At 42.1% G+C, this 283,277-nt stretch overlaps 22 protein-coding genes and 1 long non-coding RNA gene across 32 annotated transcripts in view; 15 read left to right on the top strand and 8 right to left on the bottom strand.

Annotated features, from left to right (window-relative positions):
* Window positions 1–426: 426 nt before the first annotated feature.
* Window positions 427–16,251, top strand: cavin1b (caveolae associated protein 1b). Its single transcript, XM_067245390.1, has 2 exons — window positions 427–1,258; window positions 13,086–16,251. Exons 1-2 carry the CDS (start codon window positions 749–751, stop codon window positions 13,986–13,988), a joined length of 1,413 nt encoding a protein of 470 aa, XP_067101491.1. The 5' UTR covers window positions 427–748; the 3' UTR covers window positions 13,989–16,251.
* Window positions 16,252–16,438: 187 nt separating this feature from the next.
* Window positions 16,439–27,344, top strand: LOC136950270 (signal transducer and activator of transcription 5B-like). The gene is made up of 19 exons (XM_067244488.1): window positions 16,439–16,606; window positions 17,702–17,838; window positions 18,547–18,703; window positions 19,351–19,440; window positions 19,690–19,864; window positions 20,156–20,286; window positions 20,590–20,741; window positions 21,096–21,251; window positions 21,603–21,782; window positions 22,039–22,126; window positions 22,374–22,496; window positions 22,622–22,714; window positions 23,117–23,323; window positions 23,769–23,863; window positions 24,169–24,311; window positions 24,510–24,665; window positions 24,816–24,867; window positions 24,976–25,083; window positions 25,242–27,344. Exons 2-19 carry the CDS (start codon window positions 17,711–17,713, stop codon window positions 25,363–25,365), a joined length of 2,358 nt encoding a protein of 785 aa, XP_067100589.1. The 5' UTR covers window positions 16,439–16,606; window positions 17,702–17,710; the 3' UTR covers window positions 25,366–27,344.
* Window positions 27,345–27,564: 220 nt separating this feature from the next.
* Window positions 27,565–29,011, top strand: LOC136950923 (uncharacterized). The gene is made up of 3 exons (XR_010877521.1): window positions 27,565–27,819; window positions 27,906–28,113; window positions 28,271–29,011. It is a non-coding gene; the product is annotated as an uncharacterized lncRNA (long non-coding RNA).
* A 581-nt stretch (window positions 29,012–29,592) lies between these two features.
* On the top strand, window positions 29,593–34,231 carry ghdc (GH3 domain containing). Of its 2 annotated transcripts, none has more exons than XM_067244674.1 (11): window positions 29,593–29,746; window positions 29,995–30,294; window positions 30,623–30,816; window positions 30,932–31,126; window positions 31,482–31,601; window positions 31,737–32,034; window positions 32,118–32,307; window positions 32,411–32,482; window positions 32,609–32,742; window positions 32,938–33,026; window positions 33,587–34,231. In XM_067244674.1, exons 1-11 carry the CDS (start codon window positions 29,662–29,664, stop codon window positions 33,806–33,808), a joined length of 1,899 nt encoding a protein of 632 aa, XP_067100775.1. In that variant the 5' UTR covers window positions 29,593–29,661; the 3' UTR covers window positions 33,809–34,231. The 2 variants fall into 2 exon arrangements, with proteins under 2 accessions (XP_067100775.1, XP_067100776.1); XM_067244675.1 differs by having other exon boundaries at window positions 29,631–29,822.
* Window positions 34,232–37,766: 3,535 nt separating this feature from the next.
* LOC136950244 (potassium voltage-gated channel subfamily H member 4-like) lies at window positions 37,767–63,367 on the top strand. The gene is made up of 16 exons (XM_067244453.1): window positions 37,767–37,842; window positions 43,128–43,361; window positions 44,819–44,950; window positions 45,582–45,718; window positions 51,422–51,662; window positions 52,150–52,307; window positions 52,471–52,678; window positions 54,400–54,594; window positions 54,919–55,118; window positions 55,399–55,648; window positions 55,972–56,186; window positions 58,826–58,868; window positions 59,433–59,826; window positions 60,452–60,546; window positions 61,387–61,463; window positions 62,306–63,367. Exons 1-16 carry the CDS (start codon window positions 37,767–37,769, stop codon window positions 63,365–63,367), a joined length of 3,717 nt encoding a protein of 1,238 aa, XP_067100554.1.
* A 3,593-nt stretch (window positions 63,368–66,960) lies between these two features.
* LOC136950385 (ras-related protein Rab-5C-like) lies at window positions 66,961–71,700 on the top strand. Its single transcript, XM_067244699.1, has 6 exons — window positions 66,961–67,098; window positions 67,748–68,073; window positions 69,393–69,544; window positions 69,840–69,962; window positions 70,393–70,486; window positions 70,655–71,700. The coding sequence occupies exons 2-6, from the start codon at window positions 67,908–67,910 to the stop codon at window positions 70,780–70,782; spliced, it is 663 nt and encodes a 220-aa protein (XP_067100800.1). The 5' UTR covers window positions 66,961–67,098; window positions 67,748–67,907; the 3' UTR covers window positions 70,783–71,700.
* A 22,606-nt stretch (window positions 71,701–94,306) lies between these two features.
* On the top strand, window positions 94,307–117,135 carry LOC136950031 (zinc finger protein 385D-like). Its single transcript, XM_067244116.1, has 9 exons — window positions 94,307–94,574; window positions 108,490–108,632; window positions 109,058–109,165; window positions 111,896–112,100; window positions 112,609–112,977; window positions 113,118–113,311; window positions 113,787–113,885; window positions 114,040–114,129; window positions 115,433–117,135. The coding sequence occupies exons 1-9, from the start codon at window positions 94,307–94,309 to the stop codon at window positions 115,661–115,663; spliced, it is 1,707 nt and encodes a 568-aa protein (XP_067100217.1). The 3' UTR covers window positions 115,664–117,135.
* A 3,071-nt stretch (window positions 117,136–120,206) lies between these two features.
* Window positions 120,207–123,474, top strand: LOC136950030 (uncharacterized). Its single transcript, XM_067244115.1, has 10 exons — window positions 120,207–121,001; window positions 121,257–121,296; window positions 121,381–121,524; window positions 121,610–121,714; window positions 121,915–121,974; window positions 122,111–122,233; window positions 122,724–122,786; window positions 123,007–123,066; window positions 123,197–123,268; window positions 123,387–123,474. The coding sequence occupies exons 1-10, from the start codon at window positions 120,207–120,209 to the stop codon at window positions 123,416–123,418; spliced, it is 1,494 nt and encodes a 497-aa protein (XP_067100216.1). The 3' UTR covers window positions 123,419–123,474.
* A 524-nt stretch (window positions 123,475–123,998) lies between these two features.
* LOC136950700 (dnaJ homolog subfamily C member 7-like) lies at window positions 123,999–131,214 on the top strand. Its single transcript, XM_067245141.1, has 14 exons — window positions 123,999–124,075; window positions 125,305–125,393; window positions 125,595–125,719; window positions 125,882–125,995; window positions 126,181–126,255; window positions 126,400–126,518; window positions 126,738–126,891; window positions 127,018–127,182; window positions 127,772–127,863; window positions 128,026–128,099; window positions 128,562–128,708; window positions 128,933–129,085; window positions 129,332–129,406; window positions 129,512–131,214. The coding sequence occupies exons 1-14, from the start codon at window positions 124,005–124,007 to the stop codon at window positions 129,547–129,549; spliced, it is 1,491 nt and encodes a 496-aa protein (XP_067101242.1). The 5' UTR covers window positions 123,999–124,004; the 3' UTR covers window positions 129,550–131,214.
* A 467-nt stretch (window positions 131,215–131,681) lies between these two features.
* Window positions 131,682–146,422, top strand: LOC136950260 (ATP-citrate synthase). 3 transcript variants are annotated; one of them, XM_067244476.1, is made up of 29 exons: window positions 131,682–131,808; window positions 134,812–134,991; window positions 135,577–135,699; window positions 136,762–136,824; window positions 136,925–137,115; window positions 137,495–137,574; window positions 137,675–137,805; window positions 137,968–138,086; window positions 138,172–138,308; window positions 138,417–138,478; window positions 138,656–138,773; window positions 138,975–139,129; window positions 139,590–139,683; window positions 139,944–140,006; window positions 140,282–140,311; window positions 141,177–141,318; window positions 141,547–141,715; window positions 141,837–141,941; window positions 142,124–142,320; window positions 142,455–142,536; window positions 142,675–142,785; window positions 142,903–143,030; window positions 143,159–143,407; window positions 143,723–143,873; window positions 143,976–144,119; window positions 144,236–144,349; window positions 144,489–144,571; window positions 144,779–144,855; window positions 145,021–146,422. In XM_067244476.1, exons 2-29 carry the CDS (start codon window positions 134,833–134,835, stop codon window positions 145,113–145,115), a joined length of 3,372 nt encoding a protein of 1,123 aa, XP_067100577.1. In that variant the 5' UTR covers window positions 131,682–131,808; window positions 134,812–134,832; the 3' UTR covers window positions 145,116–146,422. The 3 variants fall into 3 exon arrangements, with proteins under 3 accessions (XP_067100577.1, XP_067100578.1, XP_067100579.1); XM_067244477.1 differs by lacking the exon at window positions 139,944–140,006; XM_067244478.1 differs by lacking the exons at window positions 139,944–140,006; window positions 140,282–140,311.
* A 508-nt stretch (window positions 146,423–146,930) lies between these two features.
* On the top strand, window positions 146,931–151,380 carry klhl11 (kelch-like family member 11). Its single transcript, XM_067245570.1, has 2 exons — window positions 146,931–147,420; window positions 147,636–151,380. The coding sequence occupies exons 1-2, from the start codon at window positions 146,960–146,962 to the stop codon at window positions 149,218–149,220; spliced, it is 2,046 nt and encodes a 681-aa protein (XP_067101671.1). The 5' UTR covers window positions 146,931–146,959; the 3' UTR covers window positions 149,221–151,380.
* A 272-nt stretch (window positions 151,381–151,652) lies between these two features.
* Window positions 151,653–154,206, bottom strand: LOC136950028 (kelch-like protein 10). Its single transcript, XM_067244114.1, has 5 exons — window positions 154,067–154,206; window positions 153,388–153,877; window positions 152,551–153,165; window positions 152,253–152,402; window positions 151,653–152,015 (listed from the first exon to the last, which is right to left on the bottom strand). The coding sequence occupies exons 1-5, from the start codon at window positions 154,204–154,206 to the stop codon at window positions 151,653–151,655; spliced, it is 1,758 nt and encodes a 585-aa protein (XP_067100215.1).
* A 504-nt stretch (window positions 154,207–154,710) lies between these two features.
* Window positions 154,711–158,536, top strand: LOC136950219 (7-methylguanosine phosphate-specific 5'-nucleotidase-like). The gene is made up of 10 exons (XM_067244409.1): window positions 154,711–154,853; window positions 155,216–155,290; window positions 155,538–155,636; window positions 155,948–156,017; window positions 156,134–156,180; window positions 156,291–156,376; window positions 156,509–156,598; window positions 156,879–157,041; window positions 157,231–157,428; window positions 157,608–158,536. Exons 1-10 carry the CDS (start codon window positions 154,851–154,853, stop codon window positions 157,716–157,718), a joined length of 942 nt encoding a protein of 313 aa, XP_067100510.1. The 5' UTR covers window positions 154,711–154,850; the 3' UTR covers window positions 157,719–158,536.
* Window positions 158,537–158,540: 4 nt separating this feature from the next.
* fkbp10b (FKBP prolyl isomerase 10b) lies at window positions 158,541–163,263 on the bottom strand. The gene is made up of 10 exons (XM_067244407.1): window positions 162,946–163,263; window positions 162,492–162,637; window positions 162,128–162,317; window positions 161,565–161,710; window positions 160,998–161,187; window positions 160,307–160,452; window positions 159,903–160,092; window positions 159,514–159,656; window positions 159,199–159,362; window positions 158,541–159,004 (listed from the first exon to the last, which is right to left on the bottom strand). Exons 1-10 carry the CDS (start codon window positions 163,137–163,139, stop codon window positions 158,816–158,818), a joined length of 1,698 nt encoding a protein of 565 aa, XP_067100508.1. The 5' UTR covers window positions 163,140–163,263; the 3' UTR covers window positions 158,541–158,815.
* A 1,761-nt stretch (window positions 163,264–165,024) lies between these two features.
* LOC136950220 (endoplasmic reticulum protein SC65-like) lies at window positions 165,025–167,564 on the top strand. Its single transcript, XM_067244410.1, has 7 exons — window positions 165,025–165,032; window positions 165,160–165,261; window positions 165,358–165,529; window positions 166,020–166,148; window positions 166,443–166,588; window positions 166,678–166,761; window positions 166,989–167,564. The coding sequence occupies exons 2-7, from the start codon at window positions 165,181–165,183 to the stop codon at window positions 167,133–167,135; spliced, it is 759 nt and encodes a 252-aa protein (XP_067100511.1). The 5' UTR covers window positions 165,025–165,032; window positions 165,160–165,180; the 3' UTR covers window positions 167,136–167,564.
* adam11 (ADAM metallopeptidase domain 11) lies at window positions 167,560–189,058 on the bottom strand. Of its 2 annotated transcripts, XM_067244403.1 has the most exons (27): window positions 188,864–189,058; window positions 188,254–188,444; window positions 185,341–185,417; window positions 184,586–184,652; window positions 181,389–181,471; window positions 181,222–181,285; window positions 179,711–179,774; window positions 178,868–179,013; window positions 178,147–178,221; window positions 177,915–177,986; window positions 177,481–177,647; window positions 176,791–176,875; window positions 176,356–176,446; window positions 176,172–176,223; window positions 175,777–175,876; window positions 175,321–175,392; window positions 175,080–175,172; window positions 174,696–174,776; window positions 174,546–174,596; window positions 174,366–174,429; window positions 173,820–173,925; window positions 173,570–173,689; window positions 173,049–173,217; window positions 172,670–172,784; window positions 172,470–172,560; window positions 171,995–172,012; window positions 167,560–171,443 (listed from the first exon to the last, which is right to left on the bottom strand). In XM_067244403.1, the coding sequence occupies exons 1-27, from the start codon at window positions 188,919–188,921 to the stop codon at window positions 171,428–171,430; spliced, it is 2,388 nt and encodes a 795-aa protein (XP_067100504.1). In that variant the 5' UTR covers window positions 188,922–189,058; the 3' UTR covers window positions 167,560–171,427. The 2 variants fall into 2 exon arrangements, with proteins under 2 accessions (XP_067100504.1, XP_067100503.1); XM_067244402.1 differs by lacking the exon at window positions 167,560–171,443 and having other exon boundaries at window positions 171,618–172,012.
* A 1,970-nt stretch (window positions 189,059–191,028) lies between these two features.
* dbf4b (DBF4B-CDC7 kinase regulatory subunit) lies at window positions 191,029–194,916 on the bottom strand. The gene is made up of 8 exons (XM_067244113.1): window positions 194,891–194,916; window positions 194,713–194,755; window positions 194,525–194,570; window positions 193,218–193,352; window positions 192,908–193,034; window positions 192,566–192,699; window positions 191,876–192,384; window positions 191,029–191,120 (listed from the first exon to the last, which is right to left on the bottom strand). The coding sequence occupies exons 4-8, from the start codon at window positions 193,322–193,324 to the stop codon at window positions 191,029–191,031; spliced, it is 969 nt and encodes a 322-aa protein (XP_067100214.1). The 5' UTR covers window positions 193,325–193,352; window positions 194,525–194,570; window positions 194,713–194,755; window positions 194,891–194,916.
* A 4,150-nt stretch (window positions 194,917–199,066) lies between these two features.
* Window positions 199,067–200,464, bottom strand: LOC136950380 (gap junction gamma-1 protein-like). Of its 2 annotated transcripts, XM_067244692.1 has the most exons (2): window positions 199,599–200,464; window positions 199,067–199,508 (listed from the first exon to the last, which is right to left on the bottom strand). In XM_067244692.1, exons 1-2 carry the CDS (start codon window positions 200,462–200,464, stop codon window positions 199,067–199,069), a joined length of 1,308 nt encoding a protein of 435 aa, XP_067100793.1. The 2 variants fall into 2 exon arrangements, with proteins under 2 accessions (XP_067100793.1, XP_067100792.1); XM_067244691.1 differs by having other exon boundaries at window positions 199,067–200,464.
* A 16,392-nt stretch (window positions 200,465–216,856) lies between these two features.
* Window positions 216,857–221,515, bottom strand: LOC136950501 (probable phosphatase phospho1). 2 transcript variants are annotated; one of them, XM_067244879.1, is made up of 2 exons: window positions 221,375–221,515; window positions 216,857–219,812 (listed from the first exon to the last, which is right to left on the bottom strand). In XM_067244879.1, the coding sequence occupies exon 2, from the start codon at window positions 219,771–219,773 to the stop codon at window positions 218,997–218,999; it is 777 nt and encodes a 258-aa protein (XP_067100980.1). In that variant the 5' UTR covers window positions 219,774–219,812; window positions 221,375–221,515; the 3' UTR covers window positions 216,857–218,996. The 2 variants fall into 2 exon arrangements, with proteins under 2 accessions (XP_067100980.1, XP_067100981.1); XM_067244880.1 differs by having other exon boundaries at window positions 216,857–219,807.
* A 1,560-nt stretch (window positions 221,516–223,075) lies between these two features.
* Window positions 223,076–227,980, top strand: LOC136950998 (uncharacterized). 3 transcript variants are annotated; one of them, XM_067245561.1, is made up of 6 exons: window positions 223,076–223,196; window positions 223,737–223,965; window positions 224,130–224,233; window positions 224,317–226,809; window positions 227,180–227,289; window positions 227,413–227,980. In XM_067245561.1, exons 2-6 carry the CDS (start codon window positions 223,788–223,790, stop codon window positions 227,498–227,500), a joined length of 2,973 nt encoding a protein of 990 aa, XP_067101662.1. In that variant the 5' UTR covers window positions 223,076–223,196; window positions 223,737–223,787; the 3' UTR covers window positions 227,501–227,980. The 3 variants fall into 3 exon arrangements, with proteins under 3 accessions (XP_067101662.1, XP_067101660.1, XP_067101661.1); XM_067245559.1 differs by having other exon boundaries at window positions 223,077–223,196; window positions 227,078–227,289; XM_067245560.1 differs by having other exon boundaries at window positions 223,083–223,196; window positions 223,775–223,965; window positions 227,078–227,289.
* A 1,026-nt stretch (window positions 227,981–229,006) lies between these two features.
* Window positions 229,007–239,424, bottom strand: LOC136950372 (synaptic vesicle membrane protein VAT-1 homolog). Of its 2 annotated transcripts, XM_067244679.1 has the most exons (7): window positions 238,812–239,424; window positions 235,326–235,533; window positions 233,385–233,555; window positions 233,071–233,160; window positions 232,627–232,865; window positions 230,699–230,928; window positions 229,007–230,186 (listed from the first exon to the last, which is right to left on the bottom strand). In XM_067244679.1, exons 1-6 carry the CDS (start codon window positions 239,250–239,252, stop codon window positions 230,740–230,742), a joined length of 1,338 nt encoding a protein of 445 aa, XP_067100780.1. In that variant the 5' UTR covers window positions 239,253–239,424; the 3' UTR covers window positions 229,007–230,186; window positions 230,699–230,739. The 2 variants fall into 2 exon arrangements, with proteins under 2 accessions (XP_067100780.1, XP_067100779.1); XM_067244678.1 differs by having other exon boundaries at window positions 229,007–230,928.
* A 1,660-nt stretch (window positions 239,425–241,084) lies between these two features.
* Window positions 241,085–260,616, top strand: LOC136950136 (rho-related GTP-binding protein RhoN-like). Its single transcript, XM_067244256.1, has 5 exons — window positions 241,085–241,379; window positions 241,791–241,878; window positions 254,533–254,642; window positions 257,239–257,373; window positions 259,583–260,616. Exons 1-5 carry the CDS (start codon window positions 241,278–241,280, stop codon window positions 259,841–259,843), a joined length of 696 nt encoding a protein of 231 aa, XP_067100357.1. The 5' UTR covers window positions 241,085–241,277; the 3' UTR covers window positions 259,844–260,616.
* Window positions 260,617–269,860: 9,244 nt separating this feature from the next.
* Window positions 269,861–283,277, bottom strand: part of LOC136950778 (breast cancer type 1 susceptibility protein homolog) — an 18,413-nt gene continuing 4,996 nt past the window's right edge. Inside the window, exons 9-20 of the mRNA XM_067245238.1 lie at window positions 282,192–282,319; window positions 282,003–282,059; window positions 280,918–281,036; window positions 280,272–280,534; window positions 280,082–280,169; window positions 278,597–278,674; window positions 278,380–278,420; window positions 277,812–277,895; window positions 276,544–276,601; window positions 271,794–271,867; window positions 271,380–271,443; window positions 269,861–270,337 (exon numbers count right to left, since the gene is read on the bottom strand). Of these exons, the coding sequence (XP_067101339.1) occupies window positions 270,243–270,337; window positions 271,380–271,443; window positions 271,794–271,867; window positions 276,544–276,601; window positions 277,812–277,895; window positions 278,380–278,420; window positions 278,597–278,674; window positions 280,082–280,169; window positions 280,272–280,534; window positions 280,918–281,036; window positions 282,003–282,059; window positions 282,192–282,319 (1,149 nt within the window). The 3' untranslated portion in view covers window positions 269,861–270,242. The remainder of the gene's footprint in view (window positions 270,338–271,379; window positions 271,444–271,793; window positions 271,868–276,543; window positions 276,602–277,811; window positions 277,896–278,379; window positions 278,421–278,596; window positions 278,675–280,081; window positions 280,170–280,271; window positions 280,535–280,917; window positions 281,037–282,002; window positions 282,060–282,191; window positions 282,320–283,277) is intronic.

Below are 283,277 nucleotides of genomic sequence, written 5' to 3'. Positions count from 1 at the left end.
TATTGACATAAATGAAACATAGTTTACTGAAAACTTTTTCCCTACCTCATCTCAGTATTTTATGAGATTTGTTTTACAATGCATTTGCATTCTAGGGATAAGGAAAAGTGAATGGAAAAAAAATACTTCTCTAGCTCTTCTTAGACAGTCCACCGCTTGTTGCACTTGTGCTTGTATTTGACAGGCACTGTTGCTCTCTACACATTCGCTGTAACTTTTCCAAACATGTTGCGTAGAAAAGTGGGCTCTCTGGATTTGTGGAGAGGGGGGGGGGGGGGGTGTTTCCCTGTGGGTGGGCAGGCTTGCACTGATAGTGGGAGGGAACAGGGAGGGGAAAGGGAGGGTCCAGGGCAAAAGAGGGCTGGAGAGGAAAAAAGCTGCTGGCTCTAGTTTTGACTGGAGGGTTTCTCTGGGAAGTGTGGCATTCGTGTCCCGGCGCTCATGTGGTAACTTCCAGACCTGCTCTGCTTTCCCTGAACACTGGCCCACACCCAGGGATAGAACAAGAGGGGGAGAGAGAGAGAAATAAGGAAAGAAACGCAGAGTGCATGTTTGTTTGAAAGAGAAAGCTTGAGGAGCAGTGAAAAGTGAAGACGACCAGAGAAGGTTAGACGTGAAGAGAGGGTGATATCAGGTGTTAAGAACTTTCAAAAGACAGAGAAAACAAATATAATTTTTTGGCAAACTTCACTTGTGTGTGTTTGTGAATATTACAACTCTAATTCTTAAAAGTAACTGAGAAGGAACCATGGAAGTCATTGAAAGCTCAAGTGTTCACCTGGAGCAGCAAACCCTCACTGAGATCTCCGACGACGAGGTCAACCTGCCACCTTCTGATGACGAAGACGAAGCCGCTGTCAGAAAGGAGCAGTTGACCCTCGGCACTGAAGGGGATGCTGAAGAAGAGAAAGACGACAAAATGGACTCCCAGGTGAACGGGGTGATGGTTCTGGCCCTTTTGGACAAAATCATTGGTGCGGTGGACCAGATCCAGCAGACCCAGAGTGGGCTTGAGGCGAGACAGCAAGAGATGGAACGCTCTGTCACGGGCATCCAGGGCGAGCTTACCAAGCTGGCCAAGAGCCACAGCACGACTTCCAACAGTGTCAACAAGATGTTGGAAAAGGTGCGCAAAGTGAGCGTCAACGTCAAGACGGTTCGAGCCAACCTGGAGAAGCAGGGAGGTCAGATCAAGAAGCTGGAGAGCAACGAGAACGAGCTGCTGAAGAGGCGCAACTTCAAAGTCATGATTTATCAGGTGAGGGTTTGCGGAAGTAGTGGAAGTGGTTGTGGTGGTGGGGTTAGTGTGTGGATGTGTGTCTGAGTGCACACACGCATACAGGTGTGTATTGGGGAATATAAGCATGCCCATTTGACAATGACAAAACACTATCATGGTGCTGGGGGGTGGGGCGGGGCACAGGAAAGAAAGTGGTCTTATTGAAGATGCTAATATTATTCATTGTTCAAAATGTAGACACAAACACCTCTTGGCTCTCAGTGAAAACAGAGGAGTTTGGGGAGTGGCTCCCGTCAAGGTATTGCTTGGCTCTTACCCAACTGACAGCCTGTGCTATCAAACTGGTCCAGGAAAAATACATGCCACTTAAACTGACACTTAACACTTTGATGTTTTTAACTTCTGTTTGTCTTCATGGTATAATTTAACTTATTTTGTATAACTTGTAGATCTATAATAATTTGTACAAACAGTATAAATATACTTCTTAAATTCACACAATATATACAGCATTTATATACTGTACTTATTTAGAAGCTATTACTGTTAGAATACAGGAGTGTTTAAGTACACTGTAAATCAATGCAGGCACCACACCAGCCCCTTGTGCCACACCTAGTTGAACTGTAGCCAGTCCCATGTCCACTGCAGGGAACTTAGTCATACCTTTGATCCTATAGTACTCCATGCTGAGTTAAAAATACATAAGTCCACATGTGGACTCAGCTAACTTCTATAGGCATAAGGAATCCATAAAAAGGTCATCTAATTTTTCCTTAAAAAAAAAAAGTATGGAAAATACCCTGAGCAGCCTTAAAAGTGTGCTTTAAGATGTAGGGGTGGCTGTTCATATGGGGACGTGGAAGGGAAAGAGGAGGGAAAGACAGCGTAAAGGAGAGTTTGAATGGCAGATGTTTCATTTCAAAAGACAGTCTGTAGTTTTAGGGAGTTGGGGAGCCCTGCGCGGATCTTTTTTTAGCCTTGCTGTGGCGTAATGTGTAATAGCTTGCAGCTTTGCACAGTGGCGCGGGAACATTCAGAGTTTCCACCCCTGACTTAGGCATGGCTTACTAATGCAGCCCCCCTTCTCTCTTTTCCTCTCTTTCATTCTCTCTCTCTGTCTCTGTCTCTGTCTCTGTCTCTCTCTCTCTCTCTCTCTCTCTCTCTCTCTCTCTCTCTCTCTCTCTCTCTCTCTCTCTCTCTCTCTCTCTCTCTCTCTCTCTCTCTCTCTCTCTGTCTCTGTCTCTCTCTCTCCCTCTCTCTCCCTCTCTCTCTCTCTCTCTCTCTCTCTCTCTCTCTCTCTCTCTCTCCCTCTCCCTCTCCCTCTCCCTCTCCCTCTCCCTCTCCCTCTCTCTCTCTCTCTCTCTCTCTCTCTCTCTCTCTCTCTCTCTCTCACATAAAGTAATTCACTTTTCAGACACTAGTAACAAATGGTCACACATTATATGTATCCAGTAAACATGCACGCAAGCACACATACACACACACACACACACACATACACTTACACATGCAAGTTTAAATACAACAGCTACCTACCACACATTGCTCACTCACTCAAAAACAATATAGTATATTCAGAATACATATTATTGTCCCTCCCACCTTACCTCCATGTTCACACCCACAGTGTTCTAAATGGTGGCAGTCAGTCATCACTTTTAAGGGAGTGTGATAATTTGTTGATTGTAGTATCTCTCGATCTGAAACATCATAAATCAGTAGTTTAATTAAAAACAGATTAGATTGAAAAGCCAAAGTTCCATGTATTCCGAGTCAAATTCCCAATGAGCCAACATTTCAGGCCCTGAGGCAAGAGGAGAAATTCCCTATGAAATGCCTATCTCTCTAACTCAAAACATCAGCTTTGTTTAAATCTGCCAGTGATGACGTACCATCTTATTCATCTTAATTAAAAACACAAGCACAATGTTATCTGTTAAGTGAGGGCACTGTTTGTAGGCACCAAGGTCAAATTCTTTCAACATCTCAACTCAACTGTAGAAAATTCCACTGGCAGACCCCCTATGAACTGTCACACAGTTTTTGCTACATTGGGCAAATTTTGGACACATAAATACCTTCCTTTTCAAGAATGCCACTTGCATGGAAGGGAGTACAGCACTGGTGAAGTATTTATTGCTTCCCAGTTACCAGACAGTACCAGCTGTTGGTGGAAATCGTACCTTATTAACAAACACAGTCAAGAAGAGGAACTTTCAAATCTAAAATCCATGTCGTTGTCGTCAGGTTGTCAAATTAGTCAGATGGTGTTGCGGGCGTGGTTCTTGGAGTTTGTTTATGCATTCTAGCCAGTGGATGGCACTATGCGTACCAGTGGTACCACTGTTTGTGTGCTTCTTGGGTCAAAGTGACACAGAGAATGTTATAGGGAAACACAATCTCATACACAACATCAGGTGTGAAGCCGGTGTAAATTCCCATCAGACGAAAGTGAATGAAAGTATTTTCTGGTTTTTGTCTTTGTTCCAACATTCTGTCTGAATTTCCGTCTCCTTTAGAATGACTCAACTCTTTCTGAAGGATCTGTATTCTGAAAAGATAATCGGGCTCCTATCCATGTTATTAGAAAACACCTTTCCTCAGCCCTCCGCTGTTAGAAAAAACACATAGCAACTTACTGACATCCACTGTTGCATGGAGAATATACAGCTGGAGAGCTTTGTAGTCAGCAGGCTGTAGGGTGTTTATCTTCACTGAACAAGTGACTGTTGACCCGGCAGTCACCGCCCCATCTCTTCAGGAGGCCTTAGTTCTCCCCAGGTGTGGTACCCCTGAAGGCCCTACAGCCTCTGAATGTGCTGGAGGGAGTGGAATGCTGCCGTTACAATTAATCAAAAACGTTGAGGAAAAGTCAGTGGTGTGCTGCTGAGATAAGCTAATCAAGGGTTGGCTAAAATATGTTGCAGACCATTGGGAGGGTGAACATACTTTAAGCTCTGTCAGTAAATTAAGTGAGAGTAACATCTCCCTCACTTTGTTAACAGCAACAGCTGTCCTCCCATGGGTGTGTGTCTGTGTGTGTATTTCACCATGTCCTGTATGACACTTCTTAGTCCCTCTGATGTCAGGATAGTCATGGACAGCTGACAGTATGTCTGTGGGACTGTTGGCCCCTCTGAGGGAGGCCAGGAATTGGGCTTGTAGCACTTAGAGACCTGGAACTGGAATGTGGCAGCACCATGTGAGGGACAGAGAGAGAGAGAGTAAGCGAGAGAGAGATGGAGAGAGCGAGAGTGAGAGTGAGAGAGAGAGAGAGAGAGAGCGAGAGAGAGAGAGAGAGAGAGAGAGAGAGAGAGAGAGAGAGAGAGAGAGAGAGAGAGAGAGAGAGAGAGAGAGAGAGAGAGAGAGGAAACAAAGAGCGACAGAATGTGATAGTGCAGAGCAGTGTGCCAGATAGACATGGGGGGGGGGGGGGGAGGACTGAAGAAGAGGTCTATCCTCTTTGTACAGGCAGGGTATGAGGGTGTGGGGTTTGGTTGCACATATTTAGACAGCTGATTCATACCATCGGCATTTCTCCTGCTTTGCTGTACCTCTCCACCCCCACCCATTATACTCCTACCTCTGGTACCACTCTTCTACCTCCTTCTGGTACTGTACATCCTAATATGTTCCTCTCGTCAGACTCCCTTTAATGGAATTACTATAGTACCTGATGCTCCATCCTCCGTGAAACACCTGGCCCCTTCTCTCCCTGCCCCAAGCCACAGGGCCTCTGCCTATCCAATATCTTACCTCCTCCATCTCTCTGACACCCTGTCACACAAATGAACATCAGGCACACACTGTGTATGAATGTGCACACCAACACATTCTCACAAAAAATGTTTTATAAATGTTTCTTGACAAGGACTTTCAAGCAGCTATTTAATTGTATCCTTACCGACGCTTGCATACACACCAAATGAGTCATATGTAGTTGGGTTTTGCGTTCCTTTCCTTACTAAACTAGAACATTTCTCAATTCATAATGTGATTTTATCTTGATATACACAACCCAAATGATTGATTTGTATTGGGCATTCTGCCTGAGAACAGCACAAATCTAAAACCCACAATGTTGACAGTAAACTGTATGAAGAGCTAAATTAATTCAAGACTCTGAGGTCTAGAGGACCTTATATGGGCAAACTAGGAGGAATGCTCTGGTTCCTCCATCTCACTAAGAAGCCAGACTGTTGAACATTTAGTAAGCTACTAGTTTCTTCATAGAAATTTGGAGACAGTGAATAGCAAGCCTATCCTATCAGTTACATGTTTCCTTCATTTTATTTTAGGAAGGCCAAGGTCTCAGTTAAACAGGGGCCTATCATTCAATGCAAAAAACACTATACAAATATACAAATACAATGAATTTGTATAGCCTTTTTTACAAGCAATGTCACAGAGGGCTTCACATATGCTCATGTTCATCAGTATGTTACAATAAATAGCAAACAGACACATGGGAAAGATAAACAGCACTAAAATCAGGTACGCTACTCTGACAGCCATGTCATGAAGCATTTGTAAATAAATATTTTGCTGACTCAAAGTTGCTTACTTCTCCTTAAAAGCATTGGCCTAAAGAAAAATATTCAAATTGACGGGTAACATAACATAATCAAAGGCAAGTATAGGAGACTTCTGGTCTAGAGGCAACTACCCTTTCCATAGAAAGACAGAAAGAAAAAAAGAAAGAGAGAAGAGAGAGAGAGGGGCCAAGTTCTAAAAATAGGAAGTATTGCATACTTGTTTGATTGTGAGAAGGAAAAGCCCTTTAGAAGACCATGTTCCTGTTTGGTTCCTGTTTGGTTTGGATCATAGTGTCCATGATGGTCTTGTTGTCCAAGGAAATCCAAAGCTTTGTGGCTTGGCGCCCCTAACATTATAGTTGTGTTTTGTTTGAGTTGAAAAAAACAACACCTACTTTAGTTCAATGTAAGAACGAACAACAAACAGTATGTGATTCTGTTGTAACTGTGAGATGTTGGGTGGTTTACTAGGCTTTGACAGCAAGATGGCCAAGTTAGCTGAATATAGTAGTTAGGGCAGTACAGTACCTTACTTACAGACTGTTCTACAGTTATCACCATTAATGCTGTATAAAGTATATTTCTTAAATTTTTAATTGGGATACTTTATGTACAATGTTAATTGAGGACACTGTTATCAGAGGACAGATTGTTAGCAAGTGAGATTGGTAACTACAGCCCCAGTAGCTGCAGGACAAACACGGACCCAGCACAACCCTTCTGTGAGTCACAGCCCAAGGACTCCTCGCCTTGGCCACAAAAGATAGTAACAACATCATATGATTTTATATTTGATGTTCTTTTGGATGTTGTTTTTTAAGAACACAAGTTCTTTGTGAAAGCTCAAATAAGCTGTAATTTAACTTAATGCCATGCATTGGACATGCCATGGTGACTCATCATAAGTTTGAGCACTTCATAATGTAATTAAGGACATAGTAAGATAAAGTGCAGTTTTATTAAAAACTGACACTTTATTGTGTATGTCTGTAGAATATCTACTGTTCTCCTGGTAAGGTTTTGGGATATAGAGTTGCAGGATCCAAATATTTAACTGCAATAAAATCTAAACTGAAACTTCTATTTATGCAAAAAATTATTTATGCCTGTACTACCTTTTACTAAACTCTGATATACCAATTTAAACTTAGATGCTGTGTCTTAGCTACACAAAGGAAGAAAGGTGCTGTGTTAGAGGAAGAAGCCACTTCTCTACAAGGATCATAAATCTCCCTATAAACACAAATCTCCCTCAGTTGTTATTGGAAAGAGTAACACAGGGCAGCCATGGCAACGGCCACTGTCATCCCACTCTGAGTCCCTATTAGCCAAGCGTGCGGAATTGTACATAAACTGTGGCTGGGGAAAGAGAATGGAGCCAGTAGTGCCAAGCTCTGGGTATCACATAATAATGTGTGCAGTTACTCTGCCAAAGACTGGCAAAGGTTTGAATTTGGACTGTTTTGAGAATAGAACATGAAATTACAGAGTACTTATATCACAGCTTTAAATGGACTACATACCAATTGAATATTATTCTGTACCCATAGAACTGAATGGCTGGCTTGGTCTCTCTATTAGCAGAAAGCCAAATTCTTGAAATGGGAATCTAATGGAAACCTCACAGATGTCAGAGGGATTACAGAGAATAATTAATGATAGGTTTCTGCATTTACTCATCACAGAGGCGTATGTGTGTACTTGTTTTTGTGAGTGTGTGTGTGCTCCTCTTCACGTGTGTGTGTGTGTGTTTATGCATGAATGTACATGTGTTTGATAGGAGCATGGACAAAAGTATGCAGAAAAACAACCTCCAGTTAGTCTTCATTACAATAGCATGCTGTATCTTGCAGTGTCAGCTGGAGTATGTGAAAACAGGTTAGAAACCAAGACAGGGTGCTTGACACAGAGCTGCTGGTATCCAAGGTAACTCTTTAGGAAGCCCTGGTTGCTCCAATGGCATGTATAGACTGGGTTGCTCTAATGCCATGGCAAGTGACAATGGAGTTTACTGTGTAAACATCATCAGGACATACCAGTACGAGTCTTGGGAAAGTGCACTGATGCAGCTCTCTTTCTACAAGTGTGCTCCCGATACAAGGGGAATGCAGTCAGGGAGTGTCCGTGCGGGGCAGTGAAAGGGCACCCATCCCAAAGAGGAGTGGGAGTGAGTAGGAACTCCTCCCAAAGGAAACAAGTAAAAAAAGAAAACTTCTCTCATCATGAAAGGAGCAAGGAGCAGTGCAAGTGCACTCCATCGCCGTGGAAGCTTCCTGCAGTTGGAGTTCTTCCTGGTGACCACCCTCAGTAATGAGAGAGTGAAGAGAAGAGATGGGATCTCTGGGTCTGCTCTCTGTTCCAGTGTTTGAACAGCAACAGCAGCAGGCCTGGTGATTCATCACTCTCTGTTCTCCCCAAAGGGACCTGCGGCATGCCATAACTTTATATAGCAAGATTTCTCTCTCTCGCTCTCTGTCCGTTAATCGCTCTCTCTCTCTCTTTCTTTCTCTCTCTCTCTGTCTCTCTTTCTATCTCTCTCTCTCTCCCTCTCTCCTTCTTTCTCTCCATGTGTCCTAGATTCATGATTAAAGGGCTAGGAAAATACAAAATGGAAAAAAGGAGCAGCCGTTTTCCCAAGAGTCCATCTGTATTTGCCCATCACAGTCTTTCCCATGTCTCTCACATGAGTCACACACACACTGGCCCCTTTCCACCCTTGACTGGGTATGGCAGCAGATACCTACAAATATATCACACTATCACTCAGTGCCCTCTTTGTAAAAGTTACTTTGCAAACTGATTTCACAGCTGAACCCTGAACTGTTATAGAGTAAATACAAAGCGGACCCAAGATCAGAATGTAGAAGTTAATATAACTTGCATTGTGGTGTGTTCCATTACAGGGTTTTGGGGATTACATTAATTCAAGGCCATCTAGCTTTTTGAGTTGTACAGTCAGGGAGTTTCTGTGGTGTGTGTGGTGCAATTCATTCTGACATGTCCAGTCGCTGGAGGATTCATTTTTCAAGTCCTATCTATTTGCTTTTTTTTGTATAAAAATAGAAGGCCTGAAAATAATGCTAAAGAAGGCAGTTATGTAAAATGCATGTTAACTACAATCCTTCAAAGCCTTTGAAGAATACAAATGTATTCCTTAGTGACTGTAATAAATGGCTTACTTCAAAGCTGCAAAAACAAACCCATTTGTTACAAATTACTTCTTCTCCATGTTGTCTTGGCATCCGATGTTATGTCATGAGGATTCCCCGGGTTTCCTCTCTGCAGTATATACTGGAAAATCCCCTTAGTGTGTGTATGTGTGTGTGTGTGTGTGTCTACGCCTCCAGCAGGAGTTCACAGGGTGGGTCTCGAACAGGAAAACAGAGAGGAAAGTGTTGGTGGTAGGAGAGAGAGGGATTCCTCTCTGACCTAGTGGAGACAGATGTGAAAGAGCTGTACACATGACCATGATGAGTGGCTGTACTGTGGGCAGGGGCGGAAAGCTTCCATGGTGCGCTGATCCTCAGCCTCCAACTTGAGGCCCCCGCCACGGTCAAATGAGGTCCCTTTGACACATGCCTGTTTGTAAATGTGAAATGACTTTTTCCCTTTAGGAGTGGAAAATCTGAGGTGAAGACTCATGGACAGTAAAAGGCTGTTAGTACGGTGGTCCTAATAGATGCAACACAGTGAGAAGGGTGCCGATAACCGTAACAGTAATTGTAATTTTCTGGATTTCTGTTTTCTGATGATGAACCTAAACAGAATGCTGTAATTTAATTAGGATTGTGTAGATTATCTCTATAATCACCACTATGGCTACCAATCTACCAAAACTACTACCGCTACTACGAATGTCAACTGCGGGACAAGCGCACTGCAAATACAAGGCCAAAAAAGCTGTTAGAAGCTGGAGAGAGGATAGTCTGATTTGTGCTGACTGCATGGGTCACCAGCCAGCTGATCTCAGCATGTGAGCCTTTTTGCCTACCCCCAAGCCCACTAGCCCAGAGCAACATAACAACGAAAATGACAAAACAGGAGAGCAAAATGTAACACAGAAACTATATTTGCTTGCCAGTGTCAGTGAAGTCAAATCTCATACTATAAAGCTAACTTGAAATAGGACAACTTAAAGGGAATGTTTAATTTCGCATGGCACTGTAGTGCATATAACTGGATATGGTGTAGGTATAGTGGGCACACACAGAATCGTAGTGGGTGGTGTAGGCACTCTGAGAGGGGAGTCTAGCACCACACTGTAAACACCTCTCAGACAGATGACTTTTCCACCAGCCATGACTCAGAGAACTAGTGAAGCACTCTCTCCATGACTAAGAGAAGGAACAGAGAGAGAAAGAGGAAGGGACTAAGTGAGGATCTAACAGGGGCGGAAGGAAAGAAAGAAAGACAATATATTACTTGATATAATCTGTATTTATTTATGAATTGTCTACTTTTCAAGGGGTCCTTAAGACCCAAAACGATGTTAAGTCTAAGCAAAGAGAAACAAAATGAAAACTAAGGATGCAAATAAAAAACAGAATGAAGTACAGAAAGGGAGAAAAACAAATTAAGTAAAACAAACTGCCCTCCAGCCAGAACATCTCAGAATACATAAAAGGGAGTTTCTCAGTGGTTGTGTTGCTATAGACAACAGAGGGGTGTTTGGGTTGCCTCTGTGTGTGTTGTGTGTGTGAGCGTGTAATTGTGTGTGTCAGTGTGACTGGAACGCAGCATTGACCAGTGGAATCTGCAGCAAAGGAGGGGAGGTCTGAAATAACTATGCACAGACCCCTACTAAGATATACACACACACAAACACACTCACTCACTCATTTGCTGGCTGTAAAGGGGAGGATAGACCTTCAGGCACACATACACACACACACTCCCACATATCTAATCAACACCAAGTAGGAGCGTTATGCGATTAAGGCCCTATTTCATAATGAAGCATAAATCATGGACTACTCCCAACACTCCAGCGCACATAACTTTGGTACAAAAGCGTTTTGCAATAGAGTGTCTCATTTGCAATTTCAAATGCTTGCAAATATAAGGCTTGAGCAAATTGTCCCAAAGCTTGAGCAAAAAACATTTAACTGTTAAGACACTTACTATTCACTCACCTCCAGTCTCCAGTGCTGAGCGTAACTAAAATCTACAATCTAAGCTTTCCATGGCCGGGTATGTTCAAGTTTACCTTCCTGTCTTTCAGTCTGTAGCCTCTTGGAGAACAATGTCCCATTAAAGTAGGAGGGGGTCAGGATATCATTCAACCCAAGGTGAATGCCTTTCTTCCTGTCAAACTCTTTTCCATATACACACTTTTCTCCATTACGCCAAGTCCCAAAGAAGGCCATAATGTGAGTGCAATAACCTTTGAGTTTCTTGTCTTTGAAGTGGTCTCCCAGGCAGATAGGAATGGTACAGCAGAAGACAGCTGGTTAGACAGAAGACAAGGAGAACATGTCACAATTTCAAATGAGTTGAGAAAATATAGGGAAGGCATACTGTCGCTCAGTGGTTAGAGTGTTTGACTGTAGATCACAAAGTCTCAGGTTCGAATCCCCCCCACTGTACATTGTGTTCGATAATACCATCTGATGAATGAACACAATACATTCTGGAGTTTGAGTATAGTTTAATGGAGGAGTTTGACGTCATTGTTAATAAATGGCTGGTCTGCATCTGCTGTGGAGAGTTGAGAGAAACAATACACATTCACAGCATAATGCATGTGTGCTGTATTTTTATATTTATCTATTGGCTGGAGACCCACATGACCTAGCACTGCTGTGGCTTACAATACTGCCGTGATGGAAACCCCAAAAAGTTTTCCATTAACAAGCCGGTGCATTGTACACTCCTGCGGAACACACGCACACGGGAAAGAGGGGCTTCCGAGGCAGGAATGTGAGGAGAGGGAGCGGGCCTGAAGAGAAGAGTACAGGGGGGCGGGAGGGAGGGAAAAAGGAAGGGCTGGAATGGAGGAAATGACAACAAAAGGGGACCAAAAGCATGTGTTTGTATGGTCCTGGAGCACTCGTCTGGCCTGGTCCGGTGTCAGGCAGTTTGAGGTGCTTTTTGTAGGGCAAATACATGTCACTTTGTTAATCAAGAATGGACAGGGACACCTTGTGTGAGTCAAACATGAGAAAACTCAACCTGGAGCTGAGTGATTTTTGTAACTACATAAAAGTTCTTATGTATGTAACTAAAATGGTGGAAGTGGAGGTAAGTTACATGGTAGGTAATGTTACATTAATGGAAGGTGTTGCCTCGACCTGTAATGAAAATGAAGGTAAATGTATCCCAATTACCTCTGTTCATTCAACCCAATGTAGTGCAAAGTATACTATAACCCCAAAAATACAAAATCATTTCATTTTTAAGTTTATATAGTTAAGTAAAAGAAGGCTATATAGGCATGTATATGTGTAACTCATTAAGTATTCCAACTGATACAGAATTGGGTAAAGAGTGAGATCTGAGGGCGTGTGTTGGCCTGCAGAACCGTGGGCTCACCTTGTTCCTGTCAGGAAAAGCCTGAAGGTCTCTCCTCCCCTTCAATGTTAGCCAGTGTGTGTGCATGTGTGTCTGTGTGTGTGTGTGTGCACACGCACGCGTGTGTGTGTGTGTCTGTGTGTTCAGGACAATGGAAGTGAGGAACATTACTCATCACCATGAGGAGCAGCTCTGAACAATATAGTCATTAAGGACTAAAACAAAGGTACTCTGATTGCTTTTGGCAATAGCAAGGGCGAGATGGGATCTGTTACAAAGCTTGGATACTGAAGGTTGTTCATTTTTCTCATGCCAGAGGGAGACACGACAGTGGAAAATGTAATGGTCTTGGAGATTGAGGAATGGAAATATGGAAACAGGAGAAGGAGGAGGTCGGCTGGGGGCTGTTTTGAGGCGGGGATCTGGGAGTGGGGAGGTGTGTTAGATCTCAGGGTTTAGGTGTGTCACACACTCACTGCAGAACTGATAGGGGTTTCCTCACAAACACATTAGCACATAGAAAAGCACACGCACACAAAACATGATCCTGGCTGTTATGCACTAACAAGTACATAAACATGTACCCATAGACACAGCTCCTGTTGTTTTACAAGTCCATGATGTCACACATGCTTCAAATTTTAAGTTATTGTTTCTGGCGATGCTCTCAAGATGCAACATTGAATTCTGTTTCTCAAGACTTTCTGCAGATAATATACAGAATAGCTGTGGGTATTTCTGAAAGCATTTTCAGGTGGTTTGACTAAATGTTTCTATGTTTCTGCTCTTGTCTTCAGGATGAAGTGAAGGTGCCCTCCAAAGTCAGTGTGTCCAAATCCATGAAGGTGCCCGAGTCTATAGGGGGCAGCAAAGGCAGCCAGCTAGAGCTGAAGGAAGTGGTGGAGGAACCAGGAGAGGAAGGAGGAGAAGAAGAGAAAGCCCATGTGGACCTCTCCTCTGATGAGGAAGAGGTGGAAATCGAGGAGACCATAGAAGAGTCACGTACTGAGCGTATCAAGCGGAGCAGCCTCCAGCGCGTGCAGACGCTCAAGACGGTCTTCTCCAAAGACAAGATGGACAAGACCAAGCAAAAGACAAAAGACAGCTTGGAGAAAACCAAACAGAAAACAAAGGAGAACCTAGAGAAAACCAAACAGAAAACAAAGGAGAACCTAGAGAAAACCAAGCAAAAGACCAAGGAGAACTTGGAGAAAACCAAGCAAAGGACCAAGGAGAACTTGGAGAAGACACGTCATAACATTGAAAAGAAGATGGGAAAGTTGGGAACGCGTATGAGCGTAAACCCTGAGCGCAAAGAGAAGATGAAGACCTCCCGGGAGAAGATGAAGAAGTCATTCACGCCCGACCACACCGTCTACGCTCGAGCCAACACCGCCGTCTACAAGGTGCCCCCATTTACCTTCCACGTCAAGAAGATCAGAGAGGGCGCGGTGGAGATCCAGGGGACTGAGATGGTGGAGGTCTCCCAGGAGGCCTTCAACGGGCTGGAGGGGGAGGTCGAGGAAGCAGGTATGGAGATGGAGATGATGAATGGAGGTGGGGAGGAGGAGGAGGAAGAAATGGAAGATGAAGAAGAGGATAATGAGGAGAAACTGCTGGACAACGAAGATTTGGAGTTGGAGTTGGCGCTGGAGCGAGAGCGGGAGCGGGAGCGGGAGCGGGAGCGGGACAGCGACTAGAGGGAGGATCTAGAAAGAGAAAAGGCTGAAAGAGTGAACACAGACCAATCCCAAATCATTTCTTTACTCCTACCAATGTAGATTAATATTGAAATTCAGAAGTTAGAAACCTATAGTATTTCTATATTGCTTATACTTGCCTCAGGCTTTGGGATGGGGCAAAGAAAAGATTTGGGATTGGCTGCTTAGTTTGAAGGCCCTAAAGAGAGGTTGATTGAGGAGGACTTTCAAGGGGTGCAGAAAGGAGGAGTAGAATTGTATGAGGGCTGAGTAAGATCTATTTTTTTTTGTGTGTGTGTGTGTGGGGGGGGGGGGGGGATCTGAACTCCAATGTCGCTCAAAAAAGAGATGAATGTGTGGCAGGTTGATTATAACACAATGTCCACGTCTGTGTATTACTGAAACACCTTTGTACTGGACATATGAATAAGAACTGCATCTGAATTTATTCATAGGTGCTGTATACTAACTCAATAAGTCTACATAAAGTACAGTTAATACATATGTCAATAAATGATTACAGTACTAAGTGAAACACACCATATACGTATTACAATTGCAGGGGAATACTGCAGTGTTCCTTTCTTATTTCAGACCCATTAACAGACACTGATAAGTGTTACACACAGTATGTCTTTATTCTTCTTTACTATCATTTTATGTAGAGTCACGGAGAATCTATTGTGAACTGTTAATGTTACTCACACTGTCATTTGTGGTGTGAATTGTTTATGAGAGCGCATGACATCACTTTTAGGTTGTGAGCAATGAAAGAATGTGAGAATATGTCACCAGGAATGTAATGTATGAGAAATAATGTCTTTATCGTTCTTCAAATGAAGGCTTCTTTAAACAGAAATATTATTCAGATAGTCTGTTGTGCTGTACAGTTTCTGTAGACACTAAATGTTTTGTCTTGGGAACCGAAAGCTATAAAAAGTTATCATTTCATAGAAAGGATTTCTCTCATTACAGCTTTGGTAGAATCAATGCGGACTACAGGCATTGTTAATGACAGTAGTCCACATTGTTTCAACCCGTTTTGGATACAATAATGATAATGATGATGATAAACATTTTGTCAATGAAAATGAATTAGAACAAAAACGTTATTAATTTTAACAAAAATTCTGTGTGCAACTGATCAGATTTTGTCATTTATCTGTCATTTACAAATTTTATTAAGAGTCTTCTCTGCAGTATTGTAGTAGCACCTAGTGGCAAATTTATGCATTACTGGAGTAATTAATTGTGGAGCACTGAATAGCGTTCCACTTTGCAAGCTGATCAAATCTTGTGTTATGATGTGATTACAGTGCTAATCCATTTAACGTTGCTGTGGCAGGTCTGTTTTGAACAACTGACTGGATTTTCTTGGAATAGCTTAACATGATATCACTTTTAAATGTTACAATATTTTGTTACATTTGTTCACCTGTTAATTGTAAAGTTAATAGCATGCCCACAGCCACTGATTATTCAAAGAATGTAATATACATTAAGAATAAGACCTATAATTAGGAACAGTGATCATATATTATTAAGAGCACATGAAATAGTTACTTTCATATTTTTTCCAAATCATGAAAGTCTAACCTCACTTTTCAGGTCCAACTGGTTGGATCAATTATTGTATCCAAAAGAGTTTGAGGGCCAACTGTGCTTAAGTAATTAAGCCTTGTTTCGTATGCATCTAAGTAAACAGGACCAGTTTAACCATCCAGACCTTTTATTCAGTACCTTTCATTGTTTATGTTGTATTTAATGTGAATCACTGCCATTGCACATACAGTTATATCAACGCCGCTGCTTTATATCTGTACCAGTGAACCTTTGCGCCTATCTTCAAACCTTTTGTGAAAGTAACTTCAGTAATTTCCTGCCTTATGCACCTAAGTATACGCTCAGATATCATAAATTGCCTTTTGTATGTTGCACCAAAATGCTTCAAGTTAGACACTGCCATATTGGCATAACCTCACACTTCATTTAATAAGGCGACCCCCTGTAAACACCAACACCAGCCATGGTAAATATTCAGCCAATGTATCACAGGTTCTTAGATGTATTTATTCATGAAAAGGGCTGTGTTCATTTAGTTACATATCAAGACCTTTGGATTGCATTGATAGTTTTCATTCAGCTTGGGGTATTTGGGTGTATTTTACAATGTAATGATCCCACCTCTCATGTAGGTGAGGACTATGCAGAGCTGGTGTGAGCCTAACCACTAATATTTTAATAAAAGCTATTTGATTCACAATTACCTTGTTTTCCTTGAAAGCAGAGAACGGATTTGAAGAATTTCCTTTCATTTATGACTGTCAGTATCTTTCTCAATTGTATATGCCTTTAGACACATGCCTCTTTCTAGACATTGACGTGTGTGTCAGGGTGGGGAAGAGGGAGAATTCTGCATAGGGTAGCCGAGGTAGCCCGGAAGTAGGTGGTTGCATGTCTTGCTAGCAGCAACAGCTGGTCTGTTTACTACACCGACAGTGCAAGGAAAACCTGTCAACAGTTGGGGCGAGATAGCGAGCTATGACAGTAAAACAACATTGACTGTTGGACGTGCATTTTCTCTGTGCGTCCACGATCGGTTTGCTGTCTTGAAACGGTATGTGATATGTTAAAATTAACACCTACATTGGTTTCCGCTTTCATGTACGCATCTAGTAGTTGCACTTTGAAAAACTAATTTAAACAGCGCATTACAGTCAACGCACAGCGAAGCCTATATTTCTTGTTTTCTCACTCGAGCTAGCTTGCCAGCTAACTAGCTAATACGCAAGCTAGCTAGCTAGTAAACTTAGCTAAAACAACGTTAAATTTTTGGGATAATTTACTTTGAACTAATATTGACATTCGTTTTTTAAGACTGTCGTATTAGACCAGCTTGGTGTACTTCTTGTTTTATGAACTCGTCGCTTTTGGATGCAATTTTAAATAGCTTGTCATTAGCTATAGTGTTAGCCAGGTGGCAATGGCTATCGCTAGCATGGTGACATCAGAGAAGTATGCACATTCTTCGAGAACCACAGCACAGAGAAGTTATGGCCGATCATGTCACCTGGCTTCTGACACACTAATTGTATGTAGGTTAACTGTTTTACTAAGAGACTTGGTAAACAGGTGTGTTTGGGATTGTGTTTTTAGCATTACAAGTTGGTAGTGAAACACAAATTATTACACAAAACTAGCGACTAACGGCAACCTTTTAATTTGTTTACCCTATTTTTCGTTCAGGCTGAAATAAAATTGTAGATATAAAATGATTTAGTTTTGAAAGTTTAACTACCAGCATAAAAAAATCACTGTATATCACAGCTTGCTAATTATTTGAACTATTACTATAGCCTACAGAAAAAGAGTCTGGAAATAGTGTACAGGGCCCCCATTTTTTATCTAAAAATGATTATAAACATAACCATAAGGTTCATAAACATAAAGGGTTTGCACACATGTAAGAAATGTATTTGAAATTGGGGCAGAGTTTCTCAGAGACATGTTAACAAAGGCTTGGAGTTATGGATATGTCTTGATGAAGGATTTGCCAGTCAGCAGAAGTTCATTCAACATGAAGCTTTCCAACAGTTTGTTTTTGCTGGACATACCAGTAGCTACCTTCTGTTCTTCCTGTGTCTTTCCAACACATTATTGTCGTCTTTACACGCTTTTGTTTATTTTTGCCTTTTGGTTCTCTCACACACAAGGGCCTTAGGATGGCGGTGTGGATCCAGGCCCAGCAGCTGCAAGGGGAGGCCTTGCACCAGATGCAGTCTCTCTACGGCCAGCATTTCCCCATAGAAGTCCGCCACTACCTTGCCCAGTGGATTGAAAGCCAACTCTGGTGTGTACAGGCTTCTAAACACGTGATGTTTCATGTTGTTTAATTTGTAACTTGTTTAACTGCATGCTCTTATGGTTCTCCCCATTGGCACTTATTTGCTTTTCACAATGTATGCTTCATGTTTGGCTACTCGCAATGTTTTGGGGCTATTTCGTTGTTATGATCAGTGACCTATGCTATTTTGTAAAGCTCTCTCTTGGAAGTCGCTTTGGATAAAAGTGTCTGCTAAATGAATAATTGTAAATGTAATGTACCTGCAGGACGTCGTATACCTGGAGAGATAAGAAATGCATACTTAAGTTAGTTACTTACAAAATGCCTGAATAAAAACATTTCCATTACATTTAATCATTTAGCAGACGCTCTTATCCAGAGCGACTTACAGTAAGTACAGGGACATTCCCCCGTGGCAAGTAGGGTGAAGTGCCTTGCCCAAGGACACAACGTCAGTTGGCATGACCAGGAATCGAACTGGCAACCTTCGGATTACTAGCCCGATTCCCTAACCGCTCAGCCACCTGACTCCTGAACACTGCATCCTGTAGTTTCAATTCTGTTCATTGCTGCTGCTTGGGGGTGTCTTCATTGTGTTTGTGAATGAAAGCTCTCTCTCTATCTCTATCTATCTCTCTATCTATCTCTCTATCTCTCTCTATCTCTCTCTATCTCTCCTTCTCTTTTTTAAACTCTCACTCGCCTTTTCCCCAGGGACTCTGTGGAGCTGGAGAACCCTCAGGAAGAGCTCAAGGCTAAGCGTCTGTTAGACAGCCTGGTCCAGGAGCTGCAGAGGAAGGCCGAGCACCAGGTAGGAGAGGACGGCTTCCTGCTCAAGATCAAACTGGGACACTACGCAAACCAGTTCAAGGTATGAGAACACGTACTCTGCACAAATTAGAACTGGGTTGGATTGATTTGTTTTGATATTCGTTTATGGTGTTTTATATATATTCTAGGTGTGTTGTGTTTGTTTTTATTTCTTATTTTATGACTTCTTCTATAACTGCTCCTAAAGTTACATGAACATGTGGTTTTCCTTTCGGGTAATAAAGGGAATTGTGTTGGCCTGTTACCAACAGAAATTATGTGGTCAGTAATGGTTCAAACTAGTGATGAAGTGAACTGGTTCATCTGGTAGAGTAGCATTGTGACTTGCCAATTGTGATTAATGTCTTGCGATTCAAAACTCTGCAAGCCCTCATATCTTCCATCACCATGCTATAGGGGTTTACATACCCAGACCATGAGAGCAGTCAGGATAGTGAGGGAACACACTGTAGGGAATAGTTAAAACAGACTCTGGCATTGTCACTCCTCAGCATGGCGCCAGTACAGAAGCCGGTCCATGTAACTGATTTGGAAGAGCTGATTAATCTGATTGAGTTACAGGGGTGCCTGTTAGGGCAAGTGCTCAACCTTATACGCATCCTCATGGGATCAGTGGTGTGTTCCAGCCGCACGCATGCGCACACATGGGGTGATGTGTGTGGTGTTTGTCTCATCCTATCTCTACAGAGCACATACGACCGCTGTCCTTTGGAACTGGTGCGCTGTATCAAGCACATCCTCCACTCGGAGCAAAGACTGGTGCAAGAAGCTACTAATGTAAGTAAGAGACTGGAAAGCCATCTTGACTGAAGAGGCTGTAATGAGTTGCCAACGTTTTATTTTTTCTAAATACCAATGTTGGCAAATGGGTTTGTTAACCGATTTTTTTTCCATTCTTCATATGTAAGCACTGTTTTACAAAAAAATTTAAGAGAAGAATGACTAAAATAATGTTTGCACGACTGTTTGCAGTTATGACCCCTCAAAGTTCTGGTTTTGCCTGCTTTCACGCCTTCTCATTTACAGGCAAACTGCGCAGGAGGCGGGGCCATGGACAGCCTATCACAGCGTCACCAGCAAATCAACCAGGCGTTTGAAGTGCTGCGGGTGTCCTCGCAGGAGACGGAGAACGAGCTGCGCAAGCTGCAGAACAACCAGGAGTACTTCATAATACAGTACCAGGAGAACCTGCGCATCCAGGGTTAGAACCATGTTGCAGCTCTTTAATGCTTTTCTTAATTCGAAAACGGCTGATCTGGAAAAAAAAACAAACATTGACAAAACACTTTGAATGATGCAACACGAAGGACCGGGTACTCGCATATTTTTGATCTGATATGAAAATGATTTTTCAATTGACAGACTCGACCTGGTGCACAAATGCATCTCTGCATCGACAACTCTCTGTGTTCACCGCATGTACTATAAAACAAGCTTGATGAGTGTGTGTAACTCATGAAACTCTTCCATGGTCTTCCCCATCCCCCATTAGCCCAAATAAGTAGCCTGGCGTCCCTGCCTCCAGCTGAGAGGACCCAGAGAGAGACGACCCTTCAGAGCAAGAGAGCCACTGTGGAAGCCTGGCTTACCCGAGAGGCCAACACTCTGCAGAAATACAGACTGGTGCGTAGCACGTAGGCTAGTCTACAGACGGGCACACACGTACACGTGTCAAACTACAGACAGCACGTAGTGGGCATAAAAAGAGACGTAAACTGTAGTAAAACACACTAGTATCACACACTGTAAGATCTTGTCTGTTAAAGACCCACATACAAGTAGATTTCCAACGAAGATATCCTTATCATTCAATACAACTGATATTTTGGTTCTGATAGTGCAGGTAGCTTAATATTTTGTGTATATATTATTGTGTGTGTACACATAACAATGAGATAACAGTGTGTGTGTTTATGTGGCCTGCAGGACCTAGCAGAGAAACACCAGCAGAGCCTGACCCTGCTCAGGAAACAGCAGACGTTGATCCTGGACGAGGAGTTGATCCAGTGGAAAAGACGCCAGCAGCTGGCAGGCAACGGGGGGCCACCTGAAGGAGGCTTGGATGTCCTGCAGTCCTGGTCAGCACACGCACGCATGCACACGCGCGCATGCACACGCACGCATGCACACGCACGCATGCACACACACAGACTCACGCATGCACACGCACACACACAGACGCACGCATGCACACACACACACAGACTCACGCATGCACACGCACACACACAGACGCACGCAGGCACACGCACACACGCATACAAACGTTCACAGATATCCTCAGACCTCAACATTGTCCTGGTCCCGTTGGCATCTGCATTTATGTGTGTAGATCATCTTGTCAACGTTTTGTTTCACTTGGGTGATAATGAAAGCAGTAAATTGTCTCACGGTTAAAGGTCTTACTTAAATGGCTGACTTTCTCCCCCGAGGTGTGAGAAGCTGGCCGACCTGATATGGCAGAACCGCCAGCAGCTCAGGAGGGCTGAGCATCTGACTCAGCAGCTTCCTCTGCCCGGCCCCATCGAAGAGCTCCTCACCAAGCTCAATGGTGACATCACAGACATCATCTCTGCTCTGGTCACCAGGTTAGGAGCACAATCATTTCTTTGTCTTGCTGCTGTACTGTAAATTGTAAATAACCCTCTCATACTGTCATCTCTTATCTATAGGTCACAAGCTTTTATATATGAGCTCTACGTTGTACATCCTGTCTCTCTGGATTTCTCGCATTCTCAACCACTTGACTATTCATGTCTATCTATCTCTTGTCTATCTCCATGTCTCTATTTCCCTACGTTTACCCCCTTCTTCCTTTATCCTCTCACTCCCCGCTCGTTCCATCTGTTCCTTCATGTCCTCCTGCTCCTCACCTTGTCCTCTCCCCCCCCCTCCCTCCCTCCACCCCTCCCCCCCTCTCTTTCTCTCCCACCCTCCAGCACATTCATCATTGAGAAGCAGCCTCCTCAGGTGCTGAAGACTCAGACGAAGTTTGCTGCCACGGTGCGTCTGCTGGTGGGCGGAAAACTCAATGTCCACATGAACCCTCCCCAGGTCAAGGCTGTTATCGTCAGCGAGCAGCAGGCCAAAGCTCTTCTCAAGAATGAGAGCACCAGGAAGTAAGGATCTGCACGCGCACATACGTGCATGAATACTCCACACTCTAATACATTCACCTGCTCACAAAGGTGTGCACATACTCTGACACGTACACGAGAAATAAACGTGCGCTAAAAAACGGATGGCTATTACTTCTACCCTAGGGTACACCACACAGACGTTTAGTGACCTAGAGTCCCAGTGGGTGGGCCAAGTTGAGGTTGTGTTTGGTTCAACATTGCTGAGTTGTTGGGCAATCCCTTTTTCTCTGTACAGTGATAGCAGTGGAGAAATCCTCAACAACAACTGTGTAATGGAGTACCACCAGACCACTGGAACCCTCAGTGCACACTTCAGGAACATGGTAGGTGGTTTAGACACACCAGTAAGGGCACCCCTCTGGTACCCTGTAGGGCTTTTGACATAATGATGTACTGTATTTGACCCAAAAGCCCATTTGATTTGATAAGAGAACCATAAGAACCATAAGAATGTGGTTTTAAGTTGTGGTTTCTGTGGTTATTCGGTAAATAATGTTGTGTTTGACCTTAAGGTCACTGTTAAAACTTAGCAATGTACAGCTAACCTTTACTTGCTGTGATGCGCTGCAGTCCCTGAAGAGGATCAAGCGGTCTGACCGTCGTGGTACAGAGTCAGTCACAGAGGAGAAGTTCACAGTCCTGTTTGAGTCACAATTCAGCGTTGGGGGCAATGAGCTTGTTTTTCATGTAAAGGTAAAAGGCAAAGATTCAATTTACATTTAATTTTTTATGTGGACTTCTATTCTTCAGTGAGTTGTCTGTTGTAGTACATGAATTCCTTATGATATATCTTTATCTTTTTTTTTTTTCTGATCTAGACATTATCGCTCCCCGTGGTGGTTATTGTTCACGGTAGTCAAGACAACAACGCCACGGCTACAGTCCTCTGGGACAATGCGTTTGCCGAACCAGTGAGTTATTGGGTGCTAGAAGTTCCTTTGCATAAATGTTTGCATATTTGACTGGTATCACATTTCAGTGCCTGATAATATTTTTTTGGTTTGTTATCTGATCTATTTAAACTTACAAGGCTTGTTTAATCCATTGTATAGGCTTGGAACAATTTGTCTGTTTTAAATGACCTCCATTGCACTCCAAATAATTTCTGTTATTCTTTTAATAATTTTCACAGACTAAACTTTCACCCTCTCATTCCAACTCACTTATCCACCTTCCTCTTTTAATGCCATCTTAAATGATCTCCACTCACCCATCCTAAGTGGTCCACCTAAGTGTTGCTGGGGAACAAAAATGTAACTGAGCAATATCAAGATGTGCAAAAAGACTGAAGTAAAACAACCCTTCTCCCTCAGGGCAGGGTCCCCTTCATAGTACCTGACAAGGTTCTGTGGCCCCAGCTGTGTGAAGCACTAGACATGAAATATAAGGCGGAAATGCACAGCGGACGCGGTCTGTCAGAGGACAACCTGGTGTTCTTGGGGCAGAAGGCCTTCAGTAGCACCAGCAACAACCCTGACGACTACCGCAGCATGACCATGTCCTGGGCGCAGTTCAACCGGGTAAGGGATGATTCGACCTTAAATGGTTTGATAGCTTCCCAGTGATGTGACCATGTCCCTGGGGCCGGTACAAGCAGACTAATGAATTGACCATTCAGTAACATTACTTTAATGTTTTTTACTTGTGACAATATCCTGGTGTAATTCAATGGGATGATCACAGATGCATGCATGTCACACCGCAGTATACACAGGGAGTCAGGTGGCTGAGCGGTGAGGGAGTCGGGCTAGTAATCTGAAGGTTGCCAGTTCGATTCCCAGCCGTGCCAAATGACGTTGTGTCCTTGGGCAAGGCACTTCACCCTACTTGCCTCGGGGGAATGTCCCTGTACTTACTGTAAGTCGCTCTGGATAAGAGCGTCTGCTAAATGACTAAATGTAAATGTAATGTAAATGTAATACACAGTAACACTGCTGTCAAATTAAGAAATGAGCTGCTTCACAGGAGAGTTTGCCTGGACGAAACTTCACCTTCTGGCAGTGGTTTGATGGAGTCATGGAGCTCATGAAGAAACATCTGAAGCCTCATTGGAATGACGGGTGAGCAAAAAATCAAGCTGAAAACCTTGACGTTTCATTGGTTAATTTTGCACCTATGGAAAAAATGAGAACAGAAAAAACTACCCTTTGCAATATCCTTTTAAAACAGAATACAACTGTCTTTCCCTGATGGAGCACTTTATTTTATGGATTTCTTAGTTATTTTATGGTTTGTTTGTGTTTTAATGTGATATAATGTATTTCATGGGTGTATGCTGTTTGTGAGCCCTTATCTAAAGCAATGATATCAGTATGTAATGGACAATAAATGAATATTTAAATGTGTGTGTTTTTGTGTTTGACAGGGCAATCCTGGGCTTTGTGAACAAGCAGCAAGCCCAGGATATGCTGATGTCCAAACCGAACGGCACCTTCCTACTGCGCTTCAGTGATTCTGAGATCGGAGGTATCACAATTGCCTGGGTGGCAGAAAACCCCAACAAAGCAGGTATTGCGATGGCTCTGAAATGACAACCAGAAACATAAAGGGCATCGAAAATAATAATTACCTCTATCAAAACAAATTATGTTTGAAGTAGAAATGCTAAAGCTTCTTTCAACTGTAGACATTTTGTACATTTTCAGTTGAGCCTTTTCCCTTCAATACGCTGTTTAATTGTTTTTCCATTATCCATCAATTTACAAGGGGAGCGGTTAGTGTGGAACCTTATGCCTTACACCACCAAGGACTTCTCCATACGCTCACTCGCCGACCGCATCAGTGACCTCAACCACCTTCTGTACCTCTACCCTGATAGGGCCAAGGATGAGGTCTTCTCGAAGTACTACACCCCTCCCCTCTGTACGCAAACCTACTCTCCTCAGTTCTCTGGCAGCTTTTTATGGCAACTGCTGTCATACCTAACATTACACAGGCAGAAGTAAAATATCACTTTGGAGTAAAACACCTTGCCAAATTTCAATTTCAAGTATATTTGCTTGTCTCTCACAGCAAAAGCAGTGGACGGCTATGTTAAACCACAGATCAAGCAAGTTGTGCCAGAGTAAGTAACTCACTCACTTGTAAAACTCCCCTCTTGATATCTCTGAATGGTGTGAAATGTTCAATAATGTTCACACAATTGTATATATAATTGTACTGTACTATATAGGTTTACCACACCTAACCCCGAGCCACCTGATGGAAACCCAACATACATGGACCAGGCAGCTTCCCCTTCTGTGGGACCTCCCAGCAACTTTGGCATCTACCCTTCCATGTGAGTGCCAGACATGACATGTCATACATACTCATGTACAGTAAGTGAAGCATCCTGAAGTTGCAAAAGGTGTGTTTAAATAAGTCATTTCATTTGCATTTTGTAGAGAAGACACATGCCTGCCGTTCCGTAAAATTCTTTCCATCTCATGGCTACAGAAATGACCCGATGCTGGATGCTGATGGTGAGTTTGACCTGGAGGACAGCATGGACGTGGCTCGACATGTAGAGGAACTCCTGAGACAACCAATGGCTGATCAGTGGAGCAGCCAGCAGTCGTGACCTTTAAACCCCTGACCTTTTAACCCTCTAAACCAGCACCCTAATAAGAGCCAAGCACCCGTAAATAACAGTTTTTAAAACCAAAGGAAAATCATGCTCAGACCTTATTCTCACCAACCTAAGTTAAGTAATACCAGCATTTTACTAAACCAGGTCAAATTTTATTGCAGAGTTTTGCTCTAAATGTAAACATGGTTTGGTTTTCCAATAATATATTTAGAATGCATAGCCAATCCAAATTAAGTTATAATTGAAGTTAGCTATTTCTGTCTTACCTTATATCTTTATCAGCTTATAAAAAGTAGCCAACAGCGTTGTGTATTTTAATGTACAGCTAACACTAGCATTTATCACACTTTTCAAAAGGTAAGTGAGATCACCTATTGTGTATACTTAGTGTGTTGTGCTGGCCTGGCATCAAGACAGCTGCTCCTGGTTAGTTGTGGGCTGGATGTGAAAATATGAAAACGTTCTTTTTAAAGCACAAACTTATTAGGTTCGGCCTGAATTTTTACAAAACAGAGAAAGATTATAATTAGCTAAACAAAAGTAGTAAATACCTTAAATAAACATGTTGCAACCTCCAGCAACTCCATGGCCCCTTGATTTATATTGTTTTTGTGAAATATTCTCTGTCAATGTGACTAATAGATAGTAATACAATTATTGAAATATTCTGTTGTACCTGATAAAGAATATACAGAAAATGAATTAATAGAACGGTAAAGGTAAGGGGATGCAGTACTGATAAAGAAATATAGATGTATAGAATGTCATATTGTTACTGCAATACTTGCTACTCTGGCTTGTATCTTGATGATGGCTTAATTGGTATGTCTAACCAGCATTCATTTATTTGCTTGCTATAACAATTCTTGGGTAATATTTTGGCCTTGATAAAAGGTGGCTTACTTTGTAACAGGACAAAATAGCAATATCCAATTCTACTATTGGGTCAGTATTAACAATGTAATCGCCCACTTTTTGTATAAATACAATTAAGGGATTCTAAAACTTAGCCGCTAATTATTTCATTTAATATTTTTTAATTGACATCTGAGCCCCTTCTGTTGTCAAATGGGACCCTTGATATGAAAAGTTATGCGAAATGTGTACTCTACATTATATGCCTTGTACGTGTATAGTCTGCCTTGAATGTGGATTTAACTAGCTTCACCAAAAAGTCCTTACAGTTAATACCTCTGCTTCTTACCACACTAAACTTGCATCAGTTACTGGCTTTTTGTACTTGTTAATTCAAAAAGTAGTCATCAGACAAGTAATTCTCAACAAAAAAAAACTGCTCAGAGATAATAATGGTAAACTGACCCAGCTATCCACAACCTCTATTCTGGTACGCACCCATCATCTTGTATTGAAGACCTTAGTCAGCCTTAAAGTTTATTGTATTCTCAACCTGTGCCTTAAGACAGTATTGATTGTCAAGGGGCAACACTAATATACCAACCTAGAGATGATAAATCATGCTCTGCAGTAATCTCTTGTTGGATTAAAACAGATAGCCAGTATCTTGCCCTTCAAGTCATATCCACCCTGTCAATCATTATTGGCTCCAATGTGTCTCAGGAAAATCTGTATTTAGTTAACCCCAGCACAGCACTAGTTAGTGACTACCAACAAGGTAGTGAATTACAGTTATTACCAATATTTTAATTTGTATTTTAAATGGAAACAGAACAAAATGTTTACTAAGAAATGCACAACTGGTTTATTCATTGCTATTGACAATTTATCATATTGGTCTTGTTGAGATATTTCACAGGTAGGGTACTTCATGGGGTTCTCTTTCTGTGAACATATCTTATCTCAAATCTTAGTGTCTTATATTTTGTGTGATCTTATTGTTTTTATTCTGAAGAGCTGTTAGAAAATGTCCCTTGTTTGATCTCGTTACATGTTACTTATACAAAAAGTTCATTAATGTTTGGGGAGGGGATAATGGAATTAAACGTTTTCTAAAAAAGGAAAAATGTTAAGTGTGGTTTGTCACTCAATACTTGTAATACTAATAAGAATTATTCAACTATTTCAGTGTTATTTGTCACAACTCAGGGAGCCTTGGCATCTGTTTGTATAGTACAGGAAATGAATAATGTATTGTAAATGTTAGATCAGCTCACGTGACCAGCCTTTACTTTTACTTTCATTTCACCTGTTGTCCAAACAACCTATATTAATATTACTGCTGCTGACAGACAAATTACTTTATCTACAAAACACTGGGTCTCGGCTTAGAGATGAAAAAGTTAGTGCTTATACAGTTATATTTTCTATCTTTAAATGAGTTGATTTTATGTACGCTCCAGCAGTCTGCCTTCCATGAAACCTTTGATGAATTGAATCAGTGTAACATACCATTTGATTGTCAAGAACAACTGGAGCCTTTCTACTCTGATGAAATGTTGAAATACCTGAGCAAAACCTTCTCAACTGGTGAGTGTCCAATTTGTAAAGGGTTATCTTTAAATGTGTCATGTACTTTCAGTTGGACCCACTGACCAAAGCTGTATTATTTCTAGGAGAATACAGTGGCGAAACACTGATTGACATTGGAACAGGACCTACCTTACACAGTGTGATAAGTGCCAGCTCTTACTTTGAGGACATTATTGTTACTGAATTTACAAACCATAATTGTCAAACAATTGAGAAATGGATTAACAAAGAAGCTGGACATTTCAACTTAAGCTCAGCAATCCAATATGTGCACAAATTGGAAGCAACAAGGTAGGCCTAGTATATGCTAATGTAACAAGTTCAGAGATTTCGTGAATTTATCATGATATAATGTGCTCAAATACTAATACATTGGCTAATGTTGATCAATGAATTTGTACAGGAAGAATTTTTTTATCTTGGAAATGTCCATTGTTGATTAAACTAGGACCCCAGCCCATGTCGAACAGCAGCTGAGACAGAAAGTGAAAATACTGAAGAGTGACCTTCACCTGGAGAACCCCTTCGAACCCATCACAGTAGGATATGCAGACTGTGTAATAACCAGCTTGTGTTTTGATCCTGTTTGTGATGACCCAATAATGCATGTTCAAGCTTTGAATAATGTGACATCCTTACTCCGCCCATGGGGGACATTGGTGATGGTTGGAGTCAAGATGGATTGGGACTACAAGCTACAGAACACCATTTTTCTGGGTCGTGAGAACATAATACAGGACATTCTGAAAGCCCTGTGGTTCCACATAATTGAGTTTAAAACTGAGTATAATCATAAAGGTGTGTTTGTTTATGTGGTGGCAGTTAAGTTAGGCTGATATCACTGCTGTATATGGGCTAGATTACAGTTTTCCTTATGTAATTTGTAAACCTTGTTTTCACTGTAGTTACTGGCTAGGGGGGTATGAGGATGTAGTTGATGAGTATGAATCAGCCTTTACTATGTACTTTACTCTTATATTAGATAATGAATAAATTGTTAGATAGTGGTTATAGATGACTATGAGTAATGGAAAAAGTTTTCATCATTGATGAACTTGATAAAGATAACTTGATAACTCTCCTCCTACCCACCTCTCCTCCCCTCCGGATATACTGAAATGTCTTCCAAATATGCTGTACTGACTTCCGGATATACTGATTGTTTTATTGTATTTTTGCAAGGAAAAGGAAAAATGAAAAACACCGGATATACTGAAATGCCTTCCGGATATAGTGAAAGTTTTTTCACACTTACATTCTCAAAGCTTCTTACTCATCTTTATGAGACTTGAGCGTTTCATATTCGAGTGTGAATGTGTTTCACATGCGTCTGTGCCAGCATTTCATATGAATATGTATGTAAATGTTCAGTAGTATGAATGTGTGTAAACATTTCACGTGAATGCTTTTCATATGTGTCGATTCAAGCATTTCACATAATGTGGATGTGAGTTTTTAGTAGTATGAATGCGTGCATAAACATTTCACATTCAAGTTTCATATGCGAGCATTTCCCATATGTGGATGTGAGTTTTCAGTAGTATGAATGTGTGAAAGTTTCTTATGTGTTTCTGTAAGGACTGAATTATTTCCTAAACGGCCCCTCATATGTTGTTGCTCACTTGTGATGTACATTTAGTTGCTTCGTGAGAAAATGCTTGATTTCTGATGCGAAGTCAAATTAGTACGTCGTCTCGTGCTGGTCCAATCGCATTGCACGTTGTATGGGCGTGGGGCGTGATACTGTAGCATCAGACATAATTACGGAAATGATGCACTCAGTTCGACGCTTATTTTTTCCAACAAGATAGACACTTAAAACGGGAGGGAAGTTAGACAATGGTTACTCAACGCCAAAAAAGCATTCTCTCCGCACTCGTCTTTGTAATTGTCTCCATTGTTATTGCTATTGGAAAAACTCAGGGTAGGCAACAATGACGAACATCACATCATAGCCTGTTTGGCTACAACCTGTTCGTGACACTATTCCTTAAACTATGGTGAATAATATCGCTAATCCAAGTCCATAATTAGAGTAAAAACATTTGGCAAATACGTTTCATTATTTAATAAAATATTTTATGTTATGTTTAACAGGTTTGTCCAAGTTGTTGTTTTGCTCAACAGTGCCCTCAACTGACCGATTCAAATGTTTACATCCTTGTGTAACAGAGCTCCTGAGCATGCCGAGTCCTTTAGCGAGTACGCTTGGCATCCTTTCTATTGGTGGAATGACGCTCCTTTGGCGAGACATCAGCTCCAAAATTAAAGGACAAAACCGAACATTAAGTAGTTTGCTCAGCCAGTATTTTGCAGTGAAGTTCGTTGGTTGGCTTGGAAAGCGGCAAAGAAGTCAACTAGAAGCCGACACACTGAATGTACGGCAAGTCCAAGAGGAAACTCTACTGAAGCGCTTGCGTAAGAACGCGCAGACATATTATGGAAAGCAGTATGATTTCAGTTCAATCAAAGGTAAAAGGACCTCTTGAACATTGTAACTGTTTCATTTACCTGCAAAAACATGCATGAACACTATGCACTGAACACTATGACACACACATATTCATGAGCTATTTATAATGTCTCTTAGCTTTGAAAAGGTTGCTAATGAATGAGTACGTAGGTGTAAGCCAGTACAATACCGTACCTATATACATTTTGTTGAGGTGAAAATATACTTTACAAGGGAGTCAAATAATAGCCTACACATTTCCAGAAAAACTTTTACCAGAATTCACAGCCGGGACACATGTTAGTATCAGGATTTGTCAAAATGTTTTTTGCATTTATTCTTTCTTAGATTGTGAAACGTTTTGCTTGCGGCATCCTGTAACGACCTACGAGCACTACAGAGAGCTGGTAAAACGCATCGCCCTGGGTGAGGACAAGGTCATCATTGCTGATAAACCTCTGATTCTTGCCTTGACCTCCGGTACATCAGGAGCCAGTGCCATGCTACTGAGCACGAAGGACACCAACACTGAGTTCTTACGGGTCAGTGTACAATTGAATAATATCTCTGATTTATACAAAAAACAGTCCTTGCCATTTGCTAGTTCTACTGTGGCTGTGTGCAGGTTTGTATTTGTCCCTCATGTCTCTGGGCTAGGGTGTCGCAGTCTGTCTGGATGCCATGTGGGGAGCGTTCCCTGCCAGTGAGAGCCTCCAGCGCACCACAAAGCTCTTTTACACACCAACGTTTCGTCAGTCAGAGGCAGGGATACCCATCGGACCTAACTCCTCCACCCCAGCCTCCTCACGTCACATGCTCAACCTCTACACCACCCCAGCACCTGCCTTTCAAGTAGGATTAATACAATAACCTGAGGTTCCTTTTTGTTTTACCCTGCTTGCTATGCCTGGGTTAGTGACAATAGTAAAAAGATATATACTAACTTCCACTTTTTCAGACCTCTTTTATGTTTCATGGTTCCAGAAATTTGTCTGGCTGCTCCAAAGTGGGAAAAAAGCGCTCTGGCAAGCACCTTGCCAGAGCGCTTGCAGAGCACTCTTCTGTGCTTTTTGAAGCACTTAAAAATGTGCTTTGTTGAAAACAAATTAAAATAATCTGTATTGTTTTCTAAAGAAATGCCAAGTGGATCCAGGTCCCCAAGTTGACATTGATATTGATGTAGATGTCCTGCCAATCTTTTTTCCAGGTGCCCAGTGAGAAAGACACCCTTTACTTGCATCTTCTGTTTGCCCTCAAAGACCCAAGTGTGGGCACTCTTGAGTCAAACTTTGCCTCTACAGTCTTCTACGCCTTCAGTGCCCTGCAGGTAGGTGTGACAGTGAGAACCAGTGTGTGTTAGGTTCTTCATATTCATAATTATTTCTGTATCCAAGTACTCTCGAGTAATATGTTAGGAAACCCACCTACAATCCATGACTATATCAATGGCTGTTCCTTCTAGGATTGCTGGCAGGAGTTGGTGGAGGACATTGAGCTGGGTCATATCAGCCAGAAGTTGGCCCTGGAATCTGCTGTGCGAACCAGCCTGGAGAGTCTGATGAAACCAGACCCAGGGAGGGCGTCCGAGCTCCGGGCCCAGTTCCATCAAGGGTTTCTGGGCATTGCCAAGCGCCTCTGGCCCCAGCTTAACCTGGTCTTGACTGTGGACTCAGGCTCCAACCAGATATATGGAGAGATGCTGAGAGATCACTACTGTCAGGGAGTGCCATTCTACTCACCCTTCTATGCTGCCACTGAGGGTAAGGTGTATTTGTGTTTGTACAGATTACACACAGAGTATTAATGGAGAATAATCTCATTTCCTGTATGTCCGCCTCTGCAGGTCTCATCGGGGTGAACCTGTGGCCTGAGGAACAGCACAGGCGTTATCTGCTGTGTCCTCGCTCAATGTTCTGTGAGTTCTTGCCTGAAGCCAACCTGGACCAGGAACAGCCCAAAACACTCCTTATGGACCAGGTGGAGGAGGGACACAACTATGAGTTGGTCGTTACCAATGCTTCGGGTCTCTTTAGGTAAAAAGAAAAGCATGTAGTTTAAATGTGTGGTGTACAAGAACTACATGCTTCCTCTGGCAGGTTGAAGGGAGTAAGAACATTGTCTTTCTCTGTTTTTCAGATATCGTATCGGAGACATTGTGAAAGTGGTTGGGTTCCACAACCAGTGTCCTGTTGTGGAATTTAAATACAGGTATACAACAAACTTAAAAACATTCAGTGCAATACACATTCTCACACAAGTCCAATGTGGTGTGTATTTAAACGTGTATATGTTAGGGCCTTTATAACGTATGTTTGCGTGTTCCCTTCTTCACAGACGCGGTCAGATGCTGAGCGTACGAGGGGAGAAGATATCGGAGGCCGTGTTTTTGGGCGCTCTAAAGAAAGCCGTGGAACAGTGGCCCGGAGCGAAGCTGCTGGACTACAGCTGTGCTGAGAGCGGCCTTCTGGGTAACACTCCCTTCTCATGGCTCTACTTATGTTTCAAAAGTAGTCACGTTGCATGTACTGTATGTAAATTTTGAGAGTGGAGTGACACTTTATTGATCCCCGAAGAGAAATTGCTCGTTGCGACAACAAATGCAACTAAAAATACTATTTGTATTTGTGAACACCACAAATTGAATTTGTGGTGTTTTGTTCCAGGTGACTCATCTGGAGGCTCAGACCCTCACTATCAGGTCTTTGTAGAGCTGAAGGGAGTCAGGAACATTTCAGAGGAGCAGCGTTACAAGGTACAGAACCACAGTGAGGATTGTTTAGGAGGCTCGTTGCAGAACAGTAGAGGGATAAGATAAAATGGGCTACAATTCAAATTAGTACCAACTTTTATTCAATTGTACTGTGAGTTAATGATGACCACAATGTTATAAGCAATGGTATAATGTTTCTCTTTACATTACATTTTACATTTATGCATTTAGCAGACGCTTTTATCCAAAGCAACTTCCAAGAGAGAGTTTGCAAAAGTGCATAGGTCACTGATCATGACAACGAGATAGCCCCAAACATTGCGGGTAGCCAAACATGAAGCATACATTGTGAAACCAAATAAGTCCCAAAGGGAAGAACAATAAGAGCATGTGGTTAAACAAGTTACAATTAAACAGCAAGAACCTCAAAAGTGCAAGAGTGTACCTGTGGAAATTCCTAAGTGCCGTTGTACTCCTGGAACAAGTGCGTCTTGAGCCTTTTCTTGAAGGTGGGGAGACAGTCAGTGTCCCTGACGGGGGTGGGGAGTTGATTCCACCATCTTTCTTGAACGCATACCTTTGTCCTCCCTCCTCTCCGCCAGTTGGACCAGTGTCTGCAGGAGGACTCTGCTGTCTACAAGTCGTTCCGCCTCAAGGGTAGCATCGGTCCAATGAGGGTACACCTGGTGGCTGGGGGGGCTTTCAATGAGCTACGCAAACAGATGATGTCCTTCTCCAACACCTCACCAAACACCTTCAAAATGCATCGTCTGCTGCGCAGGAAAGAGTATGCTGACTTCTTGTTGGGGAAAACCGTTTCCTGAATGTTTGTTAAAAGGCTGTGAGGGAATTTCATTGGACTGAAGACTTTGTCCACCAGGCAACGTAGACATTGCTTGTGGTAATGGAACAGGCCTGTCATTTATAATACTCAGTGTGATCAAAACTGATCTAATTTATCAACCTTTTCTTTTCATTTTAACAGTATTTCCCTGTTTTAATGCAGAGAAAGGTTCATTGCACTGCAGTCTTTCTTCAGGAATTTGATTTCCATGACAATAAAGAAGACAAAATTATACATTGGCTTCAGACTAGGAAATTGCTTTTGCTTGCACATTCTTATGGTTTAACATTGGAGAGCGAGTTGATGCTTTTGCAACAGATTAATTTTATTGAACCTCGGACAAATATAAACTAAGTATGTATAACTATGCCATGTCACAATAAAAGTGCAATATTATATTTAATAGTATTTATTATTTCAATGCTTTAAAACTATTCTTGCCTAACAGTAGAGGGCGCCAGTGCCTTAATGATTATTAGTCTTCTGATTCAATCATCTGGATTCATCTGTCACATTCCATCCCTTGATTGAAAATACATTTTCCAATGTAATTCTATGGAGTAACATGGTGAGAAGGCCTATGTATGTATCTCTGACAACACTCAATACAAGCTGTTTTGCATTGGTGTAAATAACCAGTCAGTCCTAGGTTCCCTTTAAATTTCATCCCAAGAGCCTGCCAAGTGCCAATTATTTAATATTAATCTGAGTATGCTGGAAATTGTAATTAGAGGCAAAGCTGTCCAAAACAGTTAGTGTACAATTTTGTTAACGTCTATAGGCTTTGGTGTGTTACATCCCACTCGCCTGCAGTCCTGTGTTCCAAATGGGCCCATATTTTTAGCAATGTCCCATTTCTGCTAAGAACACAGCTCTTGCTGTATTCTCACTTTCTCCTGTGATTACAAAAACTATGAACAGATGACAACCTAAATGTACCTCACCAATACCTTTTATCTCTATCCCCTCTGTTGTGTTGTTAGTCATGACATGTACTGTATGTTTGTCATGGTGACCTTCCTATTTTTACAACCCTTGAGAAACACTAATATACATTAATTACAACTAATTACAACATGAATGTTACATCATGTTAGCTCTTTTTCAACATGTTTCATGTAAAGTATCTGTGACCTGTCGATGTCTAGGCTAGGTTCAAAGATTATTGATTAGAAGCTTTATCTTATGAAATAACAAACCAACGTGTCGGAGCAAGTGAAGCTGGCGACTATGAGACGGAAACTTCTGAATGAATTAGTCGAAGACAGCTGAAACTCGGGGTGCATACCAAAGTCACCTGTGAATCCTCATCATGAACACACTTTTGACTTCACCACTGGTTGTTTAGGTATAAACAAGTGATGAGCATCTAAATGTTTTATCCTTTTGCCATACATGTTGGGCAATATTCAACTAACCTAGATATTGTTGGCACCAAGAACCCTTGGGAAATGCAGTTAATCTGCGCTAATAATTACACATACTGTATAACAATTATTTCAGCATGTGGCATTAACCTGGGGGTGGAAAGGGAAAGAGGGGAATCTATAATAGATTACACTCTTTATTTGTGACAAGGGGAGATGGATTAACTACAAGAAGGGAGGACAATGAGTCTCCATTAAAAATTGATTTAACTGAATAGCTGCCAGGGATTAAATAGTATCTGAGAAGACGAACATTACTCTTTTACTCTCTTTGTCTATCCTGCTTTCTGTTTGTCTCTGTCAGTCTACCCTTTACATTCTATCTCCTTCCAAATTACCATGTTCTTTTTCCTTTCCTGTCACGTTTTTTGCTGTTGTGTCTGTCTCTTTCTTTTGTTATTTACCCCTTTGTATCAATCACATCTCAATTGCTCTTTCAGTCCATGTCTGTAGCTTGGATGTTTTCTAGGTCTATCCCTCCTCTTCTCTCTCTCCCTGTCTGTATTTATACTGTCGGTCATCTTTTCACTGTCTCATTCCAGCGTTCCGCCTCACTGCGACGTTGGGTGCTGTCTGATCCATCGGCCGCCGATATGCCCACAGCCTGTATCCCTTCCCGCCCTCCCTCCGTGTCTCCTTTTCACTCTCTCTCTCTTTACTGCTATATCTCCCACCCTTCATCTCTCTCTCCCCCCATCTCTCTCTCTTGACAGTCTTTCCCGGTGCCCTTGCACAGCTCTGCCCATCTGTCTGACATGAGTAAGTAGTGGACCCATGGTCTCCAGTGTCTGCCTTATTCTTAGCCCTGAAACCAGAGAGAAACTGATTAAGAATCGATATACATACTGTTCTTGATTATCATTATTAAAATTGGTTATTATGAGAATTAGAATAAAAGATTAAGATAAGCTAATACATTTTCCCTCAGAAGTATTAGTTCAGATGTATTATTCTGTGATATCTGAAGTGCTAAATGACTAAATGTAAATGCAAGTGCCAAGAGCAGACTGTTTTTGCTTTTGCCCAATTTTAACACATCATAATTTATTGTATTTATTATTATAATAAAAAATACTTGATATAATAAATTAATGAAAATATGTAGAAAATATTTTCTAATATTACGTTTAATAAAGTTGGTTCTTAAAAAAACGCATCAGATTCTTCTGATGTGTATCAGTAACAATACTATCACTGATACTAAGCTGTTCAGTCTGTGCGTCAGTGTGAATTAAGATCTGGGGTCAGTTTTGCTAAAGTCTTCACTAAAACATCTCGTCATCTATCCTTTTAATCCGTTCTCAGCAGCTTTCATTCTGGACCCTTAATTCTCTGACAAAGATATGAAGCTAGGGGCATCAGAAAACCAATCATCTCTGCAGGCAAGTTCAAGAAAGAATCCCTCAAAACTTATAATCGAGGGAACGTTTATTTGCCAGGATATTGCTTTGTATTCGGTTGTGCAAATTGACTGGTAGACAAGTAATTTTTTTTGTCTTTAACTTTTTTAGTGTGAGTGTGGGAACCCTTTATGAGTCATTTAGACAGTTTTAAAAAAAACATTTACAGTATGTAAACTGTAAATTAACAATGCAGATTTTGTTTCGAATAGATTTTATAATCATACAAAAAGTATGGATTTTTTGATACTAAATGTAATTACCATGTAATACATGCAATAATCTGTATATTATACTTTGGGATACCAATATTATTTTGAATTGATAGTAGAAGTATGGAGTGTAGCCAGTGCAGAAGAATATTATTCTCTCTCTCTCTCTCTCTCTCTCTCTCTCTCTCTCTCTCTCTCTCTCTCTCTCTCTCTCTCTCTCTCTCTCTCTCTCTCTCTCTCTCTCTCTCTCTCTCTCTCTCTCTCTCTCTCTCTCTCTCTCTCTCTCTCTCCCTCCTGTCCCACTGCTTCTCTCCATCTCCCAGAAGAATACAGGTTTCTATAGTGTGAGCAACGATTCTCATTGGCTGAGCCTTCGCAGGAGTGGATGAAAGAGGGAGCGGAGAGAAGAGAGAAGAGAGAAGAGAGAGAGAGAAGCGGCGTGAGAGAGCATAAGAAGATGTAACTGTTCTAACTGCCACAGCATTTTGGTAAAAGGGAAGAATGGAGTAAGGGGGGGCACAAGCACACACAAAGACAGAATATGAAAGAAAGCTAGATTTTGGATTCATCAGAGTGAAGCGCATTGGACCAAGAAGAACACTTGCTGCTAGGACTGTTTACATCAACAGGAAGAACAAGACCAATATTACCTGAATGGGCACACCTCAGCAAATCTCTGATCTCTACTACTCTGCAATTAATCTGATTTCTCTTTGAATCTGATGGCGAATGACCCCCCACTTCCACATTCAGTCTGCATGGAGAAGCATCATCTCTTTTAAATGTGCCTATCCCCCCAAGATACCGGACCACCCCTGCGCCCAACCTTGACAGACCACCGTGCGGTTCTGAAATGGTGTGACTGGCAGGGCAGTTGCTGACTCTAGAACAGGGTCAAGATGCCAGTGATGAAGGGGCTTCTGGCCCCCCAGAATACCTTTCTGGACACCATTGCCACCCGCTTCGACGGCACCCGTAAGTATTAAGTAATCCTATCATTGTGTTGCTGTAGTAATACTTTTATTAGTTGTAGTAGTGATGGATAGGTCCCCATTCTTCTAGAATCTCCATGGATGCCATCAGTATTTTAAACTGTTCTGTATATGAAAATGAAATTAACAATGTTTTGGTAAAACAACAGTACTACAGTAGTCTTGTGATTCTGGCAGTAGGAGTTGAAGTTGCAGTATAGTAGTGCCAGTAATGTTAACATGTCTCTATAATATTGTAGATTGTCATAAACATAAAGGGACATTTTTATTTCAGGCCTCAATGAACATTTAGTAATTGTAGTATTATATCACATACAAGACCAATATCTCTCTACATATTTTGCACAACAGTGTTGTCTGTGTCAACGGTTATGAATTAGAAGTTTACTCCTTACAGCATTTTTTTTTAAATCAAACAGACACTGCTCTGCTACTGTGCAGCCACACATCAGTATGATGTCTGCATGGCTTGTGTCTCTTGTTTTGTACCTGGTGGGAAGACTCATGGGAGGCTGTATCTCTTTGTAAACAAACACCAAGGGACTAGGGGACTTGCTGTCGCCTTACCCCTAGTTCTGCATATAACCCTCTCAAATGCTACATGTTTTGTTTCCTAACAACACTAACCACTTTGGAGCATATTGGACAGTCAGACAGCAACATTTGAATATTTTAACTAGTTTTTCGTTGCTTCGCTGTATGTAAGCATAAAGGGATGATACAACTATTATTGCTTTAGTACTGTATTAATTGACATGGTTGGTGATTGTGATACATAATTGCAGTTTCCTTCTTAATAAATCAGCCACTGTAATGAGGGCAACAGTTGTTGATATTAAGGTTTTTTCACTTGCAATTACTGTTGGTAATTTCGAAGAACAATTTGTTCAGTGCTACCCAAATTGATTAATCTCCTAACACTATACAAGATGAGTGTTTACTCTAGCTATTTAATGTCTTTCTAGGTTTATAGATAAGTTAATGTATCAACACTGTGTTATTATACCCAATATGCCCAATATTATATGTGTTGAAAGATTGATCTGTAAGCACAGTTTGATATAAGAGGGCATAAAACAATTCACGAAATAGCTGTTTTTGGAGAAAACCAAGACAACCCTGTACCCAATCTATCCAATCCGTTCAGATATTAACGAAACTGAGGACGAGGTACAAAATCAACACACCTCTTTTTTAAGTATGGACTGTGCTGTAACTTCCCTATTGGTTTATCACGTACCTTTGATGTGTGATCACTATCCAGCAGTGAATGAAACCATGATTATCTTAGAACTGATCTCTGTTAGGCTGCCAAAAGGAAGGGAGGCAATTTCCTTTCTGTGCTCTAGAAGTGAGGTCATGACCCAAACTTCAAGTTCACAACAACCTAAGCCAAAAGCCAAAATGCAAAACATATAAACATATAATTTAAGTTGATTGAAAATAGGCTCATTTTACTGAGCTGGTCAAGCTCTATCAATTGGTAGGTTCTATAGCCACAGTTGCGGAAATTGTTGTTGATTCAATGTACTAAACTCATGTTATGGTACTTAGACCTTTGTCAGACTTTAGAATATTTATAAGTTACGTGTGCGTAAGCCTTTTTGAGTATTGAATTGCCCTTGCGTTCCTACAGTCTGCAAGGCAACTTTCCACAGAAGACCAATCGAAACGCCATCAGGCTTTACAATTATCCTCAATCGGCAATTTCCTCATCATATAACCTTTCAATTTCGTACTAGTGGCTACTGTTCAGAACTTTGTTTACTTCCTTAAATTAAATTGCAACCTCTAATGAGGACAACCCAAGCTTGCACGAAGTGCATCAAGGAAATAATAGGGCTAGAATAAATGGAAATTGCGGGCTGACGGACACACGCTTTTGATCGTGTTTGCTAGACACCAAACCTGCGTTTCAAAGACTCAGCAAGCTTCTTCCACAACAGGGTTCTTCTGGGTGGCAGCTTGCCCGTGGCTGAAAATAGCTTCCCGCGGTTGCCCGGGAGACTGGGTGCAGCGGCGGTTGTTGAGGGTGCTCAAGCATTTTGGGTTAGTCTATGTGTGACTGATGAGACGTTTGAAGAGAGATTTAGTTCGTTTGATATAGTAAAATTAGTTATTAAACCCCACACATATGGTTTCATCAAAGTAAAGTAGGCAATTGTTTAAGAAAGTCGTCATTTGGAAAATACAGTCTTCAGTTTGTCATGGTTGTAGTCTAGAGACTAATCTTTGTAAGCACATGGATACAGTAGGCTTACACAGTAGTAGGCCTAATATACTGTTCAACTGGAACTCACATATGAAATGGTCTGTCTATACATTGGTTAGTTTGCCTTAAAAAAAGAATCAGCATATTTAACCAAAGTCTCAATAGTACGATGTGCGAGTACGAGTGTATATCAGACTACTACTTAGAAATGAGTGTATATAGAATGTGCACACACTCATATATGTGTGTAACATGTTGGCACCCATGCTTGCGGTCCCCGTCCCACAGGCGCATAGCTCCACAGTGCGGCCTCGCCAGTAGCAGCAGGCAAACATGGACAACCAGGCTATAGGGCAGCTGTTTGCAGAGATAAGAGTAGGGCTCATTTGCTCCTCTCACACTTTTCCTTGTCAGGCGACTGATAAACCAAAGGGAATGGGCCAGTGTCAGAAGATTGAACCCGGTGGTGTTCATTGTTAGCAGGGTGATGAATGGGTCTACGTGGTCCGCCACTAAGGCTTGAATAGGAAAACAGCAGACAGCAGGCGGACAGTTGAAGTGATTGGGTTGGTTGCTTCTGTCTCTCAGTGTTGCATTTTGTTAAGCAGTGGGATTGGGAAAGGGTAAAGTAACACAAGAGCCTTCTCTGGCATTTAGCCTCAAAGATTTGAGATTTAGTTTGATCCACTGGTTTACAGTATCTAAATCGAGCATAGCACTTGAAACAACGTGGTAGTTATATTAATTGCTAAGCATGCTAAAACCTTTGAAGGATTTAAGTAACTTCGGTTTTAATTGATATATTTGTTTTAATCAACGTTTGATTTAACAATGTAAAACTCAAGACTTTATGCTATTATAGATTAAGCTACTATAGGCCTACTACAGATTCACCTGATCGCAAACAAAGACAACATTCTGGTCTAAATCACCAGTGACAGGAGACAAACATCCATTTGACCTAATTCCATGTTAACACAGTAATCTCCCATGCTGTCTCAGCCTACTCATTATGTTAAAGGTATATTAACCGGTAGACAATGTCATGTGCTTTGAATACCACACTCTTTCACAATATTTTCAATTGATCGACCCATTCAATAGAGAGCGTGTGAGGGCAATGCTACTGTTGTTGTTTGTTTTTAGCATCTAGCTTCCCAGATTACAATTCTTCTATCCGCTGTGCAGATGTGTAATTAAAAAGAAAGGCTACAGCACATCCATTCAATGCAGAATCTGTAAGAGGATTAGATTAGGGTGAAGAACACATTCACAACCACACGAACCTGGCTTGGTTGCATAAAAAGTCATTCAGAAATTCCATTGCATTCTTATTGAGAAATAAAATTGGACACCAACACTTGTTTTCCAACAAGGCACATTGTAGGAGACCTGATGTAAACCTATACCTCTCATCTTTGGATGTTTTCTTCCTTTTTAAGACAACTTTGTGAAGAATCTTGCAAGTGGACAGGAAATAGTATGGGTGTGCTAAAATGAACGTTTCACTCAGAATAATAAGCATTCATCATCCAGAAAGGATGATGAATGCTATTCTTTGTTTACACTGTGGTGCTGCAAAGCATATACATATGGGCTACACAATGATAAACTACTGTCCTATCCTTTGACCCATTTAGGAGACGGATATAGCAATGCTGACTAGAGTTTGTATAAGATATCTTTAGACAAATTTGAATTAGCCAAAGAGATTAATGCTACCCTGAATTGTATTCTACAGAAGTCCACAGTTTACATGGAAGCTGTCGGGATGTGTGTGATTTATTTGTGAGAAGGGTTTTTGTCTCTGCCTGTCATTGTCGATCACAAGGCCTATGTTGGTTTTGGTTGGCCCATTATTCTTTCAGAATGAGACACTTTTGGTGGGTGTCCATCTGTAGCTATTTCAAGCATAAAATGATCATGCTTGGGCCAATTAATTGAGCAGAGCAGATTCCTATAAATAGCCTAATAAAAAGCAAGAAAAGCTTTATGAGATCCAGTTTAGCGTTAAACGCTTGTGTAACGATCACAGACAGCTTGCTAGAGGCCAAGCAAAAAACATCAATTGAAGGCTGCTGTCGAAGTTCAGGATCCGGTTGTTGCATCTCCTTGTGTAATTCCTCTGTGGCGCGTTTGTTACTGCTTGCTGCACGCCTGTGAAAGCTGTCACCGCTCAGAAAAATCCCCTGTCGACGACTTCCTGTCAAGGACGGGCAATTAAAGAACTAGTATGTGGAAAGAGCTGCTGCAGCTACTCAGCTCATTCATGCTCCTGTGCCTTTCACTTAGGCTCAAGCCTTTTGACATGTCTGAAGAATATGAAGTGGCCTGGTCTGATGCATTGTTTCTCTCTTTAGTATTTAAATGTGGCTTAGTGTGTTAAAGAAATCCAAGTGTAACCATTAGTCTTTTTCCAAGGTCAAAATGGGGGTCTACAATTAAGTCCCCAATGTACTGGTAGTAGGCTAATTGATATTTCTATTCTCCAGTGATTTTAGGGTATTACTTTTTAAATGTATACTGTAGAGTCTTTTACCAACTCCTCCAACAAATACTTTATGCATTCGATTGCTCTTTATAATGGATTTTCTGAGGTACAACAGCTACTGTGCAGCATGCAAGTCTTAGGACAGACATACAGCCTGTAGGTATCAGACAGACCAAGCCATGGATACCTTACACTGATGTAGTCCCCAGAGCGGACTGCTGTTTAGTCCTCTGTAGTGTCAGAGCCTGAAGGCACAGCTAAATGAATGGAGATGGAATCCTAGATAAATATACAGTATATTGTATTATAATGTAGCTGTCTATGGTTCCCCGCTGTCCAAGGTCCTGAGAAGAAAAATACATTAACTGGGGAAAGACCATGTGAGTCTGAAAGGACAGCCATTCCCACTCCTCACCATCCAGCCTCCAGCCATGCCCAACCTCACACTGTCCCCCTTAATAAATATGCATAAAGATATTATGTTGTGTTAGTCACGATAAACCACCTCTTTTACGCTTACATAAACAATATGTCTTTGTTTTTTTTGTTCGTTGCTAAAACACAGACAGCAACTTCCTGCTGGGCAATGCACAGGGACACCGTGGCTACCCCATTGTCTACTGCTCGGATGGCTTCTGCGAATTGACGGGCTTCGTGCGCACCGAGGTGATGCAGAAGAACTGCAGCTGCCGTTTCTTATACGGGGCTGACACCAGCGAGCATGTGGCCCAGCAGATGGAGAAGGCTCTGGAGGGCAAGGAGGAGTATCAGTCCGAGATCCGCTTCTACAAGAAAAATGGTGGGTGGAATTTCACATCTCATAATACTATGAGAACACATATTGTTTTTGGAAATGTAAAGGTCCATCAGGAAAAAAATGATCTGTACAAAAAATATGTTTTGTCACGAAACATACTGTGTAAGCTAATGAGGCCCTCTGAGAGTTGTTTAGTAACACAGACAGCGCTGTGAAAGTGGAATGTCAATGTATTTATTTTGGAGTAGCCCGCTACTTTCCAGCCAATTATGGTCCAGCAGTTCTGTCCCAGCCAATTGCCTTCGGCGAGGCGGGCTTTCCTCTTTGGCTTATTCAGTGAAACCACTGTCCATCAAACTCAAGCTTGAGTTAAGCATGGAAGTTCAAACAAGGATTAGGAGCACTGTTTCACTTTAATTGTAACAATGGCAGTTTTAATTAGTAAAATGTCTAGTTTCAAGATTTTGCACAAAAATGTTTAATAAAAAGATTCTGAATGTAGGACACAAATTTATTTTCAGTAAAAAGTACACACCAATTTAAGTTTTGTACTTTTTAAATATGAAGAGTGTCAAGTGTACTGTCCCTTTTAGCCAATGCCATTAACTATGGCAAAGATTTACAGTAGTTCAGAAACAAGCAATCACACCGTAGCAAACACTTATTAGCTTGAAATGGTTTCATTTAGATTTGAATCTAAAGTATCATTTCAAACCCTATACAAGAACCTTGTTATAGTAGAATGCCATGCATGCAGAGAGACTACGGTTACACCGGTTTATATTCCCACAGCAACTTAAACTTTCAGGAGGAAATGGTGTGAAACTCTCTGTCACTAATTACTGAAAGATATCACCAGAACTGTGCAGGAGGTGATAAGCGCTGTGAAACTCGACCATAGACCCCATTAAACAAGATACTTGTACATTCTAACACGTGTGCACAAACACAAACATGTATGCACACACACTCTTTCTTTAACATACTAGTGTAGTACTTTAACATTCTCTCTTTCACACATCCTGTCTACCTCCCTTCCTCTTTCCCTCTCTCTGTTTCTCTCGTCTCCCTGTCAGACACACATACATACACATCCTTGCTCCCTGGGAGATGTCCAACATCTGTTTGGAGGCAGAGCTCATCTCTTCTCTAGTTGCTAATGAGCTAGCTAGGTCCAAGAGAGGGTCTGGATAGATGCCCCTTCCTTCTCCAATCTGATTGGCTCGCCTTGTCTGAAATAGAGATTAAATCCTTCTCTAAGCTTGCTTGAACATTAATGGTGTATTGGTTTTATTGCAGCACATTTTCGATTTCGGTTTTGTCTTGTCAGTCTTTACAGTTCTGATGAGTGAATCTAACACAGAAAATGTGTAATTACAAGATATTTGTAATGCTTCAAACGTTTGTTATTTTTTTTATGTCTGTCACTGTCAGCATCTTTGCAAACAAAATGAATGCTGTGCATGTTTGTAATATTTTGTTATAAATGTTTGTTCCAGGGACGGCCTTCTGGTGCCTGCTTGACATTGTGCCCATTAAGAATGAGAAGGGGGAGATGGTGCTTTTCCTATTCTCATTCAAGGACATCACTGACACACGCGGCAAAGGTCACCACAGCAGCAAAAAAGAAGGTAGGCTACAAAACCTCCAATTGTTTTTAACCAAAAAATGTTAGGTCTTTGGTCTGGGCATGATTTATGACCCAAACCCTCCTTTGGCCCCAGGCTTTCATTTGGACAGAGTTCCATTGTTTGTCATTGTCACATTCTACTGCAATTGTTTCTTGGCTTGGTATTCAACTGTTGGAGATGAGCCTGCACATGCTCACATGTTTTCACCCAGGCAATAAACAAAGGCAGAAGCAGGAGGTAGTTTCACATGTTTGTGACACCTACTGTAAATATGCATTTGAATTGTGATGGTAAAAGGTACAGGTGAAGCAATTTATAGGTGTGTGAAGAAGATGGCATTTCAGTGCATTGTCAGCACTTTGTATTTACATTGACTGGGTGAAGAAATGTTGTTGTCATCTCATCTTGATTCTACAAATACTATTGGCATTAATATCATTGCATGAATTTTAATCAAGTTATTTCATTTTCACATATGAATACATTGGCACCACGTCATGCTTGCCTACTGTCTAAGACCACATACGAGATGAATGGTCAAATGTAGAGGACCTTATGTTTAGGTAGCAAGAGACCTAATGAATAATATCATACAGGTTTTAATCATTGCCTCCTTGATCTTTTCGAACAGTTTCTGAGGACAAGAGGCAGAGAAGAAAGAGTGGCAGCTCTCATTTCAGTGAAGCCAGGAAGCGTGGCCGGACTGTGCTGTACCATCTTACCAGTCAGTTCTCTAGGGGAGGCAAGAGAGAAGTCAACCTTGGAAGTGTAAGTACCCAAACCCCGCCCTCATGCATTATAATTGGTTAATTGGTCGATTGGCAATTGGCTATGTGCTTGATTACTTGTTTTGATTATTTGACTATTTTTTTGTTTTCTAGGGAAACTTGAATGATTAGTTATGCAAATATAGCATAGATATTAACAAGCTACCCTTTTTGACTCAATGGAGGTATTGGAATTTTTTTTAATAATTAAAAACAGTATACATAATTTGGAATTATTTCTCTTTCCCCATTCACTAATTGCTTGCACTAAGTGCGTGCAGTAGGGTGAGTTCATTACATCATGCATCTCTGCTATAGAGCAGTATATCCATGCGATAATAGATCCCTGGTGAACACCTTACCTCATGGGTAATTAATATGTCTGCAAGCCTGCTTACCACACAGTAGCATGTTTTAAGTCATGAGAATTTACAATTATAACAAGATAAATGATAATCATCTAAAATTAACAGTTAGGTTTTTTTCAACCGTACAGACACCTCACACATCTTACTACAAACTGAGATGAAGGAGGATTGTCACTGTATGACTCAAGTCATGTGTCGCACTCCACTCCTCCCCCAAAGGGATCCTCCACACCTTCAGCCTGAGGGGGATGTGTGGTTTATTTCAGGCCAGCACACCTAGCCCTTTCCTGGGCAACAGTGTGCTACCCTCCCCCTCGTCTGCCAACATCCTGGTGCTATGCTTCCGATCCCACCTTCTCACAGATGGCACTGTTTACCCAACAGATTCAGACATGCACACACCTGCTTTGAAAACAGACACCTATATAGAAACAGACACAACCACATGCTGAGAAACAGCTCACTAGACAAACGCACTCAAGCAAATATAAATACAGAGAAACACCACCTTCAAAAACACTTACTGGTCATTACTTAGCAAACGTATATTAAAGAATGCAATACACTGACAATATTAATGTATTTTTACTCAAATACTGTAATGCCACCCACAGCACAGAATAACCCCACACCTCTTTATTATTATCATTATTTCTTGCTATTATTATTATTTGCGGTAAGATAATGACAACAACTACACAGCCAACAATGAAAACTATTCAAATTAGTTGTTGGTTTCTCTAGTGCCCCGTATCTTGACAGCTCATTCAACCGAGTCTTCTTAGTTCCCTTTAAACATTACTTTTTTAAACTTCTTGTGAAAATGTCACTGGGGCTAACTCAATATGACAAAATGTCGGCACCAACGATTTACACAAAGCTCCAATTATACAGGAATGCACCTAAGATAACATAAGGAGTTTGTGTGTGTGTGCGTGTGTGTGTGTGTGTGTGTGCGTGTGTGAGTTTCAGTGTGTGTCTCAGTACAGCAAGCAATTCTGTCTGTACAATTATGCACACACTGTACACAGTCTTTTTCTTTCTGAATTTATCTTCGTATATTTATTTTTATCTTTTTTTCTCACACACATGCACAAACACATTCAAACAAAAACTTAGTCACTATCACTTTTGGTCAAAACATCCCAAAGGCACCTGTTACGTCAGATACATTCAGCTATTATAACCGCTCCCCAAAGCTACATCTTCCCAGGCTATTCTGTCCCTACAATCTGTATCATCTACATTATTAGATACCAACAGAGAATGGTAACAAGATGCTATTTTTTAAAGAGCCAACAGTTTAACTCTCTTCTAGAACTGTTTATTAAAAAATACATGTCTATATAATCTGTTTATGTAAACGTTTGGATATACTGTGGTCAAAGATTGACATTTTTGCCATGGCTGCATCTGTTCTCTGTTCTACCTGAATGCCCATGTACAAGCCCATGTAGAGATGGATAGGCTACATACAGTACATTCAATACAAACAATCACACCTAGACACACACAGACACACATACCTCCAGACAAACACACATACATTCAGACACGGTCATTTTCAAAGTAATTCTTATCTTGGGCCTTGCCATTGCGGTACCACTAATTAGTATGGTACACACAGTGCAGACAGTACACACTGTACTGTATGTTAAATAATTAGATTATTATGATGTTTATGTTTGCAATTTTTTTGATGTTTTGAACAAAGCAGCCTATTGTTTTAGAACAAACAGTTTTTAGAGAACTATGACAATGCCTTTCTGCAAATACTACAGTGGTTACTGATCTTGATTGTACCTTCCTTGCTCGCTTTCTCTCGCTTTCTCTGTCATCTTTCTCTCTCTCCTCGTGTTTAAAGGATTTCGAAAGGTTTGTCAAAGTGTTTGTTGTCAAAAGGAATTCATCTTCATCATATAAAGAGCTAAGAAAATGCTGATCACATGGGTCGGCGTTCCTGGTTCTGCCCTTGGAGTTAACAGAGTTGCATACTTAGATTCATGAAAATCTTGTTCCTTTATTCATGGGATCACAGAGCATTGAGCTGAGCAAGTTCTTTCTTCTTTCCATTCTTTCATCCAATCCATCTTTTCCATGACATCCCCCTGATTGTGCAGTAACTGTTGGCAGTGAATGTCCCCATACCCACGTCAGCCATGCTTGGAATAGCTCTCTAATTGTAGCACATCGTTCCATGCGGGAAAGGTAGAAAGGCAAGCAGGAGAACACCTGTGCAGCAGAAGAACCGGGCTATTAATCAGAAGGTCGCCGGTTCGATTCCAGCCTTGTCAAATTACATTGTGTCCTTGGGAAAGGCACTTCACCCTACTTGCCTCGGGGGGAATGTCCCTGTACTTACTGTAAGTCACCCTGGATAAGAGCGTCTGCTAAAAAATTAGTAAATGTTGCAGAAAGAGAACTCTGACAGCTCCGAAGTGCAAATCATAGCCTCAGATTTGACGACTGTAGTTTCAGCAGAAAGGACAGTATTCACATTTAGATCATTCTTATGTTCTGATCTATCTAAATGTTGGACTAAAGGACTGTAGTTAAGCTTTGACAATTATAAGTAGGTAACGAGCCATTGGTGCAATTTTGCTAAGAGTGGGCTGCATTCTTTCAAAAATGATACAACAAAACTTACAAGAAAAATTAATCATGCTACTATTATTTATATTACTTGAGCTTGACTGGCATTCGGTTTACTGAACAGCATTCAACCAAGTTCTGTGACAGCCTTTGTATGAGTATGTGCAATACATAATACAAGACAGTTAATCAGTGTTTTGCCCTGGTTTCTCCTTTTCTCTTTCTCTCTCCCTCTCTCTTTCTTCCACTCTTTCTCTTTCACTATCTCTGTCCTGTCTTTACTTTGTCTATCTCTCTCTTTCTCGTCTCTGTGGGGTTAAGAACATGCTACTCTAGTCTCCTCCTGTTTTTATATAATCTCCTGTAACCCATTTTCAAATGAGTACACCAGTCTTGACCTGTTTCTTCATGTGAGCGTGTGTGCTGTGGAACGAGACATATAGGATTGCTTAAGATGAAGTTGAACATGATAAAGCAAGTATGTGGAGTTTTCACAGAAGGTACATTTAATTTTGTGATATTAACGTATTTCTAAGCACAAGCAGACGTTACACAAAACCTTGCTTTGAGTAAAGCTTTACATCTCTATAAACAAGGTTTCTTTACAAGGTTTCTTGCACTGTTTATCTGAAAACCCAGACTCAAATTTAATATGTCCTCTGACTAGCTTCTTGATAGGTCTATGATTAAATGTATAGTATACCAATTCCATAATACAGTTAAATAAGTAATAAAAACATTAATTATGGTAATGAAACTAAACTAACTAAATGTATTTTGGAGCCCCTTCATTTTAACTATCTGCACTTGAGGGACGTGTCGTGGGCACATGCTGTCCACAACACCAAGGACGGCATGTCTATTTGTCACACAGCTGGATTCTCAGAGCTCAGAGCGTGCTGGGGGTTGTAGTCGAAAGGGATTGACGGTGTTAGGCTTAATGAAGTGCAAAGATCAGATGTAGCCGTGTGAGATTTGGCGACATGTGACTCCCTCAGCTGTACTGTTTTCCTCATCCATTCATCCGACGTACTTGGTCAGATGCTTAAGGGGCCAAAAAGACAAAGGGGTGACCTGACTGATGATTTAAGATCAAATAAATAATTAAATAAAGTATAATCAGCTATTGCTTACTTCTCTGAAATGACATCGTTAAAATAATAGTAGCAGTGGATGGTGATTAGGCTGCTTTGGCTCTGATCTTCACAGAAATCAGGGAAACATCAGAGATTAAATATATATAACTGAGACATAATGTAAAACTGTGACTCTGAAATGCCCCTCTCTCCCTCCCTCTTGACACTGCACACTTTGATTCCAAAAAGCAGACTGTGTCAGCATATGTCAAGGGTCATTAGTCCTGAAACAATTCGCCATATTCCTCTTTACCCTTTCGAAGAGGATATAAATGGGCTATTGTCCCCCATTCTTCTAGCTGTGTGTGTCCATCGGCCCAATTATCTTCGTGAGGAAAGGCTAACCATCCACCCTGGAGTATCATTTAGTAGATTATACAGGCTGGACACCTCTTGGCAGCTCCTGGAAGCATACCAGGGAAATTCAATTTAATACTTCATTACCCAGACTCCTGGGGCGCGCCTCCCACTACTTTCAACCAAGGCAACATTGTTCTTCGATGAATTACCAGCCATTTGGTGTATCTCTGTTTCGCCCCCACCCCTTCCCTGTCAAAAGTAATGGCTTTGCTCAATCTCCTCTAAATATTGTTATGTCCATTGTGTGCCAAGTATGTGGTACCATTGGCAGATCAATGGTGTCATTACGCCAGCTGCACACTCTCACATTTGCCAACTCATCGAAAATAACGGCTATTAGATTTTGTAATCAAAAATTCTAATGAGGGCTTATGAATAAGCATCATTTTTTGAAGTTAATTGTAGTGCTCGGTCAGTATGGCGTTTTCCTCATTTCCTTTAATGAGACTACATATAGAATTTCTGATGGCATTTAGATGACAGGGAAGCTGGAAAGAAAAGTGCTAATCAAATGATATCTTTTTATGGGTACAGTTTTCCCCTCCATTACCTGCATCCTCATATATGAATCCCTTATTCCATAAAACCACACAAGAACTGGATATATTTCACAGAGTGTGACTTTATCACCGCGTGTAGAGCTCTTCTGCAGATGCGGTTCAGCAGTAGTGTCAACAAGCAGATCAAGTTGATCAACTGATGAACTTACTGTTGGTGAAACCATTCATTCCAAATTTTTGTCTGTCATGAAAATGCCTCATCCTCCACAGCCCCCACAGAGAACCAGAGCCCACACTGACTGGCAATGGCTGTCCTTTTCACCTTAACAGCTGAGCTGTTTTCCATATTGAAATATCAGCTTCCTGTGAACTCCCCAAGTGCATATCTTGACATTTGAGTCATCTATTTTGGAAAAAAATTACAGTGTATTATCATCACATTACAATATATTTTTGACAACCGTAGCAAATCTCCCTTCACTGCCTATATTCCTGATGTGTCCATGTTTATTTATAACTGTATGAATTTACTTGACAAGTTATTTGACTATTATTATCCACTCAGTTACTCCATATCATGGATGTCTATATGCAGAAAAAAGGTTGCGTTGGTTGTATGTTAAACATTAGCTGGCACTTTCTTTAGCAGTTTCCATGTTCAAAATGTGCCAAAAGTGGGGTGTGATCAGACAGCCTAACCGTAACCCCTCTCCAACCCCCCTCTCCCACTCTTTTCGTCCCCATCTAGAATATGTTTGAGAAGCCTTCTCTCCCAGAGTACAAGGTAGCAGCAGTGCAGAAGTCCCGCTTCATCCTGCTCCACTATAGTGTCTCCAAGGCTTTGTGGGATTGGATGATCCTACTGGCCACCTTCTACGTGGCTGTTACAGTGCCCTATAATGTCTGCTTCACGCCTTATGACGAGCTGGACAATGCGGCACGCTCCACCATCGTCAGTGACATTGCTGTGGAGATGCTCTTCATCCTGGGTAATATGGGAGATGTCAACTTTAACATATTATATTAAAGGACCGGAGGTAGGAAGGAGGGTAAAAGATCATGGGAGTAAAGGGGTATAAGATTGAGTTTTCAGAGCTGGGTTTGAGTGGGTCTATGGTTTCACTTCAAAGGGAAACATTTTATTGATGCCTACAGTTGGTGTGAAAATACACTATTCATAGTAGAGCACAGTACATAGCAGTCAGCCACAAATACATTTCAAAAATAAAAAACGAATTTACACCTAGTGAAAGAATTAGATAGCAATTAGTAGCCTATATACATAATTTATTATAATGATTTTCTGTCTCCTCAAAGTACTATACAAATGTTTCAAATGAACAATATCAATGACGTAATAACTGCATTGTGCCACATCGTCTTTTGATTATTTGTATTTAAAGTATGGGATTTTGATGTGCAGAACTACTTATGTGGCTTGGAAAAGGAAACTGAAACTAAATCTCCTTTTCCCAGACATCATCCTTAACTTCCGCACCTCCTTCGTCAGCCAGTCGGGTCAGGTGGAGTATGAATCACGCTCCATCTGCCTCCACTACGCCACCACCTGGTTTTTTGTTGACCTGGTGGCAGCATTGCCCTTTGACCTCCTCTACGCCTTCAACATCACTGTGGTGGGTATTTTCCACGTGTGTCAGGAATCATCCAGTTAATGGTGGACTTTAAAGCCATTTTCAACAGAAGGGGAAACTGGGGCACTTTGATTGTGTCTCTTTCTCTCACCCTCCTTCTCCTTTTCTGCCTCCCTCTCCCGCCCCTCTCTCCCCTGCTCCCTAGACCTCCCTGGTCCATCTGTTGAAGACAGTGCGTCTGCTGCGCCTGCTGCGCCTGCTCCAGAAGCTGGACCGCTACTCCCAGTACAGCGCCATGGTGCTCACCCTGCTCATGTCCATGTTTGCTCTCCTGGCCCACTGGATGGCCTGCATCTGGTACATCATCGGACGGAAGGAGATGGAAAACAACGACCCTGACACCTGGGACATTGGTGGGTGAGGGTGATGTGACTCAGACAGACTGGACCAGTACCTCAGAGGCAAATTAAACGAAACGAAACGAAACCGACTTAAACTAGTATGATATTTTTAATTGGTGGCAAGGACATGGCCTACTATATATTTAGGAAACAGCTGGGTTGAAGGGACATGGCAGAGGTGTGTACTATGTATTTGAGTTACACACTGTCCTCCACATAAATGTGAAATAAGTCTATCTAGAGGATCACCATTACCCACCCACAAAACATACCTCCCTCTGACTAACCCAATACAAAGTAACACACATCACTGCATAGAAGGTGAACTTACAAGGACATACAGTATTACTGTATGTCTCCACCTTCCTTTTCACAGACACGAACAGCTTCCCATTATTTTGCTGTGGGGCTGCATGAAGAGTCCTACAGGGCCACAGTCCCTCCTCTCTGGGGTCCTAGGGTTATTAATTGGAGAACAAAGTTGGGTCTGAATTACTGCTTGTAATTAGGGACACACCACAGTGAGGGCAAGAGGCCATGGGAGAGAAGGTGAAGTATGTATAATGTGCGTGTCCGTGTTGGGGGGAAAGGGATTGTTGTGGGTGTATTGTGTATCCATGTCCCAGCTGTTGAGTGGTGTAAATATATGTGTCTGTATTTATCTGTGCTTGTGGGACTGTACATCTGTGCCTGCTTATGCATTCCGAAGGACTGATGCTTTAGTCATTTTGTATGCTGTGGTTTCCAATGTATGCAGTGGATGTGTGTCTATCTGCATTTTTCTGTCTCCAAGGACAGGGTTACATTAGGGTACACCTACCAATTAACTCCAGGCCCTATTAGCCCCTGGAGGACCAAACCTAATTCAGCTCTCTCCCCTGCCAGCCGTTACATTCTGTGGACCATGGTTGTCATGCCAGCTAGCAAAGAGCCAACCGATATCCCACTCATTATACCTAAACATTGAGTTAATTGAACCAACAGCTGTCCATGGCCAAATAACTTTTTACACTCTCTCTTTAATTGCGTAGTACTTAAGCCAGACTCACACTGGACAATTATCTGTGCAAAACACATCACTTTAACAACATGATGGGAGTCAATCTATTTAAGCAACCCTCCATCTAAAACACTTATGATAAGCCTGCAACACTGAAAATCTGATTATAAACCAGATTATAATTTATATTTTACAGAATCAATTCAAGACAAAGCTGACTAAAACTATGCTTGAAAACATTTTGTTCTGTGTTCCATAGCGCTCTGATCTGTGTGGTATTTCTGGGCTTGACAATGCATTTTTTAAATGAATCTCTATAAAAAGATTTTGGAAATAGACTAGAAACAGACCCACCCCTATGGCCACTACTGTTTTTAGCATCTGTGTCCCATCTATATTAAGTAGCTTAAAATTTTAATTTCACTCAGTTACTATCCTCTTCACTTTCCCCAGGGGTTGTCTGGCCGTAAGCAAGGATTCTTTTAGGCCCCCATGAGAAAATCCAACACTAGGAGAGTCCAGGGGCAGACTCCCTCAGGAAGGCTACTAGACATCCAATCCAAAGGAAGATGTGCAATCATCCTTACCCAGTCTACTACCCGGCTTGGGGGAAAAACGTGTCGATGGATTGAAAAATGTACATCAAGTACAACAGAAGTGAGGAGCCCACAGACCTTGACCTTCTTACTCAGTTTGCGTTTTTTTGCCCCTCGACATCGCTCCACCTCTGCAGGGTGGCTCCATGAGCTGGGGAAGCGTCTGGAGACTCCGTACGCCAACAGCACGGTGGGCGGGCCCTCGGTGCGCAGCTCCTACATCGCCGCCCTCTACTTCACCCTCAGCAGCCTCACCAGTGTGGGCTTCGGCAACGTCTGCGCCAACACAGACGCCGAAAAGATATTTTCCATCTGCACCATGCTGATTGGGGGTGAGTCTGTCTGGCTACTGCCCACCGGGGGACACCCCCAGGGGCCCCTGGCATGGCTTCTAAGTGAGGCCATGCCAGGGGCCCTAACGCAGTAGGGGGGAAGATGACATGCAGTCTAACAGCTTGAAACTAGACTTCATGGTGATTACTTTTTTTTACTGTTTGTTGCAATTACTAGGGAACTGTGTGAAATAGTACCTCTTCTTCGAGACAACTCTTGTTGTAAAGATATATCTGTAAAATATATCAACTGTGAATTTAACAAGTTAATTTGGGTTTACTGTCCTTTTATAAACTTACAACCCACTCTCCTACTCCCCTCAGCACTGATGCATGCGGTGGTTTTTGGAAACGTGACAGCAATTATCCAACGCATGTATTCTCGCCGTTCACTCTACCACACACGCATGAAGGACCTGAAGGACTTCATACGTGTGCACCGCCTTCCCCAGCAACTGAAACAACGTATGCTGGAGTACTTTCAGACCACCTGGTCCGTCAACAATGGCATTGATGCAAATGAGGTACAGTAAGATGGGAAGGATTCATGATCCCAGCAGAGATGAACTGTACTGAATGCATCATGGGATTTTTCAGGGATGTATTAACTATATAAGCATAAAATAAGACAGAATTTACCTTTAATCCAATTGGTATCTGGGTTCTACAATTACGCTGTCCCCATTCTATACTGTCACTCCATCAGCAGTAATAAATGAGTCAGCTGACAGTGTAAGCCAACATGCACCACAATCAGTCTTAGACACCAACCTCCTATTCTCTCCTCTCCTCTTCGCTGTTTAGCTCCTCCACGACTTCCCAGACGAGCTGCGGGCGGACATCGCCATGCACCTAAACAAGGACATCCTCCAGCTGCCCGTGTTTGAGGGGGCCAGCCGTGGGTGCCTGCGCTCCCTCTCCCTGCACATCAAGACCTCCTTCTGCGCACCGGGGGAGTACCTCATCCGCCAGGGGGACGCGCTCCACGCCAACTACTTTGTATGCTCTGGCTCCCTGGAGGTGCTGAAGGACAGCATGGTGTTGGCCATACTGGGTCAGTGTGTGTGTGGTAGTGGTGGTGGTGGTGGGGTGGGGGGGGGGGGGGGGCAGTGGTGAAGGTTCAAGGTCAGGGGTCATGATTATAGGGTTGAAGATGTGCAAAGCAGATGTTACATTTAGTAATTTAGTAGACACTTTTATCCAAAGATGTTATAGAATAGATTAGAATGCCATAGAATAGCCATTTCTGAAATGTAGTCTTCTTGCACTGATGTAGTAACTATTGTTATGTTTTAAGATAGCAGTTCATTCAGAATGTTTGGCTTCGTTGTCATGAAGAAAGGTTATGTGATACATTGTTCTTAATGTTGGAATTAGGGAAGGGAGATCTGATTGGTTCAGATTTACCAGACACAGATCAAGTGATCAAAACCAACGCAGACGTGAAAGCGTTGACCTACTGTGACCTGCAGTACATCAGTGTCAGGGCTCTGAGGGAGGTTCTGGAGCTGTACCCTGAATACGCCAGCCTGTTCACCGCAGACATTCACCAGAACCTCACCTACAACCTGAGGGAGGGCAGCGAGGCTGAGGTGAGACACACACACACACATACACTATTTAATAACAAATATTTAATATTGCCCCTCAAAAGTTGGAAGGGTGATTTAACAGTAACTGTTTTCAAGCAAATGTTGTGTCTGCGTTTGTCACTATCCTTGACTCCCACTTTTGATCCTGCCAATGGGGCTGGCAGTGGGCACATTGTCACCACGATTACTATGCATCAGTGCCAGTGACATGAGTAGTCTCACACAACTGCTAACAGCTCGATGAACAGGATGGATGATCCAATGTATGTTCTGATTGTTGGGATTTGGGAAAAAGAGGCTGACTATGTGTGATTTTGTTGTTATAGTAAACACACACTTCAGTAAACATACCAGATATTTTGAGCATTTATACCAGGTATTCTAAATAAACACACTTTTTTCATTTCCATGTGTTTTATTAGGACTATTCATGCATTAAAAACAAATAACCGCTACTAGCTGGGAAATATGACTGACAGGCCAGACAAAATATTAGGAGAAATTGTCTCTGCCAGACAATGGAGTCAAATGAAGGATATAATCCCTTTAGGTTTGACAATACAACAAAAAAATACAGACTTAAATGACAGATTTCATTCATCTTCCTGCATAAGCTTTTATTCATTTTCCTACAAGCCTGTACAATTATTAAGACCATATTTCCAGTCGCCTAAACAGTCTTTTGCTTAATTTTATTTTATGTTACTGACTTCCTGGAAGAAGATTTTCAACCTCAAGGATAATGAAATTGTGCTTGCATTCCATTCATAGATCTGAGTTTCCCCTGTGTGCTCTGAAAGCAATTTCAAAGCCAGGCTATAAAAGAAATTCCTCCGAAATAAAATTATAATATTCTGTTGTTATTGCAGTGGTTGTATGAATGGTCCAGGTAGTATGTGGAGACAGGAGAGGGTTGGTGTTGAGGACAGGGTTGGTTGGAAAGAGAGGGTTGTACATGGTGGTGTGCTGCAGCACATGAGCAGTGCTCTAGTTCTCTTCCACCATCTGCTAGGAGTGGGGTCTCTGGCTTTAGGCCAGAGGCACAGGCTCAACCCCTGACAGAATGAAGGAGCGCTAAGTACTGGGGACCTGCTGTGACGTACACACAGTGCTGCAATTTCCACACAATAGCCAGGTTTGTATTTGCAGTGGCAGTGCCTTCCTTAGCCCTGTTCCTGTAACTACTGTCTTGACAGCAAGTCCCACGTACAACCCCTACCACTTATGCATGCTGATTCCACAGCCCCCAAGCATGTTTTAGCCTGTATCTTTCCCACCTCTCTCATCTCAAACCTGTACGGAAAATAAGCCGCATCGTGTATAAGCCGCACCCTCCCAGAATGAGGACTTTGAGTTTGTTAATTGGAGTACAAGCCGCACTGGAATATAAGCTGCACTTTCACTTTCATTACGAATCATTCCTCTTTCAAGTAATAAGCCCACGTTCAAGTGTTGAGAATTAAATTAGCGGCACGGTCTGTAGAGATCTTGAGACTAAGCCACTTTTTTGTTCTAAAACCAGACTATAAGCCGCTTCGAAATATAAGCCGCACAAGCACAAGAAAACTGTAAAATGGCAGTACAAGCCGCGGCTTATTTTCCGTAAATATGGTACACTCTTGTCTATATTTCAAATTCTTTACATTACCCATTATTTTATATAAGGCCAAGGCATGCACACACACGCATACATATTCAACATACACTAATCCAGTGTGTCTTTATGGATAAAGATTGGACATTTTACATAAATCTTTCTCAAAATATATTGTCGACAGTATGTGGGTCAGTGGTGGCATTAGTGTCCCACTGATTAATATTGATGTGCCTTAATGTCTTTGCTGCAGTGATATTAGACAATGGCTAATAAATCAGTCCTGTTTGTATCAGGAAAGGTTTTCATCTTCCTGGGAGTATTTTTCACAGTCCTGAGAAAAAGACTGAAGTACAGGAGATCAATTGGCAGAAGTAAAAAGGTTATTAAGGGTTTTTCTCCTTGCTGCTGTACATAATGTTTAAAACAATGTTCTCTGACTCATATAGCTGAATGTCCACATCCAACTAGTAACCTATTTATAAAATAGTTTGATCAGCACTGATCTCACTCACTAGGATGAAAAGACAGTTTTGTTTGTACTATCATGTACAGGAAGGAATCTCTCACATGGGAAGACAAGCCGCCTCACACCAATGCAGCTTCATGTTTGTCATCCTTTCAGCTAGTAATTGCTGTAAATTGCTAACAATTTCCCACCATGGTAGCGGAAAGAGGAATGTTCTCTGAGCTCCTGCTGCCATCAAGTGCAAAAAAGGACCAATTATGAGATTCAAGGGTGCATGGCAATGATCTCATTTCTGGAAACAAGGGATAAGACACTAACAAGGCGTTGCATGGTAGACAAATCTAGTGTTTTAAAGAAGAATTATAAGAGAGTTGCAGGTCATACTTTTTAAAGAAAAACTGAAAAGATTAGCTGGATGAACACAAAATCCTGTGCTGCGTAGTTTAAACATTTCCATTCTCTAAATGGTCTGACAAACGAGAGGGATTTAAGATAAATAGAATAGGCTACATAAAATGTCCAGTTTTCTCTATAAAGAGTAAATGTGTAATATCAAGTCTATTGTTGCTTTTACAGGGCCTCACTAGGTTCTCAAAGTCACCCAGACTTCCACACGTGAGTTGCATAACCTTCAGTTTTCTATCTCTGACCACTCAGTCGTGACCATTACTTCCCCATTGTTTATCCATCATAAACCTGCCTGCCACTTGCAATATATTTCAAATGCACTGCTCTAGCCTCAACACAATTGTAAGGAGAATTGCATACATTATTGTAATTGTAAATTTTCAAGGGTGTGTGTCTCGGTTTTCAAGGTAAAAGCCCTCATTTTCTGGGGCATGTTGCTAGTGAGAGAGCTATTGGGGTTAGCACCAGTGCTAGGACCTCCCCTACAGGTTGAAACTCATTTGGAGCAGAGAGGATGGTTTGGTCCCAGGGGTCGACCCACTAACTAGGTCGATAGCTGTTCTAATGGGGAACCTTATGAGCTACTTCAGGCTATATACTAGGTTGTTCATACCATGAACTTGTCCATATGTTTTTACATTTTTTATTAAGACATTTTCCCAAATATAATTTGCAGGAATTCAGTGGCAGTGAAAAAACTATACCTAACTATAAATCAATACACGTTTTTCTGTGACTACCCGTAAAACTGCCTTTCTCTCCCAGACCACCAGAGCTTCAACCGAACACAAGCTGCCCTCCATAATAGAGACCAAAGGAGACGATCCAGACGACTACTTCCACCCCTCCCCAGGGTCTCGCTCTCGACGCAACCTCCTCCTGCCCAGTCTGAGCAGTCCCGTTCGCCGCACCTCACTGGGTAACCTGCTGGGCGACGAGCTTCGCCAGTTCAATGCCCTGCGACGCTGCCGCTCCCCCAACCTGAGCCGTGGCCTCCGGGGCCAGAGTCTGTCCCCCCAGTCAGCCCCCAAGAAGGAGCACTGCACCCCCACTGCTGTCTCCTCTGCCAGTCCCCCAGCTCCATCAGGGGAGTCCGGGAGTGGGAAGAAGCCCACCAAGCTTCTGATCCCCAAATTCAGCTGCTTCGGGCCCCCGGACCTCAGTCCCAGGTAGAGAATAATATAACTTATGTTCCAGTTGACAAACTCCCCATAAAGGTGTTTTATCAAGATAAAAACATTAATTAAGCAGCACAAATAATGGATGGCAAACACGGTTCCCAAATATGTTCCAATATATAATGCCGGTACTGTCGTTCATAACAACCTCATGGTGTACTGTACCTGCAGCAAAAGTGTCAGCAGCGATGCATAGCTAATGCTAATGGATTACATTCACAGAGCATCTTTCATCATCTTTCAGCCATCAGAACTCTACGGTTACTTTATCAACCATGCACCTTATCCACCTCCACCAGCCGTCCTTACATATTTATAAAGTATCGGTAGGTTACCCAGTAAGCCTCACATGTACATGTGGGTAATACAGTAAAGTGGCCCAGTGGAGTCCGGTGTCCTGCAGTCCCAGACAGGTACCAGGGGACTCGCCTCCGGTTAACCCCAGATGGGTGCCTGCCAGTGCAGGTTTTCATCATCGGCGCCTGCTGGCTGGGTCGTTTGGCAATGGACGATAATTGAAAAGGCTCTTCTGTTACTTCACCCTACCCTCCATTCTGTCCCTTCTCTCTCTCTCTCTTTCTCTCTCTCTCTCTTGCTCTCTCTTTCTCCCCGACAGGGTTGTTGATGGTATCGAAGACAATGGACAGGCTTTCCTCTTCAATGTAGAGCAGAGCGAGCCCAAGGCAAGCACAGAGGGCGGTCCTGCTCAAGGTAACTCATTTTAGTCATTCATTTCATTTTTCATTTAGCAGACGCTCTTATCCAGAGCGACTTACAGTAAGTACAGGGACATTCCCCCCCGAGGCAAGTAGGGTGAAGTGCCCAAGGACACAACGTCATCTGGCACGGCCGGGAATCGAACTGGCAACCTTCTGATTAAAAGCCCGCTTCCCTAACCGCTCAGCCACCTGACTCCCTACAAACCTCCTTCAACCACACACTGACTGCCTTGACCGCACCAACAGGGAATCTCATTTGGACACCAGCTGGCTGAAGGTGAAGATAGGGTTCAAACCGAGGCCACCATAATGTGGTGCCCTCTGGAACATGGTAGGTTAGGAAAGATCAGCTGGCAGCTGAAGTGTTGAAATGAAGGGACCCAGTGCACTTGAGGACAACAGGGTACAAAACAACATATAGGATTTTTACTTAAATGAAAACAGTCATTTGTTGTAAAACAAATCCACATTCATCCCAAATGCTGCAAAGTGGAAATGATGTCGCAATGCAGTCAGCCTTTGCTTTATTTGGTGAAAATTCTTGGTTTCTGGATCCTGAACATTAAGATGGGGGATTAGGCTTTTAGGCTTATAGGCAGGGTCCACTGTCCCTCCCTGCCCATCATGTTTCATGATATGGTAACAGACTGTAGCGTTGTTATTGTAACTGTCCCATTGAAAAAGTTATTACTGTACAGTACAAGTATAAGATTCATTCACCCATTTGCAAGGGAAGTGCATTGACAAGCATGAAATATGTTCAACACACACATTTCATGCTGTGTACTGTATGACTCTCCTCATTTCTGTCATTTCTGTCTCACCTGAACAGACTCCAGGCAGGTGAATGCCACCCTGCTCCTGGAGACAGAGGAAGTCCGACAGAGCATCAATCAACTCAACCAAAAGGTACAGTTAACCTCAGCCCAGATAGACCACCGGCTGAACCAAATGACTCATCTATCTGTAGTCCTAAAGAGGCCACGAGCCCGGGTCTCCTTTACAGTTGTCTAAACATCGAAAGGTTCTGATAACTTTAAAGGGAACACATCCAAGATTAAAGCCTTAATGTATGTCAGAACACGTTATCCTCCCATATGTGCGGAACTCACCATGCCTTGCCATTTCAAAACTCTCCACATTGAAACAATATTTGAAGATACAAATTGTGTTACTTTAAATATAGAAGAATATCAGAATCTCAAACACAAAAATGTGTAGATCATTTATAGTAGATATCTAATCTCTGTATTGCAGGCACTTATTGAAGAAAGAAAACAGCCTACTTAGTGTACTAAGTAGTAATTAGTCTGCAGATCAAATCTTAACCCCCAATTATAAACCGACAGTGATAAATTAATTCCAAGATAATAAATAGTCTCTGATATCTATCTTAGGTAGCGCAGTGCATCTCTGCGTCCTTATGGGCCAGTACTAGGCAGGTGTGGGGATACAGATGGGCTTGGGTAGGTAGTGTCTGAAGGAGGTATGGAGGTATTAATTAATCAGCAGGGGTTCTTCTGCAATGCAGAGGAAAAGTAAGGAGTCGCTGACTCAACAATACTTGGAATAAAACAGATGAGAAGCCAGTCTTACTCACCCCCCCCCACCCCAACCCCCCTCACCACATCCTTCCATGTTTCTGTCCACTTTCCTTTCTATTTAGGACAGGTATCGCCTTTCCTTCTCTCATTTGAATTTAGCCTTGGGATCCTATTTGAACTAACATTTCACTGTACCTCTCACCACAGATGGGCAATTTGAACCAGGAAGTGTCACAGCTGACCAAGGACCTCCATCACATGATGCACCTTCTCCAGGCCCATGTGGCTGTGAACCACTACACTGCCTCCCTGTCCTCCTACCCCTACGGTGTCCACATGGTCTCCAATCCCACCTCAGCCAGCAGCGGCATGGCCTATAACTTGGCACCAAGCCTGCACCTTCACCATGACGCCGGAAGCCTGGAGGGACAAAGCCACCACAGCCATCACCCTGGAGAGCAGTGGATCTACAGTGGAACACCAGGGGGTGCCGACTCCGGTAGTACCCAGTCAGAGGGACACTACCAGCCCCAATCTTCCAGCCCAAGGCTCTTCTACCAGCCCCATGTCATAGACTCCACACCCAGAGAAGGCCCCTGCCAAAGCTCCGGTTGCTTTACGCCACACCATTGGACAAGCCCCTCCTCACATAGCCCAGATTTCCAGGATTGCAGCCTTGGTCCAGATTCTCTGACTGGGCTTGAAGACCCAGAAGATATGGCTTTGGGTGCTACTCCAGTTGGCATTAGCCAGTCCCATCATAACTTGTGTCTCCAGCCCCCCAGTGGCAGTGGCGATTACTTGCCTTTCCCTCCCACGTCTGCCCATAGTCTCCTGGAGTCCCTGCCCAGCTCCAGCCCCTACCTTTACCTGCCTTCTGAAACACACCTGCAACCCCCCAGGCCCACGCACCGGATGGATATTTCCACCGTTAGCTCGGACTGTCTAGGTCATGACCTCACTCACCAGGATACAACCAGTCTCATGCTGGAGGACACCCACCTCTCCATTCACCCCGTCCCTGCATCTCCCCCCTCCTTCCTGGGGCCATCCTCAGTCTGCTCCCAGGACTTAGGGTCTGATGGCTGTGATGCCAACCTTCCTCTGGGGGACTCAACATCTGTGGGACATACCAGTCTGGAGTGCCTTTTGGGGAATGGGGGGTCCACCGAGAGCCGGGACAGTGCGAGTCCATCATCTCGGAGATCGAGCATTGGTGTTCAGACTCAAAGCACAGAGCAGTCTTGGTGTCTGGACCTGACAGACTAGATTGTATGGTTATATGCTGGTCACCACAATTACATTGTCTGTCTATAGGGAGTTTCAATTCAGTTCACTGAACAATTCAGTTCAGTTTGAAGTGACTGCACTGTATTCTTATGTATGGTGTGTTTTGCCCCGTTTTGGGGGGATATAATATCTGACAAAATCTGTGCAATTACTGCAATACTATGCAACAGCATGTCATTTGTGCATTACTTTGGCTTTGTTAAAGTGTGCTTTGAATTTTTCTCATTTCAAATACTATTTTGTCTTTCATGAGGCCAGTCAGGATAGTTTTTAATATCAATGTTGAGAAAACATTTCAAGTTAGAAGTATTTTTTATGAATAGCTGGAAACAGGAATGTTTTGATGCTAAGTTGGAGATTAGTTCTTACATAAACTTATTGACTGAAACCCCCACAACTAACAGCAGTAGTAAGCAGTTCTCATAAACACACTATGTCACACAGGTATAACATTTTGTAAATTAGTAACAGATTTGAAGCCATGTCTACATAATGTACATTGTGAAACCAAAATGTATTCAAGTTAAGAAAATGTTATTTTCTTATCTATTTAGTGAATCTTTTATAAAAGAGAGAAATCTGTCAAGGCATTATAAGGCATCATTAAGAAGCCAGATCCTGTTATACACTTATTGTCATAAAATTGTTAATGATGCAAGATTTATTTATGTATTTGCCTAATATTTATTTATCAAAGACTACCAGAGGCATTACTGTAACTAAAATATTAAGTTATTACAACTTAGTGTAATGTTTAAGTGGAAGTGGTTGGATATCATGAGGTTTGATCCCTTATGAATACAATAAATTATAGTTATCTATATTTACCTAAATTTGAGGTAAGTATACAATATGTTTACCGTTCCACCTTAGCATGGCATAATGCACAACATACATTATGTGAGATTTTTTGAAATGTAAATAAGTGGAAAAAGTAGACAAATAAATTGTCTACCTTCGCATCAACAGTCTAGCAATGTGTTCTGTTAAGAACTGTGTATTGCATTTTTTTTTTTACTCTGAAGTGAAATAATTGTACATAAACTTGAGGAGTTTGCTGTTGATATTATACCCGTTACCTTCTTGCATGGTAAATTAGCTCACTCTTTTTCCTAAGGAAAAGGTATCTGGTATTTGCATGACTGATTGAGACAGACTGATTAATATGGTTGGACGTTGTTACCTACAGTGTACCAATGTAGCAAAAATGTAACAACATCAATATACATACTGGGAATGTAAGTTTGCATAATACAAAATATAAATATTTGTTGTTTGACATTTGTTTGTCTTTTTTCTAATTGTTGAGCTTCTTAACCAAAAATAATGCTATGGGTACAAGTATAATCCTGCATCAAAACATATTCACATCTGTATTTAGGAGAAAATCTTAAATAACATCCACATCCAGGATCATAAAATAATTACCTACGTTATATAAGAGCTATGCTCAAGACCAATGTCAAGCAATTCCCAAAAGACCACACAACAAAGGTTTTCAGTCAAGCCACTGGTGACATATCATTTGTGTCTGTTTACCTAAACCCAGGGCTTATTCCTTACTGTTTAACATGTGTCATCAGAGATGTATTGTCAGCAATTGATGCCACTAAATGTCCAGTAATTAACAGCTTACATAGTTTCAAAGGCCTTGTAGTATCTACATTACGTGAATGATTTAAAAGTTGTCAGCTTTTCAACAATGGCCGGCTTTCATCAAGTCGGAATTAGAGACAGTTCAAAGGCAGTTGCACTTGCAGGGCACAATGGGATAGTCGTTTTGTAACAGACTACTTCTTACTTGCAGCAACAAGTGTCTGTACAATGTATATCCTAATACTTTTCTGAAACTCTAAGCTATATTATACATGAAAAAATAATACCTGGTCTATACGAATTGTAGCCTACCTTGCTTTTTTTGTGGTAAAGGGATATAATGGAATGTATTTTTAATTACATTAGTAGGCTATGCAGTACAATGCAGCTTTAATCTATAACATTCAAAGTGTTTTATTATTGTGTTTCTGCTTCAGAACAATTTGTACTCGTAGGGAAACGTTTGTCTCTGTATGGAACAAAAAGATAAAAATAGACACACTGGTGTACCTGCATTAGAATAATCGCATTCATCTAACTGCAAGACACCAGATCTCGGTACACCTCCACCGTTAATTAGACCATTGATTCGTGTTACAGACAATTAATGACCAAATTAGGAGAGTCGGTATATTCCCCTTTGACTATAGGCTACGTTGCATTGCAACTAGGATTGTATTTTATTTGCACGTTCTCAAACTAAACAAATCCCAGTGGATTGCCTCCTGTTTATCGCGCTCTCACCTGTCACTCACGGAGCCACAGCAGCAAGTGATGGCGCATAATGGCCCGTCACTTTTTCACCTGCTTGTCACTCATCTGCTGTCGCTCATGATCGTAGCTGTCCCCCTCACCGCTGCAGATATCTAATGTCTTTCCGTGTATCGTGTTCGCAGTGCCCTCAGCAACTGCCACTTTTACTAGCTCTTTTGGGTGGCACAGTGGCAACGGTTTCAGTGCCCAAAGCCCTCAACCTGGTAAGTTGTAAGGGTTCATTTATAGTTTGGCTGTAACCAACAGACCACATGGTGTTTGAGGTTATTAGATACACTTACCTGCTCAACATCCACAACATGAGAATTGAGTTGGCTAACCATGCTAATGGTTTGTTAATGAAAGTGCTTTATACTGGAGTGGGGTAGTTGGCGAGGGGGTAAGCGTTGAGGACAGCCACAGGCAGGGGCCGTGCCAAGTCCTGTATCGTATCTGCCAGGTGGTCAAAGGTGCGTGAACTTACAGTAGTAGGTCACGTCATATCAAATCTAATTGTGTAAGGTTAAAGCCCTGAATTAGCCTAGCCCCTACGCTTAGTCAACAAGGATAATTCATCCCTTAGGCATCTTAGATCAGCCCTTGAAAACTGTCATGGCAAAAAAAGTATGAATTACACATTTCACAGTGGCTATTCTGACGCAGGGGCTATTCAGCGAATTTGCATGTATACTATCCTACTGGTTCGAGTAGTGTACAATAAATTACCTGACCACATTTGGTACTAAGAAAAAAATCAGCAAAACCCTGTCACCAGTTGGACACACAGGCCTACACTTGGAAAATAACATTAAATGCGAGAGTGAAAGAAAAAAAAAGTCGTTGAGACAGCCTCCAATGTTCGTCGAGCAGCGTTTCCATCGGGTAGGCATGCATAGACGCTGCTTAAAGTTTTTAAACAAGTAGTGCCATCCTGTGGTGAAACACGGTCAGTAAGGTTCCCATCCTCCAACAGGCTTGTATAGTTAAGGGAACATGTACAGAATGAGTACAGTCCAATTTAACACAAAGCAGTGTGATGTATTTTGTACCCACACACATAAATCTCTCTTTGACTGTGATGCCAATAAACATAATTCCAGTGTATCTCTATGTAATTTTGTTTCCAGGAATCGCATTGAATATCATAATCTCCTTGATGTTAACTGTTAAACGAAAGTCTAGCATGGGATTGGTCAAGAGCTCGTATCAGGTGATGGGCGAATCCCGGAATCTCGGTTATGCAAGGCGGAAGTAAGGACTGGGTTATTTGCTAAACTGAAAAGTGTCCGAAATAGAAAACACAAGAAACATATACCATTGGGAATCCTACTTCTACGATTTATGTCTGTTTTCTGATTTTGGTAAGAAAATCTCGTGCATCTCTACACCATTCCGACATGTTTATGTATCCTGCGACATATTTGTATTTTCCAGTTGTGCTAAGCTAAATAGCTAAAGTGGCTAATGTTAGCTCTCAAGCGAAAAAGCTAGCCAGATAGTATGAGCGATTCCGACTAGTAATGTGTCACGAGATATGCCAAAATAACCGAAACTAATATGAAAACTAGAAAGTTAACTAGCCAGTAGGTGATCTGATTACATCTGATCTTCCTGTGTACACCTTTGCGTGCGTTGAAGTGTTAGCTAGCCAATAGAATATGGACAGAAAAGGAAAGTTAATGTTCAAATAACTGTCAAACCGTCCTTACCTTAGCCACAGCATTACTAAGTCATTTAAAGACACATTTATTTCGCAGTATTAAGTATTAAAGCTGGCTGGATACATGCAAAGTGAGCCAGGTCTAACGTTAGTGGCCCTCTATTAGTTCCACTTACACCTACACCTTGAGGGACTTTCCAGCCAGCCTACACCAGGAACTGACCACCGAACAGAGTGCATTAGTCAGTTAGACAGGCAGCTATTTTTAGACTAGATGTCCTAAAGGTAATTTTCAACCACATTTTAGGGCTTTGTCAGACTCTAAACTAACCTCTTTACATTTTTACCAGATTCCAGGTTCCAGATATCTCTGATTCTACTACCCTTGCTGTGGCCTCCAAAACCTAACAACAACTTTTCAAAAGACTTCAACAACCTCCACCCGTGCTGCCTAACTTTTTGTGGCCCAGTCCAGGCACCTCTCACCAAGGGTAGCCTCCTCTCAGCTCCATGGCGGGTCGTGGAGGACCAGCGAGACCCAACGGTCCAGCAGCTGGAAATAAAATCTGCCAGTTCAAGTTGGTGCTTCTAGGGGAATCAGCTGTGGGGAAATCCAGTCTGGTTCTGCGCTTTGTCAAGGGCCAGTTTCACGAATATCAGGAGAGCACTATTGGAGGTAAGGCATTGCATTTGGGTGGTTAAACCATTTGTCTTATCAACCTCTGTCAAAACAATCTGGTGGTGGTTAAAGTGTTTTTAAAACTTTGGTGCTCCAAATATTTCTGAAACAAATGATCTGCTCATGATCCTAGCATTTACAGAATGAAACATGGTACAGATGGTCATGGTTTCAAATAGATACCAGGGCTTTGCTCACTCGTCTTCATTGATAATATGTCCGATGACAAAAGCAGGGTAAATTGCGTCAAGCGTCCTCTGGTCTGTTTAGACAACACAATTGATGCAGCTTCATTATGCAGTAAGACTGCAACAAAAAAATCAAACTATGTATCTTTTGCTGCATAAACGCACACGATAACCATCACTGACCCACAACACAATGTGCATAAAAAATGTATCCTATGTATAAAGTATGTGAGGGGTCAAAGGATACAACTTGCGTTATTGGGCTGTTTACTGCCAATGGCGTCAGGTGATTGAAGAATTTTTTGCTAGCCGAGTGAAGTGTTAAAAGCTTACATCCAGTAGATTTGAATCTGTGTTGGATCTTTAACTCTGAAGTCGCAGGGCCAGTCTAGTGAGTTCATTGTGACAACTCAAGACCTGTCTGACAGGCTTGGGTAATGTGGTAAGATTCAGTACCCTGAAAATGTTTGTTTTTACAATGTTCATACTGTTTGTGAAACTGTGGGGCTTAGTAATTCCTGTTCCTGATGAATCCACTTGTCAGTAGCTTTTTTCCTCTTTTATACTGTCCATTATTCGTTATCTTCGTCGCCTTACACAATTGAAGTTATGTAACATAAAGCCCATTGTATCAATGTGTTTTGTCAGAATATCAGATGTTATTAAACACCATGGTTGGGATTGGAATACAGTTCATTGTTCCTCATCAAGGCCTTTGAAGTATGCTAATGTTGACTCTACTTGTGTGTGTGCTTCTAAATTCATTTAATGTGTGTACCTAACCTATTTTGCTTGTTGGCTGACTCAAAGCAAAATAATAGCCTCACATCAGGGCCACTGTCCTGATGTGAGGAACTGCAACTGAAAGCATGTCTCCGCACAAAGGCCCTTCATTGATTGGCTAGGCTTTAGTATCAAGTTACAAAAGTAAGGTTGACAATGGAATCATTGATCGAGTCATATGTTTAAAAAAACAAAAATTAAAAAATCAAAGTTTGTCGGAGGCTGGGAGACAATGCAAGCTACGACAGTATTGGTATAAGCTAATCTCAACTGATAAACCTTTTTTATTCCAGAAAACATTCTTGTCATTTTCTGTGCGGTTCTCTTTTTCTTCCTTCTTTCCAGCTGCCTTTCTCACACAGACGGTCTGCTTGGACGACACGACAGTCAAGTTTGAGATTTGGGACACGGCCGGACAAGAGCGCTACCACAGTCTGGCGCCCATGTACTACAGAGGAGCCCAGGCGGCCATTGTGGTCTATGACATCACTAACACAGTATGTTTGTTTGTTGGTCACAATTTGTAGCCCAGAATTAGTTAAATTGTGAGATGAAAAGTATTGAAACAAATCTAAAATGAACATGCAAGATACGAATAAATAAAAATCCTCTCATCCTAAAAAAAGTCACATTCTATTAAATATCAGAAAACAACCTTATTTGGTCAATTGTATGACAATTTTCTGATTAAATATACAGTTGAATAGCATGAATTAATAGATTGTCATGTTTTTTCCAGTTAATGAAAATAGACTGAATACAAACTGATTGTTGTTGGTCATGTTATGGCAGGATACTTTCACACGAGCAAAGAACTGGGTGAAGGAGCTGCAGAGACAAGCCAGTCCCAACATAGTGATCGCTCTGGCTGGCAATAAGGCAGACATAGCTAACAAAAGAGCCATTGACCAACAGGTAAGTGTGATATCAACTATGTGTGTATTAGTCAGTATGATATATCAAATGTGACATCAACTATGTGTGTATTAGTCAGTATGAAATGGTATACTACATTTACATTTAGTCATTTAGCAGACACTCTTATCCAGAGCGACTTACAGTAAGTACAGGGACATTCCACCGAGGCAAGTAGGGTGAAGTGCCTTGCCCAAGGACACAACGTCAGTTGGCTTGACCGGGAATCGAACTGGCAACCTTCGGATTACTAGCCCGATTCCCTCACCGCTCAGCCACCTGACTCCCTCCCTACATGGAGGTTGATGTTTACCATAGATTGAAAAAATAAACTAAAAAAGGGAACATTTATGCCGTGATATGTATACTCGAGGTTAATGGGCCACTCCGGTAACAACAAAAAGTGTAATAGCGTTGTTGTTTTTTTTAGGAAGCACAAGCGTACGCTGATGATAACAGCTTACTCTTCATGGAGACCTCAGCCAAGACTGCCATGAACGTGAACGAAATCTTCATGGCCATAGGTAAGAATAACATGACAGTTAGACAGCTTGTCTAAATGAAAGAAAAACCATTGAAAAGTATGAAAAGCAAAGGGGGTTCGTTACTCGGAATCTTGTTAATTAATTCTCATTCTTAGTTCTAAGTTGTCTTTTGCTGTGGCTAAGAAGTTGTTGTTTTTTCCGCTGCAGCCAAGAAGCTGCCCAAGAACGAGCCACAAGGTGGAGCTGGAACAGGGGGCCGGACCAGACCTGGTGTGGACCTACAAGAACCTGCCCCCCAGGGTCGCAGTGGCCAATGCTGTGGTGGGAGCAACTAGCCAATGGAAATGAACTTACCAAGCGAGCCCTGAACAACAATGTTGTCAGGATGACAACCAATTAGAGCCCAGCGAGGGCCGGAGACCGGAACCACTTAGCCCTCCGCACTTAAACTGAGATTACAGATGAGATTTTCTCTTCCCCTTTGATTGAAAGGAGTGTTTAAAAAAAATTATCATAAGCTACCACAGCCCTCTCTTATTTCTTTTCCATGTTGTTCTCTCTATATATCTCCCTATATCTCTCTCTCTATGTCTCCCTATATCTCTCTCTCTATGTCTCCCTATATCTCTCTCTATATATATATATATATCTCGATCTCTCTCTCTTTTTATATCACTCTCTCTTCCCCTCACTTCTTTGAATCTTTGTTCTCCCATAAGCAACCTATTTGTGTTATTTAATTCAAATATTACCTGGATTATGTCTTAATGCTCTTGAGGAGTGTTATCATGGCCATTGCTGTAACCTTCTTCGTGTCCAGGTGATGGGTGCATGCTACATTTTCTTTATTTTCTACCCCACTCCGATCTTTTCCTTCCGTGTTGATCTTCCTCATCTGGAAACCCCCAAAAGATCCTCAAAGGGGAAAATGTGTCTTAACACCTCCCAGTTCTCTCTCTCTCTCTCCATTTTTGTAAATTAACAACAGCCTTCATTGCAAAGATCCTCAGTTTTTTCCTGGTCAGGAGAGATGGTCAGGAAAACCACATGGGCCTTTGGTAAAGCCACTGTTGTGGCGCAGTAGTGTATAATTTCATTGGATACACCTAATGTGATATCTCTGATCTGTGCATCAAATTTAATTATGTACCCAATGTGCATTAACACCTATGACATCAGTCATTTTTAGCATCTTGTGTTTTTTTGAATCTGTAAAGTAAATGTGAAAATAAATTCTAAGGCCAGAAGAAAAAGTTTGTATGTGGTGAAAATAATTGTCCAGAATGTAGATTTATGAGTTCAGATTGGACTATATATAAATACTTTTCATGAATAATTAGCAGAATAGGGCATACCAATGATAAAAATGTCATTTTAGTAGGAAGTGCAGCTATTATAATAGTACTACACACGTTTTACGTTTCCAAAGAATTACATTCCAGTGACATTCAATTTAAAGTATCCCAAAAAGAAAAATATTAGTAACTTTCATTGGCTTGCTGTTTCTGCTTTGTGAAGAACCCCTACCGTGGTCCTTAAAGGAACTCTACCAACCAATCTACAAAGGGATAGTATACACATCAAAATAAGGGTCACCTCGCGTCACATGACAATCCTCAATCTTCTGTTTATTTGTGTTTTGCTTAAATAGTTCTGCAGGTTGAAATTATTTTACCATATCTGACATTGTCTCTAAATGGCCTTTGGACTTGTCTACTGGAATCCCCAAGACTGCACGTCATCTCTTTGTTAAAGTATACATGTCAGGGGAATGTCCCTGTACTTACTGTAAGTCGCTCTTGATAAGAGTGTCTGCTAAATGACTAAATGTAAATGTGATGTATAATAACAAAAGGTTTTATGCTGTGGCATCAATAGTAATTTTGCCTGCTGCAACAAAAAAAAAATCAGGTCCTGCAACAAAAAAAAAAAAGGGATAATTTTGTGTCTAAATAGTTGTTCTTATTGCATTTGACCAGTAGATGGCAGGACAGCACTAACTTTGCTTGTAATTTCTTAGTTTGCCAAATAATTCCCCTGAAATGCATTTTCCATAGAACACATTTTTCATAGAATATACCATAATGTCTGCAATGCTCTGGTATGTTACGTAATGTTTTGTGTAGAATTATTTTAATTGAATCACCAAATAAAATAACTCCAATGGTAGATAGGTTGATTGAATTATGAGAGCCTTTTCACTTTCTTTACTAAATAAAAAACGTGATCCGGAATTTAGTACAAAAATGTGTCCTTTTAGGCTATCATTTGGCTGAAGAGAATGTATGTTTGTGTGTGTGTGAGAGAGAATCTATAGTGTGCTTTCGTTACCGTGAAACAACATTGAATATATTAGTGTGTGGTTTACCTGTGAGTGTGTGTTGCTTTGTGAGAAAACGCTTTGTGTGTAGCAAAAAACTTATCTAGTGTCTTGCAGGAGACCTGCCAATTCACAGCTGTAGCTTTAATCCTCTAAACTGCCCTTTTTGTTTCTCCAGGTTAATGCAGTGACTCACTCTTTAGATGAACTGTGCTTTTATGCTTGGCCTTGTTTTTTTTGTACAATGGTACTGTGAATGGCATTGGTTATAATATAGTGAACTAATGACAATGTATGCTTGCCTAGTAATTCAATATCCAATTTGCAATTGTGCTAATTGTGCTATTGTTTTCTAATACCATAAGTGGTTAATCTGTTTGAAAAAAAAATCCTACTTGCATACTTAATTTCTTGTATAGTGGTATATATGTTGGATGGATTCTGAAATAGACTAAAGAGTAAAGTCTTTCAAGTCAGATATCAAATGCCACTGAAAACTGGGATAGAGAAAATCATGACAGCTAAACATAAAAGGTTAAAAAATTGTGGTTTGACCGGCATCCAAAGCATTACTTTAAAGTTTCAATTTTTGAGAAGGTGCAACAAACTGGCACTGTCAAGATTTTAAATTGGAATGGGCGTATATACTGTATCCTGTCAGATCACTTTATGGTTGAGATTGCAGCTCAAATAAAGCACCTTTTTTACAACACGTACAAACATACTTTTTGGTTGGCCTGCCACATGCATGCAGACACTGTTCCCTGAGTAAATGATTTCTGATTTGGCAGTACTGTCAATCTTTCATTTTGTGAAAAAATAAATTAATTTCATACTACACTGCTGTTGTGAATCACAAAGGCAAGCACTAGTATGAATTTAAATGTGTAGATGTAGATAGAGAAAGAGTGCAAGACATGGAAAATGAAAATAAATGCTTGCCCTACAGATTTGATCCTATATAATATTCTCTTTATTTTCCATTTTCAGCCCATCAAAATGTCTTAAATTGGTAGTTTGGCCCATAACTACCATGAACATTGGTTGTCATAACAACAGGGATTTTTGAATTAACCTCCCGGCACATTCTGTGCTATGGTGGACCCAATGAACCATTTCTGTTCCCCCCCATCTGTCAGGTGTGAGTGCAGGGGGTGGACCCAAAATGCAGGGTGAGGCAAGCAAGGAAGGATGACAACACAAAATATATTTATTTTTGTCAAAAACTCAGGAACAGGAGGGAATACGCACAGGTACGACAACAACAAAGCGACAAGGATTGACAAAGGGAGTCAACACATATACAGGGCAGGGTGATCACACAATGGATAACAGCTGGGTGATTGGAACGAGAGGCAGGAGTGCATGGAGCTAGAAAATTGCGGACCTGGACCGGACACACACACACCCAGGGAGACAGACAGAAAACACTAGGGCAGGGAGAACTAAGATAACAAAAGAATAACTGGGGCATGGCCGTGGCCAGGACACCATCAGCACGTACGAGCTTAACTGAGGTGATACCTATAACAAAAGTGGGAGATCCATCAATCACTTGTCTAAGGGAAATGGGTTTGAACCCCAGACTTACAGTACATCAATAATGTGTTAAAAACGTGCAAAGAAATGACCTTGAGAATGTCCCCTTTTATTCAAGAAAAAGCATGTCCCTCCTGTATGAGAAAAAACGGAGTAAGTGAAAACCTCACCACCAAATCCAGATATGCCAATGAAATCCACAGCTCTACCAGATTTGTAAATTATCTTGCCATTGCAGTGAGCAACACATCTGAGATAGCCTGAGCTGTTCCTGATATGATTCTTCCATTTTCTTAGGTAAACACACACTGGGCAAATGCCAAGGGCATTCAGAGAATGAGAAATGTGTTATCTTCAGCTTTGGCAATGATGATGTACCATATTCTTATCCTGCAGTAAAAAGACAAGTCTCTACTATGTTCACTTAAAATTTCCCAGTCGGCTGGAATAGTTTGTTAAAAATAGCATTCTTATTTATGCTTCTCTTTTTCATCATTTTGTGTTTACCCAAGCTCTAAGCATTAAGACAACGTGTGGCTCATTTATAGTAATGTTCTCATCAACCTGAATGTGTTTGTTTAGCTACAAACAGGATTTTTTTAAATAATTCTGATTGTGTACTTGTGTACTTATGTTAGTGTTGATTATCATGTTTTTTTTTACCAGATATAAGGCCCATTTGGCCAGTCCTGTTCAATGTTCAAATGTATATATTTTTTTTTTTACACAATATTTAAATGTATTGACCTTATTCAGACAATTTTTTAATCATCAATCAGTTTTAATCCCATCTCAATTGCCACCCATGATCTGGGGTCATACCATTAAGTGACCTTGTTTCATCAAGCAAACTGTAATAAGATCTTTCAGAGCTGCCAGAGGGTCAATATTTGCTTGTCTTTTGCTCTCTAGCTCTTCCTCCAAAGTCTTTGATACCACTCACAATTTAGCATTTTTCGTCTAACTTTGAAGGGAAAGATAGATTGGCATGTATGCACTTCAAAGCCTGTTACTGTGGCAACCAGGTAAATTGGGACGTAAGGGTCTGGGGGGGCGGCAAGGTTGTGATTGAAATAAGCTGAAGGAGAAGTATTGAGGGCAGACTTAAAATGGCTCCAAATTAAACCATTCAAGATAATGCACATGTACAAGACCACCATTGTATTTTTATGCACTTTAACATCTCCTTGCCTTTTAACTCAACCCTATTTTCAAGCCCTACATGCTAGAGACTCTGTTCAAACCTTGAGATACTCAGAACAAAAAGTTTATAAAGGTTATGTGTTTCCAGCTGCCAGCATCTTGAACTTTTGCAACTATTCATCCTATAAAACTGTATAACTTGTCACCCATGGGAGATATTTTCAGTCCCCTCTCAATCATTTCTTCAGATGGATAATCTATTAGCACAAGATTATTGCTTCTTTATACACATTAGATAAGATTTATACTTCCATTATATGGGAGCTCACAAAGCCTGTGGATCAAAGTTATGGGAGCAATACTTTAATTCACTACTCATCAGTTCTTAAAGGCTAGACTCTTCATTAACTTCATATTGATTTTTACTTTCCACTTTTCTTTCTTTCTCTCTCTCTCTCTCTCTCTCTCTCTCTCTCTCTCTCTCTCTCTCTCTCTCTCTCTCTCTCTCCCTCTCTCCCTCTCTCTCTCTTTCTTTCTTTCTTTCTTTCTTTTGTGTGTGTATGAACACACACTTTATTTTTAGGGGAGCCTTCTCGCTGGTCAAGCAGGGTTGCCAGAGGACTTCCAGTGCAAGGACATAGCTCAAACTCCAAGTATGTTTCCACAGCACATACATCACTGTCTAGCTGACAGCTGTCCCACGCACAGAGAGCGACGCTGGTTAGAGCTCACACAAGCATGTGCCCGTAGTGGTATGCTTCCAAAGTCACCCACAGGCATCCGCTTTTGAACGCAGCCCAAAAATGTTAATGAGGAGGGGCGATAAGGCCTGCATGGCAAAACAAGGCCTAAAGGTAGAGAGAGATTTTTTTTTACATGGTGAAGATTACATGTGGTCTGTATTTACCTTGACCCTTGAAGTCATTTGTGAGTGAGATATTAATAATGGAAATGAATACTTATTAGTGTCTATTAAAAATAAATTCTGAATCATGCGATAAGATTTATATGAAAGACCCTAAAGGATGAAAATAAAATGACCACCTCAATCCCAACTCTAATTTTACAGATACTTTAGCTTCTACATTCTGTAAGCTGGCAACATTTTATATATCATTTTATATATATCTATTATGTGGTTCTTAGGTGAACATAGATATCCATAACCAAATATAATTTAGAAAATGTATATTGTCTAAAATACTCGAAACTGTTTGGCCCAAGGTCAATGTGCCACTCAGATAATTGGATCCCACAATCACAGTGTGTTCTTTTACTAGGCTATATTTGACTATAGATTGGACTTAGTCTGTGTATTATTGTCCCACCCATTTATCCTTCTGCATCACACAATAAAAAATCAATAATTGTTTTTTTAATGCAATATTTTAACACCCTAGATTGATTTGAACTCTATCTGGATCTGTTGAGTCTGAAGACAGATGACGTTGACCCGTTTTTCTCATGTTACAATCATTGGAGACAACTACTGAGCACACTGCATCTAGCGGGGGCATAACAAGCGTGGCTGTCTTGGCGCGCTCGTGACACTTCCAACGCTTCCACTGCACCTGCAATTCGCGCCGCAACAGCTGACAGACACCGAAATGTTCAGCGGCAGCGCAAAAGGAGGTACTCTGAAAAGGTCGAGAACAGGTAAGATAACATTCGTATACCAACCCAGATTCTAAATAAGTGTAATATGTTCAATTTTACCGCAGAATATATCGATTGAAGTGAAAGAAGCAACCAGTCTATTTTGTGCCAGGTGCCACGACATGGCGCGTCTGTGTTTTTTGATGTGGGAGCTCAAGTGACATGTAGTAGACAGTAACTGTAGAGAAAGGCTACAAACAAGACCGATTTTTAGAACAAAACCTCTTGATTCGACCGTAGGCTACATTGTTTGTCTTAAATTGGTCTCTTCGTCTCAAGTTAAGGTCTTTAAATAAGTTTGAAATGTGTCATGCGCAATTATAGGCTATGGACTTACCTATGTAACTGTATTGAAGCCTAATTTAATAATAGCAATTGCAAATATTACAATTGATTCACTGCAGTGCTGAGGATGGGTTTGTGATTTACTCTCAAGTGTTTTTGAAAAAGTTAGTAAATTATGTTATTTAGGCTACCTTTTGAAATCAAGTAGCGCCGCCTTTCCGAAGCACAGGTCTGGCTGTTCAGTTTACACATTTATAGAGAGTTTGAGTACAACTTCACAGGGCTTAGGCCTATTCATAACAGAAGATAGAGAGAAGACGTCTCTATTGTCCGTAGCTATCTATGTGTGCGTGCACTCCACTTGTCCATCTAAAATAGGCTGTGCTGGAGAGCTAGAAAAAGATGGGGCAGTGAGCAAAGAGACTGTTGCTAATCATAGACACAACAAACATCATGCTGAATATTTCATTGGGGTTCCATTTGACAAAAAGCTCACTGTCCTGCTGTACTGTCTCAGCGGATGCCAGCGTTCTCCCCTGGCTGTCGAAGGCGGAAAGTGCTGAGCGAGTGGTGCTGTTGAATTCCTTTAAATGGCCTCTCTGTCTTTGATACAGTAAATGTTCGTGTCAGTGACAGCTTTCCCAATTGTTCTGGTGGTTGAATAGACCATTTATATCACAGAAAGTGATTCATTTGAGAGTTTTCTATTAACTTGTACAAACATTGCCCCTCACTTTTGGTAGTGGTAGCTTTACAGAAACAGTAACCGCTCATTAAGATCCTTGATTGTATCATTGCATCACATTATGGTGCACTGATAATGACACGACACAACAAATGATCCAAAAACATTTTAATTGACGACTAGACTTCCTGAGGCCTCCAGGAGATTGAAGTCCTGGGCAGCAGTCTACAAATGGTCAACAGTTCATGGGGAGTCCAACAGTTCATGGGGAGTCAGGTGGCTGAGTGGTTAGGGAATCGGGCTAGTAATCAGAAGGTTGCCGGTTCGATTCCTGGCTGTGCTAATGACATTGTGTCCTTGGGCAAGGCACTTCACCCTACTTGCCTCGGGGGAATGTCCCTGTACTTACTGTAAGTCGCTCTGGATAAGAGCGTCTGCTAAATGCCTAAATGTAAATGTAAACTGTGACACACAGGCACAACATATCTCTCACAAATACAGTAGCATCTCTACTCTATCTTTTGACTTCTCATTTAAAGGCATGTTTCTCATCCGTTGTCCTTTCTGTGAGTGTTGCCATGGATTGCTCCACTTCCACTCAAGCTGAGTGGGCAGGGCATCTCCAGTCATCTACCGAGAGAAAGCAGGATCGTCATCTTATCTGTCCCCTACAGACGACCTCTGCTTCTTAAGGCTCTTCACTGCACTGCCAACAAATGTAAATGTCATCAAATGATCCGTAATGTGTGGACAGCTGGCCCATTCCAACGACATGTCCATGCTATTATTCTCAGAATAGAAAAGGAGTCTTGCTGTCTTTAATAAAGCCCCTGTTTTCCCCACTGCCCACTCACTTGGTCGACACAGTTGTTTTCATTTACATTTAGTCATTTAGCAGACACTTATCCAGAGCGACTTACAGTAAGTACAGGGTCAGTCCCCCGAGGCAAGTAGGGTTAAGTGCCTTGCCCAAGGACACAACATTATTTTGCACGATGGGGAATTGAACCGGCAACCTTCTGATTACTAGCCCGATTCCCCAACTGCTCAGCCACCTGACTCCCGTTTTCACCATGATTCTGCAAGATAGTGTGGTCACTCTGCTCCGGCGTGTGCCACTGTCCACTGTGCTTCGTAGGTGAGAAGGCAACTCATCTGAGCCAGCGATCATCTATCTTAGCCATGTGGCTATGCCCCTACAAAGACACAGACTGGGGCAGTGGTCGTTTATACATCGCCACCGTGTGTATCTTATTGGATGGCTGGATAGATACCTGACCTCTGTGGCCTTCTGTTTCTCTCGCTCTTCCTCAGCATTCCTCCTCCAGCTCCCTCATCTAACACATGACCGTGCTCGCTGCAGATAACACTGTTTTCTCCTGGGCATGAGCCAGGAGGTTCCAAGCGAATGCACTCTCTCGGTCCCCTCCCCTCTCTTTCACCTCAGACAGAGCATGCACTCTCAGCTCTGGACGAGCTCAATGCCACAGCATTTCATCGCTGTCGTCTGTCTCAGTGAAAACCGTCAGCTGTGAAATTGAGAATAATCATGTGGAACAAGATTGGAGAGAGAGCAGCGTGGGCTCAAACCTTCTCTGCCATAGGATTCATGGTGCAGCTGATAAAGTCTCCCCTACTCCCTAAAGGACATCCTCAACCAGCCAAGCTCATTTCCTATCATTTAAAAAATATATATGTTTATTTAGATTTTCAATCTAAATCAAGATTATTCTTATTTTTTATCTTTTATGTGTCGTACTTGACTAGGCATATTGAAAATGGGTAATTTGATGTATTTCGTTTGCTTCTTTAATTACATTTTTTGTTTTTTAATGTTTTGTCTGAAAATTTGGTTTTATGTTACAGTTTGCTTGCTACTAACCCCTTTCTACTAACAAACTTTGTACAGGAAAGGTGTCTGCTTTTCATGTGCTCCAGTTAGCCCATCATGCATTACGTTTCCTAGTTAAATCACTGGGGTGCACGGCATCATAGTGGAATATGTTAAGGGGACTGGGGGCAGGCTATGATGGGGTCACCACCTGTCCAATGACACATGGGAGCCTACAACCATAATCTGTCATGTTTTGCCCTTGCAGACGAAAATGCGTCAGGCTACTTTAAGGGTATTCTTATCACTTTGCAATCACCTGATTGTTATAAAAGACTCCTGAACAGATTGCTTTTCCACAAATCACTCTGTCACCCCATCTCTGTTCCATCTCTGTCAAATAGTCTTCCATCCTTGAAGGGATAGAGCAAAGAGTGATTTTGGCTGTGATTATGAGTCAGTTGCTTGTCTCTCACCACAGTCCCAGTTTAATCCTCTCTTCAGAGCTTCCTAGGACCTTTGCCTGGTGGCACTGGAGGGAAGAGAGTGCAGTTTCCATCATCTCTGTAAATTCTCTGAAAGAAACAGTATATGGAGCTTAGGATAAAAAATAAAATCTTTTGGGACACTGTTGAAATGTGAAAATTGACTAAAAAGGATCAATAGTCAAGTAAAATAATTGAACAAGTCAGTCGAAGCCGAGCTGTAAAGCGCTCTCCAAAGAGTAACAACTGCCTGGAACAACTGGCTTCTTCATTTGTACCATTCAGTCCCTGAGTGGACCATTTTCCCCATTTTTGCTTCATCAATTGCACCTCTGCGTAAGTAAGCTACAGTAAATCTTTCAGGTTGTCTTTGGTATTTGATATAGTCTAGACCCACCATCTACAAACTATTTCTGTGTAAATGCAGTGTTTCACTTAAGCTGTCAAGATTAAGACTTTAGGCTAAACATAATTAAATCTATTTGACATTTAACCCTTGTGTTATTTTCGGGTCATTCTGACCCATCAGTCATTGTAACCCACCGTCGTATTGCGACAACTTTACCGCATACAAAAACAAAGTGAAGAATTTTCTTTTAACCGTTAGGCTGTCTCAGACCCCCCACATTGCGAAGGTTAAAAGAAAATTATTTTTATTTGTTTTTGTATTGGGTAAAATTGGGTAAACACAACGATGGTTCGTTATGAACCTTTGGGTCATGTGACCCGAAGGCAGCACAAGGGTTAAGCAATACATGAGAGGGAGTACGTTATTGCTGAATATATTAGCAGGGCTGTGATTATGACCTATGACCTACAGCCATGCTGATATTCAGCAATTATGCACAACCTTGAGTATGATATTGATTTCATACAACAATTCTACAAGCTCCATTAGTTAACAAAATGACATCAGATTATGATTTGTTTGTTTATTCAATCATTTATTTGGCTCTGCTAACACAAAATAATTCTGCCACTGGACTGGGATTGGACTGTTGCCAAGCAACACGTAAACATTTTCCTGTCCACTAGTGACAAACGGTTGTTAATGGAAGCAGATTGATACGTTTAGTTAAAATTCCCTGTGCTGTTAAATATGTTCATGGAATGCCTCGTCACATCAAAATACTTGATACTTTAATCAAAAATAACCTTATTGTTCCAGTATTACTAATATCCTTGGGCACATCTGCAGTAACACACGAAGGGTGATTATTAAAGGACTACTGTATGCATCACAAAGACCAACCTGTCTAAAATATTGTACAAGACACACACAAACACACAGCCCCCCCCCCCCCCCACACACACACACACACACACACACACAGGCCTTTAACGTTCCTGGCTTTCCCCATCAGTCCACATGAACCTCTCAGTGTGTAAATATGGTACAGAAAGGCTCTGTATTCTGTGATCTTAGGAACATTCTTTAAAGTCACCTCTCAAATAGGCCATTGGAAACGAAGTGAAAGAGATGTAAAAACGTTAAACTAGATTTAACTCTACCAATCAGGATAACAATGTGGTGTGCTTACGTTTAGTGCAGCAAAACCCTTTATATTTCAAAATTACAGATTCAATGGACTGAACTGAATTAAAAAACATATGCTTTACTGGGACTTAAAATGTATGGAGCTGGTTGGAAGTCTGTTCTACGCTCATGTCGCTGTAAAAGGATAAACCTTGAGGGAGATTCTGGCAGTGGGAGGGTGTGATATGGTTCATTACTTACACATCCCCTAGGGGTGTATGGTGGGCTGGGCATAGGTTCAACACAGCAGGCAGATGTGTCTGCAATCGAGGGGTGCGACTTTGACCTACCCCCAGGAGGAATGTCCTTTGCAGCAGTATGTAATGGCTAGAAATGTAGGGGTTAGTTAAGTGGAAATTGCTAACTTATACGCTTTGTAGCTGTGACTAGCAGCTCCATAGCTCACTCTAGCGGTCAGGTTGGTCGTGACTTGGTCGATCGGTGGGTCAGTTGGTCCGCTAAAATTGCATGCGTGGTCATAGCTATTGCGAATTTGCACTTGTTTATTACAGATTTACTCACAATTTCAATTCATATACCCAAACTAAATTATATTTCAAACTGTATGTTCCTCATTAAATCCATACAGCTTGAGTGACAAAACCCTCTATGACCTCACAATCACTCCTCTTCCTCGTACGTCCTCCTCTCCAACAGAGGTAAGTCTATACCAGCCTCAGCAGCAAACCTGAATGAGGACAGGAGGGGGCGGTTGGCAGACTGTGTCTCAGATCCAAAGAGATGTTTTTCTCCCTCTTTCCCAATCTCTCGCCTACTCTTACCGTATCATTTTGTCCAGAGGGGAGGATGTATTTTTTTTAATAAAACTGTATCCCCAGCTGAGTCAACCGCCATTTATGCATTTGTGCAGTCTAGAGTCTAGGGGAGATCATCGTCAGAGGACAATAATGGATGGTTCACAGTAGGTGAAAACAGCACACAGCCAAAGCTAAGCACCAAGGCCACAGCACGACAAAAGTTCTCTTATGAAACAAGATGGTTTTGTTGAACTTCTTCATCTGAGTGTATCTATTGGCACTAGCAGTCATGTGCACAGTACCTTTGGACATTGTTAGAGAGTACTTCCTCTTCCACTCAAATTCTGTTCTTATAAACTCCTCATTGCATCAGCTTTCTTTCTTTCTTTTTCTTTCTTTATTTTATTGTATATTTTATTTAATTCTAATTCCACTTAGTACTGCTAGTTTATGTACCATTAGTATAGATAGTCCACATATTTAAATTTTAGGTCCCTATATGTTTATTGTATGCACCTTCCTGCCAAAGTAAATTCCTTGTCTGTGCAAACTTTCATGGCGAATAAATCCCATTCTGATTCTGATTCCCATTGCACTCTGTTTTGAAATGTGACATGGCAGCCCTCAGTAAAACTGTAAAATGTAAAATCAAGCAGCTGTGGTTCCAGAAAAGTTTTAGGTTCATGTAACAAAAGACTCGTTGTCAATTCATGTTTCATTTAATTTTGGTCCTGCTCGGCTACTTGACTATCTCAACCAACTTGCTTTGCTCCTGAATTTGTCTTGGGGATAATAATTGTGCTTATTTAATGTATCAATCCGTTTGCTACACTGCAGTCATTTTACTTTTGTAATTGTAATATCTCTGGCATTGATGTTCACAAGAGCTCTGCAATCAGAGAAAATTACACTTGATTGACAGGCATTAGCATGGCTAATGCAGTGCCTTTAGTTGTTGTGATTGTGGTTAAATAATGAAAGACTGTTGAGGAGGGATAGACTCCACTGCCCACTCACTCAGTCTCATTCTGTCAAGCACTGCATCCCACGCAGAGTGCTGCTTTCAGGTCTGGGTAGTAGAGGAACAAACGTCATAACTCTAATGGGGGAAAGAGATGGACAGCCGAGTGTGCGTGTGCACGTTCCTGTGTTTGTTATTCTTTAGTCATGCGTTTTAGACTTCCCTCAAAACTTTCATAACAAGAATTGTGTCTTTGTCAACTGAATACAGGATGCTTTAGTGAGGCTATATTTGGAATGGCCATTCACCTAGGTCATTTGTCTGTATAGTGTTACAGGTAGGGGAGAGGAGTGAAAGTTGGCTGGAACAATATCATTGTCAAGGCCAAAAATAGACTTTGCCTGCTTTCACCTTGTCCTATTTTTCAGGGCATTTTCTCACTTTTAGCAACACACTTTGCAAAAGTCACCGTTTTGAACACCTCTGTGTGTGTGTGTGTGTGTGTGATGGCTAATTAGCTGTGGGACATACTGCACCTCAGTGCTATCAGACAATTCTCGCTTTAGGGTTCCACGTCATATTTGTTTTTAAGGCCCTGGGAAGTTCAACATTTCTGACTTTCCTGTTGTATTTTGAGTTTTCTAGATCCTTTTGCGTCATATATATATCTGCTAAATGACTAAATATATACATAAATATATTTGACATTGTCCATGTACTGTAAGTTACTTTCATTGTACCCTAAACAAGCAAGGATTTACCCGACTCTTCCCCCCCCTTTCATCTTTTTAATAGGGGTGGGAATCTTGTGGTACCTCACGATTCGAATCGATTTTTGGGGTCACGAATTGATTAAAAACCTATTTACGATTTTTTGCGATTTTTAAAATAACGAAAAATAAAAAAATACAATAAAATAACATTAAATTTTAAAAAATTGTGAATCGCTAGAAGACTTGAATGCGATTCAAATGTGAATCGATTCTTTCCCCCACCCCTACTTTTCAAGCACCTTGGCTAGGTTAGGCAGTGCTTCTGTAGGACTTAACAAACCATGTAGCTGGAAATTCTACCGATTGGAGTGACAGGTGTTTTCAACAGGGAATTCAGATAACTGAAATGCAATTACATTTTTCTGGTTAGGTTTACAGATGAGTCATCACTGATAATTACTGTTATTGGGAATAATTGGGTGAGCAGAGGAGAGATGTTGTCTTAGCTAAGTCAAGGTTGGCTGGATCTGCACTGATCCAGACATGATGTGAAAATGGCATAAGGTAAAAAAAGGTAACATGGTGCATTACTTTAACAGATATGTCTACACAAAATCAATTATGATCATTGTGAAACATTGTATCCTATATATAGAGCTGGCCTGAATGCTAAATATGTTAATTAGAGGGATGTGTGACTGAAAAAACACTGATCAGATGTGTATAATTTAATTGCCAGTTATGGGGTATTTACAATGCCAGTTTATGTTCCAAAGGGCATTGTGATAACTTGTGATAAAGCAGAGTAATGAGCAGATTTTCAGATTTTAAATGTAAGTGTATAACTATTTACATTTAGTCATTTAGCAGACGCTCTTATCCAGAGCGACTTACAGTAAGTACAGGGACATTCCCCCGAGGCAAGTAGGGTGAAGTGCCTTGCCCAAGGACACAACGTCAGTAGCATGACCGGGAATCGAACTGGCAACCTTCGGATTACTAGCCCGATTCCCTCACCGCTCAGCCAACTGACTTCCAACTATGATGCGGGTGTAGTTTCAGAAACCTTGACAAGAGCCATGTTTCCTGGGCCCAATGCAGACTGAAAGGCCACAGTGCTGAGCAGGTGTGCCTAAACTGACAGCCATGTTAATCAAGGGGGATTAGAACTCTAGGGAGTTTAAATGGGATGGAAAACCATTTAAATGACACCTAGCTGTAGTCATCCTCTTAGTCATCCTTCTCTCTACGGCTCGCTTGTGTCACCCTCCACAGCTGGTCTCAAGGCCTATATGTCTGTTGTAACTGTATTCCACTGCTGGTCTGCATGTTGCTTTTGTAGTCAGATGAGGGTGGGGTGTGTGTTGACATGAGAGGAGGGAGTTCTGTACATGACACTTGGATTAAGATGTCATCCGTGCAACTCACTATTGAGATCCAAACACTTAGATCACTTAATCAGTATCATTCAAGGGCAAATGCTGTCTGCTTTGGCAGACAGCATTTGAGGAAGTGGATGGGTGGCCTGGTCTGGTCTGCACAGCTCTGTCATTGATCTAATGGGATGCAGACTTGAAAGACGGCATAGGATTTGGTGTGAAGGAATGTGGAATGCACACCAACATCACAATAAGACCATGGTTGAGTGTGATGTTAGTGTTACACTCTATTATTTGAGGGTCTAAAAGTGAACATGTCTGGGAAAGCTTACACTAAATCCTCTAAAGCATCTGGCTAATGGAAGTGCTGTTTAGAAAAAAAACATTAAGGAGGAGGAACACTCTTACAAACACCCATCCCCCTTAACAGTTCATTTCAAATGTCAGTGACAAACTAGCAAGATTTATTCTTATCCATTCTTAGATCACAAATGATTCATGTTTCCCAAAAGTCACCTTGCAGGAGTAACAGCCAACAAAGTGTCAAGGAAAACACCTGTGTCACTACAAATAGTCTAAAAATGATTTAGATACTGCCTTCTCTTGTTAAATTATCAGTTTACCAAGAGTCTCAGTTGATATTCTATATTATAATATCTCAACACATTTAGGGCATTCTGAATGTAAGTCTTTACATTTTTCAATATATTGTGAACTCTATGGATTACTTCGGTGCCTCAGAAAAAGCCTGTCTCTCGTTCTGTAGCTGATTAGAGGATGAAGGCTCTTGGGTTCCCCAAAGAAGGAGGAGGATTATAATGCTCCAACTATTTATGTGGGATGAGGCATAAAAAAAGAACCCCTTTCACAGCTCACCACTGCAGCACTCCTTATCTTTCCCATTCAAACCAGCATGTATGAATCATTAGATTAGACTGGCAGGCTTTCATAAAGAAAGAGAGAACTACGCAAGCAAGCCACTGCTGTGTGCCATGTGTAGCGGCTTCAATGAAATTGAAAAGTCAGGGTGTTTGAGGCCGAGCTAACAGTAATGGCGAATGCAGGTGAAACAAGGATTTTGCCGTTAGTTTGGTGTCAGATGACAACTTGCATTATCGTAGACCATGTTGTGATCCTATTTCTCGTCTGAGGCTTTTTCAGCTCAGGTGTCTGGTGTTGGATGAAAACACTTTATGGTACACATCATCATTGCGGACAGGTAATGTGGGAATGTTGAGTTAGTCCCAGTGCTAGGGCCAGTGCTCTCTCAGATGGCAGGAGACAAATACCCCCAATCTGTCCTGCCCATGTTTGAGTTGGGCACTGATCCCGTTCCCTCTCACCCCTGCTACTTCCTACTCTTCTACCTCATTTCTGTAACCCTATTCTGTCTCCCTGCCTGTTCTCCCTGTCTGCATTTCCATCTGACTTTGTTTTTTTGTTCCTCTCCTCTGTTCCTCTTATTTTCTTAATATCCCTCTTTTTGTTCCTCTGAATCCCCTCAGTCTCATGTCAGTTTACGTATCTTCCCACTCGTTTGAGCCTGAGCTTGAACATTGTCACCTGCCTGGACTTGTGGAAATGCTGTTCGTGTTTTCTCCTTGTTGTGTGTTTTCTAGCCCCTCCCCCCCCCCCCTGCATCCTTACATTTACATTTAGTCATTTAGCAGACGCTCTTATCCAGAGCGACTTACAGTAAGTACAGGGACATTCCCCCGAGGCAAGTAGGGTGAAGTGCCTTGCCCAAGGACACAACGTCATTTGGCACGGCTGGGAATCGAACTGGCAACCTTCAGATTACTAGCCCGACTCCCTCACCACTCAGCCCTCTGACTCCCATTATCCTTCTGTCCTCCACTTCTCCCAAACATCACTCTGATACATTTTCCCTTTCTCATCTGTCTCTCAGTCCGCTGGTCCTTCTCTCTCCGCCCTTTCCTGTCGAGCGCTTTTCCATTCAGTTGTATGGCCTAGCTCTTGTCCTTGACTTGATCCAGTGTTCTTTCCTATGCTGGATGTTTTCCAAGTGCTTTGGCCATGATTAGAGGCTCACTTGGTGTCCTTAAAGTCTTGTCACCTCCTTAGCACAAACTCCGACTGTGGAACACTCTTAACTTCTATCTTTTTATACAGTAAGCTGCCTGTCTACATGGGTGGGTTTTTGTTATTTTGATATTTGTCCCACTGGACAACATGTCACACCACAGAATAATGTACAGAAACGCATCGGAAACTTTTTTCTGACCAGTACAGATAATGTCTTCTTTGGAAATACCCTTTCTTTCTTTTTGTAGGTTTAATAAGTGTCATGGTATGGTTGAAATAGACTTTCAATATTGAGATTACAGACTGTTACAGTCACACAAAATTTGATAAATGTGTTTACACTTTCTTTCTCAGTTTTTTCTCAGTTTTCTTCGCATATTTTGTTTTCACTACAGATGTTAATATAGAGAATCATTGTAAAACTTTTCTGCAGTGATATGAAATCACTGTGATAAAAAAAAGGCTTACGTTCTATGTGGTGGGGTTTTGATGATCTATTGGAATGGAAATGTTGCATTGATCTGCCATTAAGGATTCAATGTCTATGGTGAACCCAGTCAAACACACCCTAATTCTCCTTCACACCCTCACCTCTACCATCGGCCATCTTGTTTTATTCTCCCCTTTCCTCCACATCAGCCCTTCAGACATGCAGTGTTTTATCGTTCACAGAGAATGTCAGAAGCAAATGCCACTAGATGACAAAAACCCTGCGTGAGTTTACTGCGATCCTCATGAGAAGCAACACAGCATGTGTCTGAATGGCCACAAAGCCAATATGAAAATGTGCCTGGGTAGAGGAGATTGCATTTCTAGTTGTTGTGCCTGGATGTGGTTAAATAGAGCAGTAAAACTGCCTCGGCATGTCAACCATCTGTGCAAGGTCTGCGCTCTCCTTCACAGGGTACATCACAGACTGTACGGTAGGTCTGTACGTTCCCTCTTTAAAAGATTAAACCATTATCACGTCCGTTTTGTTGCATCGGTACACAGTATTTCAATAAAGTTTACAATCCTAATACCACTTTCGAAGCCAGAGGACCAACATGAGATACTTTTTATGAGACGTCCAAAGATAACAACAAGTTAACACAGAGGTGTAGGGGACAAATACGTCTCAGAGGACACATCGCTGAGGTCACAGGTCCTGTGGGTGACATCTGTTGTGTCTTGGTGGCTATGTTGGATGCTGCTCCTGCCTCTGGTTGGAGGGGCTGGGGGCTAGGCCTGATGAATGGAGAGGCCCTGACTGACATGGGCTGAGGTGTGAAGGAACGTGTAGGCCTGCGGAGCAAAACAGCAACTGCTGCCCACACCCCATTAATCACTCCTCAACTATGGAGGCCCTCGAGGCTCAGACAGGGCCTCATTTTCATGGCTGTGGTTAGAGGGACGGAACTCATAGCCAAGAACTCAAACAGTAGGACAAACGTTTTTTTCGTTGTGTGTGTTTGCTAGTGAGCGTGTCCAATTTCAAACTCTTGTGGAATTATTAATATTTGAAGTTGGGTGTGTTGGGGGTGGTGGTGAGTGAAAGTTCTACCGTTGGTCTAGTGAGCCACTAAGCCTTTTGTTATTGTAGTACGATACACAATGCCAACACCGTAATATTTATTCAAACAGTGCTCAAACATAAACAAGTCACCAGCAATAGAAAAAGCTATATAAATTTGACTTGTATCCTAAAGGAGAAGCCATTCTCCTCTGACTTGCCTGCAGTAGGTCATAGTTAGCAGTGAGGGTCTGCTCTTTGTCTAAGTATAGCCTGGGACTGCAATCCCAGAGAGGACGTGTGAAACAGATTGCTTGCTTATAGATCCTATCTATCTCTCCAGCTTGTCATGTTGACCATGGCAAAGACAAAGGACTCTGAGTGGATAGTACTTGGGTATAGAGTGTGCGTGTGTTTTTGAGGTTAAGGGATTGTGTGCTGGTGTGTTGCTATGGGAAAGGGTGTATGTAGACATGAGTACTCTAATTAAATAGATGGCATGTGAGGAACCTGCTGCTTCTTTGCTCTGCTGTTGAACACTGTCTTTAATCTCCCTGCTGTGTAGAGTATTAGTGTCACGGATGCCAAAGCTTGTGTGTGTGTGTATGTGTGTGTGTATCTATGTGTCGGTTATCTCCCTGTTGTTGTGGGGTGTCAGTGAAGGATGCCAAACCACTGCAGACATTTGTTTGGATTTTTGCCAAAATGGAAGCAATACTAAGCTAGTAGGCTACTTGTTAGTGTGATCGTTCCTTAACTTGCAACAACATGTGCTGACGTTCGTTTACAGAACACGTATGTATTCTTAAACAGACCCAAACACACTGTTCTCTAAACGATTTGCATATCTGAGTCACACACGCACCAATTCACGCTCCCTCTGCCTCACAGCCCGAACTGAGTCTGTGAACACAGAAAGGGAAGAGCTTTACCCCCACACTGGGTTGACAACAAAACAGAATGAATCAGGGTGTTTAATGAATCACAGTTTTGTTGTTTTCTGTGTTGGTGTGTTTTTGTGTCCGTGTATGTGTGTGTGTTTGTGCGTGCATGACTGTGTGTGCATTGTCTAAGAGGTACTGAATATGGCTTTCCAGCCCTGACTCATCCTGCAGCCCTTTCCAGAGTGTCTCCTTGTCCTGTCTTGGCTCTGACTGGGGTGGATGAGTATCATTACATCATAAGGCTATCTCTATGTCATGTTCAAAAATATATCTGAGAATGTGGGAAAGGTTTGAGCCAACAACGACTCACTCAAATATAGATGTGATAGATCTATAATGAGATTGTAATGATCTAATTTAACGTCAAGATGACAGGTTTTCTTTCTCTCTCTCTCTTTTTTCTCTCTCCTTGTCTCTGTCTCTGTTTCTTTCACCTCTCTCTCTCCCCTCCTTTTATGACCTACCACCAAAACAGAGCAGTGCATAGTAATGCTCCTAATGACAGCAAGCAAATTGGATGAGCCCTTCCAAAACTGTCCCGGTGTCTCCACCCGTAAGTCAGAGGCACGCTGTTATGCTGCCGACACATGGCCCCCTCATGTATCTTTGTGGTCTTAGGGTTAGCTTGTCTCTGGTGATTGATATTGGAGAGGAGGTACGTTTATCTGCCAACACAAACACACTCACGCTGATGTGTCCCTTCTCACCAGTGTTACCATGAGGACACACAGGACGGTTTTGCTCTGGACTCATTTTTCTCTGTAATCATTTTTCCGTAGAAAGATTTGTCAAATTGGAGGAAACGTTACTGTCATAATACTGAAATACCTTTTTGGGGAATGTTTTGATGGATATCCTGAAGTATCTTTGAGAGGCTACATAATGACACAAGTGTACTGCTTCAATGTTAGTGTCACTGTACATCAGGTTCTCAGAATAACACTTTACACATGTTTCATTTACTAGGCCTACACATTTAAGCTTTGATTAGCTATAGGTACAGGTACAGGAATGTCAATCCTTTGTAACTATCTTGGAAAGGCTTTTGTTTCAGCATAGGATCAGAGTGTAACTCTTTACCCTCCGCCATGCTCTCCACAGTCCTTCATTAGTCAAACCATGTTAGCCCTCACGCAGAGCCGTCACAGACCCAGCCAGCCCATTAAACAGATGGAGAGAGCAGGTGGAGAGAAAGCAAGCCTGTAAATTTCCCTTGGCAGTGGGCAGAACAAGGTGCCAGTTTCAAAACTGCCCGTCAGCTCCCTCCTGATCCAGCCCCGTCAGGCTCCTCACTGTGGCCCGCCAGCCTCTGCTTGCCGCTTATCACCCATAATGCCCTTTGAGGAGCGGAAGAGGCTGATTCGTAGCGATGACAAGGCAGCAGCGTGCAGCTGTTGGAGGTTGTAAAAGATGACTGTATTTTGATACAGTTGTCAGGGGCAGGGCACATGTACTAGTGGGGCACATGAAGGACTGGGGGTAATAGTCCTCAGATCTTTTTAATGTATTTTTCTAGCATTATAAACAGGTCCCGTTTGGTGGACAGGGCTACAAGCAGCTGTTTGAAGCAGTAACAGATGACTGTAGTTTGATATGGCTTGGCCTACTGTGATTGGTCAGAGCAGGGCGTGTAGGGTCAGTTATCATCGAGTCTCAGTTTCATGTACTAACTGATGAGATTTAAAGCCTTCAACACACAAGTCTTTTGAGTGCAATACGTCTCGACCGAGGAATCACAGTAGATCAGGGTAGCAGCAACAGTAGTTACACTTCCAGGTAAAAGCCTAGTTCTCGGTATGAATGTGAAAGCTCTCACCCGCTTATAATCTCAGCCTCTTTCCCAGCCACAGACAGACTCACACACCCCTCCTCCTCCTCAGCTCCCTTCATCCATGTCAACTGATCAACTGTCATGGCTCATGTCGTGTCATCCATGTCAACTGATCTGAGAACAGCATTCTGTCACCTTCTTTTACGAGGGGGTCGAAGCGCAGAGGGAGAGAGCACTGACATAAACCATCCTTTACAACCTGCTTTTTATGTGCCTGTCTTAGACACATCATGGTTATTCTCTGTCCCCAGCCAGGACAGGCCGATGAGTGTTGGTATTTACAGGAGGGCAGATATGTCATGCTAGCCTGCTGGGGTGAATGTATCGTAGAGAAACAAGACTTTGACAGTATCAGACCTTAGACAGCCCTGCTATTTTGGTAGGTGCGGTATGTGTATTGAAATTGTGGCATATTTCTGCGTTCCTGTGTGTTATGTACTATGTTGGTCTGGGGGAATACTTGTGAACAGCTGGCACCAAAGAAGCATCCAATTCATTGTTCACGTGATCTTCCTTTTAATTATAGTGCCACTTAAGGTTATGTGTATGGTTTGGCTCTGTGCACCTACCTTAGTGTGTGACTGACTGTACAACTTTATTTGTCCTCAATCACCAGGGTGAATCACAATGAATACCAACCATTCACAGGTAGCCTAAATGGAAAAAAGTGATTTGTATGTGAGTTAAGTATGCCCACACTTCTACATTCAATGAAATGTGTGTGTATGCCCGAGGGGGGGTGGGGGGGGGGGGGGTGGTGGGGGGGAGGTCTATAGCATGCTCCAGGTGGTGTATCTCTCCTGTGCCAACCCCTGGTCCCACTGCATTTAGGCCAAGCACTACCCTTCCTGTCTCCACACAGGTGCCAGAGACAACACTAATTGTCAAGGGGAACTCTGCCAAACCACAACCCAAATGGCTCCAGCTGTTCCTGGTCAACCTTTTAAAACCTGTTTGCTAATGTGGCATTCTCTTTGTTGGCTGCGCAAAGCTGGTCCTCAAAGACCCCCCTATGTTCCTGATTTAATTTCAACTAATCACACAATGATGACTAATTGTGCTGGTCACTGTGTAGTGTTGTCCACTTGCTTCCATGTAGGCGGCTAGTTGCAAAATGGCCAGTGAGATGGCAGCGATATATTCGCCAATAAGGCTCCATCGTGTTGGCTGTGAAAATGGATTTTAAAGCCTTGGAATACCTGGAAGACAAATTAGTTGGAGTAAATTACTGAATAAATGGTGGCTCTGGAGAACCAAGATCAGGACAGATACACACACACACACACATCTTATTGGTTAGCTGTATTTTTATCAATTCTGAAATAGTTACAATGACTGAATTTAAATGGTCCATAATTGCAGCGGTGCATAGATTAGAACTCATTCAAACAGCATCATTATAATTTCATTAGCATAAGCACAATGCAGAAGATTCAAGTATACTTAACTGACATTCTGACATTTACAACAGACTTCTTATTGTATGGAGTGTGATTTATGCTGTCAGTCATATAATCAGAGTATATTAGGGAGTCAAGGAGTCAGGTGGCTGAGCGGTGAGGGAATCGGGCTAGTAATCCGAAGGTTGCCAGTTCGATTCCCGGTCATGCCAACTGACTTTGTGTCCTTGGGCAAGGCACTTCACCCTACTTGCCTCGGGGGAATGTCCCTGTACTTACTGTAAGTCGCTCTGGATAAGAGCGTCTGCTAAATGACTAAATGTAAATGTATTATAGGTATTAGGCTTAGTGCTTTTAAAAAGTATTTTATTCCTGAAATAGTCATCCTTATATCTCCATATCACACACCAGATTTCCCACTTTTATTCAAGATAGTATGTAACAATAGGCCTATAGGATTTGTTTCAAATGTGTTTGAAAAGCTTTGGGGATGTTTACAGACTGGCTTCAATTGAAAAATCAATTGAATGCTTTGCATTCGCCATGGAGATACTTATGACTTAGCTTATGTACCCTCTGTATTTTTGTTACAAATAGGTCAATGTTGTGTAGTGGCAGGATGGATAGCCTGTCTGATTGTCATGTTAAGAGCCAGAGATATAAGGTTGAGAGGCTGTTCACCATTCTTAAAACCTTTGGACTGGAGATAATGGTACATGATCACCCCCTTGTGGAAGCTTGAAAAAAAAGCTCCTAGAAACTGAGCTTTTGCTAAATGTTTAGCTTAGTCATTCTCTCATCATTATTTCACATGGGCCTTAGAAAAGTTTTTTTTGATTCCCTGTCCTTCAGGTATGAAACACCCCAAGACTCCGGGTCTGCTGGAGAACAGCCTGTCTCCGTGGGCTGATGAAGAAGAGGAGGAGGAGGATGAAGGGGAGAGGACTCTGTCTTTGGAGAGACGGCCTAAGCGTGAGCGGCGTCAGAGCAGTGTGACGCTGTGCAAGGTGTGTAACATCCAGCTCAACTCTGCAGCCCAGGCCCAGATCCACTACAAAGGCAAGACCCACCAGAGGAGGCTCCGGCAACACAACAAGGCTGCCGCCCTGAACGCACACACAGGTTGGTCTGTCAGATGGAATACGCTCTCTAGATATGCCCCAGTTGTAGGATCAACTTTTCATGACTTCAGTGACCTCATGACAATCGAGGGGATTTTGTGAGGTGCATGAATTGCTTATAGTACATGTCTACTGTAAAATTCAGGCTGGAGAAATAATGTTCCGTGTGAATGTGCACATTTCAACCCTGTACAATTTAGCAACCGAAAAGCATATTTTGTGACTAAAGACAGCCACACAAATGACTGGAGGCTCATGATGTGGCCCATGAATTACCCCTCTGTTTCCAAAATGCCCACACCTGTTTCTCTAATGAGTCATTTATCAACTTCCATTTTTACTGCCGGTGTCACCTAGATTCACTAACTCTTCCCACCAATCAGCAAGCAGAAAAACATATAACGTCACAATGGACTTTTAGACAGCACTAGTTAGTTTTGATTCATCACACATTTTCTAAATCTATTGTCTTCTTACAAACTTGCTTCATCATCTTAGAGTTATACTAGCTGAAGTAGATTATCTGAAACAATGTCCTTGAAGAGCTACACCCCTCCTTGTATTTTGTCATAACCATTTTGTCATAATGATGCATCCATTGATCAGGTACTGGATCATAATTACTTTGCCTCCTTTGGGGGTAGGAGGATGATGGAGAGGTTGTTTTAGGGAAACGTTTTACATGCTGTATCTGGGGAGGATATTTTTAGACTGTGCTTTGGGCTTTGCTTTGTCAGAGGCGTTACAGTTACCCTGATTTCTTAAACCGATTAAATCTTTGTGCACTGTGTGTGTGCTTCCACGCTTTAAACATATATACACAATAATGTATTTACATTTTGTATACTGTATGTGCACCTTGCCAGTCATTTCTCACACTACCAAGAACATTGCTAAAACTAAGAAATCAAATTTTCCCCTGCCCTTTCTGATTTCGTTTTTTTTTCTCAAATCTACTTTTCAACCTTGCATTATTTCCAGCCTTCCTCCATACGAGATGCATCCCAGCAGGGCTCAGCTATGTGACCGTCCCCTTCTCCTCTCGTCTGAAAGGTCACTGCTTCTCTCCTACTTTAGACGCCTGTGGAACACAGGACAGTCTTATTCACCATGGCGATATTCAGAACGTTCCCTACATAAATGTCACTGACGAAGCTCAATATGAACTTTTCTCTGTTCTCCTCGAAATAATTCATTCTCAATGTTCTTGGGAACACTGTGACACTGTCTTACTTTGTGGTAAACACATTTCATTAGTTGTTATGGCATCTTTTGCCAGTCACCAGTCATCAATTGTCAAATAACAAAATGCAGTAGGATGATGTTTCAGGATGCAATGTTTCAGTTAATATCACTACACAGTAGTAACTTGAAACACATATAGCAACACAGTAGCAATATTTTTTGTCAAAAACAGTTTACCGTGTATTCACAATCACAGGACAATATGACATTTATGATGACATTTGATAGTTAGCTTTACAGCACTTAGTAGGATAGTATGTGTTACATTACCACAATTTTTACGATAACATTTTTAAGATAATGTTTTGAGTAATAGCTCGGTTATAAAAGCAACAGGATCATTTGCAGAAACCCTGACTGATTCTGTGCTTTTCTTTTTAAGTAGTGGTCAAGTGTATGATCCTAGAGATCACACTTGGTGCATCACATCTTCATGTGTAGGAAGAGAACCAACCCCAAGTTAACCAGCCTGACACCACAGAGTTCCTAAGTGTTCCAGCAGTCCTGGGAAATACATGTCTGCATCTCTGGTGACTGGCTGCTTCTATCAACACCTCATGTTCCCTACTTTCCACACCTGAGCCTAAAGCTGCAAGCTGTTGACTTAAGTGTACATCTCTCTTTAGACTCTTTAGTGTGTGTGTGTGTGTGTGTGTGTGTTTGTGTCCACAATATGTGTTCCTGCAACTGTAGAATATAGTTGAATAGTGTATAAGATATAATATGTAAATCAACAATATGCAGTATATAGTAGTTGAAATACAAGTTATAAATATGGTGAGAGTTATCACAAATGAGACGGTAAGCATATTACAGAACTTAAAAAACAAATCATCAGACCTACAGTAATGCTGGAGGCCTGACAGGACAGTTCCAAGGACAAATTGCTCTTGGCAGCTTTGCCAGCAGGCTGGGGCATCATGGTGCACAGAATCAAAAGACCACACTCACTCAGCCTGGACACATGTGGGGTGTGAGAGAGTGATAGCGTGGCATGCCACTCCAAATCCTCTACAACACACACGTACAGGAAATGTACACACACAGACACAGATTCCTTCCTACGGTGTCTTTCACATTATGACAACCAAGTAGGAAAAAGAGGGCAAGCCAAGTTTTCCAAAATGACTGTTGGTTTAATTTAATCTCTAGCATTGAGTCTGTGCCTAATAATCTCCTTGTCTCTGGCTGTGTCTCCCCCATGGGTGAACCAGCCCTTTTTATTTGTCTTAATGAAGTGAGTGCTCAACTGAAAGTGGGTTTTAATAGGATGAGGTCCCGCCGGGGGTCATTTCAAAGAGGAAGACGAGGAGGCTTTGTGTCTCTCTCCGTGTTTCTGCTTCTTGCTGTCTTCCACATTCAGAAGACTGATGTGGCCCAAACTTTGCTGAACTCAATTGCTTGTGCTTCAGATGCATACCATACCCACTTATTAGTTGCTACATTGTAAACCGCACACACTGGGGTCTGTATGGGGATGTGGCAGTGATGGCAGCTGGCAGAGGGGGCACAGCTGGACTGGCGGTCTCCCTGGCAGGGCTGTCGACGGTTCACCGACCCTGGCACCATGATGCCAACTGACAGCGAGGATCTGGGCCCAAGAGTTTGAAGAGAGGCAGGGATAGAGGGAAAGAGAAGAATGTAGAGTGTAATAGAATGTAGGCTGTGAGGTGGTTAACCCCTCAAGTTTCTGGTCAAAACAGTGTTTTGTTGATTGTTACAGTTTATAATGAATTTGCTTTAAAGCGATGTGTATACATTTGATAGATTTTTATCCCTGAACAAGATTTCCTTACTACAGCCTCTCAATGCTTATTTTTGTTCTTCCACAAAAGATGATCTACTATGATGGGAAGTCTATGATATGTACACATGGAAGCAGACCGATACCCACATACACTGCAGTACTTAAATAGAACATCTATCAGCATGAGTCTGTTGTGTGTCCTCATTTAACAGTGATGGCAAGCCATTCTCCACAGTCACGGATGTAAATGGCGATTAGCTGGTTGTGTGCATGCGTGAAGGGTCTTTATCTAAATACATATCCATATATATATATCACATACAGTTTCAGTAGAGCTTTCTCCTTTATATCAATCCTGCATCTCTAAGTCATACTTTTAAATCTCTCTCCTTCTGGTACTTTATATGTGCTGCACCAACACATCTGAGATAGCTTCCCCCATATGTCTGCTCCAGTCAACCTTTACTGTACATGATGTGTGCTCATTTACATCTACACTGGATCTGGAACTATAATTTTAAAATATCTTGATTAAAACCATACACATACAGTACACATGTGCACGCACACACACACACACACACACACACACACACAGACACACACACACACACACTAGTGACCATACAACATAAAATGGTCAAATTAATTCTCTGTCCGTGCTTTCTGCACAGACTGTGATTCAGCTTGGGGGCATCTTTGCAGATTCATTTGAATCCAGTGGCTTGAAATCAAGTGTAAAACTGTCAGTGTGCATCAGCATTGAGCTCCCTCGCTGCGCTTATTTGGGTCGACAAGGAGCAACAGTGAAGCACAAGCCAAATCCACCACAGCGTGCATATGACATTGTGTCTGAGGCTGTTGAGGGAGCAGGACAGGATGGAAATAATTCCGCTTTATTCAAATGATATTAATGCATCTGGAATTATAATGTAAATCTATGGTACAGCGACATTTGGGAGTTTTGTGAAAGGCATTCTGTGTTGAGTCTTGGAATGTTGTTGATTGTATCTGAGCTACATATTCTTGTGTGGCCAACAAACTCCTCTTGGAACTGCTGATTAAAACAAGGTTTTCTTGCTATTATATGTTTTTTAAAGGCATGCCCTTAGTAATGACTCAAAATTCAAATTGGACAATACTTTTGAGACCTGAAGCATGAAAACCGTTACACAGTGCTTCAGTGATAAACTTGTGGTTTTCATTGTTCGACCCACTGATGCTCAGTGCAATGAAGCACTGCACTGTTTCTGGCCATCATTTGCTTACCTCATTATTCTGATATCAGTGAACTGTATTCTAATTTACTCCTGCCGGCTTCTAAGATTTCCTTTGGAATTGAGTCGACTGCATGCGTAACGGAGGGGTTGACCTTATTTTACCTCATCTTTAAATATGACACAATAAAACACACCATATATGCTATTCTGTCTCCGCTTGTGTAACACCATTGACTCCTGTTTCTGCTCCTTCCTTATTTTTGAACAGTCATGATTGTGTCAGAGACCGTTAAGGGGTATGAGTTTCAACTTTCTATGTGATGTATGAGGACAGTGGTCACACACCCAGTACTCAATGGGAAGTATATGCTGGGATTAATTGTTCCTTTTTTAAGGGAGTCAGGTGGCTGAGTGGTGAGGGAATCGGGCTAGTAATCCGAAGGTTGCCAGTTCGATTCCCGGTCATGCCAACTGACGTTGTGTCTTTGGGCAAGGCAATTCACCCTGCTTGCCTCGGGGGAATGTCCCTGTATTTACTGTAAGTCGCTCTGGATAAGAGCGTCTGCTAAATGACTAAATGTAAATGTAAGGAATTTTCCTCCCGTTGAAAAACAAATTAATCACACCAATTGAAAAAAAAAATCGGACATCTGATGGCAGGTCTCCACATACTTGAGTCGTCTTCGGGGTGCGTTTTATCAGGTTATTCACATTGTACTGGCTTCATTGGCGCTGGAAGATATGGAACAAGCGAGACTCGGTGCCCTTCTTAGTGTATGTGTACCTTTCCCACACAACTGGGTGCAGATATAATGTTGTGTCATAGTCAAATATATGCATTTTTAGGCATGCAAAGAACTTCTTAGAATGTGCATTGTTGTTTTTACGAATTTCAGTTAGATGTATGTGAGGGAAATTACAATTAAGTGTCTTTGGGGAAACATGTACTGGTAGAGAGAGAGCGAGAGCGAGAGAGAGAGAGAGAGAGCGAGAGAGAGAGAGAGAGAGAGAGAGAGAGAGAGAGAGAGAGAGAGAGAGAGAGAGAGAGAGAGAGAGAGACATCCTGTTTTCAACTGTATCCTCACTCTGAATTGCTCCACCTCTCCCACTCTCTTTCCCACTCTCCCTGTAGCCTGATCAGTGGAGCATGAAGCTTTTAATTGAAGCGCACATGTATCATTCTTGCGAGCTGCAGCAGATTGGATAAGAAATGTGTCATTGACTGAAAAAAGACTGCCGTTGACTGAAGAAGGCAAAGGGGAATAGAACAGAGGGGACAAGAGACAGCTCTTTTGGGATCTCTTGGAATACTTCACCCTGACTTCGATATGCTTGCAGGACAACGTTAATATAAAGAGAGATAGATAATTACAGAAACTACGATATAATTGTTTAACGCATGTGGCCATGCTGCTTGGTAAGTAACTGCTTCCTCTGTTTGCAAGTGAAGCTCATGTTGTTATTATTTTCGTGTCATAATCCGAGTCTTAAAATAGACAGAAGCTTACTCATTGTTAAAGCAAACATGTAGAAACATATTTACTGACAGAATATATTTTTTATATTATTTTAAGAAAATACCCATTTATTTGTATTAAAATGTTTTGCCCTCAGTCAGATAGATGTCATGCAGGTAAAGTGTAAGCCCATATCCAAAGAATGAACAGACTTATAAGTACAAGCTTGGTCAAACCACTTATCTGTAATTTTTTACAAATTAATATTCTGTGGTTGCCATTTAGACTGTGCGGTGCAAAATGACTATTCTTTAAGCCTAGGCTATAGTGTCTGAGTGTGATGTCGCTTTAAAACGACAGTCAAAGCTGATATCAAAGCGCTCTGCGAAAATCACTGGCAATTATGTAGTCCCTTCCCCTGGGAAATATGCCCTGATTATATCACATAATTGGAGCCTATTAAAGACAATAATTGAGGGATTTATTCATTTTTATTTAGACCTAGATGATTGATGTTGATTGCATTTGGACAATCATTGATTGCATTGTTTAGTATTTAAGGAGTTTAGTCACCCCCAAGAGACAAGACACAAGACATATACATAGAATAAACCAGCTCCATGTAGTGCTGTAAGGAGAGTACTTCAAAGTGGCATAACAGGATTCCCACCTCAAACACTTTCCACTTTAAATAGAACATTAGCGAGATCAAAGAAAAGCAGTTGGAGAGCATCTTGGTAGTTGCCTTGCGGATGGTGCAGCTGTTTCTCTTAAATGGCTGGTTGTCTACCAGACTACCACTTATTTAGAATTTCATGATTGCAGACATTGTACACATTCTAGCCTAGTCTGAATCTCAATGTGTGAGACATTTGACAGTGTGCCAAAAAAAGGACGAATAAATGAACTTGTCTCTTAAATTTAATTCTGGTTTTAAACGTAAGTCAGGATTTATGCTCCCTTAACCAGACATTCAGCTCCTCAGTAGAGCTATAGTTTCCCAGTCATACTGCTAGTTTGCCTTTGACAGTGCAAAAATTTAAGGTCAATGACCTTTACTGTTAATAGGACATTTTGTAACTGCATAAAAGGCCATTATTGATTGCAAAAATGGTGGTGGGTAATTGCACCCTCTCATAATTCTGTCACTGATGTTGAAATCCATTCCTTCCTCATCATCATTCCTTAACAGATTCTAGACCCCGGTAGGTGGTGGCACATCGAGGGTGCAATTAAGTCTCCCTGTGCTCACCATAGTGCCCCCACCACCCTCCTCTGTCATGAGCCACATAGCTGACACTGACAGTCCCCATCAGTCGTCACACAGTGGTGACAGCATGGGCTTGATTAGCCTGTCTGATAATGGCATTGGGAGCTGGCACACACAGACAGGCTTGTCTGATTACCCCCCTGGGACTGGCATATGTTACATCCACCGGGGTGACATAGGCAGACAGTGTTCTGGTGACAAGATTATGAACTGTACATTCTAGAATAATTTGATACTCCTTGTCGTTTGTCATAGCTTACGTTTGTGTATCTTTATCAGTAGGTTAGCCTAATTTATGTTTGCCTATCATGAGCTGGTTTGCTTCCTAGCCACATCCCATACAAATAATAGGGGGGTCAGATGGCTGAGCGGTTAGGGAGTCGGGCTATTAATCAGAAGGTTGTTGGTTCGACGTTGAAAATGACGTTGTGTCCTTGGGCAAGGCACTTCACCCTACTTGCCTCGGGGAGAATGTCCCTGTACTTACTGTAAGTCGCTCTGGATAAGAGTGTCTGCTAAATGACTAAAAGTAAGTAAAAGTAAAGTAAATAACTACTCAGCATGTGGTTTGTTTATTTGTCTTAAACATTTACCTCAGCGTGATAGTAAAGTCAGACTGACATGAAGCTAGATTTGGGGGTTTACTGCGCCAGCAGTAGTATTTGATGATTTATTGTAGGTATAGAGAATATTGGAATTTCTGAAATGGCAGAAATTTACCAGTATTCTGCAGTTGTCCATTACTGTCAAACTCATTGTGCTATTTATTTCCCAAACAAAATACATTTCAGTGTGCTTTAGCTATGACATCCTGTAAACAAAAGCATACTGAGATTGATAATGCTGACTTGGCATCTCACTGTTGCAGAAGATTACCATACTATGTGTTTCTTTGCGTCCATTTTACTGTGAAATTTGCGGTTGCATATTTTAGGAACACTATTGTGAGACTAAATATATCAAGCTGGGTACAAACTGTGACTCAGTTATGCATATGTGCAACATTTTTTATCCATGCAATGCCATTTTATAACCATATAAATCTCTGAATAGGTAGATTTGCAAATTCTGGTTGCTAATTTTAGTTTTTGATTATTACTGAATGTTTATTCAGAGTTTTAAGTGTATGATAATGAGAGGCACACATGCTACCTCCAAATGACTCATGTGCCCCAACCAAATCAGAACTATGTGTACACAATCTCAAAATAAATCTGCTAACCTACTGTGTCTGCAAGTATTCTGCCTGTCTATTCGTTTAGCTATATCAATTATTTTGTTTCATTTAGGTTTTTTTTCCTCACTGGCCATAGGCCGATTACCACACCTTGTTTGGCATCCCTTGGATAATTGCTTGAGCAAAGGTGTGTCATCAATGAAAGTAATTAATCATAGACATAAAGAACATAATCTCCCAGAAACTGTTGTAATGTAAGACACACATAAGAGTAGACTGATGGGCCGGTCTCCAAGAGGTCTAGAGGCAAGGCTGGTGTACCAGGCATAGAATAACAAGCATTGTATTGAAAAAGGTAAATTGGCCAGTTCGACTTTGATTGCCTCCCTATATTTGGAGCTTCTACCTCTTGAAACTATAATCCAGTCATCATGCAGTTGTGTCTGCAATGCTCATAGGTCACCCCTTAGCAGAACAGCCGACATTAAATGCTATTGGGCACTGTTATATAGTGCTATAACATGCTGTGTATAAGCCATGAACAAATATGTAAGCATGTATTTTATGACAAATGGAGTTATTTTTTTGTTGTTGTTATATTTTGTGTATTTTTGTAAGGAACAGCAACCAATAGAGGTCAGAGAAATATATCACAGTTGACTTTCCTAATATTATGCAAGCTTTGTGAATTGGGGACACTTAGGTTTCAATGACAAAAGATCAAACAGTCTGTCTAAATCTGTCAGGGTGCATTGTGCATGTGCATTTGTTCTGTCAGGGTTGCTCATTTCTCTGGCTTGCATTGTAAGGACTCCATAGAGCTTTGCTCTATTCCCATTCCTCTCAGGGATCGTGGTTAGAATTCACTTTGATTCATTAAACAATCATTTCAGACACAAGTTGTTGTGACAAACTATAATTTATAATTTATTTATTTATAATTATAATAAGTTAAGTATTATTTGGATGTATTTTATTATGTTGTTTTGCTGTCATATTTAGACTATTTGACCTTCAGGCTTTTCAGGATAGGAGATTCATAATTAGGTTATACTTATAGTAACATTACTGTAGCGGTTCTCCCTTGCTGACTGCATGTGTGCAGTGGTTGCTTGACGTTTGTATTGGGTTTTATCTCTACTTAAAACAGTGTTTCTTTCCAGTTTTTAAATGGTGACAAAATGGTAAAGCTTTATAGTTTTGGCCAGGTATTTGACTTTCTCAGATAGTACATTTGCCACTTGCACAATCAAATATACTGTCCACACACACAGTCACACTGACTTAGTCAGCAGTATGGGTTCACAAACTGAATCTGCTTTGGCGCTGATTTGAGTGAAAAGGGTGCCACAGAAAGTGTTGAAGTGCCATGACAACCAAGCAGACATTTTTTTACGTGCTGAAATATGCACGATGTGGGCTGCATATGGCAAACTCACCTAACTTCAACACTGTATGTAGAAATGTCAAACACATTCCGATCGCTTATAATCAATAAGGTTACTAATCCACTGCAATGAATATCAGTTTTTCTCGTCTCTGAAGCAGCTGAGAGAAACTCTTGAAGCCTCTCGGCTTCCCTCTCACCCAGTCTTGTCGAAGCACAGATGAACATTAATACTCTGAATGCCTCTAATTGAGAAGTACATGAGGCGGATAAAGAAACAGACGGATGTGAAATATGTTTGGTGGCGCATCAGCCAGGCGCCATTCACCACTCTGATTGGCCCTGCCTTATCTCAATGGGTACAGATGGTGCTAGTTTATTTTTAGGGGTATTCAGAGGTCCTCTCATTCAGGAGGTCCTGCAGCTCAGTGTGCCAAGTTCAGCCACCAGGGAATTGTTGCAACAGAATCAACAACAAAAAAACCTTAGTTTTGTTCCATACTCTTTTATTAAGAGTGAATAAGCAGGGAGAAAACGGCACTGTTTAGCCGCTAAATTGACAGTGAATCACTTCTTCATCACTTGGGTGTTGTAGCATCTAATCTCTTATTCATGTCCTAGTGTGGAATTGATTAGGAAACTTCTCACAACTGCAACTTCTCCTTGCAGAGATCATCATATTTTTTTACGATTGTTTTATGATTGTTAACTCCTTGTGCATATTAATTACATGGTTGAATATGATCTTAACTAAAAATAAGACAATCACATAACATTCTGTTCTCTGTTATTTGTTGTGTTCTTGAGAGGTTTTCCTGTAGACTTCTGGGTAAGTATTTTTGCTTTGAGCATTACTCTCTAAATAGCCTGTGAACGAGTAGAACAAGCATGACTCAAGGCTGTATAAAATGTACCAGACAAGGATTTGCGCCACTGGGCTGTTTCCTGTAAAGCAGTGTCTTACATTTCTTTGTCATTTTCTTGATTGTTGGAGCAAATATCAGTATTATAACAGAGAATTTTTTTTTTACCTGCTAGTGGGAAGGGACATGAATTAGTGTCATAATGTAGGAATAGATTGAAGTCATTTTTTATATACTTGGATTTGACAGAGCACACTGTTTGCGTCAATGACACAAGGATAATAGCAGTGCATTTAACCTTGAAAGATTTATGGCTATGTAGTCTATGTTTCAGGGTACAAGAAGGAATGTCCTGTGTGCCATTGTGTAAAACAGAACAGATTACCATGGGGACTGAGGAATGTGCTAGATGCTGCCCCACAGGTAGACATTCTAACTAAGCCTGAAGGCTTGCATTTTACATTTAGTCATTTTTAGCAGACACTCTTATCCAGAGGGACTTACAGTAAGTACAGGGACATTCCCCCGAGGCAAGTAGGGTGAAGTGCCTTGCCCAAGGACACAACGTCAGTTTTCACTGCCGGGAATCGAACTGGCAACCTTTGGATTCCTAGCCCGATTCCCTCACCGCTCAGCCACCTGACTCCTGCATTTGTGTGGACAGTAACAGTGAGAGAGAGCATTTGTATATTGTCTGCCAGTTTTGCAGACTAAATTTTCCTAATCTGTTCAAGACCATACAGCATGGAGACAAATTAGCCATTAGTATTCCACTTAACTGCCTCCCTTGAAGATCTCCTTCAACCTTTTAGTGTTGCTGTCAATCCACTTGTCTAATGGATACTACAGTTGAGCTGCACCTCACTAATGTCACCATCATTATTACATAAGCAGAGTGCATTAACAGTTTCTCTTTTGAGAATTGATGGAAAACCATCTTAATATCTTGGTGAACATAATGTGATTTTTTTTTAAATATATATAATGTATGTGTGTGTATTCTGTGACTGTACTACATTTTTCTGTCGGATTTTGCATACTTTGTTAAAGGTAGTTTAAGACTATTCTATTTGATTCCAAGTGGGGTCTATTTATTCAAGTAAAGTAGACTTTAGATAGCTTTCTGTGGCTGGAGGTATACATATTAAGTTGTGCAGTGATTTCTAAGAGATGATGATGTCACAAACAGGAAGCTTCTTGTTTTTCCCCACATGAATTGTGTGTTTGGCCTTGGGGCAAGATGGCTACCTGAGTGATGTGAACAGCTGTCTATCTACTAGAGCTCCTAGCGCTTCCACAAAGCTAGAGGAAGCTGTGATTTTATATTTTTTAACTATAAAATGCTCAATTTGGATATAGACGAAGATGCAGTATCTTCTATTTGGCTTCAATTCAGGGCCACATCTTTTAAATTAGCCTTCAGGTTCTGGCTCAGGTTGCTAAATTTTGTGGAAAAAAAAGAAGACAAGAAGTGACATTTGACTTCGTAGAGCATATAACATGGACCTCATGTTAGTTTCCTCAAGGATCGCAATGACTCTTGCTTAGAGTCTTGCTGCTCTTGTTGGTTAGTGGTAACTGATTTAAATTGTTGTACTCGCTGTGAAATATTTTTTACTGTTGCTTGCTTTTCTACAGGTCAACTTGCACTTATAGCGATTAATGTTGTTTAATTGTAACTTGTTTAACTACATGCTCTTGTGGTTCTTCCATTTGGCACTTATTTATCTTGTTGTTCTTATCAGTGACCTATGCACTTTGTAAAGCTCTCTCTTGGAAGTCGCTTTGGATAAAAGCATCTGCTAAATGAATAAATGTAAATATATATTTACAATCTCTTCTGGCAATCTTAGTTTTTTTATTGCATCTGACCGATACAGATTATGATCTAAATACTCAGTGCCATGTCTTGTGTTACCTTTGTCACTCTCTTGATCCATAAAGTGTTGTTATGTGTCGTGACCTACAAAATAATCAAATTCAGCGCGCGATCCCATGGTAGTCACATGTTCTGCAACCTCACAGTAAAACTGTAAAAAGTACACAAATTTTAAAACTAGAAGTCCCTGTGTCATGTTTTTCAAGCATCAGTCTGCACAAGAAAGGTTGAATAGAGTTGTCAAAGGAATGCTTTTATACCAGGTAATGACTAACCCCAGGAAGATGTTCCTGAATGGTAGCATCAGGTATGGAAGAATGAAACTTTGTCGTAAAACTGTAAAAAGTACACAAATTTAAAAGCTAGAAGTCCCTGTGTCATCATGTTTTTCAAGCATCAGTCTGCACAAGAAAGGTTGAATAGAGTTGTCAAAGGAATGCTTTTATACCAGGTAATGACTAACCCCAGGAAGATGTTCCTGAATGGTAGCATCAGGTATGAAAGAATGAAAGAAAAGCTCTTCTGAGGCCCTGTCACTTGGATTCCTATCTATGAAAGTCTCCTCGCTTCTTTCCTCCTCAAAAGGGTCAATTTTTACTTTATGTGATTGCACTGATGTTTAGTCAACCAATGAGTAGTACTAGAAATAATAGTGATTAAGCTACTTGCTGAGATTTCCATGTGCAATAATTTCTTTGACTCATAATCCTTTATCCCTTGCTCTATGACCGTGATCCTTGAAGTGCCCTACACTTTCCATAAAGATAATATCTTTGCTTTGAAATTGAAGTGTGTGTGTGTAAAGACGGAAATTGAATATTTGACAAGGTGGTGTCGACTAAAAAGGTTGTAACAGATTACTAATCAAAATGGGCTCCACACATTTCACTATTCAGAGATTCTCAACCTGATTTTAGTATTTATATGATGACATCATGTCAGTGAGCTCTAATCAGTAGACTAATGTACTTTTCTTTATCTTTCTAAGTCTTTTTTTTCCAAAGTCATTAAAAGTAATTGTTCATACATTCTTCCCTTTTTATTCGAAACCTTTTTTTTTAACTTTTTTTTCAGCCTTTCAAAAATATTTTGGGATAAAAGTAAAATACTAAACTTTTCCCCCCCAAAATAATCACCCTCCCCCCCCCCCCCCCATTTTTTTCTAAATTATTTTATCAACTTTTCAAAGTACTGATATCAGAAAAATCCAGTACAGTAATAGTCCTTCCCATCTCTGGTATAAACACAGACACACACATTCCATCTCTCCTTTACTGTATTACTGTCTCGGTAACTCTCTGCCACTCTATCTGATGAACAGTCAGAATATTTGAAACACACACGCAAAGGTGGAGGACAAGTCTATTTAATGATTTCCAAGTGCTATTAATGTGTGTAGGCTTTAATGTCTCATAGGGTCCAATCAATGTCCCATTCACTTCAGTCAAGATCAAGGGGAATGTAATTAGCTATTTCATAACTGTCCTTGTTCTCGTTTCTTCCATCCCTACTGACTCACCTCTTTCCATGGTTTTTCAAAAACCCTATTCCTTGTAAATTACTGATTTGTCCCCTGTTGTTGACCTCCCTCAGTCGAGCTACAGGTGTATCATTTATATCTTACTTTTGGACTATAATGCCATAATGGGCTAATACTATCTGTCCTCACAGGTACCATATCTCAGGCGAACCCCCTCCTGGCTTCCCTATCCCTCCCAGGACGGCCCCTACAGCCGCAGCTAGACCTCAAGCACTTCATGCCTTTACGGGTCAATGGCTCCACCCCCCTCAGCCTGTTCCCCAACTTCAACACGGTGAGATTCTCCAAACACAGAATGCAAGCACAAACGTCACACCCTCACATTCACCTCATATATCCTCACAAACAAATACACAAATACTCTCAGAATGAGAATCCAAGACCCAGAGTGACCCTTAAATCTTGACATGGGGTGCTAAGAAACATAAGTGCTAAATGTACCAGATGCTTCCGTGCATGTAATTGAAAGTTCGTTGTCTCAAACACTGTCTGTTCTTCCAGAATTTTTAAGCTATAAATATGACATATCTTTCACTGTTAATTAATGTATTTCTGCAGGAATCATGCCACAGTGATATTTTATGGTCAATACGTTTCAGAAGTTTTACTCAGGTGGAGGAAACAACAAACAGGCTGCACATTACTGAATAGTATGACTTAATAGTTGGCCAAGCTAACCTCCATCTCCACCCATGACAGATGGACCCAGTCCAGAAGGCAGTCATCAACCACACATTTGGTGTGGCCCAGCCCAAGAAGAAACAGATCATCTCTTGCAACATCTGTCACCTGCGCTTTAACTCCACTGTAAGTCATCTCCTCCTAGCTCCTCGTCAATCTAACCAAAGTTGTTACATCTGCTAGATTTAACGCTGTGTATGAGTAGATATGTGTGTGTGTGTACATATGTGTAGTAGTATGAGTATTATGTGAATAAGCTTTTGTAAAGTATGTCTGGAGACTTGCTTGTTTTTGTAATTTGAAAGTGTGTGTGTGTGTGTCTTGTCATTATTGGAGTGTCCATGGATTCTAAGACTGAGCGAGTCAGTCCACTCATCAGCAAGCACCAGCAGTATACCAAGACAGTGTTGGTGACTGCTTTTCTCAGGCTCTAACAAACACACATGCTTTCGCCCACACACTCATATACACACAACACTCACACAGAAGCCCAGGCACATCAAGGGGATTATCACTGCATCTGCTGGCTGCTCCATTTATAAGAACTCATTAGATTTTTGCCACTGTTCTGCTCACCAAGGGAAAGAATTGGCTGATCTTACAGGCTACACTATCTAAGAACTGTGTAATGTTTAATTCTCGTATAATCTTTACAATTTGTGACAGGCTTGCCAGAGTTTTCAGATCCATGCAGTGAATGCCCTGTGCCCTAACCCTGACTTTGATGAATCCAAACTCATTTCTAGACATTCTACATTCGGCCAATACTTTCCAGGATGACTCGTGCATGTACAAAAATGTGTCTGTGTTAGAATCTTTTGGGATTTTTGGTACATATTTGTTTGTATATAGTGAAAAATAAATGGACAGAATTAGAATGAGACTTAGTGTGGGCCAAGGACATTAAATCTACTGTAGTCTTTCCCTATTCTTTATCTTTTCTCACTCTCTGTTTATTGTTCTGTCTCTCCTCCCCCAAAAAATTCTTACTGATGATCTGCAATCACACCTCCAATCTAATACTTCTTTCCCCCAACTAGAAGTGTTCCATAGAAATTTGACACTTTTCATATTTGGCCACACTTGTAAAGGTCAACTTTGCGTTGCCTGGAGAGGTTTTGCTAACATGCTCTCTTCCCTCTCCGTGTGCTTGCAGCCAAGTCGAAAGCTTCTGAGTGACCCTGGAAGTGGAAGCGTGGATCGCAGGCATGTACAGGCCCCACTAGGGGGCACCACTCACAGGTGGTGAGGTTAGACCCGTAGTTAATGTAAAGTTCCGCCATTTCAGTATGTGATCCAGACACAGGAATTTGTTCGCACTACTCGTAACATTCACACTGTGCCGTGAAACATATTCAATGTTTATAGTGTTCATACTATTTTGACATACTAAATAGTATGATGTTATGTGGATGGGGATGAAGGGCCAGATTCAGTTTGGAAGGCTGGTTAGTCACGCTGAATGGTTATTGCTTGCTGACATTCAACGTAGCCAGGGGTCCATGTACCCAGACCCCTGGAACACACACTTTGACCCACTGTTGTAACCTTTTGATCTTTTTTGACACTGGGTTTAAGGCAATGTTTAAGAAATACAAAAACGATGCATATGGCAAAGGCAAACACTGGAAAGATTGTGTCTCATAATTTTTGTTCTGTTAAAATTGTCAACTTATTTGCCAAGACTTCATCTATTTTGTTACTTTATATCTATATTTATATCAAATTCAACTAACCAATGCCACGATCTCTTGTTTTGAGTTGCATTATGCATTGATTTGCTATGGAAAGGCAGATGTTCCTCCTTTCACAAACTAGTGCAAAGAAGCCTACACTTGCAACCCACATACTTTTTCTTAGCTTTTGACTAATGTCTAGTCTTTTTTGTGCTTCACTCAATTGGGGATATGTTTTGTCAAAGAGGTAGTGTCGGTCCATTGTTTGAAGGCATACCATCTATGCATATGGTTTCCTCTTTGTTTAAATGTATGTTCATGTTTTTTCTGCGTGAAGTTGGCACATTTGCATACTGAAGTGTATTTAAACTTTGATATAACAAGCAAAGTTGGAATGTTGAAGGTATGGAGCCTCTCTGTGTGTGTAGGTGTTTCAACACTTGAGTGTAGTTTGTCTGTGAATGTTTGGCTTCAGTTGTATTTTAGTTCAAAGGATGTCTTTTTTGCATCCTCTGGTTTATTGTGAAAAAAAGAGATATGTCTGGGACAATTGGTCACGTTGGTCTTTTGGGATAATAATTGGGATTTGAAGCCCTTTTAGAATTTTGAGCTCGACCTGATTAGGTGCAACTGGAATTTCACATTCATAAGATGCATTGCAGGCATTGTGGTCAACAACAAATGGGTGGAGGCCAACACACATCGTCAGAGGAGAAATGGCCAAAATTATCAGATGAGATTTGGTAACCTCTGAATGTTGACTGATGCGTGTTGGTCTGCCTGTGCAACTGTGTTCCTGATTGTATGATTATCCCCTTCTAAGTCAATATCTCATTATTTTCCAGAACGCTATGGAGCCATGAGAAAACAAGGCCATTGCAGACACAAACCAAACCATTTGCAGCAACTGGAATTATATCATTAGGGTCACTCGGCCATTGTGTGATATGACATGAGCTGGGATCAGTAACCATCGTGATTCCATTCCACTGAGGATTTGAACAAACAAATAACGTTCAAATGTGATAATATTTGACATCTGCTTTGCATCTGCTTTAAACAATCAATTCATAATGGAGACCTTGAGTGTTGGAGACCTACACACTCTGCACAGCACTCCGGTTGTAAACTACCACTGCTCTAAAAATGGGATCTGTGTTCTTTTCTCTCTCATGACCAGAACCAGGCTGAGGCCCACTACAAGGGTCACAAGCACGCTCGCAAATTGAAGGCCATGGACGTTCAGAGGAATCGACAGAGGGGCCAAAGCTCCATGGCCGGAAGGGAGAAAGAGAGGGACAGAGAAAGAGAGAGAGGGAAAACAGGAGGGATGGAAACTATAACTATACCAGCACTGCTTGATACCAGTCTCACAGAGCCAGAAGGTATCACCCCTTTCGATTTTGAATCACCTTTATCTTTTTTATTTTCTTTTGTTACATGTTTGACTCATCCTAAAATAATTACTGGTAATTGGATAGTTGAAAGTACTTGAAAACTGTCTTTCACCTGGTCAATTATCTTCAATTAGTGTTGTCTATTATATAAGATAATTGATCACAACAAGGTATTAGGACTCAACAAAAAGATGATCCACTCGACTTTCTGTGGCTGTCAGGGGCCAGTTTGGACCTGTCAGCAACACAGATTAATTGTGATGAAGGCAGGGGTAATCATGAGATAATCTTGGTAGTAACAAGGAATTAACAATATCAGATGTCTTCATAAATATTTTGCTATTTCTGTTTGTTCTCATGAAAGACAAAGCATGTATTCCTAGAACTGTGGTGGAAGTACATTTCCATATAGTGTTGCTGCCCACAAATAATAGTTTGTATAAGACTGTGTACAGTATGTATATAAGGTCACGTTTATAATTTATTCTCCCATCAGGCCTCCAGTCCATTCCCAAGCCTGTACAGCTTGAGCTAGAGGACACCCAGGGGACCCTGCTAACACCCACGTCCACCACCAAGCCCCCGCCTCTGAACACATCCTCGCCGCTCCCCGCTCACGTCACCCCTGCCTTGCAGCTTTTTGAGCTGACGCCCAACCGAGGCACAACGGAGGGTCCTGGCCCTGCCACCGATCCAGCTGTTGACATGGACCATCCAGATCCTCTCACGGGCCAGGGAGACTTCCCCATACTGGGAGAAGAAGAATCCAAGGAGGGCAAAAAGAGCCCGGAAAAGCAGCAGCTCCACTGTCCTATGTGTAAAGTCACTGTTAACTCCAAGTCCCAGCTGGAAGCTCACTATAGTGGTAGGCTATGTTGCAATTTGTCAGCATGACTCCTTTATGATGAACTTATTGATTGTTATTCTCCAGTGGGCTATTCACAAGCACCATTAGGGTTTAGCGTGCTAATGTTCTCTGTTTGGTGTGTCTGTTGGATAAACGAGGCTCCAAACACAAGCAGATGTTGGAGGGGCAGGCTGGCGGACAGGTACGACGCAGGGGCCAGGTGATGTCATTGCCCCGGGTGCCCATCAAAACCAAGCAGCTAATGAGCAGTAACCGCATGGGCATGGTCAACCAGATGTTTCACTGCAAGGTCTGCGAAGTGTCGGTCAACTCTGAGACACAACTTAAACAGGTGGGCAAGAGATGGTTCTGTCGAATGAATGCTTGTGAGGAAATAAATAGTTGTCCTTCGATTCTACTCTCCTGATTGCAACCTCCTACTGGGAAAGATGTGAATACACACAATAGAAGGAACCTACTGTGAGTTTTGACATACTGCTTCTTCTTTTTTTTTGCATTCTACGAGCTGTAGGATTACTCTTATCAAAAGTCAAACTAGCATGAGAGTGTTAATGCTAGAGAGCTAAGAATGTTTACGTATTACATTTACATTTGAGTCATTTAGCAGACGCTCTTATCCAGAGCAACTTCCAGTAAGTACAGGGACATTCCCCCCGAGGCAAGTAGGGTGAAGTGCCTTGCCCAGAGGCACAACATCATTTTTGCACGGCCAGGACTCAAACCGGCAGCCTTCTGATTGGTAGCCCGATTCCCTAACCGCTCAGACATCTGACCCCCCTAAATTAACGTTGTTTCACTTCCTTCAGCACATGAGCAGCAGAAGGCACAAAGACCGTTTGGCTGGAAAGCCTTCCAAGCCAAAGTTCAGTCCGTACACCAAGAGCCAACCTAACCCTGTTTTAGCGGTGAGTATCTATCCCTAACACACACGCACACTAACAAACTACCCCTCCTGCCTCGTAGTACGCCCTCACCCCAGTCGTGTACATTAGATGTTCCCAAATCTAGCTAGAGCTCTTACTCTTACTTCCATCCCACCATTTTCTCTCCTCTCTACAGACTTTGAGATGGAGTTTTCCATTTGGGGCGGTTACACCCGCCATGGGGAAATTGGCCAACCACTGTCTACCCAACATTTTCTCCCCTCAGGTGAGGGCAGGGGACTGGGTGGACAGATGTAGGCTCAGGTTTGCAGCCGTGAAAGCGATTGTCTGTATTCCTGGTCCTTAGAACCCATTTCAGTGCAGGCATTTGTTCCAGATCTGCACAGTTTCAGTAGCTCAATTAATTTACAATCTCTCAGTATTTGATCAAAGTATCAATTTGCTAAAAAAGATATCGTATTTCATGGCAATACGATATTAAATCAATTAAACAGTATAATTGATATAATTAATGAATAAATGATCAATTAACCTAATTTAAAAAGTGAACACCCAGGTAGCTATGAAGATTCCACAAATCTGAAAATGTCTGCATTTTTATCAGATGCAATAAGAAATCATTTTAGACATGCTATTTTTTTGTGAGAATCGATTTTCATGTTCATGTACTACAATTTAAAAGCCCAAGTTAAAAAGGCAATCTGTGTCCTTACCTAACCTAAAATATGCATGTTGTGCCCATTTCAAAAGCCAACCATGATTATCTCAGATGCCGACACAGAGACACACAATAATAGACATACTGTAGTGTACACACACACAAAATGTACACACACACACATTTTTGTGTCATGTCCCATCTGTGGGCTTAATTAACTCAAATCTATCCAGCATCATTCCTGATTGAGAAAGAACTTGCACCTGTAGTCTGCTTCCCAATAATACCATCACAACAATATCTCTGCAAAATGGTGAGACCAAAGCCTCTGGAGAGGAGGTCTGTTGTCTGCACATAAATAGGAAACATAATGTGGCACTTGCTTACACATGGGCACAAAGATACATGTACACATACACTTTATCACAGACACACACACACACACAAACACACACACAAATTAGTTTGTATTTGTTCAGCTGTTGGGCGAGAGGCATTGTCTCGGGCCCTAGACACATTCTTGTCTGGGATATTTTAGGCCAGTCTTTGAGGTTGCCAGAAATTCACACTGGGTTTACACTCTACAATGGGGATTTACATTTTATTGCTTTTGACAGTAATGTTGTAGTTAGCTCAGAAAACATATACCAGAATCAGAATATACTGTATATTACCGTTAGTTGTATTGGACTTGATAAGGAAAATAAGTAAGCTACTGTATGTAATTTGATTTATCAGTAGTTAATACATTGATGCAGTTGTGTTAGTGTTCTTTTTATGGCATAGACATGGGCTAGTCAATCAGTCAGTATTTAGCTAACAAGGGAGGATTCTTTTACAGCACTGCTACAGAACACAAGAATAAAACCTCATAACTGAAGAGTCCTATTGCATTTATTTTCCTTTCCAGACCAAACTAGCTCTGCAGAAACACCTGCCCAAGACCCTGCCAGCAGGCTTTCTGGCCAGTCATCTGAACCCAGCCACCTTGTGCACCATGGCCTCCAGCCCCCTAACCTTCCGGCCGTCACCAAGCCCCTCCACCATCATCCAGACCCCTCTGCTCAGCCCCGCACTCTTCAGGCCCGCCCCGGGGCCCCTGAGAGCCATGCATGCACCTATTATCTTCTCACCATATTAGCTTACCTTAGCTTACTACAACAGCATTGTTTTTCCCGGACTGATCTAACTAATGTTAAACCAGACTGAAATAACCTGGTGGAGCCTGATGGCCAAGCTAAGCGGCTACTTAAGAAAAACTATGCAGTGAGGGCAGCATACCAGCATGCGAAGTATCACAGGCTCAGGTCACTTAAAGAATCTCTTCTTGTGAATGAATACCCTTGTGAGAACAATAAGATATGGCTGGGGTCATTCCCCCACAGCAGGTCTGGACTGGGACTGAAAAACGGGACGGACTTTGAAACGCAGATCAGCCCACGGCCGTGTATTATTATTATTATATTTGTATTATTTTTTTGCATTATGCAGCGGCCGTTTGACCGGCCGTTCGGGAAATCTCCCGACTCTCCCGACGGCCAGTCCGACCCTGCCCCAGAGTGTCACCCCTCTACTCCACGCTCTCCAAAGACTATTGACTCATTCTCCTTGAGGCCTAGATGCTTTTGGAAGCTATGATGATTTTATTATGATAAATTCTTAGATTGTGTTAAAAAATGTGTATATTTATGTTTTGTATGTTAGTGGGTCCGTTGCCAATAGTTCCTTTACTGTAGAGTATTGACATTGTTGTGCTCTGGGAGTATAACTTCAGGTTTCCCTTTCCAGTATTAGTCCAAACAATACTTAAAGACCATTTTACTTGTGTTTTTTAATGTTTGTTCTTTTAATAATCCAGAGAGCTGTGTTAATATCTTAAGAAAAACATATAAGCTTGAGAAGACTACAGACCTACATCTGACTCGTCGGGGGACACAGAAGAAAATTCATAATGGGATATGCAGTAGGCTAACACTGAAATGGCACAATACGCTGATACAGAGAGATGTTTATTTTTTGGGGCACAATTAATAAACTGACAGTACATCTTAGTTAAACTGCAAAACTGGTTTAGGGTAGCAACACTGGTTAAGGTTTGTGTTAGAATGAGGCTTATAATGTTTTTTGATAGTTAGTTTTGATGGTTAGCATCTCAGAAAATAAAGTTCTTGCAGAAAGATGAGCAAAGGTTTTCCCACTAGCTTCTGCACTTTCCATAGCTTGGTCTCTCTTTCTCTCTCTCTCTGTCTTTCTGTCTGTGCATCTCTATACAATCAGCCGCCGTAGGAAAAAAGAGACCTACAGTTCACTGACACATGGCTGGCTTTGGTCCAAAATGTGCAATATAGAGCCTGAGTATCATGGTGGCTGGCTCACAAATCTGAGTGTTTTCACAAAACAATAAAGATAATGTATTTTTAAGCTGCTATCACCCCCCTGTAACATCATCTCCTTTTGCTGTGCAGAACTTTTAAAGCCTAAGCAATATTATGTGTTTTGAAGTTGTATTTAAATGTCAAATGGTGAATCTCATGGGTAGCCTAATTGTCCATCCATTGCAATACTGTACAGTATTATTGGTCTCGATAATGTCTATGTACTGTTATAGTTGTATATGACCTTATAAAGAAAAATTATTTGTTTTTTTATTGTTTCCTGTGCTTAGATTTTACACATTGTCACAGACCAGCCTAGTTAAGACAAAAAGAAAACATTTTAAGGGGACAACCTTATTTTAAGCTACGTTAGTGTTGTTAAGCTATATTCACTTTCTAATCGTTATTGTTAATTTTTTGCGAAGTCATTTTTGGTGAATTAGAAGTGCCACGTTGTGGCAGACGCCAGTGGATTGGTCTGCTGTAAGAACCAAAATTACAATTTCATTGGTTACAGTTTTACGTCATCTTATTCTATTTCCCTATTGGTGGGAATATGTCCTATCCAGTAAAGAACTGACATTTTTCGAAACTCGCAGCGGGCATTGGATTCCTGTTGTGGGTGTTCACTTATTTGGTATTTTTAACAACTGAAACTACCACAAACATACTTTCTGGCTCACTTTTCATCAAGAATCTCGGGTGAGTTTCAGCAGTAACAGCTACAGTAGAAGATTGTTTACACTTAAATCGCAGTGGTTAGCTGCGTTGACGCAGTTTCTTTTAGCAAATACATAGTGCTAGCTACAGTAGCGAACAGTGCTGTTGCAAGCTAGCATTAGTACTGTTGCTGATTACCACTGGAAACCCAAATAATGGTAAGCTAATATTATTACAATTTTACCATGAAAAAATTAGCGTTAGCTCTATACTGTAATAATTTAAATGTACTGATAAGTTTTGCCTCAGACTAGAATAGCAGTCATTATCAATGACAGTGTGACAATAATTTGATAGACATAAATTAAATTAAACTTTTGCTATTGTTAGCCAAGCAAACACAGGAACATATTGTGTCATAAGGTTGGCTATTGCTAGCTAAAAGATACACAGTTTCGTCGACGCTTTTATCCACAGCCATACAGTACAGTACTTTACAGTTATGGATTTCAACATAACGGCTTCTTGATCTGCAGTCAAATAGTCTACCCGCTATCCCTCCCTTAATCTGATGCCGAGGTCAACCACAAAGTTTATGTTATATTGTTGTACAGTATATGAACTTGATTAAGGGTGTGATAAACACTTAAATGTTCCGGCTATATTACTGTAATGTATTTTATTGTGTAAATTCCTCTTAACCTTCGTTCACATTACCTATTCAGTAGCTCGTGAGATGGTAACACTAAGCATGCGTTTCCATTCATGCGAGGACTGATGGAAGCAACATTTCATTTCATATTTAAAGTGGTACTCCATTTCTTTTTCTTACAGACCACGGATAAGGAGAATCTGGATGTTTTCCAGGGATTCACACACAACTCTCTGAGTCAGAAAGCACTGAATCTTAACCATGGCTCTGGTCTGCAGAAAAGGGCCTTGAAAGATACAACTAATGTCAAGGAGTCACATTCTACCAAATCTTTGCCTGCAGATAAATTACAAATCTTGAAATACAAGAAAAACTTGCCTATCTTGTCTGATAGCAGTTCAGAGAGGTCTATGGCCAGTCAACCAACTGAGGAAGCAGCAAACCTAAGTACCTCTGGTCCAAAAGTATGGGTGGAGAATGACTGCAATGAAAATATTCCTCCTTCCAGGGCCACCTCTTATACCTTTGCTCCCAAGGTCTCGACTGAAGCAGGTGGTCGGGTTAGACCACGCTATATTGTACCACCTGAAGTGAAGGCCCTGTCAGATGCTGTTAATACAAAAAGTATTTCTAATTACTTGGACACTCTAATGAATCCCTCTATGATTGCCGATGAAAACATCACTTTATTGGATGCATCTGTAAATTGCACAGTTAATTCTGCCAGTTTTAAACCTAAAACTCTAGACGAAGATTTTGAAGCAACTGATAGTGTGAGCTATTCACCGCAGAGTGAAGCGCAAAATCTGACTGTAGAGGTGGTCCGGTCTGCTTCATGGACAGAGCCATCCTCTCCTTCAACATCTGCTGCAAAGTGTGACAATACAATGAACTCCCTTGAGCTTTGTGCCGATGTGATGGGTGAGGCCCAAGTTCTGTCAAACACAAGCATAGGCAGTGAGGCAAGTCAACTTGTTGTCCCAGAAATCGCCACTGAAGCAAGAGGTGAACTGCTTCATATTCTGCCACCCTCTGTGAAAAATAAGACTTTCTCTGACACTACTGACATCAGTGTCGGGGATGCAACTGTAAACAGCACAATGAATGATTTCAGCTCTCCTCCCAAAACTCCTGTATCCATGAGATTAGAGGAAGAGGTGGTCAGTAAGGCAGAGGTTGACAAACCTATAGCTGCGGAAGGCAATTTAACGCAAACCATGTCACTCAATAGCTCAAGCTCCTCGAGAGTGAGTCTCGATGGCACTCACAATATATCTACATTTGAGGATAAACCAGAAATGAAACATTCACTGAAGTGTGAAATACAGAATCGGACTGTAGAGATGTCTGAAACGCCGCTCCCAATGACTGAAGCCAAGTGTAACAGCAAAATGATGCAGGGCACATTTAACCTTTGTGGGGAATCAACGGAGGATCTCCAAATTGGGTCAAACTCAACGATGACCCTTCCCAAACATATCTCAACTACTGAGTTACCACAGACCAACGTCAAGACCGTGAGCTCCTTCAGCAATACTTTACATCCTCCACTTAATAGTGCAACCACTTTCCTGGAAACTGTCCACCCTTTGAACAACACGTTTGAAGCTCACACATCAAACCTTAATGTTGCCACTACTGAGATGGAAAAGCCCTTAAACACATTTAAAGCTTGTCCTCCAGAGGAATTTAGTGTTGCAACCACAGTGGATGATACAGATGGGGTAACAGCTACCCACCAGAATAACACTTTTGAAACCAACATTTTCAACCAATTCAGTGGCATGACCACAGAGACTAATGGTCAATCAATTAGCCACCAGAACATGGCTGTAGAGGCCAAACCTTCAATGGCAATACTTTCTACAACAACAGGGGCAGAGGCTAGCATCAAAATGATTAGCACCAGGAACAACACCTTTGATACTCAAGCGGCTGACGTTCAATCTTCAATGAAACTCCAAGACACATTTTCAGAGTCAGCAGAAAGTGTCAAGATGGGTAGTCCTCACGACAAGACATTTGAAGATCCAATGTTTCCAAAGCTCGATAAAACAACCAAAACGACAGAAGACACAGTCAGTTGTGCAGGCACTGAGGCAGAGGATAATGTGAAGATGGTTGGCCTTCCGAAAAATGCAAATGAAGCTCAAATTCCATTGCCGCTGACTGGCACAAAGGCAGAAGCTAATGGCAAGGCAGAGAATAACCTTATGATTCCCCTGAGCATTACTCCACCATCACTGCCTGTTGAGGTATTTACTACTGATATTGACAACAGTGAGCAGAATATGCATTCCATGTCAGATCGGTCCTGGAAAGACATCTCTGACAGTCTGTGTAATCAGAGTGTGGAAACGGAAACCAATAAAGCCACATTCAGCTTGGATGGCACTCTAGAACTAGGAAATTCCAGCTCACTGATCACCTCTACACCCATGCCTAATTCCAGAGTAGCCCAATTAAAATTTGAATGCGAAGGAGGTAAAACCTCACGTGAACAACAAAAGCGCTGTAGTGATGTTCTACTTAAACCGACTACACAGTTACCTACCGAATCCAACATAATCAGTAATCGGAAGACATTATTTAAACCCGGAGCCCCCACCAATGTCAGGTCACTGAAACCCCCTACTAGACCTGCATCCCAGCTTCCATCTTTGGCTAGCCTGCCAAAAACAAAGTCATCCACCTCAGGTACCTCAGAGCTACCAGTCTTTGCTCTACCAGATGCAAGAAGGATCACTCGGGCCATAGCTTCCAGAAATGCTACAGCTGCTGTCTCACAGGAGGTATGAATGGGGAACTAAGGGAAGAAGACTTGACAACAACATTTAGCCTCAAGGTCTTTTACTTAAATGTTATTGCTTTTTCAATGCACATAACAGTGTAGTTGAAATTAGTTTCAACCATGTGTTTTCGGAATCGTTTGATCACAGCATTTTGTACATTGGCCCTCTTAATATTAAATTAAAATACATTTCTAGTGAGATATTGTAGGATTGTGTGTATATGTATTAATATATATTATGTATTTTATCTTTTAGGGTTCAATTTCGGCCTTAGGTGTACATACTGCAATTCCAGGTAGGCAATCTTTGAAATCAGTTGGTTCTATGATATACATGTAAACAATACTGCATGTTATCTTACAATAAAATCTTTCTATAGAATCCAAGCTGCCTTCCATTAGCTTGAGGAAACGTCCAACCTGTAGCTTACAGTCAGGCATTCAGAGGTCTTTGCCTCTTCCAATACCGCTCCCAGAAAGGGCCAGCGCAGTGTCCTCCAATGACAAACCAAGTGGCATTGCAGGTATGCTCATTTGTTTTGTAAATGGCTCTGTACACTGTAGCACACACTATAGCACACACATTTCACTTGCAAATCCTTCCCACAGCTGCCTTGAGGTCAAAATCTAAGACTGTACAAACACATAAGCAAGGCCAGAAGCATCTGTTGACCAGCAGTGAGGCCTTTCCATTGGCAAAGAGGAAAAAAATAGGTAAATATTAGTCATCTAGATAGGATACATTTTTTTTTAAATTAATTAATTGAATTTAATGAAATTTGCTTTTGGAGATGTAGATCTGCAGATATAGAAGTAGGATCATTTTTGTTTTTAGTGATGGAATGCAGGTACTGTGTGTTGTGCTGTGTGTCTGATGCGAATATGAATTGACTTGGCTCTTGTCTCTACTTTAGTCCCCCCTTCCAAGGGTGCTGTCCCATCAGTCTCAACCCAACCAGCGAACCCTCCAGATGGTAAGGCTATTATATTGAACCCAATGTTTAATCTTTTCAGCAATTGTGGTACTGTGTGTTTTGTAGAATTGCTTTTGTAACCTAGTATCCATAGGAAGATACATACAAAGAGAAATGTCTTGTTTCATAAATGCAGAAATTCTGGGCCAATCCACAAGCTGTGGAGCTCAGATGTGCACCACTGAGCCTGCAAGGGGAGCTAGAATCCCGAAGAGACCTGCATCTAGCCTGGCAGTTTTACCAAAGAAACAGAACCCTGGTGAAGTGCTGCACACATTACAATGGCTCATTTGTCAGTGGAGGGCAATTGACAGGGCTAATAATAACCTAAAACCCTAAATGTTGACATTCATTCACTTATTTAACTATTATAAGTCCATCTAATGGCAATTCAGTATGCATAAGCCACTTTATCTCAGTATCCGATTGCACTATGTTGACCATTCACGCTGCTCATTATTCTTATTTTTATATATATTTTATTTTATATTTAAATTGTTTTATTCTTAGATTGTTTATTTCTTAGAAATAGTTAAACTTTTGTACTTTTACTTAATTTAAGATCTGTATATGTTTAGTGTTTTGCACCTCCCTGCCACAGTAAATTCTGTGTTTGTATAACATTCATGGCGAATAAACCGAATTCTGATTCTAAACATGCATGTTGTTCAAACTGGTACTTTGTTTTCAATTGAAAACACTTGTTCTCTGTCTGTGTTTAACGTTTTTATCCATGTTGTCTAAACTAGGTATCAAACACTTATCTGGTACGTTGACTTCAAAGCAACCCACCAAGTCGATTTACCAAGCAGGTGAGATCCTTGTTTTATTGATGTGAAAAACTGCATGGTTAAAGGTGATATGGTGAAGGCATCTTTTACTAAATGTAAAAAATATATATATAATACACAGAGACAATGACACCAATTGTTTAAACTATTGCTCTTTATAGATATTATTATATATTATTTGTTTATTATTGTTTTTTGTTGCAGCAAATATTCATTTACTTCGCACTTGTCTCTTGTTTAGCTCCCACCACCAGGGGTGCTGTTCCATCAGTCTCAACCCAAACCTCTAACTCCCCAGATGGTAAGGCTCTCATGTTAAAAGTGCTTACTTAATCCAGTGTTTCATAATGCCTCTTGTGATACTTTGTTCAAAACTACACAGCACATTGGTATTGGTGTTTGAATAGGTTTTCATTTCAATTGTCCTGCAGTGTGTGCCAATTGCCTTATCCTTCAACAAGAACTAGAGCAGTGTCGTCAAGAAATCAAAAGAGTGCAGGAAGGTATTATTTCATTTTAAATATTTTTTTTCCAGAGATGGCAGTGTGAAGAAAATTTAATCAGATTTAAAGTGGCGAGGCATTTCTAATTTTTCAATCTCATTTGCCACTCTTTTTTCAGAATTGCGAAACCGAGACCAGATGAATATGTGAAGGAATACAAAAACGGATGTTACAGTTTTTACTTTCCAAGAATCTAATAAAATATTTGCTGCTATGTCTTGAGTCTATGAGTTATGTTTTACTCAAAATAGAATATTATATGCTGAAGAGAATATGTAGGTATTTGTTGATGGTGTTAACCCACCTAGAGCACATGTGGAGGAGGCATATGCCCATAGAAAACTCCCAATATCCACGGAGTGTGGCACACACCAGGATAATTAGATGTTGTTCTGACAATGAAAAAGAACAATCCCATTGCAATTGATTCATGATAGTCTCATTACTGGCCCTTAGAGGGGAGTATGAACCACTTTCAATAAAACTAAGTTTATGAGATCCCATTATATAGATACTTTTCTCAACTTGCTATTCTAACCAAAAATTGAAACGTAAAACATGTTTGGTATATTAATGGTATGGTACCATCAAAAACAATGATCTATCAGTCCCTGATGTCTTTCAGTAGGCCTACTTGCGGCTTTGTTTGTGGAATTGATGTAACATTAAGGACGTCCTACGCCAATGAAGTTGATCACCCAGGAAATTGCGTTCCCTCGTTCTTCTGCGGGGGAAAATGGCAGCTGTTGACATCGACATGCCTATGGAAACTGAGGTAGAAATCCTAAACGAAGAGGATATGGAGCGGTAAATATGTTGTGTTTGATCAAAGTTGCTGAGTTTATGTAATTATTTAATTTGATTGTCTTAAGTCTGATTACGATTCTAAGGTGGCCTACTGACCTATTTTTCTATTAAGGCCTAGCTACCAGTAGTACCAAACTGTCCTGCTAGGAGTATAACCAAGCTAGCTAGTGCTAGCAAACATACAATTGAATAGCTAGCTATGTTAAATACACCAGCAAGCAGCACAATGCTGCCTAGCCATCCGCATGGCTAGTCTGGCAGGTAGTTGGGTAGTTAGTTAAATATTTGAAGCTTTAGGATGAAATTATTTGTCTGAATAGACAAATAACAATAGATAGTAGATGTAAGGACGATGAGTTAAGTCGATGGCTAGCTATAAGAAAGAACGTCTCCCAGAAAGCCAACCAACTGTGTTGTACTTAGAGCTAGCTAGCTAGCTGACCGAACCTTTCCAAGATTACTAAGCTACATTCTCCGAAGCCTCCTCTAGTCTTAATGTTTAGACGGGCAACTACTGTAATATTACCATGACATATATCTGTTAGTTGACTAGCTATTGTTGTAATTTGTAAACTCCCTGAGCTTTAAATTAGGCCGAACTTTATGAAGGTGAATTGAAGGGGTAACGCTAAACACCGGCAGTAAGTTGAGTGAGACGCATGAGACAATCACGCTCAAGTCGAGAACCTTCCATAACTATTTCGACCTTATCGTGTTTAGTAACTGTACTGTAATCTAGCTACTACATACACGACAATACAGAACAGTATCTTAGATTGCTAATTTATCATCAAAACATTTAGTCAGAAGCGTAATACAGTGTCCATCTGATTGACAATGTAACTAGTATTTGTTTGCAACAGCAAGCTACCGCTAGTGAAGCTAACCTAGTGCTAGCTAGTAGTTAGCCGGTGCTGCAACCACTACAGTACTAGCTAGATGGCACAGCTAAATTCATAACCAGTCTAACGTTAGCTTGCTACAGTAGGTGATCATATGTATTAGCATGTTACAGACTACATCTGATAAAGTTGTATTTTGTATCCCCCTGGACCGGATTACATAAAGAGGATCAAATTGCCTCGTAAATAAAGCGACGCTGTAGCCGATCAAAACGAAACTTAAGATCACAAATGTCTGTCTTGTCTACTGTCCTTGAAGGCCTATCCCTGTCTTATAGCATACAAACACTCATACCTAGTTGTTCTGTTATCTTTTACCCTCCCCAGTGAAGCAGAAGGCTTCAAGGAACAGGGAAATGCTTTCTATGTCAAGAAGGATTACTCTGAGGCATTCAACTACTACACCAAGGCCATCGGTGAGTAACAGAGTATTCTTGAAGACACTCAACATAAGGAACAAGTGGCAAGTCTGGTCCTCAAATATGCAGTTTTTCTTTGCCCCATGACCCATAAGTATGACTGACAACTAAGATGCTAAATGTGTTCACTTTGAAATCTTGGTGCCTGCTAGCATTACTGTCCTAGTTGAGAAATGAACCATTTTGTGCCCTTCACAGATGCATGTCCCAAGAATGCGAGTTACTATGGAAACAGGGCAGCCACCCTCATGATGTTGTGCCGTTTTCGAGAAGCTCTCGAGGACTCACAGCAGGCAGTGCGTCTTGATGACTGCTTCATGAAGGTCAGAGTTCAGCAATTGTGCCATCGCAAGAAAGGAAATTGGTCATGTATAGGTTGTCTTATCTGTTCCAATGTTATGATTGACAATTGAACCCTGTAGTAGTTGAATCATGTTGTCCTTTATAGACCTGTTGTATTAATGTGTTGACTCATCTTACCATAGGGCCATCTGCGAGAGGGGAAGTGCCACCTGTCACTCGGAAACGCCATGGCAGCCAGCCGCTGCTTTCAGAAGGTTCTGGAACTCGAGCCCAGCAACGGCCAGGCGCGTCAGGAGGTATAGCCAAGTAGCTTCAGTTTGACATTGGGCGAATAAGATCACCTGTTTTAGTTTGGCATAGTACTTTGGCTAGTAACCGACTGATTGAAAGATCTCAATTGTAGATGGTCTGAAAAGTTATAATATGTACGTCTTACAAGAAACAAGCTCCCTAAAAGGTTAATCCTCGTTGTGCTTTTCAGCATAAAAACGCATCTTCAGTCCTGGAATATGAGCGGATGGCCGACTTTGGATTTGAAAAGAGGGATTTTAGAAAGGTATGTTACACCTGACATACAATCCAACCAATGAGAATGATGATGCTTCATGCTCTCCTCAGTCCATTCCAATCAGCGCTGCTGATGTTTTTCTTGTTGTCTCCTGGTGGTTGGTTGCCTAACATCTGTCTTTCCATGCTGCAGGTGGTATATTGTATGGACAGGGCCCTGGTTTTGGCCCCTGCTTGTCATCGCTTCAAAATTCTCAAAGCAGAGTGCCTGGCTCTTCTAGGCCGCTACCCTGAAGCCCAGTCTGTGGCCAGGTACTCAGGATTTTACAAACACTGCTTTATATAAAGAATTGTTGTGTAAAAACTTACCATACAAAGATTTCTGAGATCTGTATATATCACTGGATGTGAATTAATTTGCTGCCTTAATGAAATCCATTACCATCAACCATGATGTATATTAACTATAATGTTATTTTTGTAAAAAGGGCTACTAATTAAGGTTTCCTTAAATGCTGTTTTCTTTCCAAGTGATATCTTGCGCATGGACTCCACCAATGGAGATGCACTGTACGTACGTGGTCTTTGTCTGTACTACGAGGACTGCATCGATAAAGCTGTGCAGTTTTTCGTTCAAGCTCTTCGTATGGCTCCAGACCACGAGAAAGCTCGTCTCGCCTGCAGAGTGAGTGTACACGTTTTGAACGTGTTATAATTAGACTTTCCTGGCATCTATGAAATGAAGTCTGAAGAAGTTAATTGTTGTGAATATTACGTGCGTTCAGTTATGTTGTCTTCTCCACCCCGTCAGAATGCCAAAGCTCTTAAAGCCAAGAAAGAAGAGGGCAACAAAGCTTTTAAGGAGTGTAGCTACGAAGCAGCGTACAAGCTCTACACGGAGGCCCTGACAATAGACCCCAACAACATCAAAACCAATGCCAAGCTCTACTGCAACAGAGGCACTGTGGGAGCCAAGGTGAGACTGCGACTACAGCATTGTCATCAGGATGCAACCAAGCATCCAGCTATTTATTAATTTAGGTATCCCTCATATGCTGTAGGCCCAATAGGAAGAATGAAAGATGGGGATAATGATAAGCAAGGATGGCTGGTACCGGGACAGTATTGTGAGATGATTTTGTTGAATAATGCAACCACCTAATTCACTTCTCTTCAATCCCACTCTGTTCTATCTGCTCATTCGGCACATGAGCTAAGCTAGTTCAGGCATGGCACTCGGGCAGCGTGCGTCATCCACTCAGTACCACACCTGTGTTAGTCAGCACAAGCCCCTTGGGCCACGTCCGATAAGACGGCATTAAAAGGCCGTGCGGATACACACACACCCCGGTTGTTGTATGATCAGTGCTACTGCCACCATCCCCTTCCCCCCCTTCCTGTCTGTATGTTCTATCCATCAGGGGGGTTATCTCTATTGTTCCCTAGAGCTTCCCTTAGATCATCCACTCCGCCAAAGTCAAACCTATTTCCATGTCATGGTTATCAATGAATGGTCCAATATAATACATGAGTATCTTGACTGAACTGTATATGCTGTCCCTCAGCTGAAGAATCCAGATCAAGCCATCGAAGACTGCACAAGTGCAATAAAACTGGATGACACTTATATAAAGGCCTATTTGAGACGATCCCAGTGGTAAGCCATGCACATAATCATGATGCTTTTTAGAAAAGCTTTGTGAATGAACTGAATTTTCAGTGTTGCTATTCGTTGGACTTTTCTTTCCCCAGTTACTCGTAGGATGGCGGACAAGTCCTTTTATGGTGTACATGACAAGTAACTGTGGTTTTTCCATAGTTATATGGATACTGAACAGTATGAAGAAGCTGTGCGGGACTATGAAAAAGTTTACCAGACAGAGAAGACAAAAGGTAAATAGCCTGGACATCAGGCCGAAGGCCAAATATACCATCATGATCTACCAACATGACGCAAGTTTGTTCTTAGTCCATGGCCCAAGAATGTAAAGGTGATGAGAGGCATTGAAACATTCTCTTGATATTAAAATCCTAGCAATCCCAGGCAAGTTTCTTGCAAATGCTTCAACACTGCAGCGGTTGTCTTCCAGGTTGTATCTGTTAGTGTATAGTCATTGTGCATCTTCTTCTTGGGGTCGGAGAGCACTGTAAAGGCCTTACCCCCTCTTTGATCTTCCTATCCGCTAATTACAAAAGGCAGTCAGGCAGGCTATTTAATAAAAAAATTACTAGGGAATGCTACGCTTCCCAACTTAATCTTGTTGCCTTAAAAAAAATGTATGTTGTATAAAAAATGTAATATGTTTGCTAATTTCTCAAATTCCAACCCTGCTCCCCCACCCCTTATCTCTGTAGAACACAAGCACCTACTGAAGACCGCTCAGTTAGAGCTGAAGAAGAGCAAGCGGAAAGATTACTACAAGGTGCTGGGGGTGGGTAAGCAGGCAACTGAGGATGAAATCAAGAAGGCCTACAGAAAACGGGCCCTCATGCATCACCCAGGTAATCCTACACGCGGGGACAGTCAGCAATATATAATTTGCCTTGAGTAAAAACAATCCCTATAATTAAGTAACCCTCAGGTTTGTTTTTTCATGAGGCTTTGCCATGAAGATATTGATAACAAAACAAAAAAATATATATATATTATTCAATTTCTCTGAATGAGACAGAAACAGAATTGAGATGGAAATGTTTTTTGAATAAACCATGCGTTTGCCTTTCAGACCGTCACAGTGCAGCCACCCCTGAGGTGCAGAAGGAAGAGGAGAAGAAGTTCAAGGAGGTGGGTGAGGCCTTCACAGTGCTCTCCGACCCCAAGAAGAAGATGCGCTACGACAGCGGACATGACCTGGAAGACGAGGGCTGCGGAGGGGGAGGTCAGTGTTGCAAACTCAAGTTTCTTGGGTCACGGACAAACTCTTGGGCCCAGATCATTGGGCCATGGACAAAGGACAAACTTGCCTCATGTTGGTCGATAATGATGGTACACTTGACCTTTGGTCCTATAATCGGAAGACCAGGCTAAAAATAATGTTTGTTTGTATTTTCTAGTTTCTTCATGCAATTGAGAAGGTTTATCTAGAATAATATATTTAAAGTAGCTATTTTGCTTTTTACCTCAGATTTCGATGCCAACAACATTTTCAGAGCCTTCTTTGGTGGACAAGGGGGAGGATTTAATTATGAATCCAGTCAAAGTATGTATACTGTTCTGAGCATGGTATTCCTTTACCTTAGTAAACGAAAAATAACTTGATGTATTTAATCATCAAGGAATCTTTTTTCGTTTCCCCCCTCTCCAGATTCCGCACCTGGAAACTTCTTTTTCCAGTTTGGTTAAGAGTGAAGAGGATACTTCCAAGGAATGCTGCATCCCTCTGGTGGACAAATTAAGTTGGACGCACGCTCGCAACCTGATTTTTATACTTCAAATATTTTGCAAACAAATCTCTTTCACATGCTTAAGACACTCTGTGTTGATAGCAGAAAGAGAGATGTTACCCCCTATGCTTAGAATTATCCTAGACAAACACAGTTTACAAATAACTATTCAAATTAAAACCAGCAGTCACTGCAGGGCAACTGGTTTTTATCAACAAGGGTTATTAACTGTTGTTTAATTATAAACTGACAAAGGGGTTTTTAAGAGGTTTAAGAACTCAAATCCTCAGGAAATTTGCTTAGTTCTCTTTTTTTTCCGCAATTAACACAAATGCATGTCTTCTACAGGTGAAATGAGTACAGTATTGCCAAATTCACAGCTCTTCATATAATATAGATAAATAATTTGTGCTGTACCTTGAATATGTTTCATAAGTAAATACATTGTTTATTAAATTCATTAATTGGGAGTTAAGGCCTCTAAATCTTCATAAGTAGTTTATTGAATATGATGCATTCATTTAACAAACATTAGGCAGATTATGATCTTTGATCAGCTGGCTCGGCCCAAACCCCTGTGTGAAGTATCAAGAGGCAAAGTGAAAATGGCGCTCTGCAGCATTTGAGGGAAACCTTGTTTATGATCAGTTACTTTTGTTTAGTTTTTTCTTTCACTCCTGCAGACTGCAGGTACAAACTGCAGGTTCATTTATATACCCTTCTGCACATCATCGCATTCATACATTTTACTGGAATGTAAAGTGTTAATACATGTGTTTATAATGTTCTGTTTCCCATAAGTATATTTATTTTTTATTGTATATTCTTATCCATCTTAATTATAGTGTTGGTTGGTCTCCCCTGTTTTTCAGTACTACCTAGTCAATAGGCTGTAAACATTCTTTCCTTACCTACTTCTGCTTTAGTAAATTTTGTCTGTTATCCTATAAAAAGGCCAAAATCTGTGTATGTGAAGTGTTCAATTTTTTTTCTCAGTTTTGTTGACTACTCTGTGTCCTATGTGGTTTCCATGCCATTATTGATGCACCTGCTCTCCACTTCCTCACTTATCGTCACTGGACAATATTACAACTGTCCACTACAGTGGTGCCTTACCTGCAGAACCTGCTGATGTGGCTCACAATCAGCAGGAGAAGGTTGAAAAATTCCCTCTTGATGTGCTAAGCGACTTATGATTCCTTGCAATGTGCAGTTTGAACTAAGATCTGGCAAGCTGTTATCTAACCACACATGAGATGAAGGATATTGCCTATTTGTTACTGGCATGAGCTGGTGTTTGTTCTAAAGAAGAAAAAAAGATAACAACCAGTTAAAGGGTGTCTAAATTTGCAAGTGGATACTTGACAAGCAAGGTCCTCTTTTGTTAAGTCTTGGAGATTATCATCACGCCATGTACCTGTCATGCACCTGTCATGCATGTTTGGTCAGTATATTCTCACTGTCAAGCTGCCGGATAGTACGTTGAAAAACGTTTGATACATTGTACATTGTCATGGTCCTAGTACCCGTGTACCATTTTTAAAATGAATATGCCACTGTAATAGGCCTACAGTGTTTTGGTAATAGGAAAATAAAGATTCGTCTTTTACTCTGTAAAAATTTATTTTGTTTGAGATGCTTTACTTGTTATGTAGGCCTACATATGTCCAGTGACAATACTATCATCAAACAATGTGAAGTATTTTGTTTATTTTAACCTAATTGACAATTTCAAGGATCAGGTTTATCACAGAACTGTAGTTGAGTCATTCGTGCAGGCAGGTGGATTTTTACTGAATACTAAGACTACCAGGATACCGGTAACGTAATTATGACAAAATAAGGTAACCTTCAATAACGTTTTACCCATACATTTCAGTATTGTAAGTTGGCAAATACATTTTCTGAAACTACAGAAGAACGTTATTAAGAGAGAATTCTTATTAGTGACTTGGGTATGAGGAAATTATTTTGAGTAAATGATTTGTCTGATTTCATATTGCGTTATCGACACGTGATTGTGTCGACCAATGGGAACAGCTAAGAGATCGTGTAATCGTATGGCCAGATTATGGGGCGACAGAGAGAGAAGTGGCATGCGTGGACTTCTGTATTTAGCGCAGACTGGTCCATTTAAAAACTAGACAACAAGCTCTTCAGTTGCTTTAAGGACACGACCCCTCCACTTCTAGGACGTGGAAAATCTAATATAAAAAAGGTAATGTCCCATTTTCACAATATGTTTGAACTATTGAAGTGTACGAACAGATCTATATCCCGGACGAACATCTATCGTACATTTAGCCAGCTAGCTACTGTAGCAGCGGTCGCTACATGCGCACTATTAACTTGCGTGATGCAGCTGAAACATGAAGTGACTGTGCTGGTGTCCGTGCCAGATCTGAGCTGTCTATTGCAAGCACATCTTGATTTTCAGACCAGTGACAATGCATATTTAATCCAAGTCCTAATTAGTTTAGTGCTACATATTGATGCTGAATGAATATAGTTTTTCCTGTAGGCTAAGCTAACAAACATCCAGTTATTTACCTAACTGTCTGGGTAGACGACAGCTTTTCTATTCTATTTGTTTCTGATTGATCGGGAGTTACTTTTCTAAAAGTCAGTGGCTGGAATACCGAACCCCGACAAAACTATGCTATACTCGCAAAGTAACCGGCCATGATTGTTCCCACTGTCTCGACTAAGTCAGTGGTTAGGCTTGGGTCCTCAGCATATTCTTTAACAGTCCCCTCCTTGGCCCAAATGGTGTGTAGCTAGGTATTTATGTTGCCAGCAAGGCTTCAGCCTTTACCGAGCAGTTTACTAGTTTGGTTGCAAAAACAACGATGATGGCATTTATTGCCATCTGTCACTGGGAAATTACCTAGCTGTTAAGTAGGCCCATGGTTTAGGCTTATTGTTGGTTAATGTGTAGATGAAGTGATTGTCGTCATTGTAGGTTTGCAGATGGTCCATAACTTGTCTGCAGTAACTAAGAAACAATCAGTTAACAAGTTAAGAACCTGAGCAAGTTATTACAGGGTAGGGTTATGATAGGAGAGTAATGTGCTCATCAATAGCCCTATATTAGTAGTTATGGCATTTCACAGAGCAAGTACAGGAGGACTGTTAAAACAATTTCCACGTTTTGGAGTCTAGAGCCCATCATGTGTTTCCACAAACGGAAATTGTAAACTGAAGGCTCTAGATTGGCCTTTCAGATCAATGAATGGGTGTGTGAGTAAAGCATTGCTAGAGTTGGACAAGCTTAGCTGGTCTTTCAGCTTACATCAATGTTTTGGGAGGAATGTAAACTACCGGTACTGTATCCTTAGCGGAAGTCAACTTTCACAAGAAAGGCCTACAAATAATTTTGTCATAATAACACAATATTCATAATTTCTACTCATCCTTTGTGAATATACAATAGTCTTATGTTAAATAACCTTATAATGTCTGATAGTTGTCATGGAGCTGTGGATAAGCAGTTGTATAATCTTTCAAATCTAATCTAAGGCCTAGGTTATGTATAGTTTGTTCAGACTATCTGTATTGCCTCTGTAGTAGTGAACTCGGTAGCATCCTGCCTGTCCAGTTTTACATGACGTTAAAAAAGACTGAACTGACCAATCCAGTGCTCTTGTTTTGGATGCTTGCTTTGTTAATTTAATTCCTCATTGTGGTGTTTTACCCCTATTAATTGATATTGGAATATTACTGACAAAGTATTGTTGGCAAAATCAAATTCAATGGTCGTTCTTTCCCTGTCTCTTTCTGGAAATGTTCTTGAGACTTCAATAAAAGTCATCGTTGTTTGTGCAAAATAACTACCGTGCTGTGTTTAAAAATGTTGGAGAGTCCTTGACATTTGATCTGACTAATAAAAATAAACATGAAGGTCCTTTTCGTTCAGCTCAGTACAGCATGTGTTTTGAATTAGACTCCTACGACTGAGTTTGCATCGGTAATGTGCCACATACAGTGTGCCTTTTATTAGCTTTCTTGGTTTGTGTACAGAACATTCTAAGGTGTTTTGTTGACTGAAGGAAGGGGACCGGAACTTGGTGTGTATGCTAGCTGTAGAAATTGTCTGACTTTTGTTGATGTTTGATTTGAATTTTTATAGACCAGTTGTTTATATATATATATATAGGGTCATTCGGATGATGAAAACCTAAACATGTGCAGACATTGGTGTGCCAGCCTTTTCCCACTGGAGTCACTTGAACAGAAATATCAGACATTCTTTTCGAACGGATGCTTCTAGAGTTGTTTTGGGCTGAACAATTATGATAGATCATGAGAAATCCCAAAATGTGGGTGAAATACTATTTAATGCTACTTCTAAGCTTAGTAAATATGATTTTTTTTTCCATCTTAACAAACTTACTGGGAGTCAGGTGGCTGAGCGGTTAGGGAATCGGGCTAGTAATCATAAGGTTGCCGGTCCGAATCCAGGCCATGCAAAAATGACGTTGTGTCCTTGGGCAAGGCACTTCACCCTACTTGCCCCGGGGGAATGTCCCTCTACTGACTGTAAGTCGCTCTGGATAAGAGCATCTGCTAAATGACTAAATGTAAATGTAAATGAATTGGTAGTACTGGCTGTACTCTGGTCACCATCACACTACACACATTTTACATGTAAGGCTGGGGGAATCTTCATTGTCAAATGTCTATCTAAAGATCCTCCTTCTTGTTGGTTGCAGTACCTACACCCAGCATATTACTCCTAGACTGTTGCTGTAAACTGATCCAAATTATTAATTTATCTTAATTGCTTATCTGAAACACAGACCTTCTTTTGATTTTGTTTTGTCTGGTTCCCATGGAGCAGTCCCAATGTGTTCTTTGAGAAACCCTTCACACACCGATTAGCTTGTTTGACTGGACATGTTTTTTTAAGACCCCTTGTTCTCCTCAAGCCACGCTGTATGCAAACTTTTGTTCCAAAGCTCTAAATACAGTGCTTTAATAGTTCACTAGGTTGTTAAAAAGTCACATATTCTAAATTCTGGTAGAATAAATTATTGGGACAATTTAATGTCCGGTCCAGTTTGTCATATGGTATATATGTTAACAAACCACAAGCTGCCAAACTATCAAAAGATAGTCAGTCAGAAGCACTTCCTGTTCATAAAGGCTATCTCAACTCATATAGGCCAAAATTAACAGACCCCCTTTCTCTCTTCCATTCTCCTCCCCCCCACTTCCTCAGCTAGTGGCAAGTGATTCATCCATGTCTGCCAAGGCCATCTCGGAGCAGACGGGGAAGGAGTTCCTCTACAAGCACATTTGTACCTCGGCAGCCGTTCAGAACCGCTTCCGCTATGCCAGCGTCACCGCGGAGACCGACTGGGATCGCATCACACAGGACCACCCCTGGCTGCTCTCTGAGGTGAGGCCACTCCGCTCACTCCACTTCCTGTCCTGCATGACCTGCATGGGGGCGTCAGGTGGCTGAGCGGTTAGGGAATCGAGCTAGTAATCAGAAGGTTGCCGTTTCAATTCCTGGCCGTGAAAAATAACGTTGTGTCCTTGGGCAAGGCACTTCACCCTACTTGCCTCGGGGGAATGTCCCTGTACTTACTGTAAGTCTCTCTGGATAAGAGTGTCTGCTAAATAACTAAATGTAAATGACCAGCTCAAAGCTTTGTTTTCCAGCATTGTTTATAGTTTATGATGCACTTAGACTAGGATGCAATCCAATACATTTCAGTTTTTTAAGTTACACAATATACAAACAATTCATCATTATAAGATAGGCTGCTATTAGGGCTGTCAAGTAAGGCAAGGCGAGGAACTTTTATATTGCACATTTCATACACGAGGAAGACTCAATGTGCTTCACATAAAAACCCTTGATCAACCGCATCAACTAAAATGGTATTTAGATGCTTTATGTGTGACACGGTCAGTGTATGGTAATTAATTAATTATGAAAATCGAATTAATTATGAAATCTCCCCCTCCCGCCCCGCAGAGGTTGGTGGTCAAGCCAGACCAGCTGATCAAACGTCGAGGAAAGCTGGGCCTGGTGGGTGTCGACCTGGACTTGGACGGTGTTCAGGAGTGGGTCAGGCAGCGCCTCATGAGGGAGACCACAGTGAGTCGATGGACTTTTCTCATTCGTTCATTATACAATATTGCAGTGACATAGTTGAGAGGCAGATACTGTTGGGAATTGCTCGACGTATTCTTCTATGCAGTCGTAGGCAAAAAATAATTCTACTGATCAGTGTTGATTCACACTCTGGTTCATTTCATGTCGTAAAAGGGAAAGCTTAAGGAATTAAACTTGTCTTGCCTATCAGAACTGACTATGGTGGAGGAGTCGCCTCATCTGTGTGTGTGTGTGTGCGTCTCTGTGCGTCTGTGTGTGTGTCTCTGTCCTTGTTAATGCTGTGAATGTATGGCATGTGGACGGGTGTTTTTTTTTTCTTCAGGGGTAGCTAATCCACAAAGCACTGCTCTCTGTTACGCTCCAACCAGCAGCTATGCAGGCCAGCTAGGGGGGGAGGGGGAGAGGAGGGGAGAGTGATGCCCTAGGCCCAACGAACAAGGACAGAGCAAGCAGAATTTGTGTCTGTCATCAGGCCACTATAGATTAACCAGCCATTAATTGCTTTCTTATTGTTGCCACGTGTGCTGTGATGAGTATTAAATGAATAAGGCATGTTCTAAATTGAAGTAGCACAGTTGACTCCAACTGGAAAATAACCATCTGATGTGGTAATATGAAAGACTGAAGAAGAAGGAAGTGAGAACCATGCAAGATGTCCCATCTTTACCCCATGAACACAGTTTACCAGCACCTGGACAGGAATTGACAGCATGCAAACATGAACATCTTAGGTTGCCATTGGTCTTTAAATCTTGGAGCCCAGAAAGGTTGGAGTTATGTTTAGCGCTGGAGGGGTCGAAGGGTATGTTATGTCACTGTTGTGAAACTATTTTGGTTGCTCTAAGAGCGGGACGCTGTCAAAACAGCTGCAATGTGCTGTAGCTTTTCCATTTCCTTTGTTCCTCAAGTGTTGGAAGTACATTTATGCACAAGTTTCCCCCCCAGTATGTGATAAATGAAAGGAAATTCTTCTAAAAGAATGAAACTTCCATATAATCCTCCCATGAAGCCCAGTTGATCAAATATATATATATGTATTCACAGGTGGGAAAAGCAAAAGGCGTTCTAAAGAATTTCCTAATCGAACCATTTGTGGCACATACACAGGTAAGTGTCAGCCTGGCTGTACATTCTCCAGTGAAGTACATCTCCCTCGTACATTCTGAGTGTGACTAGCTCACCCCTCTCCACATCTCTGTTCCCGCAGGAACAGGAGTTCTACGTATGCATCTACGCCACTCGTGAAGGTGACTATGTGTTGTTCCACCACGAGGGCGGCGTCGACGTGGGGGACGTCGACGCCAAGGCCCAAAAGCTTCTGGTCGCCGTGGACGACAAGCTAAGCGTGGACTCGATCAAAGAGCAGCTGCTCACTCATGTACCAGAGGATAAGCAAGAGTAAGAACCAATACACGCGCTGTCTGAAAATGATCATTGTGCAAGTGCTCAAATGAATTCTCAGGCTCTGACGTTACATTGACTGCATACAGTAGGTGTGTATTTGCTTCATGGGAATCCAGTCTCCAACAACATGCAAGCGTCATGCTTGGAGGATCTAGTTTCCCTTTTTGGAAGAACAGTTCTGGGAATTATCTTTGTGCTTTTGATTAGACATGCTGTTATGGACTTCTGGCCTCTCACAAGCACTAGATATTTTATTTGTTTTACTCCTTTACCTGCCAGCTGGGTACAAATATAGGAGAAGCAGGATGTTGTTAACCATCTAGGCCATTATTATCAAGAAAATACTAATGGCTTTCTGTTTGTGTTTTTCCAGGGTTCTGGCCAGTTTTATAATAGGTCTTTTCAACTTTTATGAAGACCTTTATTTTACCTATCTGGAGATCAACCCACTTGGTACGTCCTCCTGGCTTCTGTGCCTGAAAAACTGTAACCTTCATGCTATTCAAATGGAAGCCTTGTCTAGACTCACAATGGCTTCTTTCCTTCTCTTCAGTCATCACCCACGATGGTGTGTTTGTTCTTGACATGGCGGCCAAGATCGACGCCACAGCAGATTACATCTGCAAGGCCAAGTGGGGTGATGTGGAGTTCCCCCCACCCTTCGGCAGGGAAGCCTACCCTGAGGTGAGATTTTTGGAGGACAATGATGATGTTGATTGGGCCTGGGAAAGTGAGAATTTAGACAATATCTGAATTTAATCATGAGTAAGGGCATGCTGTCGACTGATGCACATGCAGACCGTGCTAACTCTTCCTGGGTTATGTGCATGGGTACCCCTGTTTTAGGAGGCATATATTGCAGACCTGGATGCCAAGAGTGGTGCCAGCCTGAAGCTCACTCTGCTGAACCCACGAGGTCGGATCTGGACCATGGTGGCAGGGGGAGGAGCCTCTGTCGTGTACAGGTACAGGGGAGAGGTCGAAGCAGAATGCTAGTGGTTCTCTGCTGGTCACATGGTGGCGAAACCTCACTCCTTCTCCTCGGTGTAGTGACACCATCTGTGACCTTGGCGGCGTGGATGAGCTGGCCAACTATGGGGAGTATTCTGGAGCGCCCAGCGAACAGCAGACCTACGACTACGCCAAGACCATCCTCTCCCTCATGACCAGAGAGAAGCACCACGAAGGTGGGCTGGCATGAGCCATGCTTACCTACAGGCAACTTTTCTTTATTTTTTAGCCCTCTAGCTCTTTCATGTCGTGTTCTTTACGACTTTTGTCTCTTTTGTTGACAGGGAAAGTTCTGATCATTGGTGGCAGCATCGCAAACTTCACTAATGTGGCAGCCACGTTCAAGGTAAAACTTGCAAGCAGATTTTCCACAACTACAAGTATAGTACTTTCATGTGGACACAACTGTTAGTTTTGTGTTGAAAGTTGAGATGATTTGAAAGAGCCCTGACCTAACCTCAACATACTTGAACTCCTTGTTTTGACTCCCCTTTGACCTCTGACCCTCGTTTTTCTTCCGCAGGGCATTGTCAGGGCCATCAAAGACTACCAGGGACCTTTGAAGGAGAACGAAGTGACCATCTTTGTTCGTCGTGGTGGCCCTAACTACCAGGAGGGGCTGAGGGTGATGGGAGAAGTGGGTGAGTTCTGAGATCTAAAATCACAATTTTAGGTCCTTGAAAGTAGAACATTATAACAACATAACAATTTCTAGAACAGAGAGTTCACACACAGCCACAAACGGGTTTAACCAGAATGGAACATTGTAGCTTTTAATTATAAGAGATTTCTGCGTTTACAGAACCATAATGGACCCATAATTGTATCCATGTTTCCTACAGGGAAGACCACTGGTATCCCCATCCATGTCTTTGGCACAGAGACCCACATGACAGCCATCGTTGGCATGGCACTGGGCCATCGACCAATACCTAACCAGCCTCCCATGGCTGCCCACACCGCCAACTTCCTCCTGAACTCCAGCAACAACGCTGTTGTACGTCTATGTTGCCTGATTATGTTTCCTTGCTTCCTCTTCCCCTCCTCACTCTTCTCCTTATCTCTTCCTCCTCTCACTGTTGCTCACTCCTCACCACTGTCTGTTTCTCTCGTCCCTTCCCCCATAACAGCCAAGCTCTCACTGTCACATCCAGGTGCTGTTACCTTAAGCATTGACATTAGAGCCCCGTCAGTATAGTAAATGTCGTTTTTTTTCTCTTAAAAATGCAAGCTTTTTATGTTTTAAATGCAGATAGTTTTATATTCCAAATGTAAAATTAGTCGATGAACTTACAGACACTACCTTCATCTGCTACTCCAGATTTAGATTGTCATGGGTGATCCTACTAATAACTAGCAGTTACTGCTAGTGTATGGATTTGCTTTTAGTACAAAAATAGCAAGCACTCTACTGTAGATCTTTATGTGTCCGCCTTTGGTCCCCTCCTTCCATTCAGACTCCAGCCACCACCAGGACAGCATCGTTCTCTGAGCCCAAATCAGCCAACGATGCCACGCCAGCCAAAAAGCCCAAGGAGGGACTCCCAGCAGGTAACCGACACACATCCTCCTCCTCTTGAACCTTAGACTTTTTAAGACCCAGGGTGGCTAGGCCTCATGCGTCGTCTTACACCACACACCCCCTTACATTTCTGCTTTCTCATTCCTGCTGTCCTGGCTTTCCCTTTCACCCTTCTCTCTCTACCTCCACTGTCATCTCACCCTGTGTTTTTAATGTTCTTTTTCCTTTCCTTTTTCTCCCTGGTTTTGGTGCACTTGGCTACCTCCTGTATCATATTCATATCTATAAGACAGTTTAAATTCTCTGCTGTGGCCCTTGAGGAGTGCAGGTTCATTCACAGGAGACTGCAAAGGTATGTTTAGATCTGCATCCTGACTGCCTCCAACCATTCTGGTCCTTTCTAGTGCTTCCAGTTGCACTTTAGACATGCATTGTGTATTGCATTCTGTGTATTATAAGCCTCCATTATAGCATTTCTGAGGCTTTCAGTGAACCAGTTAAAACGCACACGAGAGCCAGATCCCAATGTAGCGAATGTAGTGACATTTGATTCTGATGGTTTTGCTCTTTATTCTTTTGTCTCTTATGTGTCATTATTTTTTCGTGTTGTCACCCTTTGGGTCACAGAAGCAAAGGCCTCTTCAGGCTGCAGTGGAGGTAGGGAAGGGTGTGCTAGTTTGCTGTTTGTCTTCTCCTTGTCCTCCGTTTCCCCTCCCTTTCTTGATATAGTGCTGGCCTGGGACAAAAACACTGGGACGTTTAACCCTTGTGCTGCCTTCGGCTCACATGACCCAAAGGTTCATAACGAACCATTGTTGTGTTTAGCCAAATTTACCCAATATAAAACAATTTTCTTTTAACCTTCGCAATGTGGGGGGTCTGAGACAGCCCAACGGTTAAAAGAAAGTGCTTCACTTTGTTTGTGTATGCGGTAGAGTTGTCGCAATACGACGGTGGGTCACAACGACTGATGGGTCAGAATGACCCGAAGATAACACAAGGGCTAAGATGCACTTAATGACAGGGTCTTGCTTTGATTGGCTAGTATGTCTCTTCAACTATTGGACCAGTTTTTTTGACCTGGGTTTGGTACAATGTGGTCAGTGTGGCTTTCCCCTTCCTTGCTCAAATACCAAGTCAAAGACCTATGCAGACAAAATGGGAATTCATTCCAGAGACTTGAAATGGGGGCTCTGCTCTCAGCCTTGTAAAGGCGTGTTCTTGGTTGCCTTCTCAAAGATATTAGACGATTGCTTGTCTGTGTTTTGTTGTATGTTAGTTTAAAACTGGAAACAAACTTTGTGGGTACACCAAGCCTGTCTCCTTCCATTGTGTTTGTGTCTCCTGTAATGTGTGACACCTTCCTCCCAAGTAATATGTTTGAACAAATAACATCTTAAATATTTCCCTGATATTTGTGTATGTATGTTTGATGCCCAAATAATATCTTTACATGGTTGATCTGTTCACGCCTCAGTGTTTAAATTCTTTTTTTTTCTTTCTTGCTCTCTGTCACCTTCAGCAAAGGCGACCACACTGTTTAGCAGCCACACCAAGTCCATTGTGTGGGGAATGCAGACGCGGGCAGTGCAGGGTATGCTGGACTTTGACTACGTGTGCTCGCGAGACGAGCCCTCAGTGGCTGCCATGGTCTACCCTTTCACGTAGGTCCCGCCAAAGCCGTGACTAGCAACAATTGGTTACTGCTGTCGATCTCGTTGCAGTACCCATCAACCCAAGCTAGATAACCACAAACCTCAGTTTGGAGCCATTACTGTTTATATTCAATTAAAGTTTAATATACAGCACACAACCCTTTCTTAATCATGCAGTGTGTTGGCATGGGAACTACTTTACACTTTCTCTTATAAGCCATGAATCTGCTTACTTAGTGGCGACCACAAGCAGAAGTTCTACTGGGGCCACAAGGAGATACTGCTGCCTGTGTACAAGAACATGGCCGACGCCATGAAGAAGCATCCTGAGGTGGATGTGCTCATCAGCTTTGCCTCGCTTCGCTCAGCTTTTGATAGCACCATGGAAACCATGCAGTACCCACAGGTAAGGGCTAGGTGTTATGATGTGCCTGATTTTTACATCAGACACCTACCGTAGACCAGAGAATAATCTTCATTTAATTTTCATTGAAATATTCGCATAAATTGATATACTTTCCCCCTAGATTCACACCATCGCTATCATTGCTGAAGGCATCCCTGAAGCCCTAACCAGGAAGTTGATCAAGAGGGCAGATGAGAAGGGCATCACAATCATTGGTCCAGCCACGGTAAGCCCAGAGGGGAAATGCCATATTCAGCCTTTCATCATTTCTGTGATCCTGAGGTCATACATTGTGTCACTGTCCTACGTTTGGAGTAAACTCTCAGGAGTGGCAGTATACATGGAGTGATTTAGAGCGACGTCTCAAAGACAATTGAGTGTTTGATCAGTCCAACGTCATCCGTCCAGGTGGGAGGAATCAAACCAGGCTGTTTCAAGATCGGCAACACTGGAGGAATGTTGGACAACATCCTGGCCTCCAAGCTGTACCGACCTGGCAGCGTGGCCTACGTGTCTCGCTCGGGAGGGATGTCCAACGAGCTCAACAACATCGTCTCCCGCACTACCGATGGAGTTTACGAGGGGGTGGCCATTGGCGGGGATAGGTGAGGAAGAAGAGGGAAGGGGTTTGCACGTTTTTCTTTTTTTGTTTTACTTTGTCACTTTTCCTCAGGCCATTACCTGAAAAGTTGATTGCTTGAATTCATGCTTCCTTATTACTTATCTCATTGGTCTCCAGGTACCCAGGTTCTACATTCATGGACCATGTCCTACGCTATCAGGACACTCCAGGGGTCAAGATGATTGTTGTTTTGGGAGAGGTAAGACGATTTTACTGTAGATCATGAAAGCTAGTCATGGCTTCTACGGGTATTTACATTTGTCATAGACACTGATTGAATGGTTTCCAAGCATTCCTTTTGCTCTCTTTCTCTCTGTCTCTTAATCTTACTGTGCAGATTGGAGGCACAGAAGAATACAAGATCTGTGAAGGCATCAAGGAGGGCAGAATTACCAAGCCAGTGGTGTGCTGGTGTATAGGCACCTGTGCTACCATGTTCTCCTCCGAGGTCAGTGGGGAACTGTGGCAGGGTTAAAGGTTATCAATGTGTCTGTTTGGTTTACCAGTAGGTTGAAGTCTAAACTTGAGGTTGAGATTTGAACATGTGTGCTCTGTACTCTTTCAGGTTCAGTTTGGCCATGCGGGAGCCTGTGCTAACCAGGCTTCAGAAACTGCGGTGGCCAAGAACCAGGCCCTGAGGGACGCCGGGGCCTATGTCCCCAGGAGCTTTGACGAGCTGGGAGATGTCATTAAGTGAGTTCATGAAGTGTGCGATTTGACATGTTTTGGCTTGTGGTCATTTGGGATTGAATTCTGTTCTTTAAATCCGACCCTATGAATACATGTTGACAACTAATGTTTGTGTTGGTTCCATTTATCAGGGTGGTGTATGATGAACTTGTAGCCAAAGGAACCATTGTTCCTGCTCAGGAGGTGCCTCCGCCCACAGTGCCTATGGACTACTCCTGGGCCAGGGAGCTGGGTTTGATTCGCAAGCCGGCCTCCTTCATGACCAGCATCTGTGATGAGCGCGGCCAGGAGCTGATCTACGCTGGCATGCCCATCACTGAGGTGTTCAAGGAGGAGATGGGCCTGGGAGGGGTGCTGGGCCTCCTCTGGTTTCAACGGAGGTGAGCATGGAACACATCTGGTCTGGGCTCCTGTCTGTATATTCTTAAAATGTTACCTCCCGTGTATGCACAACATTCTCACTACAACCCATGTCAGTCACACTGTAATATCAAAGATTAGGTGAGATACAATTACTAGTTTGTCGAGTATTTAGACAGGTGCAAAGTGTGGTTTTGGCTCAGCTTGCTGGGTCATGTGTTTGGAAATAAAGGACTGTTTGGAATGGTATAGAATATAGATCATAACAATTGATCAACCTGTGCACTGTCCATCATTGAAAAACGTAATCTAGTCTCACATAAATGACCCTGCAGGTTACCGCGCTATGCATGCCAGTTCATTGAGATGTGCCTGATGGTGACAGCGGACCATGGGCCTGCGGTCTCTGGAGCTCACAACACCATCGTCTGTGCCCGGGCTGGCAAAGACCTCATATCTAGTCTGACCTCTGGCCTACTCACCATTGTGAGTAGTTGACTCTCATACACAATGGCTAACCTATTCCACAAGACACAAGGGCCACTGTTATCCGGATGTGTTGGATCTTCACTGAGTCTTGTGTTTCAGGGGGACCGGTTCGGAGGGGCGTTAGACGCTGCCGCAAAGCAGTTTAGTAAGGCGTTCGACAGCGGAATGCTCCCCATGGAGTTTGTCAACAAGATGAAAAAGGATGGCAAGCTGATCATGGGGATTGGACACAGGGTCAAATCTGTGAGCAGTGTTTTGATTATTCTGTACCCTCCTGCAATTGCATCTTTTGACCAACAACCTTTTTGTGTTTGTTACTTTTCTGATTGAGTGACATTTATTTGTTGATATGTTGATAGATCAACAACCCTGACATGAGGGTCCAGATCCTGAAGGACTTTGTGAAGCAACACTTCCCCACTACCCAGATGCTGGACTACGCACTGGATGTGGAGAAGATCACTACATCTAAGGTAGCAGGTCCAGTTCACCTTTCACCAACATCTCCATGTTCTACCACAGAAAACATGTTTGCTTTTGCCATCGTTCCAATCAACACGTGTAATAAGCATATATTTTCTTTCTAAATCGTTTTGTAATGCTGGTTTACAGAAGCCAAACCTAATCCTCAACGTGGATGGTTTTATCGGAGTGGCCTTTGTGGACCTTCTCAGGGCATGTGGAGGCTTTACACGGTAGGATGACTAGACTATGTATCACAGGAGCACTTGACTTGGGTCTTGCAGCTGTCAAAATCCATCAGTATCTTTCCATATATTCCATGTACATTTCCAAAGTGCTGTTACTGTGTACTTGTATCACTTCTTATCGTCACACTAACCTTTTGTGTACTGGCCCATCACGCTGTCCTTTGCTTACGTTGTGTTTATGCTGTGTTCCAGAGATGAAGCGGATGAGTTTGTGGAGATTGGTGCTCTGAACGGGATCTTTGTGCTTGGCAGAAGTATGGGCTTCATTGGTGAGTTCCATATTGAAATTAAAGAAAGCTTGGTATGCATAATGTTTATCTTTCTAAATAACCTGCCCTAATATCTTCCCAGCTCATTTGCAGCTATATTGCCAGCCTTCTCTGAGTTTGACCTAGTAAAGGAATGGACGAACACACTTTTTTTTCTGATTATAGGTCACTACCTGGACCAGAAGAGGCTAAAACAGGGCCTATACCGCCACCCGTGGGATGACATCTCCTACGTCCTTCCGGAACACATGTCCATGTAACCATGGAGATTGATGTAAATCTTAAACGCGTCTGGATGGTAATGCCCAAAAAGGACAGGCAGCGGTTCGCACCTCTCTACCCTTCTCTTCATTCACAACCGCTGCCTTGATTAAGACTGGGCAGGATGATTCCAGATAGATAGTGGGAAATGGTGGAGGTACACTGGGAGTTTTACTGAAAAAGGGGAACCTTTGCTTCTTTTAGTCAAGTTATTCTTGATGTGTAAGTTATTAAATTATGAACAAAGAGCCAAAACAATGCACTCACCAAATGTGGTCACTCTGGGGTTAATTGGTACTTGATTGTCAGTGCTTTTGGGTGAGTTTGCCCTATCTCAAAATTGGAATTAGCAGCACAGTTTATGCCTTACACCAGTGTTGTAGTCTGATTGATTAATCCAGTACTAAGGCATCCTAAAACGATGATTTATGTTCATCTTCCAGCACATAAGTATGTATAGCAATCGTGCGTGTGTCTCATGAAACTGGTTTGATTAACGTGGTGATTTCCTACGTTTATCCTGTTAAATGTGTCCAAGAGGCATGCACTTGAAAGTAGGCATTTTTTTCTGGGGAGCTTTGTTGTGCAATCTTACATTAACACTAACTTACAGATCTACAAACAATGATAGGGGAACTGTACAGTTCGCAGATTATTTGTGAATTGGGAGGTAAACATCAGTAGTTAATGAAAGCACAAAACACAAGTAACATGTTATATAAGTTTGTGTGCATGTCATCCATGATTAATCTGGGTTTCCCTCCCACAATAAAACGGTTGCTAGCCCACTGTGGAGTGTACACTGGCTGTTAATGATAGCAACAGGGAATACAATTTTACCTGAACTTTAATGTGCGTTTCTGGCACTGCCTTCACCTACCCACCCTCCAGGATTTGGAGGATGGCCTTCTGTAACTCCTGAAATCACAAATTAGGCTGTTGGATGATGATAAAGATGTATTTTCTTTGTTTTATGATGTCCAAATCACAAAAAGAGAACGGTTTAAATGCTTTATGAATGTGAGTCTTAAACGCACCTTTTGCGAGGGACCATGAAGGCAGTGGACTTTAAATGGAGTGTCGTAAACATTATACAGCTACTAGACGACTGCGTTTAGTGGGGCTCCTGTCAGTTACCCATTTTTCTTTCTGTGAAGAACGTTTAATGTACACAGGACTCTTTCCACAACTTTCTGGCAATGTGTGTTCTCTTTGTGCATTATTTTATTTAAATGTTATGTTTCTGCTTTTGTAAGCCCAGAACTGTTATATTGTAGTAAATCTTAATAAAAAAAAGACTTGGTTAACTTTTTATCGTGGCTCCTGGCTTAACATTTTTTATGGATTTATCATTGTAAAAATTCCTGTACTCATTATATAAAATGTGTGTACAGCAACAAATGTGTAGGACAGTGTATTTTTCTCTGGAGTGTAACCATATTAAAAAAAAAAGTTTAAAAAGTGTTTTTAACTTTTGGGGGGCATTTCTAACACGTAAATCAAATATTTCTGTAGACCGGCCATAGTTTAATCGTTTGTATTAACATTGGTATATATTCAATTCTGTATTTTTTGCAGTATGAATGACCTACGGTCATAATTTATTGACGTTGTTATATTCACCTTTTTTCGACTCTTGTAAAGGACATACATCACACTGCGGCTCACTCAGTGACCCCTCCCACTCTGCATATTAACTCAAAAACGTCACAACGTGTACTTCCTGCCATCACTACGCATGTCCAGATTTGAGTATTTGTTTACTTGTGTGATATGTGCGTATGACTTCTTTCCTAAGCTAGTTCATAATATTATTTTGCGATTGCGACCAACATCTGCTGCAATGGCAGCCGCAGCACCGAATCCAGAGGACACAAACCGAGGCGGAAACGGTGGAAGCAGCACAGCCGGGACGCTCGCGGCGGATGGAGAATCTGAAGAGGCTGAGGAGTTTACGTCGTCGACCCACTGCTCTGAGCTCTCTCGTCGGCAGAACGAGCAGAGGAAGGCCGGTTTGTTCTGTGATGTAACGTTGGCCTTCAGTTGCGGAGCATCCAGTGACACGGTACAAAGTTTTGAACTGTCTGCCCATCGCTCGGTTCTCGCCGCAGCCACAGACTATTTCTCTCCCCTACTGGGAGGACAGTTTTCGGAGTCGCTGTCTGGCCGTGTGAACATGAAAGAATGGAGTTCTGAAACAGGGCCAGACCCAGAGACAGTTGAAAGCGTCATGCAGTTCATATACACAGGAGAAATACGTGTCAGTACTGCCAATGTGCATGAGGTACTGGAACTTGCAGACAGGTAAGCAAAATACACACACCACAAACAAACTTGATGTAATGATTAACCATAATGCATTATTCATTGCGTGTGTGCAACGCAATTTTCCATGATTCAGGTAGAAATTGACAGTATCTTGTTAAGGCTTACTATAGACTTAAGCAATAGAGATATTGTTTGGTTGCTTGGATCAGTTTTTCATATATTGTATTATTTATGATGATTTTATATATCAGATTCCTGCTGGTGCAGCTGAAGAACTTTTGTGGCGAGTTCCTGAAGAAGAAATTGAGCTTGACCAACTGTGTAGCCGTGCACAGCCTGGCTCACATGTACACTTTGGACCAGCTAGCACTGCGGGCTGCTGACATGATAAGACGCAACTTCCACAAGGTCATCCAGGATGATGAATTCTACACCCTGCCTTTCCACCTGGTCAGGGACTGGTTGTCTGATGCGGAGATCACTGTGGACTCAGAGGAAGTGCTGTTCGAGGCCATTGTCAAATGGGTGCAGCGCAATGGTGAAGAGCGGGATAAATATTTTGAGGAGCTGTTTCGACTCCTCAGGCTTCCACAGATCATGCCCACCTACCTGACACGGGTGGTCAAGAAGGAGCCTCTGGTGGGTAATAACGCTGCCTGCATGCAGCTGGTGTCAGATGCCGTTGAGGGCCATGCCATTCGCTTAGAGAACCTCAAATCAGCGGACCTCGAATTCTGGGCCACCTACATGGCGGCCTTCCAGCCACGCTTCGGACAGAACATGGACGTGATCATGGTGGTCGGGGGAGTGTCCGAGGGCGGTGACTACCTGAGTGAGTGTGTGGGCTACTTTGTGGCTGAGGATCGCTGGGTCAACCTGCCGCACATCCATAATCACCTTGACGGTCATGCTATAGCAGTAACAGACTCCCATGTCTATGTTGCGGGCTCCATGGAACCAGGCTTTGCCAAGACAGTGGAACGCTACAATCCAAACCGCAACACCTGGGAACAGGTGAGCAACTTGACTACCCGCAAGCACTCTTTTGGCCTCACCAGCATCAAGAACATCCTTTACAGCATCGGGGGCCACGGAAACTTCAGTCCGGGGTTCAAGGACGTGAGCGTGTACGAGCCCGAGCAGGACAAGTGGCACAACCTGGAGTCGGCGCCCAAGATCTTACGGGACGTGAAGGCGGTGAGCGTGGAGGACCGCTACGTCTACGTGACGGCACGCACGCCAGTCGACACGGACAACGAGGACGGGCTGAAGACGGTGACCACGCGCTACGACACAGAGAGCCGCCAGTGGCAGGAAGTGGACTCCCTGCCCCTCATCGACAACTACTGCGTCTTCCAGATGGCCGTGGCGCCTACCAATTTCTACCACACGGCCTCCTGCTGCCCCAAGAGCTACGGTGTGCAAGACGAAGCGGCAAGGCAGAAGATCAGTGCCCGCATCTCGGACGACATCCTGGAGAGCCTGCCGCCGGAGGTCACCAGCATCGAGGGCGCTGCCATCTGCTACCTGGGCGATGACGTCTTCATCATCGGCGGCTGGAAGAACAGCGACGATGTCGACAAGCAGTATCGCAAGGAAGCCTACCGGTACTGCGCAGAGAGGAAGCGCTGGCTGCTGCTTCCGCCCATGCCCCAGCCCCGCTGCCGGGCCACCGCCTGCCACGTCCGCATCCCCTACCGCTTCCTGTACGGCTGCCAGCGCTACCCCATGCCCCAGAACCTGGCTCGTCAACGGGATCGCATGCAGCAGATGCAGCAGCTGCACCGGCGCACCCTCACCTTGCGCAGGCAACTGCAGTCGCAGATAGAGTGCTGAATTCCCTTCCATTACCTCTAGAGGACAGCGTTTCTCACAGCACCAAATTCACATTCTGTGTTTAGCTAGGACTGTGCCCTTTCTGTGCCACCGGATGTTGTTTTTAGTTTTCAAGTGAAGAAATGTATGGGGTTGAATTTGCTCAGGTCTATAGGAAGGGAGAGAGACTTTAAATAAAAAATGTTTATAGAATTGTGAATGATCCGACAATGAAAAATGTAAATATTTACATATTTATTCAAATTATGTATCCAATCCAGAATAATTGAGCTTGCTTTTTGGCCTTACATACTTAGATATGCCTTACCTTGATCCTCTTATTCTGTTGTCGGTTTGACAGTTCCATTCCAGCTGAACGTGGATTCATTGGCATTACATTTTTTCACTGTGATGGCCTACATGACTTAATGCTCTTCTTTAATGTTCTCTGAGAACATGCCAGAACATAGTGTGGCCAAACAAGTCCATGTTGCTTCTTTACAGTGAAGGGAATTGGCTTTAGATGATTCTTGTAAATTACATTGTACTGTTAAACAATGTTTTCCAGTAGAGCTGACGGTTGCAATAGCTGATGCAATTCAGGCGTTGTGTACAATTGGTTAGGATCGTTTGCATGTTTGTACCTAATCGGAAACCAAGGGTGGAACTTTTGTGACTAGTACAAGAAATATCTGAACTAGAAGAGTAAATAAGTTAGTGTTATGCCAATGTGTGAAATGGGTATAGGTTTGAGAACTAAGCTTTAATATTTGTCCTCCCCCCTAACCCAAATACTAAATTCCTTCATGGCCTTCTTTGCACTACATTTTTAAAATGATGAATGTGCTACATGATTTATGTGGTTTATCAGTAATATGAATAAAAAATATATTAAATAATAATAAAATAACTCATAGCACATACAATCTAAATCAGCACTAGAAATCAGGATGGAACAAGAAGCACTTAATTTGGAGACGTTATTCTATGTTTGTCTCCCATTTTATGGATATGCTACATGAGAAACCTTAGAATATGTGTTAATGTTCCAAATATCACAGTAATATTTATAACTGTAGCGTGCTGTTATCTTTAGATCTTTAGAGCATGCTGTATTATTAACTTATTCTGGAAGGGTGGATACTTTCTCTTTATTTTGTAATATTGGGTCAAATGTGGCTTTTCTTTGGATTCATTACTGAAAGGTAATATTCTGTATCATCATTGCTCACTTGCAAATAGTTGGGTAATTAAACGACTGTAACATAGTGTTACCATTGTTATTTAGAGTAGTTCTGTTGTTCCTAAGTAACGTAACATTCATTGCTGTTGTGTCATTCCCATATGCTAACAAGCATGGCTACCGGCACTTGAACATGTGTTTGTGTTTTGTGTTGAATTACAGTTGGCATTACATTACATTTGAAATTGCCACTGATACCAAAATGTGATCCTCTAGCCATTCCATTGACAGACCAAGCGCAGCTGTAATTAACCCAGTGTATAAAAAGAGCCCAGCCATTGTTTGTATACTAGAGAGTTAGTAGATTAAATATATTCATTCCTTAATCAATTAAATTGTGTTAAGCCACTGTTGTTTACCATACATGTGGTTACTGTTACATTGTGTGATTGCTGCTCTGTGGCTCCTATTTTTCTTAAAATATTTATCTTGAAGACTAGAGAAACCTATTATTGTGTCCTAAATGGATCTTCACTTGGATGTGCTTGCTCTGAGATTCATGAGCTCTGTAGCTACCACCATTGTCTTTTAATTCACAGTGCTTTACATTCCCCCAAATTAATAAATCTGTGTGGATATATATTTAACTGGGAGATCAGTAGCCTCAATTGAGATCCTTTATTTACATCTACCCTGATTTTACAACACAGGTTACACCATAACTAAACTTAGATTGTATACCAAATGTACATTACATAGTCCAGTATACGATTATATTGTTTGCTGATTTGTAAATGCCATTTGTTGGCCGTTGAGCTTGTTTGCTTTCATGGATTGGCAAAATTATACCTCCCTTATTCTTAAGGAGACATTAATTACATTAATCTAAATTAAGTATCAAAACAATGCCCTATTCCTTCTGCTGTCTTATTTGTTCAGTAATGTAAAATATGAAATGACCTTCATGTAAACGTTTTATGAAGCACAGCTTGCTGTAAGTGTTCATCATCTGAAATAAAAGATATTTCATATATAGCGATAGTATACATTTTATGTTGTGTAAAGATGTAACAAAATGCAGTTATTGAATATTTCAATTCAAGAGTATTTAATATGCAGTTAGTGATTTTCATGTGTGCTTCCTAGGTTTTAGTATAAAATAGTCTCGAGTGGCAAAATTACTATGGAATATGTTAGTTCTTTTTGTTTACGTTTTTTTGAATTTTCTGAAGGTCACTAAGCATCTGGCAGGGTCATTCTGGAGGATCAGTCACACTTTGTGCCCAGAGGCAGGTGTGCTCTCTCCTTCACCACAGACCAGAGTGCTGTCACGTGGGACTATGTAATCTGCTACATTTGGCAGGCCAGGCACCACACAGCAGCTGAGGGCACTCCGAAGTGTAGCCATGTCTTGGGCATCATACCACTCATCCGTCTTATCGTTGTAGCATTCCACGTTGACGGTGGTGTTGAAGCCGTTGAATCCTCCCACAACATAGAGCAGGTTGTCTACCACCTCAATGCCAAAGTTGCTACGTGGGTTGAACATGGAAGGCAAGGCACGCCAGCTGTTGATAAGTGGGTTGTACACCTCTGCAGTCTTGAGACGGTTTGCACCATTAAAACCTCCAACCTAGTTGGATATGAAAAGTATGAATTTAAATCAATCCCTGTTATTCACAATAAGGAACAGAGCCCCATAATCTTTTAAGGTCAACTCATTAATTCGGGTAAAGCACAGCGTTCTATTTTATCACTTTATCTTCAATGTTCAGTCATAAAAAAAAAAAAAATCACACCCCTCTTATGCCTGCAACCAGTTGTTTATTCAGCTCTAAAGCCTCCACCTAAAATGTGTGGTGAGACTTACCGCATAGAGTTGATTGTGGTAAACAGCAATCCCAACCCCACTTCGTCGGCAGTTCATGGGTTTAATCAGGGTCCACTGGTTGGTGTTGGGGCAGTAGCTCTCTGCATTGAATAGGCACTCTTCCCCGTTGAAGCCTCCACAAATGTAGACCTGACCCATGAAGTACCCACATAACATTCAGACATAATTGACAAGTTTTTATAATAACAGTCGTTAACGGATAGGCGATGTCCCACTTTCTTAGTGAAATGTAATTAGAATTGTCTCCTACAGTCTGTGGTCTCCTGCTTGTACCCACCTGTCCATTGAGTGTGGCAGCGCTGGCGTCACTTCTCCTCATATGCATTGGTGCTATGAGGGTCCATTGGTTGTTTTCAGGGTCATAGCGCTCGACAGAGTTGATTCGCAAACAGCCATCAAAGCCACCCATGGCGTAAATGTATCCATCCAGCACCGCCACACTGACGTAGCATCGCCGCGAGTGCATGGGTGCCACCTGGTGCCAGGTGCGTGTGATGGGGTTGAACTTACGTACGTCGTTGAAGTAGTCCACACTATCAAAGCCGCCGATGCAGTAGACAAAGCCATCGAGGTACACTGTGCCATGGTAAGCCCGAGAGGTATCATTTTGGGCCACCTTTACCCAGCGGTCAGCCTTTGTGTCATATGCCTCAATCACATTGGTTGGACTGCCACCACTCCAGCCCCCGATGGCCAATAGGATGTTGTAGGGAAGGCGAGGGCGGGACATGGGGTTACCAAAGTACACATTGGAGGGTCCATGCATGTTGAGCTCATACAAGGCCTTCAAGCCGTTGAGGACAATGGTTTTGCACTCTAAACTTTCCTTTACAAGAGGGTGATTCCTGATGCTCTCTAGGAAGTTTTCAGGGGTCATCAAAGCCATACGCACCTATATAGATGACACAATAACAAATAGCTTGGTTATCCAAAGATAGTAGAACCGTTGACAAATCCCCTTACACTGTACACATATTTTCCACACACGTTGAACATGTTGCTTGCTTACTTTCCCACCAATCAAATATTAACCTTAAAAAACACTGCCAGTGAAGTGAATCCAGCATTTAAGGTCTGTATGACCTATGACACTGTCTAAAGAAGAGACTGTCACCTTTGGCAGGAGCACAGGGAGGGAGTTCTTGCGATTTGAGATATCATGAGAGACCCATCGAAGAATGGCCTGGTACACTTGGTCCTCCTGCTTGGCATTGAGGTTGTCTTTCTCGATGAGGTCACAGAGTTGTGCCTGCGACAGCTCCAGAAACTCCTCAGACACTTCGGCGATGTCTTCAAAGTGGTGAAGGGTGAAGAGGAAGGCCTTGCGGCATAGTTCGGCACAGGAGTAGAAGTCGGCAAACTTGCAGATGCCTATGCAGTTCTCCAGACACAGTTGCGACTCCAGGAATTCGCAGCAGGCCTGCACTATTCCTGTGATGCAGAACTGGTCTGCAGCCTCCAGGAGTCTCTCCACATTGTCCTCAGTGACAGGGAGAGCTCCAGTGTAGGCAAACTCAATAATCAGCCTCATCATCTCAGGAGTGGTGCCAGGGATGGTATACACACTCTTCTCTGAGTTGTTCCAGCCACTGGTGAACAGAGCACTGTCGGAAAGTATGTTACATTTCAGTTGTTAGAAAGTGTTAAGACACATTTGATGAAGTATTACATTACAGTATATGGGTACACCACAGAGATAGGTTTGTTGATCAAGACTATAAGTCCCTATTGATCATTAAAACAATGTAACTGATTATTTTATCAACCATTTCTAAATGGACAAAGATTCTTACCGGAAATAGGAGCTGAACGCACACAGGATATTCTTATGAGCTTTGAACTCAATCGCATCAACTTTGATGACCACATCACAGAGCTGCCCCTCCAGCCGTAACTCATTAAAAATATTAAAAGCCACGTTGGTCTTGTCCATATTGCACTTTTTAAATATATTTGAAGTGGTACAGACCTCCACGTTCTTAGCAAGTTTAGTGTGTGCAAAAAGTTTGATGGCATTGGGAGAAGTAGCTGTGTTCCAATTCTCCCCAAGTTCTAGAGTGTCCGTGCATTGATACATCACAATGGCATGTCCATTTCTCTGTGGATGCAAAGCAGTAGTCATGTTGCCACCTTTACCATGGTAACATGGCCAGTTTCTCATTAAAAAAGGTAAAGCTAAATGTCATATTAATGGTGTCTACCGAGCATAAACTGGATCTCTTATTTTTATATTTATTTTACCATTAAAATACCTAAATGAACATAGATACATGTATGACATTTCAGGAATAGTAATGATAATGTTGCTGTTATTTTTGTGTGTGTTATATTTTGCTTTAGCAATCATAGATAGGAACATAAGACACCGGAACCATAGTTTCTAATGTAACTGTTCAAACAGGGACGCTGGAAGTGGTACAACGTTATCTTTAGACCAGTAAACAAAGCTTACTGGGCACCAATGTATCAACGTTTTAGCAATTTTTTTTATATTTATTGTGTATAGGCTACGTACCTTTCACCGCGTTTTATGAAAGTCTATTTTAAGTATTTCACACCTCCTTTTAAAGGCTTACAATGGTAAGTAGGCTAAACACTATCTGTCAGCAGCTAGCAAGATAGCTAAATTGCAAGCTTGCGATATTTCAGTCAAATGATACACTTTAAAATTCTATTTCTAAAACCACATTCTTATGTAAGATTCCACGTAGTCACTGTCCCCTATGCAATGCTTAATGCATAGCGTGAAGAAATGGTTAGTTAGCTAACGTTTCTAGTATAAATTTAGGCTAAAGGGTTATTATTTTAAGGGCAAATTGTTTTCTTGCCTTTATTTAATGATTTTTTTTGTGTGTGTTTGAAACTTTCTAAAGAAATTGTTACATTGTTGTTCATTGCACTGTAAATCCAATTTAAACCTCTTTTCTTGGTTTTATGCTCAGTTATACCACATACCCTGGATTAATATGCCAGTGCGGACTGCCATTGCAATCTGGCACCAGCTGACCAAGTATGAGGTCAGAATTTCCTCTGCTCTTTAGAATGTTTTGCTGCCTTTAATACATTTCTATATGTGCTTGGACTTAGAATATGTCCAGTTCCATTTGCTGTGAGTTGTTCTTACCTTTCAGATATTATGTTAAATAATTTGTATCATAGTATGTGCACAAAGCAGTGCATTCGCAGCATACATCCGCTTGGCTGTAGTGTCATTTTATAGTAGTTTGAGGTTAAATGAAATCTTGACCTCAGCCTATTTTATAGATCCCTGACTTGGCCAAGTCCTCAGTGCTGATGAGGGACCGTAGCAGAGTTGAAGAGACCATACAGGCCATGCACAGAGCTGGACCCAGCACCCTCCAGGTAGCACAAACCACAATCTGATCCCACACTGTTCTGTATAGATGACATACATTACTCAGTGTTCATCCTGGCCATTCATTTCTATAGGTAAGCTTGTCTCAGCTGCCCTTGACACTTCCTTTATTTGTTCTTTGGCGGGACTAAACAAGTCTGGCTAATTTAACACAAACCATAGATTACCAGTTTTCCTTGCCCTAAGATTTAGCTGGTGAGAAACCATCCTGAACTTATCATGTAATATGAGTGAGTGGATGTGTACCATTTGGGTGTAGGTAGGAAACTGTATTCTAAACATGGTTGGGTCTCTACAGGTGATCTCTGACTTTGATATGACATTAACCAGATTTGCTCACAACGGGAGGAGGTGTCCCACCACTCACAGTGAGTACCACAAACCCCGGTCAACGCAGGGTCCCTGAAGAAATAATAGATTGACCTAACATTCTCTTAACATAAAAAATGAGTATGCTATTTAAACATCTAACACAATCTTGCAGATATCTTGGATAACAGCTTGATCCTCAGTGAGGACTGTAGGAACCAGGTGAGCTTATGACAATAATGTAATAAAAGGAGTACAGGTCTAAAAAAACAACAGGTTATCTATAGTATTGTTAAAGAAGACGTCTGAATAGCTCTCACACCTGTCTGTAGATGAGGCAGTTATTGAACACCTACTACCCTATTGAGATTGATGCTGCCCGCACCGTTAAAGAGAAGCTGCCCCTCATGGTGGAATGGTAGGAGTCTGACAGCACAGTGCAATCACTGCATGCACATACTGTATTCTACATCTAAATGTGTAACACACAGGCAGGTGTCGGTTAACAGGGTTTGTTTACTTTACTGTCCACTGCATGCTGTCTCTACAGGTGGACCAAAGTACACGAGCTGCTTATCCAGCAGAAGATCCGGAAGGACCTGCTGTCCCAGGTTGTGAAAGAGTCTAGCGCCATGCTCAGGTCAGCCCCACCATATCATAATGACTCTCTGCTTACAAGGTGTTGTCCAGACAGTATTGCTAGACTGATTTGTGATACTTTGTGTATATTGTAGCAAGCTTAGAAACAGATGAGTGGCTCCTGATTAGGTAGACAGTTGTGCTTTGCTTAGGAGACAACGATACTACTTACTAACCGAGAGTGAGGTCATGCCGGGAAATATCAAACTGAGGCTTCAACGTATCGACCGAGCGATCAGTAGTTAATACTATTCCTTCTCCTGTGCTGTTGATTTTTCCAGGGAGGGCTACAAGGGGTTCTTTGACCACCTGCAGGAGCAGCATGTGCCTCTGTTGATCTTCTCAGCTGGAGTAGGAGACATCCTGGAGGAGGTGATCAGACAGAACCAGGTCTTCCACCCCAACGTTCACATCATGTCGAACTACATGGATTTTGATGACTGCGTAAGTGCTAGAAACCTTTGATGCAAATCTAATTCATTTGATCACGAAACATGCTAAACAATGGTTTAGCGATGCCAATGGTCTTATTGCCCATGTCAACGTTTTTTTAATCAAATGTCCCAAACTCCACACTACTTAAGGAATCTTTTTCCCCAGTGATGGTCCTTTCTGACCCTGGTTCTTTTCCAGGGAATACTGCAGTCCTTCAAGGGCCAGCTGATTCACATCTTCAACAAGAGGGAGGGTGCCCTCCTCCACACGGCACACTTCCTGGAGCTGAGGGATCGCCCCAACGTGCTGCTGCTGGGGGACTCTCTGGGAGACCTCACCATGGCGGACGGAGTGGCCACTCAGCACATCGTCACTATTGGCTTCCTCAACGACCAGGTGAGGGGACTGGGGACTGGGGACCTGGTTGGGGTCATTTAAACATGCAACCTCCAAGATTCACTTTAAAGGTACCATACACACTTGATGGACTATGGACTGGTAGCTTGCAAAACGGCACGTAATGAACCTGGTGATTACTGGACTTGGTCATTGGCTGCCGTCTTGTTTTTCCCCAGGTGGAGGAGAGGAAGGAGTCTTACATCAACTCCTACGACATTGTCGTGGTGAAGGATGAAACCATGGATGTCCCCAACGCTGTCCTCAACTACATCACCACCGGCAAGTGAGGAAATGGTGTGACAGTGGGGCAAGTCAAGCATGGATTACTTCCTGTTTGCATTCGGCTAGTTCCACACGGTTGCTCCACAACGCTGAATGCTGGAGCACCCTCAATTACCTCAACCAGTTAAAAGCTATATAAAAAAAAGATGTTTACTGTCACTGTATGGTTGGAGTCCTACCAACATTTCTTGTAAATCCCAATGTTGGTATCCAGCTATGTTTTTTTAATGCGTTGGTACAGCATCTCTACATCTCTAAGTTCTCAATGGAGGTGAGCTTACCCTTCACTAAAATGCATTTAGTCACAGAAGAACCTCAAAATGTAAGATGTTATTTAATAGGGGTGGGGAATCTTTTGGTACCTCATGATTCGATTCTTGGGGTCACGATTCGATTTTTAATCAAATTTCGATTCAATATATGCTTACATTATTTATTTTTAAATGTAAATGTGAATCGATTTTTTCCCCCACCCTTATTATCTAAATCTATTTCCCAGGACTTAAGGAGTAGGTTTACAACAATGTATCTTTTAGACACTCTGATGTAGTACCACAATGGTGCACCTTTTTATTTAAACTTTTACCTAGATGCATTTTGGAACTGTGTACATATGTATTTGATACTGTAATTTTGAATGACATATTTTAAAGTTGTGGTTTATCTCTAGGAATTAGGCCACTGTATGTCTGGGAAAGTGACTGCATGGAAGTCATTATGTTGGTATTATCTGCAGCTGCTAGGAAAGTTTTTTGCACATACCCAGAAATGTTAGTTGTGAGAGAAGATACATTTTTATCCCCAAAAAGTTTGAAATTTTCTGTGAAAAAAAAAACTTTATTTCTTTAGAAAATCAGGGACAATGAAGGTGCCGTTAGGAAGATTGACTTGTTCAATCAATCACTCTTTAACATAACTTTCTCTTAACATGACCAAACCTTACCATGAAGAATTGTGCTTCTTTAAGAATAGTTTCCACAATTTGTGTCAATGGAAATATTAAACAATTCACTTGGTAAAAAGTCTTAATTTGGATGTGGCTTGTGTAGTCTGTCCCTGAGAAAGAGGAAGTGTGTGTGTGTCGTGTGTGTGTCGTGTCTTCTCATAACTCCTCGTGCATTGCATTCTCCTTGTCCTCCTCCACCTTCAGTTTCAGCTCGTCTGGGGTGATGACTCCATCTTTGTTGCGATCCTGGTTTCTGAACATGTCAGCGATAACCTCATCAGGGTCCGCCCCTGGTTTCATACGACCTTTGCCCTCCGCTACTTGTTTTTTAATGAATTCTCCAAACTTAGGGGTTCGAAAGAAGTGGGGAGGGAAGGGAGAATGAGTTGGAATTTATATGAATTGAATCATGTGTCTTCATTACAAGTAAATCTAAACCATACTTTACTTTTAGATTACTGTTTTGTTAACAGTGGCCTATCTGCATACAGTAACTGTCTAACCTACTGTATTTCATCCAGGTTATTGTAGCACCATACCTCCTCCACAGGAACCTTCTCATTATTGTCCATGTCCAGGGCTTTGAAGAGTTCTGCAGGGCTGTCCTCAAGCCACACAAACAGGTAGCCATCTGGCACACCCTTCTGGAGACTCATCAGCTCCAGCTCAAACTGGAGGACGGCACTGCCCGGCACACCAGACGCTGAACCCGGAATAGAACACACTAGTGTCAGCTGCTGATAACAGTTCACGATGAAACAGTCGGGTTGTATCCTAAATGCTATATTTTGACAGTAGTTAATAGCATTGCATCCCAGTTGTTGAAACGGTAAGGTGGATGGGAAGGTTATCACCTCCTTTCTCTCCGTGTCCAAGATGCGGTGGGATGATGACCACCCTCCTCTCTCCTACGCACATGCCCCGCAGACCCTCGTCCAGCCCGTCAATCACCTTGTCCGCTCCCAGCACTGTGTCCTGCATGTTGTCATAGTCACTTCTGACAAGTCAAACATGAATAGAGGAAGGACACTGGTTAGGATAATGAATGCCACCAGGCAAGACTAACCAGCTATATACTTTCTGGATTTAGCTAATGTAGCCGTCTGAATGACAGTTATGCTATTTGAGTTATGCTATTACCATGCTATGCTGGTAGCATGGTATAGAAGGATGACTTGGCTGTGGTCATGTGAGAGTAGGACACAAAAACATCAACATATGGCCTGATGAGATCTGGGCTTACGAGGAGAAGAGGAGTGTGCCGTCCAGCAGGGAGCAGTTGTAGTGGTAGTGGATGAGGTCATTGATGTCGCTGGTCTCGTTGCATACCTCAGGCTTGTGTGTTACCTGGATCTCCACAGAGTCCTTGGGGTTGTGAAAGTCGATGACGTGGATGTCAAAGACCAGCACGGCTGAGCCTGGAATGTCCTGACCTGGACGGACAGAAGTGACAAACTTAGCTGTGGACTGGAATACTAAAATAACACAATGATCGACAGGTTTTCTAGGCAAAGACTAATCAAGAACCCAAGAGAAGTCTGTGGTTATCGGCCTGCATGCATATGCTGAAATGTGTTATTCTAAAACATCTGATCAAATATTCAGGGGCCAGAGATGGACCAGGGCTCTGCACTGCTTCTCACTCACCTGCTCCCTGCTCTCCATAGGCCAGGTGAGGTGGCATGACGATCCTCCTCTTCTCCCCAACACACACACCCTGCAGACCCTTGTCCATGCCTGAGATAACGTAGCCCATCCCAATGTAGGTGTTGTATGTGCTGTTCCTCTGGTAACTGCCAAAAGGAAGAGGAGAGAAAGATTCAACATTCACATTAAAAAACGCCATAGACATTTACAGACTAGGATTTAGTAGTAAGATATGTGGAAAGCAATCGGAATGCTGCAACATTAACAAGCTGTCATTAAAACAATAATATTTTAATTTACTTTCCAACATGCTCAGGCACATTTCCACTTTCCATTGCGTGCAGTGCAATGGCATCCTCTTTATGTACATTGCGTGCAAGCACAAGTTCAGAGACCAATAAGCTAAGTAGCCTGAAGATACCCTAAGGTGGCATCAATGTAGTCTATAGCAGTGTCCTCACTATCCATATAGGTGTAGTAAATATGTTAATGGTCAAAAACCGGTAAAGGCAAGCACCACCTGCCAAGCTTTGGTCGTCTCACACAGGTGCTTAGGTGCTAGAGAATTTTTGCATCCTAGTCCTTGTGATTTATGTTTTGTTCTTCCTGATCTCCAATTTAGAGAATCTTGACAGTAAACATAAAGAGCAAACATCTTGGCTCGGCCCACCAACCAATGAACAAAGCTTACCTGCTGTCGAATGAGACTCCGTTGAGGAAGCTGCCATTGTAGTGGTAGCGAATATAATCCCCAGCCACAGATTTGCGCGTACAGGACTCAGGCACTTCCTGGTTTTCCACAGTGACATCATCCTTGGGGTTGTACAGATCCACTAACAGGACATCAAACACTAGAGTGGCCTGAGAGGGAATATCTGTGCCTGATGCCAGGGATGAAGACACAAGCAGACACAAATACTCAGTATATTAAACTTTATGTTGGTTCAAATTCACACTGTATGTGACTTAAGTTTGTTAAGGTAAAGAGGCACTGAACTGTGTGAGTTGGTGCTCTGTTTCTAGGTCTGGAACACAGACAATCTGGTCCTTAAAGGACTTCAAACTACCTCTCTAACAATTGGAATGGTTTCCTCTAATGTCATATTTTTAATGTTTTTTGTATTTTTATAAATTATGTTTCCAGCAAGCCTATAGGTCTATTTCTCATGTATAGCTAAATAAAAGTCAACATTCAAATCAGAATTAACTTCTGAAGCAATCGGTTAACCCATTTCCATGTTCCCTCTCCTATACTTACCAAATCCTTTCTCTCCATAGGCCAGGAAAGGTGGGACTACAATATTCCTGATCTCCCCCACGCACATGCCCAGTACACCCTGGTCCATCCCCTTGATCAGCCAGCCCTCACCTACCAGGCCATCTTGGGTCTGTTTCCTGGTGTAGCTGGGTGGGGCTCATACAAGCGCATAATCAACACACACCCATTTCCTCACAAATACCTGGACAGCACAACACAGACAGACACAGAGACATGGGCTACCATTTCAGAGGGTTGTGAGAGATTGTGGTGTTCATCATCTGGTTTGTTTCCGTGTGTGCCAAAATAATTAAATGATGGTTTAGCGGTTCTAGGCTACATAAAATACTTTCACACATACTCTTAAGCCAAAGCCACAATGAGTGCCTGTTTCACAAACTGCATGTTGATACCATTACGGAGTAAATTCTGGCTTCCATTTACCAAAATCACCTGTGGAAAACACATCTAAGATCTACACAAAACTTCTACTAACCCTAACAGTCTACTTTGGATTCCTATTATTTATGTTGTCTCTCTTACTCTGTCAAGAATCGTCTCACCTGGAGTCAAAGGGGGTGCCATTTAGTAGAGTACCGTTGTAATGGTAGCGCACAAAGTCAGTACGCTTCACTGAGCGCAGGCAGTTCTTGGGTGTGCTCATGGTAAGAGTTGCGACTAGGTCTGCCGTATTCCATATGTCCAGCAGGAGAATGTCAAACACCAAGGTGGTGTCTGGGGGCACCACATCACCTGACAGAAGGGAAATTAATAAAAGTGTAAAAACATTTTTGGCTGGCCAGCAATATGATTTACAAATATTTAAACAACCACAGTCATAAAATGCTGTAAATTAATTCTGCTAAGTAAACGACATATGGAAATGTAAATTGTCGCGATATCATGAAGGACGTGGCAATAGGCTACCTGCGCCTTCATTGCCATAGGCAAGATGTGGGGGCACAGTCACTTTTCTGCGCTCGTTGACGCACATGCCCTGGATGCCTTTATCAATGCCAGCGATGAGGCGTCCCGCACCAGTCACACCGACTGTAGGGACTCCTCTTTTATGACTGTGCAGGCCAAACCAGACCATGAGAGGGAGACAAATGCTTAGAGGAGAAAGAGGTAGGCCTGCAGAATAATTTGATCAGTCTAAACATGAGGACGAGAAGAGCTAATTAGAACAACATGATTTATCGAAACATTCAGAACAGATGTCCGTGAGGAAGCAAATCAAACCAGCGATAAAACGTGGGCCTACTTTTAAAAAGCGTTCATATAGCAGAGGCCGAGCTATTTTGGCAAAGGATTAGCAACGCAAAAAAATCCCGAATGCATGTCACAAGAACAACAAAGATGGTGAAAATGTAAATCTTACCTCGAATCGAATTCTTTTCCATCAAGGAATGTCACATTGTAATGATAACGAACATTATCTCCACTTTTCACTTCTCTAGTACAAACTTCAGGTATGGAATATCTGTCCACGACTACATCTCCGAGCGGACTAGGGTTGCACTGAACATAACACCAAGTATTTAGGAGCAAAACAAATATATACTTTGCAAACATTTTAAATATAAGCTATTTGAATCCTGAAAACGGATTCAATGCACGAACAACTAATCTGTTGGTACGAACTGGCCCTGCATCGGTTTAAGTAAATTGCATTCACACACGCACACACATTCACTCGTTTCTGTCTAAAGAGGGAGTACAGAGTTTAGACGGCACTTTTCCCAAGGAAGGGGGGGCTCTCCCTCTAGCAAGGAATGTTGTAAACGTGGACAGTCTCCAGTTAACTTCTAGCGGTAATGCGCAAAGCGGGGCGAGGGCGAGTTTTGCGACAGCCATCCTTATATTGAACAGTGGGAACCTTGTTCAAAAACTATATAAACTCGTTTGGATTACATACAGTAGTCTATTGTAGCTTTTTTCGTTCCAAAATGTGTCAATGACAAATAAAAAGTATTGCGTGTCACATCCTATCTTCTCTTATTGCATAATGATTTTAATAGTTAGCCTAGGAATTATATGCTGTAGAAAATAGGCCTACGTTACGGGACTGGCCTTATAGCCTAATTAGAAATCTTCATCTGTTACTTTCTGTTCCCAAGAGTAAAATAATGATATTATTGCATGTTTGAAGGTCAAGCAAGCGATGGATGCTTTTGAGCACAGTTATAAAGCTTTAACAAAATGAAAGATAGGCCTATATATCAGAGCCCTACTGTAACTTGTCAAGTGTAATCTTTTTAACATATCTGTACTTCTACTTTGGTGAAGGATGTGTGTACTTTTGCAATCTCTGACAATAGCCTAATATAGCTTAGGCCTACTTATACGAAAGCATGTCATTTATAGGCCTACATGACAGCTGGGCGTCATGTAGAAATCTGATACCACAGACCACTATTCACTATTCCCCTGGACCCCTAAGCGGTTTACCAGTCTTGCTACTCACTAAAACTCTGTGGAAAACAATTGTAGGAGCTATAAGAAGACGTGACTCACTTCGGGAGTATGACTAGTCTGGTTAACAATATCCAATGCGTTAAAAGAGCTCTATTTTCAGCTGCATTTCTGTGTTGTGTTTGTGTACTGGTCGCGCAACTTGACAATTTTAGGACTCTCCCTCAAGACAAGCTCATGCCCCTTGCTTTTGCTTATGGACAAGCCTTGGACCACTATGCTGCAGAGAGTTGGACAGACTGCATCAAATATATGGAACTAAGTTTACGGTTACATCGGCTTCTCAAAGACAGCCTGACTTATTGCATTAGACATTGTAATGATACGAGCCATAACCAAGAGGAAAGTGTCTTGGTTACCAGTGACCTTCAAGTGTTCTGGCGCGTATTGATGCGAGCGTCATGTCATAAAAAGTGTAGAGCGCATTTCCCTGCGCTCTCACTCCCTTATCCAAGTAAAGAGGTCATAGAGGATTTTGAAAGAAGGTCGCCCTACCGCTACATGCATTTTGCTTATTTTAAGGTAGGCTATAGTCAGAAATAAGAAATTATTAGATGGCTTATATATTAATTAGCGATTGCTTACCCAATCAACTATAGAATAGTTATTTTTCCATATTTCATCAACTGATATTGTGATATAGGTGCGGAATATCCTGCAATTACTCAAAGCATTATATTTGTTGTTGCACAGTTTGTTTGGTAAAGTAGCTCACTCGCTGCTCCAGTATCGATGAAGGCGTGCTTCCAGTTGAAAAAAAAATACTCAAAACTTCATAAACTGAAAGTTGGATATGCGAATCCGTTAATTTCTTATTAGGCTATGACAAAACAAATACCAAAACATTGTAGGCTATTCTAATGAATCTTCCAATATCATCGGCTTCACACCAAAGCCAACAAACATCAGACCTCCTGTGCTACACCTGTCATCAATTAGGCTTACCTTTGAGTAGGTTACCATGGCTACTGAAATGGCTCCAACAATATTTACGTGAGTTGTTTTCAAGTTCGTTTGAGTGAAAGTAGAGGGGGATAACTAATTGTTCACACAAACAAAAATTGTTCCTTAGATGAATGACCTACAGAAGGCTGTATCCTGCGCCCACACTTATCTACAGAAAAACCCAGATGATCAGCTGATGAACCAACACATGGACCACTACAGAAGTGAATATGACCTGGATGGCTTCCTCATCGACCAGGAAGAACAACCTTATGAGGTGAGGGCAAAATGGCTGCTATAACCAATTAAGTGGCTCTCATCAACATGATCTAGTCGACAGCTTTCACCAACCCTCTTGATCTCTCACCCCAAGGGCAGCTTCCTGAAAGCTGTAACAATTTTCAACACTGGAGATTTCAGCAGCTGCATCAAACACATGGAGCAGGCTCTGAGCCAGTACCTTCACCAACACCAGCTGTGCCATGCAGGGTGTGAGGGGGCCAGTGAGGTGCCCCTCCTCAAAGATCTATACCCCACCCTGGCAGGTCAGTACATGATAAAGATGTTAGGTGCATATTGTTTTTATTTGTTTTGAAACAAAAAATAGTTATGGGCTTCAGAGGAAATCATGCTTATTTTATTTCCAGTTGGAAATTATAGGCACAATAGCGGAATTAGAAGTTCCGATGCTAGTTCAATAAAATACCCTTTCCATGTAATTAACACATCTTTTAATCGACTTTTCACTAAACAAATCTGTTGCAAGAAATGTTGCTTTCAATCCATGTTCACAGTCCAGTAGTGAAAGCGTCTTGGTGTAGAATAAAAAAAAAAGGGAATGTCCACCATGTTTAACAAGCTTTACTGATTACCCAATGTGGCTGTCCAAGTAAATTGAGAGAACTTACCGGTATATGAAATTAGCTTTTTGTAGATCATTGTCTATTGGCTTGAATCGTTTACAGTTCCTGTGCGCTACAGACAGTGGGCAACCCTAACCAAGCCTGACTCACTTCCTGCCTTCTCTCCCCACAGATACCTATGTAGAAGCACTGAGGTGTAAGGTGAAGTGTGAGAGCAAGTTGATGCCTAATGTTGGTGGCTACTTTGTGGAGAAATTCATGGCCACTATGTACCATTATCTGCAGTTTTCTTACTATAAATGTAAGTACCGTCATCTTAAAAGTTCCTTCTTCATCGCATTACTTTTCTCTGGTTGATGAAAACTGGTCAAATAATAATAATCCTGACATTAATCTCACAATTAGGTCTCTTGATATTGTAGCTGAATAGCAGTATAGCTATAGCGCCATTGCACCATTGTTATGAAAAAAAAGTATTTTCCCAGACAGGACACGTATGTAAGCAGGATTTAAGATAAAATATTCATAGATAAAACGTTAAACTCTCAAATGCCACCTGATCACCTCCAATAGACATTACTGTCTCTCTGTGTAGTAAACGATGCCCGCAGTGCAGCACCATGTGCATCCAGCTACATTCTCTTTGACCCAGAGGATGATGTAATGAAGCAGAACATTATGTACTACCGGTCTTACAGCCAGCAGTGGGGTCTAGAAGACAGCCACTTCACACCTAGAGTGGTGAGAGCCATTTACTTCATCAAAGCTCTGTGTGTTGAGTATTGCATTTGAATCAGAATATTAAATGCTGATGTATTTCCTTTGATCAGGAGGCCCAGAGGTACTATAACCAGACCAGCCTGCAGAAGCAGATGCTGGCATTGGCAGAAAAGTACTTGCAGTCAGATGGGGAGGTCGGTTTGATGAATAGTTTTTGGTTGTTCAATATTCCAATTCTTGCAAGTTGACCTCTGAACTTTTGAATGAGCTTGACCACATTGCCAACAAATTCTTAATTAAGTATCCTTATATATTGTGAGGTGATATAAAAACGGGATCTTAATGGATATTTTAGTTTGATCAAGTGGAAAATCTAGAAATGTTCTAAAAGTACAAGCTTTTGTGTGTTCTTTTTTGACAGGACTTTTTGGGCCCAGAAGTAATTGCAATTGAGTCCCCAGAGTCGCCCGATGTTGAGTTTGAGGGACCTGGAGATTATGAAGAATCCATCTATGCCAAATGGTGGCAGCCAAAGGGAAAATGGGACATTGGAGATTCTGATATGTGAATGTAATCTAAAACCAATGTGGACCAAAAGGGTTTTAAGGAAAACCATTTTAGGTCACTTGCTTTGACTAGTAGTATACATTGCTGCATAATTCGGTTTACATTTTACATTTACATGTAGTCATTTAGCAGACGCTCTGACTAACAGTAAGTACAGGGACATTCCCCCCGAGGCAAGTAGGGTTTAGTGCCTTGCCCAAGGACATAACGTCCTTTGGCACACACCGGCAACCTTCTGATTAATAGCCCGATTCCCGAACCGCTCAGCCATCTGACCCTGGTTGATGTGGTCTCTGAAAGATATGTTTACATGTTTAAGCTTTTCAAAACAAATTCAATAGTCTAAATTTTTATTCAATTTGAAGTGAAAACATGTTATCTTAAACTGAGTAAGCTTAATCTATACACCATTAAACAAACATCATGCTCATATATGTTATTTCACATTTCATCTTTATTTTGTCTTTGTCATCACAGTTTCATTGAAATGTCATCAACTGCCCCTCTATTTGAATGTCTTAAAAAATATATGAAGTCAATAGTTACAGTATCATAGTAAGTTGATTCCAGAGCTATGATTCATTATACAGTTGCATGTGAATTGAAAACAAGTAATAGGCTCCATAATAAATGTAATTAAACTTACTGGTCACACATTAAAAAGCATAATTCTATCAAACTCAGTCCCAAAAACAGTCCTGACTACATGACTTCAGAGCGCTTCATCACTATGTACATACGATATGTAAGAAAGGAAACCCTAGACAAAGTGGTTATGCACAATTAAGCAGGATATACACAATGTACAAAGGTGCACTGAAGAAATGTGTACATCCAGTTGACAAGATACATTAGTTGTTTTCCAAAGTACACTTAATTATTTAATAAATCTGAGTATGTCCAATATTAATGGTTTTATGGTATATTTGTCTATATTTTATACATGTCCACTGTAATTTATGAATATATGTACAAAATACACATGGGACGTACAGAAGATGCTTTACACTTGTACAAGGCTGTTTTGTGCTGCTGGAGTGCTGATACAACATGCCAAGACTAGGTGGGGTTCATATCATCAAAACAATGCTTAGCAAAGAACACATTTAATCATTCGTAAATAACAAAAGTGACCAGTTTTAATAAATACCAACCAATATCCTGTATTATACTACCTTGTAGTAAGTTATCATTATCCAATGAAAATACACACATTATACAAAATGTTTGAAAGAAAACAGCATAATGGATAGTAGCCTGAGATTAAGGGGTAGTTTTGTGGCAGTGGTAAATCAAACACCTAATATCAGTCACATATCTTGTTTTTTCTGTTTCACATATTTATCCTATTGATATTTTTCCAGTTGTTGGGAAGTCATGAAGGAAATGTTGTGACAAGACCCTTGAAACAGGAATCGACCAGTGTAAGTGGCAGTTTTCTTGGTGTTCTAGCACTGATATTCTTCTACTTTTATGTAATTGTGACATTTTACTGACAAAAAGACTAAATAGAAAGAAAATATTCTAACCTTCAAAGTGACTGAGATCAGGCTCTGTGGTTTCAGAGCCAGATCTCTGGGAGGCTGGATTAGACAAGGCACAGAATACACTGAAGAAACAGGATTCAAAATCTGAGGTCAGGCTATCAGGAGATTAAATCTACAAATAATGGCAAAACATAAAATTTACATTCATTCTTTTGAGTATGAGAGTCAAACGGTAGCTCAGTCCTCACCCCAAAATATCATACTATAATAATATAATTACATACTTTTCAGCTGTAGTTCACGCTGCAAGAACATGGCATCTGACTGTTTACAACATGCCAATAATGCAGGCTAATGAGGCTACTATTGGAATGTAAAGATTTAATTAAACTGGCCACACCAGCTGGGTCTAGAAGTCAAAGGGCAAGGCACAAGTGGGCCTTGGTCAACATCTTGGACAAAGTAAAGAATATGGAAACAATAAGAAAGGCAATATCACAGCAAGATATCTTTAGAAAAACATATTTTTCAGAAAACTACTAAATGTTGAACCCCGTAGCATTAGTCTATGGCAACCTTGATTAACATGACAGCCGCTTCAATAGGAACACAGACAAGCATTGATGTTCAAGTTATTAAACGTCATACAGTATGTATGATTTTATACAGGAAACATATTTACACCCTAAGGAACCCTTCAGACAAAAATGCATTCACATACACATATTTGTCAAAAGTGTTGTGTTTAAGTACTATAACCTTTTGAAGTTGAACTCCTATGCAAGATCTTGAGCAACAGACAATAAAAATTACAGTGGATCATTTCCCCCTATATCATTACAATAAGTCCTATAAACAATAGTGGCTTTTCATTTATTTATTTTTATCTGTTGTTTTCTTTTCTTTCTTAACTTAATGATCATCTGGATGTTGTTAGTACAACATAATATGCAATATATTTCATAATCTACAATCCAACAATTGTTCAGGTATAAATGCTACTGGCAGTGTAACTTTTAATGGCCATATCATCCGTATGCTCAAGTTTATGAAGTTTCAGTGTCCTGTTAAACTTAATGAACTGACGTTACTAGATACAGTACACTCAGTTTCAAAAAAAAATTGTATGCTTATTTAGTCTTTGAACATACAATATTCTTCTATTCAAAGAGAACCATGAGGGAGATGTGTGGCACACACCATCTACACTTCCACTCTTAGTGGGAGAGTTTTCACAGTATGGTGAAGCTTGTTTCATTGTGAAAGTAATGTGTGAATTTGTGTGCATTGCATTCTAAAATTCAAATCTGCATACAGTAAACCTTTACCAAATGAATTCATTAGATATGCTTGTCTACAGCTCATTTGGATCCACATTGTATATATTTAACATAATCAAATTATATCTTTACAATTTGAGAAAAAGTTTAATCTCGTTTAAAAAAAAAACGTTTTAAATATGGTTCACTACCCATTTCATGGAAATAATACATATCATTTTAATTCCTATTCAGTTAAAGTGAATACATTCCGCAAGTGGTAGTATTTGTAAATGAAATACTGAATCAAGCTCAAATTAATGATCATTCCTGCATTTCATCATCATCTCCCTAATGGCTTCTTGGAAGGGCTCAGGTTGAACCTCACAAACTTGTGCTTCCCATGGCTGAGCCGTTCACATTTCCCTGCCGTCTAAATGTGTGAAAATCTATGATACAAATATACAGAAGCACCCATATCCAGCCTACATGTACGCATAATCAATCTCTATGGATTAAATGTTATACAGTGTGATACACATTCTATAGAGTGTGCATGTGCAATCGACTATCTAGCTAGGTTGTCAACCCGTGCAAAGTTACTTTGTCGACACTGGTGCGACAAGTCTTTGCTCAATCGAAAGCTTGAGATATACATTCAGACATTCTGCATATTATGTTTGATTGAATTACTGATTAAGGAAGGAGAGACTACTGATTAATACCGACAAGCAGCATCATATGAGGTAAATGAATACATGTATTAGTTCAGTTTAACTACACAATTTAAATACTTGTGCTTGATTCACAAGCAAGCAGATCAAGTTGGAACCTGGAACTCTTTCCTAAATAGTGCTAAAAATACCAAAACCAGAACATAAATATATATAGTCTCACTCTGTGTCTGATGATGTGCAATACATCAGCCGTGGGAGAAGTATGAAGGTATGGAAACCATCTTATTAGTGAGATATAACTTTACCCGCATCCATACATGGATGAAGTGATTAACAAACTTTTACTTCTTCTTTACAAACAATCCTTTAAAGGGGGGTAAAGCATAACAGTCCAATTAGCAGGTAAGACTAACTGTTCAATCACAAGAAGAAGAAAGATAAACTAATGATATCAGTAAAGCACTTATGTAAGGGGAATACAGATCTGGGTCCCCTTCATCTGGTTTATGACATTCTCCAACACTTCATCAACAATGCTTAAGAGGTTAAACTGTGGGCAAAATGGAATGACATAGGAAGGCCTCCGACAAAGAAGCATTACATTGAAGATGTAGGCAATACAGCGTGGCCATTGCCTGACAGGTATTCATATCTGGCTGGAATGTATTTCAGTTTGAAACCTACCGAAGGCAAGAGGTGAGACGATTCAGGGATGAAGGAACGACGTGAAAATAAACAGAAAGAAGTTGAAAAGGAGGATTGTGAGAGGTGTAGTTTGAGAGTAAAGATAATGGAAGACATCTTTGCTTTTCTTCTCAAAGTGGATAGGACACAGTGCAAGGAAGACAGGACAGCAGGTGGACACACTTTTCAGCCACCTCCAGATCTAGAAGGAAGAGAGAGCAGAAAAAGAGGAAAATAAAGAAAAGGGCTTGAGAATTTTGAAAGAAGCAGATGAAAGTCCTCAATAGCACAGCTCTTGAATCAAAACAAAAGCAGAACAGTTTGAAAAGGCACTTTAAATAACTAATTTTATTCATTCTTTACATGGACAGCTGATCAGAGCTTTAAATACACTATAAAAAGCCAATGTGATCGGATGCGTCAATGTCAAATGTGTACTTGGGATGCGAAAGGAACCTCTACCACAGATAATCATTAATAATGACATTCTCTGAATGGCAGGGAAGATGGAGACAAGCCTATCGAAACATTGAGAGGCTATGGGGATGACTTGACTGCAGTCATGGGTCTAGAGGACATCAATATGGGACTACAGAGGATAAGACATGACAGCATGAAGATACTGAGGTTGATTTGAGCTTTATGGAGAATTATGTGACCTAGTGGTGCAATAAGTGGTTTACATAAACAATAAATCAGGACAGTGGGATGATTGAAGTGAGTCAGACCATGGCCTGTTGGGCGGGATCATACCTTCCTCTTCGGATGTTTCTGTATCCATGGCAGGGCAGCAAGAGGGGGGGAGCAGGCGGGGGTGGAGAGAGAGAGAGAGAAAGAGAGAGTACAATAAATGCACAGAGTTGGAGGAGGTAGATTTCACACATAGATGATGTGCACACATGAAGCCCCAGTAACGTCAGAATGTTAGCTACAAGCAAACAGGCACAAGTATGTCGTGTGAAAGACTCTGGTCGCAAGAACACCTCAATAAAGTGTACCTTAACAACATGAGGGAAAACTCGGATCCTGACAGACATTTGTTTTACTTTACACAATGACCATCTACAGTAGTTTCACATGGGCCTCTACTAGAGCAGTCAGGTAAATATGTGACATGTAATTAATGTAATTATTACTTGAACAGCAGTGGCAGGTGATCTATGTAGCATTAAGAAGCACACAGACACAGAAAAATGCATGCCACAGTGAGGCATGCTAGAGGTCTTACTTAAATCCCCATCCAGTTCCTCCTAGGACAATAGCTGCCAGCAGGATTGCCCCTGCGATGGACCCTATTATGATATTGGTGCCACTGGGACCTGTGCAGAGGGGAATGGGAAAGGAGAAAAAACACCAGATCCCTAATTAGTTTGGTAAGAAAGGTAGTGATTAAACAGTGTGTTCTCAAGGGGTCAGCTGGGTATGAACCTTTGTATTTCTCTGGGCCCTCTGGAGGGGTGGGGTCAGGGATGGGATCGTACACGCTGCAGTCCTTTCCTGTGTAGTCTGGATCACAGATGCACTTCACCTCATTACTACACGTCTGCAGAGGAGAGAGAGGGAATGAGTCACATCGCAATGTACTAAACAGGAAGAACAGACGTTGTAAAATATATTTAAGATGTTGAATATGAAAATCACGCTAAAATCGATATGCTGCTGTTTCACACTACATCTTTTTTTACAAATGACTGAGTGTATTGCTTTTGAAAACGGGAGGAATCCACCCTTCAATGAATGTAAAGTCCACCAGCCTGCTACTGATCTGACCCCAGGAAGTGAGAGACAGGCACATGACCGTACACACCCCATGGTGGGAGCAGACCCGGGAGGGGGAGGAGCCGGGGCAGGTGCTGAGGTTGAAGGTGTTGACGGGCAGGCAGCGGCGGTCCAGGCACATCATGTTGGGCCCGCACGGCGTCCCGTCCTCAACGTAGCCCAGGTCGGAGCCGTCCTCCAGCACGGCGTGACCCCCGCTGGATACACCAGAGGAGACACAGTGAGACACAACAGACTTTACACTATCCGAATGGTTACCATAGTTATCATTTGATGTTTTGGTGTTTCTGTATCGCTTCCTCCCTCCCTCTTGTCTCTCTTATCTATCCCAGTGGTTCCCAACCCTGGTCCTCAGGGCACCCTAGATGTTTCCCTGCTCCAACGCACCTGATTCAAATGAATGGGTCGTTATCCAGCTCTGCAGAAGCCTGCTTATGACCATTCATTTGAATACGGTGTGTTGGAGCAGGGACACATCAAAAACATGCAGGACAGGGGTGCCCTGAGGACCAGGGTTGAGAATCACTGATCTATCCCTCTCCTCCTCACCGGCAGTCCAGGTACTTGTTCTGGTGGTAGATGGTCATGCTGGTCAGGTCCCCCTGCAGCTCTCCAAAGCTGGGCTTGGCAGACATGTTGGTGCACAGCAGAAACCCACAGAGCACGTCCCTGAGACAGACACAGAGAGAAAGAGAGACAGAGAGCAAGAGCTTAGATATATCTGACAGTTGTTGATACAGGTACAAAGACAGAGGAGAGTCAACTCAAGACATGTGGTTCATAACCAATGTTCACTCACTGCTTATTGCACTGGACCCAGCTCTGTCCACTGGAGTCTCGTCCACAGTTGCCCTTCTCTGTGCCCTCCGAGTTGAGCTTCTCATAACAGAACCGATCAGCCGAGTCTGAAACATCCAGGGTTAAAGGTCAGGCTACATCACTGCCATCGCTCATTTTTGTGCAATTCTGGTGTGACCAGCAGAGAGCATCAGCAACTGAAAAATACCCCCTGCAGAAGTTAATGATGCTCAATAGGTTTTTACATCATACACTTTAGGTAAGCATGCTTTAGTATACAACGGTAACACAGAGTCAGGTGGCTGAGCGGTGAGGGAGTCGGGCTAGTAATCTGAAGGTTGCCAGTTCGATTCCCAGCCGTGTCAAATGACGTTGTGTCCTTGGGCAAGGCACTTCACCCTACTTGCTTCGGGGGGGAATGTCCCTGTACTTACTGTAAGTCGCTCTGGATAAGAGCGTCTGCTAAATGACTAAATTTATTTTATTTATTTTAACACAGAAAAAAAGTGGAAAAGAGAAAAGAGAAAGAGGCTGGCTGGATACTAACTGTGGCCCCAGAGGGTCTTGCACTGGCCATCTCTGGTCTTGCAGCGGCCCCCGTAGCAACGTCCCTGATAGAGTGAGAAAAGAAAATCAGAAAAAGACAAACCATTCAAAAAGGCAAACTGCATGTTTGTATTAATCCTCTCGTTGGGTCACAAAACACGGCTTGTGTGTTTTCCTTTACCTGTCCAACGTCACACATGTACCCATCCAGTTTGTGGACATTATGAGGACACTAGAAAGATAAAATGACACATTGACTACTTGCAGTACGTAGTCTAACTGTCACATAAAATCCACATGTTGAGTAATACTCAAGTCCTGTTGTGCTCACCTGACTGGAGTCTCCTGTACACATCTCAGGGACGTCGCAGTCATTTCCAGTCTCACGACACGTCACCCCCCTAATCTCGTACTGTCACATCACCACACGCAGAGAGAGAGAATGTCATCTATGTAGTAAATCCGTATGTGACAAACAATTCACTACAATTTGGTAAAATACAGTGTAAGCAGACTCTTTGAACACAAACAGTACTAACATATTAATATTTGTTTTTGAATATTAGTAGACCAAATATTTATTAGATATTAGTTACAAGTGGTAAAGACTTTGTAGATTTTTTGAGTCAAGCATGTAAATGCTGTTCACGACATAGTTACATACAAACGGCTTTGTCATAGTATCGTACAGTGTTTCGTAATAGTAAAGTCTCACCCTGCAGTTCCTGCAGCAGAGGCCGTTGCTGCACATGGCATCATGGGTAAGAGTACACTTCTTACAGCAGGCCCCTCCGCTGCGCCCACACTCCTGCAACACATGTTTACCTCACCTTTTGATGCGCACGTCTCACAACAGTCATGGCAGGAGGCCTCTTTCCTTTTTGCACGGTGCATGCGGTGATGTGAGGAGAGATGTACTGTTTGATACTGGATGTGGAGTTCTGATGGTGACTCACCACCTGAGATCCACAGTCACACTCCTCGCCCACCTCCACAAAGCCGTTCCCACACTCTGGGGGATCCAAGAGCTGGAGACACAAGAGGTCGGAGGCCAGGGTTCACACAGGGTTCACACAGGGTTCACCCAGGGTTCACCCAGGGTTCACACAGGGTTCACCCAGGGTTCACACAGGGTTCACACAAGGTTCACACAGGGTTCACACAAGGTTCACATCTTTCCTAAGGTGTAAATCCACATCCTAAGGTGTGAGTCCACATGAAAAACAATGTAAGAGCGCTAAAAATCCAATATCACAAAATGTAATACAGAACAGTACATTTAGATCACCTATATCTTGACTCACATATCAAACTCAAACATTAGCTAATTTCACAGCTCAGGTGGCATCTCAAAACTAAAAGTTCCATCACCACCAACCCCAAGCACTCTTTTTACCCCAGCCAGACCTCACCTTGCTGGGCTTGTTAAAGAGACAGCTGCCCCCTCCTAGCTGGAGGAAGCGCAGGTATTCATCTATACTGCAGCGAGAGAACTTCCTGGGCAGGTAGTACCTGATGGATACATTCTTGTGTGAGTCTAAAAACTGCCCATCAAACATATTGACCAATAAATGACAGACAGTAGAAGGGTTTGACAGATATCCCTGAAAATGCCATAAATACTCCACATGACATAAATCACTACTACTAATATAGAATAATTCAACTGTATTTAAATGATCTAATGGAAATAAAAATATATTAAACATTTCTAGAAGGTGCAATAACTAAAAACATGATTTAGGGTGAAAAAATTTAAGTTGACACTGCAGACACAGCACAAATGACCAACTACATGAGAACATACCCTGTATCCTCCATGATACAGCCCAGCCATGGGTCTGGACACCTGCAATCTCCTAGACACAGACACACAGGAAACACTGTTGTTTGACCCTAATCTAGCCATGCCATGAACTATTTTCTAAAAGGTACTCCCTGTCTTTCCTCCACCAGGGGGAGTTCTTTAGCAGGGTGGCAACTCCACTCACCAGCAGCCGGTCGCTCCTTGTTCCACATCATGCCAAGGTTCTGGCCCAGGCTCTGGCACAGGGTAATGGCCATAGGGCCCACGTTGCCATACTGAAACACATACACAGAAAATGAGTGATAACACTCCCACACATTGCCAACACATCGCCAACCAAAGGGCACAGATTGATGGGCACGTGGATCTACAGGCTAATCAACACTCAGACACGTCAGTGAGAGACAGGCACATGAGCAGCAGTCTGACTTCTATAACGGGCAGATTCTGGAATCACCTTCAGGACACAGACTGGGTCACACCTAGTTCTAGAACGGGTATGAAGACAGACAGTTCCGAAAACAGAAACACAAACTGATGTAGTGAACAAAGACTAGCGGTCATAGACTATCTTAAACAACCCCTTGAGTACACAGACACAAGAGTGGACAGGTCGTACCTCATTGACCCCCCCACCGCGGGTCAGGGAGCAGATTCCTCCGATGTAGGCTGTCCCACTTCGACTGCTCAGGAAGGTTCTTCCCCTACAACACAGGTACCAACCACACAGTCACACCTGCTACAACACAGGTACCAACCACACAGTCACACATGCTACAACACAGGTACCAACCACACAGTCACACCTGCTACAACACAGGTACCAACCACACAGTCACACCTGCTACAACACAGGTACCAACCACACAGTCACACCTGCTACAACACAGGTACCAACCACACAGTCACACCTGCTACAACACAGGTACCAACCACACAGTCACACCTGCTACAACACAGGTACCAACCACACAGTCACACATGCTACAACACAGGTACCAACCACACAGTCACACCTGCTACAACACAGGTACCAACCACACAGTCACACCTGCTACAACACAGGTATCAACCACACAGTCACACCTGCTAAACCTGGATCAGGTATATTTTTTAGCAGTTATAGCAGACTTGAGCAAATGCTGCCCGATAACGTACGTAGTCTAGTAATTAGCTAGTGCTGTCCTCGTTGCTGCAAAGACACCCGTGTATAGTACTTACGAACCATAACCTGCGCTTGTTGCTTTGTGTTCACGTCACCAACCCCATCCCTATGGCAACGTTCTGGGCTATTAGTGGAAAAACTCACGAGAACAGGTGTGCTGCATCGCTGCGTTCCTTGATGCTCTCTTTCCTGTACTTCATGAAATCGCGCAGGGTCAGCAAGGGGTCGTCGCTCACGGAAACCATATTCTGGGATGACCAAGTTTCCATGGCAACCAACACTATCCTGGTGTTGAGTTGTTCTTTGTAGATCTGAGATCAAAAAGGCGACAAGTACGACAGCAGCAACGTGATTTAAAGTAGGAGAGGAAAGATTAAATCCACCATTTGTTCAATGCAAAGTCTGAAAATACAATCCGATTAATTTTATACTACTTTTGGCAACGTTTCACATTAAGTTTAGATTAATAACCATGTAAATACACAGCAATATCTATAGTCAAATTTAAATTTACACTGAGAAACTGTTTGTGTGTGTGTGTGTGTGTATGTAAGTGTGTGTAACAAAAGTGCCCTCACCGCATCTGCCATGTTGACCACCGCTTTGGCAAAGTTCCTTGTCTGCGACGTCGACCTACGCAGCTGAACAAACTGTGAGAAGGATAAGCAGGCAGAAGGGGGCACAGCACAATTATTACATTTCAGCATGAAGGGAAATTTGCTAAACTATTCTCACTTCGTTTTTACATTCGAAATAAATAAACGGTTGATGTGTTCATAAAACCTACAAAACCCCACTGTGGGAACTGACCAGGTCATGATCGTTGACGATCATCAGCTCTATGTACTTGGTCTCCGTCTGAACCGTGCGATGACCACGACGAACCTACAGGGGGCGACAGAGAGCCTCACAACTTCAGTCCATTCCAGCATGACTGTCACCTCTGTCACCTTTGCAGAGGACATAGTCACCAGCCACTGCAGGTGTAACTTTATAGTCTATGTCCTTGAAAGGCACATAAAAGCTTTGATTCATTTCCAGCATAAACTCATCTGGTCCAATTTTGCAGAGTGTCTGAAAAGTGATATCTGTCTCAGATTACTTTTAGATTCTACTCTTACTACTCTGAGGCCGATATGTAGGAGTCTGTATGTCCGGCATTGGGCCAATAGACAAACTGAATTGATAGTGTTTCAGTGTTAGATTAAATGCACAACACTGTAAAACATTGATTGTATTGTGATCCATTTCATTAGTGCAACTACATTGTACATTGCTTCTTTTTAGTTTCAGTGTGTTTGTGTACATAAAATGTATTCATTTAGCAGACGCTTTTATCCAAAGCAACAGTCTGTACAGTGTACAGTCTATGGGTGGTTACCAGTGTGTTTGTGTGCATGTTGTGTGTGCTGTGTGTGTGTTGTGGATACTGAGTGTGTTTGCGTGTTGGTTGAATAATAGAATGACCATGGGTTTTAATCTGTGTGTGTGTGTTAAGGTGTGTGATCAAGCTCACACATGCATGAATCACCTGTCTCTTTGTGCGTCTCAAACCCTGAGAAAAGACGGATTCCTCCTGTTCAAACGAAACCTCGTCACTTCCACCTCCTGTGTCACCTTCCACCTCCATGTCACTCTTGATGCCTCCCTCAGTGTCACTGCTGTTCACTGAACATCCTACAAGGAGAGAAGAGGCATCTTCAGCGAAAACCGCACAGTCATCAGTCAGTGTGATCGATGCAGCTATGTATTTTTGTCCAGTGATCTGGAAGAGGAATCAATATCCGGCAGACAAGGTGGAAAAAGGAGGAGGGTAAAAAATAATGGATGAAGTAAAAGGACAAAGAAGAGAGAGAGAGAGAGAGAGAGAGAGAGAGAGTGGTGGGGTGGGGAGAGGGGGAGAGGTCGGGATAGATGGGGAGAGTGGAATGGTGGGAGTGGTGGGGAGAAAAGGAGTGGAGAGAGGAGAGGGGGAGTAGTGGGGGGAGGGGGAGAGGTGGGTAGAAGGGGAGGAGTTGTGGGGAGAGGGGATAGAAAAGGCATGAAGAAAGGACAGTCAAATAGAGTAGCAGAGGAGAAAGGAGGGAGGTTAGTGTTGGGTGGGGAAGGCATGTGTGTGTGTGGGGGGTGGGAGGAGTGGAGAGAGGCCATACGAGACAAGGAGGACATGGAGGACAGCCAGAGAGCAGGAGAGAAAGAGGGAGAGTGAGGGAGAGGGAGGAGTGTTTGCTGTGAAGAGAGGCAAGCATGCTGAGGCAGGTTATGGAAGAAAGAACCTCAGCAGGAGATGAGGTGGTGTGTACAGAATGACTGAAGGAAGACTCAACTAAATGCTTTGTGGTTTGAGGATTGGGGCTGTCTGAAGGTTGTGTACCTGGGCAGTGTTGCAGCAGCAGGTCCAGATCAGGCATACGATACACAACGTGTTCGCTCAGCTCCTGCAATCCACACAAAGACTTTCAATAGTTAGAATATCACAGAGATAATCATGGTGAAAATGTTAGGGTAACATTCATGTCTAATAAATAACCTCCAACTACGAAATTATGAAAATGAAACGTGTTAATATTTGTTTTAATAATGAATTTTGTTTAAATGTAAATATACATTAACTAAATCTGTTCACACAAATCAAAAAAAATATAGGGTTAGGGTAATATTTATAGACCCTGAGATATGGATAAGCTCATAGGTAGATACTGTAAGTGAGGCCACTTGACTAATAACCCTTCTTCCCGTGCAGTAAGCTGCCCTCTGTATTAGCTGAGCGCTCAGATGAAAAAAAGCACCATAATGCATAATTGATCCCATAGATGGGCTTTCATTAATGCAATAGCATTATTGGGCACTGCACAGAGAGGGCAAACTTGAGGAGCAGCTAAATACTTCATGAAAATGACCCCATCTGAGGAGGGGAACAGGAAGAAGAGAGGAGGCCATCAGATAGTTGTGAAGGAGAGAAGAAGGGAAGGAGAGGAGGAGTGACTCAGGCCCACACATCGATCTGCCTTTCCAGTCAATGTAATGGAGCTATGCCACTATTACCACAGGTCCTAGGATCTTAATGGATAAGTGCTCACTCTCTTCCTTTCCTTCCCTCTCTCCTTTGTCCATAGATAAAATACTTTGTATAAATGAAGGAAATCAAGCAAAACAAAAAAATACAAAACTCTCAGGTAAATGTCAGTCCCATTTTAGCATTTGACTTAGTAGTCAGTGTGTACAGAAAGTCATAGTGAAGTACAGTACGTACTGTTTGTTGCAATATCCATGTATTTACCTTTAAGTAACAGCCTCTCTAAATACAAACTTTATGGAATGTGGGATTTTCTACATTCTGAGTAGTATTAAACTTTTTTTTGTTTGTTGCTAATCCAAGACAGAGGGAAGGGACAGATGACAGATGGGACGAAAGGTTGAGAAGCTCGCTTTAAAGACCCCCGTGAAATGGCACAGCGGTGGTGTGTTACTCTCTCTTCCCCTCTGTCAGTTTATATCTCTTCCATTACCTCTTTCCTTTCTATCTGCCTGTGCACTATTGTTCTTCACTCTCCATCTCTATTTTTTACTTTGCATGCCTCTCTCTCTCATAAACCCAAATTGCACATGCAACATGAGAAAAGACGCAGGCATATCAGTAGGATTGTGTTTCAAATCAATAATTTTAATACTGCAAGACAAAGTGGAACTGTCTTCACTGCCAGTAAGAAGGAAAGAGAGATTGGAAGACCAGCAAGAGAGAAAGACTAGTTGGAGAACAAGGGAGTGCTGTGTGAAATACCCCCTGCTGAATTTTCAGCAAAACAGACTTTTAGATCCATGTAGTAAGTTTGAGACACTGGCATGAGTTCCACGTGGGGGTAACCTCTCCCCTTTCACACTCACCTCACCGCTGCCATTGAGAACAGGCTCGATGCCATAGGAGAAGTTGCCATCGGAAAACATCCCACTGTAGGAAGACAGATAGAGATGTGTGAGGAAATAGCATGTGACTGTGTAGATTAGATGGTTAGGTTCAAAAATGTAGTCTGCCGTCTAGTCGGTCGACTCACCGTAGACCATGACAGGTAGACATAGCCACCCAGGAGCCTGGTACCTCTCTCAGCTGACCATGGTAATAGCAGTGCTCTCCTCCCTAGCAACACACATGCGCGAGCACACACACACACACACACACACACGCCTGTGAGCTGCTGTCCAAGTTTCAAATTCAACTGAAATGGAAATTCACAAAAGCAATTGTAACATAACACACAAACACTCTCACACAGATATTGATATCAGTGGTGATTTGACGTCTGGGACTAAATGACCTGCTTGGTCAACAGAGCCGTATCAATGACTACTGTAAAACCGAGTTAAAGCACCACAGAGAAAACCTACACCTATTGTGGCAACTGATGCATGAGGACCAAAGATTATGCCTTTGAGTCGAGTTTCATCACGGAAAAGGTACGTGTGTGTGTGTGAGAGAGAGGGATGGGGTAGTTTGTAGTTTGTGATAAAAAAGGTTGAACATTTTTTTTCAAAAAACAAACAATGTAACATATTGATCTCACATAGGTGAACATTGGTTATAATATTTGAGTGCCATGCACTACAGTTTGTTTGTGGTTGGGTGTGATGGTGTGTGTGCAAGTATGTGCGTAAATCAGATTTCAGCATGTGGGGAATATGAGGAGTGTATTATAAGTTTGTGTGTGTGTGTGTCCACACGTGAAGTGTGTTCAAGAGGGTGTCCGGTGTTTGTAATGAACCCCAATAAGTCATGCATGTCACTTGAGACCACTGTCTGCTAGCATGCTCAAGAGCACAAAAAGAAAAGCAGCGTTCAAGTGTAGCAGCATTCAACCCTCAGCTAGCTAAACAACTTGGAGTGGGTGTTTTGTACGCTTGGTCAAACTTTACTTCACATTTGCAGTGAGCTTTCAGGTGATTGTTTTTGATTGTTTGAGAAAGTAAATGTCGAATTTCTGGTGGATGATGCCTTCATGCCGTATTTATGATGCCATACATGTCGAACTATCTGGTTTCATCTGCACAGATTTGAAAACACAGTATGCAACTTTAAAACAACGTCATGAAGGATGTCACTGAAAAGGCGTTCCTCCACATCTAGTCACACTGTATTAATGCAGATGAAAAACATTGCAATACAGAGAGTAGCCTTCTTGCCTGAGTTGTACCCCAAATAGAAAGAAGCAGGTCAGCTAGCCATGATGAAGCTTATTCTAGCTGGCTAAGCTTAGCCTCAATTACCTATCCATTATAATACTTAACTCCATTAGCCTCCACTGACTTGCCAAGCTGAACCTTAGAGTCAGTCCTTGTTTGTTGGAGACAGTTTGGTCATTCAGACTAATTGCAGAGAAACCCCAGAGCACTTAGGGCTGGGCTAAGATAAATAAAGGGTTGGATTACGAGGGGAAGTGGAGGAAATCTGATTGCCTCACACTCCACTGCTGTTGGCTGAGGAGGAATGAGTGTCTTTTCAGAAAAGATGCCAGAGATGAATGGGAGTCTGTCTGTGTGTGTGTGTGTGTGTGTGTGTGTGTGTGTGTGTGTGTGTGTGTGTGTGTGTGTGTGTGTGTGTGTGTGTGCGTGCGTGCGTGCGTGTGTGTGTGTGTGTGTGTGTGAGAAGGGTGGGGGTGTTGCTCTGCTTGGTAGGATGAGAAAGTACAAAGTGTATTTCAATAGAGGTTCAAATGTTATTTATACTTCCAGAGAATGCTGTACAGGTAGAAATGCATCAAAGAAGGGAAAACTCATGATGGCATACAGATGTAAATCATACACAGTGTACACAAATGAACACACACACCCTTTAAGAGAACAAACTTGGTGAAGGTGAGGTTCTGGCACAACTCTGACTCAGCACTGCCGACTTTGCATGTCGGATTGTAGTCAATGAGCAGAATAAAGGACACTCCATTAGGAACATTAAAGCCTAATGACATGCTACACTACTTCCTGGAACACAGCCAATAAAGAAGTACGGGGTTAATGACCATATCAAGGGCTCTCACACCAATTTGCTATTGACCAGCTATTGCATAATACATTTTACCTATGAATTCAACTATAACCACAACCTACCAAACCAATTTGAGATTGGCGCACTACTGAGGGTGTTATCACTAAAAGCCCTTGGTACCTCTTAAGGTTACACCTTGCCAGACACCTGGGAGTGATTGCATCGCTTACTGTCGCTAAACTTCTGCGGCCTAGCTATTCCTGTCTGGAGGAACAAGATACCTCTCTGACCTCTCTTCAATCCCTCTACCACCGCCACACACACACATCCCAAATGCAGAAACACTACACAAATGCACACACAAACATACTTTGCTGACTACTTGACTCAACAAAGACTGCAAACAGAAAAGGACATCATGTCCAATGCTCCTGTCTAAATCCTACCCCTCCTACTTAATTCACTTCCATTCAAAGCCCACAATGTCATTGAGATTCTACCTTGTCGACAGGCGGCTGCAATGACTTGTGATGGATCCACGGGGACCCATAAAAAGAGATATACAATGGCAAGGGATTTATGACCTGATCAATAGAATGACACAAATCAAGAGGTGGATGGGAGCATGTTACATGGGAGAGGATTTGATCACGTTTAAGATGAATTGCTTGAGCAGCACATGTGAAGCTGCGATCCTGTGAGAGCGCATGTACTGTGCATCCCGTGTCAGCTGAGTGTGCTTCGGTGAGTTGCTCCCATTGAAAGCACCGTCGTTGGGGCCTACTGTAGAGGTTCACTGGCAATTACTCACCATTAAATATTCTGGTCCAGCCTTTGAAACACCCCTCTCCGCCTTCCTCTCTTCTCTTTCACTCTACATATCTCTTTCTATCACTCTTTCTTCCTCTCTCTCTCTCTCTCTAATGGTGAGTTGCAGGACCGGCAAAGGAGGGCCGGCTCTGCTGACTGCTGGTTGCCATAGCAACGTTGCTCTGATTCGTCAGGTTGTGGCCAGAGAAAGAGACAGAGAAATAAAGAGAGAGTGAGTGAGCGCAGGAACATAGATGGAGGCAGCCAGATAGAGGTAAGAAAATAGAGAGAGAGAGAGGTAAGAACAGAGAGAGAGAAAGCTCCCAGGGTACTTGCCCTGAACAGAAGCAGTGATACAGAATCTGTCTCTGACCGCTTTTCAGCTCTGCCTTTTTTCCTGTTTCCTATTGTGGTGCTAACCTGGGCAGATGAATGGCTGTCTGCTGTATTGTGCACCACACATACCAGGCTCTGCAGTGGCCTGCCCTCCTCGTCAAAGTGACGCTCCACATAGTCTGAGGACAGTAGATTGCTGAAGGAGGAAAATAGGAAAAACGAAGAGAGAAAAGGAAATACATTTTGTTATTGGATTAGAGAAACATACGTAAAGTGGTTAGCAATTTTTTTTTTAAGCATAATGTTAAATTACAAGATGATTGAGGCATATAGATCACTACAAGAAGATATTGGTTCAATGCGCACAGGGCTCTGCAGTCTTATGTACAGTGTACCCATTACCCACTACTGCCAAATCTCAACAAATTATATTTGATTTATTCATTAAATTCACAACTATTAAAGCAAGAGTTGAGTTACAGCATCATAACTTCAGATGCTTTGACAGCACTACAAATGCAATCCACTAAAATAACGTTTACGGCAGGTCGAGTGAGGAGAGGGGGAGGGGGAGGACATGGGAGGATTTAGTCAATGAGCCTCCAGCTTGTCCCTACAGTCGAGGGTGGGAGTGGGATGCACAAGGCTAAACACAGGTGGGTGGTGTTGTAGGGGCAGAAACAGCTAGTTAAGCAAGACTGGGTACATTATGTGTGTTATCTTTTTCTGTGTATCTGAGCTCACTACCAGTTACCATGCAGGTTTTTTTCTGAATTTAAAATGAATGGGCAGGGATCAGGGATTAACTGGTCTCGTTTGTGTGTGTTTGTGTTCCTGTGTGTGTGTGTTTGTGTTCCTGTGTGTGTGTACGTGTGTTGACTCACTGGTTGAGTTCCAGGTCCAGGATGAAGGATCTGCCAAAGGCCTCTATCAGGAAACTGCTCTGGGCCAGATGGACAGGCTGAGGGTGGGATGGAGAGAGAGAGGGGGGAGACGGGAAGAGGATGGAGAAAAATAACACACCTAATTTGGAATGGCTGAGGTTCAATAAATGTGCTGTACTAATCAGCTGCTATACCTTCACAAAATCAGCGGTGAATGTACTTATTCAAACTTTGATAGATATTTGCGTTCAATGAAACTTGAACCTGTTAGGTACTGAAGTGTACTAGTTTTAGTTTAATCACCACAAAATCTGTGAAAACAACGGATTAAAATAGCTAACTCTGAAGTAAATCAAACATACTTAAGTTACTACAGTCGCAAATTATTTCTGTTTTTTCTTTTTCCTGGTGTTGCTCACCTCGAGTTGAATGTTTCTTACCCGATTAAAGTGAATTAGTGTAATGATTATCATCAATTCACAGTTAGGAGGGTCAAGTTATAACATAAGCACCTGAAAAAAGAAGAGTGGATAGTGCTAAAGAACACACCCTCAGATCCAGAGGATGTCCCAGCTCTCAAACCCGAAGTGAGCAGAGCAGCTGCATCCATTCATCCTCATCAGTCTCCATCCACCCTGCTCCACTGCAGGCCTCATCAGCACAGTTCAATAGTGCTTCAAGACTCACTGTATCAACACTGCTGGGTGTTGCACTGTGATACCCATCATCATCATCATCATCATCAATGTGACAGTGGGACTAAATAGGACCATAGCCTTGCCCTGTTACCTGGTAGGGCCTGAGGCCCACAGCCTAGTGCTGCACTGTGGGGAGGTTCCTCAGTAGAGTTGTGATACAGTAGGCAGAGGCTGCCTGGGATAAGGAGAACTGAGGGATGAAGATTTATGAGGTGGTACACAGCCAAACCCCAGACAGTCTAATTAAGATGGGGCATATTTCAACTCAGTTTGTGACCATCAGAAGCTTGAAATCTGGGTGTTTTAACAAGCAGGCCAGTGATGTTCTGCCAAAAAACTATCAGTCTTGTTTATTTATTTGTTGCCCTTATCGTTCTCTATCTGACCAGTAGTTCACTGCCAAATGGACTTCATCAAGTTATAAAAGGAGAGGAGAGAATTTCAAAATAAACATCCTACTCTGTTTTCTATCAAGAGGACTCTTGGCTATCCAACCCATTTGGCTGTAAAATATTCAATCAAAACTATACTGCCTCAAAGAAACACACCTAAAGGATTGGCCTTAAGGTATAAAACTGAAACAGGATTTTACTTTAAACTGAAATGTAGGGTTTCATGCAGGTCGCCAGGGGAGACAGACAGGCATGGAGGGCAGCTCAAGGTTGGGGCTGTATTAGAGCAGCACGGCCGGACGCTCATTGAGTGACAGGCAGTAATCATAGCTTGAGTAACGGGAGAGGTGAGGTGGAGGTGTGAAACGTGATCACCGGGACGGCAGCGGGCGGACGCCCTCGACACAGGGCCGGAGGCCCTGATTGGTGGGGTATCAGGTGCGGGGCACATGTATGGAGGGATAGGGGATTGTGGGAATAGGGCCCGTGGGAATGCGGTTGGGAGATCGAGTCCAGAATGGGTTTATGATTAAGAACAACCTTTTTGACCGTGCAAGAGCAAGTTGAGGTCAATTGCATATCCAACCAAGTCAAGGCTAAAGTATTCTTATGATGAGAGATGCTAAGGGCAATAACATTCAATTCTATTTGGGCTGTTGGCGCATATCTAATAACTCTGTTATGACATGTGTAGTTTAATACACAAACTCTTGGACTATAACAGTACAGTATGTATTTGAAAACTATTGCAGATGAAAATGAAACTGGCATGTGATCCAAGGATACCCTTGCACTCTGCAACTATCTATGACATGGTTGGAAATGTGAAAGCATCTGATACGTCTGGCAATAACAATTATATATTTTATATGTAATACGCCTTTCATGCACTCAGAGCTACAGTACAGTAAAAATCACCATCATAAAACATTACATACAATAGCAATAAGAACCGACAGGGTTACATCATCGATTAAAACCCTGATACGCCTGACACTGGCAATATTTTTTAGATGGAAAAATTCTACTTTTGTAATGTGTTTAAAGTGCGTGGCAAAAGAGAGTTGTGCATCAAAGAGTACACACTTGAGACAGACACAAAGTCATTGATCTCTACACCTTAAAGTGTATGTGCATTTGCTTATAACTCATTTACTAGAGAGCAGATTCATAATCAAATAACTAACCTTACAATTCCTAGCTCAGGTCTTGACCTGAGAATCCTCCTATGTCATTAATCCTGTCCTTCTGTGGAGGATCAGTCAGTATCACCTCCCTTCACATCAAATGGTTTATAAATCATTGATGATGAAAATTATTCTGCACAGCATTGAATAGTGAAGGCATTGCTAAGTCCAAGGAGGAGTAATTGGATGTGATTTGTTCATATCTCATTTCATTTGAAAAAGGAAGTCTTTTTTCCTAGACATTTCATTTCGGAGAGGAGCTTTTCAGAGAAACCTTCCCTTTCTGTCTGTCTTGCAATTAAATCAATATACAAATGATTTATTGAGCACAATTTCATAGAATTGCAGCCACAATAACAAATGCTCAAAACTTTTGGGTAGGCCTACTTCATGATAAGTAAATCTTAAACAAGCTGAGACTCAGAGTTAGAAGAACTTGGAAGATCACTAAATCAGTTCGTTGAGGACTTAAAGATTTTGACCTTGGGGTGAAAAGTGTGTCATAGAATGTAGCTAAATTCAGGCCAGGTGACAACTCAGCTTGCCATTGGAAACTTATTATGAAGACTAAACTTCAACATGAACGAAAGTTCTAGGAATTTCCAGGTAATTGTCTTATTTTGAAAGAACGCTTACCAGAGTTCCTGCTGTGAGGTTCTTTACCCGAGTGTCGAGGTGACCGTGAACCAGTTCTCCTTCGGCATCGATCTGTTGCACTAGTCGTTTGGGATGAGTGACCTCCTCGGCAGCTGGTACCCGTTCCCCCCGGTCTTCTACTGATTCCCATTCCCAAACGGATCTCTCCCGCGTCACTGAGCTGCCCCAGTCTGAATACAGTACATATATACAATTGTATATGGGGCAGGTAGGACATATAGGGCTGGTGATCAAACAATTTCCCTTTGCTGATTATAGTAATGAAATGCCATTTCATTGACAGTGAAAACAAGGTGGCGTTGATATAGTCATGCTTATATAATGCTATTGTATTATGATATTTATATAGGCAATGCAGTCCCCCAAGAACGGGATTTACTGCGTAGGTTTTACAACCTGTGAGCCAATATCGGAAGCGCGCTGCGGTGAAATTGTTGATGCTGAAAATCTATCGCATTGGTATGAGAGACGGCATATAGATATGAACAACCAAACAGACCTAGACAATGAATTATTGCTGTTAAAGTATGTCAAACGGTATAGGTTGAATTTATAGGTAACAGCATTATTCGGCTCCCTCCCCCCTTACCTGTCACGGCAAACCGTGCACTCACTGCAGCGAACACCAGGCATCGCACCGCCAGCATGATGCTCACATAGTCCCCGAGATTTGCATGTAGCAACACCGTATATTAAAATAACCAATAACAACCAGAGGACTGGTGGCAGGTGAAGATAAACAAATAGAGCAGCAGGGTGCCTTTCAATGGTGTATCCGCATTTCTCTATCATATACTCAATCACAACCTAGCAAGCCATTTAAACACATCCAATGTTTTTTCAGACAGCTACTGTCGGAATCAAGTGCTGGGCACAATGTACTCTTAAGCTATATTTCACGATACCCGCTTCAGTCTACGTGCGAGGTTGTGCGCGTAAATGTGGTCTGCCTCCAAGATGTTGGAAACAGTGGCACGAATGCGCGCTCGGCCGGCGAATCCGCGTTGACTAGAACACGTGGGCCTTGAAATACCCTCCCTCTCTGGAGCATCCCTCATCTACGTTAATGTCCCTCTAGGAAACCTCCACCTGCAGCTCACAAGTACAGGCACCGTTTGGATATTATACTCCTGCCTTAACGATTAGAAATAGCCAACAGTCGATAAGGCTCGGAATGATTGACAGCTGTGTACACAGACTTATCCAATCATGTTAGACCAGTAATTGTCCAATAAATTAATTATGCAATGCCAACTATGAATAACATTTCTACAACATACCTACCATCAATATGATATATGTATAGACCACCTGTCTGCAAGATAAACAGACTATGAAACAAAATGCCCTATTTACTAAGCACCACACATTGGTTACAATCACAACAAGCGACTTTACTTTCAAAAAGTATAAGACTCAATTAAACCATTTAACTTGGCAACAATATACCATTGAACCACAGTCACATTTTTAAAGATCCATAAGAGATAATGGAGTTAGACTGAGAGGATAAGTATCATATTGGGTGTCAGCTCTATAGACAGGGTGGTGAGCCAAAAAGGATATATCGACCCATCTCTGCCCTTCATCAGGCAGACTCTCAGCACTTAACCCTAACCCTCTCACACATCAGAGACTTCACTTCCTGCTCTCTCAAGCTCAGTCAGCATTTCCACTGATGACACGCACTGAACCTTAATTCATTTCAGTGACTCTGAACTAGAGGAGTACTTGTGATGTTTTTTTGGGGCACTTTACAAACACAATTATGAAAATAAACTGTTAAAATATTTATTTTAATATCAAAACATGATCAATTTACATTTGGTAGCACTCAAAAGTGGCACTGTTAAAAGACAGGGTAGGAGCTTAGTAACAAGCCAGTGCAACGAGGAAGTTCACTCGGAAAAATGCATTTGTAAATTTCCTAAAGCAAATAATTTTTTATAGAAATCTGATATCCTTTTGAGATCAGATAGTCTCTATAAAATTTTATTAAATGGAAAAAAACGTGCCAACTACCCTAAGCACCTCAGTCACAATATCAATAAAGGGCAAAACATATCCAGTTTCCCAGCCCTCCAGAACAATGACAGGTGAAAGCAGTATGATGGTAGATACACCCTCCTGGTACAATGTTACACATAGAACACCGTATTCCTTTCACCCTCCCAGCCTTTTGTTGGACCACCTTCAAAATAAGAGCGAGCCATTTCAGATTAATCAGTCAGTTTTCTGGCTTAGAGCCTGGAGTCCTTGACTCACTTAACGTTTAGCCTGTTTGACCATCTCCAGAGGTGGGACCCGACCCAGAAACAGCACTCTAGCTAATTGAGAAATGCCCCCACCTGCAAAGCCTCATTACATTCTCAATACCATTGTGTGTTCTGCGCACTGCAGAAAGACACAAGTCAACACAAGACATGAAATATGGGCTGGAGCTATACGCGGATTAGGGATGGGTCAAAACACAAGGACAATAGAAACGGTCTCCTTCTTAGATTCCTAGATCTAATACTGACATTCTAGACACAGTTTCTGTTGTTGCTTAGTTCACATTGAGTGACGTAGATTGTTTGTTTTTTTTAAACCTTTTGTTAGATTGAATATAGTCAAAACCAAGGTCAATGTTGTACTTCCACACTCTGCATCACAGTCCTGGAGAATGGCAAGGGGGCAGTTTCGTCCCCACAAAGTGAGGGCGGTGAGACAGGCAGCCGAAGAGCAGAGCTGAGATGTGAATTGTAGCTAGTGTTATGCATCCATGTGCATGGTCTCTGTAGCATCTCCATATCCAGCCCACAGCGCCCCTCTATGCTTGGGAGGAGAGCTGGGGCAGGACCGAGCTGGAACACAAGCCCACAGTCCCAGTCAGAGTTGGAGGATGAGGGAGTTGCCAGGTCAGGGATGAGGGCCGACTCGATGCAGACAGAGGAGTAAGACTGGGACAGGGAAGGGTGGGAATCTTGGCTGGAGGCGGGGCAGAGAGTTCCATCTCTGGGGGAGATAAACCTGCTGTTTGGAACATCTGGACAGTTCTGTTGTCTTATACAAATGTCTCGAGAGGGGTTCCTATTACAAAATGAGCCGTGCACAGCCGGGTTTGATATCCTGGGAAAGGTGGTAGCAGCAGGGAAAAGGAAAGTAGGGTACGTGGTACCAAACTCTTCTCTCTGCAATGAATTTGTTGTTTTGTCACCCACCACTACAGGACAGCTTTCATTTGCCAGGCCACAACTGAGCCCAGACTGATGACTGGTGTCAGACCTACCTTGGTCTATGGTATCTTGTGTGTGTGAAATCATTGTTGGACATCCATTCCCATCGAGCTGTTTCACAATGTGTTCGTGAGCCACAGTTCCACCAGTTTCCACCGGCTTCAAAGTGACTTTAACTACTGGCTCATGTGTCGATGTGATTAACATTTTAGCTTCTTGCATGGTCCAACCAGTACTAAAGCCTTGGCTTGGGTCAGACCTCTGACATCCAATCAGTGACGTCCTTCTCCTCTTGTTGGCACTGTGGTCAGGGCTCGCTGACCTGAAGCGTTTCCTGGGGTTGTGTTTTGTGCTACAGGCTTGAAGGAGGGACTTAGACCTACCGATGCCCAAGCCCCCACTTCCTGCCCTGAGGGCCCGTCCGAGTGTGAGACGGTCGTCCCCTACAAGCAGTCTGTCATGACTCGGTCCTTCTACCTTATGATCCAAACAATAAACAGGAAGGGGAGGTTGATGGAAAGCCACCTGGATAGTCCGATGACCTGGATCTGATTCCAACAGCACTACGGCATCTTCTATCTCTGGGGGCTGGTGGAAGGCTTGTGGGCTGAGGACAGGGGGCTCGGAGTAGGGGCTGTGGGGCTCAACGATGTCAGATGGATCCAAACATTGAGGGCTGAGGGGAGGTGGTTGGGAGTAGTGGCTGGAGGACTGGCCCGGGGGGTCAGGGCATGGGGAAAGAGGCCCAGGGTCAGGTGGTTCTGTGGGTGTGGCTGGCCTGGTGATGTGGTTGGGACACTCAGCCAGGATGCAGGATGGTGAACCTTGGATCAGCAGGGTCTGGATGGCATGCTCTGTCTCACTTGGAGTGTCAGTTTCCAGGTCAGGAGATCTAGGGGGTTGCCACACAGAGGAGGGACAAAAGAGGAGAGGAAAATCACTTAGCATATGCTGAAAGATTATATTACATAGATCTATTTTTATATATTGTGGCACAGATTTAATGGTTGTACTATTAGAATTGAAGGCCTTGAGGAAATGTGCTGCCACTGTTACCAGTCAGGTGCACTCACCTCATTAGTGTAGCTGTTGGCTCCTGTGTTGGATCAGGGTCGAAGCCTGGCTGCATGTCAACCACCAACTGCTCCACCACATTGTAGTTCGAAGAGTCCTGCACAAATCGACGGTGCTGCTCTGACTGCAAATGCTGCCGTGTCGAGTAAACAGCATTGGAACGGTTTTAAAAAGTTTAAAATATTCAGTACAAACGAGACAGATATAGAGAGATGAGAACAAATGTTTTGTCTTTAACAAAACACATGACAATGCCAGCAATAAATAATAATAACAATAAAAAAAACATTTATGTTAACTATACATACATATATTCAAACATCCATTGAAACATGTCTCACCTCATCCTGATCCTTGAAGGGCTCATGACAGCATTCGCAGTAGCCCAGGTTCTTCCTGCGTGCCTGGGGTACACAGGATAGTGATGGGGTATGTAGGAGCGGTGCTTCGCTGGTGCTAACCCTGACTCTGATGAGAAAAAGAAACAAAAAAGGCTCAGAATTTAAACAGGGATTGTTCATCTACCAACACTGACATTTCTCTAAATTCAAAAGCCAATGGAGATGTTCAGATCAGACAAAAAAATACAAATATATATATATATATATATATAAATGACAATGCTGGGCTTGGGCCAGGTGTGAGACAAACCTAGCTTTGTTCTGGCTCTGCTCTTTGACCCTCTCAGGCTGAGGAGGTGGAGGTGGCTCGAAGGGACTGAAGCGGCAGCCATGCAGGTGCAGAGCAGGGAAGACCATGGACTGCAGATGCAGGGGCTTGTATTTCCTACTCCCAAAATAACAACATGAGATTAAACATATACATACACACACCAAATATTCATATAATATGATCATTGCATAAAAATAATTCAACAGCAGTGCACGTTGAACAGGGATACTGTGGATGAAGGCTACATCATTTCCACCTTCCTATGTATCAAACAAACAGGCGACACATCCAAAAGGCTCAGATGCCATGCGCTTTCTTTCCCATTGGAAAAGGCCAAATGCATCGGCAATAGCCTCTTTAATTAGCTGAAATTATAGGACAGCTGAAAAGATCTGTTAGCGCATTGGAGATCCCCTGCCACGTTCATGCCACAGCAGTGCTGCTTGAAAATGCAAGGCAGACAAGAAATCGTATCCTCCGCTTGAGCCTGTGAGACCCTGGGGAGCAGCTTTGCTCCGTTGCACTTGTCACATTACCTGACAGGACTCCTAAACAAGTTCAATTAAGAAAATCAGCCCCGGATGAAACATAAGGCTTGGGACTGGCGCTGGGTGGGGTGGAAAGGAGAGAAACAATGCAGGGCACCTCCACCACCCAGAGTGTGGTTTCCGATGGGCCCTTAGCAACCGAGCGGCGCACTGCATCTGTTCCTCTGCTCAGCGTCTAGAGCACTAACACTGTAGCATGTCTGGGAGATCTCCTCATGGCCTCCTTGGAAACGTTTGGGTCACTTTCAAGTTTAATTCAAAGATTTCTTTTATTTGGCCTCCTACCTCTGCGTTAACAAACCGCCTATTGCCAACTTTCTTTTTCAATCGACTGGTCATTTGACTGCTAGTAAGTAAAGCAAGTCCATGTGCTGAGAAGTAAACTGGGAGCTCCAGCAGAGACATTGAACAGGCCCTCTATGCTCTCTTTATTCCTTCTGAAGGTCACAATAAAACTTTAAAGGCTAGCCATGCTCCCCACCTGCCTACGCTAGTAGAGACTATGGTAGGGGGATTATGGGATGGGATGAGGAGAAAGGTGAAGATGCCTTTACTTTAGAAGGGTCAGATTAAGTTGAAAGGTATTTTTGAAAGGGAAAACATTGGCACAGCGGAGACACAAAGGCCTCAGTGTCTTGTTGCACTTGGCTTCGATTTCCCGCATCCAGACTCCACAGAGGAAGTAGGGTTGTGGAACAGAGAACTGCTGGACATACCGAGAGAGGAAAGGGCACTCACCTGCATATGTCCTCAACTTTCAGGTATGGAGCCTTCAAAGCAACGGCTGAAAATAATTAAAAAGTATGAAAAGAGGAAATGTTGGAGCAACAAATATAAAAACATCTAATACACAAGTCAAACGGTGGATGTTTTTGCTTGAAAATAAATGTACAGCAACCTAACAAAATCAGTGGATGGCTACTGACCTTTGACTACCCGTGTTGTAGAACACTTTTTGGTATTCTTCTGCTGGATGAAATAAATGATACATTTTAAAACAACAGAAACACTATACAAAACAATCTCTTTTCTCTAAAACGGTATCACATTTTAAGTATTGATTAGAGTACAAATGGGATAAGACTTAAGCCTGAACCATATTACCTCTGGCTTCTTGACCTTGGAGCACTCAACTTTCAACAGTTTTACAAAAGAAAGGAAATCTTCAACTTCATTAAGGACCATGGTGTTTATGTACTATATGGCGCCATCTTCTGTTTGCTTAAACTCAATACAAGCATGTCTATATCATCTATATGCATTAATTTCTTGTATAATTCAATCAACATATGATTAACAATTAGGTTACAACAAATTAAGTTGATGATGTGATTAATTAAATGAAGTAGTGTGCAGTGAAAAGGATACCATCCACATGGACAATCTTCACACCCCATGAACTAGCATTGGCCAGCACACTTCCACCCTGAAGTCGGTCCTGCAACATAAATCTACTTCAAAACAACAGTTGAGCACCAATGAAGTGTCAACTACATCCTAAAGTACATCCATTCAACAACAAAACTCGGCACTACATATTGTCAATGCAAAACAGCATCATCGTGCACTTACTTTATTGCGAATGGCTTTCTCTAGCAGGACTTTCCCACGGCTGCCACACATCTACAAAAACACAGGACAGGCCGGAGACATAAGCAAATTGCCTACTCTTTGTTTGCAACAAAGAAAACCTTTGACAAAAACAGTATAATACCTCAAGGCCCATTTTGAATTCCTGTAACCAAGATTATGAATCTAAGAATTGTACTGTAAATGAGGACAGATATAATGTAAACGTCAAAAGCAGTACATACCATTGGTCTAGGGGTGCCGGGATGATTCCCTTTGCTGTTGATGAGAATACCTTCTCGCTGTTTGGAGGGGTGGGGGGAGCTCACTGCCTCACCTCTCATCCCGTCAGACCCTTCTCGGATGGCCTCCGCCCTCGGACCCTTGAACCCCTCCAGGCTTCCAGTCACCACACAGCTGATGTCCTTGTGAAGAAAATCCTCAACTACCTGCAAGGATCAGGGGGAGAAATTGTCTCATTGTAAACCATTGTTTAATGTGGTTCTGTGCAATAATCTATGCATGCATGCCATGCACACTCCACTGTACTTATTTTCAATCATTAAACTCTACAGTTTAAACGTATTAATTAAAGTAAATACAGTATATGTGGGTATCTATTACCATTACGTAGCTACTGCTTCAACCTACACATGTACAAAACCTGCCCTCCAGTCTCCTTACCCCTCCGAGGCTGGAGATGGCCTCCAACAGCACAGCTGCAAGGCGACTCTTGACAGAATCCAGGTAGAAGGATTTCCCCTCCAGCTTCCTTTCCCCGGAGGACAGCACACCCAAGTGGTGGTTTCTCCCAGGTCGATTAGGCTGCATGGTGGCGGACCCTCCACCTCAAGTCGCGCTTTAACTCTGCTGCTGTTGCTTATCACTCAGACTAACTTAAATCTAAAAACAACCGAATGGACAATGAAATGCGATCCATAAATGTCATATTTTGTCAGTCTCTTTTAAGGTTTGACACCAAAACAAGTTATATAGCTAACGATACTAAGATTACGTTACGTAGCTAGGCTATTTAAATTGCATTTGAACTATCTAGCCAACACTAGCTGGTTACTTGCTAACGCGTTGGCATGCTATCAGTAGCACAACACTAGTAGCAACGAGTATAAAAGACCAGCTAGTAGTACAGTACTTAGCTTTTGCTAGCTAGCACTAGCCTAGATGGGCTGCAAAGAGCCCATGGGCTCTTTGTAGCTAGCTAACTAACAGAACACTACTCCAAATATAGATACAATATTGAACTTACTTTGCGATTGAACTACAGTTGCAAAAAGTTTAATGAACCGAAGGAAAAATTCCCCAAATAGTAAAAAGACAATCAAATTTTTACTTGAAGCCGCAACCGCCGATTTCAAACTCCCCTCCATCTGTCATGTGACGTGAACATATTGTTGTCTACGGCAAGCCAAATGCCAAATGGTACAACTAGTGGAGCATTGTAGCTACACATTTAATGTTAATTTAGCTAAGGAAGTGAAGGGCCAAGATTAGCAGAAAGCATTTTAGAATAATATTTGAAAGATGGCTATAATAATAATTATGCTTATACAATACGCTATTAATAAAATAAACGATTAGTAAATATACATGGTAGCATACTTCTTTATGGATTCACATATTTGCAACTTCTATATCTGAATTCTAGTCATAGGTTTTAGCTGACTCAAACATTCAGTTAACTCTGATGCAATTAGGCCAACAGCTTATCTCACTTTGTTCAGTTTTAGCTGACTCAAACATTTAGTATCTTTGATGCAATTAGGGCTTTAGCTTATCTCACTTAGAAATACGTTTTACTAATGACTATCATATTGCATACTCAATTCTTTTGGATCAAAACCATAAGGAGAATGGAGATGAAAATACCACAGAAAATACAATATACTATAAACCTAGTTTATTTATTTGGCATTACAAAAGAATTCTGAGCATGCACCCTGTTTTTCTTGTAAATTGTAAAATGGAAACATTGGCATTTTGCTTCTGTACTGCGTCTGGGCTTTAGGTATATTAGTCAGATGTCTCCGGTAAACTTTTTACCGGTCCAATCAGCGAACAGAGGGAGTGGCTGAGAACGATGACGTTGATGTTGTGCGCTAGTTTGAGTTGTAGTTCCATAATGGTTGCGGAGAAAGCGAGCAAAGCCATTCGGTCCGTTGTGGCAACGCTGCCGAATATCCAGAAGTTAAAGCCGGAGCAAGAACAATCTTTGATCCCCACGGGGTTCGTTTGATCTTCCAGCTAGCTCCGTTAGTGGTGAAGGATTTGTCTAAGTCGAACGCTAGAGATTGGTTATGGCAGATCCAGAGTGGCTCTGGGCAGATCCAATAGTTTAAACTTCAACAGAGTACCCGCCTTCAAGGAAGTTAACGCTTGTCAATGGAGCGAGCCCAGACTCTCTGTACAAATGAAATGTACGAGAGTCTGGTTAGGACCAGGCTACAGTGCATAGGGTTTGAGCTTTAAGCTTCTTCAACATTTAAATTTGAAAAAGGGTAATCAAATTAACCTGTGGCTTGACTGAAACATAATAATTTTCACAGGCCACCCTCCATTTATTTTATACAACATATTGTGGTATTAAACAGCATCACCTCACATTCATGTAAAAAAGTGAAGCAAAATATCCACATTTTTTTTTCTTTTTATATGGAACATTGTCATCAACTGGATATTTTCAACAAACTATAAAACATACTTTTTGAAAACCAAAGTGCTGATTATTTGCCATTTCCAAACACGATCAAACAAAACAATAACTGTCATACACATTATGAAAATATAAACAATGCTTTATAAAATGCCTTTCAACAAATATGGCTAAATTATTCCTCAAACACTCTTAAACACTAACAAACTGCCCCAGCAGTTCCGCATAAAACAGTAACTGGTCTTTCCTAAACTCTCTCCTATACAGCAAGACTGTGCTATACAACAGAAATATTACATATTTGTATTGAATATTTAAAGAAGGAAGGCAAAAGTTTTTTTCAAACATTTGACAATTGGCACAAAAAAAGAAAAAATAATGGCCGCTGGCATAAAATCAAACACAACCCTTTGCATTTGCTCATAGCCAAATGTTTTGCTGCTTTAGAAAGTATCTCTTCTGTTATAAAGACAGTTATCTTTTGGAATCAAAGACACAACTGTCTTTGATGACTAGCACAGAAAACTGTAGAGTAACTTTGACCCCTGGGTGGCACCCAAGAGACAGAGGTACGACGTTGTTCAACTAACAATATAAACCTCTAGCTAAGTTCCTTTCTCAAAATAAAATTAAAACCACATGAAAAACAAATCTTATTTTAGGTTTGCATCTATGAGCATTAAGGCACTTTAGATGAATACATGGATACAGCATACAACATTTCTTCATGGAAGCAAAGATAGTATCATAGCACCAACAACAGACATGGAGAGTTGTCTGAAAATGTTTGTATGATTCATTATTCCTTTCTTTTTATGGCAGTCACTTCAATTAACAACTAGACGATATTCGAAAAACACCATAACTGCTACCGCCTCCAGTAAATCAAAACAAAAATTTGAATCGTCATTATGCTGTACGTGTGTGTGGGGCATGCTCATTTCGCTCATGCTCATTTCGAAAGCAAGAGAAACCAATCTTTATCACCTGTAGCAACTCCTGGAGGCGTCCATTTTTCTTCTGCTTGTATCTTTCTGCTATCAGATCCACTCGGAGCCTTTGCCCTCTCCAGACTTACTGCTGCTGCTGTTGCTGCTGCTTCCTCTATCGGCCTTGCTCGAGGCATGCTTTGAATTTTGTCTGTGTTTGCGGTCACGGTGGGCCTTGCCGGGAATGCTATGATTCTGCTTTTGGCCGTAGGCCTGGATTGCTGCCTCAAGTCTGTCCTGCGCCTGCAGGATCTCTTTCTGAAGGACCCCGTTGGCATCACCCTTCCCACTTGCTGGGAAGTTGTCATTGTTACTAGCATACTGACGACGTTCTTCCTGGGCTATGTTTGCGTGGTTCTGCCGGCATGCCATCTTCGCATTGCTGAGGTCAGTGAAGGGAAGCTTCTCCTGGTTACCTGCTGGCAGGAGAGGTGGCTTGATGGCAATATTGTAGCCTGGCGGTGCTGAAGGTGTGTTCCAGGAGAAAGGGTAGCTGCCGTATCCTTCCCCCCCGACTCCTCCACTACTTCCTCCCTGGTTTCTAGCGGGATGCTCCTCGGGCCCCATCGGACCACTTACCAGCCCGTACAAATCATCCTCAGACAAGGGCCCGCGTCGGGTGCGAAGGATGTCGCAGATGGTGCCCACCCCGAGGTGGAGCATCTCCCACACGTTCAGTGCCAGGCAAAGCAGAGAGACGGCATACATGATGAGAAGGAAGATGGTTTTCTCCGTCGGTCGAGACACGAAGCAGTCCACGCGATGAGGGCACGGTCGCCCGGAGCACACGTAAGTGTCGGGGACCCTCAGGCCGTACAAAGCGTACTGTCCGCCCAAGAAGGCCACCTCCAACAGGGAGCGTGCCAGCAGCTGGACGACGTAGATGCGCATCAACCCGTCCTCCTTGATTCGTTGTCGCCCGTCGTGACGCACCTTGCCTTGGCCTTGCCCGTCGGTGGCCCCTCCGGCGGCACCCTTACAGCCGTCGCTCTCCGCCTCGGGCACCTCGTAGATCATGGGATCCTCCTCCTGGTCGTCCTCCGCCTCTTCAATGCCCCGATGCTGTCTCCTCCCTCCCAAGTAATGCTTCCTGTGCTTCTGTTGGGACGGACCACCCTCTTCCGAGTCCCCCCGACCCTCCTCCCGCCTGGCGATCTTGTTGACGGCATAGCCCAGGTACATGAGCGAGGGCGTGGCCACCAGGATGATCTGGAACACCCAGAAGCGGACGTGGGACAGCGGGGCGAAGGCGTCGTAGCACACGTTCTCGCAGCCCGGCTGGCCAGAGTTGCAGACAAACTTGCTCTGCTCGTCGTAGTAGATGGATTCGCCGCCGACAGCGGTCAGCACGATGCGGAAGACCACGAGCACAGTCAGCCAGATCTTGCCCACAAAGGTGGAGTGGTTGTGGATCTCTTCAAGCAGACGGGTGAGGAAGCTCCAGCTCATGGTGGTGGTGGTGGTGGGGGGGAGGGCTTAGAGAGAGAGAGGTGACCCACACACTCCCTCACTCCTCACTCGCAAGCCTCCGAGGAAGACAAGAGAAAGAATAGATGGAAGGTTAGTTTTTATTCTGAGTGGAGTTACTGGATGGACAGTGGAGCATACATTACAGAAACATTCATAGATATAAACTTAGCAATTGTTAAATTAGAATTGAATCCCCAAATATTAAGACATGTAAGGACGCATGACTGGCAAAAGAATATTCATCAGTGGTAATAGTGGTGTAGACATACGTATATCTAAAACATTCAGTCAAGTTGAAGTGAAATAAATAGTGCCTTGTCAGTATGGTTAGTTTCAAAATTCCACTACAAATAAGGACAAACCAACAATAAAGAAACCTCAGAAAGACAAACGACCCTGGAACATCTGCCTGTGTGCTGTCCAGACAGGGCGCTGATGGATTTCTGCGTCCAGGTGTGTGTTTGTGGGCCTGTGTGTGCATAAGCCTCTGCAGGAGCCCCCTCCAGCAGATTTTCACTGTGCCCCCTTTAACCTGAAGACACTGGCATAAAAATGAGCCCCTTTCTATAGAAGACACATGCTTACAATTAGCCAGGGCAGAGTGTCAGGCCGGTTATTCATTATTCAGGGTTTCCCGCAGAAAATGTGTTAGTTAAGGTGGTAGGGTGGGGTTTGGGGCGCAAAAAGTTTTTCCTCCAATGCGTTCTGCAGAGAAGGGAGACACGGTTTGGAATGGAAGGGAGAAAACAGGACAATGGCGGATATCGCTATAAAAAAAACCTGTATGTGTTGCTTAGGCGGCCGCCTTAACTGAAAAGTGCTGGGGGAAACCCTGATTATTACCATGTGGAGGAAGGTAAAGACCTCTGCGTTGCAGAAGAGTTTCCATCAGCAGTAGCATCTATAAGCAGACACAAACATGTTCACATCACACGACACACGTCCACAAGCTGACAAACACATCTCAGTTCCCACACAATCACACAGGCAGGGTCGAATGCCTGAGCTGGATGTATACAATTTGTACAGTGAGCTAACAGCTACTGTACATAGTTGTCTTGAAATGTATAACAGAAATGGGGCCCTGAAAATCTGGTCCACTGCACTTTGGAGTGTTTAAAAGTATTATGGTGGTCGGTATAAAACAGGTCCAAAGAAACAAATAGCTTGCCAGAGACAACATGACTTTTTATGGTCTGAAATATATGGAAAAGAAAAATACCTAAATTCTGCACTTTTAGAAAAAAGCACACTACAAAATTCAATATTTAACATTTGATGCCTCCTCAAACATCTGCCAAGAGGTAATCTGGAACATGTTTGAGTATTAATACACTACACACACGTGACTCCCTCACAAAGAACCTTCCCAAACCATCCTCAGACGCAAAACTAAAAAGTTAGTCTAGTTGAAGTGTGCACCTGTTTTATATAAACTAAATCAACCAATTCAGTGCAAAAAAAAACACTCTGTCTGACCAGACAAAATATAACAGTCTTAAATGAATGTTGTTTAATTGATGTATGTCAATACTCTCTCTATCCAACCTTCTTCTGTGTAAAATAAGGTAAGAATATCTTCTATATCCATAACAACCTTTTCCTGAGTGCTTGCCCAGCAGTGTTACTCTGAAGAGCAGATAGTGTCAGTGATCAGTATTAGTTCAAAACTAAATGACTGCATGAGAAGTTGGTCTGAAGTACCAGACAATACTTCTAAATGAATTGAACGGCTTAAACTTGCGTGCAGTAGCAGGAGGTTACTCTGATAGCCCCCAGCAGATGAGACGAGTCTCTGTGTCTCAGGTGGTCTTGGAGGAATGTAAAAATCCTCCAACAACACTATCAGGTCACTTGGCCAAAGTCTTTCTTGGTTGAATGCCTTTGGAAAAATGAACATCATTCAAAATATATTTTTCTGGCTAGTCATATGAATGTATCTTTATGTCCTAGAATTTAATTTATCCATAAACAAGAGACTATTATGGATTGAAAAGATTGGGGAAACATAAGTGATCAGAAGAATGGGATACAGGCAGAGGGAAACCTAAAACAAACTTTCTACCAACAAACCTAATAAAATCAGATAGATTATGATTGGACAACATGAAGTATCACCCAAAGATCTGACTCTCTTAATCAAATCATTATTCCAATTATTAAAAATGCATGGCGCTAAAGAAATAAACATCGGAATGGTCAAAGTAAAACACTGAAGATGTGGTGGAATTTAACATGGAATAATCAGTAAATTTTCAACCTACTCTGTAGAACAGTATTTGCTGGTTTGGTCTAATGTTCCTTAGTGCATAATTAACCTTGACAGAAACCACTCTACTACAGCTCCCTGTGGAAGAAGACATCACTGCGGGACATTTACTGCAGCTTTCAATCTCCATTCTGTAAATTTCATCCCACTAACAAGCTCAATTAGAACGATTAAAACCTGATTTGAACCGGTGACATATTGAGTGTTTTAACCCTAAAAAGAAGGATGCAGGAGATGATTCATAACCTTTAGTTGCATGTTTCCAGAGTTTTGTATGCAAGCTACCCTGACCTGCTGTATTGGTAATGGGATTTTAGTGAACTTTCAATATAAAAAAACAATCTTCACAATTATTGTTGATCTCAGTTGAGAAATCCCTATCACATAGACAGAGAGAAATGTTTTGTATGGCTGGTGGTTAATGTCTCTAAATACAAATAAATAATTATCACACATATATAATAGTGAAGAACAATATACTAGGTATCAGAATGCCTATAGTATTGAGTTAAGATTTCAGCATCTGAAGCAATGGTACAGTTAAGTGTCATGGAGAGATATTGGGGAGGTGAGTACTTGGCTAGAGGGAAGAGGCATTGCATTTGGATGAATTGAGTTTGACAAGACAAATTGACATATCACAAAGGCATGCCCTGGTGCAAAGGCAATAAGTTAGTTTTAGACTGTGGGAAGGAGAAAGTTGTACAACATCAGCAGAAAAATTATAATAGAAGGGGTGAGGACAAACGCAGAGCAGGCGTGTGCGTTTAGAGGACATAAATAACGGCCAGTGCAGAGGCGTAGCCTAAGGTAGGCCTGGGTAGGCACAGGTAGGCCTGGGTAGTGATGAAGAAAGTGTTTTGTCCGTCTCTTCATAAACGGAGTGACTAAGTTCAGTTGAGTTCTGGATTTTAATATGTATTTATCAATCTGCAGATTGGGAGAGAAAACCAGTCTTCTGACCATAAATGACAACACAACACCAAGCTTAGGTCTCAACCAGGTCTCTCTCCGCTCTGAAAGCCGGAGGACCATCTTTTATAGGGCACAAGAATGTAAACATAGATTGTGACAGTCAGGCAGGAATGACGTTACAACAGTCTCAGAGAAAAAGATTCACTGCTCCCAACACATGACAACTCTCACACTAGAGAGTTCATAGTTGGAGCTCTCCTTGTAGTCATGACAAGGACCGTTTAGCCAGTACTTTCTCCTGACCCCGAACATCTATTAACCTGACACATAGACACAATATACTGTTATTAATAGCAAGCTTACATGATAAACGTACTAACTAGTATCCAATGACTAGTTCTATGGATTAGTGATTAATGTATGCACGCAAGAAATCCCAATTTCTTCCACAGTAGTCACAGGTAGGCCTGGGTAGTCACAGGTAGGCCTGGGTAGGCACAGGTAGGCCTGGGTAGTCACAGGTAGGCCTGGGTAGCCACAGGTAGGCCTGGGTAGGCACAGGTAGTCCTGGGTAGGCACAGGCCTACCCAATTTGTTCTAAGGCCTACCCAAAAACGAAAATATCTCTGAAAAATGATGCACCGGGTGCACATCGCAAAGTAAATAAGTACAAAAACTGAAAATATGTTTATCCATATTTTTCTAGGCCTGACCAAAACGATTATTCTGGCTACGCCCCTGGTCCAGTGAGAGAGCTCAGAGGTAATGCCATCCAGATTTTGAATAGTTGTAGTGAACCAAATAATAAGAGTGATTTTTGTTCTGATTTAAAGGAGCAATTTGGATGAGGCAATTCAGAGACTACACATTTCAATACTACTAAAAAAAAAAGAAAATTGGTGTAAGAGCGATTTCCTTATGGAAATACCGTTTGTAATGGCCATGATGTCGGGACAGAGTTGTTTCCTGTTCCTGGTGAGGTTTGAAACGCTGAAACCTTTTCCTTCTGTACCATTCCAACTACTTCTTATCTCCAGTAAGCAGGACGTTAACCTTGTCTATGTAACCTGTTATCTTTAACCAAACAACAGAACACAATACAATCCATGTGTAACACAGACTGACCTCTGTAGACGTGGAACAAGAAGATGACGGATAAACCGTGTGACTAAAACGTGTGAATCACAAACATGAATGTTATTATGAGGACAATCCGGTGTGTATGCAAAACAAATAGAATGATATCGGAGGTCTGTCTCCAACTGGTTGGAAGGAGATGATGACACGCGTCACAGAGTGAAGACAGATGGAAGGAGACGGGGAGAAGTCTGCAAGGACATGAGACTAGTTTTCGGCACGCAAGCAAACTGTTGTGCCAGTGGCGAGCATGACGACACAATGACAACATCCCAGATCATCACAATCAAGATAATCACCCACAGACCCCTAGACAGGGACAAGGACAACTGTAACTACTTGGAAGTTGAGGACACACAAGTGTGCACTGAGAGGGACTAACGGAGGACGGCGGGCGTGCGACTGCGACGTGCAGCGGAGGAGAGAGCGAGGCTGAGCTGAGAACAGGAGACGGACAGTACTGTAGGAGTCAGGTGGCTGAGCTGTGAGGGAATCGGGCTAGTAATCCGAAGGTTGCCAGTTCGATTCCCGGTCATGCCAACTGACGTTGTGTCCTTGGGCAAGGCACTTCACCCTACTTGCCTCGGGGGAATGTCCCTGTACTTTCTGTAAGTCACTCTGGATAAGAGCGTCTGCTAAATGACTAAATGTACTGTGGTTGACTGAGGGATGATCCGGGGCTGTGTCCTCAACTTCTCCATGGCCCTCTGAGCTTCCCAGTCTGGAGTGACTTCTTGACATCGCCATAGTGACAGCTGCTGTCGGGTAACCGCAGTCATGTTGAACACACATAGGGCTGCATATGTCAAAATTCTCAGACGTTGCCATTACTCCCTTCCCAGTGCATGTTGTGCGTGTGGGAAGAAGAAACTAAACACTGGAGAAGGGAGTCAGATGGCTGAGTGGTGAGGGAATCGGGCAATTAATCAGAAGGTTGCTATGTCGATTCCTGGCTATGCCATCCAAATGACGTTGTGTCCTTGGGCAAGGCACTTCACCCTACTTGCCTAAGGGAGAATGTCCCTGTACTTACTGTAAGTCTCTCTGGATAAGAGCGTCTGCTAAATGACTAAATGTAAACTAAGGATACAAGCAACAGAAAAACGCTCGAGTCTTCTGACGCTGTCTGTCTGCCTTCCGTTCACAGACACGCAATCAAGAAACAAGACATCAGTCGTTTATGTTATGCTCCGATAGAGCTCTTCCCTGGCAGCAAAGGGACTGAAGCTGGCACGTCGTCAGTCGTATTTATCAGAAAACTTACTGCATGGATTGATTCACAAATCAAGTTTACTGGGGAGTTTCCCTAGGTTGTGCAGTGCAGAAACACACACACACACACACACACACACAAACACACAAAGCTACACACATTACCCATCCCTCACATCGTGTTCTCCAAATAACAACTTGTTTACTTTAATCGCAGTACATTCAATCCCTTGTCTAAACACACACTTACAGTACACAAAGGGAAGAGTAATGATAACCACGGAATGTCTAACCATAATTGCTATTGTTACAAACCGTTCCCCAGAGCGTAGTAGGCTAACGAGTAGTCTACACATTCCCTCCATAGGGTCCAGTGCATTTGCCTGCCATGCTAACACAGTACACAACATAAACTGTGCTGTGCATACTGTTCTTATATAGGAGAGTAAATATCATTTCTTTCAAACAGTAAGGTTGGGGAACACAGTAGTTCAGAAAAGTTTCCGCAATTGATATTGCAGCGTCTGTCGTGTTCACATTTATAAGTAGAAAATTGTTTCATTACCCGCTTCATTGTTATGGCTAATGTAGAATAAAACGGATGTTCTTAATGACCAAAAATCATGAGTTTTAAACAAAATCTATTTGTCTTATATTTGTCATTGATGCACATCTAAAATTAGATGTTAATACAGAAGATAGGATTTAGGCCAAGGAAAAAGGACCATGTTTACCGACGTGTCTTATCCAGGATCACTTTACCTGCTGGTTTCTATTCTAAACCACATTCACATTTTAATTCAAGCGCTTTTTTTACTGTACTGTTTGCGTGCAAATGTACACATGACAAATGGGCAACTCAGGGATAGCTGCACGGAGCTCTAAGCAAACATTTCCACAAACACGCCAACAACAACCACAGGGCTCATTTAGAATTGGTCTGGTTATTTTCCTTTAGCACCACTTGGCATGGAAAGGAGACTAGGCTATACATCCCAGAGAGCATTTTTAAACAATTAAAAGCTGTGCAGAAATTATAGGATATATCCTTTCTTGTGAAGTAAGCAGTTATCCCATCTTATTTTGCAGAACATTTAAAAAAAAATTTTTGGCACAAAAATCATCTGGCAGTCTAATGTACAGCTCTTCGCAATACAACGCCATCCTTTTCCCCCAAACAACCAATCAGGCAAATACTGAGATCCGCAGCAGGCTAACTTTTAGCCGCAAGCCACTGTTAGCCGAGGGAAGAAGAGGAAGACAGAATGAGTCTCCCCCCCCACCCCCGCCCCGAAGATAATTTAAATAAAAATCAGTGTGCTCATTTTAGCCTTAAATATAGCTTGGCTGCAGCCGAACACACTTCTGTGTGCTGTAATTAGTAGGGGTGATCTGAGGTGAAGTGTAGCTCAGTCAGTCAACACAACAGCTGAGAAGGTAGTTGAGTAGCGGCACAACAATCCACACTTTGGAGGAGGGTCATTTGTTTGCCCGCTCACCTGCTGCAAGGTGGGGAACTGGCCTGGAACTGGCCCGGAACTGGCCCTGAACTGGCCTGGAACTGGCCCTGAACTGGCCTGGAACTGGCCCGGAACTGGCCCTGAACTGGCCTGGAACTGGCCCTGAACTGGCCTGGAACTGGCCCTGAACTGGCCCGGAACTGGCCTGGCTCCACCTAGTTACAAATGGGGTTAGATGACAACCTATGCTTCCATGTTACCTTCTTTTTATCTCATTGTAGAACTACAGAGATACCCTTTAAGAACCTTAATCTTGCCCGCTGCCATTCATCTGTCAATAGCTATCTGTTTAAGTGCTAATGAATGCACCCAAGTTACAGAAGTCATGATGGGACCCTCAAAAGGTTACGATGTGTGCGTGTGTGTATGTTTGTGTACCATAGCCTACGTGAAGCCAATGTCCCCTACCCCCTCCGAACATTCAACACTCATATGCATTCACGTGACAAAACAAACGTCACTTGCTAGCGAGGAGGGGGAAACAGACAGAGAGAGACAGAGGGCAAAGTGAGGCACGCTTAAGGATACACTTGATCTGTCCTTTGAACAATGCACAGCACTGCGTTTAAACTCCACGTGATGACGACATCACAACACATGAAGAAGGAAAAGCCAGCCTAAGCGTTGTTTCCATTCGGGCAAAAAAAGCAATCCTTTTGATACGCTCCCATTTTGATGTCGTGGAGGTTACTCGGGTGACCACACAGTCTAAATCTGCTACTTCAAGAGGTCTACCTAACTGAGAAATGAATGGAGGCCTGGACGATTTAATGACCTGTCTCATTAACAGTAACGCAGCCTCTTAAAATTACACCATCTGGCTGGATTGTGTAATGTCCCGTGTGTTCTGGGCATAGACTGGATGCTAAGGTTTTTCCCCAGGAGGCCCCCGGTATGCAGGAGAGAGTGTCTGCATGGTGTATATGCTTGGTATGCATCTGCCTCATTCTAGGGACATTTTTGGTTCATCTACAAGTTGTGTAACACACACACACACACACACACAAACAAGGAGGCATGCCCAGAGACACACCTGTGCGCACACAGGATGACACACACAGATCATTTCTGAGCACCGGCCACTGCAGTCATCTGGATAACACTTCTCACCTCTAGTTTTCATCAGCATCATTTAAACTGCTACTGCACGTTGATAATTACCTAAGAGTTCAAAGGCTCTTAAGCACAGATGTCTGCGCTTAAAGGTGCTCTGAGATCTTCTCTTCTCACTCTCCCATTTACAGAAAACCTTCTTTGGCATTTTACAGAATGTCATGTGGAAGTGCAATAGAACTGGGGGGTTTGCAGGCAAAAGCAGTAATGCCTTTATTGAAAATACCACATTTTGTAGAGTAATAAAATGTAAAATTGTCTTCCTTTTTTAGCGAGGCTTGAGGTTATTTCTCTTTCTGGGGCCCTAATGATAGGTTCTAATGATGTGGTTGGTTGGAAACATGACTATATAGTAAAACCGTGTAGAACAGATGTACATTTATTGTAATGTCATAAATAGAGGTTCAAAACGCTTAGTAAACAGTTATTATTAATAGTGTATCCTAGGCCAAGTCTTTCCTCAAATAGGTTTTGATGTATCCAAACCAATGCAGAACAGGAAGATATCTGGCAATTGAATATCCTCCAGTCAAAACTAGTGCCCAGTTTCCCAGACATGGATTAAGCCTGGTCATAGACTAAAAACTCCTTCAATGGAGATCTTCATGACATTTTTCCTCTTACTTTAGCACTATGCTTAATCCATGTCTGAGAAACTGGGACTAGATGTACTCTAGATGTACTAGGATAAACTGGGGCCAGATTAGCTGTAATGAGACACACATACACACACACCAGCGTTCTGAGCACAGACAATAGGCATCCCAGTCCATTCACAGCCTCAAACAGGGTCTCCATTGAGCACTATGCCCAAAGCCACATTCCAGAAGCTGCATCTATAGGATATTCCTCTCGGTTATGCCCTCCTCCCCATCATGTCTCATACCCAATGCTTCTAAAAACGCTTCAAATCTCTCAGTTGCCTCTCAAGGATCACCCCTATATCTCAAGTGTCATCGTTTCTACAATTCCATAACACTCCATCATTTCCACTCTTAATAACATCCTCTGCAAAATACTCCCTTCACCTCCCTCCCCCTCCAACACAAGCACACAGAACCTCATAATTAAGCATGTAGCCTGAGGAGGGATTGTGTGTGTGTCTCTTAGTCTCTGTGGAGCTACACTCATTAAGCCCTCAGAGTGACACGCTTTACTCCTGGGTGTCGGAGCACTGTTTGGAAGGGCACAGAGACACTTACTTAGCCAAGCTGACACACCAAAACATAAAAGTTAGCTGCTGTCACATTCTATATATGTTCATCACACTGAACACATTTAACTGAGACTAACAAGGCACAACTGACTAGCAACTGCTAGGATTAATTTCTACAAAATTAACGTTCACAAGCAAAACGGTCAGGTCACGCTAAATCAACAATACAGCAATGTTAGAAATTCTAGACTACTTGTTACTGATGTGTACTGAACGATTGTGAGGTAGTTAACTTTGGATATTTAACGCTACCTAAATACAGTCTAAAGTAAGAAGGAAATCTACTCTCTACTGTACTGTATGTATATGCATACTGACAACAAAAAAAGAGGGCTTCAGTGAATGAGCCGTGTCAGGAGAAGTTATTGATTGGTTGGTATGGATTCCTTTTTTGTTCAATTTTCCCAACATAAATAAGTAACTTCAAAGGGCAACAAATACCCGGGACACCACTGCCTTCTGGGACCCCGGGTAAAAACACCAGAGGGAATGCAGGGCACCTTCCCCTCCCTGCCTCCCTGCCTGCCTGTCTGTCCCAGACCAGAAGCCTCCACCTCCCCAGAGCGCCAGTAAAGTAACTATTTGTGGTTTGGGAGTTGAAAGAGCAACTCGTCACGGTAAGTGCCTGGCTATGAAGGCCTCAGGCTGTGAGAAGCATGGCTTACAGTCTCTGAAGGGCTGCAGAATGAGGCTGTTAAGATGCCGGTTGACATGGTGAGGTGCTGAGCTGTCGGGACGGTGCCTCTATACTCTCAGTTCCATGTCTTTCAATCTCTTCACTTTTTTACTCTGTGTTTTCTGTCCATCTGATCCTAGTTCAACATTGGATTTAGGACAGACAAAGTGTGTATGCCACGTGTATGTCAAGTGTTTACAATAGTAAAAGGTTTAAACAGCAAATCTATACTTGACACTGCCACATGGATTCAATGTGACTCTCTCACGATCTGATCTAATTGTGTGCTCCTTCAGATAAAAAAAAACTGCCTTTTCAATTTCTACCTCAACTGTAACCACATTTCCAGGATAAACTAAAACATTCTCTCACACTGTGAGCAAGACAGCAGATTTGACATGTTTTTGGTTGCATTTATTTTGTATTCACACTGTGCAAGGTTTTGTTGAGCATACAAAATCAGCGTACATTCTTGCAGTGCAAGAACAAGGCTTATCCTAGAAACATGATTACTGTGTTATGATTGAATAGGGCCAAAAGTCAGTGTTCATTAAAAAGTAACTTGCATGCACCAGCAAAATTTCGACAAAGTTGAGAAAAAAGTTAAAAAATATATTTATATACTCGGATGGCAGCAATGGGGAACTGAAAGAAGGAACAAATTCCAATATCTCTCGTAGTGAACGGAGTAAAGAAAGCCCACCTATCTTATGTAAGGTTCAAGTATAAACACATTTGGGGGGTCTGGCAATTGCTCTTGTCTTAGTAATATCAACCTTCGTTTCATTGTTGGCTCAAAATAGCAGTCTGCTGCAAGGCCTCTCAGGTACCCTTTATAAGCAACATTTATCAGACAGATGCAGCTACAATTCAGGAACGTGATAATAGCCTAACTGAATAACCGTAGCATTTTGTGAGTTCTGTTTGGTCAAAGAAGAAGCAAGACATGAGTATTAAGATTTTAAAAGAAAAGCTCATTTACTATTCATTGAAATCCAAGACTAGCTGGAGGACTACAGAATAACTAGTCTCAGACTGAGTGTACTTATCCAGGGGCAGGCTGGGGGTTTTGTGAACATCCCCTTTGATGAACTAAAATTACCAATAAAGGTTCTGACAATTGTATAAGTGTGTCAAAAAAATTCATGCTTATTCATTTCTAATAGACAGTAAGCGTTAGTTTACTTACAGTACAAAACGATTTGTCGACACTGATGTGATGCTCCTTTTGATCCTGACACCCTGCCAATATGGTAGGGGGGTAAAATGTGTGTGTATGTGAACTGCTGTTAAGATCAAGCTCTTAGGAAAGCAGTACTTCATTGCTGGAACCTGTCAGGTGAGCAGACACCCCTAGGGCCACAGAATGAACCGGACCAGGATTTGGGCTCTGTTCATGTTACTACCAAATCTGTATAGGAAGACTCAGGATTCAAGCCAAACACAACAACTTCAGAACAAAAGTTTGTTAGAAAAAAGGAGGACCTCTAACACTTTTCCCTCGTACTCAGAACAGTACTTAGTAACTAAGAACATAGAGTCAAAACCAGACCTATAATACCATTATCAGACAAACAATTTGGATAGAACTCTAGTCTGGCTGCCTGATTAGTTTCAAGTGTCATTATATTGTCTAAAATCAAAGTTTGGGTTGGGTTTCAGACAGTTGGTCCCCTCACACTGTCCCTAAACCACGACTTGATGCATAATTCCATAGAGTGGTGTGGCCCAGCTGGGATGTAGCCCACCCTACTGAACAAGGGCGAGATTGATAGGCTGGTGCCCAGCTGGAGGGCAGGCTGTGAGGAGGGAAAGGCATGAAGGGAATTGTTGTTTGGGGTTAAGTCCCTTCTGATGGGAAATAACACATGGATGACCATGTATGGCTGGATGGTCTCTTGTTCTCAGAAAAGGGCTCTCTGGACAAAAGCGTGCACACAGACGCAAACACACACATATCCTCAGACATTTATCATCTGTCAATGCTATTATTAGTAGATCCATGAAGTCGAGTCTAACTGAAAGTAACGGTTTCAACAAGTGGCTAATGTAAGATGAGTAGTACATATGAGAAGAAAAACACAGAATGGGGAAATTGTGTAAGCCTGCTGGTAAGTACAGTCTCAACATGTAAACGTACAGTGTGACCATACATAGCATAAATGTGACTCCATCTAAACATGACCTTAGAGAGGAGGAAGGCAATCTCTCTATGTTAAGAGGCGGTTAAGAGTATATGATGTGGTGGTGGGTTCTGACAAGCTTGAATGTCTGTGATAAGCAAAGCTACTTATGTTGCTAACGACCGCTGAAGTTTTAAATCATAAATGTCATTTTGATTCACTTAGGCCAGATACACAATGCCAAAAATGGCCACATGAAAAAAATATCAATTTTTTCAGATGTAGATATTTTCCTCCGCTCATGATAGGCCTACTTGGACATGCAAACAGATTTTTAAATCAGGTTTAGAAGTTGCCAATGCAGCCAAATGCAGCTTCTTGTTTCATGTTCTTGAAAGGTGTAAGTGATCACTGTAAAGTAAGTTATCACTATGAACTGTACCTGTTTTGTCTTCTGTTCCACTTGTTTGCTTGTGAGTCCACTTGACTTGTCAGATGTTCACACTACAGACCTGAAGACAAGAGAACAGAGAGGAGCCTTGATGATAATTGAGGTTCAGTCTAAGTCCAGGTCATGTCCGAGTTAGAAACACAGCATGGGACATTAAATACTATTCAATGAAACCAAACCCGAGAGCAGTAGGCCTACGGGAAAACACATACTTTGCTCTATATTCATGTTAATGGCCCTGAGTGTCTGAGTTTAAGTTTGATAAACGACATGTTCGACACCTGACTGTTTCACATCTACAGTAATAAACAATTGTCCTATATTACTATGAATAGGTAGAAGTACATGTACAGCAGTAGTTGGAGAGCATGCTTTTTGATATGAGGCTTAACCTTGCATTCATTGTATGCATTGCAATAAAGTGTATCCGCCAAACAGCTGGGGTCAGATGGCTGAGCGGTTAGGGAGTCGAGCTATTTCTCAGAAGGTTGCCGGCTCGATTCCCGGCCGTGAAAAATGACTGTGTCCTTGGGCAAGGCACTTCACCCTACTTGCCTCGGGGAGAATGTCCCTGTACTTACTGTAAGTCGCTCTGGAGCTTCTGCTAAATGACTAAATGTAAATGATGGCTTGGTTTAATCAAACCAGTGAACAAGCTTGTTGAAACGAAAGCATATTTTAACAATTTAGCCAAGATACAATTCCCGTCAATTTTTAAACCTAATTTAGGTTCAATCCAGACTCAGCGACTGTAACGTTAGCCACTAACCGCTGCCATCGAGCTAGCAAGCTAACTTTAATTTGCAGTAACCAGCATACCTACATAAGGTCGGAAATTAAGCTAAATAATAATAATAATATAATTTACAAATGGAAAACAATATTCTTGTATATTTGACAAATTCTTCGGAGATACCCTGGTCAAACAACAAAACTGCGGGATTAGTCGCAGTGTAGGCAACCTTCGCTCAATTACATCCAAAAATTGGCACGTTGGCTTAGCTACCTACCACACACAGACCAACTGGCTCACGTTCCGTCTGTGGAGTGACTGACTGGCTAGCAGCAAAACAGCTGGATGATATCTAGCCCACGACAGTCCATGCGTCTCGAAAGCTAGCAGTAATTATTCTCAAACTATTTCAGATGACATGTGCGACGTATATTTCCGAATCAGATAGCTACTTGAACGATCCAAATGCAAGCAATCCTGAAAAGCTGTTCAACTAACGAAAACTTTCTTTTAAGAGAACAGTGAGCAGCACAGAGACCAGACAGACAAGAGCTCGAGGACGTCGGTTTTACTGTGCAGATGCAGCTAAATACTACTAAAACTTCCACAGGAGCTTGTGATGTCATGTGGCATTACAAACTTTGTTGTACTGTTTTTGCCCATATTTGCATATTTATATTATCATTCAAATATCAGTGAACACACATTAGGCTATACGAATCGTGCGTGACTAACCTGAATCTTTGTCAATCACTTACATTGCTGAACAGATGATAATCTTATAACTGAAGATGCCAATTTCTTCTTTAGCGAGTTCCACATAAACTACTCCATTATGTTCTCCTCCAACATCTTACCTCGTTTTCTGCTTCAGAAATGTTTGAGGAAAAATACTGTAAGCCCGACCATGGGGTGGCTACTTCTTACAGTTGGGCGGTGGAGGAGGAGGCGGCAAAAAGAGGGGAGAGGAAGGGGGGCAGGTTTATGGTAGTTGAACGTCAAGTGGGCTACAGTCATATCCCTCTGTTCTCAAATAAAATAATCAAACCTGGCTTTAACTACTAATTTAAAATGTCGTTTGTTGTTTCTCGGTAAATCTCATAGTCTCAAGTTGTTCATCCGTTTTTTTTGACTGATGAGATTGGTTGGAATTTAATGAACAAGTTTGATAGGACAACCAGTTTGAGTTTGTAGATTTGGTTGAGTGATTTAGATATTAGGTGAATGAATGAACTAGATCTCCCTTTACTTCTACCCACAAATGATAGCCTACTTCAAATCTGACAATAGAGCATTTTGTCTCCCTCCTATCTTCTCTCACATTTGCAAATTGACTGCCATTGCTTTGGGGAGTGACTCCAAAAACAATTAGCTTCACCTTTGGCCAGAACAGCACATTGGCTATAGCATTGGACTGCAAGAGGAATCGAGCACAGAAAGGAGAAACATCTTGAGCCTAATCAGACTGATAGCTTTTTGGCATAGAAGCACAGAGTCTTAATTCAAAGTGACCTCTTAAAAGCCTGAAGTTTCTTCACTGAATTATCTCTCACCTAAGAGAGTAATTGAATGGAGGAAAATCAATGGGTTATCCACCAGCCAATCATCAGATAGCATCGGCATTGTAAAGTGCTTTGACAAGTGGGATTCCTCTGTAGTGTAGTGAAAAGGGAGGGACCTATCAGACCAAGGAAATGCCAGTACCTGAATATTGATAGTGAAGAAGGAGGATAGCAAGAAGAAAGGGCTGATGATTTGTCATCGTCCTTACAAGGCTTGACACTGATCAAATTCCCCACTTGTTCAATTACAGCACTGAGGTCACTGACAATTGAATTTAGTCACAAGTTTTGACAGTCCTAGACACAGAACATACCCTCTCAATGGCAAATGTGATATCAATACCACTTGGAATGAAAGATCAATTATCAATTATGTTTTGGTTGTCCTACACTGCCTAAAATGTTTAAAATACTACCTCAACAGAACACAAAATACCCTGGAGGAGACGAGAGCAAAAGCAAGATCAAGAGCTCGAGATAGATAGATAGAAACTAATAAAAAAGAAAAGATTATAATATAGATAGATGAGAACTTTATCTAAGAAAGATCTGAGCAAAAGAAAAGAGGAGGGCAGTCATAACAAATAAACAGATCTATCACAATCTAGAAAAGACAGAAAATGAAAGAAGTCTGTAGTAGAGTCAGTCTTGCTGAGTCAAATCAATTACTCAGCTGAGCTCAGCAGCCTCTCAGCTCTGCAGAATGCGCAAAGTGACACAGAGACACACAAGGACCAGACGTCATCTGCATTGCTGAGTGGCCGCGGGCATCTCATGTCATACTCACTTAAAACTAGATGGCAATTTCAGATCAGCAGTATTGCTGCTGACAGGTGTAGTGCCTGTGTACTCTTTAATGCTTGTCTAAATTGTTATATTTCACAGAGCTTTTTAAGAATTTTACTCTTTAATGCTCGCTCTTTGAAAAGGTTTCTATAGTAAATTAATCTTGGCTTATTATGTGGACTGGGAGCACCATTATTACTATTTTTATTACTATAAATGGAGTATCTTTATGAAATGGTTGGTGTATAGGCAAACCATAGATATTCTTTGTCATAAACAGAACATTAAAGTTGAAATAGGCTTGACTACCCATTCTAATTAAAATACCTTGTCTACCTGTCTGAGAATTCACCTCAGTGATGTGTTACAGAGAGCCCTCTCAGTTCCAAAATTCTGTTGTTGGTTTACCACAATTCCGTTTCTGTCCAAATATCTGATAATTTATCGCCATCTTGTGGTCAAAAGATCAATGTGAAAACGATTTGATGGGGTTCTGTCAAACAAACCTTTCAGGCATCAGTGTTGCTTTTTTAGAGGTCAAATATATAAATCTATACACTAAGAAACAGCATCAGTGATTTTTGTTTTACCCTTGTCTGGGAACCAGCAAAGCATCTGCATAAAGGTGACAGTAATACAAAGAAGAAAAAACAACTGCTCAGTTAGTTAATGGCTTTATATTCCTATTGGTATAATAGTATGTGACACACATTATCTCGTTTTTACAATGTAGATACACATTTACCATAACATTAAAACACAGCATAGTCTCTTTAAGTAGAACAGTGAAGAGGATCAGTTCAGTATTGCAAGAAGAGTAAATGCCGGTAAACACAAGATTGTAGCACTCGTCCAAACCAGAACAATGCACACAAACACACCAAGATCAAGGAAAATCTATACATTAGCGAAGAAATACCCTTGTAATGGTTATTCTTATTTGTGTGGCCCATAATGCTGTACGTACCAACATTTATAACACCGTAAAGTTAAAGGTCCTTCTGTGTGTATTAGCTAAAGGGGGTTATGCCAAAGAGTATTGCACCATTAGGGGAAGATTTTGCTTTCACTCTTTGTTTCTTTACTAACCCCCCCAGAGCACTAATACTCATCATGAATCTCACTATTGCACATAACTCCGAATTAAAATAACAGATCTAATATCCAAATGTAAAAGAGGTCTAGAGTGTATTTCTGTACATGTAATCCATGCAGGAAACACTCAAAGCCCATCATTCACAAACTCATTGAATCACATAATATGTTGTCATAAAAGAGTAAATCATTGTGATTTACAGTAGCTGATTGTTTGTCACAGCTAATTATCCAATAAGCAATCATGCAAATATGTCAATTTCTATTCCTTTAATGAATTCATGCTTTAAAAATAAACTCTCCTTTCCCTGAGAAACAAAAAGTGAAAAGACAACTCAAGATGTTATTCAGATTCTGGATCTATGTATTAATATCACCAGGCTGAATTCCTAAATCATCTTTTCAAGTGTTGTAATACATTAAGGTCACTATTTAATGACAACATGTCATCCAGTTGAGTTAATCTTGATTAGTTGAGGAAGCTAGATGGATTTGTTACAATGGATTGATGGGTTCAAGTGTATGAAAACTCAAAGCCATATCATGTTTTTCAAACCAAAACCCATTACCTTTTTTTTTCCTCACAGCGCTTGACAGCATTCAATATACTTGGTAGGCACAGAGTTTGAATGAAAAGTTCACTCCTCAAAATCCTTTAAATACTGAAATGAGCCAATGCTGATTCTCTAAATACGAGGGTTACATAAATTGCTTTTCTCTCAGTGCAGATTTTTTATTTATTTTGAATTAAAAGTTTGTATTAAAATATTGTTTACGGGAACCGAGTTCAGGGAGGGAAAGTATGGTCAAAAATCTGAAGAGACCACATTGATTCATCTAGCATAGGAACAGAGTATGGATTGACATACTGCAAGTGTTTCACAAAGCTCTCACAGTCCAAGGGTGTACATACACAGCATACAGGGCTACAGTGCAAAGTGTACATAGCAATCACTCTGCATCACAAGACGGTGTGAGTTACCTTGTATAATCAGCCTGTATATTAGGTGTCAGTGTACGTGCCAGTGTGTGTACCACAGTGTCACACAGTCTTAGTGTCACCCTACACTAGTGTTCATAGTGCGTTGTCCTGGAGGGACTCTATGTGTGTGGCCTTTTGTACCAGACAGCGCTAGAACACCTGATTCTACTCATCAACTTATCAACACGGTCTTTATCGGATAGCTGAACTGCTGGTGTTGTGGTGTACAAGTGGGGCAGTTAGCTGTCAACAGAGCATCCCCCCAGCACTGTGACACCTAGACCTAGTCCTGGAGAGCTACTGGAAAGCTTTACCGGCCTACCTTACAGGTTACCACCAAGTTATGTCAGACTTAGCATCCAGTCATGATATGCTCAATGCTATTCCAGGCTAAAGTTGGACAGAAGCAAAAGTTCTTACACATCCTCAAAGAACAATAGAGAAAAGCACCAATTTATAGTACAGCTGTTTCTGTTATGTAGTATGTCAGGTTTCTTTTCATTATTGTTATTCCAGGTGATCACAAAGACAATTTAAACGTATTCAACTGATAAGTAATTAAGGCTTTTTTTTGCTGACTCCTCAGTATTAGCTTAATCCTAACACTGCACACTCTCTGGCTCTCTAAGACCAGGCCATACGGGGCTAGCACTCTTTTATAGCTCTCTCTTTCTATCCTTTCTCTCCCCCTCTTCCCCTTCTTGTTGTTTCCCACCTCCTCTCATCTCTTGTCCACTATCTTCTTCAGGTAGTCCACCACATCCTCTCCAGTGTCCCAGGGGACCACGCTTGCATGGAAGCTAGCAGGCTTAGCCTCCTGCATTTGGGCCAGCAACCTGTGCATGGGAAACTCTCTCCGGGGGAATGCTGTGTCCTTTGGACCCAGGGCCAGGGAGGGGCAGATGTCGTTGGCCCCGTCCCCGACATAAAACACCCTCTGAAAGGGGCAGCCGCGCTCTTGTTGCCGGCGAGCCAGATAGTCCTGGAGGATAACCTGCTTGCACATGTTCTCAGGACAGCGTTGGCAGGAGTGGGAGTGGAAGGGCAGCAAAATCAAACCGCCCTCTGGGTTGAAGCTGGCTGGGTTGGTGAAGATCCTCTGGAAGAGATGGCGAGCCCCAGCATACTCAAGCCACGCCTCGATGAAGTACATATTGGCATCAGAGACGACAACCATCTCGTAGTCCTGCTGGTGGATGAGGAGGTACTGGAAGAGGGCCAGAAGTCCAGGTGTGGGTGGGATCTTTTCAATCACGGAACGGATGGAGTCCTCAGACACACCCTGTTCAGCCATATAGGCCAGCACACGCTGCATGTGCTCATTGTAGTGCCCTTCCCTGTAGGACTCTCTCAACCAGTCAGGAAGCTGCTGGCCTGGTGCCGCCTTCACAACGGCGTCATCACTGTTCTCATTGACGATGGTCTCGTCGAAGTCAAAAAGAACCAGGAAGCGCCTGGGTGAGGACATGGAAGGGGAGGGGCCAGATGGGGCAGCCATGTTGGATTTGTTATGAATGGCAAGGTGGCTCGTTCTGACCTTAGAAAAACAAGGAAGTGGAATAAATATTTCAATACATTTTGATACTGGGTAGAAAAGTCAAAATATACACACCAATTTTCAAGAATTTGAATTAGTTTTCTAAATTAATTTGACAGTTTAGGAGTTCTTTATATCCTTACCGTTAAAAAACAACTTATGTCCTAGCCACATACAGTAGCATTAAAAAAAGGTGAAGGCAACACTGTATGTATATGCTAATCGTGCCAAAACCAGTTTTCTGCTGTCGTGCCATAATCTACTGGACTGCAGTATGGGTTCTGCAAGTGACTCTCTTTGTGTTCCTACTACACAGTCAATTTACCCAACAAAGGTCACAGCAATAAGAAGACACTATAATTAGTTCTAACCAAGTCCCAAGGGACAGGTCATATCTAGTGGAGGAAAGGAAGAGATGTTGCACAGAGATAGGAAAATGGGTGGAAAGGGGACTAACCAGGATGTATTCCCACACATTTCAATAGTGTTGTTTTTAGTGTCCTGGAGAGTGCAAAATAACATGTCTGATGGGGTGCAATATGGGAATCTATCTATAGCGCTGAAAATGGGTTGGGAATGCTTACTCACATCAATTGTATACATTTACATTAGTATACAGTTTTGATCTTGGAATCGTGCCATAAAAGCTGAGCTAGGCTTCAGGCACAAGGCATCCACTGTTGTGGACATGCTGTAATTTGAGTGAGGCGAGGGGGCTGGGCTTGAGGATGTTACATCACTGCATATCTTGACCATATGTGGACCAACCATAAGTATAGACCCCTGCAATACACCCTGCCCCATGTCTTTTGAAATCTATTGGCAAGGTTGTCAATCATAGTTGAAAATGAATTAACTGTCAAGTGTGAAGAGTCCTTGAACCAAGATAATCTCAATATAGTACACTGATTTAATCCATTATCGTCCAGGCTTTATCGGCTGGAGCATATTAAATCAACAGCGTTCTAAGCCTAAATGTGCAGATTTGCAATGGTGCAGTCCCAAACAAAATCCCATAATGAATCAGGTCAAATGTTGTCTGGATTACATTTGTCAAACTGCCACAAATATTGCATGGTCAAGACTAGGCTACTGCAAATACAAAACAATACAAAAACGACTGATGTTAGTCGATTGTGATGAAAAAGTAAACAGCACTAAGGCATAACAGTTTATAGGCCCAGTTAATAAATATTTCTCAACGCCCTGCGTGAAATCGAATGGAGACAAACATATTGCACATGCCAATACAACTCTTACGCATCTATGCAGATAACCGAAGACCCCTCTCTATTTCCACAGTCGCTGCCTTGTCATTGGGCATATTAAGTGACTAAGCTATCTAAATATACACCCGAAGATCTATTCTCGCACGCCACTGACGCCAGGACATAGGCTACCCTTGAAAGTCCTAAACGAAACCCACACTACTCTCCGATTTCGATGCATGGATCCTGGCGTTATTGTTTGAGAGTCAATTTGACATTAGACACAATCGAAATGTAAAATCAAATCACACACGCACACTGATAAAATACGATAATATGACATAAAAAATATACCGGTAAACATGTGATTCAAATGGTCAGCTATATGCCCCTCGTCTCGAATGGTTGGTGCCCGGTTACCGCATCCTTGTATCGGCAACGGGACATTTGCTTCGCCTCGCCGGGTAGCGGGGGCAGATGGATCAAGTGCATTCCAACTCCCCCTCCACGGGCCGTCAAAACCAAGGAGAGCGCAAGCCTCGATGACGTCTAGGCTGCTGCCCAATGACGTGACAACAATGTGCGGACTTTGAAGGCGGCTCGTGTTCATCCAATGAGCTTCAATTGCGCGGTAGGATCTATAATGTGTACTGCCCAAACAGCTGTGGTCTATATAATATATCATTTCAGTTAAATTAAATAGACTAAATAGATTGCATACATTGAATTCACCGTCAATTCATTCAGTCACACGAGACAATTATTGGACAACTCTTGAAAGAAAATAAAAAATGAATCCATATCAATGAAAAAATGTAAGACTACATGTAAAGACTAGCCTATAGACTGCATAACAACATGTAACAGGACAGTGAATGCACACAGTAGGCCTATAACTTTATGTCAAATAACCTTCTGTGTGACCTCACTGGTGTCTTTAGTTTGATAACAGGGCAATATAGGTCAGGATTATCTTGTGTCAAGTTACTGCTAACACAACCCTATCTTAAGCTGGTCAAGGTCCTTCAGTAGTTCCATGCAGTATTGACTTTCAATCATTTTTTGAATTAAAGTCAGTACAGAATGTGGACCTTCTTCCTTCTTCAAGCATGGTTGTTATGTAGGCTATTCAAACTGAATGTCCTCATTTAAATGAAAGATGTAGATCATATCTATTGATAAAGTTGTTCAATGAGTTGTATTTTTTTTATACAACTCTTAAAAAATAAAATAAAAAATACCTAGGGCAAGACTGGAACAAAACATTATACAATAAACGTGGTGTAAGAGTTAAACACCTGTATACTTAGTGGCTAATAAAGAAACAAAGTCTATAAGTAGGCTTCATGTCTACCTACAAGTTTGAGGATTTATGGGGGAGATACCAATACTCTGTTATTTACATGTAAACACACACACACACACAAAGAGAGAGAGAGAGAGAGAGAGAGAGTGAGAGAGAGAGAGAAAGAGAGAGGGGGGGGGAAGAGAGAAATAGATTACAGCAGAAGCCTAGTAGAGTAAAGATTAGTGTGTGAGTTAATCTTTCCAATATAGCATGTCTAAGCCTATTCCAATGTCTATTACCGATTAACAAACCGCTCTAAGTTATGTGTAACTCTACAGCATTCACTTGGACAAGAGTTATCTCTCAGCTTGGATAAAGCTACTGTAAATGTCCAAGAATAAGAATAAATTGCATTTATATTGAGCTTAGTCTGCGTGGAATGTACTGTTGGGCTCCAAGATTGGACATCCACAATGTGTTGTCCTGTGAACTCTACCAGTACGAGAGGAATTGATGACTTTAGGCACTCATATTTTCGAATTTTTGAAAGTTATAATTAAATATTACCATAGGATACCATAGGATACAAATTCTAAACAATCCAATGAGATTTGGCAATATGCTGCCCTCACACATGAGGCAATGATGACCTCTTGTGGCAATACCGGTAGGCTTTATTGTTAGAGTTTCACATTAGGCAATGTTTTAAAAGCGTGATACGACGGACATAATAACAAATGTAACGTGGAACGAAATGCTACACGGAGATAGTTAATTTTATATGCTGTTGTAAATGTACAGATACACTTTCTTCTTACGTCATCTCCCAACGGCGTAAGCTTACTTTCAGTTTCAATTCTTGATAACACAGACACTCGGGTTCGACAGGTAAGTGTGTTTTCAACAGTAAAATGCTAGGTTATGTTGATGTTCCTTATGCACTTCATATGACAGAGGAAAAAAAGGTGAAAGGAAGCAGACGGCTGAAAAGGTATAGGCACTTTCAAGTTAAGACACTCGATCAGTTTAACCATAGCCTACTTGCTACGTTATTTTGTTGTACAATTATTTGTTCATAAACTCGAAGTAAGACAAATAGGCTAGCCTACATAGCCTACAATAGTGTGTATTTTCGTTATGCAGTGTTAGAAGAGCGATTTAAGTATCTCATGATTTGTGCTGTATATATTTCAGATTTTTCTATGTGCAGGTGTCCAAGTAATGGCAGTCACGTAGCCATGTTGAGGAAGTTTTAGTGTTATAGCAAGCACTATAATTAAGCAGCCAACGCCTTGAAATATTCTCAGCATTCTTAAAATATTACATAATTTGTCCATTGATATAACGTCAGGCATTAAAACCACTGGTTGTTATGAATATTACAATGACTGTAATACAGTTTATCATCAGTTGTATTTCATTGTATAGGCATATGAACTACCTTTGCATATCTGTGGATCTTGTAGTTCATAAACAAGGATGGATGATCGTACTATAAGAGTGTGTGGGCTACCTGTAGACATCCCCAAGAACAGATTATCGGATAAACTGAAGATTCATTTTCTGCGGAAGAAGAATGGAGGTGGAGATATTTCATCTATCACATTTTCCGAGACAACACCTGGCGTAGCCCTCATCACTTTTACGGATTGTGGAGGTGAGAGATCAACTTGCTTGATTGTATAATAGAAAACATTGACAATAAGGTATATTAGCTAATAGAATAAAGATTGCAACAATGCATTTGCACGTTGAAGCGCAACCTGCGGAACCGCACTGTAAATAAAACTATATGTGAATGTCAAATACTTTGTTTTTCAGTTGCTCAGAGAGTGATTAGTCATGGCTTTCAAACATTATCAGTGAATGACATACAATACACAATGACACTAAGTATTCTCCAAAAAGAATTGGACCCAGATGAGGTAAGAAGTGTGAACGTTTCACATGTGAATCAAAATGTTCACGCAATATTGCAATAGCTAATTTTGTATGGTATTATCTCTAGATTTTCATTGACATAACAGTGAAAGTGGACCACAGCAAATTGCCTGGGGGAAAGAAAGCACTATCCGACATTTTAGTCAACTTCCCTGGCCTAAAAATGAACTTTCAACCGAGTGATGACCTATGCATTCTAAATGGACACTACTCAGAGGTCCAGGCACTGATTAAGTATATGCTGAGTGTGATGAACTCAAAAAGCACTAAGGATATACAGTTACCTCGATCAGAAGTCCTAAGTGATCAGAAAAAATACCACTCCACCAAAAGAAAAGTGAAAAGTCAAAGTGAGAATGAGTTTGCTGAACAGCGTTGTGGAGTTGATATCTCAAAATGTTCCAGTTCAGAGAGGAGTCATATCCCATCACACCAAGCTTCTTCCACTAACCGCAGTGTGGCATCAAGGGCTGGAAAGGCAGGAACATCACAAGAAGACTTCTCCATGATTATAGATACTGATATCTTCCGCTACCTCCAGCATTGCTCTAAAGAGTACAAGAGCATCCTGGATCGACATGGAGTAGAAGTACTGGATGTAACCACCAAGGATATCACCACCCTCTACCTACAGCTCCAGACAGGAGTTGATGGGGATGTGGAGTGCATGGAGCGAGCACATGTGGAACTGGGTAGCTTGTACGAGAACATAGAAGCACAGCTTCGAAAGGTTTCGCTTCCCAAGGGAGGTCTCCCAATTCAGGGGCTCCAACAAGCCCTTGATGTTGTTCTTCAGACGTTCCCAGATCTAATGATAAATGAGGACAAGGTCAATGTCTATTTAGTCGGTAGTGGGACTGATGTGTCAGAGGCTAAGCAGTTCCTAATGGACATAGAGGCACCGACAGATGAGCATGGTCCAGAAAATATCAAACTTCCTAATATATTTGTTCAACCCTCTGGAACTGTATCCCTGTCTTACATGCCGGAAGCCCAAGTAGATCAGCATGACCGAAACAAAGGGGCAAAGGTGAAAATGGACACCAATTTTGAGAAGGTAGTGAGTTCTGATAAATCAAAAGGTACTTTTAGGTCCAGCCGGGGTGAGGTCAAAACTCCTGAGGATGATCTGACGTATCCTCTTTTGATCACAAAACCGAATGAAAAGGAAAATCTGAGCCTTGACTGTAGACCTGTGTCAGAGATCATGAGTTTGAAGGTACAGTCATCACTTTCAGCTTACAGGGCAGAGGATTTCAAGCCCTTGATTGAAACCGGAGAAGAAACGCCATTCATGAGGAATGGACCTGTCTCCATAAACAGACTTACACCGTCAAGCTTTTCAAATTCAAACAGAGCCAAATGTGCTGCCAACTCTGGTAAATTGCAAAGTAACTCACTGGACTTTGTACCGACATCTGTTTACAACGTAGCACCGACAAATTCAGTTGAGCAATCAAAGTCAGGCTCCACTCACAGGAAGGTCAATAGTTTCTCTGTACCAGAAAGGAGCAAAGGAAATGGAAAGACAGACCACTTAGGTGTCCATTTACAGGGAAAAATGCCAAGCTGCATCTCCAGCAGCCAGAAACCTGTGAGGTGCTCGGAACCTTCAATCTTCAGTGTGGATGTGGAGGTGCCCAAAACTAAATGGCTATACCTGAAACAATTTTACCTCACAGAAATAGAAGATTTAACCTCTGACTTGCAGATGAATGAAGATAATGCAAGAGGAAAAGAGATCATCCTCAACCTCAGAGGAGCAGACGCCGCAAATGTTGGAAAGACTCAGCAGGGGTTGAAAGACCTGGTCTCCAAAGTGTGTGAGGACTTCCACACCGAGGAACTGTTGAAGGCACATGTTGGTGTGTCTGACTCTATGACAGTTGAAGATGTATGTTGTGTGGTAAAAGATAAATTTGAGAAAGTGATGATCTTACAGATGACCAGAAGCATTTTTGTCTTGGGCCCCAAACTGGATTGCCAAGATGCAATGTTGGCCCTCAAAGAGTTGTTTCTCAATGGATCTGAGGGGGAGAAGTCTACTCCATCAGAGTCACCTGTTTTTAAGCTTCAACAGGAAACAAAGCAAGATGAAGATTTTACAAAAGGAATGGCTACCGAAACCTTGGCAGCTAGAACCAATAAAGAAAATGCAGTGAGTGCAGCCTTGTGTCTTTGGTGCCAAGGAAAAGTCAACCCTCACTGCAGAATGTGCTGCCATTCAGATTCAATTGATATGCAAAGCTCCCATAACAAGCACAGTGAAGTAAACCAACGTGAAGACAAACCAGTTGGACGCACAGTTGAGAAACCTGCTCTGCTTTGCGTTTGTGGGAGCACAGCAGAATCTGTAAATGTGATGGCTTGTGGAGTGAACTTATGTTCAAACTGTAAAGAGAAAGTACATTCCAAGTGCAGGGTATGTACTAAACCTGAGGAGAGTGTCAGTGGGATCAGGGGCACTATGAGCTTTACAGAAATGTCCTTCAGTCTGGCTGGGCACCACAGGGATACGACACGGAAGATAACATATACTATTCCTGATGGCATCCAGGGGGTGAGATAAATCTGTTATTTGATCTTGAAGATTATACCTTTTTTTAAGCTTATTTGAAATGTGTGTGTAATTTCTGTGCAATTTTTTATATATAACACCTAAATTCACAATTATAAGATGCATGAAAATTGATTTTCAAGAAACTATCACCAATGTTTAATGTGAAAAATAACATATTTTACCAGATCAGTTTTTATCAGTAAAATATTGCAGGCATTGACATACTGTACATCTATATCCATGCCACTTCTGTTACCTATTTTACCAGGCAGACCATCCAAACCCTGGTTCACCATTCAAAGGGGATATATTCCATGCCTACTTGCCCATGAGTGAGACAACCAATAAACTAGTGTCGTCCCTAGAGCAGGCTTTCCATCAAGGCATCACCTTCTGTGTGAGAGCAACAGACTCCGGGGACAAGGTCACTTGGGGGAGAACCATCCCACACAAGACCAACATCGAAGGAGGAAAATCCAAGTAAGTCTTGACCTGGCAGATGGAAAAAGTGTTTAGCATGCAACAATGAAAGTGCATGAGTACAAACAAAGTGCACATCTAACACTCATAAATGACCTTTATCTTCTGTTGTTTGCTGTGCAGGAATGGGTTCCCAGACTCCAGCTATCTAAAATGCTTATCTGAGGCATTGACATCTCAGCTTGTGAAAGAGAGCAAACATCTCAAATAAGAAAACCTGAAAATTCTACTGACCAAATTCTGAAAATTCTACTGCATCTTACAAAATATAATCTTGAGAGTACCTGATTGTGGTCAACTGTGGCAATGTAGAGCATAGCCTCAATGCACTTCTAGGACTATGCTAAACTTTCCTTTTCATACATTTTTCATGAATTGTCTCCAGTGAATGTGCTACACTTTTTGCTTTTTTGGAGGAAGGGATACCTCACTAAATTGCTTCTCCAGAAGTTTCTTCAAATTTTTTTATTGGGAGTTTTTCCTGTTCTTGTCTAAGGGTATGGGTTTGATATCTGATCTTTATCTGTGGGAAACTGTAAAACACTTTGAGACATTCACTCTAAAAGGTGCCATACAAATACAATGTAACTTTAAATTTGTATATCACATTGATTGTGAACGTATACATCAATAATAAAATATTATGCCTTATTATAAAACTTTACAATAAAGTCACATATATTCAGTTTAATGAGGGTGTATAGAATCATTTCTTTGAAATGCCTTCTGTTACCATACCTGACTTTAAAGTAACAACATGGGCAGTTTAACTGCACTCTTATTTTCTTATGAGTGACTCCCAATTGTGTTACGTGTACTGTGCTGTAGGTGGAGCACTTGTAAAAATAAAAAAAAAGAAAGAAAAAGCAATGCAGATTTGTACACAATATTCTGAACCGATCAAGTACTGAATAAGTTCACACATTAACCGGTTTACATATTGCGTACTACATATTGAGTCAAAAGACATGTCACACATGCGTTTGGCATTTATTCTTTTCAGAAAACATTACAGATAAGGCAACAGGGCGATAGGGCACCAGTGCAGGAAAGCATTACAGGACATTGTGACAAGCAGATGAAGTGGTTTAACCTAGTTTCAAGCTCTGCTGAGAAATTCATTTGATGAAGTTAAATACTTAGAAGCAGATACATGTGTTTTACAATAAATACAGTTAATAGTGCCGTTTGTGTAAGAGTAAATACTTGGAAGAATCATATTTGGCAAACATTTTCAGAAAATTTTGTTTTCAGCACCTAAACCAACACTTTAGAGGTCCACAATAGAACCACCTGCTGCACTACTTGTATTTTAGTACACAATCCTAAATAAATAGTAACTCTGTTTCCTAGTTACAATCCCATTCCCCTTCATCTGACATGATTCCAGCCAGGTCTTAGCTCACACCAGTTGCTCGGATGCCAGGAAAAATAGGAATACAATTTCATACAGGAGAAAAACCAACAAATGAAAAAATGTACGGGAACATTTTACATGTACATTTTCAACAAAACAAATGTTTAGATCAAAACAGCGATAGCAGTGCTCTACGGTGAAGGCTGTGAAAGTGGCTTGGAGTGGAATGTGTTGAGCTGGTGTGGTTTGGATGGGGAGACAGGCTCCCTCCCTCCCTCCCTCCCTCCCTCCCTCCCTCCCTCCCTCCCTCCCTCCCTCCCTCCCTCCCTCCCTCCCTCCCTCCCTCCCTCCCTCCCTCCCTCCCTCCCTCGCTCCTCTCTGCTGCCCCACAGCAATGAGTTACAGCCACAGCTGGAAAGAACATCTGCTTCCTCCACACTTCTATTTCATATTAACCATTTGGAGTCATTTATCTTAGCCACTAGATACAGATCCACGGATATGAAATGGAGCACTATGAAGTCATCACAAAAACATTGATACCACAAGATTTCCTCAGACAAAAATACTATGAACAGCGATGCATATGTGGGTCTTGTAATGAATATTGGAAACTTAAAGTATAGGACAAAAATTCTTATGAATCAGTTATACTATAGGATTGTATAGGACTGAAATAGGAATGTTGAAAGACCCAATAAGCAAGCACAGTTTAGTTAGCAATCATGTGGTTTGATACAAAAGTCAAGTATATTCCCCATTCTGCTGTTCCAAAGGCCAGTGGGAGAAGACAGGGTTAATCCTTGAGTCACACAGAAACAACCTGGGATTTACTCACAAAGTAGAGGAGGCACTGTAAATACTGACAAGCCAACAAGGACCATTAAAGATGAAGAGAAACAACAGAGTGCACTGAGGGTATAAGTACAACAAAGTGTGATCAGCGTCTTGTGCCAAAAACCTTTACACACAAGGTCAGTTAAGCATTGTTGACATTGTTAAGCATTGAACAAGGCAAAGGAAGTCCAATTTCTCACTTTTTTTTGTTTTTACGTTAACTGTTAAGAAAAAGGAAAGGGGAAAGTTGGCTTGCAATTGATTTGGCACACGTTTGGTCAGGAAAAGGCAATCAATCAAATGACAATGTAACACTGGTCTTCTGGTTCTCTTTAGACGGCCAAATCACATAACACAAATACTGTATGCATCCATTCAAACACAACATGACACTAAAAGAGAGCATGCAAAATGAAACATCTAAATCTCTCTTAATACAGATAAACGCACACACACATACTGTAGATGTACTAGACACAACCATCTAAACATCACACACTTTCCATTAAGCACTGATATAAGTTTTTTTAAGAAGGCCGGCTTTCCAATTCATAGTTTAAACACAATTTCTGCAAGCTAGATCAAGAAAAGCATGCAATATGAGTTGGATATTAGAGGGCTACTTAAGTGACTTGACTGTAACGGCTAAGAGAAGTTGGAACACTTAACTCATTTTTTCCATTGAAGGCTGCAGTGGTGGAGGCTGTAAAACAAATAACAAAGCCTCTTGTCTGAGGATCTTTCTTACAAACCAGAGGGTTCACAAATAGACTTAGGTCAATTGTTTCAGCAAGACAAGGCCACTAGTTTCATCAGACAAGACAGGGTCAAATACAATAATACTGTCTTATACCTGAGGTGCACTTGATTTAGTATACCAGAATAATGAAACTAATGGAACAGTCCCATAAGTTAAAATACTCAGATAAAACAAATGCACCACAAATAGTGTCAAATACATATGTCTTTCACCCAGGTCTATCAGTAGGTTATATGCTGGACAGTCTGAATAGATACTGCCCCTAAACACAAATGAACAGCTACTATTTAAAATTCAACAGTAACAGGTCACATTTTAACTCACTGGTCATAGACCTGCAATTAGGGGCAACATCATCCTACATATGAGAAATAAACAGAATACACATTATTAGCAAAGTTTAGCCCATTGTCACTTTTTTTAAATATATTTTTTAACTATGGCATAGAGAATACCTGTAGTTAGAGGTGCTTGATAATTTTATTCAACAACTGTCTCAATTCTTCTCTTCCTGGTTGTCTTCTGTAGGAGCCTCTTTCAGGTCTTTTTCTGTCTCTTCTTTTTTGTCGTCCGTGGCGTCCGGCTCAGGGGTGGATTCAACCTTCTCCTCCTTCTTAGGTTCAGGAAGCAGAATTACTTTTCCAATGTTGAGGCGATCATGCATACGCCTCATTGCATCACCCACCTGAGAGAAAAGACAGACAGGCACACAGGCACACAATCCGTTTTTTTGTGTAAATGACTCATAAATGACTCATGGATCAAATCTCTGTGTTTTTTTCAGATAGGGAGTGAGACGGAAACTGGTATTTTTATGATGTTGAAAACATAAATGTCTCGCTCAAGATGACTTGTATGGCCTTTCATCCATGTCCACATAATATGACATATTATTCTGCTTATATACACGCATAACATAGACACACATGCAGAACTTATATCCACATAAACATGCTTTCTATTGGCCTTCCTTCTACAAGTGTCACTCCAAAATTCGATTTCTGTCTACCCCAACCCTGCCTCATTGTGACTCAAAACAAATATGTCCTAAACGGCCGACACCACGGCAACGAGTCTGTCACCTAGCAACTGACGTCGAGGCCCATCTCATCTGATGGGGGTGACCGTTTGCAGTTTGACACGTCAGACACAGTACATAGGAGGGGGTGGGCTGCAGCTGCAGAGATCATTTGCACCAATAGTTTGGAAATCTGATTACTGGTATATGACACACTCCAATCCATTCTGACCATCCTTTCATCTTACAGATTTGTGGTTGTGTATTTATGTATCGATTCAAAAGAATGTAGATAAGCAGTCAAATAGTAACATAGCAACAAGAGTCATTTCCTCTTCTCACCGAACCAAACTCTAATCAGCCTGACCTTAGACCCACCTCTCCCTCCTCCTCGGGGTCCTGACCAATAAGGGTGAAGTGGTGAGTAATAGGGAGAGACGACCAAGCCTCTTGGTTGGTGATGACTAGTTGCCATGGAAACCTTTGGCTCAGGTAAAGGAATCAGCTTGTTTTGCAATGATATTACAGAAGCACCAGAAGCACCCCTTTGCAAACAACAGCCGGCAGGCCTCCGTCCTCTCTCATCGCAAGCCCATAAGTGTGTGTGTGATGTTTGTTCAACAGGCAGCGTCCCCCGTGTGTGGATGTGATACCAAATGATACTACAATGGCGAGCGAGGTGTAAACATATCCTTTCAAGGCAGTCGAGAAGAAACACTTCCCACTTAAGTGATTACATGAAGGCAATATGTCAGCTTGTTTAGAGTGCAGGGATCCTTGGAGAGCTAGGGCGTCTGCTTGATTTGTGGAGGAACCTGGAGCCACCTTTAAGGTACAGTTAACACAGACAGTCATGGAGCTAAGATTACGATTATTACTTTAGTAATACACTTTGGACATTTTATTTGCAGTTCTGGAATTCATTGAGTTCTAATAGCTGCTATTTAGAGTTACGGGCATGGAAATAAATGACTGCTTGTTCAGATTTTTTTTGACCATGGCGGTTTGTGGTTTGTAACTCCCTTGCATCAATTGACGTTACCATAACAATATACACAATAATACAATAAGTCAAGGTTCCAATAAATTACAAATAAAAGAAACTTAGTGGAACTGTATCATCAGTTGAATTATTACATTTTAAACAAACACAGTATGACCTTTATAGGGGATGAAGTCAATTATCCCCAAGGTAGTTTGTCATCAAGCACTACCCCTGGATACGTCTACTGTACATCTTTATCAATGCATGGATAACAATGTTGGCTTGTGTACATCCAGTACCCAGAAGTACATGTATGTATGTACATTGTACATGCATGTAAACACACAGACACACACAACCCTTATGACACTCCAGCCTACCTGCTCAAAGTGATAGGTGGAGTCAATGCGAGGTTTGATCTTGCCCTCGTTGTAGAGCTCCAGCAGTTTGCCCAGGGTTTGGAAAATAAGCTGGTCATCATTCAGGTAGCCCAGGTGGAAGCCACACACTGCCTTGTTGGCATGCATCAGCCGCAGTGTGTTAATAGTGAATTGGTTGTACCAGGTCTTCGCCAGGGCTAGAAGGTTCTTCTTTTGACCGGTCACACAGTTGGCGGCACCTGGAAGATGGAGGGATAAGCTGAAAGTCTGTGTCTGTGCATCTGTGTAGTTGATGGTTATAGATTGGATTCCAGCACATCATAGCTTCGTTATCTACTTTAAAGCCTTTAAATACTTTTTTTGGTGCAAATTATGAATTGTAACTTGAAACTATGTTGATGTATATCAGAGTATATCAACTTAGAGTGGGGTTGTGTTTCCTACCAAACACTATGAGCGTGCCCATGGGTTTCAACAAATTGAAGCCTTTGTGGGTGTCTGATCCTCCAAGAGGGTCCAGAACAATATCCAATCCTGAGACAGAAACGAGAGAGCGAAAGAGAGAGCGAGAGAAACAGAGAGAGGGAGAGAGACGAGAGAAAATAAAAAGGATCATTAACCACTGAAAAGCACAGCGACACCATTGCAAAACATAATTTGCTAAGCTCCATTTGCTGTATTTCTCCACACGGTCCTGACTGTGATGCCGGAAGGCACAAAATGGCGCCACGTACTGACGACTCTCTCGATGACCTCACCGTTAGGGCTGATATTTCTGATCTCCTCCACGTAGTCCCGTGTGCGGTAGTCAATGGGGTGGGTGACCCCACCTTCCCTGATGGTGTCGTGCTTGCTGGCTGACGCTGTGCCGAAAACGGTCACGTCCTTTACCGTTTTGCAGAGCTGGGTGGCAGCGACGCCCACTCCACCTAGGAAGAAAGGGGGGAAAGGGGGGCAAAGCACAGGGGTTTGGTCGAGGTAAGAGTTACAGGATGTGGCATGATGGCCTGTGCCAGATGACAGAGATGATGTGTGCTGGAGGCTCAATTTGTCCGTCATTCGTGTCAGCAGTTAACAATGAAATGAACTGATGGAGGCGGTCTGTTACGTATGACGGGGGTAACTTGATGGACAAAAAATATCCACGGCTGTAATGTGTATCATCAATAAAGATCCATCAGAGTTAGAAGGGAGCCGTGCATATTGATCTTTATCTCAACTCTGAGCCCAGTAAGTGAAACCACAGGCCTATAAATTGTGGTTCAACCCAGTGCAGCCATCTCCATCTCTTATTTAACAGAGCCAAGGCTACCGTCCATCTCTGGAGGCAAACTGCTGTGTCACTGGTACAATTAAACCCTTGGAAGCTTTTAGCAAACCTGAGAATTCTGCTTACCTGATAGACTCGCCCCTTTATAGGGGTTACTTAAAAACCACTTCCTAACATTTTGTCCACAAAGCTAATGGATCACATGACACAAGCTAAATCCTACATCGTATATGTGTGGATGTGTGTGGCTCTACCTAAGGGGACCAGCCTAACCAACCTAACTAACCTCAAATGACCAAACAATGCAGACAATACATTACAGTAGATACTGTAAATGAACTGGAATGACTTATTTTGGAAGTGATACTGTAGGCTTCTGTTAGTACTTTCACTGCCCATCTATTTCAATGCCCTCCACGTACGTAAATGAGTGGTTTCAAATGTGTTGTTTTATCACCGTCACTGTTAGCCTTGATTGCTTGCAGTTTCCTGAAGGTAGTCTACAGTACATTTCTAACCCGTTAATATGTGTACAGTCCACTGTCAACCAATCTGATAAAACATTTTTTTCCAAGGCTACATTGGAATCCCCAAATTCCAATGTTGTTTATCCTGAGTGTAACCAAAGCAATGACGCATGATAGTGATCAATGTTGTCATTTCTCTAAGGTGCTGCATGTCGAACAGAGTTAACTTCAGATGGAAGCAAGGTAGGGTTACCATGGAAATTGAGCCTCATTGTTTCAGGGCACCAGTCGAGTAGCCAATGCCTTCTCTGCCCGCCCACAATCTGGTCGTTCATTGGAAGGCCAGGGGCAGCATCACAAAGACAAGCATATTCACTGGTGCAGATCAGAAGGTTTTCAACCTGCTATGTGTGTGTATGTGTATGTGTGTGTGTGTGTGTGTGTCTGTAAAAGCCAGAATAGAAAAACATTTTCACCAAAATATGAGAATTATGGCTCAGGGTTCAGTTCTGAAGATTGTATTGCACAAGACCTGCCATTTAAGATCTTGCATTGCACATTAACACAGAAAGTGACAACCTAGTTATGAAATGATAAAAGGTACCCTACCCCCACACATTACACTCCCTTACATGTGTTTCACATATGCACACAAACAGCATTTCCTCACCTCAAAGGACACCATACGTCTTTGGTTTTCATTTCTGGGTTAAATGGCTACAAGCAACCGGACCCACAGTATCTGGTGTTCAGAAAAGGTCTACTGCAAAATACTGCAAGTTGTTCAGTCTGCAACGTCATACTGCACATGCCATCTTCTACAGAGCACAACCAGCATGCCTGGCAACTGGGCCTTCACACCCTGCTGCTGGTTCGGTTTCAAATGTTTGTGAACAATTATCCATATTTGAGTGTACGGCAGTCGCTTAGTGAATACACTGTGTGCTCGGGGTTAGTTTTACCTGCAGCCATGTGGATGAGGATGCTCTGGCCTGACCTACAGTTGGCCATCTCAAACAGCATCAAGTAGGCGGTGAGGTAGTTGATGGGAATGGCAGCACCCTCCTCGAAGCTCATTTGCTCAGGCATGATGAGGGTGTGGTCAGCGGACACAGCCGCCACCTCCTGCCACAGACCGCTGCGACTCATCGTGATGACGCGATCGCCAACCTAGGAGAAGGTGGAGGGGATACACAATAAATTCCTGTACAGTGCATGCTTGGTCAAGTGGTCAAGTGACTGGTTTGACTCATCTCCCATAACCACAAACTCTCGACAGGTCTCTAAACTTTTGAGAAAATAATAATTGTGTTGCTTCTTATTAAAATCAGGTTTAACTGTCTTGTTTTCTGTTCGCCAGCTGTGTCTAAGAAGGCAGGATCAATATTAAAGATTTTTTCAAACATTTCTCATATGTCTTTTATAGGGGGGGGGGGGGGGGGGGATCTAGGAAAGCACTTTGGACTCATCTGTAATGTTCCCTTCATGCTTAGTCACCCCACTGAGAATCCCAGCCATTGTACTGATGTTTTGAAGTGTTCCAAGACACAGGAAAGAGGTCTGATCTGTCTCTGAATGCATGACCACTTCCTGTTTGTATTGCCTGAGGACCTTAGGGTTGGTCCTCTTCCTGCTGCCCTCAGTCGTGACAATAGATTCTCACACACTCGCATGTCCACTCTTAAGTGGAAGTGACAGACACACTCCCGCACACGCAAACTTGGAAGAGCACACGCGCTTTCTCTCTCTTTAAAGATTTGTTTTGCAATCGGCAACAAGAAACTACTTGTGACTCCTCGATCACATTACATTTAGTCATTTAGCAGACGCTCTTATCCAGAGCGACTTACAGTAAGTACAGGGACATTCCCCCGAGGCAAGTAGGGTGAAGTGCCTTGCCCAAGGACACCGTCATTTGGCACAGCCGGGAATCATACTGGCAACCTTCTGATTACTAGCCCGATTCCCTAACCGTTCAGCCACCTGACTCCCATTGCTTCTCATCAGAAATCATCCGAGCATGTGGGGGTCATCTACCTCAAAGACTATGAAAGGCAAACCACAAAAAACATTATGGTCATGACAGTAAGAGAAAAGGACAATTCTGTCAAAGGAATCCAATGGATGGTGTGATTTACACATTTATGAGATATGGCGTGAATCAATTAAGAAGATCATGGTCTCTATTAAGACTCAGTGAAGTAAATAAACTCAACTAATCCTTTATGATAGCAAGTGTGATGCTGGGTTGATTGAAAACAGTTAAGGATTTACACAGACCCCTTTCTCCCTTTCCAGACCCCAAGGAAAAGAGTGCTGAGTCAAAAAACCTTATCTTTAATCCTTGATATGAAAGGGTTGCATTAAAAGCATATCTGGGATCAAATTCCATCTGATTACCCGCTCCCTCCACTCCATCCTGTTAACTTTAATGAACTGATGCAGTTACAATAGGGTGAAAATGCTAAATGGTTGACAACATACTATCCTACCGAAGCATATGAAAGAACATGCTATGATGGTCAAATCAAAACACCAAAGCCTACTATGTTAAAAAAGTCTTAATCGTTAATTATATTTTGCATTGCTGATGGAAAATATGATTAAAAAAAGACTTAAATTGCTTTTCTGCATCCACTGTACCTTGAGGGTATGAGACCGGAATGCATTCCTCAAGAAGGTTAATTCTGTTATGGCTGACACCATTTTCCAGAGAAGTACTTTTCTCCTAACCACTTGGAATAACTCCAACTCTATTGCCAGCATCTACTGCATCTGGTCATTTCAGTCCCCTAGTTTTCCTTTCAACATATTGTTACTCTGTAAAAGGCACATCTGCTTTGCTTCAACTCAACAGGGATTTTATGTCTTTAGAAACTGCCGCAGCCCAAAGTCCACCTCAGGACAGCCTCATTGGTTTAGCCAAAATACACAACTCAGCTCTGCCCAATGAAAACAGGTCTAAGACTTCTCTCCAAACAGTCAGACAGAGCTATTCCTTATTGTCTACTACAGCCTTGTGTTGTTGTTGTTGTCTGTGATGGTTTGGGATAGTTGTTGCTCCCAAAATGAGCAGCTAGGAATGTGACACTCCTCCTATGGAGTTCCTGTTTATGATATAAAGGGGAGGCATAGGAGTGTGGCAAGGAGGAGAAGGAATAAATTCCTTTCCAAACTTGACAATGTGGGACATCTGTTGGTTTGAGTCACGGGGCTGAAAGTATCACACTTCAGACTAAGAGAGAATTATGCACAATCCCTCTTCCTGATGCACGCTACAGACATTCACACATGGGTTATTATCTCATCTGCCATTAATGCATGTGGAGACTCTCTCTCTTTCTCACTAAATGATATACATACTTCATATGCACAGACTCCAGCAAATAAGCAATAAAAAATATTGCTTATGTCAAAGATAAATATCAGAGCTCTAGATCAAATACTGGATCATATCTTCGTGTCTGCCCTTTAGGTAGGTTTATGTATACTCTGGCTTGCCATCGCCATATTTCATTTCACCTACCCCACACCCTACATCCATCACATAGGTAACACATTATGACAGGAGTAGAACCCCACCTCTTTAATAATGTCATGCCTCAGGTGTAGGAAGCTTGATTACGTTTAATATGAGTGGGGAGTTAGGTGGCTGAGCGGTTAGAGAATCGGGCTAGTAATCTGAAGGTTGCCAGTTCGATTCCCGGCCGTGAAAAATGACGTTGTGTCCTTGGGCAAGGCACTTCACCCTACTTGCCTCAGGGGGAATGTCCCTGTACTTACTGTAAGTCGCTCTGGAAAAGAGCGTCTGCTAAATGACTAAATGTAAATATGAATACAGGGTGGAGGAGGATGGTAGTCTACTGGAATCACTACCACTAGGGAACAGAAGAAATGAAGATATATGGGGTTACTATGGAGTTAAGGGCAAAGGGAGACTGAATACTGCTCATTTGTCCTTGGTGACTTCATTGCATGATTTTTCATTTCAGAGGGACAAATCAATTCCCCTCAAATAAGTTAAAAAGTAAATGGACATAATGACTACACACAAGAATGAACAAAAAATCTATCATATGTAGGCCTAAAAGAGGCAAAAGATTATTATGACCATGAACAGTTATTACCTGCTGAAATCGTACTTTAAATGTGTCATTAGATATTTAATTTCGGAAGTATTTTTGAGAAAAGCCAAAGGATACGATATATTGGATTGGTCGGGCCTCGCCCTCAAGCGTCTCCTGACAGTAGGCCCTATGGTCAATTCTAACAAGCAAATACAGGCAGCTTAATAAAAACATTTACCATAACATATGACTAAGTAGGCAATTGAATAGCCTATGCAACACTGGTAAGACAATGATCATGCATTTTATAAACTTTGATAGATGGCCAGATGAAACTTGTCGAGTGATGGGGATGGCTAATGGGTATTGTTTCAGACTCACTTTTCTATCTGTCACTTCTTCTCCAACGTCTTCAATCACCCCAGAACATTCCATTCCGGGTGTGACCGGTGGAGAAGGCAAAAGCTCATACAGCCCCTGTCTCCCCAACAAATCCGCGAAGTTCAGACCGCACGCCTTGACCCGCACTAAAACCTCACTGCTTTTCAAGCTGGGCTTGCCTTTTTTCACCTGAAGCTTAATTTTTTCATAACCTCCGTAGCCCGTTAGAACCAAAGACCGATACGTAAAAACTTCCTCTTCGGGCGTCTTGTTTGGCGTCACCGCAGGTGGGTCCTCTGTCACTGGGATCTCAGCCGCGTGGGCTTCTGCTTCGGGCGTTTCAGCCTCTTGGGTTATTTCAGATGGAGGTTCCAGAGGTGAATCACCCGTCTTCTCCTGTTCAGTAAGCTGCTGCTGAGCCGGTGCCTCTTCGCCAGACATGGTCCAAATGTTTCTACTAACACTTCTTTAATTTGACTGATTTGCGGTTTTCTATGAAAAGGAGCAGAAAATAACTTTATCAGTAAACCAAATTATTTGATGCGATTAGGCTATTACAAAACGTACATCCCACCGTAGCCTGATGTAGACCGCCAAGCGCTTTCAACAGGTTATTCTAAGAGGTGGGGAGATTTTGTGCTTGCGCTCTAGCCAAAATAGTGACAGCTCTGCTCGTTGGCAACGGGTTGGAGAATAAGAAGGGCTACGTAAGATGTGGTAATTGTCAAAACACGGAAAACGGATTTTGGTCAAAAGAGGAGCGAAAAGGAGTGACGTTCATGAGCTCGCGTAGCAACAGTAATATCAGAAATCAGTGAAGCCATTCCCCCTTCGAAGTTGGTCTCTGTAGATTCCAGCATGTGAAAGTAAACAATATGCTAAATATAAAAAACAGTCTGTAAAGCAGGGTTCACCATTGAACTAATTTTGGGGCTTATGCTTGGAAAGGTAATAGTGTTTTAGTGTTCTGTGAAAACAGCATTTATTTAAAAAAAAACGCACTACGTTTATAATATAATAACACGTATTTAGAAAACTGTGGAAGACACTTTGAGGAATTGCTGGAGGGGAGATGTTGTGATAATTTTCATTCTGTCAAACTAACAGGAAGTCACAAGGGTGGTAAAGATGTCGATTTGCAGGAAATGCCAGAGTTAATCTGGACAGACAGCCTATATTTAAGACCTTTATGCCAACCTTCTCCCTCAGGACAGGAATGTTTAAGAAAGACTTCTGGGTCTTCTTATAATAATCCTTTTGTGTCCTCTGCACCAGGGGTTTGATAATGAAGAGAGTTGCCCAACCACCGAGGCCCTCCAGAGCCAGGCAACAGAAGGTGGTGTGGAAGAAATCCAAAGCCCGAAAGCACTTTTAAACTCTGAAACAATAGCAGACCAATGTGCATTATTAAACATCAACTGCTATTAGTTTACAGTGTGTAGGTCTCATCTTGCAAGAACACTTGGATTTATGTTGCGTTGTTTTAGTAAGATTCATGATAAAAATAAAAATATAAATTCAGTAAATGTATGTCACCAGAAGATGGCGATCGAGGCTCATTATTGGTAAAAGTGATGAAGCAAGTTCCTTACCCTTAACGGACATGATAATTATCTATATCATAACAGCATCACATGTGTCAGGGATGCTAATGCATGGGAAATATATTCTAGCTATTAATTGTATGTCTCTGCTTTAAATTGACCCTTTACTTTTTTACCACCCCAGTTGATGATGACCCACAGTGTTTTGTTTCTCACAAACTGCTTACATCCACTCTGTTAGTGTCACATTTGTTTGTGTTTGTGAGCTGAGTTCATGATGGAGTGTGGGCATGTTTAAGGGGGGATCCTAATGTTTTTTAATCACTTCATAACTGTAATTTATCTTACAACCACATTTTGTTCGGTTCAGTTCACGACACTATAGATGTTCTATTAATTGTTTTATTGGTGCCTCTTCTGTGGACTGGGTTATGTTACCTTACAAAGCAGGGTAACATTTAATTTAGTACTCGAGGCCAGTGACATTGATATCACTCCATAAGTGTACGATGTGTTGATATAGAGTAGGTTATTTGAGAGGTAGACACATATATTCATTATTTGTCGGCCTAATGTAATTGTGACGGTATGATGTAGCCTATTTCACATGCAAATACATAAGCTATTCTTTCATGTGCTTCGTCATTGGGTGTTTAGCAGCTGATGGGCGGGGTCAGAAGAAAAACCAAAACACTAAGTTCTGCTGAGCAGCATTCGCCACCGCTTCACCGTGGGAACTATGTCGCAAAGGTGAGACTTCTCGACTAGTTCAGTCTGTGGGGTGAAGCGTTGGGGACAAAACACTGGACATTTAAACCGAAACAGATTAGAAAAGTACCAACAGCACTTTATTTTGTGAATTTCGACGGGTTTATCTAAATGACAACGAAGTGCCACGGAAAAAACACACTTTGACGGCACCATGGAGAGCAAAGGCAGCCGCTGTAAGATCGTGGTGGTCGGCGATACGCAGTGTGGCAAAACTGCACTACTCCATGTCTTTGCCAAAGACTCTTACCCAGAGGTACGTCATAATATAGAATATTTTTTTTAACGTTATAAATAAGATTTCATTGACTGTCATACGTTTAACAGCTGGATGCGCTTTTACGCAAAGCGCGCAGCACCACCTTAGTCTACCTACAATTAAACGAGATTGTAACCCCAAAAAGTTTTTATTTTAACAGTTTTCATTTCTAGTGAGTTTTTCTGTGACATGCTGAGTCATTAACAATTGGATATTCACCTGCAACAACTTAAAAAAAGAGAGAGACTTCCACTTTCCTTAACATGAAGACAGTACCAATGAGTCAGTCAGCCATTGTTTATATTTTTATATTTTCCGAGACAGCGCTATAGACTATATAGATTATGCTTTTGAAAATAGGTCTGAGTACATAATTATGTTGTAATGAGTGGTAACTTTCTCCTTTAGAATTATGTTCCCACGGTCTTCGAGAACTACACGGCCAGTTTCGAAATCGACAAACAGAGGATTGAGCTAAACATGTGGGACACGTCAGGTAAAAACGGATTATTTTCTCGCAGTTGACACACAGAAAGATATTGACAGTGAGCCGCCATGGCTCGTATGTATTATTCTGTCCAAGACATCAGGAGTGCCAAAACATTTTGTAATTTAAATATAAACCCATGGGAACATTTAAAACATGTCTGTGCAACATGACATCATGTTTGTATTTATTTATAACACCACTTAACAAAAAGTGCTCAACTACATTTCCGCAGTACTAAATGGTCAAATATTGAGGTTTAAGTTCTCCTTCCATCGAATAACGATAGTACATTTTCCGCTCTACCAACCCTAACGCCCCAAAACCTGTTCCAAAATGAGTGGAACTTGACAGGTGAGAAAAGATCCATTTGCAGAATCACAGAAGTTATGAAGACAGCCAGGATAGATAGACAACTCAGAGGTTAAGAGTAACCTAGAGGCTCAAATGTTTCTTTGCTTGGGAAGTTACTGTTATTAGTTATATAACTGCATTTACATTTAGCAGACACTCTTATCCAGAGCGCCTTACAGTAAGTACAGGGACATTCCCCCGAGGCAAGTAGGCCTTGCCCAAGGACACAACATCATTTGACACAGCCATGAATCAAACCAGCAACCTTCTGATTACTAGCCCGATTCTCTAACCACTCAGCCACCTGACTCCATAGCATTTCAGTGACACCCATTTCACCAAGCTATTGAAAGGATGACACCGTTGATGAGTGACAGCACCAAAAAGGAATTCACCTCATCTGAAGCAATGTCATTGTCACCGATTGGTCATGGTGCCCCACCTAAAACTATGCACAGACTATTAACTGTCATCAGGGAAATATTTGACCCCTTTTTGTGTAAACACTTAAAGGGGACAACAACAAAACAATAAAGTTAAAAAAAAGCCTTGTTACTTGGGAGACAGATGTTAGAACAGATGTCTAGTTAAACTTAGGGCTTATCTGGGAATATCCCAGTAGACAGGTGTTTTGTCACCCACACCAGCACTTCCAGCAGTTACAGTGACTTGGCACACAGATAGGACAGAGTAAATGGAGGTAGGAATGTCTGGTCTTTTATGTTTATCTTGGTTTTGTGTCGTGTCAAGTACATTGTATTGTTAGGTAAAGTGTGCCATAGAATGAATGTGTATACTATCATCGCCGATGATGATGTGATCAGCAGTGTTGTGCTTTGTAAAAACGGTCTGTCTTTTGTTTGTAAACTTGTTTGAATATGCAAAGGTGACAATTCATCCACGTGACTGAATGTGTGTGTATCTACAGACATGGATACCCGCTTAAACAGTCATGTGCAGACATGCGCGAGATACAGCCATGCACGTGAGTGTATATGTGCTTGCTAAAACACCAAGTTAATGTGTTAAAGCCTGGCAGCAGGTGAGCAGAAGAACGAGTTCTGTGTGTGTGAAGGTGTGACAGCGTGAGGACTGGAACTGACATGGCAGGCCACCACATCAGAGCCTCTGATGTGTAGGCTACTGTAACACTGTGTGGGACGCAGACCTGGGTTGCCACCACTGAAAGCAAACACCCACAATCCTCATGGGTCTGTCCCAGGATCTGTAATAATTTGGGAAAGTCATAACTTTCATCATTTCCGATAGTCCTTTGGAATCACCTTGTTTGTTTTGGCGTTTCACACTCGCCATTTAGTTCCTTCTGTCCATTGGTCTTTCTTTTTCATTCCTTTTCCCCTCACTCGTCAATGTACTCCTCTTTTCTATCCATCCTTCTCCCTTTGTCCTCCCACCATTTGTTTCCACCCTTTTCTTGCTGTCTTTCTCTCTTGTACCTCTCTCATTTTCACCCTCCTCTCTTCCTCTCCCTCGGCTTACTGTAGCTAATTAGTGAGTGAGGCTGCTGCAGGCTGGCTGTAGCAGCTTTAGGACTACTGTCGGCTGCAGGGCTGATGGAGCTGAGGGGACTAGGAGAGAGAGTGGAGTAGGCAGACGGAGAGGACAAGTGCAGTGGAGTGGACTGACGAAGGGGACAAGTATTCAGATTACTAGAGTGGAGTGAGATGGAGGGCTGTACAGTGAACGTGTGAACTGAAGTGGATGTTGACTAAAGTTGAGATGGACCGTGGTTTCTTATCATGCAATGAGGATGTAAAGTATAGTAGGTGCAGTCTTTTACACTTGGGATGTCAAGCAGCATCACACCTCATTCAATAGAATCATCAAGACATTTCCAGAAGTCAAGGTGAAAAATGACAAGATAAAAGTGGGCAGACCGAGTCGAGTGAGGTGAATAGAGACAGACTGTATAATGTGGAGAGAGACTTAGCAGGTATTGGAGGTAAGCGAATGGGGGAAACATGGAGTGGACTTGGCAGTCTTAAAGGACGAGCTAGCGGTGCCAGCTGCTACACTGGAGCCAGAACTAGCTTTCAGAAATAGAGTGGTAGTAATTAACCGTAGGCTTGTATCTCCTTGCTGCCTCGCTGACCAAACACTTGCCCTCTGTCGCTTTCATTCTCCTTCTATTTGTCACCCAGCACGTCTGGGCATCAGTCTCGCTCCCTCTTCTCTTCCTCCTTCACTTTCACCCGCTCCTTGATTGCCCTCTGTCTCTTTTCTCATGGATTTGTTTTCTCTTGATATCTCTCTCCCCCCTCCTCTCTTTATCCTTTCCTCCCCAACACTCCATCCTCTCGTTCTGTTGCTTCCTTACCCCTCGTTCTGAGTCTAAACAAGGTCAGGAGTCTCACTCTGTTGGGCTAATGCCTCTTACCATCATTGCGCTTGATGAGCCTAGCATCGCCCCTAACTCCACCTTCGCCTCATCTCACCATCTCTGTCCCCTCCGTCCACACTGAAGTCTAGATGGAGCCACAGTCACAATCCACATTGCCACAGAAAGCTTAAACTAATCTGTTTATGCATTGTGACAAAAGACTGACACATCCACCAGAGAAAGGAGGCTGGCACTTGGCACAAACCATTGATCCATCACTATTATCTAACAATTCTACAAATTGAAAAAGCACCAGTGGATGAGCTGGTGGATTTTAGGGCGGATTTGTTCGTGTATGTTTGTGTTATTTTGGGTGTGTTGGTCAGGGATTTATCTGCAATTCTGTTACATACAGTTTCAGTATCTGGCTTTTATTAGAATGGTTTGGATTGTCTGATGTTTACTTTGCAGTTGCCTTGAACTGCATTGAATGATGTGTAAACCCAATTATGGAGGGTTTCAGTATTTAAATAACACTACTAAAAGCCCATTCATACCTCAAATTAAACTATACCATTCAACTTAATGATGTGATTTAATGTTTAAGATACCCGTCAATCCACCCCACAATTAATTGTTAACCATGTGACAGGCTTACATTAGATACTGTAGGAGTCAATGGAAAAACCTACACAAATGAGCAAAGTTGAGTCAAAGCAGTCGAATCAAGACCAGGAACTCTAATGCTCATCTGACATTGCCAAGGAAGTGCTTTACCAAAACACTTCCTCCACCACCCTAGCCTGCAGCCTAGGTTCTATCTTTGCACAATCTGTCAGGGAGATGATGGATATCTAAGCTCTCTGATACCAATGTGGCAACAAAGTCTCTCACAGAGAGCTGTCATGAAGCAGAACCACCACGCCCAAAATATTGTGTTTGTACGCTTAATAACATCATGCTAAAATACAGTACTACCTGGAGTCTCCTGAATCCGCAGTGACATTCACTTACAGCACACCTGCTCTGAAGGACTTGGGTGTGGATTTGATCTAAATGGTCAAGGAAACTGCCCAAACACATACACTTTCTCTCTCTCTATCTCAGCCACACCTACCACAATTTATAGATTACTGCTGTTATCCAAGCACATCCACAGTGTCTCTCGCCCGCTCTCTCGCTCTCTCTCTCTCTCATCTCTCTCTCTCTCTCTCTCTCTCTCTCTCTCTCTCTCTCTCTCTCTCTCTCTCTCTCTCTCTCTCTCTCTCTCTCTCTCTCTCTCTCTCTCTCTCTCTCTCTCTCTCTCTCTCTCTCTCTCTCTCTCTCTCTCTCTCTCTCTCTCTCTCTCTCTCTCTCTCTCTCTCTCTCTCTCTCTCTCTCTCTCTCTCTCTCTACTCCCTGTTGAATTGCACATGGTGAAGGAGACCTACTCTGGTATTAGCACACAACACATTATCATTAATTCATGAGGTGGTTTTATGACCCCCCTATCAGATGTTGACTCCCTGAAAGCACACCCTCATGCACTCAGGGAGACAGAGAGGGGGAGTGGCACCTGCTTCCATTACAGGAGCTTAGCATACCCATTTGTATGAGTGTGTGTGTGTGTGGACTTTCAGGTGTTTGTGTGTGTGCGGGGGGTGGGGGGGGTGGATGGAGGGACAGACAGACAGACAGACACACATGAAAAGTGCTTCTAGCTGTGAGTTTCCAAGTCAAAGTGCTTCGATGTTGTGGATAAACCAGGTGTGTGTGTGTGTGTGTGTGCACGTACTCAAGTTGTATATTACGCTGGCTGTGGGTAAGTGCTTGGTTGAACGAGAAGAAAAAGAAGGGTAAGAAGTGTGTGTGTGTGTTTACATGGTTGTGCAAGTAAGCAAGTTCCCGGAGGGGAGCAGGCTCTCCAAAGTGCTTGTGACTGAATGAATGAAGGTCACGTTAAAAGCAGTAGACTGATAAATGACTGTCAGAAAGTGTGTTTAGTGTGAGCCAGTCCTGTCTAGATGGTCTGATACTCTCCTGGTCATAGAGCCCATTAGAAACTCAGGGAACATTGAAAATCAATGGGCCAGATGCTTCCTCCTCACATCCTCATGGGAAGCACTATCCATCTCCTCCCCACTCACTTGATAGACCCTCAGACTGCTTTGAGACACACACACATGCGCGCGGACACACATCAACTGTATATAGACACACAAGACTAAGCCAAAGAGGGGCACTCAAGGGCTCCATCCATCTCTTCCACAGACCCCAAACCCATTCTGTCCCTCATTCATAATTCAAGACATTGCCCTGACCGCACAGGCCTATCCAGACAATATCGAGCCATTACTGAGAAAAGTTGTGGGAGATCTGCTGAATTTCTTCTCGAAACTGTGAAACCAGGTTCACAATCATTTCCTTTTGTTTCGTTTCCTTTTTTTTGATGATTATTAAAGTTAATGTAAATGGATGAAAAACAGGATACTAAAAGGCACTGGGTGGTTTATCAGATCAATTATTCAAATGGAGTAACACAAGGAACATGATACAGTGATATGAAATGCAGAACGATTTTGTATTGCTTTTGTGCAGACCACAATGTGGATGTGCAGAAGTTTATTGAACACGAGGTCTCTAGCGGTGTCGATATTTGAGACGGTTGCTCTGCTTCTGTGGAACCACTTACATTTTCTTCCTGGCAGAAGCAGAATCTGCTCTGGGATTGGCTCAGCCCAACTGGCTGTGGTGCATTTTTCTGGCGTACCTTTCACTTTTGAATTCTGTATAGATGTCCTCTGGTTCAAATAATTGTAAGATGAAAAAGCAGAAACGTGTGTTCATCTAACAGCAGGACAAGCGTGCAGGGAGCGGTGTGACTGAGAACATTCACACACAGACATGCATGCATGCTGGAGTGTCCGACGAACAAATTCAATCTTTGTATTTTACCATCCATGCTGTTCTTCCTCCAACGGCAGCCCACAGCAGTGGACAGCCATATCAGCGGGGCCTGGGGACACATTCCAAATGCTCATGCCCATGTCTCGGTCATGGACATGGCAGAGGCGATCCGTTCTGTGTTGCATGTTTTTGTAGTGAGGTTCTTTTTGTGGAGAGAACCCATTTGAGTAGGGGGTGAACATGCTAACCACATAGAAAGGATTGGTAGATAGCCCACGTGAGCACCAGCAGGCCTGGACACAACATGTCCCCAGGGCAACAGTGCCCCACCACAAAGGGAGTAGTGCTATCTTTCCTTTTTGCTCAACCAAAAGTTTCATATAAGGGAGTCAGATGGCTGAGCGGTGAGGGAGTCGGGCTAGTAATCTGAAGGTTGCCAGTTCGATTCCCGGCCGTGCAAACTGACGTTGTGTCCTTGGGCAAGGCACTTCACCCCACTTGCTTCGGGCGGAATGTCCCTGTACTTACTGTAAGTCGCTCTGGATAAGAGCGTCTGCTAAATGACTAAACATTATATGCTAATGTTTGTTTTTATCCATTTTTTTCTGAGATTATTGTAACAACTGTAAGGTAAAGCTTAGTCACCGTCACAAATAAAAAACTAATTGCTCTAGAATATCCTGGGCCTAATAATCCCTTAAAAGGACCATTGTTTATGTTGTTTACACATACCATAGGTATTTGTTTTGCTGATTATCCATGGAGCAAACTCATCCCGAATCATTTAAATGAATGATTCTCTGGATGGTGTGTGCTCATAAACTGTGCAGTACTTGTAGTGTCATCTACAAGTCATCTGCTTGTAGTCTGCTGTGTCTGGAATATGAAGCAGTTGTTAAAAGGGGTCCACTACGGCATTTCCTTTCCTGATTTTAACACCTCAGTGGCATTTTTTAACACCTCAGTGGCATTTTCTCATTTTAATCTGCGGTGTACAAAATGGAAAACATGAAAATAGGGAAGAAAGAAGATATCAGACATTAGACTTTACATATGAAAAGGGCACAGGACTGAAATTGAAATTAACTTTCTGGACCACTGTGTGTTGTGTGTGTGTGTGTGTGTGTGCGCGTGCGCGTGTGTGAGAGTGTCGTTACAGTGCTAGCCCTGCAAAGTGTGTGAATATCCTGCTGAGATTCTGTTTCTCCAATCTGTGATAGTTTCTGTGTTCAGTGAACCAAACTTATTACAGTATGCTAATCATATATGGCTAATCTGAATAGTAGCTGCCTTTGTCTTCAACCAGTTTCCTCTTGGTTGTTTTCAAAGCACCACACTGTGTCCATATCTCCTTCTGTACTCATGATTTCCAAGGAACCTAACAGGATGTGTACAGGGCTTAAGCCCAGCGGGGTGAATTTATATCCAATCAGGTAGCGTCCAGTAAAATGAATGAAATCAATAGTTTGGGACTGTCTGTGGTTGCAAACCTCGAGTCAAAGATGTTTCTGAATACATTAGATTAGGCTTCAATACAGCTATATAGCTCAGTTACCTTTGAAAATATAAAGGAACTTTATATTTTCAGTTTGGTTCTACACAAACCACTGCTTTGGAAATGTGTCTTAGGGTCAGGATGAGAGCATGTACTTTCAACCCTCTCAACCCTAAACAGGTGTTGTGCTCCAAGGCTTCACCCGATTACCTGTTTTCATAGCATTAGAAACAGCCTTTGGGGGCGTCGGTTAATCAGATTAACCGACGCCCCCAAAGTTGGTCTTTCCTGTTGCAGTTTAAACTGCAACAGAAAAGACCAGTTAATCCACTTCCTCATTGCCAAATAGAGCCACCAGGATTCCAATTTCATCAAGGTGAATCATTTCTAAGCTTTTGTGTGCAAATGTTTTGGAATTGACTCACTGTTTGTTGCATGTCAAGACAATACACTGCGCTTTTCTGTCTGTGGGAAACAGATATTGCCAATTAATTGTCACCTCAGAGCTCTGTGCACGATGCGCATGAAAGCATATCACTTAAAATGTATTTTACTGGGAAACAAAACACCTAATGGGAGACAAAACGACTACTAAATATAGGCTAAACCCTGTCAAACACAGTATTAAATCGTATTACATAACAAAATCAGGGAACAACACATGCTGCCAATGCAGAGACCACTGCCAACCAACTGAGGAAAAAAACTACCCAAAGAGAAGAAGAATGCACCTTGTTAGAATCAAACACATGACAACACATGGCAACCCCATGGAGTGTCACAGGATGCCTTGGCCATTTTCAGTTCATGCGTGGCTGCATACTGCTGTATACCGTACCATACCGAAACATACCACTTTGACATTTCACTAGGCATATACCCGAGATTATATATAATCTATACAAGGCTATTAGGGTAGGGTTAAGGCTATTACAGTGCTATCATATGTAGTCATAGAGATCATGCTTTGTGCCATTTTTGCTGATTATTTTTGCTTAGTTGTTTACTGACTGCAGTATGAAAGTGTATTACAGCAACAGCATTTTTCCCTCAACCTGGTTGCATACAGTGCAAACCAGTAGCATTTTGAAATAATGGGCTTATAGAGAAAGACAGATGGACTGCCGTTTAAATTACATATGTGCTTCGACAGCAGGCTTGCCCCCTGGAGAGTGTCAAACCACAAGTCCGAGGGAGGGTCAAAAAGTTAAAACATCAATAAACATTAGCTTCTGCTGATGAGCATGGATTAGGTCAAGCCATGCCACCATGAGATCAGGGACTGAGTTTGTGTGTGTGTGCGTGTGCGTGTGTGTGAGAGAGAGAAAGAGACACAGACAGAGAGGGACAGAGAAGAGAGGGGACAGAGAGAGAGAGAGAGAGAGAGAGAGAGAGAGAGAGAGACGAGAGAGAGAGAGAGAGAGAGAGAGAGAGAGAGAGAGAGAGAGAGAGAGAGAGAGAGAGAGAAGAGAGAGAGAGAGAGAGAGAGAGAGGAGAGAGAGAGAGTAGAGAGAGAGAAGGAGAGAGAGAAGAGAGAGAGAGAGAGAGAGAGAGAGAGAGAGAGAGAGAGAGAGAGAGGATAGAGAGAGAGAGAGAGAGGAGGAGGGTGGTGTTATGTTATTGTTCACTAAGTTGATTTTTACACAAGCAAATATCATATAGCCAACATGTACAGCTTGCATCTGTTCATTAGGTTTCCACACAACATTGTGAACATCAAGGAAGCCCCTGACAAAACTGTCTGACTTTCTAGTTCGTTTACAATCCCTCCATTCATGTTCAGAACAAAGATACTCTTTCTTTTCTGCTCAGGTAGTCTACGATACTGTAATGCTACCTGAAAATGTCTGCTGCTTTGGCAATAAAACACAAACACTGGTGGGCGCGATAAGTGAATCAAAAGCGCATAAACAAGAGAGATAAATATCTCTGTCACAGAAGGCCACAGTACTAAATAAGAAGCACACTTGGTTTTAATGAGGCTGTAAATAGAAGCTGATCCTCTGTCATCATTTATATGTTATCAAACAGCTACTGTTCACACAGGCTAATGCAACGGCCATTTTGTTGTCAGCATCTTAATTATCTTTGACTTTTATGGGAAAGAAGCTTCCTCCCCCGTTATTTCTGCTTGAAAACAGAAAGCAAAGGTAAAGAGGCATAAATCGTTTTTTTTAATTATATAATGCTGTAATGGAATTTCATCAACCTATTTTTCGGCATTCAACATGTCTCATTTCTGCTGTTCTGGGGGGTGGAACACATTTTAATTGTTTCTATCAACAACAACAAAATCCTCAACGGGCCTATAAAGTGTGAATTGGCAGTTTAATCACATTTTATCTAAATGTAGCAATTAAATGTTCAAAATTGTTTACAGTAGTTTCCCCCCAAAAAAATGTTTACAGTCCATTTTTTTTTTCTTCGTTTCTCTGAGAGGAACTCTGAAGAGGCGAGGCTACAGCTTACCTGGACAGACATATTTTTGTGCATAAATCTCTGATTTGGGCAACTCGAAAGCTGTGTTCCAGTACAGCTGAATCAGAATCTGAATCAGAAAGGGTTTTATTCGCATGAAAGTTTGTGCATACAAGGAATTTACTGAGGCAGGAAGGTGCATATATTAAACATATAGGAATCTTAAAATGTAAATATGTGGACTAACTATAGTAAGTACAAACACAGGTACAAAGGTGTAACTAATACTAAGGGGATTTAGAATAAAAATATAAAATAAAATGTAGTAGCCAAATAATTTACAATATAAAAATAAAAAAAATACAAATAGTACAAGAATTGTTATGCAACTGTAAATAAATATCTCCTAATTAAAACGTAGGTGGACCAGCAGAACCCACCACAGCTAAGCTGAGCCAATTACAGAGCATATTCTGCATCTGCCAGGCAGAAAGTGGTTTCACAAAAGCAGAGCAAACGTCGCAAATACCGACACTGCTAGAAACCCCGTGTTCAATAAACTCTTAAACATCTCAAATCCTAATTTTGAGTGATAGCAGAGGCTCCCTGCACATCCACATTATGGGCCACACAAAAGCAATAAAAACATATTTCTGCATTTTATGTCAGTGTATCATATTCCTTGTTTTTACCCCATTTGAATATTCCATTTGATGTGCTCACATCTGATAAATCACCCAGCTCCTTCTAGTATCCCGTTTCTTTGTTCCCATTTACGTGAATGTAATAATCCTTGAAACAGGGAACAGAAACACTAGAACAAAGACATTTTGTGAACCTAGTTTCACAGTATTAAGGAAGAAATTAAGTAGGTCTCCCAAAGCAATCTCACTCCGTAAAGCCAATGTATTGTGTAGAAAGTCATGTCTTGTAATATGAATAATGACGGAAGATCTCAGTGGTATGTATAAATATAGCTAGCTGATATATTTCAACATTCAGCATGCACACATTTTAGCTCACTAAATACATTAGTCTGCATAGTTTTAGCCTATATAGCCTACTGTAGGGTTTGCTTACTTACAAAACTGCTGGCCATGCAGTACTGCAAAAGCCTCTGTGTACTGTGTCCCTTGCCATAAGCCCAAATTGGATCAGCGATATTTCAGAAGTGGCAATAGGTAGTCAGGGAACAGTTTTATTGTAAAATCTCAAATGTAAATTTTTGAAACAGACAGGCTGGTTGACTGTCATTTTGGTTCACTTTGAGCCATGCATTTTTTATGCATGTTTATTAATGTTTGAACTACAGCGTCTGGTGCTGGCACAACACATTTTGGAAAAAGTGTTCTCTGCAGAAACTATTTTTACCTACTGAAATAGATACATTGAAACAGAATGCACTTAAGCCTTCCCTATCTCTTAAGCTTCATACATTTAAATATTTGTTTTAATACCTTAAATGATTTATAAGCGACACATTCATTAGTCTCATTACCTCAAGAGAAGACATGACACTAGTTTGAAAGTCGTGGCACAGTAGTTCACTTTTTTTCCTCTTCGGTCATTTTTTCATTATTGTGTCAAAAACGGGCAAGCTTGCATAGAGAGAAGCTGTGCTGCAGCTGGCACAAGGAGAGTCCTGATGCCAGGGGGTTTATGGGGACCATAAGGAGGGCATGGGGTAGAGGCAGAGGGGGGTGTAAGGGAGCCATATGGGTATGTAGCAGGGTATATGGGGACCGCAAGGGGTCCAAGTCCCTGCTGTGTGTCTAATGTGAACAGCATGGGAGACATCCCAGTGTGCAAGCGAGTCTTGCTGGCCTCACACTGCGACTGGTCCAAAAGAGCAGATTTAGGAAGGGGAGAGTTGGACACAAAGGTAGAGGGAATGAAAGAGGGAGGATATGTTCGGAGGGGAGTTATAGCTGTTCAGCTGCTGTGGAGAAGGCACCCATCTCTGTTCCACTTCTGTCCTTGCACTGTGCAGCACATCCACCTTTCTCTTCTAATCTTTCTTTATCTTTTTCTGATCCACGCTTCCCTCTCAGTCTGTTCTTTTCTCTCTTTACCTTGCTCCCCAAAGCCCCCTTTCCCTTTTTTTCCTGCTATGAATCATCCTCGTCTGCAGTGTGCTAGAGAAACCCCGGAGACTCTGGAGGTTACTCAGGGAGTCAGACCGTGTAGAGAAAGGGTACGGCCTTTAGTTTGACCTTTCTGGTCGTATACACTCTTGTCATTTTCATTTGGACCACATCTCCACATCTCATACACAGGCATGCCCACGTCTGTCTGAGCTACATCTGTCCCTCATTAAGACAGTTTCCTGGCAAGAGCTGTTTCTAGCACACAGTGAAATGGGCGAGTCGGTTTGTGTGAATAGTTTGCTTGCAGATATTTAACTGCAAAATGCATGCTTGAAGGTGGTTTTGGTAAACGTATGCTCTTCCCTTCAAGCTTGCATCCTTTTGTTTCGATGCTAATTACATGCGGATGTTTGAGATCAGTTTGTGTCAACTGTATGTGGTTTGTATATTTGAGGGAACCTTAGCTGTGCCTTACACTTAGTGTGTCAGATCGTTTAGGGTTTAAGTCCAGTTTTTTTATTGTGTTCACTTTAAATTATATAATTAAAATAGTAGTGTGCGTACTGAACAAAACGGGCTGTATATTCAGTGTTTGGCGTCATTTTCAGTGTTGTGCTTTGACTCTTTGTATCCATGTATAGGGATGTGTGGGAGCCCGTGCTCGCATTTGGTCAAAAGTCTGTCTCTGCACATTCTAGCCCAGACAGGTTTTTGTGCAGTGCCCAGAGTCATGTGAGAAGTGACAATGGGACATGGTATGGGTGACAATAGAGATGGCGGCAGGGGGAATTGTTCCTCTTACACATTCAGCTGTCCCCAAGAATGTGCCCCTCAGTGTCCCCTGGCCAGATCACAGGGGGAGGGGCTCCCCCTCATCGAATCCCATTCTAAAATAAAACATTACAAAATTACTCATAATGGTATAATAATCTTAATGTCAGGTCAGTCATAATGAGCAGGTATGACAATCTCAGTTTTGTCAGATCAGACATTTTCACAACACTGTAGTGAAACATAAGAACAATCTTGTCAATGTAGAAAATATGAATACATATGAATGATGTGTTTTTGTGTACCCGCAGGTTCGTCCTACTACGACAACGTTCGACCGCTAGCCTACCCGGACGCAGACGCCGTCCTCATCTGCTTCGACATCAGCCGACCAGAGACACTCAACAGTGTACTGAAGAAGGTCAGCGCACTAGGTGGCCATGTCAGACACTGGCTCTATTTCATTCAAAATAATACTCTTAGGCAGTCGAGGAAATTGTGTTAATTGTCAGTGATGGATTTTGCTGTACTAATCAGGTCAAACTGTCCCCCAAAGATTTCCAAAAGTTGATATGTGTGTGAGGAAATGTGTGGGAATGCAAAATTAGAGAAAATTCAAATAATAACAATTATTAATTCAGATGAATCACAATGGTTTCTCAGATCCACAAACTCTACGTAACAGCTAAACTCGAATTGAAACAATTTTTTTCTACTGGACTTACAAAGGAAGTGGCCTTTCAGTGAGTCACAAGGCCAAAGCCCCTTCAGCAGGTCACAGCGCTAATCAGTTCTGGAACGGCTCGTATTCACCTTTTGGTTCAAAGACACAAACCCCACTGAGTGTGTGGCGAATGTCAGCGACGTGGGAACACGGTAGGAATGTCTTTCACTGTGGAGTGGACATTCCTGTTGTCAGCTTCATTGCCCACCGATGACATCATCATTGTAAGACTAAAAACGTTCAATTGTTTCTGTACCAAACAATACTATCAGTTTTGTTTGGGGGTCCACTTGAAGCCCAACTTGACCCCTGACCCCTATAGAGATACCCAATAATCTTTAGCCAACAGGCCTATGGGTGTTGAATACCCAATTTGACAAAAGATGCCTACAATTGGGCTCTTGACCCACGACAACCTTTCAAGTGCCAAGCATGCCATTGTGACATGGTCTATCTATTCAGGGCTTTGATTCTAAACATTGGCTAACTAGGAAATACCACCCAAGAATATAAAAAAAACAAGTGTTTTTGTACATTTTATGAGTGCTTTTGTTTTGGTAATGGATGTGTGGTCATTGCATCACATCCATTTTCTTGCAGAATGTAGCTTTCGTTATGAAAAGCTCCCCAGTAGTTTTCCTACTTGCCCCTGACCTTTTTCATTTCCTCTCTTTGTTAACCTACCTTCTGTACATTTCTCAAGAGGGAATCAATCCCACCTCTCCTTCAAGTCTCCCTCCCAGGCCTTCAACTATACTTTTATAACCAGTGTTCACTCATTCTCTTTCTCCTCCTTGGAGGCATGAGCCGTATGTAGTCCATAACAATATGTATTTTCTCTTTCCTGAAGCCTGCATGTTTACCTGGCCACATCCTTCCCATCACCCTCTCTACCCTCTAGATTTGCCTTCACTGCCCTCTCCCTCTCTGTCCTCGTGTGGTTTCAGCTTTCTCCAGTGTGAAACTTAGACTCTTGAGAGTGATGATGTGGAAGCTGTTGCACCCTGCCCCGAGGCTTGCTCTGTGAGTGGGAGAGAGAAACAGAGTAAAAAAGAAGAGAAGAACACGGGAAAAGTGATAGAAAGAGAGCAAGTTAAAGAGAAGAGTGGAAGAAATAGAAGTGTGTGTGAGAGAGAGAGGCAGGCTCTCCGCAGGCCCAATACCAACCCTTCCGTTCAGTACACATCCTGTATTTCCCACAGCCACTTTTATTAATATTGCCTGGGGCCAAGGGAAAGAGGACTAGCTAGCTGCTTTCACTATATTGGAGGGGTTATATAACACAAGCTGTGTTGTAATCACAGGCTTGATCAACTACTGGCCTCTGGAACTCTAGAGGATGTTACCCAAGCTAAGTTGGGATGTGCACGCTGGTGGGATACATCTGTGTTGTTTTGGGAATATCACATCGCATTTTTGAAGTGAAAGGATGAGTGCAGTCTGATATTAAGATACAAAGCACAGTGTACTCGAAAGAACAGTTATGACCATCATGTATTAATGCTAATCAATAATATGAATTGGATCTAATAAATAAATTATATAATTATTATATCAGTAAACCTATTTGATTTTCTTGCCTATGACAAAGAAGTTCTTAATTTAACAATAACTGCCCACAGCCCCTCCTTGTTTACAAGTGGTCCTCTGTTTAACTGATAACCCTTTGTCAGATACAACAGCCCTCAGTGAGTATACAACAAGCACAGGGTATAACTGCTGTGACACAGGCGCCTAGAAAAAGAGGAGGCCTTTGTCTACAGTATAAACAGAGAAGTATCGTTCAAAGTGACTGCCCGTGCATTAGCATGAAGGGATAATGAAAGCAGTCAGATAAGGGAGGGAAAGGGAAAGAGAGCGAGGAGAGGAAGGAACAGAATGAGAGAGAGAAAATGAGAGAGCGGTTTGAGAACACTGTCTTTCGGTCCTAATCAGTATTATCTAGCTAGCTCGTGCTAAATAACACTACTCATTTGTTCTGCAAACATAGTCATTACTGCGAAGAGACAATAACACGAATGGTCATTCTTTTCTGAAGTCAACACGACACGAGATAGTCACGTGACAACTCTCAGATGTGTATTGTGCGGCGGTGACAATGACTACATTTAGCTTTTCCCAGATGTGGCTGGGGAAAGCAGTATTCGTGTGGATTTGAATCCATGTTACATCTACTATGCTGCATGTATTTTTCTAACAGTGCAAAACATACATCTCTTTTCTCCCATGGATTCATACCTGTCTTGGTGTACTTGTCTGACTGGTTCTGTCTGTCCTCTGTGTTTCCACACAGTGGCAGGGAGAGACCCAGGAGTTCTGTCCCAATGCCAAGGTGGTTCTGGTGGGATGCAAGCTGGACATGAGGACGGACCTCAACGTGCTGAGAGAACTGTCCAAACTCAGACTCATCCCCGTCACTCACGAGCAGGTGAGAGACACTTTCCACAACTCTTTCCGCAGTTGCCCCTTGGGATGAATAAACGACCTACCTAACCTCTTTTGTCAGATACGTTTCTCGTCTCAAGGGGAACACATGTGTAACTGAATCTCAGATCAAATGCTGGATAAAATACTTACTGCTCAGTGTGTCACATGTACTAGTACTGGACTTACTGGAAAAACTCAATGGTAGGAATGCTGTTTTACTGTCATGTCAAACCCACATCCTGCAACTGTCATAAGTATGCCACTTGTCAAAACAGATCAACAAGCAACATCTCCAGCCAGAGCCCAAGCATAAGTACTGGCCCAGAGGTTCTTAGTTCTAATGGGACTGCTTTATTCTGTGCCTGTCATTCGACAGTCCGAGACTGATGAACATCAATTCCAACAGTGTAGAATTGACAGGTTTCGTAATGTACAGCAGTAGGTGCCCTGCGCAGCCAAATACAGTAGATACTCCAGGATGTGTGCACCATCAGAATGACAGATTAATGGAGCTCAAATACAAAACACACTTCACAATGGTAGTCCATGTACCTGTTCATGCTACACAGACCCCCTCCCCCATTCTACTCTGGCATTAATACACACCCATTAGGTTGTATTGTAAAGACTGCAGACCACCCTTTAGGAATTCTAATGTAACTTGCTGCAAAGAACACACTCAATATTTTACCTCTCCTAAGACAGAGAACAGCATGTGATTGTACTGCTCAGTCCCTTTTAGCTGACACTCTCATTACCTCCTTCCCTCTCAATCCGTTCACACAACACTGCTGTTGTAAGGCATTTTTAGACAGACACATGATGGCATTACCTTACCAGGACAGTTTTTCCATTGTTTCAACAACATAATTTGACTCTAAGAGAACGCACTGTGAACCAACGGAAGCATGAAAGTTACGCGGCTAACTGAATGTTCTTTAAAAATATTAAAAGAAATTGAGCAGAAGGATGAAAGGTTGAGGAAAAAACTGATAACATGCACACTGGAATCATTTCATTGTGTTATCCTCATCACAATAAACACAGGAAAGTCTCATCAAGTCATTACCACAGGAAGACTGTTAAACGTTATAAATTCTTCCCATCCGATTAGTTTCATCCAGATGTCTCTACAAAAAGTAGAATAGACAAAAAATACTTTGACTCGCTTTAATGTCTTGAAATAGGCCAAATGAAACCTAAATTGACTTGACTGGACCTACTATATGATAGAAATGAACCAATTCCACGACATTTCCTCTTTGTTTTACGATAATCTTCTTAAATGACCTCCGAGCTAATGACATGCAAGAGGGTGAAACGTCTCCTCAAAGACTTCTATTCAGAGGCCTGTTTGGCCTCTAACGAAAAGCAAATGGCAGTAACGTGTGACTTTCACGCAACTGAACGGGTTCTCTCCTACAAATTCAATCCCAGGGGAATCTGGGCAGTTACAAGGATGAATGTTGCGTGAACTCACACGCCTTCCGCCATAATTTGCTTAGGGTCAAAACAGAGAAATGTCGGTCATCTCTCTCAGTGCCCGGTGACAGACTGACTTACTTGAACTGAGTTCAAGTTGGATTTGTAACCAGAAGCAGGATAATGAAGCTGAATGTTTGTGAAGGAACGAAAGCTGAACGGATGTTTTTTCAACACGACATGGCACATGACAGTAACAGTGATTGCGGCTGTTGGATGTGCTTACAGTGTCTCCTTTCACCTTTAATCAAATCGCTAAAACCGTCTGAGCGAGTGCAAGATACAAACTGTGTGTGTGTGAGTATGTGTGTGAGAGGGACGATACGAGCGGAGGAGAACAGAGTAATGCAGGGTGAGATGCAGGGAGACCCTGTGACCTGGAGTAGTTTTGTGAGCCCAGATCAAGCACAGGGTGCATCAGTCTCAGAGTAGACTCAGTTTTCTGCTCCAGTTGGACAGCTCTATGGCTCCTGAATATTTCAGAAGACTGTGTAAGGTTTTTCCTCTCATCTGTCTGCCCACCTTTTGAGTCAGGGGAACATGATTAGGTTGCATTTCCTTTTAAACTTTTGACTGGTTCTGTACATATATTTTAAGTTTATAAAATGTATATTTATTGCTATTGAAAAGTACTTGCTGCTATTCTTACCAAACTCAGTGTAACTGTAGTCAGAGTATTGTACTCTGCAAAAGCACTACTGACAGTTTTGTGGTTTCCTTGTTTCCAGGGCACCGGTCTGGCCAGGCAGATAGGGGCTGTGGCCTACGCAGAGTGCACCTCCAAGTACTCTGAGAACAGCGTCCGGGACGTGTTCCACGTCACCACGCTGGCATCTGTGGCGCGCGTCCATCGGCCTGTGTCACAGCTCAAACGCACCGGCTCACGGCGGGGCCTCAAGCGGGTATCCCAGCAGCCTCCACGGACTGAGATCCTGGAGCAAACCCCCGCCATCAGAAAGGATCGAGCCAAGAGCTGTACGCTCATGTAGGGACGGACTGTACGAACTGGCCCAGAGGGTGTACAAAACGGACATGAATTTTATTTATAGTTTTTTCCTTGTTTCCTTTGCACTGCAAAAAAAGACAATGAATACAACAAGGATTGCAATGCTGAAGAGTGAGGGGACTTTGTTCATCATCAACAAATGTTTCCTTTTTCCCCCTTGTATAACTGTTTTTCTGTACATATGTCTGGGTCGGATCCTTGCCACTTCATTGCCACATTTTCTAACAACCTCACACATAACAGCAAAATGAAAGAGAAACAAACCCAAACGAGAGATACTACTGTAGCTAATGCAAGAGAATTAAGGCGAAAAGGAATGTAAGGGGAGGAGGAGGAGAGGTCTAATGAGATTGATAAGGGAGCCCTTTCCATTAAGTTGTTTCCTGTCTTCAAATGCCATTTTCTGTGTCAGTGTTCATTTACAAGCACAAAATGATGCACGCAAAGTGTTCAGATTTAAATGTCAGGGAATGATGTTATCGTCCCATTCAATCTAATGAGATAACTAGATGGTTAGAAGCCCAGAGAGACACAGAATTACAGGGCTGATGACACTAAAAACCACAAGTGCTTTCAGAGGAAAATAAGAACTAAAAAATAAGACTTTTACTTATCACTCACCACTAAATATAGATGTGTTTAAATAATTGTACAAAGTAAATAATAATGTTTGCGATACGTTGCAATGTTGGGATAGGAAGGGGCTGTTTAACAATGTCTTGTTTGTTTGATCCGGAAATTAAAAAAACACCTGCTCTGCTACTCTATGTACATTTTCATATCTGAGATTCATAATGAACTACTGGTTCCAATAGACACACTGAAAGAAAGTAACCAGTAGATCTTTACATATAGTGAACTAGTTTCCATCTGGTGTATTGCTCTTGACAGTTTATCCTCATTCCCCCTTTGTGTCCCTCCTCGCCCCCTCCCGTCCTGATCAGGGCCCCCAGCCAGTTCCTGCTTCTGTGAGCAGCAGCAAAGTGACATTTCACAGCGTCACTATGATGTCTTCATGTACTTGTGAGTGCGAGGTCACGGAACACTGGCTCGGGGCAAGGCCAGAGCTGCCCTCCAGTCCACAGAACTCTCTGGGAAAACTGGTTCAGACAAGAGCTACTGACAACCTGCTACCCTGTCGGCCTTTAGCCTGAAGTCACATTGTAATCTCATGACCGAATACTTACTATTCGCCGTATGTCTGCCTATAGCATTTCCAAGTTGTCACTTTACCAGTCAGTAAAAAGAAAGGTTTGTCCTTAAAAAATACAACATTTATGTGTTTCCTAGCTAAATAATTATGGTAGTTGTCAGTTGTAAAGTAAGGTGATGTGAATTGTCAGGGATGAGATACTACGTAGCCTGCAGAAGTAAAATAGCTCATCCTTGCTGGATGCTTCAGTAAACATCCAGGTGAGAAAGGTTTCTTTAAAGTCATTGTGCCCCAAGTGCCCATAGAGGGTCTGTAGCTGTTGAAACATCATTGTTGATGCTGTAGACATCCTGAATTATGTCATCTTCCTTAACGTGAGCGCACAGGTAATGTCCATGTTTAGCAAACAGTCATCCCTCTTTTTGCTTGTCCTTGTTGTTGCTTTACCGCTTCCTCAATGTCACCAGACACACACAGCCCAAAGCAGAGCCTGCATTAGCTCTCGGAGATGGTGGGCCTCATTTAAGAGCGTCTGCTAAATGACTAAATGTAAATTTACCTCCAACACACACACACACACACTCACTCACCCAACACAAAAAGCTCATTTAGTCTGTTTTAACACAAAATAAATTGCATCTACAGCTCAACCAACCTCCAAGAGCTTGACCGGCGATGTCACAGCTGAGAGACCTTCTCCAATCCAACCAGAGTGCTGCCAACTCGTACATACAAATACCATACCGAGAATTTCTTGCAGCAGTACAGGTTTCAGGGACCCCGGTAGCTCCTACCATAGATGCTGTTCCTTGTAGTCAAAGGACCCAACAGACCTGCTCCCCCCGTGTGCACCTCAGCCCCGTCTGTCACTGTGGCCTGACACGTCCATCCCCCTGCCTGGGGTGTGCACCTCAGCCCCGTCTGTCACTGTGGCCTGACACGTCCATCCCCCTGCCTGGGGTGTGCACCTCAGCCCCGTCTGTCACTGTGGCCTGACACATCCATCCCCCTGCCTGGGGTGTGCACCTCAGCCCCGTCTGTCACTGTGGCCTGACACGTCCATCCCCCTGCCTGGGGTGTGCACCTCAGCCCCGTCTGTCACTGTGGCCTGACACATCCATCCCCCTGCCTGGGGTGTTCACCTCAGCCCCGTCTGTCACTGTGGCCTGACACATCCATCCCCCTGCCTGGGGTGTGCACCTCAGCCCCGTCTGTCACTGTGGCCTGACACATCCATCCCCCTGCCTGGGGTGTGCACCTCAGCCCCGTCTGTCACTGTGGCCTGACACGTCCATCCCCCTGCCTGGGGTGTGCACCTCAGCCCCGTCTGTCACTGTGGCCTGACACGTCCATCCCCCTGCCTGGGGTGTGCACCTCAGCCCCGTCTGTCACTGTGGCCTGACACGTCCATCCCCCTGCCTGGGGTGTGCACCTCAGCCCCGTCTGTCACTGTGGCCTGACACATCCATCCCCCTGCCTGGGGTGTGCACCTCAGCCCCGTCTGTCACTGTGGCCTGACACATCCATCCCCCTGCCTGGGGTGTGCACCTCAGCCCCGTCTGTCACTGTGGCCTGACACATCCATCCCCCTGCCTGGGGTGTGCACCTCAGCCCCGTCTGTCACTGTGGCCTGACACATCCATCCCCCTGCCTGGGGTGTGCACCTCAGCCCCGTCTGTCACTGTGGCCTGACACGTCCATCCCCCTGCCTGGGGTGTGCACCTCAGCCCCGTCTGTCACTGTGGCCTGACACGTCCATCCCCCTGCCTGGGGTGTGCACCTCAGCCCCGTCTGTCACTGTGGCCTGACACATCCATCCCCCTGCCTGGGGACAGGTCCACATTCCTCCCATCATCCCCCCAGTCAGGCCACAGACTCAGCCACCCGGTGACTCACAGCCCCGAGTCGACTCTCATAAGCCACTGAAGTACGTATTTTACAACGTGTGATAAGTGTTCAGACACACTGGCAACTCCATTAGCAGAGGCTAAAATTAGACTGTGCATGTTAGACAGACAAAGCAGGTGAATCCTTCCAGCAGATTAATGATAGTGATGAATTAGTAATGGTTCTGTTTTCCTTCACACACACATACATGCCTACAGTGAAGACCAGACCTGTTTAAACTCCATCTTGCCAGATTCAGCTGTTTCTTTCCTTTGGGTATGGGTCTCACGGTACAGGCTAATACATGTTACCCTCTAGTAAGAAACATACCAGGAAACTCACAGTTCCACGTCCTGTCACAGAGGTCTCCTCTCTGTTTCTTCTCTTCCCCACTGGCTTGGACACAATGTTTCGTACAAACCACTGCCGTGGTGCGTCTCCCCTGGGCAGGCCCCCCCATTCTCAAGCTTGATACAGGGCTCCTGCTGCCTGGGTCCTGGGGGCCGGGACAGCTTGTGGTTCTCAGGAAGCTGTCTGAGCAGAATAAACCCGAGGGTATTGCAAGCACCTGCATGCAGTTTGTAAAAGTAGAATACAGAGGTAGAGGGCAGATTACCCAGCTAAAACATGAACTTCTCTTGAACTTAACTGCGGTGATAAAAGTTTTGGGATAGGTTTTGGGAAGGGTCACCACAGTGTTTAGTTTTGGTTTAATTATGGAGTACATATTTAGCTTTGCAATTGTTATACCCTGCTGGACAATCATAGCCTCCACACACATGCAATATATGCATAATCAAAGTCACACACCTAGCCACCCACACAAGCTCACGATGGGGGTCCATATTTCATTTTAATCCCACCATAAAGTTTCACTGATCAGTGCCCACACTGGCTCAGCCCTCCTGCATCTTTAATGGACTCTCCTGTTTGCACTGTCAGCTATACAACTACAACTTAATGCCTTCTTGGCCTCAGGAAACAGATCTAGGATAAGTCTACTCAATTAAAATCTTAATGTTTACAATTTGTGACAAATCAAAATCCGCTGAATTTAGATCTTTAAAATTGTGAAATGAAACAAACTTCATCCCATAATTAAGATGGCCCTGGCTATGAAAATGTCATGACATGATTGCCTTGTCTGCAGGAGAGAGTGAGGCATTATAAATGCATGACCCATTTAAACAGCATGTAAAATTGAGCAGATTAAAAATATATGTTGCCTGTGTCCACAAGAGTCTGACTCCTCCTTCTGCTCTCTCCACAACAACGAGGTACAACGTGGACCTTCTGGGTCTTCACACTCACACACACACACACACACACACACACACACACACACACACACACCACACACACACACACACACACACACACACACACGCAGACTCTCACACACACACACTCAGACACTCACACACACACACTCAGACTCTCACACACATACACTCAGACACTCACAGACACTCACACACACACACACACCCATCCAAAATCTCACACCCACACAAACACAAACAATTTCACATGCTAGGTTGATTGAAATAAATGGATATTTAAATTTGACATCACTTTCGTTTGTGTTTGAATGCTATTGGTAATGCAATTCCACATGTCAACGCTCCTTTAATAATTGCTGAAACAGCTCTTCAACACCAGCCACCACACATTACAAATTCTATGATTTTATTCTGTTACATCATTGGGTTTGCAATTGAAGAGCCTTGTATTATTTCACCTGAACGCCATTTCTAATAATGGTTTTACGGTCGATTTGATGGAAATCGACCTCAAACTACACCTAGTCATTTTATTCAATTGTGTCATATTCTATTTAAACAAATAAGCTTGTTTAGGGGCACCATTTAATTTTTTTTGCTGATTCACGGCCTTTTAGCATTCAGTCCGACACAGCAGTATCCTTTGAGCATTACAATGATCGTTTGAGCATATCAGTTGTGGCCAAGGGGACTTTGTGTAAAACGCTGCAGAGAGGTTTGGTCCTGCTGTCAGAGAGGACAAACAAGTGGAACGTGAGAGCCATCAGGGTCATTACGGACAACTGCACTCATTATTCACAGCGGTGACACTTCTTACTCTTACGTGGGAGTGTGTCTCAGGTGCTGCCTTCCTGTCACACACACACACACACGCTAACGAAGATAAGGTCTGGAAATGGTCATCCCAGAAACAGAAGAGCATGTAGATAAACCCATAGAGGAGAGACAGACAGACAGAGACAGACAGAGACAGACAGAGACAGACAGGTGTGGAGTGCAAGTGTACTCAAGTGTGCACTCGTCTTATCTGATGATTGAACCATGAATGCTTGCACTACGATTTGGGGATGCAGGCATTCAGAAAGTGCTTTATTATGCAGTAGTAGTTTGCTCAGTAAAGACAACAAAAAAAAGCGAAAACTCTCAGTGGAACACTAAACCTCTCAATTGTTTTGTCAACAACTCCTCTGACTCGTCTGATCTCACCTGGATTTAAAAACAGGGTCACATTAGATGTTTAATCAACCATACATGTTAACTGTTTCTTAATGGATGAGAGGTTTTGTGAGGACGGAGCAGTTTATACATAGAATGTTTCTGTTGCTTTTTCCGTTGTAGTTGTCATGAGAGCTCTGGGGTGTTGAAACACGGCACCCATTTAATGAACGTTCTTTTAGTACAACACCACATATCAGTGTTGTTTTTATATAGTAAACCTTAGGTATTTTTTAGACAGTTACTGGGCACTTGCAGTTTTTCCCCCATTTTGGTGAACTACGTTTTATAGGCCTAAATCGGAGCCAGTTCTCCATATTTGGGCCAGGTTCAAATCCTCCTCCAGACCCCAAAAAGTCCTTGAAGATGGAGTAACAAATTCATGTTTGCATGTTGTCAAATGGGGAAAGTCTCTCTGCCTTGAGGCAGACCACCTTCAAGTCTCAGTCAATCTGTCGATGGTGGAACGGCTCACACACCACTGGTAAGCAAACTCCAACACATGCCTTTTCTAAGTCTCACACACACACTTACACACCCAAACATTCCAGATGGCAAACCAGATTGTTCTCTGCTAATTTCCCATGCGTACTGTTTCTACAGAAGCACAATCAACTAAGGGACCCGTTAGTTCAAGCTTGGACTTCACAACATTTGCTACACATGGAGCCACACACACACGCACACACACACACACACACACACAAGCAAGGCCACACTCTTAAACAATATCAATATTACCACATATCTAAGAAGATGAATCCCAAGCGGGTGTGTGAATGGTCATGCATTGTTGTCAAATCACGTATTGTTTATTGGACAATCTTGTGACAATTTCACAAAGCTCCTTTCTTAGGGATTCAATAACAAGCGTTTTTCTGTGTGGGGAACAGGAAAGGGACTTCCCAACTCACCGCTCTCCAACAAAAAGCATCCAGTTTTCTCTCAATCTAAAGACATACTTGGTTTTAGGGGGCATGTGTAAAGGGGCAACAGCAGTTGTGTGTTGACCCATTTCAATACAGCCATTGTTAACTGGCCCTTAAAAGTTACTTATGCGATAAAGTGCTACTAATGCTGCTGATAGGATGACAATATGCAGCTGTTAAACTGAGGACAAACAGAGTTACATGGAGGACAAATTCCCAAGTACTCAGCAAAGAATTAATAAAGAACATTCTGCATCATGTTTTTGCATCCTCCATATTATTCATGATTTTGTCAGAGACAATTATGCTGCATCCACACACTCTGTTTTTCTGAGACTCTTGCCATTTGAACAAGAAGCTGTAGAAAAAAAACAAATTGAAAAATGAGTGTTTCATTCTCAGGCATGCCAAAGCATACAGTATATTTGACATTTAAAAGCCCTCAGAGCTCAAGTTTTGACATTAGTTAGATTTTCTATTTTCCGCCATGATTGCGTCTACTAGACTTAGTGGTGTTAAGATGGAGGACACTGAGTTCAATGAAAAATAGAGGCTACCCTGGAACATCCTCCCAGCGGTTCCTGAATGTTCTTGGGACCACAGGCTTTGTGCTAAGGAAGGTTCTCCTGGTGAAGGAGGCAGAACCAGGCAGCTTCTGGCTCCTAAGAAAGGTGAAGATCCTAGCTGGGATCCCAGGCCTGGCTGCAGGGGGGTAGGGAGCCATCCCCTGCTCCACCACCTCAAGATGGTCCACACTGAAACATCAGTGAAGGTCGGCTCCTGGCTCTTTAGCCTCATGGCACCTTCGGAGGCACTGCAGGCAGAAATGCCCAGCAGGTAGACCCACTTGTGTACAGGTCAACAAAAAGTGCTGTTAAAGTTAATGGTTATACCCGGCTGTTGTGAAAAGCTCATGATTGGCTTGTTGTCCTGACCAACAAATAAATAAAATAAAAGACAGTTGATTTAGTTTTTGAATAAAGGTAGGTTCTCAAAAACATTTGGACATGTTCTGAACTCATCAACCGAATCATTAGCACCATGTTCACGAGCAAAGTGCCAAAAGGCAAAATGTACGTACAGTAAACAAGACGGAATAATTTGTCTGAAGGCATTCGTGTGTGTGCAGATGCATATTACCACATAAAGTTTATGATTGCTTGGTGAAACCTCCATCAACAGGTAATAATAATAAACTTGCAGGCTTAGATTGGGTTTCACCAATCAATAAACCACCTGCAAAAAATCCCTAGACGCACGCACGAAGTCTCATTATAGATATTTACTGTAACTTCAACCCAAAGTACACGGTAGGTAGGGTTCAGTCAACTGCAATGAGAGAGTAGCCTAGGGTCCTTAAGGCTTTGATCTTCCATTGTAAGTGCAGTCTACCATGATCGAACAAGCCAATAACCAAGTCTGTTACAAGTGTCATGTTTCTCCAAATTTAGCATCCAGAAGACATGTCCTTCAAAACTCTTTCATTCGTTCAAGTCATGTACACAAACATTATTAGACTAACATACAATAAGCATACTATAGCTACTTTCATTTCGATGTCTAATTGTTTAAATGTTTTTCCTAAGTCATTTAGACAATAGGCCTACAGTGTTTTCCATTTAAAGGGATGCAAGTTTTGTCCCCTAAAGGGTCCAAGAACACAATACTATATTTCACGACTGCAGTCACAGCACGTCATTCTCAGTTAATATGCTAGGCTTGTCTCCTGTCTTACAGACATGAGAATGCCTCTAGAGATTTCATAAAGAGCCTTAGGGCAAGTCTCATCAGTGTCGCTAATCGGTGTCACGCTACCCACATCCCAAGGTTTAGGTGGCCCATAACTGACGGCATCCATTTTCCTATGCAGACAGCAGCAACAAATGACATCTTGTTGACGGTTCATTAGCGATATCCGTTATCTTTTGGGTTGCAAAGAAAATTGGTTGTTTATGCTGGCTTCTGACAGTCCAAAAAATTCTAGCTTTCTGTGTATACGAGTGAACATGCTGTGTGAACACTGAGGTAAAAACATACATTTGTTTCTTCCTTCTAACTTTCAGGTGTTAAATTATAGTTACCAATATGGCATACAATTTGCCATACTTCAGAGCGCAACAGGCCTTATGGACCAGGGCCACCCTTGTCTCCATGTTCTGGCCCTTCCCCCTCAATCTCATCCTCTCTCTCCCCAATCCAACACATTGCCTGTTCAATAATTCAGACGAACGCTTGCTCTTGGCAAAGCCTACTTCTGCTTTCTCTTCTCCCTCAGTGCAGCTGCTCTTGTTTGGAATATCTAACGAACAATACCTGGACCTCTCGTCCACATGCAGCAGGACTGAGAAGTAAGGGTAATCCAAAGAGTAAGAGTGAGGATATTGCAACAGGGCCTGCATATGGCGAGGGCTTACATCAGCTTGAAAATCCATGAGACCTTGAGAGGATGCTGCCCCGGGTAGTCAAGCTAAACACAAATAGCTTTCCCTAGCAACACCCCCATCAAGGATGCACTAGATTGTCTACAATTCGTCAGAATTGTTTGGTGTTGCAAACGTCTATCTGAGAATATTGGAATACAATGACAGACCCAGGAGCCGGTGCCTCAGAGAAAACAAGAACGTTTACTGCCAAATTCTGGGAAACGGGTTTTCAATGGTGATATCAACTCAGCACTTTGCACCGTGGACCCTGAAAATTGTATTATCTAGAATATTGTATAGCAATTTTTTGTCTTTGCACTTCAAAAACCCCTGTATGGGTACATACGATATATGTTGTATGGGTAAAATTTCCAAATGTATCAAGGGTTATTTATTCTTGTGGCACCAGTTTGAATTAACAATTACGTAGGCTAATCATGTCTGGCTCTCTTTATTTTTCATTCCTTATCCAAATTCAAACTAAAAAGAATCCTACTGACCATATTAAGTGAAGTCTTTGCACATTTGAGCCTAATTTGAGATAGTAATTATAAGTCCTACAAGTTTTTCCTTTGATGATGATGACACTGCTGTGTAATATTAGAAACAAATTTTTTTCTTCATATTTGGGTGTAAAACTCTTAAGGAATTCTGTGCGTGAAAATCTAGTAATTATTTAACTAGTCATGTCAGGTTTAATGACAGCTGTGTAAATACAAAACTAGTGATCAACTGAAAGTTATGTCTCCAGTCGTGTGGAGGAGGTGGAACAATATTACGCTGTGTTGAATCATGTCCATGACATTCTGTTTGTACGGGGAGGTAGGGAAACAAGCAAACCTTCCATCATTGTGTCCTTTAAACAAATCTGTGTCAGACAAAAATACACGTATGAATATTACACAAGACTACATAAATATATGAGACAAGTAAGAAGGAGAAACTTGTTCTCTATGTGTCTTCTGATTGAATTCTTAGTGTAGACAGCATGCATAAATACATGCATCATAACTAATGCAAACATACCTTTCTTTGGGTCATTAGTTTCCTGAATGAAATCAGACCACTGAAGACTTTTTCCAGAAATTCTAATACTTAGGTACAGTACACATTACAAATATAAAAAGTAACTTCAAGAAGGTAAGTCAATAAGAGAGGGGGGTTAATAAGAAAGATTAAAGTGCTGCAATTGCGCTTAGTAGTGAGGGGTTTGAACATGCATGTTGGTAGAGAAATGAAACTGGATACAGGCTAGAGGGAGCAGAGAGAGCGCAAAGGGTCCGTCTTCAATAACAGACAAGGTGTGACTGGAACCCATAGGAGGCGTTTTAATGTGAGGAGATGGCCTTTATTTTGAAGTCCAAGAAGACATAGTCCAGGGGAGAAATTCAGGCCTGACCACAGACCTGGCTGGGAGGGAGTAGAAAGTCTCCCAGGTCACACAAAGTTGGCAAGGTGTACAAGGCCCACAGCTTAGAGGGAAGGCTAAGGATTATGTTTTGTAGTTTTCAAAGCTCTGGATGGTGTAGGTCGCCACGGTATCAAGTAGCCAACCACGGGTCACCACGGTAGCATTTCTCTGGAGGGCTGGAGATGAGACAGAAAACCAGGTTCAAAACTGTTGCTATAGCAACGAGACCATAAAACAAAGGTGTCCTCCATGCCAAAAGTCAACAACCTGTACTACTCTAGAAAAACAGTAGAGGCTGGCGACGCTACAGCGTAAATTCATAATAGCATATTAACAGAACTCGGAATGTGTTGTGTGGATTCTGAATGTGTGTACTGGGTTTTAGGCTGTTCTCTGCGAACCAACAATGACATTCCAAGTCCAAGCTGTGCGTGTCATAGATGTGTGTGTGTGTGTGTGTGTGTATACGCGCGCGCGTTTCAAATCGAGAGCAGAAAAACAAAAGGTGTACTTCAATTACTTGGGCTGGGAGAGCCTAAGGACACAGCAGGAGAGGAAAGGGAACATTAAATATGCAGCAACACAAATCAGAAGGCGCAGAGAGCAGGCTGATTTACCACCTCTCTCTTTATCTCTTCCTCTGTCACTCTCTCTCCACCTTCATCAAAGTCTCCCTATCTCCCTTCTCAGACTCTAGCCCTGGCACTGCACCTCTCCGTCTGCCTCCCCTCACTCCCTCGCTCCACCTCCTCTCAGGGCTACTCACCGTGTCGCCCGCCCTTCTTCACGTAGGGTACCACTCGCTGCTTTGGCTAGATATTGACTTTCTCCGTTTTGATTTTAATCTTTTTACAATTTCCTCCTCTGTCTGTCGAAGTAAACCCAATGTATTTAGGGAGCCCCAGTTTCATCCCTTCTCCTAACTGCAGACAGGACATTCAATCCTGTTTGTGCCGGAGCACAGTCCAACACAGGCACTGTCTGACACCCTACAGGTCTACGCAGGTCCCCTAGCCAAGAGCCACTTCAGGACAAATGATGCAATTCCTTCCTCCTTTTTACCCTGCTTGTGTCAGGGTAAAAAGGGTGTTACAGCATGATGTGTATGGCAGTGTTTTCGGTCCGTACAGACTTGTGTGTGAATGTTCTGTGTTAGACAGTATGGACGAGAGCGTATTTACATGTATTAACTCAAACCCAATAGTAAATGATACCCACCTTTGTAGCTCATCGCTTCTGATAAGTCTGAACCAGGCTGTACAATAACTACTTGATGGGACTTCTGTATGAGAAACAAAAATTACATACAATTATTGTTTTTTTCCCCCTCATCACTTTCACCATTTCTTCAGTAATCTCGGTTTGATATCAACACATTCTTTAAATAGTTTTTCCATGCTTTTAAAGATTAAACTACTAAGAGGGGGGTCAGGCAAGGCACTTCACCCCACTTGCCTCAGGGAGAATGTCCCTGTACTTACTGTAAGTCGCTCTGAATAAGAGCGTCTGCTAAATAACTAAATGTGAATGTAAGAGATTGAATGTCGGCTTGTGTGGGCAGCAGGACAGAGGTCTGACAGCTCCATGGGGCTCCCACTTAAGTATGGATGTAGGAGGGAAGGTCATACATACCCACTTATCCGTGAAAAGGAGGGGGTCCTTCACTACTCTCGCTCCACATAGTTCCACCATCCACTCCATTTGACCTGTACGTACACACACACACACACACACACACGCACACACACACACACACAAAAGGGCAAATCTGAATCATCAATATCGTCTGTCAGCTGCTGTTCCTCAGGCGTAGGTTTTTCTTTCTTTTCTCCTTCATCCACATCCCTGAAGCGTGTTTTAAGAATGAAGGGTTCATTACAGGATACGATCAATTGTTGGAAGAATGGAGGGGGGATGGGGGGGAGAGAGTGGATGTGAGGAGAGGCAGGATGGTAGAAAAGAAAGGAAGTGGGAGGACAGAAAGGCGATGGGGTAGTTTGTTGGTGGTAAATAACAGTCAATCAGTCAGACAGGAGATTTCAACATAGGGACAAGAGGGTCAATGTATTAACTATGTTTGGCAGTGCATAAATTACAGACTCAAAAAGAACAGATGTGGGGAAAAATAGCATAACCCTGATCTATTCTACTGGGCACAGACCTACTAAAAACTGCCTGTGAAAAGCCAATTTACTTGAAGAATTCCTGAGTAAAAACCTTTCCATTTAAACATATGGTAGTTAACTCTATACACACACACACCATTTTACCACTGTGTGTGTGTGTGTGTGTTTCCACGTGTCTGGTGAGCAGAGAGTGAAAAGCAGAATACCCATCCTCATAGCAGCAGATGGCTTTTCCATCCTACAATGCTTCCGACGATTTAAACCAGGGGTCCCCAAACTACGGCCCGGCCCTCTGAACAATGCCAGAGACTTGAAAAAAACAACAACAAAAACAGTTTACACTGATTAATATGCCTAAGTAAATGTTTTGATTTCAATAGCAATGAATATGAAAAAAGGTCATTACGATATTAATAATGCTCTTTTAATAGGCTATATATATCCCTTGATATGTACGGATGTATGGTGCATAACAAAATAATAAACTAATCTAGCATAATAAATACATTTAAAATCATAATAACATCTCCACAATAATACTGGTAGTCACTCCGGCCCATGTAATTTTGTGTTACAGACGGGCCCCACATTAAAGAAAGGAAAAATGATCTGGTCTTCGCAGAACAAAGTTTGGGCACCCCTGCTTTAAACCGGTGCTCTGACCACACCATCAAAGAAAACATTAAATTGTGCCGGTCATTATCTCATCTCTTCATCCCCATTATTATTTTTGCCTCCTCTGGTGGACATAAGGAAGTTTCCTCTTAGTAAGTCCCCGCTTTAACCCCCTCCAGCAGCCAGAAGGGTTTACCTAAATGTAGGTGAATGACTACACTGACAGCCCTGTTTGAATGACTACACTGACAGCCCTGTTTGAATGACTACACTGACAGCCCTGTTTGAATGACTACACTGACAGCCCTGTTTGAATGACTACACTGACAGCCCTGTTTGAATGACTACACTGACAGCCCTGTTTGAATGACTACACTGACAGCCCTGTTTGAATGACTACACTGACAGCCCTGTTTGAATGACTACACTGACAGCCCTGTTTGAATGACTACACTGACAGCCCTGTTTGAATGACTACACTGACAGCCCTGTTTGAATGACTACACTGACAGCCCTGTTTGAATGACTACACTGACAGCCCTGTTTGAATGACTACACTGACAGCCCTGTTTGAATGACTACACTGACAGCCCTGTTTGAATGACTACACTGACAGCCCTGTTTGAATGACTACACTGACAGCCCTGTTTGAATGACTACACTGACAGCCCTGTTTGAATGACTACACTGACAGCCCTGTTTGAATGACTACACTGACAGCCCTGTTTGAATGACTACACTGACAGCCCTGTTTGAATGACTACACTGACAGCCCTGTTTGAATGACTACACTGACAGCCCTGTTTGAATGACTACACTGACAGCCCTGTTTGAATGACTACACTGACAGCCCTGTTTGAATGACTACACTGACAGCCCTGTTTGAATGACTACACTGACAGCCCTGTTTGAATGACTACACTGACAGCCCTGTTTGAATGACTACACTGACAGCCCTGTTTGAATGACTACACTGACAGCCCTGTTTGAATGACTACACTGACAGCCCTGTTTGAATGACTACACTGACAGCCCTGTTTGAATGACTACACTGACAGCCCTGTTTGAATGACTACACTGACAGCCCTGTTTGAATGACTACACTGACAGCCCTGTTTGAATGACTACACTGACAGCCCTGTTTGAATGACTACACTGACAGCCCTGTTTGAATGACTACACTGACAGCCCTGTTTGAATGACTACACTGACAGCCCTGTTTGAATGACTACACTGACAGCCCTGTTTGAATGACTACACTGACAGCCCTGTTTGAATGACTACACTGACAGCCCTGTTTGAATGACTACACTGACAGCCCTGTTTGAATGACTACACTGACAGCCCTGTTTGAATGACTACACTGACAGCCCTGTTTGAATGACTACACTGACAGCCCTGTTTGAATGACTACACTGACAGCCCTGTTTGAATGACTACACTGACAGCCCTGTTTGAATGACTACACTGACAGCCCTGTTTGAATGACTACACTGACAGCCCTGTTTGAATGACTACACTGACAGCCCTGTTTGAATGACTACACTGACAGCCCTGTTTGAATGACTACACTGACAGCCCTGTTTGAATGACTACACTGACAGCCCTGTTTGAATGACTACACTGACAGCCCTGTTTGAATGACTACACTGACAGCCCTGTTTGAATGACTACACTGACAGCCCTGTTTTCAATCAAAACACCTTATGTTTCGTTCATCTCATCAACAGGTGGTGGTCGTTGCTCCTGGATTGAAACCCCCCCCCCCCCCCCCCCCCCCCCCCCCCCCCCCCCGTTCCCTTGTCAACAACCACTGTATCCCTCAACACAAACACATTTGCCCTGTCATATACTAATGGAAAAACAGGTTTTTGGATTAGAGTAAGGAACAGATGACATGGATACAGTTGAAAAATAGCGACAATGCATGTTGAACATTATGGGTTATTCCTGCTTTTTGTGTTGTTTTTCCTTGGCACCAGACTTTGTATCAACCTCCGGAAGGCAGACGGAGTAAGGAACGTGAGCCTGATAGGAATTCCGAGCCGATGCGCCCAGGAAACGCACCACAGTAACTGTTGGTTTAGATGGAATCACTGTATATGATGCTCCAAGGCTAACGGTACATAATAGATGAGGCTCATGTTTAGATGTTCCACCGAGAAAGAGATGGTAGCATCCTGCTAGTCTTTCTATGTGAAAGGAGGCCTTGGAACCCTCGCTGAGAGACACAAACCCATTAGCAGACTACCATTGATCCAGCCATGCAGGAGGATACTCTGGGAGACACTCTCAGAGAGGAGGTAAGGGGCGGCGAGGGGGGGGGGGGGGGGGTACAGTCAGTACTAGTAGTTTTCAAAGATATGTCCTTTAAGACCTTCACCCATCCACCTTATGAATTCATTCATGCTGCTAGGGAAAACATTCCTGAGCAACAATGTGGGGTTTTTGTACAAAGGACCATGAACGTACCACTACCTCTGCAGAGAGACGCATAGGCTCACAGTACATATAAGAAACAGGGTTGTGCTCCATTTTCTACTTGCTCTATATATATTTTTTCTATACACCCCAAGGTCTCTGATTGTACAAGTTCTCTAATTGAGATCATTGACACATGAATGACTTTCCTCCATTTGATACATTTTCATTTGAAAGTGTCTATGGCAAGTCTCATACAAAGCTCGAATAATAAGTGTGACTTGTGTGACTTTTATGAGTTATAAAAGTACTAACTTCGCCAACATTATCACCTGTCATTGTTAGGCTAGCCATTCTCCAGATGACAGGAGTTTATACACAGCGTGAGCTTCAAGCTGTTCTTGGTGTCAGTCAATACTTATGTGAACTACTTTTATCTTGTGGTTCTTCTGTTATTTTCTTTCTTTCTTTCTCCCCCAGAACTGCAGGCGGGTGTGTATCAGAGTCCAGCAGGACAGCGCTGAGTGCGGGGGAGCTAGAGAGCGGGATACATTTTCTTGTCTCCAAAGACAACGGTGCCACAGAAAGGCCCTGGGTGAATCTGGTAGGGGCTTTCCATAAATTACCACCACCTATTTGTTGTTGCATCACTCCCCCATTGCCTCCATCCCCTTTCTGAAATATATGCAAATAAGGAGCACACAATCTCCGTTTGTTTCATAGCGGCATTTCAAAAAGTTCATTATCCAGGTGTTACGATCCCTCCGGTGCTAGCACTCTAGCCCCTCGCCAGGCATGCTAACTAGCATTGGGCTAATCAGAGCGCAGGAAACGTAGGTGGGCAACAGATCAAAGGAGTCAGAGAATAATGGCAGGGACCCAGGCTGGCTGGACATGGAGGTGGGGGACATCAGTCTGGAGCGTGGTTCAATCAGACCATCTTTTAAGAGGCTTTGCAGGCAATACCCGACTGAACCTGGAGTTTTACTTAAAGCCTTAATGTTAGCTGACCGTTCAGCGATCAAATCAAAATGTATTTGTATAGCCCTTTTTACACGCAAGCATGTCACAGAGGGATGTTCACACACGTAGGCTACTATAGGTACAAACACACTGTTGAAACAGTAGGACAAACTATTGCTACATTACAATTACTGTAGTGTTGCAAGTTCTCATCAATACTAGGATTATTGGTACAGGTCAGCTTGTGGTGAACTTACCTGTGGTCATATCAGTGAAAGGCCCTTGGAGGTAGATTTCATAGTCTTTCATAAGAAGCTAGAGAGGGGGGAAAAAGAGAACTGATAAGATTCACATATTTCTTTAACGCCATTCTCCTTAGTTTAAGAAAATGGTGTTGGTTATTATATCAAATGTCCATTTATTATGAAGAATCTGAAAGCGGAAGAGTATATGATTGGATGATGAGGAGGCCTTTATCCTCCTGGCTGTTAGTCAAGGTGGATCAGATACCAATTTCACACACAAAAAAGCCCAGTCCATGAGTATGTGAGCAAGGTGTGATTTTAGTACAAATTACGAGAGTATAAGGTTAGAATAAATTCATATTGTGAATCATTTTCAATTTAACTCAATTTCATGATGGCAAAAAGCAGAGGACTGATTTAAGAGCAACCGAACATCAAAGCTTATAGGCTGTAAATGGTTCGTTGCCACCGTTTCAGAAGATACATTCCCTGAAATGTTGTTATTCTTCACACCTTCGTCTCCATCCATGGTCATTATCATTAGCCTGAGGTAGCAATCTTACGGAAAAAGACTCATTTACAGATTTCTCATTTAGACAACACTTAATCCCCTTCAGGTGGCATCAAAACCAAGAAGTGATAATGTACGCTTGCATGCAGGAACGCCAGTTCTCTCTCTCACACACAAACTCACAAACGCAAGCATAGACATTGCAAAATATGCAGCTGAATAATACAGGCTCATAAGCCCTGTACACTTCTGTCTTACGGCATCAGCATTCTGGCCACAAACACTTATTATCTGAAAATGTGTCAATCACGTTGGTCTTGTGACCAGGAATATGTCTGTCTGAATCCATGGATGGAAAAAACTGTAATAGAGTCTTTCTAAACAGGCATGAAATTACTTAGGTAGTTCAATGAAGAGCCTCAAACAGTTTATAATACTGAGTCAAAGATGATGTCCAGCCATGTCTAATTCATCCCTTGAGCTGTGTTTCTGAAATTAGTTCCACTTTGACCAAATGCCAAGGAAATAATTATCTTCACCAGTTTACACGTGATCCTTAAGGCTGGGTCATACCTGTCAATTATAATGTCTTTTTTTTGTTGTGATACCCATTATACATATCAAAGCACAGAAATTTGTGAGGAAACTGCATGATGAAACTGTCTGTCTTTGAAAAGAGAATCTCATTTAACAATAAGGCTTTTACAAAACAAACCGTGACAGGTGTCAAATAGGCTGTGCCTGTGCTTGAATAATAGATGGGACTCACATGGCTGTCCCCTGTGACTCGGGATCTCGTAGGCCCCTGATGATTGTGGCCATTAACCACATCTCCTCGCACCTCGTAAGGCGTCTATGGAAACACAAGCGCTATGCTGTATGAAGGATGCCAAAAATGATTATACCAAGGAAAGGATTACACCAAATCATCTGATTTGTCATTTTAGAATCTCATTAAGGTGCTCAGATACAGTGTGAATGTGCCCCCAATGATTTGTAAATTAGTCATGCAAGTCGTAAAGTCACTACATTAAGTCAAGCTAAATTGAAGACCAAAACGTAACAAAAAAAACAAGACAATACGATTAACTCTGGCTTGGTGCTGACTATATCTGGTTTGGCCTTGACCATCACCAGGTTGGTGCTGACTAGGTGGGCTGCCTGTTGCACCACCTGGGGTTACATGGGATTTTCCCTTTGGGCATGAATACATTTCCATCGAAGCTAATCAAATCTTAACAAACCCCAAATACATTTCCTGTAAATAGTTAATGTTTTTTTCTTTACTGTTTTAAATATGATGGTAAAACTCCAGGAATAAATGAAAGCAAACTTACCTCACATAAGAGTTTTTCTTGTTTAAAGCACTCAGAAATCCCTGTGGATCATATGAGAATAAAACAATGCTTATTGTCTGAGAGACAAAAAGGAAACATGTTGCCATGTTACATAAGAACCCCCCCCCCCCCCCCCCCCCCCGCTGTGGTTTCACATTTACAGTATTTGTCCCCAATCTGTCTGTGACAACGAGTAATTACAAAGAGCATAACTCACAGTGGAAGCTCACCACCCACTTTCTTCCTGCAATACCCAGGAAGTATTTCAGCGTGCGCTCACACACCAGTTGTTCATCTGTGGCAGGATGAGAGATCACACACACACATCACACGCAATCAGACATTAGTTAACAACACACTGAATTAACAATGCAAATTTTTTGGGGGACAAGATTTGTAACTCATACAATACATTGATTAACTGTACCTTTCTGGTGTCAACTTTGCGTAAGACTGGGAATATTAATTAAGTGTTTTTTTTGGTGTTGCAGCTGACAATAAGCATGAGTGTACAAGGACAAGTCATCCTGAGAGGTTATAGACATGGGAACATTAAAACCCAGGATGCGAGAAACACACACACACACTTGAGTGTGTGGGTGAGAACCCTGGTGTGCTCTTATGGACCCTGCCTACAGCTTTCTCTGTCAGGTGCAAAAGACAGGGCACCAGAAAAGACACCCCTTTTCCCATTTCTAATAATTTCTTCACACAATATGGAATGTTTCATTTTTACAATTACACCCAAAAACAGTACTGTCCAACCACCAATATGTAATGTGGTTAGACTGCAAGTAAATATCCTTGCGCTGAAATAAAGTTTTTAGATTACAGTTATTGGTCCATTATCAGCATGTGATCTGTAACAGGCCATTAAGAGATTCATTTCTAACTCCACAGGAGTCGAATGACAAAACAATTCTTAACGAGGCTAAGTGCCGGCCAATGCATAAGGCAACAGTGAAGTCCTTGACTAAATGGCTGCTCAGTGTTGTGAAAAGCTGCATGGCTACTAGGAATTAAGAGTACATAAGCATCTAGCTGGACATTTAAGAGGGACTGGAAGGTCAAAACTATATGAACAGTTAAGCAAGCTTAACTGACCATGTTACTTAGTCATTCAACCTCTCTGACTGATATCATTCATTATCACTCATCTGATACCCTAATTGTGCCTTTCAATAATTAAGGCATTGATGTCAAGCTAAAACAATGTTTTATTCTAATGACACCCATTAAAACAATCCTCACCCTCTCCTCTTTTCACGGCTCTAAAATATCAAGAACTTGAAAACTAATTTGGTGGTTTCCAAGGAAACGACCATCGTTGAAAGAGACTCTTTTTAGCAGGGGTTGTTAATGTGGTGCTTTGGAGAAAAGGGGCATTGAAATAAAAAATAATCCATCAGAGAACATAATTAAGGAGAAGGACATTTGTGTGAGTGTGTCTCCATTGAGCAGACCTTTTAAGAGGTTTCTATCAAAAGTACCTGAATCGTACAGAACCTAGTGGGACTCTATCAAAAGGCAAAGTTTTGATTTCAGAGAATAAATAATGTCAAAACAGCCACCTTCGGGAATTCTATACATGTTTATCCTTGATAAGTGCAAACCTGAGTCTAACAAACAAATGTGAGCTGAGGGTTACTTCTGCAAGGTGAATGTTGTGGAGATAAGGGCTTAACGGAGGCCTAAGACTCACCTGTGTTCATTATAACGTGGGTGGTTTCAGCTGTCACCTGTGAACACACACGACCACCTATTCTCTTGGCAAACTTCTTCAGCATTGTCTAAACGTTGACGAGAAGGAATTTAAAACCTTGAAGAAAGTTCAACAGTGAGTTGAGAAGTGAGAAAACATTTTTTTTTAAGTATTCAATGCACACTGTAACCTGTTCATTTACACCAAGCCCTGATGGCACGAGTACCAGCGTGACCCTGGCATGGTCGCTCTGGAGACGGTGTGTTGAGCTTGTATCCATGGAGGGAGCATCTTCACGGTTCTCCTTTGACTCTCGACTTTGTGATAGTGAAATGCTAGATGTGTTTGTCGTCTGCTCTCCTGGTTTCCCTCCTGGGCCCACTGGAGTGGGGATCTCATTTGCATGAATGCTTCTTAGGCTCCGGCCTGACTGTGACTGTCTGCAGCGCCGCCCTGCTGAGGAAAACAAACAGACACATCCTGTGTGCGTGAGAGTGTGAAGGAGTGGGTGCTCATTGAAATGAAATCTTTTAAAAGACAATTTCAGAAATAAAAAGCGTCACGTAATTTGATTGTGTTTTTATTTAACCTTTATTTAACCAGTGTCCCACTCCTGACCTCCAGGCTGTCCCAGTGATCCTTATATTTTATTTAATTCTAATTCCACTTACAACTGCTAGTTTATGTACGTATAGATAGTCCACATATTTAAATTTTAGGTCCCTATATGTTTATTGTATGCACCTTCCTGCCAAAGCAAATTCCTTGTCTGTGCAAACTTTCATGGCGAATAAATCCCATTCTGATTCTGAGATGTGCTGGTGCAGTGGTCTTACCCATCCCTCTGGTCCCCTCATACTTGGTGGGGCCAGGCTGAGTGGGCCCCAGGCCTTCAGAGGCTCCAGAGCCATGAGGCATCGAGGCAGTGTCTTCCTCCCTGTCTGTGGCACATTCCCTGGGATACAGAAAAGAGAGAATCAGTTTTGGTTCTGGGGGAGAAAAAAAAGAAAGGAACATACCAAACCAGAATGAGTTAAATTTGAGACCACATATACAAAACGAGTAAACAGTGTGACTAAAGGGTACTCTCTAATGATTGAAACTGGATCTGGCGTGCAGATTCATCGTGTGCCAGTCAAATCCTTTGAGATTGAGACTAACTCCCTAAGGAAATTTAATGAGAATAAAGTAATGCAGCTTCATAGCAGGGGTCTTGCATTTAATTAGAGACACCTCAGTGGTACGAAGTAAAAAAAAAAAAAAGAAAAAAAAAAATTAAGGACCAATGCAGATCATATTTTACTATTTCACAAATGCACATTTCATACAGGTGCAGTGGAAAAGAGTGAAAACAGCTTAATCTTTGTCTTTCCGCTTTTTCCATAATACCTCCCCTTAACCCTCCACCCTTCCCTTTCTCCCCAGAACACAGCACTTAGGGCCCTGCAAGAGAAGCAGTCGAGCGGGAGAGATAAATTGCAGTGGCAACACAAGTTTCCCTTAAGTGCTCTTAATGACAAATAAGATGCAGTCACTAATGACTTTTTTTATTCTCCACAGCATAAGCAGATTCCAGCTTCATTAGGGAGATTATCCGGCTGTCCTCTTGAGATGCATCACCCTATTGTGGAAAATGTGTCTGTGCCAGTAACACACTGATGCCAACCAACAACAGCAAACTTTTTCTCTCTCTCAGATTCTGCTTGAATGCAATTTCACAGGGGAAAAAACTTTTGAAGTGTTGAAAAAAAACCTGTAATGAAGGCTGTTGTGTCGCTAAAATATAGCGCCATGCTAATTGTTTTAACACAGTACACAGCCCGCTGAGGATTGTAAGTACTATGAAGCAATCAGGCATCTGGTATTTTATTAAATCGGTTATTATCTGGTGCCATGTTAATTCCCTCCAATCTTGGCTCACCTGGAACAAATCTCCTTGCCACAAGGCAGGTTCATATGGAGGTTTGGGCCTGGGGAGACCAAACAACAGACAAATTAAGGTCAGTTACTGTTTTTAAAAAAGCAGGTGTTTTTTCAACAATGTCACAGGAAATCAAAGCAAACTTAAAAAAAAAGCAGAATTCTGGGTGACGTCCGTGGGAAGGTTATACCTGCTAGGCTGTCAGTTTGGGGTTGTAGTTGGGGATTTGGACCAGTCTCCTTCTCTTGGAGGGCTTCAGAAACAAGAGCCATCATCTTCTCCAGCCTCTTCAACTCCTCCTGCATTGCAATCCTTTGCTGACATAAACAAATGAGGTAAAGAGAGATGATTATAGGTTTGACAAGTGCGGAAGATGAGGAAAATACAACGATAATTATATAGTACACCAACTTCAAAGAAAGGCAGTGATTGGTGACCGCCTACTGAGATAAAGTGTGTATAAACAGGGGTGTAGTCATCTGCTGACGTGCATAGATAACCAATAAGAACAGCCTATCAAAACGAATAATGTTCAGCTTGTCATTCTACTCAGGAAAATAAGAGATGAGAATACATTTTCTGTCAGACAGCATGAACTAGACAATCCAGTAACAATGATTACTCTTTCCAGGCGGAGAAAAATAAAGGAAAAAATAGATAATGGGTGAGCTGGGATGCAGTCATCTGTTTCTGAGTAGACCTTGGTGCTCCCTTCTTCAAGACCAGTTTGGCTGAACACCAATTCCAAACAGCCTGCAGCAGCCAGGGCCTCCAGATGTGTCAGAGCTTTGGCTAAACCCATTACTCACTGGGCATAACCGAGCAATAAGCCAAAACTAGACACAGCCAAGTGAGTACTGGTGAGTAAATCTTATATGGATCCTCCAGGAAATAATGTTTGTGTGTCTAATTCCTTGACAAAGCTGGACTCATATACTGGTATATTTATATCGTGGAATTTAGTTTCATTATAAGTAATTTAAAACATCCACATACTGTTTCTTTAACATCTAAATACAATCACCCACCTTCTGCAGTCCTGGCACACAAATCAAATCAAAATGTATTTGTATAGCCCTTTTTACACGCAAGCATGTCACAGAGGGCTTCACATATGACCATAGAACTGCCCCTCAACCAATCTAAACCCTCAAGAAAGACAAAGAAAAACTCCTGGAAAAACTCACTGCAGGAGAAAAAATTGAAGAAACCTTGGGAGGAGCAATTTAGTGAGGGATCCCCTCCTCCAGAGACGGTTGGTGAAAGAGAGGAGCA

This window comes from Osmerus mordax, chromosome 10, assembly GCF_038355195.1.
Source record: "Osmerus mordax isolate fOsmMor3 chromosome 10, fOsmMor3.pri, whole genome shotgun sequence".
In the NCBI taxonomy this organism is placed as follows: domain Eukaryota; kingdom Metazoa; phylum Chordata; class Actinopteri; order Osmeriformes; family Osmeridae; genus Osmerus; species Osmerus mordax.
This window is presented reverse-complemented; position numbering and strand designations above follow the sequence as displayed.

Excerpts from the sequence above, each read along its gene's own strand:
- cavin1b (XM_067245390.1), top strand. The coding sequence starts at position 749 with ATGGAAGTCATTGAAAGCTCAAGTGTTCACCTGGAGCAGCAAACCCTC. Across the intron at positions 1,259-13,085 it reads TCAAAGTCATGATTTATCAG|GATGAAGTGAAGGTGCCCTC; the intron begins GTGAGGGTTTGC and ends TCTTGTCTTCAG.
- LOC136950270 (XM_067244488.1), top strand. The coding sequence starts at position 17,711 with ATGGCGGTGTGGATCCAGGCCCAGCAGCTGCAAGGGGAGGCCTTGCAC. Across the intron at positions 18,704-19,350 it reads ACTACGCAAACCAGTTCAAG|AGCACATACGACCGCTGTCC; the intron begins GTATGAGAACAC and ends CTATCTCTACAG. Across the intron at positions 23,864-24,168 it reads AAGCCTCATTGGAATGACGG|GGCAATCCTGGGCTTTGTGA; the intron begins GTGAGCAAAAAA and ends TGTGTTTGACAG.
- ghdc (XM_067244674.1), top strand. The coding sequence starts at position 29,662 with ATGGTTACTCAACGCCAAAAAAGCATTCTCTCCGCACTCGTCTTTGTA. Across the intron at positions 31,127-31,481 it reads CCCCAGCACCTGCCTTTCAA|GTGCCCAGTGAGAAAGACAC; the intron begins GTAGGATTAATA and ends TCTTTTTTCCAG. Across the intron at positions 32,483-32,608 it reads GTTGTGGAATTTAAATACAG|ACGCGGTCAGATGCTGAGCG; the intron begins GTATACAACAAA and ends CCTTCTTCACAG.
- LOC136950244 (XM_067244453.1), top strand. The coding sequence starts at position 37,767 with ATGCCAGTGATGAAGGGGCTTCTGGCCCCCCAGAATACCTTTCTGGAC. Across the intron at positions 37,843-43,127 it reads CACCCGCTTCGACGGCACCC|ACAGCAACTTCCTGCTGGGC; the intron begins GTAAGTATTAAG and ends GCTAAAACACAG. Across the intron at positions 61,464-62,305 it reads TCAATCAACTCAACCAAAAG|ATGGGCAATTTGAACCAGGA; the intron begins GTACAGTTAACC and ends CTCTCACCACAG.
- LOC136950385 (XM_067244699.1), top strand. The coding sequence starts at position 67,908 with ATGGCGGGTCGTGGAGGACCAGCGAGACCCAACGGTCCAGCAGCTGGA. Across the intron at positions 68,074-69,392 it reads TCAGGAGAGCACTATTGGAG|CTGCCTTTCTCACACAGACG; the intron begins GTAAGGCATTGC and ends CCTTCTTTCCAG. Across the intron at positions 69,963-70,392 it reads AAAGAGCCATTGACCAACAG|GAAGCACAAGCGTACGCTGA; the intron begins GTAAGTGTGATA and ends TGTTTTTTTTAG.
- LOC136950031 (XM_067244116.1), top strand. The coding sequence starts at position 94,307 with ATGAAACACCCCAAGACTCCGGGTCTGCTGGAGAACAGCCTGTCTCCG. Across the intron at positions 109,166-111,895 it reads ACCTGCGCTTTAACTCCACT|AACCAGGCTGAGGCCCACTA; the intron begins GTAAGTCATCTC and ends TCTCATGACCAG. Across the intron at positions 113,312-113,786 it reads CTGAGACACAACTTAAACAG|CACATGAGCAGCAGAAGGCA; the intron begins GTGGGCAAGAGA and ends CACTTCCTTCAG.
- LOC136950030 (XM_067244115.1), top strand. The coding sequence starts at position 120,207 with ATGGGTAGTCCTCACGACAAGACATTTGAAGATCCAATGTTTCCAAAG. Across the intron at positions 121,975-122,110 it reads ACCAGCGAACCCTCCAGATG|AAATTCTGGGCCAATCCACA; the intron begins GTAAGGCTATTA and ends TCATAAATGCAG. Across the intron at positions 122,787-123,006 it reads CAAGTCGATTTACCAAGCAG|CTCCCACCACCAGGGGTGCT; the intron begins GTGAGATCCTTG and ends TCTCTTGTTTAG.
- LOC136950700 (XM_067245141.1), top strand. The coding sequence starts at position 124,005 with ATGGCAGCTGTTGACATCGACATGCCTATGGAAACTGAGGTAGAAATC. Across the intron at positions 127,183-127,771 it reads GAGGCACTGTGGGAGCCAAG|CTGAAGAATCCAGATCAAGC; the intron begins GTGAGACTGCGA and ends GCTGTCCCTCAG. Across the intron at positions 129,407-129,511 it reads TAATTATGAATCCAGTCAAA|ATTCCGCACCTGGAAACTTC; the intron begins GTATGTATACTG and ends CCCCCTCTCCAG.
- LOC136950260 (XM_067244476.1), top strand. The coding sequence starts at position 134,833 with ATGTCTGCCAAGGCCATCTCGGAGCAGACGGGGAAGGAGTTCCTCTAC. Across the intron at positions 139,684-139,943 it reads CAAGGAGGGACTCCCAGCAG|ACAGTTTAAATTCTCTGCTG; the intron begins GTAACCGACACA and ends CATATCTATAAG. Across the intron at positions 143,031-143,158 it reads GAGCTGGGAGATGTCATTAA|GGTGGTGTATGATGAACTTG; the intron begins GTGAGTTCATGA and ends TCCATTTATCAG.
- klhl11 (XM_067245570.1), top strand. The coding sequence starts at position 146,960 with ATGGCAGCCGCAGCACCGAATCCAGAGGACACAAACCGAGGCGGAAAC. Across the intron at positions 147,421-147,635 it reads GTACTGGAACTTGCAGACAG|ATTCCTGCTGGTGCAGCTGA; the intron begins GTAAGCAAAATA and ends TTTATATATCAG.
- LOC136950028 (XM_067244114.1), bottom strand. The coding sequence starts at position 154,206 with ATGGACAAGACCAACGTGGCTTTTAATATTTTTAATGAGTTACGGCTG. Across the intron at positions 152,403-152,550 it reads CTGCCACACTCAATGGACAG|GTCTACATTTGTGGAGGCTT; the intron begins GTGGGTACAAGC and ends TTCATGGGTCAG. Across the intron at positions 152,016-152,252 it reads ACCACAATCAACTCTATGCG|GTTGGAGGTTTTAATGGTGC; the intron begins GTAAGTCTCACC and ends ATATCCAACTAG.
- LOC136950219 (XM_067244409.1), top strand. Across the intron at positions 155,291-155,537 it reads ACCAGCTGACCAAGTATGAG|ATCCCTGACTTGGCCAAGTC; the intron begins GTCAGAATTTCC and ends CCTATTTTATAG. Across the intron at positions 157,429-157,607 it reads TTGGCTTCCTCAACGACCAG|GTGGAGGAGAGGAAGGAGTC; the intron begins GTGAGGGGACTG and ends GTTTTTCCCCAG.
- fkbp10b (XM_067244407.1), bottom strand. The coding sequence starts at position 163,139 with ATGTTTGCAAAGTATATATTTGTTTTGCTCCTAAATACTTGGTGTTAT. Across the intron at positions 161,711-162,127 it reads GGCACCCCCTTTGACTCCAG|CTACACCAGGAAACAGACCC; the intron begins GTGAGACGATTC and ends AGCCCCACCCAG. Across the intron at positions 159,005-159,198 it reads AGAAGGTTCCTGTGGAGGAG|TTTGGAGAATTCATTAAAAA; the intron begins GTATGGTGCTAC and ends CGAACCCCTAAG.
- LOC136950220 (XM_067244410.1), top strand. The coding sequence starts at position 165,181 with ATGAACCAACACATGGACCACTACAGAAGTGAATATGACCTGGATGGC. Across the intron at positions 166,149-166,442 it reads GCAGTTTTCTTACTATAAAT|TAAACGATGCCCGCAGTGCA; the intron begins GTAAGTACCGTC and ends CTCTCTGTGTAG. Across the intron at positions 166,762-166,988 it reads ACTTGCAGTCAGATGGGGAG|GACTTTTTGGGCCCAGAAGT; the intron begins GTCGGTTTGATG and ends CTTTTTTGACAG.
- adam11 (XM_067244402.1), bottom strand. The coding sequence starts at position 188,921 with ATGCTGGCGGTGCGATGCCTGGTGTTCGCTGCAGTGAGTGCACGGTTT. Across the intron at positions 175,877-176,171 it reads TGTATCATGGAGGATACAGG|GTACTACCTGCCCAGGAAGT; the intron begins GTATGTTCTCAT and ends TGTATCCATCAG. Across the intron at positions 172,785-173,048 it reads GGGTCTGCTCCCACCATGGG|ACGTGTAGTAATGAGGTGAA; the intron begins GTGTGTACGGTC and ends TCTCCTCTGCAG.
- dbf4b (XM_067244113.1), bottom strand. The coding sequence starts at position 193,324 with ATGGTCTTCCCTGCTCTGCACCTGCATGGCTGCCGCTTCAGTCCCTTC. Across the intron at positions 193,035-193,217 it reads CAGAGCCAGAACAAAGCTAG|AGTCAGGGTTAGCACCAGCG; the intron begins GTTTGTCTCACA and ends TTTTCTCATCAG. Across the intron at positions 191,121-191,875 it reads AAGTGGGGGCTTGGGCATCG|CTCGGTCCTGCCCCAGCTCT; the intron begins GTAGGTCTAAGT and ends CTTGTGTTCCAG.
- LOC136950380 (XM_067244691.1), bottom strand. The coding sequence starts at position 200,464 with ATGAGCTGGAGCTTCCTCACCCGTCTGCTTGAAGAGATCCACAACCAC.
- LOC136950501 (XM_067244879.1), bottom strand. The coding sequence starts at position 219,773 with ATGGCTGCCCCATCTGGCCCCTCCCCTTCCATGTCCTCACCCAGGCGC.
- LOC136950998 (XM_067245559.1), top strand. The coding sequence starts at position 223,788 with ATGGATGATCGTACTATAAGAGTGTGTGGGCTACCTGTAGACATCCCC. Across the intron at positions 223,966-224,129 it reads CACTTTTACGGATTGTGGAG|TTGCTCAGAGAGTGATTAGT; the intron begins GTGAGAGATCAA and ends TTTGTTTTTCAG. Across the intron at positions 227,290-227,412 it reads ATCGAAGGAGGAAAATCCAA|GAATGGGTTCCCAGACTCCA; the intron begins GTAAGTCTTGAC and ends TTTGCTGTGCAG.
- LOC136950372 (XM_067244678.1), bottom strand. The coding sequence starts at position 239,252 with ATGTCTGGCGAAGAGGCACCGGCTCAGCAGCAGCTTACTGAACAGGAG. Across the intron at positions 235,534-238,811 it reads AAGAAGTGACAGATAGAAAA|GTTGGCGATCGCGTCATCAC; the intron begins GTGAGTCTGAAA and ends ACCTTCTCCTAG. Across the intron at positions 233,161-233,384 it reads CAGAAATATCAGCCCTAACG|GATTGGATATTGTTCTGGAC; the intron begins GTGAGGTCATCG and ends TTTCTGTCTCAG.
- LOC136950136 (XM_067244256.1), top strand. The coding sequence starts at position 241,278 with ATGGAGAGCAAAGGCAGCCGCTGTAAGATCGTGGTGGTCGGCGATACG. Across the intron at positions 241,879-254,532 it reads AAACATGTGGGACACGTCAG|GTTCGTCCTACTACGACAAC; the intron begins GTAAAAACGGAT and ends GTGTACCCGCAG. Across the intron at positions 257,374-259,582 it reads TCCCCGTCACTCACGAGCAG|GGCACCGGTCTGGCCAGGCA; the intron begins GTGAGAGACACT and ends CCTTGTTTCCAG.